The sequence below is a fragment of the Zea mays genome, chromosome 8, assembly GCF_902167145.1.
Source record: "Zea mays cultivar B73 chromosome 8, Zm-B73-REFERENCE-NAM-5.0, whole genome shotgun sequence".
NCBI classification, from domain to species: domain Eukaryota; kingdom Viridiplantae; phylum Streptophyta; class Magnoliopsida; order Poales; family Poaceae; genus Zea; species Zea mays.
The window spans coordinates 170,584,450-170,853,624 of NC_050103.1; the positions used below are offsets into that span (position 1 = coordinate 170,584,450).

At 47.2% G+C, this 269,175-nt stretch overlaps 10 protein-coding genes, 1 long non-coding RNA gene and 1 pseudogene across 23 annotated transcripts in view; 7 read left to right on the plus strand and 5 right to left on the minus strand.

Moving 5' to 3' along the window:
- The first annotated feature begins 71,126 nt into the window (after window positions 1–71,126).
- On the plus strand, window positions 71,127–71,959 carry LOC100192825 (uncharacterized). The gene has a single exon (NM_001138016.2). It carries the CDS (start codon window positions 71,231–71,233, stop codon window positions 71,714–71,716), a length of 486 nt encoding a protein of 161 aa, NP_001131488.1. The 5' UTR covers window positions 71,127–71,230; the 3' UTR covers window positions 71,717–71,959.
- A 113-nt stretch (window positions 71,960–72,072) lies between these two features.
- On the minus strand, window positions 72,073–78,416 carry LOC100101530 (chromatin assembly factor 1 subunit FSM). Its single transcript, XM_008658761.3, has 13 exons — window positions 78,149–78,416; window positions 77,225–77,955; window positions 77,029–77,128; window positions 76,610–76,751; window positions 76,375–76,501; window positions 75,318–75,826; window positions 74,900–75,250; window positions 74,730–74,811; window positions 74,526–74,657; window positions 73,109–73,513; window positions 72,881–73,018; window positions 72,722–72,767; window positions 72,073–72,629 (listed from the first exon to the last, which is right to left on the minus strand). Exons 2-13 carry the CDS (start codon window positions 77,858–77,860, stop codon window positions 72,451–72,453), a joined length of 2,847 nt encoding a protein of 948 aa, XP_008656983.1. The 5' UTR covers window positions 77,861–77,955; window positions 78,149–78,416; the 3' UTR covers window positions 72,073–72,450.
- A 12,347-nt stretch (window positions 78,417–90,763) lies between these two features.
- On the minus strand, window positions 90,764–94,485 carry LOC100286093 (uncharacterized). Of its 2 annotated transcripts, XM_008656908.4 has the most exons (7): window positions 94,182–94,485; window positions 93,720–93,742; window positions 93,335–93,472; window positions 92,527–93,126; window positions 92,195–92,419; window positions 91,982–92,101; window positions 90,764–91,705 (listed from the first exon to the last, which is right to left on the minus strand). In XM_008656908.4, the coding sequence occupies exons 3-7, from the start codon at window positions 93,407–93,409 to the stop codon at window positions 91,043–91,045; spliced, it is 1,683 nt and encodes a 560-aa protein (XP_008655130.1). In that variant the 5' UTR covers window positions 93,410–93,472; window positions 93,720–93,742; window positions 94,182–94,485; the 3' UTR covers window positions 90,764–91,042. The 2 variants fall into 2 exon arrangements, with proteins under 2 accessions (XP_008655130.1, NP_001348307.1); NM_001361378.1 differs by lacking the exon at window positions 93,720–93,742 and having other exon boundaries at window positions 94,182–94,441.
- A 5,268-nt stretch (window positions 94,486–99,753) lies between these two features.
- LOC100192628 (uncharacterized) lies at window positions 99,754–104,273 on the minus strand. The gene is made up of 11 exons (NM_001367079.1): window positions 104,096–104,273; window positions 103,088–103,188; window positions 102,881–102,991; window positions 102,558–102,622; window positions 102,392–102,473; window positions 102,152–102,226; window positions 101,923–101,993; window positions 101,752–101,834; window positions 100,888–100,952; window positions 100,731–100,805; window positions 99,754–100,121 (listed from the first exon to the last, which is right to left on the minus strand). Exons 1-11 carry the CDS (start codon window positions 104,196–104,198, stop codon window positions 100,002–100,004), a joined length of 951 nt encoding a protein of 316 aa, NP_001354008.1. The 5' UTR covers window positions 104,199–104,273; the 3' UTR covers window positions 99,754–100,001.
- Window positions 104,274–134,650: 30,377 nt separating this feature from the next.
- On the plus strand, window positions 134,651–136,034 carry LOC100216684 (putative Rhomboid family protein). The gene has a single exon (NM_001143091.1). The coding sequence runs from the start codon at window positions 134,955–134,957 to the stop codon at window positions 135,780–135,782; it is 828 nt and encodes a 275-aa protein (NP_001136563.1). The 5' UTR covers window positions 134,651–134,954; the 3' UTR covers window positions 135,783–136,034.
- Window positions 136,035–137,097: 1,063 nt separating this feature from the next.
- Window positions 137,098–141,218, minus strand: LOC100273288 (calreticulin-3). Its single transcript, NM_001147729.1, has 14 exons — window positions 141,022–141,218; window positions 140,553–140,660; window positions 140,227–140,419; window positions 139,408–139,666; window positions 139,260–139,316; window positions 139,129–139,176; window positions 138,907–138,993; window positions 138,769–138,826; window positions 138,610–138,677; window positions 138,397–138,492; window positions 138,262–138,318; window positions 138,051–138,110; window positions 137,645–137,674; window positions 137,098–137,517 (listed from the first exon to the last, which is right to left on the minus strand). Exons 1-14 carry the CDS (start codon window positions 141,134–141,136, stop codon window positions 137,506–137,508), a joined length of 1,248 nt encoding a protein of 415 aa, NP_001141201.1. The 5' UTR covers window positions 141,137–141,218; the 3' UTR covers window positions 137,098–137,505.
- Window positions 141,219–142,596: 1,378 nt separating this feature from the next.
- Window positions 142,597–149,972, plus strand: LOC103636407 (uncharacterized). The gene is made up of 2 exons (XR_002264294.3): window positions 142,597–142,777; window positions 149,477–149,972. It is a non-coding gene; the product is annotated as an uncharacterized lncRNA (long non-coding RNA).
- Window positions 149,973–150,778: 806 nt separating this feature from the next.
- Window positions 150,779–152,474, plus strand: LOC103636408 (uncharacterized). Of its 6 annotated transcripts, XR_004852259.1 has the most exons (4): window positions 151,074–151,419; window positions 151,504–151,590; window positions 151,818–151,922; window positions 151,995–152,474. XR_004852259.1 is itself a non-coding variant. In XM_020543137.2 (3 exons), the coding sequence occupies exons 1-3, from the start codon at window positions 151,213–151,215 to the stop codon at window positions 151,821–151,823; spliced, it is 300 nt and encodes a 99-aa protein (XP_020398726.1). In that variant the 5' UTR covers window positions 150,779–151,212; the 3' UTR covers window positions 151,824–152,472. The 6 variants fall into 6 exon arrangements, 5 of the variants coding, with proteins under 5 accessions (XP_020398726.1, XP_020398725.1, XP_023156676.1 ...); XM_020543137.2 differs by having other exon boundaries at window positions 150,779–151,419; window positions 151,818–152,472; XM_023300908.2 differs by having other exon boundaries at window positions 151,065–151,419; window positions 151,678–152,472.
- A 14,424-nt stretch (window positions 152,475–166,898) lies between these two features.
- Window positions 166,899–223,854, minus strand: LOC103637504 (uncharacterized; annotated as a pseudogene).
- A 378-nt stretch (window positions 223,855–224,232) lies between these two features.
- LOC100502178 (uncharacterized) lies at window positions 224,233–233,139 on the plus strand. The gene is given in 4 exon segments (NM_001196655.1): window positions 224,233–224,779; window positions 232,036–232,368; window positions 232,546–232,662; window positions 232,784–233,139. Coding segments are annotated over 4 exon segments (972 nt in total). The 5' UTR covers window positions 224,233–224,386; the 3' UTR covers window positions 232,913–233,139.
- Window positions 233,140–255,724: 22,585 nt separating this feature from the next.
- Window positions 255,725–259,642, plus strand: LOC103636409 (pectin acetylesterase 5). Of its 4 annotated transcripts, XM_035961916.1 has the most exons (13): window positions 256,865–256,973; window positions 257,073–257,155; window positions 257,233–257,311; window positions 257,452–257,578; window positions 257,904–257,983; window positions 258,058–258,147; window positions 258,252–258,376; window positions 258,449–258,509; window positions 258,632–258,685; window positions 258,762–258,839; window positions 258,909–259,014; window positions 259,094–259,239; window positions 259,347–259,632. In XM_035961916.1, the coding sequence occupies exons 3-13, from the start codon at window positions 257,294–257,296 to the stop codon at window positions 259,458–259,460; spliced, it is 999 nt and encodes a 332-aa protein (XP_035817809.1). In that variant the 5' UTR covers window positions 256,865–256,973; window positions 257,073–257,155; window positions 257,233–257,293; the 3' UTR covers window positions 259,461–259,632. The 4 variants fall into 4 exon arrangements, with proteins under 4 accessions (XP_035817808.1, XP_008656989.1, XP_008656990.1 ...); XM_035961915.1 differs by lacking the exons at window positions 256,865–256,973; window positions 257,233–257,311 and adding an exon at window positions 255,725–255,988 and having other exon boundaries at window positions 259,344–259,642; XM_008658767.4 differs by lacking the exon at window positions 257,233–257,311 and having other exon boundaries at window positions 256,683–256,973; window positions 259,344–259,642.
- Window positions 259,643–262,479: 2,837 nt separating this feature from the next.
- LOC100277104 (uncharacterized) overlaps window positions 262,480–269,175 on the plus strand; it is an 8,146-nt gene continuing 1,450 nt past the window's right edge. Inside the window, exons 1-14 of one of the 4 annotated variants that reach the window (XM_020542014.3) lie at window positions 262,480–264,299; window positions 264,557–264,738; window positions 265,675–266,012; window positions 266,159–266,233; window positions 266,889–266,924; window positions 267,032–267,143; window positions 267,243–267,313; window positions 267,459–267,589; window positions 267,746–267,811; window positions 267,973–268,073; window positions 268,352–268,411; window positions 268,505–268,538; window positions 268,678–268,776; window positions 268,858–268,917. In XM_020542014.3, coding sequence (XP_020397603.1) covers window positions 265,698–266,012; window positions 266,159–266,233; window positions 266,889–266,924; window positions 267,032–267,143; window positions 267,243–267,313; window positions 267,459–267,589; window positions 267,746–267,811; window positions 267,973–268,073; window positions 268,352–268,411; window positions 268,505–268,538; window positions 268,678–268,776; window positions 268,858–268,917 — 1,160 coding nt within the window. In that variant the 5' untranslated portion in view covers window positions 262,480–264,299; window positions 264,557–264,738; window positions 265,675–265,697. Of the gene's footprint in view, window positions 264,300–264,545; window positions 264,739–265,291; window positions 265,542–265,674; window positions 266,013–266,158; window positions 266,234–266,888; window positions 266,925–267,031; window positions 267,144–267,242; window positions 267,314–267,458; window positions 267,590–267,745; window positions 267,812–267,972; window positions 268,074–268,351; window positions 268,412–268,504; window positions 268,539–268,677; window positions 268,777–268,857; window positions 268,918–269,175 lie in introns of those variants that run through there. The other 3 variants (XM_020542015.2, XM_020542016.3, NM_001176717.2) reach the window with 3 other exon arrangements.

Sequence of the window (269,175 nt, forward strand, 5' to 3'; positions counted from 1 at the left end):
GGCCATGTAGGAGGAGCTAAACAACTTCAAGCGTAATGAAGTTTGGACACTGGTGCCTCGTCCCAAGCAAAACGTTGTGGGAACCAAGTGGGTGTTCCGCAACAAACATGACGAGCACGGGGTGGTGACGAGGAACAAGGCTCGACTTGTGGCAAAAGGTTATGCCCAAGTCGCAGGTTTGAACTTTGAGGAGACTTTTGCTCCTGTGGCTAGGCTAGAGTTCATTCGTATTTTGCTAGCATATGCCGCTCACCATTCCTTCAGGTTGTACCAAATGGATGTGAAGAGCGCTTTCCTCAACGGGCCGATCAAGGAGGAAGTGTACGTGGAGCAACCCCCTGGCTTCGAGGATGAACGGTACCCCGACCACGTGTGTTAGCTCTCTAAGGCGCTCTATGGACTTAAGCAAGCCCCAAGAGCATGGTATGAATGCCTTAGAGACTTTCTAATTGCTAATGCTTTCAAGGTTGGGAAAGCCGATCCAACTCTTTTCACTAAGACTTGCGATGGTGATCTTTTTGTGTGCCAAATTTATGTCGATGACATAATATTTGGTTCTACTAATCAAAAGTCTTGTGAAGAGTTTAGCAGGGTGATGACGCAGAAATTCGAGATGTCGATGATGGGCGAGTTGAACTACTTCCTTAGGTTCCAAGTGAAGCAACTCAAGGACGGCACCTTCATCTCCCAAACAAAGTACACGCAAGACTTGCTAAAGCGGTTTGGGATGAAGGACGCCAAGCCCGCAAAGACGCCAATGGGAACCGACGGACACACCGACCTCAACAAAGGAGGTAAGTCCATTGATCATAAAGCATACCGGTCAATGATAGGTTCTTTGCTTTATTTATGTGCTAGTCGACCGGATATTATGCTTAGCGTATGCATGTGTGCTAGATTTCAATCCGATCCAAGGGAGTATCACTTGGTGGCCGTGAAGCGAATTCTTAGATATTTAGTCGCTACGCCTTGCTTTGGGATTTGGTATCCAAAGGGGTCTAACTTTGACTTGATTGGATACTCAGATTCCGACTATGCTGGATGTAAGGTCGATAGGAAGAGTACATCGGGGACGTGCCAATTCTTAGGAAGGTCCCTGGTGTCATGGAACTCTAAGAAACAAACTTCTGTTGCCCTATCCACCGCTGAGGCCGAGTATGTTGCCGCAGGACAGTGTTGCGTGCAACTACTTTGGATGAGGCAAACCCTTCGGGACTTTGGCTACAATCTGAGCAAAGTCCCACTCCTATGTGATAATGAGAGTGCTATCCGAATAGCGGAAAATCCTGTTGAGCACAGCCGCACAAAACACATTGACATCCGGCATCACTTTTTGAGAGACCACCAGCAAAAGGGAGATATCGAAGTGTTTCATGTTAGCACCGAGAACCAGCTAGCCGATATCTTTACCAAGCCTTTAGATGAGAAGACCTTTTGCAGGCTGCGTAGTGAGCTAAATGTCCTAGATTCGCGGAACTTGGATTGATTCATAGCATACATGTGTTTATGCCTTTGATCATGTTCCTTATGCATTTTGTTGCTTACTTGTGGTGCTCAAGTTGTACAAACACTCCCTGGACCTCACAAGTCCTCTTGCAAGTGGTGCACATATTTAGGGGGAGATGTGCTACAACTTGACCCTTTGAGACTAACCGTGTGTTTGAGTTTGCTTGTTTTAGTCTCAAAGGAGGTTTGAAAGGGAAAAGGTGGACTTGGACCATGAAAGACTTCCACTGCACTCCGATGAGAGGGTAACTTATTCCAAGTTCATCTCATGTACTCTTATTGCCTTTGTATTCTTATTGAAAATTTGGTGAGGCAATGGGGTTCTAGGGCCAAGATTGATCCTGTTTTGGTGCTTGATGCCAAAGGGGGAGAAAATAAAGGCCAAAGCAATAGATGGATCAGCTACCACTTGAGAAATTTTGAAAATAGTAGATTAGAGCTTTTGGTTTGTCAAAACTCTTTTATTGTCTCTTTTGTCAAAAGTTGGCCTCTTGTGGGGAGAAGTGTTGATTATGGGAAAAAGGGGGAGTTTTTGAAATCCTTGATCAATTTTCTTTGGAATACCTCTCGTTATGTCTCTACAAGTGAATTTGACTTAGAGATAGGAATTTGAGTTTGATTTGCAAAAACAAACCAAGTGGTGGCAAAGAGTGATCCATATATACCAAATATGAATCAAAACAATTTTGAGTTCTCATTTGCATTGATATTGCACTTGTTCTAGTTGCTTTATGTTGTGTTGGCATAAATCACCAAAAAGGAGGAGATTGAAAAGGAAATGTGCCCTTGGGCCATTTCTAAGTATTTTGGTGATTGAGTGCCAACGCAAGTGCTTTTGTGTTGATCTATGCAATGTGGTGGACAAAGTGCAAATCAAGTCAAAAGGTATGTTTCTAGACTTAGTACATTGTTTTATGGACTAATGTATTGTGTCTAAGTGCTGGAAACAGGAAAGATTGAATTGGAAATGAGATGGCTCTGTTCAGCCAAAGTCAGCTCGGTCTGGGTGCACCGGACTGTCCGGTGGTGCACCGGACAGTGTCCGGCGGTGCACCGGACAATGTCCGGTGCGCCAGGCTGACTCTGGTGAACTGGCTACTCTCGGGACTTCGACGGCGGTGTACGGCTATAAATCACCGGACTGTCTGGTGGTGCACCGGACTGTCCGGTGAGCCGTTCACAGGCGAACTCGTCGCTCTCGGGAGTTGATTAACGGCGTACGGCTAAAATTCACCGGACTGTCCGGTGGTGCACCGGACTGTCCGGTGAGCCAACAGTCAGCCGAGGCAACGGTCGGCCGAGGATTCCGCGCGTGACGTGTGGCCGAGCCAACGGTCACATTGGTGCACAGGACTGTCCGGTGTGCACCGGACAGTGTCCGGTGCGCCAACGACTCTCAGACTCCAACGGTCGGCTTCGCCAAATAAGGAAGGATATCTGCACCGAACAGTGTCCGGTGGTGCACCGGACTGTCCGGTGCGCCAGTCGACACAAGGCAAGATCTGCCTTCCAGGAATGTTCTCAACGGCTCCTAGCTGCCTTGGGGCTATAAAAGGGACCCCTAGGTGCATGGAGGAGAACACCAAGCATACTCAAAGCATTCCTAAGCACCAAGACTTCGATTCCACGCATTTGTTTCTTCGTGATAGCATCTAGAGCTCTTGTTGAGTTGTGAACTCGTCGGGTTGTTTTGCGAGCTCTTGTTGCGACTTGTGTGCGTGTTGACATTCTGATTTTGTGTCTTGTGTGCATTGCTCATCCCTCCCTTACTCCGTGCTTCTTTGTGAACTTCAAGTGTAAGGGCGAGAGGCTCCAAGTTGTGGAGATTCCTCGCAAACGGGATTAAGAAAAGCAAAGCAAAACACCGTGGTATTCAAGTGGGTCTTTGGACCGCTTGAGAGGGGTTGATTGCAACCCTCGTCCGTTGGGACGCCACAACGTGGAGTAGGCAAGCGTTGGTCTTGGCCGAACCACGGGATAACCACCATGCCATCTCTGTGATTGATCTCTTGTGGTTATTGTGTTTTGTTGAGACTCCTCTCTAGCCACTTGGCGACTATTGTGCTAACGCTTAACCAAGTTTTTGTGGCTTAAGTTTCAAGTTTTATAGGATCACCTATTCACCCCCCCTCTAGGTGCTCTCAGACCCCGACGTCCCGGCCCCGGATACCGGCGGCGCTAGCCCGCTCGGGGGCTGGCTCGACGACCCCTGTCCCAGCCTCAGATCCGGGCTGAGGCCGAGACGGGCCGCCATGTCGTCGTCTTCATCATCGTCTTCATCGTCGTCGTCGTCATCATCAGGCGTCTCCGGCGATGGCTCCCTCGGGAGCCCATCCCTCTCCTGCCGACGATGAAGCCTTTCCAAGGTGTCCCGAGCCCGCATCCGCTCGCGGGCCCGAGCCTTCTCCGTGTCCTTCTTCTCCTTCCTCTTCTCCGCGGCGACCCTCCGCGCAGCCCGGTCCACCACGTCCTCTGGGACCGGTGGCGGGGAAGACTTGTGAAACCCCACCTCCTGGAGACGGACGAAAGGTCTCGGCTGTGAGAACCAAGGGCTATCCGACACAAGAAGGAAGAAGGCACGGACACTCACCAGGGACACACACCCACGATCGGGACGCATCGAGAGCTGGGAAAGGGCGCCGGCATCCGGCTTCCCCAACGTGCCCGCTACCCGCCTGTGGAGGTCTTCGATGGGAAGGGGATCCGAGGACATCCGCGAAACCTCCAAGTCGACCCCCAGCGTCATCTCCCAAAGCGGCAGCCGCCGCCCCGTCAAAGGAAGCACCCTCCGGCGGTGAATGGCAGCAACCACCCCCGCAGCGGTGAGCCCTCCTTTCCGCAGCTCCTCCAGGGCCTTCAGAAGGGGCTGGAGATTCTTCTGCCTATCGCGCAGGGTCCCGTAGCGCCAGTTATCGGCGGCGGCGGCGGTCACCACTCGCTGAGAAAACGACGGGAGCCTCCCGTCGTCATTTCGGAGATAGAACCACCGGCGCTGCCACCCTTTGTTCGAAGACGCCAGGACGGCGGGGATGTACTGCGGCGCCCGCGCCTGCCTCAGCTGGAGGATGCAGCCACCGGCACGCACCGCCATGCGAACCCTCCTTTCCCCTGTCGGCGAGGCAAAAAGCTCCGCAGAGAAGAGATGGGTCCACAAGTCCCAGTGAGGGTCAATCCCCAAGTATCCTTCACAAACCGCCACAAAGATGGCAGCTTGTGAGATGGAGTTGGGACTGAGGTTGTGCAGCTCCACCCCGTAGACATGCAGAATCGCCTGCATAAAACGGCTTGCCGGCACTCCGAACCCCCGCTCGTGAAAGGAGACAAAGCTCATGACATACCCCGGCGACGGGGACAGGGCGGCTCCGCTCGGAGGGGCCATCCACTCCGGCTGTGAGTCACCGGAGAGAGGGCGAAGCAAACCCTCAGCAACAAGGGCCTCCAAGTCATTCGCTGTGACGATGGAGAAAGGCCACGGGTCGCGCGGCGGGACAATGGTCACCCGGTCGGCCATCCCCAAGCGGAAGAGGTGGTGGCGGAGGAACTGGGTGCGCGGTTTCCTTTGTCTGGCTATTCCCTCGGGTTGCAAAAACCTAAGTGGGAGGCAAGCCGCTGAGTAAAGAACCGTCACCAGCCCCTCTCCCGAATATATAAAGGCCCAGGCGAGACCCATTCAACACTTCGCCCGAACCCGCCGCAAGATTCAAAACTCAAAGAGACGCCCGTCCCTCGAACGGCTCGCGCACGCGCAACGGTCGCCCCGTGAACCACTCGTCCCGTCGCATTAACTCTGCAGCAGGACAGGCGGCACCTTTGGCAGGCGAAGCATGCGACGCTTCACCTTCGCCATAATGACCACGTCAAAAAAGGTGCGCCACATCATTCGATTTCGTATCCTTTTCACTTCCTCTTTTTCTCTCTTGCCTCAGGGGTCAGAAAAGGGGATACTCCGAAAGGGATCCTTCTCCGCGAAGGAAGCGGGCCCCGAGCCCCCTACTGATCAGAGGTTCAAAGGCTGGCCCCTTGGAAGGGTTCAACAGCCGCCTCAGAGCGCTCGGGCTCCACGCCCACTACTGGTCAGAGGTTCAAAGGTCGGCCCCTCGAAAGGGTTCAATGGCCGCCTCAGGCCACTCGGGCTCCGCGCCCACTACTGATCAGGGGTTCGAAGGCTGGCCCCTGAAGGGTTCGACAGTTGCCTCAGGCGCAGAGCGAGGGATGACCCTAGGTATGTTCGATACATAACCGAGGCTCGGGCTACGCTCCCGAGGTACCCTAGGACATTTCTGAGACCAACGGGAACGATTTTGTAACGGAATCCCACCAGAGGGAGGCATCGAGCCCTCGGACCCCGTCAAAAGGGGACCGGGTCCGGCAAGTCACCCGCAGGTACTTTTGGGGCGCGCCTCTGGGCCACTAGCCGACCCCTAACAAATGGGGCACGGGCGTCCACTCGGATTACCCATTAGCAACTCACTGGAGACACCATGTTCGGCGTCCTTCGAGGGCAACATGGCGCTTTCCCCCCCTCCTCCTTGCGGAAAGGCGACGCAGGGGCGTATGTAAAAAGTCGAGTCTGTCCCTGACCGTTCTCTCGCTCTGTGCGGAGGCTCGGGGGCTGCTCTCGCAAACTCGGCTCCGGCCAAACTGTTGACAGCGTCAACATACCAGCCCGAGAACTTGGGACCCGACTGTTCACCCGGGCTATGGCTAGTTCGCATGAGGGAGCAGCTAGACCGATCGAAACATTACGAAACGTACTAAGACCTCGAAGGAGTCAAACTACTCCTCCGAGGCCTCGGGGGCTACACCCGGCGGGTGCGCTCGCGCGCACCCACCAGAACAAAAGACAACCGAGGAAGGCCGGTCCCCTTGCAAAAAAGTGCGACAAAAGCCTCCAAGCGAGTATCAACACTCCCTTCGAGGCTCGGGGGCTACTGTCGAGGACCATAATTAGGGGTACCCCCAAGACTCCTAATCTCAGCCGGTAACCCCCATCAGCACTAAGCTGCAAAGGCCTGATGGGTGCGATTAAGCCAAGGCTCGGTCCACTCAAGGGACACGATCTCGCCTCGCCCGAGCCCAGCCTTGGGCAAAGGCAGCCGACCCCGGAAGATTCACATCTCGCCCGAGGCCCAGTCTTCACCAAGAAGCAACCTTGGCCAGATCGCCACACCGACAGACCAAATCGCAGGAGCATTTAATGCAAGGATGGCCTAACATCCTATCCTGTCATGCGCCCTTCAGTCGATAGAGCCGAAAGTGACCGCGGTCACTTCGCCGCTCCACTGACCGGCCTGACAAGAAGACAGCGCCGCCTGCGTCGCTTCGACTGCTGTGCCGCTCGACAGAGTGAGGCTGACAGCAGCCAAGTCCGGCCTCGGGCGCCATAGGAAACTCCGCCTCACCCGACCCTAGGGCTCGGACTCGGCCTCGGCCCTGGAAGACGGTGAACTCCGCCTCGCCCGACCTAGGGCTCAGACTCGGGCTCGACCCCAGAAGACGATGAACTCCGCCTCGCCCGACCCAGGGCTCGGACTCGGGCTCGGCCCCGGAAGACGACGAACTCCGCCTCGCCCGACCCAGGGCTCGGACTCGGGCTCGGCCCCGGAAGACGACGAACTCCGCCTCGCCCGACCCAGGGCTCGGACTCGGGCTCGGCCCCGAAAGACGACGAACTCCGCCTCGCTCGACCTAGGGCTCGGACTCGGGCTCGGCCCTGGAAGACGACGAACTCCGCCTCGCCCGACCCAGGGTTCATACTCGGGCTCGGCCCCGGAAGACGACGAACTCCACCTCATCCGACCCAGGGCTCGGACTCGGGCTCGGCCCCGGAAGACGACGAACTCCGCCTCGCCCGACCCAGGGCTCGAACACGACCTCGACCTCGGAAGACCGACTCGACCTCGACCTCGGAGGAGCCTCCACCTCGCCCGACCCAGGGCTCGCACCGACCACGTCACAGGGGGGCCATCATTACCCTATCCCTAGCTAGCTCAGGCTACGGGTAACGGGATCGGTGTCCCATCTGGCTCGCCCCGGAAAACAGATAATGATGGCGCCCCGCGTGCTCCATGACGATAGCGACTCTCAAACCCTTACGGAAGCAAGGAGACGTCAGCAAGGACTCGACAGCCCCGACAGCTGTCCTTCCACAAGGCTCCAACGCTCCTCCGACGGCCACGACATCATATGAACAGGGTGCCAAAACCTCTCTGGCTGCCACGAAGGCATGTACTTAGGGCACTAGCTCCTCTCTGCTAGACACGATAGCGCATTGCTACACCCCCCATTGTACACCTGGACCCTCTCCTTATGCCTATAAAAGGAAGGTCCAGGGCTCTCTTATGAGAAGGTTGGCCGCGCGGGGGGACGGGGCGACGCGTAGAGTCCCTCGCTCTCCCCCCCCACGCGGACGCTTGTAACCCCCTACTGCAAGCACACCCGACCTGGGCGCAGGACAAACACGGAGGCCGCGGGCTTTCCCCTCTCTTCTACCCCCCTTCGTGCTCCGTCTCGCGCCGACCCATCTGGGCTGGGACACGCGGCGACAATTCACTCGTCGGTCCAGGGACCCCCCAGGGTCGAAACACCGACACTTAGCATTGAAGATTATCATGCCTTCATATCAAATTATAATGAATCCATTCATGATGCGCATGATATTTGGACTAGAATTAAAAGCAAATTTGATAAGTCCAAACATGATAGTTCATTTTGTGCCTCTACTTCCTTTGGTATTTGTGAAACTAACTCTTTAAAGGAAGAAGAAGAAAATGAACGATGGAGACCAAACGATGAATCCACCTCTCCAAAAGGTTTGTCTTCCCATTTCGATTCCCACATATGTTGTGTGGCTAATGAAAATGATAGCAGAAGCACAAATGAGGAGGAGGAGGAGGAAAGAAGCTTCATGCAACTCTACGCTCGCCTAAGCCAAGAAGATATGGCGGTCATGATCAAACTTCTAGAAAGAGCGAGAGAGCAAAGCGAAGCTCGTCAAAGGCTAGAAAATGTTCTCTCCATGAAAATGCTACACTTTGACGAGTTGACTAAAGAACATGAGGAGCTAAAGTGCTCTCATGTTGATTTGGTCCAAAGGTATGAAACTATTTCAATTGAGCAAGATAACGCTTTACATTGTATCGCTCAATTAGTAAATAGGAATGCCTTGCTTAAGGACCAAGTAGAAAAGCTAAAAGATGAAAATCTAGCTTTTCAAGAAAAATATGATATGCTCCTATGTTCTCATGAAAATCTTATGGATGATCGCATCATATTAAATATTGCTCATAAGGTTGTGATAGAAAACTTAAAATCCCAACAACCTCACTCATGCACATGTATTCAAATTGAAACTACATTACCATGTGCTAATGCTTGTTGTCCGTCGACAAGCAAATCTTCCTTTGAGCTAGAATTTGCAGGAACAAAAGATGATACATATCAAAAGCTCAAAGAAGAAAATAAGAGGCTAAAAATGAGCTTGACACAACTAAAAGGGAAGTGCATTGCTCAACCTTCTCAAGATAACCATGATCACATGGTGAAGAAGCTTGAGACGGGAACAACCGTGGCCTGCATTAAATCCCTTGAAGAAAATGTCAAGGACTTTTGGATTATTAAGAGGAAGGAACAAAAGAAGAAAATCAATACCTCTTCCAAAAGCCTCAACCACGCCTCCATAAAAGGTAACATCCAAGGTAATAATCAAGTTACACTTCACACTAAGAGAAGTAAGAAGTGTAGTGAATGCTTTGAAAAGGGGCACTCTATTAGGTCATGTCCCTATATTAAAAATGACTTGATTATTAACAAGGATGATAAAGTTTGTTTTAAGTGCTCCAAGAAGGGACACTTATTTAGATCTTGTCCCCATTTAAAACAAAAAGGCATAATGTTAGAAAAGAAAATATTCACTAACCATGTAGCAAGCAAGAAACAAGGAAGGAAGAAATCTTCAAGGCTTGAAGATCGCCTATGCTACATATGCCGAAAAAAGGGACATCAATGCAAAGATTGTCCCATTGGTAACACTTCCACTCCTATCTTGTCAATTAATTCTCTTGTAACTAGGCAACCCAAAATTGCAACTTGTGCTAGAAAGGTAATGAGTTTACCTAGTGCTAACACAAAGAACGTTTGGGTTCCTAGATCTTTGTCGACAAACCTTGATGGACCCATCAAGAGATGGGTACCAAAATATGCTTGACAAGCTTTGCAGGAGAAGGAGATGATATGAAGCTTTGGGGTGCTTGAGAGAGTCAATTCAATTCTTGTTAACTCAAGCTATCAATCTTCAATGATCTATATCCATGATTGACCCAAGGTTATTTTTCAAATTACTATATCTTAAACTCATATCAACTCAGGGAAAGTATTGATGTTGTAGGAAATAAAGAATTATCCTGTGCGGAAACAACAAGGCCTACAACGTGGACGAAAGCCAAAGGATGGTAACATCTATGTTTTTAAGTGCAAGTATCTTAAATTGCTATTTCTCATGTGTCTTGTGTAGTCACATATAAAAATGAAGCACTTCAAATATCTTTAAATTATGTCACCATTCTTTGAAGAAATTCCTCTCATATGGTAGATTGCATATTCATCATTTATATACTTTGGCAATCTACATGCTTTTAGTTATTGTAAGTTCCTCATGGCATGTCTTTCGCTAGTCATTCTATTATTGCCATGCTTCTAGATATAGAGAGATATTTCATGTTCTTAAAAGGATAAGGTGTCATGTAAGGAATTCAAATCCTTAGGACACTTATACAAGGAAAACTCTCTCTATAACTAGAATAGTGAGACTAATGATTTTATCTAAGTAACCCAAGTAGTCTCACTTGTAGAGAATAAGTTTCTCTTTGGAAATGCGTAATCTAACATGAAAAGAAAAATCAATCCAATGATTTATGATGTATTTCTACTTGCTTAAATTCGACATGATTCTTTCACATTTATCACTTTCCATATCATGAATTAGATTTATTCCCATAATCTTAAAGGATTACTTATGCTTGTTTTATGAGTTAAAATTGAGCATAACATAATCTATGGATAATCTAGTTCATACTATGAAGTTTCCATGTTTTAGTAATCTATGTTTTCATTCATTATCAAATTGATTACAAAAAGGGAAACTAGTGCTTGTGCTACTAATGACATATCTCTTAAGCTTACTTATGGAAATCCACAAGAGAGTAAGTGCATGTTTGAAGCCACAAGCCTCAAGGGTTACTCTTCACCCAAAGGAAGAAAGGTAAAAGCAAAGGTATGAGAACTCTGTTTCTCATCATTGGTTATTTACTCTAATTTATCATATTCTATCTGTGTGAAGAATAGATTCTGTATTGGACTTAATTCTTGCTAGGTTCTCATAAATACACTAGTCCATTAGAATCTATTTCATGCCTTTGCTATAACCATTCTCATATTGATATGCTTTTAAGTTATGATAATAAATTCAATATGAAGAAGTAAAATTCCTATGACTGATCAAAATGTTTAAAAGGTGCATATTCCTCCTTTCTAATGATGTGCACTAAGGATAAGGATTTTACTTCATGTGACTTATGGATGATGAATTGTTTATATTTCTTATCTAAAGAAGTCATTCTTCATCATATGCTCCTCTGTGCTATTAACATCTTTCTTGAGTATTTTCAATAAGCTTGAAAGGAAAAAGAAACAACTACAAAGGCAGGACACACATGAAAGAGAAGGACGTCAAGAACAACAACACTCACTTGGATAATAAGATCCTCAAAACAATCAATGGTGTGGTTGTAAGCATTCTAAACCTTTTTCATTGTGATAAGACCAGGCTTAAGTTGTTTATTGCAAATTTTATGAGCCTTGATCAAGATGTATAATACTTCTCCCTATTTGTCTTTAAAAGTAATTTCATCCATTCAATTCATTCAAATACTTGATGCATATCTTTAGGGGGAGCCTCTTTCTATATCTTGATTATGTTGAGACTATCGCTTTACTTTAGTAATATCATATAGTGAAAGGGAAATGTGCCTTTGGGCCATTTCTAAGTATTTTGGTGATTAAGTGCCAACACAAGTGCTTAAATGTAAATCAATGCCCATGGATGAACAAAGTGCAAATCTTCAACAAAGGTATGTTTCTAAGTCTTAGTACATTGGTTTTGTGTACTAATATATTTGTCTAAGTGTTAGAAACAGAAAGAAGAAGAGAAGAGAAGACTTGGCTGTGTGCAGCCAAGGGGCTGCTTCGGTCTAGGGCACCGGACTGTCCGGTGGTGCACCGGACAGTGTCCGGTGCGCCAGGCCGCCTCGGCCGAAGAGGCCGCTCTCGGGTTTTTCTCCGGCGACTTCGGCTAAAATTCACCGGACTGTCCGGTGTGCACCGGACTGTCCGGTGAGCCAACGGTCGGCCGGGCCAACGGTCGGCCGCGCGATCGGCGCGCGACACGTGGCCGTGCCAACGGTCGGAAGGAAGCACCGGACTGTCCGGTGTGCACCGGACTGTCCGGTGCGCCAGATCTGCAACGGTCGGCAACGGTCGGCTTCGCCAATTAAGGAAAGGAATCGGGCACCGGACACTGTTCGGTGTGCACCGGACTGTCCGGTGCGCCCGACGACAGAAGGCAAGGATAGCCTTCCAGATGTGCTCTCAACTGCTCCTAGCTGCCTTGGGGCTATAAAAGGGACCCCTAGGCGCATGGAGGATATAACCAAGCATTCTTTGAGCACTCTTGATCACTCACACATCAATCTCACGCACTTGTTCGACATTCTAGTGATTTGAGCTCCGTTCTAGTGTGCTAGTCTTTTGAGCTCAAGTCTGGGTCTTGTGTGTGCGTATTCGCTGTGATCTTTGTGTCGTGTGTGAGTTGCTAATCCCTCCCTTGCTCCGTGATTCTCTGTGAACATCTTTTGTAAGGGCGAGAGGCTCCAAATTGTGGAGATTCCTCGCAAGCGGGATTGAGAAAAGAAAAGCAAGAACACCGTGGTATTCAAGTTGATCATTGGATCACTTGAGAGGAGTTGAGTGCAACTCTCGTCCGTTGGGACGCCACAACGTGGAAGTAGGCAAGTTTTGTACTTGGCCGAACCACGGGATAACCACCGTGTCATCTCTGTGATTGATTTCTTGTGGTTATTGTGTTTTGACTCCTCTCTAGCCACTTGGCCATAATTGTGCTAACACTTAACAAGTTTTTGTGGCTTAAGTTTTGAAGTTATTCAGGATCACCTATTCACCCCCCCCCCCCTCTAGGTGCTCTCAATTGGTATCGGAGCCGTTCTCTTCAAGAAAGGGACTAACCGCCCGAAGAGATGGATCCTAAGGGGAAGGGAATTGTGATCAACGACAAGGAGAAGGAGTCCCTCGTCAACGAGCCAAGGGATGACAAGTCCAACGACTCGGGCTCGGGCCACAGGCGCAAAGATGGGAAGAAGAAGAAGACAAGGCGCATCAAGGAGATCATCTACTACGACGATAGTGATGAATCTACTTCTTCCCAAAAGGATGGTGACAACGACTACAAAAAGACGGTCAATTCGAACTTTTCATTTGATTATTCTCGTATTCAACATAGTTCGAATTCGCATTTGCTTTCCATTCCTCTTGGCAAACCCCCACACTTTGATGGGGAGGACTACGGATTTTGGAGTCACAAAATGCGTAGTCACTTATTTTCTCTCCATCCAAGCATATGGGAGATTGTGGAGAATGGAATGAAATTTGATAGCTCGGATAGTCCTATACTTATAAATGAACAAATTCATAGAAATGCACAAGCTACTACTGTTCTCTTAGCATCTTTGTGCAGGGAAGAGTACAATAAGGTGAGTGGCTTGGACAATGCCAAGCAGATATGGGACACCCTCAAGATCTCTCACGAGGGGAACGACATCACCATGCTCACCAAGATGGAGTTGGTGGAGGGCGAGCTTGGACGATTCGCCATGATAAGGGGAGAGGAGCCAACTCAAACTTACAACCGGCTCAAGACCCTTGTCAACAAAATAAGGAGCTACGGAAGCACGCGTTGGACGGACCACGACGTCGTCCGCCTACTACTCAGGTCCTTTACCGTTCTTGATCCTCATCTCGTGAACAATATTCGTGAGAATCCCAGGTACACGATGATGACGCCCGAGGAAGTACTTGGAAAATTCGTGAGTGGGCGAATGATGATCAAGGAGGCAAGGTACGTCGATGACGCGTTGAACGGTCCAATCCACGAGCCTCAACCCATTGCTCTCAAGGCATCGAGAAGCAAGGAGGCACTACCAAGCAAGGTGGCACAAATTGAGGCGGCCGGGCTTAATGATGAAGAAATGGCTCTCATCATTAAGCGCTTCAAGACGGCGTTAAGGGGTCGCAAGGAGCATCCCAACAAGACCAAGACGAAGGGGAAGCGCTCATGCTTCAAGTGTGGTAAGATTGGTCACTTTATCGCTAATTGTCCCGATAATGATAGTGACCAGGAAAAGAAGAGTGGAAAATGGGAAAAGAAGAAGAATTACAAGAAGGCAAAGGGCGAGGCTCATATTGGAAAAGAGTGGGATTCGGATTGCTCCTCGTCCGACTCCGACAACGAAGGACTCGCCGCCACCGCCTTCAACAAGTCATCTCTCTTTCCCAACGAACATCACACTTGCCTCATGGCAAGGGAAAAGAAGGTAATCACTCGTAATGCTAATACTTATGATTCTTCTAGTGATGATGAATCTAGTGAGGATGAAGTAGATTATTCATGTTTATTCAAGGGCTTAGATAGATCTAAGATAGACAAAATTAATGAATTAATTGATGCCTTGAATGAAAAGAATATACTTTTAGAAAAGCAAGAGGATTTGTTGTATGAAGAACATGATAAGTTTGTAGAGGCTCAAAAATCCCTTGCATTAGAAATTAAGAGGAATGAAATGCTTGCTTGTGAAGTGTCATCATGCCATGATTCTATGTCTAACTTAAAGAGCATAAATGATGATTTAAATGCTAAACTCGTAGAAGCAAATAAATCCAACTCCTGTGGTGAAACTGTTGTTATTTGCAATAGATGTAAAGACTTTGATATTAATGCTTGTAGTGAACACATAGCTTCTATTGCAAAGTTAAATAATGAAGTGGCTAGTCTTAATGCCCAACTTAAGACTAGCAAAAGTGAATTTGATAAACTAAAATTTGCAAGGTGATAGTCGCCTAGAGGGGGGGTGAATAGGGCGAAACTGAAATTTACAAATATAAACACAACTACAAGCCGGGGTTAGCGTTAGTAATAATAAACGAGTCCAAGAGAGAGGGCGCAAAACAAATCCCAAGCAAATAAGCAAGTGAGACACGGAGATTTGTTTTACCGAGGTTCGGTTCTTGCAAACCTACTCCCCGTTGAGGAGGCCACAAAGGCCGGGTCTCTTTCAACCCTTCCCTCTCTCAAACGGTCCCTCGGACCGAGTGAGCTTCTCTTCTCTAATCAAAGCTGGGAACAAAACTTCCCCGCAAGGGCCACCACACAATTGGTGCCTCTTGCCTTGATTACAATGGAGTTTTGATCACAAGAACAAATGAGAAAGAAAAGAAGCAATCCAAGCGCAAGAGCTCAAATGAACACGGCAAATCACTCTCACTAATCACTAGGGCTTTGTGTGGATTTGGAGAGGATTTGATCTCTTTAGTGTGTCTAGAATTGAATGCTAGAGCTCTTGTAGTAGTTGAGAAGTGGAAAACTTGGATGCAATGAATGGTGGGGTGGTTGGGGTATTTATAGCCCCAACCACCAAACTTGACCGTTGGCTGGAGGCTTCTGCTCGATGGCGCACCGGACAGTCCGGTGCACACCGGACAGTCCGGTGCCCCTGCCACGTCATCACTGCCGTTGGATTCTAGCCGTTGGAGCTTCTGACTTGTGGGCCCGCCTGGGTGTCCGGTGCACACCGGACATGCACTGTTTGATGTCCGGTGCACCGGTATGGGCGAGTCTGACGACTGCGCGCGCTGCGCGCGCATTTAATGCACCGCAGGGAGCCGTTGGCGCCGCAGGGAGCCGTTGCTCCGCTGGCACACCGGACAGTCCGGTGCACACCGGACAGTCCGGTGAATTATAGCGGAGCGGCTGCCGCGCGAACCCGAGGCTGGCGAGTTCCTGAGGCCGACCTCCTTTGGCGCACCGGACACTGTCCGGTGTACACCGGACAGTCCGGTGAATTTTAGCCGAGTCGCCCCTGGAATTCCCGAAGGTGAAGAGTTTGAGTCTGAGTCCCCTGGTGCACCGGACAGGTACTGTGCACTGTCCGGTGGCACACCGGACAGTCCGGTGCGCCAGACCAGGGGTGCCCTCGGTTGCCCCTTTACTCCTCTATTGAATCCAACACTTGGTCTTTTTATTGGCTAGATGTGAACCTTTTGCACCTGTATAACTTATACACTAGAGCAAACTAGTCAGTCCAATATTTGTGTTGGACAATTCAACCACCAAAATTATTTAGGAACTAGGTGTAAGCCTAATTCCCTTTCAATCTCCCCCTTTTTGGTGATTGATGCCAACACAAACCAAAGCAAATATAGAAGTGCATAATTGAACTAGTTTACATAATGTAAGTGCAAAGGTTACTTGGAATTGAGCCAATATAACTACTTACAAGATATGCAAGGAATGTTTCTTTCTTATATAACATTTTGGACCACGTTTGCACCACATGTTTTTCTTTTGCAAATTCTTTTTGTAAATCCATTTCAAAGATCTTTTGTAAATAGTCAAAGGTACATGAATAAGAGTTTGCAAAGCATTTTCAAGATTTGAAATTTCCTCCCCCTGTTTCAAATGCTTTTCCTTTGACTAAACAAAACTCCCCCTAAAAGAGATCCACCTCTTAGTGTTCAAGAGGGTTTTGATATACCATTTTTGAAATACTACTTTCTCCCCCTTTTGAACACAATAGGATGCCACCCTAAAAGAGATCCACCTCTTAGTGTTCAAGAGGGTTTTGATATACCATTTTTGAAATACTACTTTCTCCCCCTTTTGAACACAATAGGATGCCAAATGATAAAGACTTTTGGAAAGCACTAAGTTTTTGAATTTGGTGGTGGTGGTGCGGTCCTTTTGCTTTGGGCTCATTTCTCCCCCTTTTTGGCATGAATCGCCAAAAACGGAATCATTAGAGCCCTCGAAGTAATTTCTTCCCCTTTGGTCATAAGTAACGAGTTAAGATTATACCAAAGATGAAGTTCGATCCTTTTGCTTTTGAGCTTTTACTCTCTCCCTGTTGGGGGCCTTCGGCTTCCGAAGGTCCTCAAAAACATGATTTAACAATGTTTCTGGAGTATAATGTGTGAACAGGTATCTTCGGACTTGAATCAGAAAGGGAGAAGCTCAAAAGATACGAAGGTTGACACAGTGCCGAAGCTGTGAAGCAGGAAAGCTTCGGCATGTTCGCAGGAAGGGGAACCGACTTAAAGATGAAAAGGCCATTTAGACCTCGATAGAATGCTATAGAATTATCACCAAATGTAAAGGGCATGTATGTAATTTTGTATGGGTTGTACCCCGTGCCTATAAATAGGTGAACAGTACCCCCGTACTGTTCACGCTAACTTGTCATTTGCTTTCGCATCACGCTTGTACTTTTGCCTTCCGCAGGACCGAAGGTACATTTGTGATTCAAAGTCATTTATATTCATTAGTACAAGTAGAGATAATTCTACGACAATATTTAATTGTTTATATTCTATGATTTATGTGAACGCTTCATTCTTCGTTGTTATGCTTACGAAGGTATGTCCTTCGTAACCTTCGTCCGAGATGCTTTATATCCCGAAGGGATATATCGTTATGGAGGACGAAGGGCCTTAACACTTAACATTTTTTGTGTTGCCTTGTTCTTAATTCTTAGCATTTGAGAACAAGTCCCCAACATTGGCGCCCACCTCCGGTGAACTCACTTCCACTTCGAGTCTTCGTGAACACCTTCGGAAGCTATAGACCTTCGCTATGGCGCCGAAGAAAGCTTCAGCGGCTGGGGCTGCAGCACTACAACCGCTGGACCACAACCAGGAGACCGTCTCTCTTCGGGAGGCCAGAAGCCAGAAGAGAAAAGCTGCTAGCCCGACGCTTGAGGAAGAAGAGCTAGACCAAGAAATCAGAGAGATGGAGATGCTACATCAACAAGTGCAGAGGAAGAAGGAGAAGATGGCCCGCCTAGCTGAGTTGCAAAGACAAATTGACGAAGCTTCTGAGGAAGTTCGCCATCTCACTCACGATGAGCAGAACAGAAGGCCTCATCAGAAAGACCTTCATCAGGAGGGCTTCGTCAACGAAGACGACTGGTATGATAATTTCCATCAGGGAAATTTTGTTTTTGATGATGTTTCTCCTCTGTCTGCTGAGCTGCAGGCTACTCCTTGGCCTCCATCCTATAAGCCACCCCAGCTCCCCATGTTTGACGGCCACTCCGACCCGAAGCAATTCTTGATGAGCTACGAAGCAACAGTGTCTTCGTACGGGGGCAACGCTGCAGTCATGGCGAAGTCTTTCGTTATGGCCGTCAGAAATGTTGCTCAGACCTGGTATTCCTCCCTTCGGCCAGGAACAATCACTTCATGGCAGAAGCTGAAGGATATGTTACTGACCAGCTTTCAAGGATTTCAAACGAAGCCGGTTACAGCTCAAGCCCTCTTCCAGTGTATTCAGGATCACGAAGAATACCTTCAGGCGTATGTCCGAAGGTTCTTACGATTGAGGGCACAAGCACCAACGGTGCCCAATGAAATCGTTATCGAAGCCATGATCAAGGGGCTTCGTCCTGGACCTGCAGCTCAATACTTTGCTCGGAAGCCTCCTCAGACCTTGGAGAAATTGCTCCAAAAGATGGATGAGTACATTCGTGCCGACAATGACTTTCGCCAGAGAAGGGAGGAGGCCTTCAGATTTTCTGAGATGACCAGGGGCTTCGGAGGGAGATACTACCCGAGGCATGTCCGTTCCATTCACAGCACTCAGAATGATGATAAGGGGAGTCAGCAAAACAGGCCGCAGTGCTCCTCACAGGCTTCGGGGCAACAACAAACTTCCTTTCGGCCACCAGCTCCAAGAGGCAGAGGCGCTAGGGGCTTCGGCGGAAGATTCGGAGATCAGCCAAGGAGACTGTTTTGCCTATTCTGTGGAGAGGGTAAGGGCCACACCACTAGGACGTGCCATGTTACAATCCAGAAGCAAAAGGAACTAGCCGAAGCTGTATCTCAACAAGCTCAGTCGAAGCAGGTTATGCATACTGCTTCGTTTCATCCGCCTTATGTCCCACAATACATAGACAACCACCCTGCGGCTTCTGTAGCTTCGGCAAGTCAACCTCAAGCTTCCTGGCAGCAGCTTCCGCCTCCACCTCCATTGCAGCAAGGTCAACAGCCAGAAGGGAGTCAATACGCTCCACAGCAGAGGGACTTCAGAGAACAGTCCGAAGCTCGCACAGTCAACAGCACTGTGCCAGAGTCGAAGCACATTTATTGACATATCCTACCTTTGATAGCGGTCTTTTCTATTCAGTTTTGTTTTCTGTGAAGCAAAAAACATTGATAGTTTCCATGTAATAATTTCGTTGTTTCCACGAGAAAAATTTATTTGATTCACAGGCCTAAGTTGCCGAAGCCTAAAATTTCTTCCGTTACCAAGAAGGACCTTCGGACTAAAAATCCTTCGGAGTAACAAAAAGTCGTTCTAAGGAACGCAGAGTAAGTTTATAAAGTCACAAAAAGTCGTTCCAAAGGGAGCGCAGCGTAAGTTTTCTGCTCAGAAGTCGTTCCTAAAGGAATGCAGAGCCTACAGCGAAAAGTCAACGCTGATACCGTCTAAGTAAAAGACGAAGAAGCTCCTAAGGGAGGCTTACAGCGAAAAGTCAACGCTGATGCCGTCTAAGTAAAAGACGAAGAAGCTCCAAAGACGTTCCTAAGGGAATGCAGAGCTTACGAATATATTTTATGTGTATCTTCGGAACAAATGTCACATGCATAACATAACATCATCACATCATTTTGCATAGCATAAGCATCATACATCATATCGCATTTGGCAAGAGAAGGGGACACTCTCAACCTTCGAAGGGATGCTTTGAAAAAGTGACATTGAAATTGTATAGCTTCGGAATACAGTTTCGGGGAATATTTTCACGAAACATGGGCGAACTTTATCAGATCAATATCAAAGTTGCATAGCTTCGGAAAATAGCTTCGGAAAATGTTTTCACGAGGCATCGATGTCATTCATCAGAATAATTTTGACGAAGGCTATCTTCTTCACGACGCATGAAAAGAAGGGAAGGTGTTTTTTCGCCGAAGGCTCAAAAGTGGTATGTATTTAAAGTTTCATGCATCGTAAAGAATTCAATAATGAAAAGAGACTTGTATATTACATTCAAATGTACAAAGTGATGCATAGATTACACTTTAAATGTTTTTTCAAAAAGCACCTAATCTTCCCTCAATACTGCTTCGGCGGCTTCATTCAGAAGTTGGTCAACAACCTTGTCCATGATAGTTTCGGCCATTTGATTAATTTCTTCATCCCCTTTTGTGTGGGGGTCGGCAGCTCGTCCAACAGTTTCTGAGCGAAGAGAACACTTCTTCAGTACTTTTACAAATCGTGAGCAAAGTTTAAAATGAAAATTACAGCGCAACAAGAACGACTAGTTGGTACCTAACTGCCCTTCGGGTTCCCTACTCCTTTCGGCAGCATCTGCTACTCTTCTAGCATCGTGAATGCCTTTTTCGCTTCTTTCAATGATCTCTCGCGCCATTCCTCGGCCGCCGTCGTTCCAGATATCAGTAAAAAATTTGCCACCAACCACGCTCGCTTCGGCTGAGGGGTCCTTGATGTCTTCGGTAGATAAGGTAGCTTCGGATTGAGCTAAAAATTTTACATGTTCGCAACCTTTCTTCTCTAAGACGGAAGCAATTCCTCTGGCGCCCGAAAAAGCACATATGTCGCCACGACTGTTCAGAATCTCTTCGAAGGCCTCTGCTTCATAGCTAATCCATTCCAGCGGACCTTCGGGATTGCCTCGAGAGAAATTCTCTTCGCTGGAAAAGGCGCCTACGCTGGCGAAGCTGGATTTAATTTTATTCACACATTCTACAGATTTGACATAGCATTTCCCCTGAGATGTGCGAAGCTCCTTAACTTTTGATTCCAATTTGTTGACCATAAAATCACTAAGTTCTCGTTTCGTTTCCTCAAGCGCGCGCTCCTCTTTAGCTCTAGCCAGCTGTTTCTGAAGATCTTTAATCTCGCGTTTTTGAGCTTCGGCCTGGGCCTTTGAAGCAGCTTCGTCTTTTTTCACTTTATCTACCAGTGTAAGTAGAATTTTATCTTTTTCCAAAGCTTCGTTTCTCAGTTTGATAACTTCGGAGCGTAAATTATTAAACGCAATTTCATAACTTTCATCTTCGGCGCTCTTTTGCGCTCTTAACGCGTTGCTTAGGATCAGGCCCTATATGAAAAAAGAATTCATATAAGAAAAAGGAATGAGTTGCGTAAAAAAAAAAGATAGGGGGTTTTTTCTCAAGTGTTTAATTCCCGTACCTTCAGGCTGTTGTACGCGAGGCTGTCTGCGAGATCCTCTTTCGTCATGGCACTTAACCCAGCTTCAAGCTTCGGAAAGCCTATGCTTCTCGCCATCTCTCGGCAGACGGATAGCTCTTTGTTATCAGGCAGGCAGTATAAGAAGTCATCTTCATTTGTTCCATTGAATATTACTGCCCCCTTCGGATATTTCAGCTCCTTTGCGTAATGGTTGGCCTCATGAGTTTCTTCCTCAGATAGCTTTTTCCCCGAAGCATGTCGTATGATGTAATCATGCATGCCGGCAGGTGCTTCGGGGATGACGGTGACCGTTTCTTCAACTAATATTGGTTCCGGAATCTTTACTGCTTCGGCTTCAAAAGGATGTTCTTTGAAGGGCTCTGAAGGCCCAGCTTCAGCTTCAGCTTGTTGAGCCGAAGCTTCAGTAGAAGCTTCAGCAACTTCAACACTTTTTTTTGGAATTGTGCTTGAAGACTTAATTGTCTCCAAGACGTCTAGTACATTTACCATTCTTTTCCTTTTTGGGGTCACTGATGGCCCCTTTTGGTTTTTTGCTGTCCCAATGATTGCTGTAGGACTCAAAACTTCTGATGTTTTGGAGCCCTCAGTTGCTTCTCTTACCTCCTCAATTTTTTCTGTGAGCGGCGCTTCGGTTTCCTCTTTTGTTTCTGACAACAAAATGTTTGATTGTTCTGATTCTATCTTTGGTGGCACTTCGGCCGTTTCTGCGATCTCTGGCAACAAGGCTGGCTCGATTAGTTTTTCAGCTTCGGTGGCTGAAGAAGTCTTCCCGGTAAACTCCGGCACCGAAGCTGGTTCAATATAACGAGGCCGTTGCGTAAGAACCTTTATCTTTTTCCTTTTGGGTTCTGGCTCGCTAGGAGCAGCTGCAGCTTCTTCTTTTGCAGAGATTGTGTTTTTTCTCTTTTGCCTTCGAATGGGATAGCAGTAATCAGGGTAGACAAACCCAATGGCATCAAATACCCGATTCAGTCTCTTCTTTTTTCGGCCTCCGAAGGCTGCTGACATTGCATTATCTTCAGCCTTCGAGTAGGTCCCGAGTAGCTCATCACTTAAATTGTCAATGCTTTTCAACCACTCATCATCTGGCTCAATAAATTTATCTCCAAATTTGAACGTGTACTTCAGTCTCACAAGCTCACCTTCGTCGGCCTCTTTTATGGTTTCTTGTGGCATTTCCCATTTCTCAGCAAGCGGCCACACCCTGAAGGCGATATGTTCTTGTACTAAGTCCCTTGTTCCTATAAAAGAGCAGACAACGCCGAAGGCTCTTTGGCACTCTTCGGCGGCTTCGTTCATTTCAACCTTCGGCCTCCGAAGGCCGAAGCTTTGCCAAATAGGACGCATAATTATACCTTTGATGTCTTCTCGTGCTGATAAGTCATTCTTCACATAAAACCATTCTGTCATCCAATCCCCGGGCCATCTCTTCCGAAAGGTTGGTACGGGACAGCTTGCCCCGGACCGAGAAACGAAGCTGTAGCAGCCAAAGTTGTTATGGTACTGTTCTTTGCCCCAAGGCTTTGTTTCATATAATAATTCATGAACATTACAAAAGCTTCTTGCGTCAGGCTTCAGACCTTGACTCCTCGCGGCCCACACGAAGATATTTAGCCTTATAATTGCCTCGGGAGTAAGTTGATGAAGATAGACTTCGAAGATTTTCAACACCTCCACGACGAAGCTGCTCAAGGGGAATCGCAATCCAGCTTTCAAAAAGCTTCGGTACACCACAACTTCATTTTCTTCAGGGTGTGGACAAGTTTTTTCCCCTTCGTCCGCCCTCACAATAGACAGATCCCGGAAATACCTTCCTCTCATATTAACAAGATGATTCTCTTTGATAGTTGACTTACCATAAACTGAATGGCTTGGTCGCCAGGGGCGATCTTCGGAGTCTTCGCCACCACTGTCCATATCATAACTTTCACTGTCACCAGTATCTTCAGACAGCCCCTCCAGAATTTCCTTGGTAATCTTTTCTGTGTTGGACTTCGACATCGCTATAAGAAACCCTAGGTTCTTCTCTTCATCAAGACTCAGCTTCATCTCAGCAACAGCCTTCTCAGCAGCTTCAGACATCTTCGGAAGCGCTAAAAAACTGTTTCTAAAAGCCGAAGCTTCAAAGCTAAAAACTTAGCAGATCACAGTGCACAAGAGCTAAAAAATGAGTGAGCAGGAGTGGTTGGCCAGAAAGCGTGCAAAATAAGTTTGCGGTATGGCCGTATTTATACGCTTGATGCGTTGAAAGTTGAAAGACCCCACTTGTCATTGAATGTTGCTATTCTAGCAAAGGGAAGGTGTTTTTTCGGACCTTCGGCATAAAGCCTTCGTTCATATCGCAATCTGAATTTATTATTTCAAACAAATTAATATTGCGAGGGGCTACTGTTGGGGGCCTTCGGCTTCCGAAGGTCCTCAAAAACATGATTTAACAATGTTTCTGGAGTATAATGTGTGAACAGGTATCTTCGGACTTGAATCAGAAAGGGAGAAGCTCAAAAGATACGAAGGTTGACACAGTGCCGAAGCTGTGAAGCAGGAAAGCTTCGGCATGTTCGCAGGAAGGGGAACCGACTTAAAGATGAAAAGGCCATTTAGACCTCGATAGAATGCTATAGAATTATCACCAAATGTAAAGGGCATGTATGTAATTTTGTATGGGTTGTACCCCGTGCCTATAAATAGGTGAACAGTACCCCCGTACTGTTCACGCTAACTTGTCATTTGCTTTCGCATCACGCTTGTACTTTTGCCTTCCGCAGGACCGAAGGTACATTTGTGATTCAAAGTCATTTATATTCATTAGTACAAGTAGAGATAATTCTACGACAATATTTAATTGTTTATATTCTATGATTTATGTGAACGCTTCATTCTTCGTTGTTATGCTTACGAAGGTATGTCCTTCGTAACCTTCGTCCGAGATGCTTTATATCCCGAAGGGATATATCGTTATGGAGGACGAAGGGCCTTAACACTTAACATTTTTTGTGTTGCCTTGTTCTTAATTCTTAGCATTTGAGAACAAGTCCCCAACACTCCCCCAAGGATGAAGTCCTTTTCTTTGATGCTCATTTCTCCCCAAAGAATAGAGAGTTGCTCGGAGTGATGGCGAAGTATGTGATACGGAGTGGAAGCCTTTGTCTTCGCCGAAGACTCCAATTCCCTTTCAATATACCTATGACTTGGTTTGAAATAGACTTGAAAACACATTAGTCATAGCATATAAAGGAGATATGATCAAAGGTATTCAAATGAGTTATGTGTGCAAGCTTAGCAAAAGAAATTTCTAGAATCAAGAATATTGAGCTCATGCCTAAGTCTGGTAAAAGATTGTTCATCAAGTGGCTTGGTAAAGATATCGGCTAATTGATCTTTAGTATTAATGTAAGAAATCTCGATATCTCCCTTTTGTTGGTGATCCCTAAGAAAATGATACCGAATGGCTATGTGCTTAGTGCGGCTGTGCTCGACGGGATTGTCGGCCATTTTGATTGCACTCTCATTATCACATAGCAAAGGGACTTTGGTTAATTTGTAACCGTAGTCCCGCAGGGTTTGCCTCATCCAAAGCAATTGCGCGCAACAATGTCCTGCGGCAATGTACTCGGCTTCGGCGGTGGAAAGAGCGACCGAATTTTGCTTCTTTGAAGCCCAAGACACTAAGGATCTTCCCAAGAACTGGCAAGTTCCCGATGTGCTCTTCCTATTAATTTTGCACCCCGCCCAATCGGCATCCGAATAACCAATCAAATCAAATGTGGATCCCCGAGGGTACCAAAGCCCAAACTTAGGTGTGAAAGCCAAATATCTCAAGATTCGTTTTACGGCCGTAAGGTGTGATTCCTTAGGGTCGGATTGAAATCTTGCACACATGCAAACGGAAAGCATAATGTCCGGTCGAGATGCACATAAATAAAGCAATGAACCAATCATCGACCGGTATACCTTTTGATCCACGGACTTACCTCCCGTGTCGAGGTCGAGATGCCCATTAGTTCCCATGGGTGTCTTGATGGGTTTGGCATCCTTCATCCCAAACTTGGTTAGAATGTCTTGAGTGTACTTCGTTTGGCTAATGAAGGTGCCCTCTTGGAGTTGCTTGACTTGGAATCCCAGAAAATACTTCAACTCCCCCATCATTGACATCTCGAATTTCTGTGTCATGATCCTACTAAACTCTTCACATGTAGACTCGTTAGTAGACCCAAATATAATATCATCAACATAAATTTGGCATACAAACAAGTCATTTTTAAGAATTTTAGTAAAGAGTGTAGGATCGGCTTTTCCGACTTTGAAGCCATTAGCAATAAGGAAATCTCTAAGGCATTCATACCATGCTCTTGGGGCTTGCTTGAGCCCATAAAGCGCCTTAGAGAGCCTATAAACATGGTTAGGATACTCACTGTCTTCAAAGCCGGGAGGTTGCTCAACATAGACCTCTTCCTTGATCGGTCCGTTGAGGAAGGCACTTTTCACGTCCATTTGATAAAGCTTAAAGCCATGGTAAGTAGCATAGGCTAATAATATGCGAATTGACTCAAGCCTAGCTACGGGTGCATAGGTTTCACCGAAATCCAAACCTTCGACTTGTGAATATCCTTTGGCCACGAGTCGAGCTTTGTTCCTTGTCACCACACCATGCTCATCTTGCTTGTTGCGGAAGACCCATTTGGTTCCTACAACATTTTGGTTAGGACGTGGAACTAAATGCCATACCTCGTTCCTTGTGAAATTGTTGAGCTCTTCTTGCATCGCCACCACCCAATCCGAATCTTGGAGAGCTTCCTCTACCCTGTGTGGCTCAATAGAGGAAACAAAAGAGTAATGTTCACAAAAATGAGCAACACGAGATCTAGTGGTTACCCCTTTTTGAATATCGCCGAGGATGGTGTCGACGGGGTGATCTCGTTGGATTGCTTGGTGGACTCTTGGGTGTGGCGGCCTTTGCTCTTCTTCCTCCTTGTCTTCCTCATTTGCATCTCCCCCTTGATCACTGCCATCATCTTGAGGTGGCTCATTTGCTTGATCTACTACTTCATCAACTTGAGCTTCATCCTCATTTTGAGTCGGTGGAGATGCTTGCATTGAGGAGGATGGTTGATCTTGTGCATTTGGAGGCTCTTCGGATTCCTTAGGACACACATCCCCAATGGACATGTTCCTTAGCGCGATGCATGGAGCCTCTTCTTCACCTATCTCATCAAGATCAACTTGCTCTACTTGAGAGCCGTTAGTTTCGTCAAACACAACGTCACATGAGACTTCAACTAGTCCAGTGGACTTGTTAAAGACCCTATATGCCCTTGTGTTTGAGTCATAACCAAGTAAAAAGCCTTCTACAGTTTTAGGAGCAAATTTAGATTTTCTACCTCTTTTAATAAGAATGAAGCATTTGCTACCAAAAACTCTAAAATATGAAATGTTGGGCTTTTTACCGGTTAGGAGTTCATATGATGTCTTCTTGAGGATTCGGTGAAGATATAACCGGTTGATGGCGTAGCAGGCGGTGTTGACCGCTTCGGCCCAAAACCGGTCCGGTGTCTTGTACTCATCAAGCATGGTTCTTGCCATGTCCAATAGAGTTCGATTCTTCCTCTCCACTACACCATTTTGTTGTGGAGTGTAGGGAGAAGAGAACTCATGCTTGATGCCCTCCTCCTCAAGGAAGCCTTCGATTTGTGAGTTCTTGAACTCCGTCCCATTGTCGCTTCTTATTTTCTTGATCCTTAGGCCGAACTCATTTTGAGCCCGTCTCAAGAATCCCTTTAAGGTCTCTTGGGTTTGAGATTTTTCCTGTAAAAAGAATACCCAAGTGAAGCGAGAATAATCATCCACTATTACAAGACAATACTTACTCCCGCCGATGCTTATGTAAGCAATCGGGCCGAATAGATCCATGTGGAGTAGCTCAAGCGGCCTGTCGGTAGTCATGATGTTCTTGTGTGGATGATGGACTCCAACTTGCTTCCCTGCCTGGCATGCGCTACAAATCCTGTCTTTCTCAAAATGAACATTTGTTAATCCTAAAATGTGCTCTCCCTTTAGAAGCTTATGAAGATTCTTCATCCCAACATGGGCTAGTCGGCGGTGCCAGAGCCAACCCATGTTAGTCTTAGCAATTAAGCATGTGTCGAGTTCAGCTCTATCAAAATCCACTAAGTATAGCTGACCCTCTAACACACCCTTAAATGCTATTGAATCATCACTTCTTCTAAAGACAGTGACACCTGTATCAGTAAAAAGACAGTTGTAGCCCATTTGACATAATTGGGAAACAGAAAGCAAGTTGTAGTCTAAGGAATCAACAAGAAAAACATTGGAAATAGAATGGTCAGGAGATATAGCAATTTTACCCAATCCTTTGACCAAACCTTGATTTCCATCCCCGAATGTGATAACTCGTTGGGGATCTTGGTTTTTCTCATATGAGGAGAACATCCTTTTCTCCCCTGTCATGTGGTTTGTGCACCCGCTGTCGAGTATCCAACTTGAGCCCCCGGATGCATAAACCTACAAAACAAATTTAGTTCTTGACTTTAGGTACCCAAACTGTTTTGGGTCCTTTGGCATTAGATACAAGAACTTTGGGTACCCAAACACAAGTCTTGGAACCCTTGTGTTTGCCCCCAACAAATTTGGCAACTATCTTGCCGGATTTGCTAGTAAGCACATAAGATGCATCAAACGTTTTAAATGAAATGGCATGATCATTTGATGCAATAGGAGTTTTCTTTCTAGGCAACTTGGCACGGGTTGGTTGCCTAGAGCTAGATGTCTCACCCTTATACATAAAAGCATGATTAGGGCCAGAGTGAGACTTCCTAGAATGAATCTTTCTAATTTTGCTCTCAGGATAGCCGGCAGGGTACAAAATGTAACCCTCGTTATCCTGAGGCATGGGAGCCTTGCCCTTAACAAAGTTAGATAAGTTCTTTGGAGGAGCATTAAGTTTGACATTGTCTCCCCTTTGGAAGCCAATGCCATCCTTAATGCCAGGGCGTCTCCCATTATAAAGCATGCTACGAGCAAATTTAAATTTCTCATTTTCTAGGTTGTGCTCGGCAATTTTAGCATCTAATTTTGCTATATGATCATTTTGTTGTTTAATTAAAGCCATATGATCAAGAATAGCATTAACATCAATATCTCTACATCTAGTGCAAATAGAAACATGCTCAACATTAGATGTAGAGGGTTTGCAAGATTTAAGTTCTACAACCTTAGCATGCAACATTTCATTCTTAGTTCTAAGGTCGGAAATAGTAGCATTGCAAACATCAAAATTTTTAGCCTTAGCAATTAAATTTTCATTTTCTAATCTAAGGCTAGCAAGAGATGCATTCAATTCATCAATCTTAGCAAGCAAGTCAATGTTATCATCTCTAAGATTGGGAATTGAAACATTACAAACATGTGAATCAACCTTAGCATTTAAAATAGCATTTTCATTTCTAAGGTTGTCAATCATTTCACGGCAAGTGCTTAGCTCACTATACAATTTTTCACATTTTTCTACTTCTAGAGCATAAGCCTTTTTAACCTTAACATGTTTCTTGTTTTCTTTAATTAGACAATCCTCTTGGGAGTCCAAAAGGTCATCCTTTTCATGAATAGCACTAATCAATTCATTTAGTTTTTCTTTTTGCTCCATGTTAAGATTGGCAAAAAGGGAACGTAAATTATCCTCCTCATCACTAGCATTATCATCACTAGAAGATTCATATTTAGCGGAGGAGTTAGATTTAACCTTTTTCCGTTTGCCGTCCTTTGCCATGAGGCACCTATGGCCGACGTTGGGGAAGAGGAGTCCCTTGGTGACGGCGATGTTGGCGGCGTCCTCGTCGTCGGAGGAGTCGCTAGAGCTTTCGTCGGAATCCCATTCCCGACAAACATGGGCATCGCCGCCCTTCTTCTTGTAGTACCTTTTTTTCTCCTTTCTTCTCCCCTTCTTGTCGTCGCCTCGGTCACTGTCACTAGACATAGGACATTTAGCAATGAAATGACCGGGCTTACCACATTTGTAGCAAATCTTCTTGGAGCGGGACTTGTAGTCTTTCCCCCTCCTTTGTTTGAGGATTTGGCGGAAGCTCTTGATGACGAGCGCCATCTCCTCATTGTCAAGCTTGGAGGCGTCTATTGGTTGTCTACTTGGTGTAGACTCCTCCTTCTTCTCCTCCGTTGCCTTGAATGCAACGGGTTGGGCTTCGGATGGGTCGCCAAGCTCATTGATTTTCCTCGAGCCTTCTATCATGCACTCAAAACTTACAAAATGCCCGATAACTTCCTCGGGGGTCATTTTAGTATATCTAGGATTACCACGAATCAATTGAACTTGAGTGGGATTAAGAAAAATGAGAGATCTTAAAATAACATTTACCACTTCGTGGTCATCCCACTTCTTGCTCCCGAGGTTGCGCACTTGGTTCACCAAAGTCTTGAGCCGGTTGTACATGTGTTGTGGCTCCTCCCCTTTTTGAAGCCGGAACCGACCGAGCTCCCCCTCGATCGTTTCCCGCTTGGTGATCTTGGTGAGCTCATCTCCCTCGTGCGCAGTTTTGAGCACATCCCAAATCTCCTTTGCATTTTTCAACCCTTGCACTTTGTTGTATTCTTCCTTGCTTAGAGAGGCAAGGAGTATGGTTGTGGCTTGAGAGTTGAAGTGCTCGATTTGGGCCACCTCATCCTCATCATAGTTTTCATCCCCTATGGATGGTACCTGCGCACCAAACTCAACAACATCCCATATGCTTTTGTGGAGCGAGATTAGATGAAATCGCATTAAATCGCTCCACCTAGCGTAATCTTCACCATCAAAAGTTGGTGGTTTGCCTAATGGGACGGAAAGTAAAGGTGTATGTTTGGAAATGCGAAGGTAGCGTAGGGGGATCTTACTATACTTCTTGCGCTCTTGGCGCTTAGAAGTGACGGAGGGCGCATCGGAGTCGGAGGTAGAAGTTGATGAAGTGTCGGTCTCGTAGTAGACCACCTTCCTCATCCTCTTGTGCTTGTCGCCTTTCCGATGCGGCTTGTGGGAAGAAGATTTTTCCTTCTTCTCTTTGTGGTGAGAAGAAGATTTCTTCTCCTTCCCTTTGTTGGAGGAGCTCTTCTTCTTCTCCCTCCTTTTGGTGCGGGACTCTTCCGATGAAGTGCTCCCGTAGCTTGTAGTGGGCTTTTCGCCGGTCTCCATCTCCTTCTTGGCGTGATCTCCCGACATTACTTCGAGCGGTTAGGCTCTAATGAAGCACCGGGCTCTGATACCAATTGATAGTCGCCTAGAGGGGGGGTGAATAGGGCGAAACTGAAATTTACAAATATAAACACAACTACAAGCCGGGGTTAGCGTTAGTAATAATAAACGAGTCCAAGAGAGAGGGCGCAAAACAAATCCCAAGCAAATAAGCAAGTGAGACACGGAGATTTGTTTTACCGAGGTTCGGTTCTTGCAAACCTACTCCCCGTTGAGGAGGCCACAAAGGCCGGGTCTCTTTCAACCCTTCCCTCTCTCAAACGGTCCCTCGGACCGAGTGAGCTTCTCTTCTCTAATCAAAGCTGGGAACAAAACTTCCCCGCAAGGGCCACCACACAATTGGTGCCTCTTGCCTTGATTACAATGGAGTTTTGATCACAAGAACAAATGAGAAAGAAAAGAAGCAATCCAAGCGCAAGAGCTCAAATGAACACGGCAAATCACTCTCACTAATCACTAGGGCTTTGTGTGGATTTGGAGAGGATTTGATCTCTTTAGTGTGTCTAGAATTGAATGCTAGAGCTCTTGTAGTAGTTGAGAAGTGGAAAACTTGGATGCAATGAATGGTGGGGTGGTTGGGGTATTTATAGCCCCAACCACCAAACTTGACCGTTGGCTGGAGGCTTCTGCTCGATGGCGCACCGGACAGTCCGGTGCACACCGGACAGTCCGGTGCCCCTGCCACGTCATCACTGCCGTTGGATTCTAGCCGTTGGAGCTTCTGACTTGTGGGCCCGCCTGGGTGTCCGGTGCACACCGGACATGCACTGTTTGATGTCCGGTGCACCGGTATGGGCGAGTCTGACGACTGCGCGCGCTGCGCGCGCATTTAATGCACCGCAGGGAGCCGTTGGCGCCGCAGGGAGCCGTTGCTCCGCTGGCACACCGGACAGTCCGGTGCACACCGGACAGTCCGGTGAATTATAGCGGAGCGGCTGCCGCGCGAACCCGAGGCTGGCGAGTTCCTGAGGCCGACCTCCTTTGGCGCACCGGACACTGTCCGGTGTACACCGGACAGTCCGGTGAATTTTAGCCGAGTCGCCCCTGGAATTCCCGAAGGTGAAGAGTTTGAGTCTGAGTCCCCTGGTGCACCGGACAGGTACTGTGCACTGTCCGGTGGCACACCGGACAGTCCGGTGCGCCAGACCAGGGGTGCCCTCGGTTGCCCCTTTACTCCTCTATTGAATCCAACACTTGGTCTTTTTATTGGCTAGATGTGAACCTTTTGCACCTGTATAACTTATACACTAGAGCAAACTAGTCAGTCCAATATTTGTGTTGGACAATTCAACCACCAAAATTATTTAGGAACTAGGTGTAAGCCTAATTCCCTTTCACAAGGGATGCCTACACTATTGGTAGACACCCCTCAATTAAGGATGGACTTGGCTTCAAGAGGGAAGTCAAGAACTTAACAAGCCATAAGACTCCCATTCCCACTAAGGAGAAAGGGAAGGCTCCTATGGCTACAAGTGCTAAAAAGAACCATGCCTTTTTATATCATGATAGGAGATATTCTAGAAATGCTTTTAAAGGTCATGATGTTTTTTGTTCACATGCTTATGACTCTTATGCTATGACTGCTTCTAGTTCTCATGTTATGCCTGGTAGAAATGTGCTTAGAAGAAATGTTGTTCATCAAATGCCTAGGAGAAATGATGCTCATAGTGCTCCTAGGAAAGTAGTAAATGAATCTTCTACAATTTATTGTGCTTTAAATGCTTCCTTTGCTATTTATAGAAAGGATAAGAAAATTGTTGCTAGGAAGATAGGGGCAAAATGCAAGGGAGACAAAACTTGCATTTGGGTCCCTAAGGATATTTGCACTAACCTTGTAGGACCCAACATGAGTTGGGTACCTAAGTCCCAAGCCTAAATTTGCCTTGCAGGTTTATGCATCCGGGGGTTCAAGCTGGATTATAGACAGCGGATGCACAAACCATATGACGGGGGAGAAGAAGATGTTCACCTCCTAAGTCAAGAATAAGGATTCCCAAGATTCAATTATATTCGGTGATGGGAATCAAGGCAAGGTAAAAGGGCTAGGTAAAATTGCAATCTCTAATGAGCACTCTATATCTAATGTGTTTTTAGTAGAGTCTCTTGGTTATAATCTGCTATCTGTTAGTCAATTATGCAACATGGGGTATAACTGTCTATTTACAAATGTAGATGTGTCTGTCTTTAGAAGAAGTGATGGTTCACTAGCTTTTAAGGGTGTATTAGACGGCAAACTTTACTTAGTTGATTTTGCAAAAGAGGAGGCCGGTCTAGATGCATGCTTAATAGCTAAGACTAGCATGGGCTGGCTGTGGCATCGCCGCTTGGCACATGTGGGGATGAAGAACCTTCACAAGCTTCTAAAGGGAGAACCGTGATAGGTCTAACTAATGTTCAATTCGAAAAAGATAGACCTTGTGCAGCTTGTCAAGCAGGGAAACAGGTGGGAGGCTCTCATCACACCAAAAATGTGATGACGACATCAAGACCCTTGGAGATGCTGCATATGGACCTTTTTGGACCCGTCGCCTATCTGAGCATAGGAGGAAGTAAGTATGGTTTAGTTATTGTTGATGACTTTTCCCGCTTCACTTGGTTGTTCTTTTTGCAGGAAAAGTCCGAAACCCAAGGGACCCTCAAACGCTTCCTCAGGAGATCTCAAAATGAGTTTGAGCTCAAAGTGAAGAAGATAAGGAGCGACAACGGGTCCGAGTTCAAGAATCTTCAAGTGGAGGAATTCCTTGAAGAAGAAGGGATCAAGCATGAGTTCTCCGCTCCCTACACACCACAGCAAAATGGTGTGGTAGAGAGGAAGAACAGGACGCTCATCGACATGGCGAGGACTATGCTTGGAGAGTTCAAGACCCCCGAGCGTTTTTGGTCGGAAGCCGTGAACACGGCTTGCCACGCCATCAACAGGGTCTACCTTCATCGCCTCCTCAAGAAGACGTCGTATGAGCTACTAACCGGTAACAAACCCAATGTATCTTACTTTCGTGTATTTGGGAGCAAGTGCTACATTCTAGTGAAGAAGGGTAGAAATTCTAAGTTTGCTCCCAAAGCTGTAGAAGGGTTTTTGTTAGGTTATGACTCAAATATAAAGGCGTATAGAGTCTTCAACAAATCATCGGGTTTGGTTGAAGTCTCTAGCGACGTTGTATTTGATGAGACTAATGGCTCTCCAAGAGAGCAAGTTGTTGATTGTGATGATGTAGATGAAGAAGATGTTCCAACGGCCGCTATGCGCACCATGGCGATTGGTGATGTGCGACCACAGGAACACTTGGAGCAAGATCAGCCCTCTTCCTCAACCATAGTGCATCCCCCAACCCAAGATGACGAACAGGTACCTCAAGTGGAGGCGGGTGATCAAGGGGGAGCACAAGATGATCATGTGATGGAGGAAAAAGCGCAACCGGCACCTCCAACCCAAGTTCGAGCGATGATTCAAAGGGATCATCCCGTCGACCAAATTCTGGGTGACATCAGCAAGGGAGTAACTACTCGTTCTCGATTAGTTAATTTTTGTGAGCATTACTCTTTTGTCTCTTCTATTGAGCCTTTCAGGGTAGAGGAGGCCTTGCTAGATCCGGACTGGGTGTTGGCCATGCAGGAGGAGCTCAACAACTTCAAGAGAAATGAAGTTTGGACGCTGGTGCCTCGTCCGAAGCAAAATGTTGTGGGAACCAAGTGGGTGTTCCGCAACAAACAGGACGAGCACGGGGTGGTGACGAGAAACAAGGCTCGACTTGTGGCAAAAGGTTATGCCCAAGTCGCAGGTTTGGATTTTGAGGAGACTTTTGCTCCTGTGGCTAGGCTAGAGTCAATTCGAATCTTGCTAGCATATGCCGCTCACCATTCTTTCAGGTTGTACCAAATGGATGTGAAGAGCGCTTTCCTCAACGGGCCAATCAAGGAGGAGGTATACGTGGAGCAACCCCCTGGCTTCGAGGATGAACGGTACCCCGACCACGTGTGTAAGCTCTCTAAGGCGCTCTATGGACTTAAGCAAGCCCCAAGAGCATGGTATGAATGCCTTAGAGATTTCTTAATTGCTAATGCTTTCAAGGTTGGGAAAGCCGATCCAACTCTTTTCACTAAGACATGTGATGGTGATTTGTTCGTGTGCCAAATTTATGTCGATGACATAATATTTGGTTCTACTAACCAAAAGTCTTGTGAAGACTTTAGCAGGGTGATGACGCAGAAATTCGAGATGTCGATGATGGGCGAGTTGAACTACTTCCTTGGGTTCCAAGTAAAGCAACTCAAGGACGGCACCTTCATCTCTCAAACAAAGTACACGCAAGATCTACTGAAGCGGTTTGGGATGAAGGACGCCAAGCCTGCAAAGACTCCGATGGGAACCGACGGACACACTGACCTCAACAAAGGAGGTAAGTCCGTTGATCAAAAAGCATATCGGTCAATGATAGGGTCATTACTTTATTTATGTGCTAGTAGACCGGATATTATGCTTAGCGTATGCATGTGTGCTAGATTTCAATCCGATCCTAAGGAATGTCACTTAGTGGCGGTGAAGCGGATTCTTAGATATTTGGTTGCTACGCCTTGTTTCGGGCTCTGGTATCCAAAGGGGTCTACCTTTGACTTGGTTGGATACTCAGACTCCGACTATGCTGGATGTAAGGTCGATAGGAAGAGTACATCGGGGACGTGCCAATTCTTAGGAAGGTCCCTGGTGTCATGGAACTCTAAGAAACAAACATCCGTTGCCCTATCCACCGCTGAGGCCGAGTATGTTGCCGCAGGACAGTGTTGCGCGCAACTACTTTGGATGAGGCAAACTCTCCGGGACTTTGGCTACAATCTGAGCAAAGTCCCACTCCTATGTGATAATGAGAGTGCTATCCGCATGGCGGAGAATCCTGTTGAGCACAGCCGCACAAAGCACATAGACATCCGGCATCACTTTTTGAGAGACCACCAGCAAAAGGGAGATATCGAAGTGTTTCATGTTAGCACCGAGAACCAGCTAGCCGATATCTTCACTAAGCCTCTAGATGAGAAGACCTTTTGCAGGTTGCGTAGTGAGCTAAATGTCTTAGATTCGCGGAACCTGGATTGAATTGTAGCATACATGTATTTATGCTTTTGATCATGTTCCTTTTTGCTTTTTGTTGCTTATTGTGGTGCTCAAGTTGTACAAACACTCCCTGGACCTCACAAGTCCATTGCAAAGTGATGCACATGTTAAGGGGGAGATGTGTTACAACTTGACCCTTTGAGACTAACCATGTGTTTGAGTTTGATGATTTAGTCTCAAAGGAGGCTTGAAAGGGAAAAGGTGGACTTGGACCATGAAAGACTTCCACTGCACTCCGATGAGAGGGTAACTTATTCCAAGTCCATCTCATGAACTCTTATTGCCATTTGCTCTTAATTGAAGATTTTGGTGAGGCAATGGGGTTATAGAGCCAAGATTGATCCCGTTTTGGTGCTTGATGCCAAAGGGGGAGAAAATAAAGGCCAAAGTGATAAATGGATCAGCTACCACTTGAGAGTTTTTGAAAATAATAGAATAGAGTTTTTGTTTTGTCAAAAGCTTTTATTGTCTCTTATTGTCTCTATTGTCAAAAGTTGGTTTCGTGTGGGGAGAAGTATTGGGATTTAGGGGGAGTTTTTGAAATCTTTGATCAATCTCGTTTGGAATGACTCTCTTTATGCCTCAACATGTGTGGTTGACATAGAAATAGAGATTTGAGTTTGATTTGCAAAAACAAACCAAGTGGTGGCAAAGGATGATCCATATATGCCAAAATTGAATCAAAACCAATTTGAGTTTTTATTTGAAGTGATTTTGCACTTGTTCTAGTTGCTTTATGTGGTGTTGGCATAAATCACCAAAAAGGGGGAGATTGAAAGGGAAATGTGCCTTTGGGCCATTTCTAAGTATTTTGGTGATTAAGTGCCAACACAAGTGCTTAAATGTAAATCAATGCCCATGGATGAACAAAGTGCAAATCTTCAACAAAGGTATGTTTCTAAGTCTTAGTACATTGGTTTTGTGTACTAATATATTTGTCTAAGTGTTAGAAACAGAAAGAAGAAGAGAAGAGAAGACTTGGCTGTGTGCAGCCAAGGGGCTGCTTCGGTCTAGGGCACCGGACTGTCCGGTGGTGCACCGGACAGTGTCCGGTGCGCCAGGCCGCCTCGGCCGAAGAGGCCGCTCTCGGGTTTTTCTCCGGCGACTTCGGCTAAAATTCACCGGACTGTCCGGTGTGCACCGGACTGTCCGGTGAGCCAACGGTCGGCCGGGCCAACGGTCGGCCGCGCGATCGGCGCGCGACACGTGGCCGTGCCAACGGTCGGAAGGAAGCACCAGACTGTCCGGTGTGCACCGGACTGTCCGGTGCGCCAGATCTGCAACGGTCGGCAACGGTCGGCTTCGCCAATTAAGGAAAGGAATCGGGCACCGGACACTGTCCGGTGTGCACCGGACTGTCCGGTGCGCCCGACGACAGAAGGCAAGGATAGCCTTCCAGATGTGCTCTCAACGGCTCCTAGCTGCCTTGGGGCTATAAAAGGGACCCCTAGGCGCATGGAGGATATAACCAAGCATTCTTTGAGCACTCTTGATCACTCACACATCAATCTCGCGCACTTGTTCGACATTCTAGTGATTTGAGCTCCGTTCTAGTGTGCTAGTCTTTTGAGCTCAAGTCTGGGTCTTGTGTGTGCGTATTCGCTGTGATCTTTGTGTCGTGTGTGAGTTGCTAATCCCTCCCTTGCTCCGTGATTCTCTGTGAACATCTTTTGTAAGGGCGAGAGGCTCCAAATTGTGGAGATTCCTCGCAAGCGGGATTGAGAAAAGAAAAGCAAGAACACCGTGGTATTCAAGTTGATCATTGGATCACTTGAGAGGAGTTGAGTGCAACTCTCGTCCGTTGGGACGCCACAACGTGGAAGTAGGCAAGTTTTGTACTTGGCCGAACCACGGGATAACCACCGTGTCATCTCTGTGATTGATTTCTTGTGGTTATTGTGTTTTGACTCCTCTCTAGCCACTTGGCCATAATTGTGCTAACACTTAACAAGTTTTTGTGGCTTAAGTTTTGAAGTTATTCAGGATCACCTATTCACCCCCCCCCCTCTAGGTGCTCTCATATAGTCTCTTGCATGAGAATGAGTTTCTCATGAAGTATGCTACTATTTTTCAGTACTTATCCTTCATTGCTAAAGTAGCATATTTGCTGGACTCTCCTATTTCAAGCTTATCTAATGCATATGTTGTTCTTTTGATCATATATGTTATTTGTTTGATCATTGAATAAATGCTTATGTTTCGTAGTGCCGCATTTATCTCTCTTAATATGCACTAAGTTAAAAGGAGAATTCATGATACATTTATGCAATTTGTGATCCATTTGATATATGCTAACAATGACTTGGAGAAGGATCACTAGTTGTACAACTCTCTTTTGTGCAAAATATTTCCATATATTATCTTGAGTATAGGTCTGAAGCAGCTAAGACTGAGGACAAAGCACAATGAAGAGAGCGTCTCTATGTGAAGGTATAAAAGGGTAAAACTACTTCTTCTCATTTAAACTTGTACCTAAATCTTCCTTTTATATACTTTCTTTGCATATCTTGTATAAAAGGAAGAGAAAGCATGTCCATGCATTATCCCTGCTTCATACCTAGTTTAACCTCTTAAAATTTCATTCCTGCATTAATGCATCTTTGTTGAAACTAGGTGAAGTAATTTTATTGTCAAAGAGTTTAAAGCTTAACCTTGTAACGAGGATAAGCTACCTTTGTTCCAAAGGTGGATGGTCCTTAAGTTTCTTTGAAATCCTTAAGGGAAAATGCTTAAGATATTTATAACATGCTTTCATAAGTGCATAAACTGTCATGAGCATCACACTTATATTATGACACAATGCACTTCACGTTTTGTATGATATAGACATGTTCTCATTAACCTAATTATGTGCAATTGGCATTTAAGGCCAAAATATGTGTTTCTCTCCATGCACATATTTAGGGGAGCAATCTGTATTGTATAGAACTATGATCATGCTTAACTGATATATCTTGTGATCATATCTCTTTCATTTGCTATGACTAATGTGTTTTGCAAGTGTACTTCATGCTAAGTCATAGATTGAAAGGGAAATAGAGTATTCGGCAAAGACGACGCTTCCACTCAACTCCATCAGTATTATCTACTCTTTGCCAATATTCCGCCATCTCTCCACATTGGTATAATCTTCACTCATATTCATTTGCCATTGGGGAGAAAGTGAAAAAGGGCTCATATTTCACTCACAAGTATCCGTTTTTGGCGATCATGCCAAAGGGGGAGAAAGTATTAGCCCAAAGCAAAAGGACCGCACCACCACGAATTTTAAAAATGAAGTTTTCAAATTAATATCTTATTGTGTTCAAAAGAGGGAAAATACTAATATCTTCAAAAATTTGTAAAACCCTCTTGAACACTAAGAGGAGAATTTCATTAAGGGGGAGTTTTGTTTTAGTCAAAGGAAAAGCATTTGAAATAGGGGAGAAAATTTCAAATCTTGAAAATGCTTCTTTCAATCTTATTCATGTACCTTTGACAAGTTGCAAAATGTTTTGAAAAGAATTTTATAAAGGATTTTCAGAAACAAAATTTGTGGTGCAAGCGTGGTCCAAAATATTAAATAAAGAAGGAAAGCAAACCATGCATATCTGGTAAAAGAAATAATATTGGTTTCATTCCAAGCAACCTTTGCACTTACCTTATGCAAACTAGTTCAATTATTCACTTATATATTTGCTTTGGTTTGTGTTGGCATCAATCACCAAAAAGGGGGAGATTGAAAGGGAAATAGGCTTTAAACCTTTTCCTAAATGATTTTGGTGGTTGAAATGCCCAACACAAATAATTGGACTAACTAGTTTGCTCTAGAGTATATGTTCTACAGGTGCCAAAGGTTCAACTCAAAACCAATACAAAGATTAAAAAGGGTTCAAAAAGAAAGGAGCAAAGGAAACCGAAGTGCTCCCTGGTCTGGCGCACCGGACTGTCCGGTGTGCCACCAGACAGTGTCCGGTGCACCAGGGAGGTTTGACTTCAAACTCTTCACCTTCGGGTTTCCCTGGCGCACCTCCGCTATAATTCACCGGACTGTCCGGTGCGCCAGCGGAGCAATGGTCATCTGCGCGCAACGGTCGACTCTGACAGTGAACAGTGTAGAACAGTACATGCGATAGAAGTCAGAGTAGAAGGTCAGAGGGGCACCGGACTGTCCGGTGTAGCACCGGACTGTCCGGTGCCGCGTGAGGACAAAGCCTCCAATGGTCGACCAGCTCCAACCCTAACAAATAGGATGACGTGGCGGCGCACCAGACACTGTCCGGTGGCGCACCGGACTGTCCGGTGCGCCCATCACCAGCAGCCTTTTCCAACGGCTATAATTTGGTTGGCGGCTATAAATACCACCCCAATTGGCCACTTAAAGGTGTGGGAGCCCAAGCAACATTCCAAGTCATCTAGTTGACATATTCAAGCCCTCCCAACCACATCTATTCATTGATCCATCCTATACACGAGATTTAGACCACTACAACCAACACAAGTGCCACAAAAGAGAGAGCAAGCAAGAGAGAGCTACTCATTTGAGTTTAGCACTAGTGCCTTGTGAGATTCATTGAGAGATAGTGTGTGCTACATCTTTGTGTTCATTTGCGCGTGGAGTTTTGACTCCCATTGAACTTCCTCCAAAGTTTTGGAGGCTTGTAAAGCTAGCAAGAGACACCAAAGAGTGTGGTGATCCTTACAGGATCTTAAGTGATCCTTGAGAATAAGAAGAGCTCACCGGTCTTGTGTGATCAGTGGAGAGAGGGAAAGGGTTGAAAGAGACCCGTCCTTAGTAGACTCCTCAACGGGGACTAGGCCTTCGAGGGCCGAACCTCGGTAAAACAAATCACCCGTGTCTCTTGTGTTCATTACTTGTGATTTGTTTGTTTTCCCTCACTCTAAGTTTCCTTGCACTATTCTTTGCTAATATTATTTGGTGTTACTTCAAGTTAAATTCTCATTTATTAAAGCAACACCTTGCAAGAAAGAACTTGGGTTATTGCTCTTCTTATCTAAGCCCCCTTGCTCTATTCTCACAGACCTATCAGTTGTATTGTTTTATCAATTCCGCATTATTTGAAAGCAATACTCTTTACAAGAAAGAATTTAGTTTTTATACTCGGATAATTGTATATCTTGTTCTAACCACTAATCAAGGGATCTAGTTGGGGGATAAAGTTTTAATTTTTAGGTTTCGCCTATTCACCCCCCCCCCCCTCTAGGCGACTTTCATGTACACATGATCCCCGGACCTCACAAGTCCATTTGCAAGTGATGCACTTATTTAGGGGGAGGCATGCTACAACTTGACCCTTTGAGACTAACCTTTGTGTTTGAGTTTACTTGATTTAGTCTCAAAAGTGAATTGAAAGGGAAAGGTGAACTTGGACCATGCAAAGACTTCCACTGCACTCCGGTATTAACTCCAAGTTCATATCTATGCTCTTATTGCATTTTCGCTCTTAATTGATAATTTTGGTGAGGCAATGGGGTTAAAGGGCCAAGAATGATCCTATTTTGGTGCTTAATGCCAAAAGGGGAGAAATTAAGGCCAAAGCAAATGAATCAGCTACCACTTGTGAAATTTCGAAAAGAGTAGAGTTAGAACTTTTTGATTTGTCCAAAACACTCTTATTGCAAAATTTGGTCTCTTGTGGGGAGAATTTATGACTATGGGAAAAGGGGGAGTTTTTGGCTCTTAATCAATTTTACTCTTGGATTATCTCTCTTAGTGCCCAAACATGTGAGTTTGTTGTAGAGATAGGAAAATGAATTTGATTCGCAAAAACAAACCAAGTGGTGGCAAAGTATGATCCAAATATGCCAAATTAGAGTCAAAAACAATTTGGTTCTCTTTTGCATTGATATTGCACTTCTTTTGGTTGCTTTTGGATGTGTTGGCATAAATCACCAAAAAGGGGGAGATTGAAAGGGAAATGTGACCTTGGGCTATTTCTAAAGTGTTTTGGTGATTAAGTGCCCACCACATATTCTCTAAGTGTTAATTTGTGCCAAAGATTGAAGAAGTGCAAATCATGTAACAAGGTACGTTTCTAGACTTAGTACATTGATTTGGGTACTAATGTATTGTGTCTAAGTGCTAGAAACAGAAGAAAATAGATTGGAAAAGAGTTGGCTGTGTACAGCCAACTCCTGCTCGGTCTGGGTGCACCGGACTGTCCGGGTGGTGCACCGGACAGTGTCCGGTGCGCCAGACGAGTCCAAGGTGAATCGGCCGCTCTCGGGACTCGACGGCGGCGTACGACTATAATTTACCGGACTGTCCGGTGGTGCACTGGACTGCCCGGTGAGTCGTCCGTGGCGAAGTCATCGCCCTCGGGAAAAGTTCAACGGCGTACGACTAAAATTCACCGGACTGTCCGGTGAGCCAACGGTCGACTGCGCAACGGTTGGCAGCGAAATCGGCGGGCAACACGTGGCCCGCACCACCGGTCGGAAGGGTGCACCGGACTGTCTGGTGCGCCAACCGACGCCGAGGTGCAACGGTCGTCTGCGCCAGAAAAGGAAGGAGATCTGCACTGGACCGTCTACAGTGACTGTCCGGTGGCGCACCGGACTGTCCGGTGCACCACCCGACAGAAGGCAAGAATGGCCTTCCTTGTTGATCTCCAACGGCTCCTAGCTGCCTTGAGTCTATAAAAGGGACCCCTAGGCGCATGGAGGAGTAACCCAAGCTTACAAGAAAGATCCTAAGACTCCATTCTCACGCATTCGATTCTTTGAGATAGTGACTTGAGCTCCATTTGAGTTGAGAACTCCTTGCGTTGTGTTTTGAGCTCGAGTTGTGACTTGTGTGCGTGATTGTGCTCTCGTTTTAAGTCTTGTGTGTGTTGCTCTCCCCTCCCTTACTTCTGTGCTTCTTTGTGATCATCAATTGTAAGGGCGAGAGGCTCTAAGTTGTGGAGATTCCTCGCAAACGGGAGAAAGTCTAAGAAAGAAGAACATCGTGGTATTCAAGTTGATCATTGGATCACTTGAAAGGGGTTGAGTGCAACCCTCATCCATCAGGACGCCACAACGTGGAAGTAGGCAAGTGTTACTTGGCCGAACCACGGGATAAACTCGCGTGTCTCTTGTGATTGCTTTTCTGTGATTACTTGTGTGTTCGCAAGAGCACGCTACTTAGCTGTACTAACACTTAACCAGTTTTGTGGCTATTAGTATTTGATTTATTCAGGATCACCTATTCACCCCCCTCTAGGTGCTCTCAACGGTACAACCAGGCGCTCAGACGCTACCACCAACGGTTCGTGCATAGTAGGGAACTCAGGGTCGGGGACCTGGTCCTAAGGCGAGTACTGAACCGAGAAGGGCTCCACAAACTCTCCCCCAGCTGGGAAGGACCCTTCAAGTTGACGGAAATATGCCAACCCGTGTGTGTCCGCCTTGCTACAACTGAAGGAGAGCCTCTTCCCAATCCCTGGAACATAGAGCATCTCCATAAGTTTTACCCATAAAAACAAACCTGGGGGTTCTGTTTTTCTTCCTTTGTAACTAGGTCCCGCATATTTGTATGTCAACCCGGTGAGGTCCGCCCTCATAAACTCGGTTTGTTGGCCTACACTCATGTACATCAAGTTATAAGGAAAACATTCACCCCCCAGATTTGTTTTTGTGTCGGTTTTATTCTGCTTCAATCTACAACCATTATTTTTTATCTAACCCACCCATACAGTTCCCACCCTTGCTGGTATAATGACATCCAAATTGAGTAGCCAGGCTTGCAGTTTGGGACCCCTCGGCAAGGGGGGTCCGGCAGCCTGGGGGCCAGTTCTAGAGAACGGGTACTTATCTCCTAGGGTGGTCCGGAGCCGTGTAGCCGCATAGCTTGGTTCCGTACCCTAGGCCTGCACGCTCCACCACTCTGTGACGAGTACCCTAGTATTTGGAACTATAGTCCTATGTGTCCGGCAACCTGGGGTCCGGTTCTAGAGAATGGACACACGTCTCCTGGGTTGGTTCGGAGCTGTGTAGCTGTTTAGCCTGGTCCCGTACCCTAAGCCTACACGCCCCACCACTCTGCGACAGGTGCCCTAGTATTCAGAGCTGTGATCTAGGAGGTCCAGACACATGGATTGGCTTCCCAGTCTAAATCCTGTAGGTCCTGTTGCGTGAATCAAAGGATAAAAGATACCGGTTAGTGGGTCCTATAGGTGCACTACTAAAACTTCCTAGCCAAGTCTATGTGCAGGTCCAGGTCCCAGTCGAGACTACCTCCTCGGGGCCAGGTCACCAATTCTTTCTTAAGTATACTGGCATCCAGCCTCGACACGTCGAGCCTACATCCCAGGGGGGCCAAGTACCAGGGAGAAGTTGGTAACGACGCACACAGCAAAGACAAATAGCATACAAATAAGTTCTGTCACTGTTAGTGAAAGGGAAATAGGGTCAAACCTTTTCCTAAATGGTTTTGGTGGTTGAATTGCCCAACACAAATTATTGGACTAACTAGTTTGCTCTAGATTATGAGTTCTACAGGTGCCAAAGGTTCAACACAAAACCAATAAAAAGTCCAAGAAAAGGGTTCAAATAAAAAGAGCAAAAGACAGCCGAAGGCTGCCTTGGTCTGGCGCACCGGACTGTCCGGTGCACCACCGGACAGTATCCGGTGCACCAGGGTGGATCAACTCAAACTTGCTAGCTTCAGGAATTTGGGGAGCCACTCCGCTATAATTCATCGGACTGTCCGGTGTAGCACCGGATTGTCCGGTGTGGCAGTGGGAGCAACAGCTACTAGCGCCAACGGTCGTCTGCAAAGGAACAGTGAAACGCTACAGTGCGCGCCTGTGCACGCAGAAGTCAGAGTAGGCATCAGAAGGCGCACCGGACAGTGAACAGTGACTGTCCGGTGCACCACCGGACTGTCCGGTGGCCCCACTTGTCAGAGCTCCAACGGTCGAACCCTAACGATTGGGTGACGTGGCTGGCGCACCGGACAGTGTCTGGTGGCGCATCGGACTGTCCGGTGCGCCATACGACAGCAGTCATCCCCAACGGCCACTTTGGTGGTTGGGGCTATAAATACCCCCAACCACCAACACTTCAAGGCATCCAAGTTTTCAGCCAACACATTCAATACAAGAGCTATAGCATTCAATTCAAGACACAATTAGAGTGAATCAAAATCTCTCCAAGTCCCAATTCCACTCAACGCAATAGTGACTAGAAGAGAGAGTTTTGCCGTGTTCATTTGAGCTCTTGCGCTTGGATCGCTTTTCTTCTTCCTTCTTTCTTGTTTCCAACTCAATTGTAATCAAGGCAAGAGACACCAATTGTGTGGTGGTCCTTGTGGGGACTTAGTGTCCCGATTGATTGAGAAGAGAAGCTCACTCGGTCTAGGTGATCGTTTGAGAGAGGGAAAGGGTTGAAAGAGACCCGGTCTTTGTGACCACCTCAACGGGGAGTAGGTTTGCAAGAACCGAACCTCAGTAAAACAAATCATCGTGCCATTCGCTCTATTTCTTTGGTTGATTTGTTTTCGCCCTCTCTTTCGGACTCGTTTATATTACTAACGCTAACCACGACTTGTAGTTGTGCTTAAAGTTTGTAAATTTTAGATTCCACCTATTCACCCCCCCCCCCCTCTAGGCGACTTTCAATTAGTATCGGAGCCCGGTACTTCATTAGAGCCTAACCGCTCGAAGTGATGTCGGGAGATCACGCCAAGAAGGAGGTCATGACCGGCGAGAAGCCCGCTACAAACCACGGGAAGGCTCCATCAAGGGAGTCCGGCTCCAAAGGAAAGGGAGAATCACACTCCCACAACAAGTCGCATCGGAGTGGCGACAAGAAGAAGAAGATGAAGAAGGTGGTCTACTATGAGACCGACTCTTCGTCGCCATCTACCTCCGGCTCCGACGCGCTGTCCGTAACTTCTAAGCGCCATGAGCGCAAGAAGTTTAGTAAGATCCTCCTACGCTATCCTTGCATTTCCAAACGTACTCCTTTACTTTCCGTCCCATTAGGCAAACCACCCGTTTTTGATGGTGAAGATTATAATATGTGGAGTGACAAAATGAGGCACCATCTAACTTCACTCCACACTAGCATTTGGGATGTTGTTGAGATTGGAGTACAAGTACCATCGCCGGGGGATGAAGATTATGATTCGGACGAGGTTGCCCAAATCTGGCACTTCAACTCCTAAGCTACCACTATACTCTTCGCCTCTCTAAGTCGAGAGGAGTATAACTAGGTGCAAGGGTTGAAGAGCGCCAAGGAGATTTGGGACGTGCTCAAAACCGCGCACGAAGGAGATGAGGTGACCAAGATCACCAAGAGGGAGACGATCGAGGGGGAGCTCGGTCATTTCATGCTCAACCAAGGAGAGGATCCGCAAGCCATGTACAACCGGCTAAAAACCTTGGTGAACCAAGTGCGCAACCTCGAGAGCATCATATGGGATGACCATGAAATGGTCAAGGTTATTCTTAGATCACTCGTATTTCTTAACCCCACTCAAGTTCAATTAATTCGTGGTTATCCTAGATAAAAACTAATGTCTCCCGAGGAAGTGATAGGAAAATTTTGTGAGCTTTGAATTGAAGATCAAAGGCTCCAAGAAAATCATCGAGCAAGGCACCACCTCAACACCCAAGGTGCAACCCGTCGCATTCAAGGCGACAGTAGAAGAGAAGAAGGATTCTACACCAACTAGAGTCCCCATCGACGCCTCCAAGCTCGACAATGAGGAGATGGCGCTCATCATCAAGAGCTTTCACCAAATCCTCAAGCAAACGAGGGGGAAAGACTACAAGCCCCGCTCCAAGAAAGTTTGCTACAAGTGTGGTAAGCCCAGTCACTTTATAGCAAAATGTCCTATTTCTAGTGACAGTGACAGGGGCGACGACAAGAGGGGGAAGAAGAAGGAGAAGAAGAAGTACTACAAGAAGAAGGGTGGCGATGCCCATGTTTGCCGGGAGTGGGACTCCGACGAGAGCTCCACTGACTCCTCCTCCGACGAGGACGCCACCAACATCGCCATCAACAAAGGTCTTCTCTTCACCAACATCGGCCACAAGTGCCTCATGGCAAAGGACGGCAAGAAGAAGAAGGTAAAATCTAGATCCTCCACTAAGTATGCAACTTCTAGTGATGAGGATAATTCTAGTGACGATGAGGATAACTTGCTTACTCTTTTTGCCAATCTTAACATGCAACAAAAAGAGAAATTGAATGAATTGATTAGTGCTATTCATGAGAAGGATGAACTCTTGGATAGCCAAGAGGACTTCCTAATTAAAGAAAATAAGAAGCATGTTAAGGTTAAAAATGCTTATGCTCTAGAGGTAGAAAAATGTGAAAAATTAACTAGTGAGCTAAGCACTTGCCATGACACCATTTCTAACCTTAGAATTGAAAATGCTAATTTCATTGCTAAGGTTGAGAAATCAAATGTATGTGATGATTTAATTACCAATCTTAGAAATGATAATGCTAATTTGATTGCTAAGATTGAAATATTGAATGCCTCTCTTTCTAGCCTTAAAATTGAAAATGAAAAATTAATTGCTAAGGCTAAGGATTTAAATGTTTGTAATGATGCTATTACCAATCTTAGAGATGAGAATGCTATTTTACATGCTAGGATTGCTGAATTAAATGATTGCAAACCCTCTACATCTACGGTTGATCATGTTTCTATTTGCACTAGATGTAGAGATGTTAATGTAGATGCTATTCATGATCACCTTGCTTTAATTAAACAACAAAATGATCACATAGCTACATTAACTGCTAAAATTGCCGAGCATGAATTAGAGAATGAAAAATTTAAATTTGCTCGTAGTATGCTTTATAGTGGGAGACGCCCTAGCATTAAGGATGGCATTGGATTCCAACAGGGAGACAATATCAAGCTTAATGCCCCTCCTAAAAGATTGTCTAATTTTGTTAAGGGCAAGGCTCCCATGCCTCAGGATAACGAGGGCTATATTTTATATCCTGCTGGTTATCCTGAGGATAAGATTAGGAGAATTGATACAAAGAAGACTCATTCTGTTTCTCATCATGCTTTTATTTATAAGAATGAGGCTTCCAGCTCTAGGCGTTCTACCCATGTTAAAATTCCTAAAAAGAAATCTCCTATTGCATCAAATGATCATAACATTTCATTCAAGACCTTTGATGCTTCATATGTGCTTACTAACAAATTAGGCAAAGTAGTTGCCAAATATGTTGGGGGCAAACACAAGGGCTCCAAGACTTGTGTTTGGGTACCCAAGGTGCTTGTTTCTAATGTCAAAGGATCCAAGACCATTTGGGTACCTAAGAACAAGGCCTAAATTTGTTTTGTAGGTTTATGCATCCGGGGGCTCAAGTTGGATCATCGATGGCGGGTGCACAAACCACATGACTGGGGAGAAAAGAATGTTCTCCTCCTACGAGAAAAACCAAGATCCCCAAAGAGCTATCACATTCGGGGATGGAAATCAAGGTTTGGTCAAAGGATTGGGTAAAATTGCTATATCACCTGACCATTCTATTTCCAATGTTTTTCTTGTAGATTCTTTAGATTATAACTTGCTTTCTGTTTCTCAATTATGTAAAATGGGCTATAATTGTCTTTTTACGGATATAGGTGTTACTGTCTTTAGAAGAAGTGATGATTCAATAGCATTTAAGGGAGTGTTAGAGGGTCAGCTATACTTAGTTGATTTCAATAGAGCTGAACTCGACACTTGCTTAATTGCTAAGACTAACATGGGTTGGCTCTGGCACCGCCGACTAGCCCACGTTGGGATGAAGAATCTTCATAAGCTTCTAAAGGGAGAACACATTTTGGGACTAACAAATGTTCATTTTGAGAAAGACAGGATTTGTAGCGCATGCCAAGCAGGGAAGCAAGTTGGTGTTCATCATCCACACAAGAACATCATGACGACTGACAGGTCACTTGAGCTACTCCACATGGACCTATTCGGCCCGATTGCTTACATAAGCATCGGCGGGAGTAAGTATTGTCTAGTTATTGTGGATGATTATTCTCGCTTCACTTGGGTGTTCTTTTTGTAGGAAAAATCACAAACCCAAGAGACCTTAAAGGGATTCTTGAGACGGGCTCAAAATGAGTTCGGCTTAAGGATCCAAAAAATAAGAAGCGACAATGGAACGGAGTTCAAGAACTCTCAAATTGAAGGCTTCCTAGAGGAGGAGGGCATCAAGCATGAGTTCTCTTCTCCCTACACGCCACAACAAAATGGTGTAGTGGAGAGGAAGAATAGAACTCTATTGGACATGGCAAGGACCATGCTTGATGAGTACAAGACTTTGGATCGGTTTTGGGCCGAGGCGGTCAACACCGCTTGCTACGCCTTCAACCGGTTATATCTTCACCGAATCCTCAAGAAGACATCATATGAACTCCTCACCGGTAAAAAGCCCAATGTTTCATATTTTAGAGTCTTTGGTAGCAAATGCTTTATTCTTGTTAAAAGAGGTAGAAAACCTAAATTTGCTCCTAAGGCTGTAGAAGGCTTTTTGCTTGGTTATGATTCAAACACAAGGGCATATAGAGTCTTTAACAAGTCCACTGGACTTGTTGAAGTTTCTTATGACATTGTGTTTGATGAGACTAACGGCTCTCAAGTAGAGCAAGTTGATCTTGATGAGCTAGATGAAGAGGCACCGTGCGTCGCGCTAAGAAACATGTCCATTGGGGATGTGTGTCCTAAGGAATCCGAAGAGCCTCTACGAACACAAGATCAACCATCATCTTCCTCCATGCAAGCATCTCCACCAACTCAAGATGAGGATCAAGCTCAAGATGATGAAAATGAAGATCAAGAAGATGAGCTACCTCAAGAGGAGGACAATGATCAAGGGGGAGATGCCAATGATCAAGACAAGGAAGATGAACAAGATCAAAGGCCGCCACACCCAAGAGTCCACCAAGCAATCCAACGAGATCACCCCGTGAACACCATCCTTGGCGACATTCATAAGGGGGTAACCACTTGATCTCGTGTTGCTCATTTTTGTGAACATTACTCTTTTGTCTCCTCTATTGAGCCACACAGGGTAGAGGATGCGCTTAAAGATTCGGATTGGGTGCTGGCGATGCAAGAGGAGCTCAACAACTTCTCGAGGAATGAGGTATGACATTTAGTTCCACGTCCTAACCAAAATGTTGTAGGAACCAAGTGGGTATTCCATAACAAGCAAGATGAGCATGGTGTGGTGACAAGGAACAAGGCACGACTTGTGGCCAAGGGATATTCACAAGTCGAAGGTTTGGATTTTGGTGAAACCTATGCACCCGTAGCTAGGCTTGAGTCAATTCGTATATTACTTGCCTATGCTACTTACCATGGCTTTAAGCTCTATCAAATGGACGTGAAGAGTGTCTTTCTCAATGGACCAATCAAGGAAGAGGTCTATGTTGAGCAACCTCCTGGCTTTGAAGATAGTGAGTACCCTAATCATATTTATAAACTCTCTAAGGCGCTTTATGGGCTCAAGCAAGCCCTAAGAGCATGGTATGAATGCCTAAGAGATTTTCTTATCACTAATGGCTTCAAAGTCGGCAAGGCCGATCCTACTCTCTTTACTAAAACAATTGAAAATGATTTGTTTGTATGCCAAATTTATGTTGATGATATCATATTTGGGTCTACTAACAAATCTATTTGTGAAGAGTTTAGTAGGATCATGATACAAAAATTCGAGATGTCTATGATGGGGGAGTTGAAGTATTTTCTAGGATTTCAAGTGAAGCAACTCCAAGAGGGCACCTTTATCAGCCAAACGAAGTACATTCAAGATATACTCACCAAGTTTGGAATGAAGGATGCCAAGCCCATCAAGGCACCCATGGGAACCAATGGGCATCTCGACCTCAACACGGGAGGTAAATCCGTAGATCCAAAGGTATACCAGTCGATGATAGGATCTTTACTCTATTTATGTGCATCTCGACCGGATATTATGCTTTCCGTATGCATGTGTGCAAGGTTCCAAGCCGATCCTAAGGAAGTTCACCTTAGGGCCGTGAAGAGAATCTTGAGATATTTAGTTCATACACCTAAGTTTGGTCTTTGGTACCCCAAGGGATCCTCTTTTGATTTATTAGGATATTCCGATGCCGATTGGGCAGGGTGTAAGATTGATAGGAAGAGCACATCAGGGACTTGTCAGTTTCTGGGGAGATCCCTGGTGTCTTGGGCTTCAAAGAAACAAAACTCAGTAGCTCTTTCTACCGCCGAAGCCGAGTATATTGTCGTAGGCCATTGTTGCGCGCAATTGCTTTGGATGAGGCAAACCCTTAGGGACTATGGCTACAAATTTAGCAAAGTCCCTCTCCTATGTGATAATAAGAGTGCAATCTGCATGGCGGATAATCCCGTTGAACACAGCCGCACTAAGCACATAGCCATTCGGTATCACTTTTTGAGAGATCACCAACAAAGGGGGATATCGAGATAGCCTATATTAACACCAATGATCAATTGGCCAATATCTTTACCAAACCATTAGATGAGAAAACCTTTACCAAACTTAGGAATGAGCTAAACATTCTTGATTCTCGGAACTTTGATTGATACTTTGCACACATAGCTCATTTACATACCTTTGATCATATCTCTTTTTGTCTATGACTAATGTGTTTTCAAGTATATTATTATGCTTAGTCAAAGAATTGAAAGGGAAATGGAGTATTCGGCAAAGACGACGCTTCCACTCAACTGCATCGGTATTATCCACTCTTTGCCGGTATTCCGCATAGTTCTCCACAATTGGTACAATCTTCACTCATATTTATTTGTTTACCATTGGGGAGAAAGTTCAAAGGATTATATTTCACTCACAAGTATCCGTTTTTGGCGATTCATGCCAAAGGGGGAGAAAGTATTAGCCCAAAGCAAAAGGACCGCACCACCACCAAATTTTAAAATGAAGTTTTCAAATTGATATCTTAATGTGTTTTCAAAAGGGGAGAGAAAGTATTTTCAAAAATTTGTAAAACCCTCTTGAACACTAAGAGGAGAATTTCATTGAGGGGGAGTTTTGTTTAAGTCAAAGGAAAAGCATTTGAAACAGGGGGAGAAAATTTCAAATCTTGAAAATGCTTCTTTCAATCTTATTCATGTACCTTTGACTATTTGCAAAAAGGATTTTGAAAAGAATTTACATAAGAATTTGCAAAAACAAAACTCATGGTGCAAATGTGGTCCAAAATTTTTAAATAAGAAGAAAAAACCATCCATGCATATCTAGTAGAAATAATTATTGGTTTCATTCCAAGCAACCTTTGCACTTACCTTATGCAAACTAGTTCAATTCTGCACTTTTATATTTGCTTTGGTTTGTGTTGGCATCAATCACCAAAAAGGGGGAGATTGAAAGGGAAATAGGGTCAAACCTTTTCCTAAATGATTTTGGTGGTTGAATTGCCCAACACAAATTATTGGACTAACTAGTTTGCTCTAGATTATGAGTTCTACAGGTGCCAAAGGTTCAACACAAACCAATAAAAAGTCCAAGAAAAGGGTTCAAATAAAAAGAGCAAAAGACAGTCGAAGGCTGCCCTGGTCTGGCGCACCGGACTGTCCGGTGCACTAGGGTGGATCAACTCAAACTTGCTAGCTTCGGGAATTTGGGGAGCCACTCCGCTATAATTCACCGGACTGTCCGGTGTGGCAGCGGGAGCAACGACTACTAGCGCCAACGGTCGTCTGCAAAGGAACAGTGAAATGCTATAGTGCGCGCCTGCGTGCGCAGAAATCAGAGCAGGCGTCAAAAGGCGCACCGAACAGTGAACAGTGACTGTCCGATACACCACCGGACTGTCCGGTGGCCCCACTTGTCAGAGCTCCAACAGTCGAACCCTAACGGTTGGGTGATGTGGCTGGCGCACCGGATAGCGTCCGGTGGCGCACCAGACTGTCCGGTGCGCCATACGACAGCAGCCATCCCCAACGGCCACTTTGGTGGTTGGGGCTATAAATACCCCCAACCACCAACACTTCAAGGCATCCAAGTTTTTAGCCAACACATTCAATACAAGAGCTATAGCATTCAATTCAAGACACAATTAGAGTGAATCAAACTCTCTCCAAGTCCCAATTCCACTCAAAGCAATAGTGAATAGAAGAGAGAGTTTTGTCGTGTTCATTTGAGCTCTTGCGCTTGGATCGCTTTTCTTCTTCCTTCTTTCTTGTTTCCAACTCAATTGTAATCAAGGCAAGAGACACCAATTGTGTGGTGGTCCTTGTGGGGACTTAGTGTCCCGATTGATTGAGAAGAGAAGCTCACTCGGTCTTGGTGATCGTTTGAGAGAGGGAAAGGGTTGAAAGAGACCCGGTCTTTGTGACCACCTCAACGGGGAGTAGGTTTGCAAGAACCGAACCTCAGTAAAACAAATCACCGTGCCATTCGCTCTATTTCTTTGGTTGATTTGTTTTCTCCCTCTCTTTCGGACTCGTTTATATTACTAACGCTAACCCCGGCTTGTAGTTGTGCTTAAAGTTTGTAAATTTCAGATTCCGCCTATTCACCCCCCTCTTGGCGACTTTCAGTTAGATTAATACTTCTCAAGAGTATCTTACAAAATCAAAAGTTGTTACAAGCCGCATCCCAGCGGAACCCTTGTTATGTCTCTACAAAATGGACTACTCATCATAGGTAGGATCCCACTGGAAGCGCTCGGTCACCACCTCCACGGCGTCTTGTACGCCCTCCCGGGCGGTGTCTTCGGTGTCGGCCACCGGACCAGCGATCATCGGCTCCAAGGAGATGGCCGGGTCGTGGCTCTGGAAGCACGTCAGGATATACTCGATCACCGCCCGGCAGAGCCTGCCGTCCTCGGCCTCCAGGCAGGTGCCAAGAATCTGGTCCAAGCGTCGGAGGCGGTCGGCGACGAAGTCCAGCACCGGGAGCGCGTCGGAGATGGACGTCGGCAGCTCCGACACCGGGATGAGACTCATCCCTAGCGGCACTAGTGTCGTGCTCGCCTCGTCGGCCCATGCAGCGATGCACTGGACCCCGGCGTGATGCTCTGCCTGGAGATCTTCAAGTGCTTTCTTTGTCACCTCCACCGTCTACGGGCCCAGTGCCGCCAGCGCTGTCTGGAACTACCAGATCCGATCCTCCAGCTCCTTCTCCTTCTGCTCCGCCTCGAGCTCGTGCTCGGCCAGCATCTCGCCTCGTCGAGTCAGCATCTCTTCCCGGAAAGCGAGATCCTTCTCCCTCCTGGCGTGGTCTATCTCCCGCCTATCCAAGGATTGCTCCTTCGCTTTAAGTCTCTCCTCGGCGAGCGTGGCGACGCTGGCCTTGTCGTCGAGCTCTTGCTGCAACTTTTGCAGCCTCTCCACAGTCGCGGTCTGCTGGGTCCGCTGCTCTTCCAAGATTGCGTTCATGGCACTCAGCTTGGCACTCAGCTCTATGACGACCTCCTCCCTCTGGTTCAAGGCCTCCTCCCTCTTGGCCAACCTCTTCTCCTTCCGGCTCGCCTCCAGCTCCCTGGAGTACACCTTCTAGAGGTCCTTCTTATAGTCTTTGTGGTCCCGCGCCAGTTCGGACCGCTCAAAGGCGAACTGGTGGGACGCCGCCTTGGTGCGCTCCTCCAGCTAGGTGCGCCAGTCGCTGAGGCGCTGGTGCTCAGATTCCAGCACCTCTCATTCCCTCCGGATCACCGCCTCGGTCTCTTGAAGAGACCGATGGGCACGAGACAGCAGCCGAGGGAGGGGAACCGGCGCTGCTTCTGGCTCGGCGCCGGATCGGAGCCGTCGCCCAAGAACCACCTCTGGCTCCTCCAGAGTGGGCGGCGGGTTGGAGCTAGATGCGCCCCTCGCGTCACCCTCGATGGCGGGGGTGGGCGCAGTTGGGTCCTCCTCTACTGCTGCCGACGGTGTACTCGACGGCATCGCCATCGTTGAGGCTGCGGTAGCCATCGACGCAGTTGCAGCAGCGGGGGGCGGACCGCCGGCACCACTCCCAGCAGACGCCTGCTACTGAGAGCCAGACCCGCCGGCGGGCATGGTATCCTACGGAGAAGGCACGACCTTGAGAGCAGAGGGGGAGGAAGCCCTGGCAAGCAAAGGATGGGTTAAAACCCGTTGGCATGATAATTACATTCGTCGAAAAAAGGGGCTACACTTACTTGGGGCCCTGGACCTTCCAGCGACCCTAGAAGCGGGACGTCCGCTGCTGTTGCTGTTGTTGCTGGTGCCGTTGGTGCCCTTGGGGGAGATCACCCCTAGGTGGTGGTGGTGGCGGTAGGACCGATGGTGGTGGAGGTTGTGGTGGCGGCGAACCCAATGGTGGTGGTGGCGGAGGACTGGCGCGCCTCTACGCGCCCTGGGCCTGGGAGCCGGCCTCCTTGGCCCCACCAGCTGTCCTCTGACGCTTCTGGGGGGTCCGAAACAAGGGGAGGATCTGAAACAAGCGACCCATCGGGGCGACGCAGCCGGCGTCGCCTCCCTTCCTCCGGCCCCCCGGTGCCACCTAGGGCAGAGGAACTGCTTGCAGCCCCTTTGCCCTTGTACAAGGGGCGAAGGGCCACGGCAGGGACGCTGGGAGCCCCGGTGGGGCCGCTGGGAGCCACGCTGGTAGGCTAGGGGCCTCCAGCTGGCGCATCGGAGATCCGGATCCCGTGGTGGGGGTCCCGGCCGCCGGTCTGGCGAACCGCCACGCCGCTCTCGTCGAGGGTCAGCTGCGAGGCCAAGATCGTTGTCCTCAACCCTGGGTTGTCGCAGGGCGCAGGGATGCCCTGGGGAAGGATTAGTGACTCAGGGATGAAGGACTCACCAGTAATCCCCTTCACCAAGAGTTCTAGCTCCTCCCAGGATAGGTCGGTACCCGGCCCACGCTGGATCCGGCCGATGTCGTTTGAGCCGGTGAACCAGCAACACAGACGCGCCCTCCTCTGCAGCGGCGTGATCCGGCGCTTCAGAAAGTCGTTGACCATGTGCATCGACGTCAGGCCACCGGTTGCCAATGTCTTGATCATGTCCAGTACGGGCAGGAACTCCGGCGCTAGCGATGGCTTGGCCCTCCATTGCTTCCGGTCGAGTGCTGGTCCATCGCTCGGCAGGATGAGGCGGTCGTTGGCCTCGGCGCTAGCGATCACCCAGTCGGCACGCCAGTTTTCCCACCTCGCGCCACCGAGGGAGGGGATGTAGGTGCCGACCAAATCCGGCCTCGTCTAGAAGTAGTAGGCGCCGAGGTGGTCCTTAGCCTTCCCAGACTTCACCAACACGAAGAAATGGTGGAAGAGGGAGGTGCAGGGGGCGAAGATGGTTGCCTGGGGGTTGCCTGGGGGTTGGAGTCGGGCGTGAGGTGCTGAAGCTGGAGCCCAAGCTCCTCCAGCAGCAGCAGAAAGAAAGGCGAGATCGGCAGCGCCAACCCGCAGGAGAGGTAGGAGACGAACAAGACGAACTCCCCGGCGGCGAGGCCACCGAGGGGGACGGCGCCGGCGCAAATCCTTCTGGCGAGCGCCGATGCGCTCTATCCGAGCAGGTTGCACACCAGATTGAGCGCCGCCTCAGACTGGAAGCGGTCGGGATGAGCTAGCGATGTCATGGCGTTGGCAGCGGCGCGGGCGTACAACAGGAAAGCGCGAATGTAAAGGGGCGCAGAGAGCTTGGAACCGAAAGGGCGCAGCGATTGGGAGAGAATGCGAAAGTGTAACTGCTGCCCATGGGGTGAATCCCTTTTTCAAGGAAACTGCCCCGCTCGCGCCCCGAGACGCTGCAGGAAATCCCATCTGACGCGCACCTAGCGCCCAAGCGACCCAGTCTCTGACATGGGGGCCCGGGCCCACAAGTCATTGAAAGTTCCCTTTGCCCGGGAACAGGATCTGGATGTCGCCTAGAGGGGGGTGAATAGGCGAATAAAAATTATCACTTTAAAACTTTATTCTTACTCTACTCGAAGACCAGATCGCAGTGGAATGAAAGACCCTTCGAGTAGGTTGCAGCGGAATAGAAGATCCTGTCTCCAAGTGCCCTGCACTTCAAATATAACTTGTACAACAGATAAGTACTGAAGTGCAGATATAAAGAGTAGATAATGCAGAGAGACAACACACAATACAGAGCGAAGCACACAGACACAAGGATTTATCCCGAGGTTTGGTCAAGCCTGAAATGCTTGCCTAGTCCTCGTTGGAGTTAGCCACACCTGGGCTTGGAGTCTATTTCAACTCCTTCCTCTGTTTGCTCAGATCTGTCAGTATGACAGATAGAGCCTTCCACTATGTTGAGTTGGTTACAACAAAACCGCGGCTTCTTACAATCCTCTTGGCAGCACTCCAGCAGAGTAACAATATGCTCAAGACCTTGCTCTAGCTCCTAGTAGCACTTCTCCACTCTCTAAAGGCTTAAAGCTTTGCCTTCTACACAAACTAGAGAGATACACACAAGAGGGAGAGTGAGAATTGATCAGAGTGATGTATACTATCTTTGGTTGGGCTTGTTTTTGTTGGAGGCGCCTAGGAGTCCCTTTTATAGGCCCAAGGGGCCTAGGAGCCGTTGGAATCTCATTTGGAAGGCAATACTTGCTTTCTGTCGGGTGGCGCACCGGACAGTCCGGTGCACCACCGGACATCAACTGTTCACTGTCCGGTGCGGATCTCCTTCCTAAATTGGCACAGTCGACCGTTGCAGACTTGGAGCCGTTGGCGCACCGGACACTGTCCGGTGCACACCGGACAGTCCGGTGCCCCCATCAGACCGTTGGCTCGGCCACGCGTCACGCGCGGATTGCGCGGCCGACCGTTGGCTCACCGGACAGTCTAGTGCACCACCGGACAGTCCGGTGAATTTTAGTCGTACGCCGTCGACGAATTCCCGAGAGTGGCCAGTTGACCAGACGCCAGCCTGGCGCACCGGACACTGTCCGGTGCACCACCGGACAGTCCGGTGCACCCAAACTGCGCAGAGTCTTGGCTGCACCAGCCAAGTCTTTTTCCTTTTGTATTTTCTCTTCTTTTCTTCTTCTTTCTGTTTCTAACACTTAGACAATTATGTAAGTACACAAAAACCAATGTACTAAGTCTAGAAACATACCTTCTCTTTGATTTTCACTTCTTTAGCATTTGGCATAACTGATATTGATGTTGGACTCATAAGTCATCAAGTCAGCTTGACTTGATCTAGATTGTCATTTCTGAGCTCCAACATCCTGCAAAGGTCACATAGAATATTGCCAAACATAGGAACAACCCAAACTAAAGGTCAAGGTGCACTTAGCTCTTTTGGGCTGCTTCCGGTTCTGATTTTGACATTTGTTCTCCTTCCAGTGACCTTGTTCCCTTTTGAGCTTGGTCTTGAGCCTTATGACTTACACCACATAATTGTAGATGTTACCTCATTGGTTGTAAGTCATGTCCTTATGTAGTGTTCCTTGATGCACCATAACTCTTCTTAACCCGATCAACCCTGATTCCGCAAGTCTCCTTCTTCACCCCTAGCTTTGGGTTCCTAGTCTCCTTGACTTTCTCCCGTGCACTCGGTACCTCGAAGCTCTTCTTGCTTCCATCTTTGGTTTGATCAGTTGTCTCCAAGTTATGCACATCAAGTCTCACTTAAGCATTGTCCACCTTTTCTATGATGTCCATTATCTATAGATAATTCCGTCTTTGGACCATCACACCTGTTTACTTGTGTTGAACCCTGTTAGCTTTGCATTCAGCACCTGTTCAACACTTAACACATTTGTTAGTCCTTTAATTGGGTTGTCATCCAAACGCCAAAACCCACAAGAGAGCTTTCAATCTCCCCCTTTTTGGTGATTGATGGCAACACAATTAAAGCTTACATAGGAATAAGATTTAAAAGCACAAATTTTGAATTCTAAGTTTATAGAATGCTCCCCCTAAATATGTGCTTATATCAAAATCTTAAATTTGGCCTTATATGCCAAATTGCACATACTTAGGCTAATTCGAAGCATTACTACACCTTAGCATATGTGGGATGCATTGTGTTACTAATTAAACCGTGATGCGTATGACACATAGATGCACAGAATCAGAGTTAAACACCAATTGAATAATTATACCACATAAATATCAACCTACCACTTATCACCATTAAGATACCAAATTAAAACAATTTTAAAGCACCAGAACCACATGAATATCAATTACAGAATAGATGCCAATTGATTCATGTCAATGGAAGGCCAATTGATTCATGTCAACGGAAGCACTAGTTTTGCATCATCACCATATAATACAACACACAGAATCATATGATAAGAATTATCAACAGCACAAACTAACACATCCTTCCTTATGATCAAAAGAACTCAAACTAACAAACTAACACATCCTTCCTTAAGATCAAAAGAACTCAAGGAAACCTAAGCACAACATATTCCTTCATTAAGATCAAAGGAACTCAAGGAAACCTAAGCTTTAATGCATAAAATTCTCCCCCTTCGACATCAAGCACCAAAACCACATTCAAGCAATAGCATAGGATGATGTCAAGGGACAGCAGATTATTAAGCAGGTAAAATTTTAACACACTAACATTACTCCCCCTTACACATTGAACATATGCAACACAAGCATTTGGAGGAAAGTTAAGATACATATACGCAAAAGATCAATACTTCCTTTTGTACCTTTACCATGTTGTGGTGTACTTTCCATCTTGATAGTTTAATCTCTAGGGAGCTTCTCCACTCTTGTGCCTCACCCTTTATCCTAACCTTTTCTTGTTGCTAAGACACCAAGCTTAGAGCAAGTTATAGTATTGTGGTACAAGATGAAGCTTCTATTCTAGTGATTACTAAAAGATATCAATTGAAGCAGACTACCATGACTACCAATTGAAAAATCATTACTGTTATAGTTCCATGATATTTAAAGATAAGCATCTAGTATCACCTAAATATTATGGAGCATGAGCAATCTATAAGGATGTAATTACTCACAACTTAAGATACCAAATACTTGTCTTATGGAGATACCCAAGTCCTGATTGCTTCATTCCTGCTCATCTTCCCTTTTCCACCTTGAGACTATACAAGATCACTTTAAGAAACAATTAGTCTCAAAAGACACAAGTTATGTGTGCTCCCCCTAAAGTTGTGCATCAAGTATTTGAATGACTTGCACTTTGCACATTCTAGCTTCCTCGGAACTAGAGGGGATCACAACATATCTTTGTCAAGGCATACTCTATCAATTTCATCACAAAGAGATACCAATTGAATAGTTGACTTAATACAACAATGCATGCCTCAAGGAGTATAACATTTTGCAAGCAACCTAGGCAAGATTCATACATGATAATCATTGCACCACATATACCAATTGAAAATGACAAGATCATGTATATAAAGCTCAATGTCTAAGTACACCAATATTAAGAAGAATTTTTTTAGGTACACTAAGGGAAACAACATTTTAAGGCATAAGGCACCTACGCCAAGATACTACCAGTTGAAAGGCAAGAACATAGCTATGATCATAATCAACGGAACTTCAAAATTTTCAATGAAATTGCACAGTTCCATTCTCCATACCTTTGCCTTTTACCTGAATACCATGAGAGCACCAGTTGTCACCAATTAGGTGCTTCTTTTGCTTATGTACATCACAACTCAAGAAGGTGCATTAGTGGCACAACATGGATTTGGTATACACACAGAACCATAATAGGGTAATTATTTGAACATGGACTAAACAAGATGTCATGCTTGCACACATAGGTTACTCATTAAACACCATATAGCATGACTTACAAAAAGATGCAGGTTTATCCATGAACACATAAAGAGTTAGTCATGGTAAATATATCAATTGATAAGCTACTCATTAAATGATTCAAGAGATATAACACACAATCATGATTAAGCAGGCATCAATGTGATCCTTGAAGTCATGAATCAATGATCAAAAAGTATTCAACAAGAGCAATCTCAAAAGCATAACTACTCCGAGGACAGATACAACAATCAAACTTCAGAGCAATACTGATTTGCAATAATGTACTTAAAATACACGGGTACCGTCCTTTGGAGAGTACGTTGCATATTCTCATCAAGGTCATTTGCTTGATTCACCAATAATGATCAAAGACCTCTACAACTTATTTTACTCAAGATGAACATGGGATTAGTATTGCACAATAATTCAACCTTGGGTCAATAAATAGACAGTAGAATTGACAACTTAATCGTAGAGTTTGAATTAACCATCTTAAGCTCTCCCATGGTCTCTAGTCCATCTCGAGTCACTTGCATGGTCTAGTTGGTACAGTTTGGTACCCATCTCGGGATGGGTCCATAACGATCATCCAAAAGGGCCTTTGGTACCCAAATAGCAATTGTGCTAGTTCTAGGTGATCTTATTACTGATCTAGCACAAGTGTATGGTTTGGGTCTCCTAAGAGAATAAGATTGAGACAAATTTACTTGCTTAGGAACCTTACCTTTATTACATACCTTGGATAGATGACCCTGCTCACCACACGTAGCAGAAACGTCGCTTAACCTGACATGACGCTTGCTGTTTGTCTTCTTTCTTGGTGGGGATCATCCCAGAGAGTGCACGTGCTTGATTTATCATTAGCGGACAAGAAGTGATCGTATGGTTCTTATCATTGCATCTGAAGCATCTCCTTATCCCTTCATCCTTGTCATTGTATGGACACGACGCAATGAGGTGTCCTAACTTATTGCACTTAAAGCACCTCCTTTTCCCTTTTCTCTTTTTGTTCTTGGATGACATAGAGAAATGGTCAGTGCAAACAACATGACTAATTGAATCTTTACCTTTTTCCAAGCTCATGTTGATTTCTTCACTTATTGCTTTAGGAACATCTTTCTCAAGGAGTTTGACCCTTGCTGCAGTTTCTCCTTCCTCAAGCTTCTTCACCACGTGTTCGTAGATATCTTGAGGAAGTCAAGCAAGGCGTCTTCTCCTTAATTGTCTTTGTTTCTTGTTTCCAAGCAATTTCCTTTTTGACCCTACAACTTGTTGCTCATTCAAACATTTGCTTCCTTTTGAGCGACAGGGGTTAGCACATGGTGATATATTATCCAAATGTGCACTTGTGCAAGAATGAGGTTCACATGAATTTAAGTTTGTAATTACAACCTCATGAGCAACATCAAGCATGATATGTCTATCCAAGAGATTATCATGATAACAAAACAATAAATCATATTTTCCAGTAAGAGCAAGTTTATCATGACTTAGCACTTCTACTTGCCTCTCAAGCATGGCATTTTCCATTTTAAGTTGAGCAACGCAAGATAAAGTATCATCATTATTTCTTTGCTCAATTAAAAATGAATCATACCATTGGACCAAATCATCATGAGAGCACTTTAGCTCCTCATGTTCTTTGGTCATCTTCTCCAGGCTGTCGTTGGTTTTGATGAGAGTCTCTTCTAGCCTGAGAAGCGTCTCGCCTTGTTCCTTGTTCCTTCTCAACAACTTAACCAAGAGCGCTTTGTCTTCTTTGTTGAGATGGTTGTAGAAACGACGAATCTCCTCTTCTTCCACATCGTAGGTCTCATTTTCCCTATCATTATTGTCAGTGGAAGCAATACAGGAAAATGTACCTTGTGGTGATGAAGTTTCATCCTCGCTATCATCCTCATACTCCTCCTCATTATTGCTTTCGTCTCCACTATCATTGTTAGCAATAAGACATTTATAACTAGTGGAAGACGAACCTTTCGGTGAGGTAGATTCATCGTTTGGTTGCCATCGTTTTTGTTCTTCTCCCTTGGACAAGTTAGTATCACAGGCAATAGGGGGTGCAGAAGCAGTGCATATGGACTTAAAAAAATTCAACTTAATTTTAGTCCATAGATCATGAGCATTAACAAATAAATCACTATCACTACTCATGATGACAAAATAGGCACTTCTAGACAGTGAGTCAACTAAGATGTTGCAAGCATGGTGATTGAGAGACAGACATCTTAGTTCATCATCAGAAGGATTTTGGCTAAAATTGGAGGGAAAATACTTCTACTAAAGATTTGTCTCAAATCAGGATCAACATGCATGAAAGCATTATAAATAGAGACAGACCAGGATTTATAGTTAGAACCATCGCCTAGTAGAAGTTCTACAGTTACCTCTTGTGACGACATCGTCATCTCCGGACGGCTAAGCCCACACTGGAGAGGCCTAGCTCTGATACCAATTGAAAGTTCCCTTTGCCCAAGAACAGGATCTGGATGTTGCCTAGAGGGGGGTGAATAGGCGAATAAAAATTATCACTTTAAAACTTTATTCTTACTCTACTCGAAGACCAGATCGCAGTGGAATGAAAGACCCTTCGAGTATGTTGCAGCGGAATAGAAGATCCTGTCTCTAAGTGTCCTGCACTTCAAATATAACTTGTACAACAGATAAGTACTGAAGTGCAGATATAAAGAGTAGATAATGCAGAGAGACAGCACACAATACAGAGCGAAGCACACAGACACAGGGATTTATCCCGAGGTTCGGCCAAGCCTGAAATGCTTGCCTAGTCCTCGTTGGAGTTAGCCACACCTGGGCTTGGAGTCTATTTCAACTCCTTCCTCCGTTTGCTCAGATCTGTCAGTATGACAGATAGAGCCTTCCACTATGTTGAGTTGGTTACAACGAAACCGCGGCTGCTTACAATCTTCTTGGAAGCACTCCGGCAGAGTAACGATATGCTCAAGACCTTGCTCTAGCTCCTAGCAGCACTTCTCCACTCTCTAAAGGCTTAAAGCTTTGCCTTCTACACAAACTAGAGAGATACACACAAGAGGGAGAGTGAGAATTGATCAGAGTGATGTATATTATCATTGGCTGCGCTTGTTTTTGTTGGAGGCGCCTAGGAGTCCCTTTTATAGGCCCAAGGGGCCTAGGAGCCGTCGAATCCCATTTGGAAGGCAATACTTGCTTTCTGTCGGGTGGCGCACCGGACAGTCCGGTGCACCACCGGACATCAACTGTTCACTGTCTGGTGCGGTTCTCCTTCCTAAATTGGCGCAGTCGACCGTTGCAGACTTGGAGCCGTTGGTGCACCGGACACTGTTCGGTGCACACCGGACAGTCTGGTGCCCCCATCAGACCATTGGCTCGGCCACGCGTCACGCGCGGATTGCGCGGCCGACCGTTGGCTCGGCCGACCGTTGGCTCACCGGACAGTCTGGTGCACCACCGGACAGTCCGGTGAATTTTAGTCGTACGCCGTCGACGAATTCCCGAGAGCGACCAGTTGACCAGACGCCAGCCTGGCGCACCGGACACTGTCCGGTGCACCACCGGACAGTCCGGTGCACCCAGACTGCGCAGAGTCTTAGCTGCACCAGCCAAGTCTTTTTCCTTTTGTATTTTCTCTTCTTTTCTTCTTCTTTCTATTTCTAACACTTAGACAATTATATTAGTACACAAAAACCAATGTACTAAGTCTAGAAACATATCTTCTCTTTGATTTTCACTTCTTTAGCATTTGGCATAACTGAGATTGATGTTGGACTCATAAGTCATCAAGTCAGCTTGACTTGATCTAGATTGTCATTTCTGAGCTCCAACATCCTGAAAAGGTCACATAGAATATTTCCAAACATAGGAACAACCCAAACTAAAGGTCAAGGTGCACTTAGCTCTTTTGGGCTGCTTCCGGTTCTGATTTTGACATTTGTTCTCCTTCCAGTGACCTTGTTCCCTTTTGAGCTTGGTCTTGAGCCTTATGACTTACACCACATAATTGTAGATGTTACCTCATTGGTTGTAAGTCATGTCCTTATGTAGTGTTCCTTGATGCACCATAACTCTTCTTAACTCGATCAACCCTGATTCCGCAAGTCTCCTTCTTCACCCCTGGCTTTTGGTTCCTGGTCTCCTTGACTTTCTCCCGTGCACTCGGTACCTCGAAGCTCTTCTTGCTTCCATCCTTGGTTCGATCAGTTGTCTCCAAGTTATGCACATCAAGTCTCACTTAAGCATTGTCCACCTTTCCTATGATGTCCATTATCTATAGATAATTCTGTCATTGGACCATCACACCTGTTTACTTGTGTTGAACCCTGTTAGCTTTGCATTCAGCACCTGTTCAACACTTAACACATTTGTTAGTCCTTTAATTGGGTTGTCATCCAAATACCAAAACCCACAAGAGAGCTTTCAGTCATGCAGTTGGTGTGCCGGTCTCCGAGTGCGAAAAAGGCGAACCGCCGCGCGAGGAGCGAACTGCCGTGCACGACCGCGCACCGCCTCGGGGCCGCTACGAAGGGATATTTTTAACCGAGGCGGCGGCAACGAGGCACCCCGCGCATGACCCGATGGAACCGCCAGACATGGGCCGTGGGTCAGTCAGCCGCGGGGACAGATATGGCAGTTGTCGTGATCGAAGGCAGATTAACAGCGCGCGCATCGACAGACGCGCTGAGTTAATGTGGTGTGTCAGCAGACGTGCTAAGATGGCGCCCCAATCACCGGTCATGCCATGTTGGCGCGAAGTACAAGTTTTGGCCCCACCTGCAGGCTCGCATCCTCCCTTGAGGTGGGCCCGGGGGCCACTGTCAGTACCCTGAAACTAGGGTAGTCCCTGCTACTATACAAACACAAAGAACCCACACAGCTATCCCTTAGTCACGTGGTAGAAGTGTTTTGTGTGGGACCAAGCCACGGCTCGCCGTAATCTCAGGCGGCTATTCTGGGTCCACAGCAGCGCCCGACCCCACCACATGGGCGGGTTCGAAGCCGCCATGTGTCCAGAGAAGGTGGCATACTCCAAAGCATCAACAGTGAGTAAGGACCCCACGGGAGAGCGTCAGACCCCTGGATATATAGTCCGGAGCCCAAGGTTGGTCCCAGACCCCCCGGATATACAGTCCGGACCCCAAGGTTGGTCCTGGACCTCCACGTGTGCAAGCTGGACCCCTGGAATGGGATCTGGACCCCCCCCCATATGGGGTCTGGGCCACCATAGGGGGTCCCAAGGTCCCAGGACAGAACATACCCGGGCCTTGAATAGGACCCAGGCGGGGGTCTGGTACCAACACGTGTCCAGACCTAGTCTGGTGCGAACCTGTCCGCATACACTTCTGCTCCCCGCCCAAGCGGAGACCCGATGCTGCCACATGGCCTACTGCGCGTGACGTAAGCCAACGGGCGGAGCCTAACGTAAGGCCTCTGAGTTACGCGGCCTCTGCATTTATTGCGGATAAGGCGTGCCGCCTGTCCATTCCACTGGCAGGCGATGTGCCGCCTCAGCATTTAATGAGACATGTCCATTTTGCTGGCAGGCGGTGACCTGTGCATTCTGCTGACAGGCGGCGACCTGTCCATTCCGCAGGCGGCGTGTCTGTCCATTCCATTGGCAGGTAGCACGCCCATACTGTCGCGTGCACTGCGCTCATCATCACTCGTATGTTACCAAGAAGCTACCGTTGCATATCAATACTGCGCGGGCTGCGGACATCATGGTTCTAGGAGATTGCTCAGGCGTCACCTGCATTAATTACTCCATGTATTTCTTCCATTCTATTCCTGGGCCCACATGTTGGGGCTCAGCATCCTTGTATATGCCTCCCTTGAGCTATAAAAGGGAAGGCACACAACATTACAAGGCAGAGGCAACTGAGGTTCACAACACCCTCAGACTCACACAAGTTCTCTAGGCTCAAGCTCAAGTGCTCAGACACTCAATACAACACACAGTGGAGTAGGGTTTTACGCTCCGGTGGCCTGAACCACTCTAAATCCTCGTGTCCTTGTGTGTTCATCCACCAATCCACATAACAGGCAAACCGCTAAGGCTCCTCCTCATCTTAGGATTTAGGGCGGGTGCATTCCGCCACCCGGCCGGAGAATTTCCTCTCCGACAACGGGTAAAACCCAAACCCGGGTAGCAGACTGTAATAACCTATCTGAATTATTTTAGGTAAATTGAATGCCCAGGCCTACCTCCGACAGGGCAGCAACGGGTGTCATGCAAAGGTAATTAAACACCCACGCGAAAGTAGGCGAACGGTGACCGTCACACACTATTGCATGATGAGATTTTATGTACAGGCGGTGTTCCGTAGCGAGGAGGATAACCATACTTCACCAAATCGATGACAATGTTGGGCAATAGAAGTCTGAAGCATGACAAACCCAAAGTCACATCAACTTTTTATTTTAGAATTAATTAATTCATGCATATCTGTTTCAACGCTTAGAAATCAAACAACATAACATTTTTTATAAGTTTTAAAATTATAAAGTGTATAATAATTAAAATAATAGTACATAAAAATTAAAAAATACATAAATCTAACCACAATCCTCGATCTCATGATCTCATTCTCATCTTCCTCCTCTTTTCGTCCGCTTTTGGTTTCTCTTCTTCCTTATTGACTAGACCATGTCCATTTTCGACCATATTTACGGTCTTAGCATGTGTATGTCTTTCACTGGGTCCATATCCCTGAGTGGTTAACCCTTTAGAGGTACCCAGAAAGAAACTTGATTCCTTGAGTTGATAGGAGATTATACGATGTTATCCTATGGATTGGGTCAACTCATGCTCAATTTCGTGAATTGGTCTGCTATATATCTTGAATTGTTCGGTCTGTGGGTTCATTCTGCTAGAGTCGAGTCTACTTACTTGAATGAGTCTAGGATCCTATCCCTTATATGGGACCTCGTACCTCCCTTATGTATTAAGGAGGGTATGGGGTACTGTGGGGGACAGATATCCCATGGGTCCACCAGAAGGATAAAAGACCTCATGAAAGGCCCAAGGGCCCCATAATTCATAAGGTCATCCCCTCGTGGGCCTAGGGAGGAACGACCAGTGAAGCGGATCGACACAAGGCCAGATTGGCGCAAGCCTAGATGGCCCAACAAATTCGAGCAGTAATCACAACAGTGACCCGACCTTCCCGCGCAGGAGCCCCGTACGACGGAACCAAGCGAGGATGGGTCGGCTGAATTATAGGATGATAAACTCAGTTGGTTCACTATTTCTTAGGCATACGTTGTAATCATATCTGCATGTAACGCCCCACGGTCGAGTATATAAGGCCTAGGGGGCATCCCTTCAGATTGATCCCTCATTACTTAGCCACCAACATCGGCTCTCTACGTTTCCAACACTAGAGAACCTCCTTGTAACCCACTGCATAGAGTGCTCACGCCAGGACGTAGGGTGTTACGCATCTCAAAGCGGCCCGAACCTGTACACAACTGTCCACTGTCTCTCGTGCATTTAGCACGAATCATCAAGCTACAGTCGATAACACCGTCCTACTCCAAAAAGCACCTTGAGGGGCAACCCCGGGTGCGTGGTCGGACCCGAAACACCGATAGGTACAAAGCAAATGGTTCATGACATTCTTCGTCTAGTGTCTCTAGTTCCTTAGCCTTAGCAACATTATGTACTGCTTTTGTCATGTAGGAGGGGGATGACAACATCGCAAGTCGCAACCACTCCCTGACGTCTTTGGTATAGTTTGATGCATGATCGTCCAATATTGTCAATTGTGATGAAGCCTTTCTTAGGTGCGCCTTCTTGTGGCATAATTTTGCTATGAGGTGTAGTCAATCGGCTCGAAAACATATGCTATATGGGATTAGAGACTCTCTTGTCTTGATTTGTAATGCCCCTTGTGTTGCCCTATTGAGGGAGTGACTGACAACGCCTCACGCCCATAAGGCGATAAGACAATATCGTGTCTTAGTGACTCATATAGGCTTGAGGTGCCTGATGGATTCTAGAGCTGGCTTCTGACCTTTGCTCAGCATGCTCGTTGGCCCTGAGCAAGGTTTACAAAACCAATCAGTTTGGCGGTAAACCGCTCGATTTACCGAAACCGCGGGGCGGTTAAGTACCGTTTTTTAAAAATTCGCTCTAAATTAAAAAAAATGTAAAAAAATAAAATCGAAAATCGCCAGTAAACCACCATTTTTGTTGGAAAACCAGATTTAATGCAAAGATTGAGTTCTAGTTTAGGCATTTAGTGGCCAGTTTAGACATATTAGTCTTATTTAATGTTATATGCTATATGTGACGATGTTATATGATATATGTAAAGATGTTAGATGCTATTTTTGCCTAGTTTAAGTACCAGTTTAGTGTCCAAACATTGTTAGTGTTTAACTGTTTATACATGATATATATATGTGAAGATGTTTTACGTCAGCTATGTATTGTTCTTGTAAGAGACACGTCGGACATAGTTTGGGAGCATGGAGAGAAGGTTGGCACGGGTTTCAAGTGTAGGTATTGTAGAGAAACAAAGAGCAGAGAGGGTGGTACCCGTTTAAAGAAGCATCTTGCACATAGAAGTGCATGTATTTCAAATGCTTGCACATATAACTACAAGCAGACCAGTGTGCTATTTTTGCTACGTCGATAAGTATCTATTTGTCTTTCTTGTTTTTCTTGCTAATTGTCGTGGTTTCAAAAACCAGTGGAGCAATAGATTTGTGTTCGGTGAGGATACAAGCGCGGACTCGCTCCGAATGATGGATCACGGGATCCGAGTAAGGAACTGAGACACTGGGATTATACTGGTTTAGGATTTTACCCTAGTCCAGTGTAGTGCTAGTCGTAATATTGCTTTGAGATATGTTATAGCAGGTGCACTTGTATGTCCTTAGAGAAAAGAGAGCATGTCCCTTTTATAATTCAAGGGTTGAACTTTACAGTGGAGATCTATTTTCTATGAGAGAGAGAGTGTGTGTATGTGTGTGTGTGATCGGCTTATCTGAGTCGTGTGTGTGTTCTCCGCATGATCATGCGTAGTCGTACTCTTGGTATGGCGTATTGTCTCGTTTATTTGTCATACGGCCTCCATGTAGCTAGTCTGTTGCTTACATCTTCATAGTAGTGCGTGGGGGATCCCTCGAGTCAGTCCCACGGAGCGGTCGTGCGTGGCGCGGTTCTACCTATCGTCATGGGCCCGTATCACCCCCTGGAATGCGTAGACATACACCCCGGTATGGTGTACCTATTTGTTCTTTTGGGTATGCGAATCACTGTAGAGACTCCGACACTGAGGCCCCTATGATCGAGGTTGACTAGCCCCATGGGTCAATGTGGGTATATCTGTGGGCGCATGCGACTATGCGAGGGTGTTTTGTCGCGTCTGTTAGAGACCTTTTGGTACTATATATACGATTTGGATGTGGCTTGATGATGTTGCATAGGGGTGAAAACGGACGGATACGGACGGTTAGTAGCTCATCCTGTATCCTACCCTAATGTATTTAAAATGGATTCAAGATAGGATATGGATAGTTAGAAACGGGACGAATACAGATACAGGGACCGGATATTTACCCGGGCGGATAAGTGACGAATACGAATATTATTTGGTCGGATATCGAATACTTGTCGGATAATGCATTAATTGGTTATCATAAAATATTCTTGTTCGACCACGAAATTGCAAGTAAATTATCAAGACTAATAAACATTTTATAAGAAGGTAATCTCAAGTTCCCATATAAAATAGTAAAGTGAAGTATTGATTATGTTAAAACTTGGATACTTAGAATGATTTCACGTGTAACTCACGCAATAAGTGAAAATAAAATAGAAGAAACGTTGATATCTTATGGATTTTACGGTCCTATTATTTTTATAACTATATGTGGCCATATGTTGTACCTTCGTATAATTTCATGAATTTGTGAGGCTATTTGTGCATTATTAATTTTTTTATAATAAAATCATCAAAATATAATTAAATCCATAAAATACACTAGTTTCGACCCAAAATTGCAAAAAGTTACCAAAACTAATAAACAATCTATCAAAGATAACCTCAAATCTCCACATGAAAATAATAAGTGGAGTATTGAGTATGTTGAAACTTCGATACATGATGTGATTTCACGTGTAATTCACGCAATAAGTATGAGTGGAATGGAAGAAACACTAGCATCTTATGGATTTTATAGTCCAAATGTTTTTAGAACTATATATAGATATATGTTGTGTCTCCGTAAAAAAAATTATGAATTGTTTGGGCTATTTGTGTATTATTACTATTTTATATAGAAAATCATCAAAATACAATTAAATTCATAAAATATGATAGTTTCACTAAAAATTGCAAATAGGTTAAAAACTAACAAACATTCTATACAAAAAGATAACTCAAGTCCTCACATAAAAATAATAAAGTAAAGTATTTATTATGTTGAAACTTTAGATACTTAGATTGATTTCACATGTAGCTCATATAAATAAGTTAAAATAAAATGGAAGAAACACGTGTATCTTATAGATCTTATGATTCAAGTATTTTTTATTGTTGTATACGAACATATGTTGTGGCTTCGTAAAATTTTAGAAAAATTAGACTATTTGGTGTATTATTATTTTCTTATTGTACGAAATCATCAAAATACAATTAAATTCATAAAAATATTATAGCGTCGACCAAAAATTAAAAATTAGTTACTATTTGTATGAGCCAACGGTTATTAATCACGTATCATTTGGTCGAAAATACCTCACAAGGTGGCTTCCGGTCCCCGCCTCTATGACCCAACGGTCAGCTGTTCGCAAACGTTCCTATTCCCAGTCAACTACTCTTCTCATGCCAATGGACCCCCACGTTCCCTCCCTCCGGAGTCCGGACCCACCCACCAGACTAGCCGTTGCTCCTCACTCCTCATCATCGCCGCCGCCGCCGCCGACACGCCTCCAACGGCCAAATCCTCCGCGCCAGCGCCACCCCGCCCGCCCGCGCAGGTATAAAGTTCCCACCACTCCACCGCTCCCACTCCACTCCAAACCTCCCTCTCTCGATCTCGACCTCGCCCCTTCGACCGCAAGCCATCCCGCTCCCTCGGTAAGCTTCCAAGCGGAGTCCGGCGGCGTCGAGTCGAATGGCGGGCAAGTCGCACACGCGCAAGGCGTTCCTCCTGTGCAACTACGTCCTCATGGGCGCCGCTTCCAGCTGCATCTTCCTCACGCTGTCGCTGCGCCTGCTGCCGTCCCCGTGCGGCCTCCTCCTGCTCTTCCTCCACGCCCTCACCGCCGTCTTCTCCGCGGCCGGCTGCTCGGGCTCCTTCACGGCGCCCGCCACGCCCGCGCAGTGGCACAACGCGCACACCGCGGGGGCCGCGCTCACCGCCATCTTCCAGGGGGCCGTCGCGCTGCTCGCGTTCACCCGCACCTCCGACTTCCTGGCCGAGCTTCAGTCCTACGTCCGCGACGAGGACGGCGCCGTCATCCTCAAGATGGTCGGGGGCCTCGGCACCGCCATCTTCGTCCTCGAGTGGGCCGCGCTCGCGCTCGCCTTCTCCCTCCGCCTCGATGACGACGACGACGACGACCTCCAGGCCAAGAACCGGCAGCCGTACCATGTCTGATCGTCCGCTGGTGTTAGCTCCTTCAGAATGATATATGAACAAGATTCGTTGATTCTTTGCCGTCTGTTAGTATGTACTATTGCTTTTTTTTGGTACTACTGTGCCTGTTCAACCAAAATTGTTAAATGCCAAAGCAAATATACATTGCTTTTTGTTGCCTTTGCTACTACTTGCATGCACATTCATCAGATTTGATGCAAACAGGTTGTAAAAACAAATTTCTGAGAAAATCTGTCATTTGATAAGCCACAAGTGAAAAATATATTTGCTCGCCCCAGTCGCACCGAGCCATTGGCAATTTTACCATTGCCATTATCACAGATGGTTGCACTAGACACGAGATGGAAACCAAAACCGAGAGTGACAAATAGCAAATTTCTCCACTTCTCTCAAGAGATGCGCTTCAATTGACCAGTCACAGGACACATTACTTATTTGGCAGAATCACGAGTGCACATAATGTTCATAACACCACATGTTGCAGAGAACAATGCCTTGCCTTAACAATAGGTCAAACATTTGAACTGAATGTCCTTCATGAACAAACCTACTTTCTGGCTAAAATTACAACATGTCACTGGAAACATAATCGATCCAGATCATCCATATGCAAAACCAAGTTGCACGCACTTCCATAGCCATGGGAGGGACATGGACCTCTGAGCTTTGTGCTCACCTGGGTGCATAGCCTCATTTATACCTGATCCGACTTTCAGGGTGTCCTGTTACAAACTCTACTGCTTTGAAGGGAACAGATTGATCTGAGGAGCTTCGGTGCCACCATTGCCATTTTGAATGGTTCTAGATTTCAACCGCAACTCAGGAGAAGCAGACAGAGCATTGACAGCCTCTTCAGGAGGTAAACATCTCTTCGAGAAGTACATGGCTATGCTTTTATTCTTCTTGGATTTCACTGGAAAACAAGTAATATGGTTGGTAAAAATTTCCAAGGGCAAATATGCATGGATCCTACTGAAACAAAAGCAAACTGATTAATACAAGTACCTGGTGACGAATCCAATCCCAGCTTGTCAAGCACCTCTTTCTTTACCTGCAGTACATAACATGTTAAATCCATTTTGCCAAATAAACAAAAATCATGCTACTGACATAGAAACTATGAACAATCAGCCACAGGAATTTTCAATGTGAGAGCATGTTCACCTTCCAATGATTGTCAACAAAGTCAGATATCTCTCTCACTTTGCGATTCAGCTGAGTCTTTGAAACATTTGGAAACTTGTGCTGCAGTAATTCCACCACCTTATGGATACCATCTCGACATGATCTTATCACCTGGACCTGCATTGGGGTTGAAGCAAAATAAAAACTACAGCTGCATTCTATCTTCAAACAATAGATATTGCTTGCTAAGATTCACTTAGTGCTTACAATTTCTGGCAGATCTGTTTCTGGTATAGCAGATGCAGCCCCAGGAGAACCATCCTTCGGATTGGGCTGGTTAATTTCTTCAACAGTTGCAGATGAGCTGTCAGTTAGAGGCACATCAACAACTGCGCCTCCTGGACAGATGTGCATTGAAAGAACTTGCAAACATAGCTGTTCGATCTTTGCTGTCCCCTTGAGGTCTTCGGCAGTCAGTAATTCAGCTTTTTCATGATTTAGGTTGGATATAATAAGAGGTTGGCTCTTCCGGAGAGCTTGCTCGGTTAAAATGTTCAGGACTCTTTGTTGGCGCAGTAGAGACCTGAACTCTTCAACTTCTGCACACTGACCAGTTGGTGAGCTACTGGCTTCCTCATCTTTATCATCCAATAGGCTTTCAATTTGTATTCCCTGCAGGAAGGAAACTCCAACAGTGAAACAAAGAATATTGCACATTTATTTTAATTGAGGATGGCATCACACATGGTAGGACCAAGATTGCTAAAATAACAATCATGAATCAGATCAGAACTTCAATTGTAAGATCATAAACCTGGATTATAACTACTAAAACCATAATATTCTGGATTCTAGTTAATAGAACCATAGAATCGACACAATCAACTAAGATTGTGGAGTAATAAAATTAGATTGACAGAATCACAGTTTTAACAACTATGGGTACAACAGATATGGAAGTGCATTATAACTTATAAGTCAACAAAGGCACATGGATGAATTCATACATAAACTTGGCCGAGGAAGGAAAGACCACACTCCTAGTATTATATTAAGAGACCGAAACATGATCCCGACCAAGAAAATCTCTAAACCCTAGGCCCATCACTAGCGGGCCATCACCGCTCACTCTGCAACAGCCTAGCCGGAGGGTGGCGAGTAACCCAAGAGCGAGTGGGGCACAACTAGGGGATTTTTTAACCAAGCTAGAAATTCGCCGCCAAGGGGGATCAAACCCGGTAAATGGAGGTGCTAATCGGAAGCCTTAACCGCTAAGGTATAGACCCTTTCGCAGGATTCATATATAGAACTTGTATCTTCCTAATTTCTACTACACTTGTGTACACTTGTTTTATTCCACTATTTTTATTTTCTTGCAAGCACAACACTTATCCATGGAATACAGTTCTCACTATTATTATCCCTTCAGCAGATATAAGACATTAGTATATAACTTCTGCTGAATATGGCATGTACCTCTGGGTTTGAGATAAGAGAATTGGAGTTTTCCTGGTTTGATACCTAACACTAGCAGATTACTAATATTTGGTTCACACTTCTGTCGATGAAAGTGGTATGTGACTTTACTAATTGAAACCAGCATGGAAAGTTGCATTGCGCCAAGTGGCCAAGACAAATGAGGTAGTCAAATTAGAAAAGGAGACATCGCTTATTTAATCTATACCTCATTGTCCGATAGATAGCCATCAGGCACAACAAAGCTATCTTCATCTTCTTCATCTGTAATTTTGGAATCTTCTTCCATAAATTCATCATTATCCTTCTCACAGTCAGAAAGACTCTCACCAGGATCCTCCTGTGCAGAAAACAAAATATGAATTTCTTACCAAAAGAGAAAAAATAAAGATGCTAGAATATCAGCAATTACCTCTTCCCATTCATCATCACTATCAACCTCATAGTCAAGATTAGGATCCATCTTAAGTGGACACCTTGGACCAATAACAACACTGCAAATAAATGTAGAATAAATAATGGTATAGCACTAAAACAAAAGATGATGATAAATTATAGGGAGCATGAATATTGAAATGCAACCTTTTCTTCCTCCAGGATCCATAATACGCTGGCCTGTTACTTTTGTCAAATTGCAGAAGTTTCCTTCTAATTAATCTAGTTTGCAGAGGTTTAGGGTTATTGGTGTCATGACATTGCACCTCAATAGCTTGTAGCATGTCAATGTCACTTTCAAGCGTAGCATGTTCATTTTCCTGACTTGAAGTGTGGCAGCCATCTTTATTTGGAGTAGAAAGTATTTCATCAACCATATCATCTGAGGATTTCTGAAGCTTCAGTTCATTAAATGCTTTCGTCTTGGGTTTGCATCTTACACCCCATCTGGAGGACCTATTGTGGCTAGATAGCTTCTTCCAACCAGTGATCTGCAACCTGTAACCAATTTTCATTAAATCGTTTAGTAAGTGTGAAAGTGAAAAAACAAGGAAATGTTGCTAACCTCCAAAGATCCTCCAAAACCCAGCTCTCTTGTTGAGACAATGAATAATCAATTTTTGATGTGGTTGATGGTACGGTCTCTTTGTTGTCATTGCACGGACCATCAGCTGAGTTGTTCTCTCCAGATTTTTGAAGTTTTCCATTGTCTTTCTTACTTTTGAAAAATCTTTGCATCATAGAAGCTTGCTTTTGCACGGCTAGTTGCTTCTTGAGTTGTGCAGCTTCCTTCTCAAGGCGCTTCTGTTCTTTCTCAGCTTCCTCTTGCTGTTTTTTATGTTGTTTCTTCATTTCAGCTTCTTCCTTTTCACGACGCTTCTGTTCTTTCAGTGCTTCCTCCTCCTGCTTCTTTTGTTGTTTCTTAGCTTCAGCTTCCTCCTTTTCACGTCTCTTCTGTTCTCTTAGGACATCTTCTTGCTGTTTCTTTTGCAGTTTTTTCATCCGAGCTTCTTCTTTCTCCTGGCGCTTTATTTCCTTCTCCACCTGTTTTTGTGCCTTTTGAACCTCTTTTTCCTAGAATTCAACAATATAACATTACCATATTGTGAGAAAAGCAATTATGTGTGATTCCAATTATTCACTGTTTATGGAATATTATGGCATGCTCTCAAGAAAAAGGGAAAAAGGAGAGAACAAAGCACACCTGCAAGCACTATATGCACCGGATAAACAAAATTCTATGCAGGAATTTATAGCTCATTTTCAACAAAAAAAACACAGGAAAAGGGAAAAATTCCCGCATTCCAAAGGGGGCCTAAACATGCAAAAACAGTCATCCCATCATATCAAACATATTAACAATATTACCTTTTCTTTATCATTTGAAATATCTAATTACCCAAAAGTTAGGCTACACATCATCTAGATTTAAGGAAGTGCCTAGCTAAAGGATAAACTAAAGTACTACTAATGCAAGAAAATGATGGTTTATTGTTGTCTGCAGATTGACATACAAACAAACCCAAAACATTGACAGTTGGAAGAGGATGCGCTAAAATGCAGTTGTTAAAATGTTATTAGAATGGCTCACACACAGTGCAATTAGTGAATCAAGTACTTACATTATCAGGCGAATTTCCATTCTGCAGCTCAGAGACGCTAGTATCCTCAAGTCTTCTAAGATTTTGGTCATTTTTTTCTGTCTCTTGCTTCAATTCCTTAATTGCTGATCCAGCAACTTTCACACCCCTTTATTGAAAAGGCTTACACAATAAGACTTCCAGAACCTCGAGGAATAAAGGAAATGTGCATGTGAATCCATACAAATGCAACAGCAATATGCGAGAGGGTACACACCGTTCTAGGTTCTTTTGTGCCACTCTTTCCACCATTGATCTGATCCCTTCCAGGTTCAGCGATTTGTTTAATCTTAATGATGCCTTTTTTAGATCATTTACTTGGACGTAAACTCCTGGGTTTTCAAGAACCGATAGAGTTGCTGCCAGCAAAACATTTTACCAGTGGGCCAGTAAATAAGGAATAGAGAATAAATGTTACAGGTATTATGAATACATGCATGGGTATAGGCTGATTTAGCATCAGGACAGTTTGGAAGGAACTAACAGCAAACCATATAAAATTTCTTCCTGTTGGGGAATGGAATAAATTGGACACTCGCCTTGTATTTTGCACAGCGAAATGGAATATGAAAATAGATCACTACAGGCATGGTAAATTGTGAATAAGAATGTGAGTAAGAACAGGGTTGTCCTTACAATAGATGGCAGTGATTCTCTCATGGATTTTCTTTCTGACAGACCTCCGTGTACTAAGAACACTGCGTGCTTTCACAGGCATCAATTTCAGATCTCTTGTCTGCATATGCATTTAAAACAATTAATAAAAAAACACAAAACAACAGAATCAAAAGCCTAGCAAATTACTCAATTTATAAAGTAAAACCCAACTTACCTCCCAGCACCAAAGAGCCGACTCTGTATCATCTTCCAACACATCAGCGTCCAAGGATGATTTCCCGTACATCATCCTCTGCCCAACGAGCAGCACAGAGCCACGGACTGAAGCCACAGACACACCATCCAATCCCTTCAACTTTTCATATATCCCGTCCACCAACTTGGTCAGCCCAAGGCTGCTCTCCTCAAGCAAGCAGCCAACCATTCCGTTGACGGACAGGTTACCACCGTCAAGCTGCACCTTACGGTCAGAAACCTCCTTGTAAAACTGGAAGAGACCCTCAAGCTCTTGCCGGCACCCGGCAGCGAGAGCGTCCTTGTCCGCGGCAGCAATCACTGGGTTATTAGAAGCCCTCTTTCGCTTCAGTTGCTTCTGCACCTCCATGATGGTGTCCGTCAGAGCAGCAGGAGACTGATGTTTTGCCGCCGCCGGCTGGCCCGATGGTGCTTGAACTGGAGCGTCATCGATAGCCATAAAATCACCTGACCCGAGCTCAGCTGATCGGTTGAGAACAACGGGGCCACCGACCTGCATCTGCGATTGGCCCATATCGCGCCGTGGCTCCGCATCGTTGCGGTCAGGGGCCTCTTCAGGGCTGCCGACACCGAGAACCATGACGCCGCTTTTCATCGCGGGCGGGTTTGGATTTTGAACTGCTACTCTAGGAACAAACAGCGCATTCCTATGTTCAACCCTTGCTCAAACACTGGTCTACTCAACTGAACCTGAACCAGGATAACGAAAAGCGGATGCATTCAGACATGGCGTTATAGACACACTGGTGCGCTAGGATTTTGCACGTCATAGAAACTAGGAGTTATGAGAAAAGAAATAAACTGCAATAGAGATGAAGCAAGTTCATTTCTGCAAGAGATAAACTGCACGAGAGCCCATTTCTGCCCAAGTTCGGAGCCGAACCTGCAGAATCCCGGAGACCAGGCACCAGAGGATGGCGCGACGAGTGCAGCCGGGGGCGGGGGCGTCCGCGTTGGAGACTAATAGGCGGGTGGTGGGCAGTGGATCTGGATTTGGGGCGCGGGGTGGGAACTGGAGAAGACTAGAGATTTGGAAGAGAGGAAGCGCCGAACCGGGAATGGAGTATTTGTAACGGGCGGTGGGGCGGGCGCGCGCGCATGCGGAAGGAGAAGGGAGCGCGGCGCGCAAAATGTTTCCCGCGGCCGGCGGCTTCGAGAACTTTTCGTTTCGTTGTTTTGGCTTCCCGCGGCTGCGGGACGGTCACCGCCGTCGATTGAGCGGTGGCTGATGGAGCCTGCCACGTGTCTGCTACGATACAAGCCCACCTCCACCCAGGGTTAGGCCTCCTTTGTAAAAAAATAAAAGTGAAATAGTTATGAAGGATTAAAATCCTATTGAAAACTTTTCTATGTGACCTTTTAAAATAATGGACTGGATTTCTATAAATCATATAAAATTTCTATGGAATAGACCATTGTCGTAAGATGTTTTACATGCCGCTCAAACTCTTAAATTTTTTTCCAATAGAGTGTCATATTTCTATATTTTTCTATCCCTATGTTTTATCAATCTTGCATTCTAAAGGAGTTTTTATGTCGTCTCTTGTCGTCACGCGATAACGGTATATTAGCGAAATCCACTCGAATTTTGTAGTTTTCGAACGATTTACAATTTCAAAATTGAATCACCGGATTTCGTTGATTTATCGACGGATTTCAATGATTATGTGTACGGGTTTGTTTTTTGGGTTAACGGGTTTAAACGAATCCACTTCTTTGACACTAAAAGGTGAATTTTTTAAACAATATATATTTAAACTCTTGGGACCCTCTAGTTTTTAATAGAGTTTTCCAAATTTTTTATTATTTTTAAAAATCAAAATCAAAGAATTCAAAAAATGAGCCTTTTCAAAACCGACACATAGCGAGGATGATTTTTTTTTGGCGAAAATTATCGATGTTCGTTCAAGATTTAAATCAAGGATCCACCTCATTCGCACATTTAGGCCTGGCCCATGTTTAGATGGTCCAGTAACTCTGAACCCTTAAAGTATGGTTTTTATTCGATGTGAATGAAAGGGTGTTGTTAAATCTGATTTCTCTATGAATAAGTGATAGTCGCCTAAGAGGGGGTGAATAGGGCGAAACTGAAATTTACAAATATAAACACAACTACAAGCCGGGTTAGTGTTAGTAATAAAGAAACGAGTCCGCGAGAGAGGGCGCAAAACAAATCGCAAGCGAATAAACAAGTGAGACACACGGATTTGTTTTACCGAGGTTCGGTTCTTGCAAACCTACTCCCCGTTGAGGAGGCCACAAAGGTCGGGTCTCTTTCAACCCTTCCCTCTCTCAAACGGTCCCTCGGACCGAGTGAGCTTTTCTTCTTCTCAATCAAACGGGAACAATACTTCCCCGCAAGGGCCACCACACAATTGGTGCCTCTTGCCTTGGTTACAATTGAGTTTTGATCACAAGAACAAGTGAGAAAGAAAAGAAGCAATCCAAGCGCAAGAGCTCGAAAGAACACAAGCAAATCACTCTCTCTAGTCACTATGGCGTTGTGTGGAATTTGGAGAGGATTGGATCTATTTGGTGTGTCTAGAATTGAATGCTAGAGCTCTTGTAGTAGTTGGGAAGTGGAAAACTTGGATGCAATGAATGGTGGGGTGGTTGGGGTATTTATAGCCCCAACCACCAAAAGTGGCCGTTGGGAGTCTGTCTGCACGATGGCGCACCGGACAGTCCGGTGCCCCCTGCCACGTCATCACTGCCGTTGGATTCTAGCCGTTGGAGCTTCTGACTTGTGGGCCCGCCTGGGTGTCCGGTGCACACCGGACACCTACTGTTCCTGGTCCGGTGTGCCAGTATGGGCGCGCCTGACATCTGCGCGCGCTGCGCGCGCATTTAATGCGCCGCAGGTAGCCGTTGGCGCGGAGATAGCCGTTGCACCGGAGTCGCACCGGACAGTCCGGTGCACACCGGACAGTCCGGTGAATTTTAGCGGACTAGCCGTTGGTGTTTCCCGAAGCTGGCGAGTTCCTGAGGCCGACCTTCCTTGGCGCACCAGACACTGTCCGGTGTACACCGGACAGTCCGGTGAATTATAGCGCGAGAGCCTCTGAAAATTCCCGAAGGTAGCGAGTTCGTGTTGGAGTCCTCTGGTGCACCGGACATGTCCGGTGGTGCACCGGACACTGTCCGGTGTACACCGGACAGTCCGGTGCTCCCAGACCAGAGGGCCTTCGGTTCCCACTTTGCTCCTTTATTGAATCCAAAACTTGGTCTTTTTATTGGCTGAGTGTGAACCTTTTATACCTGTATAATCTATACACTTGGGCAAACTAGTTAGTCCAATAAATTTGTGTTGGGCAATTCAACCACCAAAATTAATTAGGGACTAGGTGTAAGCCTAATTCCCTTTCAATCTCCCCCTTTTTGGTGATTGATGCCAACACAAACCAAAGCAAATATAGAAGTGCATAATTGAACTAGTTTGCGTAATGTAAGTGCAAAGGTTGCTTGGAATTGAGCCAATATAAATACTTACAAGATATGCATGAATTGTTTCTTTCTTATATAACATTTTGGACCATGATTGCACCACGAGTTTTGTTTTTGCAAACTCTTTTGTAAAATCCTTTTCAAAGTTCTTTTGCAAATAGTCAAAGGTGAATGAATAAGATTTGCAAAGCATTTTCAAGATTTGAAATTTTCTCCCCCTGTTTCAAATGCTTCTCCTTTGACTAAACAAAACTCCCCCTAAAAGAGATCCACCTCTTAGTGTTCAAGAGGGTTTTGATATACCATTTTTGAAATACTACCTCACCCCCTTTTGAACACAATAAGATACCAATTGAAAAATATTCAACACTAAGTTTTTGAATTTGGTGGTGGTGCGGTCCTTTTGCTTTGGGCTCATTTCTCCCCCTTTTTGGCATGAATAGCCAAAAACGGAATCATTAGAGCCCTGTTTCAAAGTGTTATCTTCCCCTTTGGTCATAAATGAGTTAAGATTTTACCAAAGACGAAGTCTGGTCTTTTTGCCTTGGGCTCATTGCTCCCCCAAGGATGAAGTCCGGTCCTTTTGTTTGATGCTCATTTCTCCCCAAAGAATAGAGAGTTGCTTGGAGTGATGGCGAAGTATGAGTTACGGAGTGGAAGCCTTTGTCTTCGCCGAAGACTCCAATTCCCTTTCAATATACCTATGACTTGGTTTTGAAATAGACTTGAAGACACATTAGTCATAGCATATAAAAGAGATATGATCAAAGGTATATAAATAAGCTATGTGTGCAATCTAGCAAAAGAAATTGTGTGAATCAAGAATATTGAGCTCATGCCTAAGTTTGGTAAAAGATTGTTCATCAAGAGGCTTGGTAAAGATATCGGCTAATTGATCTTTAGTATTAATGTAAGAAATCTCGATATCTCCCTTTTGTTGGTGATCCCTAAGAAAATGATACCGGATGGCTATGTGCTTAGTGCGGCTATGCTCGACGGGATTGTCGGCCATTTTGATTGCACTCTCATTATCACATAGCAAAGGGACTTTGGTTAATTTGTAACCGTAGTCCCGCAGGGTTTGCCTCATCCAAAGCAATTGCGCGCAACAATGGCCTGCGGCAATGTACTCGGCTTCGGCGGTGGAAAGAGCGACCAAATTTTGCTTCTTTGAAGCCCAAGACACCAAGGATCTTCCCAAGAACTGGCAAGTCCCCGATGTGCTCTTCCTATTGATTTTGCACCCTGTCCAATCGGCATCCGAATAACCAATCAAATCAAATGTGGATCCCCGAGGGTACCAAAGCCCAAACTTAGGAGTATAAGCCAAATATCTCAAGATTCGTTTTACGGCCGTAAGGTGAGCTTCCTTAGGGTCGGCTTGGAATCTTGCACACATGCAAACGGAAAGCATGATATCCGGTCGAGATGCACATAAATAGAGTAAAGAACCTATCATCGACCGATATACCTTTTGATCCACGGACTTACCTCCCGCGTCGAGGTCGAGATGCCCATTGGTTCCCATGGGTGTTTTGATGGGCTTGGCATCCTTCATTCCAAACTTGGTTAAGATGTCTTGAGTGTATTTCGTTTGGCTAATGAAGGTGCCCTCTTGGAGTTGCTTTACTTGGAATCCTAAGAAATACTTCAACTCCCCCATCATAGACATCTCGAATTTCTGTGTCATAATCCTACTAAACTCTTCACAAGTAGACTCGTTAGTAGACCCAAATATAATATCATCAACATAAATTTGGCATACAAACAAGTCATTTTCAAGAGTTTTAGTAAAGAGTGTAGGATCGGCCTTTCCGACTTTGAAGCCATTAGTAATAAGGAAATCTCTAAGGCATTCATACCATGCTCTTGGGGCTTGCTTGAGCCCATAAAGCGCCTTAGAGAGCTTATAGACATGGTTAGGGTACTCACTGTCTTCAAAGCCGGGAGGTTGCTCAACGTAGACCTCTTCCTTTATTGGTCCATTGAGGAAGGCACTTTTCACGTCCATTTGATAAAGCTTAAAGCCATGGTAAGTAGCATAGGCCAATAAAATGCGAATTGACTCAAGCCTAGCTACGGGTGCATAGGTTTCACCGAAATCCAAACCTTCGACTTGGGAGTATCCCTTGGCCACAAGTCGAGCTTTGTTCCTTGTCACCACACCATGCTCATCTTGCTTGTTGCGGAAGACCCATTTGGTTCCTACAACATTTTGGTTAGGACGTGGAACTAAATGCCATACCTCATTTCTAGTGAAATTGTTGAGCTCCTCTTGCATCGCCACCACCCAATCCGAATCTTGAAGTGCTTCCTCTACCCTGTGTGGCTCGATAGAGGAAACAAAAGAGTAATGTTCACAAAAATGAGCAACACGAGATCTAGTAGTTACCCCCTTATGAATGTCGCCGAGGATGGTGTCGACGGGGTGATCTCGTTGGATTGCTTGGTGGACTCTTGGGTGCGGCGGTCTTTGCTCTTCATCCTCCTTGTCTTGATCATTTGCATCTCCCCCGTGATCATTGCCGTCATCTTGAGGTGGCTCATTTGATTGATCTTCTTCTTTATCAACTTGAGCCTCTTCCTCATTTTGAGTTGGTGGAGATGCTTGCATGGAGGAGGACGGTTGATCTTGTGCATTTGGAGGCTCTTTGGATTCCTTAGGACACACATCCCCAATGGACATGTTCCTTAGCGCAATGCATGGAGCCTCTTCTTCACCTATCTCATCAAGATCAACTTGCTCTACTTGAGAGCCGTTAGTTTCATCAAGCACAACGTCACATGAGACTTCAACTAGTCCAGTGGACTTGTTAAAGACCCTATATGCCCTTGTGTTTGAGTCATAACCAAGTAAAAAGCCTTCTACAGTCTTAGGAGCAAATTTAGATTTTCTACCTCTTTTAACAAGAATAAAGCATCTGCTACCAAAGACTCTAAAATATGAAATGTTGGGCTTTTTACCGGTTAGGAGTTCATATGATGTCTTCTTGAGGATTCGGTGTAGATACAACCGGTTGATGGCGTAGCAAGCGGTGTTGACCGCCTCGGCCCAAAACCGATCCGAAGTCTTGTACTCATCAAGCATGGTCCTTGCCATGTCCAATAAAGTTCGATTCTTCCTCTCCACTACACCATTTTGTTGTGGCGTGTAGGGAGAAGAGAACTCATGCTTGATGCCCTCCTCCTCAAGGAAGCCTTCAATTTGAGAATTCTTGAACTCCGTCCCGTTGTCGCTTCTTATTTTCTTGATCCTTAAGCCGTACTCATTTTGAGCCCGTCTTAAGAATCCCTTTAAGGTCTCTTGGGTTTGAGATTTTTCTTGTAAAAAGAACACCCAAGTGAAGCGAGAATAATCATCCACAATAACTAGACAGTACTTACTCCCGCCGATGCTTATGTAAGCAATCGGGCCGAATAGATCCATGTGTAGGAGCTCCAGTGGCCTGTCGGTCGTCATTATGTTCTTATGCGGATGATGAGTACCAACTTGCTTTCCTGCTTGGCAAGCGCTACAAATCCTGTCTTTCTCAAAATGAACATTTGTTAGTCCTAAAATGTGCTCTCCCTTTAGAAGCTTATGAAGATTCTTCATCCCAACATGAGCTAGTCGACGGTGCCAGAGCCAACCCATGTTAGTCTTAGCAATTAAGCAAGTGTCGAGTTCAGCTCTATCAAAATCTACCAGGTATAGCTGACCCTCTAACACTCCCTTGAATGCTATTGAATCATCACTTCTTCTAAAGACAGTGACACCTACATCAGTAAAAAGACAGTTGTAGCCCATTTGACATAATTGAGATACAGAAAGCAGGTTGTAATATAAAGAATCAACAAGAAAAACATTGGAAATAGAGTGGTCAGGAGATATAGCAATTTTACTCAAACCTTTGACCAAACCTTGATTTCCATCCCCGATTGTAATCGCTCTTTGGGGTTCTTGGTTTTTCTCGTATGAGGAGAACATCCTTTTCTCCCATGTCATGTGGTTTGTGCACCCGCTGTCCAGTATCCAACTTGAGCCCCCGGATGCATAAACCTACAAAACAAGTTTAGTTCTTGACTTTAGGTACCCAAACGGTTTTGGGTCCTTTGGCATTAGACACAAGAACTTTGGGTACCCAAACACAAGTCTTGGAGCCCTTGTGCTTGCCCCCAATATATTTGGCAACTATCTTGCCGGATTTGTTAGTTAAAACATAAGATGCATCAAAAGTTTTAAATGAAATGTCATGATCATTTGATGCACTAGGAGTTTTCTTAGGCAACTTAGCACGGTTTGTTTGCCTAGAACTAGATGTCTCACCCTTATACATAAAAGCATGATTTGGGCCAGAGTGAGACTTCCTAGAATGAATTCTCCTAATTTTGCTCTCGGGATAACCGGCAGGGTATAAAATGTAACCCTCGTTATCCTGAGGCATGGGAGCCTTGCCCTTAACAAAGTTGGACAATCTCTTAGGAGGGGCACTAATTTTGACATTGTCTCCCCTTTGGAAGCCAATGCCATCCTTAATGCCCGGGCGTCTCCCATTATAAAGCATGCTACGAGCAAATTTAAATTTCTCATTTTCTAAGTTGTGCTCGGCAATTTTAGCATCTAGTTTTGCTATATGATCATTTTGTTGTTTAATTAAAGCCATATGATCATGAATAGCATTAACATCAACATCTCTACATCTAGTACAAATAGATACATGCTCAACAATAGATGTAGAGGGTTTGCAAGAATTAAGTTCAACAATCTTAGCATGAAGAATATCATTTTTATCCCTAAGATCGGAAATTGTAGTTTTGCAAACATCAAAATCTTTAGCCTTAGCAATTAAATTTTCATTTTCTATTCTAAGGCTAGCAAGAGAAATGTTTAATTCTTCAATCCTAGCAAGCAAATCATCATTATTATCTCTAGGATTGGGAATTGAAACATTACAAACATGTGAATCAACCTTAGCATTTAAACTAGCATTTTCATGTCTAAGGTTGTCAATCATCTCACGACAAGTGCTTAGCTCGCTAGATAATTTTTCACATTTCTCAATTTCTAGAGCATAAGCCCTTTTAACCTTAACATGTTTCTTGTTTTCTTTAATTAGACAATCCTCTTGGGAATCCAAAAGGTCATCCTTTTCATGAATAGCGCTGACTAGTTCATTTAATTTTTCCTTTTGAGCTATGTTAAGGTTGGCAAAAAGGGAACGCAAACTATCCTCCTCATCACTAGCATTATCATCACTAGAAGATTCATATTTAGTGGAGGAGTTAGATTTAACCTTTTTCTTTTTGCCGTCCTTTGCCATGAGGCACTTGTGGCCGACATTGGGGAAGAGAAGTCCCTTGGTGACGGCGATGTTGGCGGCGTCCTCATCGTCGGAGGAGTCACTTGAGCTTTCGTCGGAGTCCCATTCCCGACAAACATGGGCATCGCCGCCCTTCTTCTTGTAGTATCTCTTCTTCTCCTTTCTTCTCCCCTTCTTGTCGTCGCCTCGGTCACTGTCACTAGACATAGGACATTTAGCAATAAAATGACCGGGCTTACCACACTTGTAGCAAACCTTCTTGGAGCGAGGCTTGTAGTCTTTCCCCCTCCTTTGCTTGAGGATTTGGCGGAAGCTCTTGATGACGAGCGCCATCTCCTCATTGTCGAGCTTGGAGGCGTCTATTGGTTGTCGACTTGGTGTAGCCTCCTCCTTCTTTTCTTCCGTCGCCTTAAATGCGACGGGTTGAGCTTCGGCTGTGGTGGGTTCGTCAAGCTCGTTGATCTTTCTCGAGCCTTCGATCATGCACTCAAAACTTACAAAATGCCCGATTACTTCCTCGGGGGTCATTTTAGTATATCTAGGATTACCACGAATTAATTGAACTTGAGTAGGGTTAAGGAAAATAAGAGATCTTAGAATAACCTTAACCACCTCATGGTCATCCCACTTTACGCTCCCGAGGTTGCGCACTTGGTTCACCAAGGTCTTGAGCCGGTTGTACATGTGTTGTGGCTCTTCTCCTTTGCGAAGCCGGAACCGACCGAGCTCCCCCTCGATCGTTTCCCGCTTGGTGATCTTGGTGAGCTCATCTCCCTCGTGTGCGGTTTTGAGCACATCCCAAACTTCCTTGGCGCTTTTCAACCCTTGCACTTTGTTATACTCCTCTCTACTTAAAGAAGCGAGGAGTATCGTTGTCGCTTGAGAGTTGAAGTGCTCTATTTGGGCCACCTCATCCTCATCATAATCCTTATCCCCTACCGATGGTACCTGTGCACCAAACTCAACAACATCCCATATACTTTTGTGGAGTGAGGTTAGATGAAATCGCATTAAATCACTCCACCTAGCATAATCTTCACCATCAAAAGTTGGTGGTTTGCCTAATGGGACGGAAAGTAAAGGTGCATGTTTAGAAATGCGAGGGTAGTGTAGGGGGATCTTACTAAACTTCTTACGCTCTTGGCGTTTAGAAGTTACGGAGGGCGCGTCGGAGCCGGAGGTCGATGTTGATGAAGTGTCGGTCTCGTAGTAGACCACTTTCCTCATCCTCTTTTGTTTGTCCCCACTCCAATGCGGCTTGTGGGAAGAAGATTTTTCCTTCTTCTCTTTATGGTGAGAAGAAGTTTTCTTCTCCTTCCCTTTGTTGGAGGAGCTCTTCTTCTTCTCCCTCCTTTTGGTGCGGGACTCTTCCAATGAAGTGCTCCCGTAGCTTGTAGTGGGCTTTTCGCCGGTCTCCATCTCCTTCTTGGCGTGATCTCCCGACATCACTTCGAGTGGTTAGGCTCTAATGAAGCACCGGGCTCTGATACCAATTGATAGTCGCCTAGAGGGGGGGTGAATAGGGCGAAACTGAAATTTACAAATATAAACACAACTACAAGCCGGGTTAGCGTTAGTAATAAAGAAACGAGTCTGCGAGAGAGGGCGCAAAACAAATCGCAAGCGAATAAACAAGTGAGACACGCGGATTTGTTTTACCGAGGTTCGGTTCTTGCAAACCTACTCCCCGTTGAGGAGGCCACAAAGGCCGGGTCTCTTTCAACCCTTCCCTCTCTCAAACGGTCCCTCGGACCGAGTGAGCTTTTCTTCTTCTCAATCAAACGGGAACAATACTTCCCCGCAAGGGCCACCACACAATTGGTGCCTCTTGCCTTGGTTACAATTGAGTTTTGATCACAAGAACAAGTGAGAAAGAAAAGAAGCAATCCAAGCGCAAGAGCTCGAAAGAACACAAGCAAATCACTCTCTCTAGTCACTATGGCGTTGTGTGGAATTTGGAGAGGATTGGATCTATTTGGTGTGTCTAGAATTGAATGCTAGAGCTCTTGTAGTAGTTGGGAAGTGGAAAACTTGGATGCAATGAATGGTGGGGTGGTTGGGGTATTTATAGCCCCAACCACCAAAAGTGGCCGTTGGGAGTCTGTCTGCACGATGGCGCACCGGACAGTCCGGTGCACACCGGACAGTCCGGTGCCCCCTGCCACGTCATCACTGCCGTTGGATTCTAGCCGTTGGAGCTTCTGACTTAAGGGCCCGCCTGGGTGTCCGGTGCACACCGGACACCTACTGTTCCTGGTCCGGTGTGTCAGTATGGGCGCGCCTGACATCTGCGCGCGCTGCGCGCGCATTTAATGCGCCGCAGGTAGCCGTTGGCGCGGAGATAGCCGTTGCACCGGAGTCGCACCGGACAGTCCGGTGCACACCGGACAGTCCGGTGAATTTTAGCGGACTAGCCGTTGGCGTTTCCCGAAGCTGGCGAGTTCCTGAGGCCGACCTTCCTTGGCGCACCGGACACTGTCCGGTGTACACCGGACAGTCCGGTGAATTATAGCGCGAGAGCCTCTGAAAATTCTCGAAGGTAGCGAGTTCGTGTTGGAGTCCTCTGGTGCACCGGACACTGTCTGGTGTACACCGGACAGTCCGGTGCTCCCAGACCAGAGGGCCTTCGGTTCCCACTTTGCTCCTTTGTTGAATCCAAAACTTGGTCTTTTTATTGGCTGAGTGTGAACCTTTTATACCTGTATAATCTATACACTTGGGCAAACTAGTTAGTCCAATAAATTTGTGTTGGGCAATTCAACCACCAAAATTAATTAGGGACTAGGTGTAAGCCTAATTCCCTTTCAATAAGAAATTTTGAGATGATAGTTATGGTCCTGGTTGGTTAGTTCTCTCGATAAAATTACAATGTAAACCAAGACGAGGTTGAGCATTTTTATTGCCTTTTTCCCATGGTAGATAGCTTCGCATCATCAATTTCATCGTGATTTGATCTCTCAAGATCTTCATTTTTTGCTTTGTCATCGTTCTCCTGATTAACTATGAGGACCAAGCCTTTCTTCTTAGATGATGAGTTGTGTTGAGTTGTGATGCGCACGTATATCTCATGTACATTGATAATTCTCAATATTCTGTGTTGGTGTGGTGGCAAAAAGGTCAACATAACGAAATGTTGTGACGATGTGACCATACTTAACAATGGAAAGGGTGTTTAGTTTTTCTCACAACATATGGTTGTGTCGGATGAGTGCCCCTTGTCACGTTGACATTTTATACAAAAACATTGTTAGTCAACAGTGTGTCGTCTCGTCTTTCATAAGACCATTGATAAGCCACAAAGGGCCGATCAACCTGGGAGCCTATATAGCCTGAACGAGAATAACATGGGTCAAACGCACTCAGAGCCCCGAATGTCTCAGCCTCCCTTGATTCGTGATTCGTGAAAAGCCTCTAAAGGAACACTCGTTTCTTCGGAGGCTTTGGGGCTACAGTCGAGGGTAATAACCCCCGAGGCCCGAAGCCCATGGGTCAAGGAAAAGGAAAAGGCATGCCCGAACCAGGCCGAACGTAACTCAACATGTTATAGCAGGCAAATGCAAGCCATGTGCCCCTACCCCCAGTTCAACAAAAAACAGGGACTCTTGGATGTTGGGTGAAACAGAAAGGGTTGGACGCACCTAAGGCCAATCCCTCTGATCAAGCAAAACACACCCGACTCACAGGATCGGTCGGACCGCTCCCGCATCAACATGGGTTGTCCTACGAACGATGATGATCCTCTGCATTACCTTCACCCATAAAGCCCACCAAGTAAGGACGGAGGTATGAACAAACTACATGGACGTCATCTACCGACGAGTATTGGGAGTGAGCTTAACCAACTCCAAGAAGTGGACACCACATTGGATAGCCCTACAACGCCTACACCGACTTAGGCCTCTATATGGGGTCTAGGGAACCCCAACACCAAGGTCCAAGGAGTGCGTACGCATGCTCTACAACCCCGCAAACTTCACGCAACCTCGTCAAGCAAGTCAACAAAGTTGCAAACCTGGTGACAGACGACAATAAGAGAGAAAAAGCATGACCGTCTCACAGATGTGTCGACTCCTTCACCATGCTAGTGACTACATGACAAACTTGTAACCCTCCTCTCTCTTGGTCTATATTAGGAAGAGGAGCCTCCTTTAGACGGGAGGAAACATAACATTGGAGAGCAAAAGACAATCACACGTAGTACAATAGGAACAATCACACCTCACAGAGGCTTAGGAACTCTCCCTCTCATGCCCGTCTGTACCCCAAACAATCAGATGCTGGTAGCACGTGTCATCGAAGTCTATAGTATGGACATTTAGCCCGAACTAGTATAACCCCTGCATCCACCGCGTACACCATCTAGTCCTAAAACGCGCTTACATAAATTTACTCGCCGGTGTCTGTTCAAAACACCAATAGGTACCATCACTATTATATGTGTTCAATAACTCCTTGACATATTGAAAAGTAAAATTTGATCTTCACCAATAGGAATACAAATACCATATAAGTCCAATCAGTCTCTATCACTGTGACTTAACTCAATCTCCTCAATATGTTGTTAGGCACATTTTTTTGTGTTATCATTAATCACTTAAACCTAACTAGAGGCCGTCATGCTTTTAGCATTTCAATAAAGTACAAATTAAACCTATATCGTCCCTCCCAACAACATGAATGTTTCTACTCCTTTTTTCACCTCAGTGTCACGTTCAACTTAAATGGATATGCATCACATGCCATGGTAATTGGCAAAAAGCACGAACTTAACGCATGTACGGTTGTTCGATGGAGTCACAGATTTTACATGCTACAACTCTGGCCCCTCTCAAAAACCCACGGAAGGCTGTGAACAAAGGAGCTAGCAACCAGGGAGCTAGTAAGGCACAATAATAAATCAGCAAACACGATGGTATCCCACAACAAGCCACACCATCAATCACATGTGTACCACTTCCAAGCACAAATGCGTCGAGAAGAGATATAAGAAGAATGCAATGCAATGTAAGCAACGATGAGTCCGACATGTGTATCTACTTAAAGGACCTCGTGCCGAGCCTGGCTGGCATGGACACGGTGGAGTCCGTGCTAAGCCCGCTGATCGACCGCGTCGATCGGTGTCGCCCGCCGGCCATCGACGCCGCCGGCGTGGCCACCCTCGACGACGGCACAGCGGCCTTCCAGAACGGGCTCTTGGCCCAGCTCCCGATGCTCTGGCCCAGCCCGAACGAGAACCTGGGCTTCTCCTGGGCCGCCTTGTTCTTCTGCTGCTCCTGCAGGTGCGCCCGTGCCCGTGCCTTGGCGGACGCCGACATCGTAGGCGTCATGTAGTTGGGCACGCCGCCGAATGCCGGGCAGCTCGTCAGGCTCTCGTCGTCGCGGATGCTCCCCACGTGGCTATGGTTCGAAGGCGGCGGGGCTCCCACCCTGATCACAGGCCTCGTGGCCCTTGTCTTAGAGTAGGCCGAGACCACCGACCGGGCCGGTGTCGTCGCCGCCGTCATCGCCACAGGCGTCGTCGTCATGTCGCGGTGGGCGATGGCGAGCGCCGGCAGGGGCTTTCTAATGGCGGGATCCGCAGGGCGGTAGGCCCCCGGCTCGTGGCGGCGCTCGATGGGCGTCCACCACCAGGGGCTCCGCCCCGACTGCAGGTCCGCCAGGATCGCGTGGGCCGCCATCGGTGTCGCCTTCAGCAGCTGCCGTCGTCGTCGTCGCCGACACCATCGCCAAAAGGACAGCACAACAAACAAAAAGCACGTCAGTCGCTGCGTGTGATCGATCGGATGGCAAGTTGTAGCTGCGAGACCGAGAATAATTAATCCCAAGCCCAACTCCTGCCAAACAGCGACGGCGCACCACCGCCTGCTTTGCTTTTAGGTGGCCGATCACCACAAACCTGTGGCTTTTCTATTTCATATGTCCATGGGCCATGGCGGCGATGAGAACGGGTTACGTGTGCTGCGGCACCGTACCTGATGGGAGTAGGCGTAGGCGAGGGCTCTCTCGCGTTTGATCACGGCCTCCACCTTCCGCTTCGTCCGCGCGTCTGCCTCCTCCCGCGTCAGCCGGCTGGCGTCCCAAAATCCGCCGTCCTGCACGCGTTGGATGGATCGCACCGGAGAGAGAAGCTGAGGTGATCTAGCCATGGAGGATGTATAGTCTCACTGATACTGATGTAGTAGTACCTGAGAGCTGGCGCGCCACCTGCCGCCGTCCCTGAGCATGGCGCCGTGGTGCTGCCGGTTGCGCCGCTCCATGGCCTCCACGCGGCTGGCGCGCACTTGCGCCTGCACGCGGACCAGCGTCTGCATGCACCGCATCGCCTGCGCCGTCTGCCGCCGCACGCTGGCGCCCCGCATCACGCCCTGCAGCCGGATCAGCCCGCGCAGCGACCGGTAGTTCCGCCGCGCCTGCATCCATTCCACCGCCAATAAAAAAGAAAACGCGCGACGTCACAATCAACCGCGTCGACGCGCGCGAACGCGAAGAGCAAAGCTAAGCGACGAGATGGACTTGCCATGTAGCCCCGGAATGCGGCCTGGATCGCCACGGCCGCGGCGCGCGCGCGGTCCGGCGGCGCGGCGCTCTGCCTCGCCGCGCGGTGCCGCCTCGGCTGCTGCTGCTGCCGCCGCCACTCCGTCTCGGCCCTGCAGCTCTGCGGCTGCAGCTGCAGCTTCTTCTGCTGCTCCCTGTCATGGTCGAACCTCCTGATCAGCGGGGGAGGGGACGGCGGCGGCAGCGGGAGCACCACGGCGGCCGGCTTGTCTTCTCTCCTGCGCTCGCGCTCACGTGCTGTTCCCACTCCCACCACCGGCTGCGGCAGCGGCACGGCAGCAGCAGAAGCAGCACTACCGGCGACGGCGGTGGTGGGCCTCGCGGGCGTGATCTGGTACTGCGCCCTGGTGGCGGCGTAGTACTGGCGCTGCTGGTCCATCTCCGCGTCGCCGAGGATCTTCTCGATGCTGCTCGGCTCGCGGTACAGCGGGATGTTGATCAGCGCGCCCGCCGCCGGGGACGCCGGCTCCGCGTGCGGCCGCGACCGCCCGAAGCCTCCCCATCGCTTCTTCTCCCAGCCGTGCGCGTGAGTAGACGGGTACTGCGCTACCAGCTGATGCACCTGCACGCACGACAATTTGCCATTGATGGAGCACGTTACTCCACAGCAATCAACACTCAACCCAAATTCTTTTGAGTTCCTTCCTTTAAACTAGGTTGATTTGTCTTTGCTGTGTTACTGGTGAGAAAAATCTGCTTCGAAACGTAGCTAACACATGCATATAATAATCAATCAATCAATTAGGGTCGATTTTGGAGTACCAACTTACATTTGTTGGCTTCTCCTTGGGGCTTGAGGTGAAGGCCTTCTTGAGCGCAGTGAACCAATTTCCCTTCTTACCCATCTCCGCCTTAACATTTCTCCTTGCTACCGTCCTTTAACATTTCTCACTGCCAGGGAGGGAGGCCTGTAGTGTAATTCCATGAACAACGGGACGAGTGAGAAAGTTTGCATCATTCGTTCATCATTCCATTTTTTTAAAAGTTCAAGCATCTTACGTTTAGTTAAAAATTATAGAGATAACTATATAGATTTATGACATCAAATAGTTATACTATAAAAATATAATAATAAATAATGTAACAATACTTATTTGATATACAAAGCGTCAGTATTTTATTATATAAAATTTACTTAAACTTGAGATGTTTTACCTCCTCAAGAAAGTTGGAATGACCTACAATTAGAAGTAGAAGGGGTAATAAATAAATCTTTGGCCTTGGAAAATCGTAAAGTAATCGAGGCAAGAATAAGAAATTAGCCTGACGCTTTGTTCTGAAGGAACGACCTGTGTCTGTCTAATAACTAGCACACGAACACGGCACTAACAGTCTGTAAAGTTGAACTTTGAATGTGTGGTAATCCTTTACGGACTCATGGAGTCATGGTACCCGACATCGCTATCATTTCTACTGTACTTATATTTTTTTTGTGCAGTGTAGAAGTGTAAAAAAAATTACAGTAGTGCTGCGCAATTCAGCAGCCACTGAGAAACTTAGCATGATTTGTATATTTACAGTGCATCATAGCAGGGGACATGGTAATTTTCAGTGTGGGAAAAAGAAAAAAAAAAGAAACAAAACGAGAAGATGGTGTGAAGAACCAAAGGTGCATACCTTGTTTACAGCCCTCAGTCCCACATGCCACAACCTCTCCAAGATCTTGCTCGCACTTCACCAGAGCTGCAATGCAGTCCTTCTCCTAATCTCCTTCCAGTCAGTGACCCTCTTTATTATGCTCGCTGGTATAACACCCCTCACAAAATCATGCCCGTCTGTGCACACACGACCGCTCTCAAGGCCATAGCGCGCGGTCTAGCTAGCTGTTTACAGGCGTCGACAGACCGCAGCACCTCCTGGCCATGGCCTCTTTCCTTGGAACTCTCCGCACTTGGTGAGAGGGACCGCGTCTTATAGATTTCTTCTTGGTGGTGGCCTGGTGGGGGTGGTGAATGGGAGTGCATGCCCACTTACTTCCCTACTCGATGACATGACACCCGGCCAACCTTGCTTGATTGCCAAGCCTCGAAAGGGCAGCACTTTGCTGCAGTGCAGGACTGCAGGGGCTTGAGGGTCACACTGTTTCGTTGTGCCTTGCCTTTGCCTTGCCAATGCTGTAGGAGTACTTCAAGCATGTATGTGTCCTTTTGGGGACCCCTGCCATGTGTGATGCATACTTTATAGTTGTACAACATGGACTGTGCAGTTGTACGCAGGCTAGTAAAGGCTGCAACTCGATTGGTCGAGAGAATATCCTGTATAGTATTTTGTGAAGTCTACAAGAAGGTATGGTAGGTTGTAGTAGCAGGTATGTTTCACTATCGTCACTGGTGGTCTACTGAACTACAGCAGTATGAGAAAAATACTAAATACACTAATACAGTACTTATCTGTTTTTTTTTGGGGGGGGGGGGGTTGGGGGGGGGATTCTTTTGCTTGGTTCATAAAGATCAGTGTGTGTGGGATCTGAACTGTAGGCTAAATTCACGGCTACTGATACGACAGACAGACAGACGTGCATGCTTACCTTCACCTAACAGTCACTGTTCATCTGTTATTGCGCGCCACAGCCATGTCTGACGGATACTAATTACGCATGATTCGATTCTGCGGATTTTTTTTGACGTGGGAAATGATGCTGTCATGATCGCGCGCTGGCTGTTGGTTAAAACTCGGAAGCTTTTCTGTAAGGTAGGATATATAGACACTATATCCTGTATTATCTATAGCAGCCACTCAGCTAGCAGCCAGCCTCATCTCATTCGATGATGATGGCTATGTCATTGCCCACACGCTTGCTTGAGCACGAATCCTCTCCGACCCAGCGCGATGATCCACTTCCAACTGTCACCCTGATTAGCAGCGTTTTGTCTCGATGAAGTAACCGTCGTCGACAAGCTGCAGCTGCAGCTGCAGCTGCAGTTGCAGGCGGCTTCTCTCTCACTGAGCGCTGAGCAATTTCATTTTCGGTTGTAAATATATATAGTCTTACCATTTTCGTTTCCATTTCCGACAAAGTTTTGAAATCTTTATTTCCTATCTACCAAATGTTCTCGAAGCTTGTTTGTTGGCAACCGAAATTTCAAACATCACTTGTCGCCGGCTAGTTCATATTCGAAGTAAAACGCGACAAATAAAAAAAAAAGAACGTAAGGAGTAGTATTTATACAAAATTACAAGAAGGAAAGAGACCGAAACCAGTCACGTAGCGACAGCATTGACCCAGGCTATGATCTCCCTCTCCCTTACATGAGTGGAACGTGTTGTAAAAGAAGGGGAAAAATGTTGTTGAGAGTGGCTAGCTTATTAAGCGCCGATCGAGAGGAGACTACTCTTGAGATCGAGTGGGGGGGTGGGGGAGGGGGCAGTAGTCTTGCTTGCAAGGTACTCCAGCTGACAGAGACGAGAAATTGCAACTTAACATCTCGTAAGATAGATGCCTATTAGCTAGCTATAGCTAGTTGGGTCCCTGGTCGAAATCAGGGCGTGGCTTATTAGTGCTGGGAGTTGGCTCCTAACAACGCATGTATTGTTTGTAGGCCAACGTCTTCATTTGATGGCCTCATATTGTCTCCTCATCTCGGCAACGACTATATCTGCCTCCTGCACTGCTGCTGCGTCACCTCAGCCCCCGACGACGTTGCTTCTTCTTGCTACAACATACATACACATCGCACTAGTAAAGAAGAGAGCAGGGCGCGCCTTTTCTGCTTGGTTCTGGAAATTTAATTATCTGAAAGAGCAACCAGTTGGGGCTGTTGGGCTCGAGTGCACTACTTGTTTGTTAAAAAAACCATAACCGAAGTCCCACATGCAAATATATACTACTACTTTTTTTACAGTTGTAACTGAAAAGCACTGGAAAGCTGAAGCAGCTATTACTGAATTTTGGTTCCTTGCAGGGTACAGTCGATGCGGCTGAAGCTAACCCTTCTGATAGGTTTCACACACCTAACGCCGAGGATGCATCACACGCATGCATGTATGCAATGCATACTCTAGGAGCTGCCGGTGGCGGTGAGTAGGGATGGATGGATGGATCAGAAAGAAGAATACATAGATAACGTATCTAATCTAGTCAGAGAGAGAGAAAAAATTTAATGTGTCTTGATACAGAGCAGAAGCCAGACGGCACCGTTCGTGTGTTCTTATTTGGGCCACACTTTATGGGCCTTTGGACGCACAATTCTTTCTCAATGAGAGCATCAGTTTTTTTTCCTGGGCCCTGTAGGCCTATTTTCTGCAGCTCGTGTCTCAGACAACGAGGCGTATCTAATGACATGTAGGGGTGTTTGGTTAGAGGGACTAAACATTAGTCTCTAGTTTTTAGTCTCATTTAGTCTCTTTTTTGCCAAACACTATGACTAAAATATAGACTAAAATGATTTAGTCTTTAGTCCTTCACATAGGTGCTAAAAGAGACTAAAAGCACATAATTATCATGTTGCCCTTACCTTTTTTGTATGGATAACTAATATTATGATTATATTCTAAGGGCATTTGAGTCTTTGAACATTGTATTTAATAACTTTAGAATATGTTTAGTCCCTAGAACCAAACATGTAGGGACTAAAGTTTAGTTCTAGGACTAATTGAAACCAAACATGACCGTAGTTCATGTCATGCATGTCAACGAGCCGCGGTTCCAGAACTCGTGCCCAAAAAATTCGGAACACGCGCACTGCGCACAGCATTCTTCTTATAAGTAGTATACTTCAGAACTCCTACCTCTATTTCGCTCGAGCGTGGCAGTCAAAAGCCAGCTAAGACTGTGTTCAACCGTGTCCTCTAAATTTCTCTCCCTATATCCACTTACGTGTCACATCAGCGTTCTTTTCTCCATATATCTCCACGCTCTACAGCGATTCCCCATATATCAAACCTCTATACCCCACCACACCATAAAATATTATTTCCTATACCAATTTATCATCCATTATAATTTTTTCTCTCTACTAACTATTGTTGTCGGCACAAAACCCAAGATCAACACAGTGTATGAGGGGGCCGGTTGCCGTACCTCAAATGTAGTGGTTCGCTTCTCCTCCCGCTAGCACTGTAGCTCATAGAGGGACTGCAAGGGGGCAGCGATGAACGCCAAAATGTGTCTCTGTTGCCGCTATTTGAGGGGAGGGGAGAGGAGATGTGAACCGTCGAAGAGAGTCTAAATCAAGCTACTAGCAGCAGGTGGCCATTGACTCGTTTTGTTGGACTTTTTTTTTTTGCCTTTTCTTGCTCGTGCCGTGCGTGTGCGTGCATGCCCATCGTCGGCACTCGCGACATCATGGTTTGCTCGGCGACGCCACGTGTTTGACTCCGGCCACAGGTCAAAAAGAAAGACTGGCTGGCTAGCTAGTGGTGAACTGGTGATCCGTCTACTACCGCTACAGGTGCCACGTTCGCCGAAGCATAGTCCTGTTCTGGTTTCGTCCCTGAGAAACGGGTCGCGCGCGGTCACGAATCACGATGTGTACTGTCATGCTGTTACTGCAGATAACTAGTACGTTACGGGTTCCAAGGATTGGCGACGGCATCCATGCATGCAGCTCGTCGCCTAAAGGTCCAGGTGTACCTAAAACTACTCATCCATGCACCATGCCATGCATGCTTGATTGCTTGGCAACTGATCGAGCAGGCCAGGCTACCTACCAAGGATTGGAGGGGGGGAAACACAAGATTATACAGAAGATCGAGTGTAGAACAAAACTGCTGATGCATTGAACTGACAGCAAGTAACTTTTGCTGGGACTATACATCTCTATCTCAGTATCTCACTATCTCTTGAGTTGAGAACCCATGGGAGGCTCAAAGCGAAAGCCAAAAAAAAAGAGATATATGGAGAGGTAAACAAACCAAAGAACCCCTAGCTACAAACAATTACTCCAAGGTTTCAACTTTGACCCTTGCGGTACGTGTTCAGTCTTCAGTGCCCCGCGCCTCCGTCGCTAGGCCCCTCCGGGAGCATCGCCATCAGCGTGGACACGAGCGACTCGTAGTACGCGGGGCTCGGCGGCACGGGCCTCGCGGCGTCCGCGCACCGCGCCGCCAGGCTCAGCGCCGCGACGGCGGCGAGAAGGACGGCGACGGCGACGAGCGTTGCACGGTGGCCCATATGGCTGCTGGTGACTTAATCTCTGCCGGCTCAGCTCGCTGTACGCGTCTCGATCAGGCAGGCTCCTTGACGACGACGAACAGAGTGCGCCGTGTGCTCTGCTGCTGGCTGCTCCGCTCTGGACACACCGGAAGCGGCTCTGCCGCTGCCTTATAATAGAGCGCGCTCGTGGCACTCCGGACGTGCAAGGTACGTGCGTGGTGTTGGTGTCATGGTGTGTGCCGGCCTGCCGGGTCGCCGGCCAGGGCGTGCTTTCTTTTCCCCCACGCCAGGTCTCTGCTTTGCAGCCAACTAGGTTGAAAATTCCGGTGACCTGTTTGCCTCCTGCTGCCGCCTCCCGGGAACCCAGAATCGGTCAACATTTCGACTTTCGACTCCAGGACCACAGACGGGGCGAGCGAGCGGCTCTGGAAAGTCAAGGCGGTTGGTTGAATTCACTGGCAGCCCGGCGTCGGATGACTTGACACGCCAGCGTTGAGCTTACCGGCCGTGCTGATCTTTCTCCCTATCAGTATAGTAATCTCTTTCAAGTCCGTACAGAGTGCTTGACATGCACGATACTACAACAGACTACGCCATCGTCCATTCGTCCACCGTGAAGCCAATGTCTTTGAAAAAAGTTGGTTGTGTTTGTGTACGAGCAAGGACGCACGAGTAAAACCGAAAAAAAAGAGAGACCATGCACCACGGACGCGCCGCCGTTCAAAGTCCGTATGGTGCAGCATTCAAAGTCCATATATATGTGACGCGCACGCGCACGGCAAGGTAGGAATTCAGACGCTGGTCAAAGAACCAAAAAAAAACCCGACCGCACACTCAGGATAGGATCAGCAAGCTTTGATACTCTCTGACCAACAGGCGATAGAATGAACGAAACAACGAAGCAGTCGCACCCGAGCACTGACTTGGACTCGTCGACAGGCGCTGCAAGAAGAAGAAGAAAAAAAGGGAGTATTTGATCGACCTGGCTGAGGATCCCAAGTCTCCAGTCACAAAACACATGTTATGGCACGGAAAAAATGGGGGTAAAAACCACGACGCGGAAACTTCAAACTTTGACTATATACGTAGTACGCAAAAAAAAGGGCTCTAGGGAGCGTAGTGATTTACAACAATTTATGGCTAGCTGTACAAATGTCCGTCGACGGGAAAATGCCGAGAAACTCGGCGACTCCATATACCCTTTGACAGTGACAGTCAAAGGCGCACCTCTGTTCCAACTTTCCAAGGCGCGATGGAGCAAATCTGCAGCTGTGCTATATGTACTTGGAAATGAGAGATTCTGTCAGGCCCGGGAAGGATGGTTGGTGGAGAGTCTCTACTCTCTAGTATTCTTTGGCCTTCCTCCGCAGCTCGTTTAGCTCGCTCTCAATCTCTAGGTCGGGGAAAGGGCGCCCGGCGCCTGAGTTGCTGGCCGCTCTTCTGCCTGATGGGAGCTCCCCTTTCTGTAGGACATGCAGATATATTTGGTCAATTTGCATTGGATAAGTAAGCGAGCGATTCATTTGTAAGGAGAAAGGACGAGAGCGGGAGCGCCAGTAAGAGTGCGAGACAGAAGGCGGTGCATATGCTTATCATTCATTCCTCAACTGGCTTGCTCTAATTAAGAAAATGAAGGTAATGTGTGTATTGTCAGCAGGCTGACTTTGTTCACAGGAATATCTGTGCTAGGCCTTCATACTTAAGCATTATTAGGTTATCCGTTATTCCCAGGTACAGTACGGAGAACTCAAAAGGAGCGAATTCTGAATGTGAAGTACACCTCAAATGGATTGACCAAAACTAACTCTGAATCACTGGAGATTATACAAGATGAATAGGGCAAAATATTTTGGAAGGACTGGAAATTTGATGGCTGTCTACCAATTGTAATCCATTTTTCTATACATTTAACCAACATGTCCAAAAACTTCTTTTTTTTTTGAAACAAAAAAATGCTACCGTCACGCCTTTCCATCTTGTGAACAAGTCAACATACTTAAACAACAGAAGATAACTCATTAGCTTGACAATTGTTGAGTTCTAATTTTGAGAAGCCAGATAACAGTACATACCAAAGAGCTTCCCGAGAGTTCTTTTTTCAGCTGTGAAAGATCATCATCGACAGATGAATTCTCGAGCAGTGCAAACTGTCACCGATAAATACAGGTAGTCATGTGTCATTAGATCAAGGCAAGTACTTATGACTGCCTTGTAAATGTTCATTTTTACCTTTCCTTCTAGATCGTCAGTTGCTAATTGGCCGAGTGCCTCCGCTTGGGATTCCATCGCCATAACTGAGCATCAAATGTGTAAATATCGCATTATTTGTCTGAGAACAGCATTCTAACATTCTAGCATGGAATGAAACATGTTGTTGATAAACACACGAAGCAAGCAAATGTACCGTCAGACATCATTCTTGACTAAAAGAAGACATGTGATAGTTGCAAATCACAACAAACACAGTGCAGTTGAAATGAAGTTTTTGAAGATGTTGTTATGCCTTGCCAAGGTCATAGTCAAATAACCCCAAATGCATAGTGAGAGATCAAATATATGAATTGAGGATGCAATCATGCCTTGTCAAGATCGTACTCATGACAGCACTAGGTCATAGTGAAATATCCCAGGATAAACCAACATATTTGCAAGGAGTCCATCTTAGTGCATCTCGGTAATGTCACTGCCAAACTTTCGAAGCTTCTAAAAGGAAAATGGCACTAGTACTCTGGTGAAGTTATTGCAGCTAACAACTTGATGACAAACGAGGAATAACTTTTTTAGGGGCTCGAGGTTGACTACTGGTATTATGACAGCAACCTTCTGTATTCAATTTCTGGCTGCTGAAGTATGGAACCTTGTAACTGTATAATGCGTATGCTCTAGCTGACCTCAGTGTTATAGACTTATAATAGTAACTCCTTGATTGTAGAATGTAGAGTTGCAAGCTATGTTCAACATAGAGTATTAGGGCATGTCCTGCTCTAAACCAAAACCAATGGCAGCAAACCAGCCATGAAAAAAGACTAATATTACCATATAAAACATAAGGGACAGTAATAGTTGGAAAAAAGGGTTAAATCAAGGGAGTACCTTTTTCCTCCATTTTCTCAAATGCAGAAAGGGCGCTACTTGTATTCACGTTGCCCAACATTTCGCTCACTTTTGTGGCAGTCCTGAAGTGAAACAAGATCCACATTTGTCTGTGTCCACAGCACAAAGAAACATATCACAAAAAGTAACCAAGAAATAATAAATGCATACTTTGCTGATTGAGCACGAGCTTTAAGCGTATCCTTTTTCTGCTTGGCCTCTGCTATCTTGCTCTCAAGAACCTACATAATGGCATACTCCAGTGGTTAATAATTAAATAATACTCGTTGAGCACCTTTCACCTGGTGCACTACATGAACACATAGAACTGTACCAACAAATATAATAAGGACACCGAAAAGAGTAAATACTGTTCTAGCAGTTCAAAATAGTAACTCACCCGGGTATTTGAAATCAGATTTTCAACTACACCCTTCTGCTGATCAAGCTGGGACCTTAAGGAGCTTGCATTGTCCTAAGCAAACAATCACGCAATACAATTTGATATGTTGATTCAACAGCATAGACTGTTGAAAAAAAACATGTCGCATAGATAATGTAACATAAATTCTATTCGAATCAATGTGGTAAGAAAACCTAAAACAAGCACATTGTACTACACATCATCAATGACACATACAGCATATGATTTACGCCGCTTAAGGGCTTCGCGAGCAAGATCCTCGTCACCCTTTTGAAGAGCAAGTTGAGCCCTTCGATACCTACACTTTGACAAAAAATAATATCCATTTACTGAAAAGCAAACAAGTCACGGTTCAGTTCGCTGTCATAAACCATAACCATACCAATCAGCAGAAGCTTGTTCTGCAGCTTTGTATTTATTCTCAAGCCGCTTTTGAGACGCCAAGACCTATCAAAACAAGAATCCGTAAAATAGAATCAATTTTCCGTTTCACAAGCATAACAAGAGATGAAACAAAAGAGTAGAAGTGTGTGATGTAAGAGGCCGCAAACAAACTAGCATGTCGCACCAACGTTAATTATTTATGTAATAACACTTTGAAGATGATAGAAAAAAATGTGTTGGAGCTTGGAAAAGACAACATCTGACACTATTGGAAAGAAAGAAAATGCTCTACCAATTATACTGACTGCAGTCACAACAAACCTGTGCTGTGGCCTGCCTCATCTTTGTCAAGTCATCGTTCATCTCGAGAACTGCCTGCTCGAGAATCTTCTCAGGGTCCTCAAATGAACTTAGAACTGCATTTGCGTAGGACTAGACAAACCGAGGTGCCCAAAAGCCAAAACTTTAGATTACATATGAAAAAGTGGCTATTGCAAATAACATAATGATGGAATAAATACTGCTCACCCTGGCAACCCTCGTTAGTCTATCAAAGAGGTTACTTTGTATGCTATTGCACTTAAATCTGTTGACATTTGATTGTCGTACTTGCACAACTTTAAGTGAAACTGTAGAGCACAAGGAAGGGTAAGTTAGCAGTCATAGACACAGATTTATAAACTATCCCCGTATCATTGCACTCTGCGCTTTGTAGAGCTCTCAACCAATACGTTATTATTTTGTTCAATAGTCTGAGCATGTGCACTACAACATGGACAGGCATGAGAAAAATCAAACATTAACATTCTGTAGAACCATATCAATCATGTGCGGAACTCAACTAGGATCAACAGGCATGAGAAAAATCAAACATTAACATTCTGTAGAATCAAAGCACGAGCAGTGGTGTCAACAGATTAGCATCACACATGATGAAAATGTTCCAGGGAAAAAATAGGATCCTGTTGCGGTGTTGAAAACCATGCAGTGCAGTGAGAATCAACAGTCTCCAATAGCTTCAGGTAAGCAAAAGATGCTTCCACTTCACATATCAAAACATAGCTTCGCTTATTACAAGTCGAGAGGCGCTAGATTCATTTTTTTCCACTGTAAACCAGAAAGCTATCAATTTATTTATATATAAATTGCGACCTGTACAGTTGCAAATTCAACCAAGTCTAGGCTCATCCGCTCATATTTGCTCATGATGTAAACAGGTGGCTATTACATAAATAATGTTGCATATGATAGTTCGCCATAACAACATATTCATTTCATGGATGGCTGGCAACAAAGGCATTGACCCTCACAGCCCAACTGACGCCACTGTTCACACTGGTTCAACAATTGCAGCAGTAGAACTGAGCATCCCAGACAACAAATGTTCCGCTAGATTAGCATGCGGTAAGGAGACACTGAGGAGGATTAGGCGGCGCCATAACAGATTCCCCAGACAAAGGCCTCAAGCACCAATCGCCAGCCACAAGACAGAAAGGATATGAAGAAGTGGCTGGGGTACGGAATCGAAGCACGCACCGCTGCCGTTAAGGAAGAAGGTCCTAAGCGGTGTTCGGCGGAAGCTGGCGGAGGCGGGCGGCGGCGCGAGACTGAGGCTCGTTGGCGGAGCCCTAATCTCCATCGATTCGGGCGGGGGTATAGCGGAGTGAGAGAAACGAGAATGATTTTTTCTCTCTATCCTTTTTTTTTTTGCCTGCTTTGTGTTTCGCTCTATCTCTCAAGAGTGAGTTCGTGTGGAGAAGAGAAGCGATGGGAATGGAAAGCGATCTCGGGTCGGATGATTCCCATTGCGCGTCTCGCGGGCCGTGGCGACGGAGCAGCGGAAACCTATAGCCCAATAAAAAGTGTTTTTTGTCTTCTATATATCACGTAGTTAGATTTTATCTAAATAAGATAGTTGTTTAAATATATTTCATACCTTTAAAATGAAAAAATGAAGTCCCAGTCTCCCAGATGACTTATAAGGATCATATAACTCAACCGATGTGCTGATAGCTATGCTCACATGGTACTTTGGTAGCTTTGCATTTATGGGTCGTCGTCTTGCTTACATCAAATGCCTGTTTGCACAAATGCATCAGAGTACAAGTATACAGTAGTACAATATGATACGATGGCACACAAATATCTGATAAAATATTAGTGCATAACGATTATATAGAAATAAACAATACATATATTTTTATCAATCTTAATATCTCATAAATTACTTGCAACAATCAATACAAACTAAACTTATATCTAGATTATGATTAAAAACTTAATTAGAAAAAAACATTGATTGTGTTGCATTGAGCTTCTTGATGTCATCACTCATCTGATGAGTTCTCACTTGCAGAACCACGACCAATTCAACAAAATGCCGCCCCACCAAAAAACAAACCTCAATGATAACACATCATAGGTAAGTAAGCCTCCCAGAATCCAATATTGAAATCATTCTTGATTTTGCCCATCATTTTCTCAGGCAGTCCACATACTTCCTCCCACTGAACTCGATGATGGTGCCACTTCACTAACACAGACGACGTTACGTCGTTGGCATTGTTGTTGTTGAGACCCGAGAGCATGTCCCGTGCGCGATGTCGCCTTGTAGTATTCCTCGCAATACAATGCAATACGCAAATGACAGAGTGTTTTAGCTGCCCAAGGTAATAAAACATAGCTAACCTAAAGATTACAAAGTTCGATCAACCGATGAGTTGTATTTGACCTTCCAGCTAACCTCTCTCATGTTTTTTTCTTCTAAAAACAGTCGATCAAGACCACACTACTTGTTCTTGGCTACACATCTACTGACCTATCGAGTTGTTGTTACTAGTCCGCATATTAACTCTAAGAACAAATTGGAGTAATTGACAAACACTTGATGAAGTTGTGGACTTCTCACGGCTTTCTACGCAAAAAACATGTTCAAACCTTATTTTGCATAATTTTATCTTATTTTAACCGGAAAGTGTAGAGGGAAGCAGAGACATGTGCACGAGAGCGATGATGGACGAATGGAGTAGCTATTGTTTTAATAAAGCACAAAATATATGTTTTCTGTTTATTAGTTGGGTATGAATATGGAACCAACAACCAATGCTCAAACACTCACTTATACATAATTTCACCTTATTTTTACATAAAGTCTTCTATTATAGTAGTAGATAAGAGATTATAGGAGTGCGGGTTGATTTTAAAGAAATGTAAAGGGTTTTTTTGAAAAATATTAACGCGGGACGACCGTTTGAAACTGGTGTTTTAATATAGTAGAGATAATTAGAATTTACTTTCTTACATGTTTAAATTTTTAGCTTACAATTCCCAATCCTCAATACGGGTCATACCAAGATGTTACACGACAAACATGTTAGGATATCCCCGGTGGCCCTCCACCACGCATGCACAAAGTAGTACTTTTCGCTAGGGCTGGGCATTCGGTTTTTTTTGAAACTTCGGTTCGGTTTTTCGGTTTTAAAAAACTTCGGTTTTCTAGACATTAGATACCGATCGGTTTTCTTGAAAATGAAAAACCGAGAAGTTCGGTTTCGGTTTTTTACTTCGGTTTTTCGGTAAAAACCGAATACCAAACTTATACTCACGATAACATATACAAAAAGTTTATATGATAGATTACACATAATTTTAAAAAGTAAAAATTATATATGTGCAAATATTTATAGATGCATCATACATCACATATAAATAAGTGAATAACAATTTAATTGTTTCACACATTTAGTTCACATAATCGAATAGCCAAATTTTAGAATTGATAAAGATAGGTAATTCGGTTTTTTGGTATTTCGGTTTGGTATACGGTGAAAACCGATTACGATACCGAAAACCGAACTTTTGAGATACAAAAACCGAAACCGAACCGAACTACCGAAAAAACCGAAATTTCGGTTCGGTTCGGTACGGTTCGGTTCGGTTTTCGGTTTATGGTAAAAAAGTGCCCACCCCTACTTTTCGCATTTGCATGCACATCATGGCGCATCCAACATCACTTGCAATAGCCGGGAGAATGCACGATTAGGAGTCGAAAGCTCATTTTGTGTGAATGGATCTTGAGCCGCTGAAGCGTGAATAGTTGAATACAATCACACAAAATACACATCCGTGACCTTATATGCATTCTGCTAGAGTCAGTCTTATATGCTACTAATCTAAATGACTATGATACACCTTTCTACATCAAAGTATATAATTTATTCTAACGGAGATAATTACATTTTATGACTAAGTGGCTTGCGAAAAAAACTTTGATGCTCAATCAAGCGACCTTGTCATTATAGGAAGAAGCAAGATCAGTATAAATGCATTGATGATATTGTAGTCAAATCGGCTGAGTTTAGTTCTCATATAGCTGATTTGCGCAAAGCCTTTGATAAAATGCGTCAGTATGATTTGAAAATGAACTCACGTAAATGTGCTTTTGGAGTGTCGGCTGGTAAGTTTTTAGGATTTGTCATACATGAGCATGGTATAGAGATAGACCCTGACCGAATCAAGACTATTCAGAATGTGGGACCTCCGACCTGTAAGGTCGAGGTACAGAGGTTTCTCGACAAGGTGAATTATTTACGAAGGTTTATTTCTAACCTAGCCGGGAAGATTGATGCGTTCACCCCTATTCTTTGGCTTAAGAATGATGCCGAATTCGCTTGGGGGCAGAACAACAAAAAGCATTTGATCTCATCAAAAAATACTTATCTTCGGCTCCCGTATTAAAAGCACCACGAGCAGGAGTACCATTCCGATTATACATTGCAGCTGAGGATAAGGTCATTGGGGCTGTTCTGACACAAGAAACTGAGGGGAAGGAGCATGTGGTGACATATCTAAGCCGAAGGTTGGTGGATGCTGAAACAAGGTACACTTTTATTGAAAAGTTATGTTTATGCTTGTTTTATGCATGCACCAAATGTAGATGTTATTTACTGTCTAGTCATTGCACTGTTTCTGGTCAAGCCGATGTGATCAAATACATGTTGCATAACCCAATTATGAGTGGTAGAATTGGTAAGTGGGCTTATGCACTCATAGAATATGACTTGGTCTATGAACCATTGAAATCTATGAAAGGCCAAGTCGTAGCGGATTTCATTGTAGAACATCGGGTTAATGATATTCATGAACTAGACATGTCATACCTCACTATTACTCCTTGGACTTTATATTTTGATGGATCGGTTTGCAATGAAGGGCAAGGAATTGGCATTGTGCTTGTTTCACCAAGTAATGTCTCCTTTGACTTCTCTAGCCGATTGAAAACTTATTGCACTAATAATCAAGCTGAATATGAGGCCCTCCTATTCGGCTTAGAACTTTTAAATGGTATGGGAGTAAAACATGTGAAGGTATTTGGTGATTCTCAGCTGGTTGTCCAACAAGTGTTAGAAGAATATCAATGTTTTGATGGTACTCTAAATAGTTACCTTGAGAAATGTTGGAGCATAATCCATTCTTTTGACGAATTCAGTATTCGGCATATCTCTAGAGTTGAGAATCATAGAGCTAACGATTTGGCACAAGATGCATCAGGTTATCGAATAAAGAGAGGGAAATTTCACAAAACTGAAAATCTGATAACCAGTGCAGAGCCAAATTCCCAGGTCGCGGACCGTCCACGTGACGACACCGGCCCGTCCGGGGTTACCAGAAATGTTCTCTTAATCGATTCGGCTGACAATGAAGCTGATGCAAGTGATTGGAGGACCCCTATACTTAATTATTTACGAAATCCATATATCAGGACAGATAAGAACATTCGGCGAACAGCTTTCAAGTATGTTTTGATGAGTGATGAACTTTACCGCCGAACAGTCAATGACGTCCTGCTTAAGTGCTTGGGCCCAGATGATGCTACATGGCCGAAGTACATGAAGGAATTTGTGGTACTCATCAATCAGCTCCAAAGATGAAGTGGTTGTTGCGAAGGTCTGATTTTTATTGGCCTAGTATGATAGCTGATTGTTTCAAGTACTACAAGGGTTGCCAAGTGTGTCAAAAATTCGGCGACCTACAGTTGGTCCCTGCAGCCGAATTACATCCTATCATCAAGCCTTGGCCGTTCAGAGGATGGAGATTAGACTTTATTGGAGAAATTCATCCTTCATCATCAAAGGGCATCGGTTTGTGTTAGTTGCCACTGACTATTTCACCAAATGGACTGAAGCCGTTGCTCTAAAGAACATGACGCACAAGGAGGTAATTGAGTTCATAACTGAGCATATTATTCATAGATTCGGCATTCCCCAGACCTTGACTACAGATCAAGGTACTTCTTTTATGTCAAAGGAGGTACGTGAATTTGCTGAATTATACAAAATTAAGCTGCTTAATTCATCTCCATATTATGCTCAGGCCAATGGACAGGCCGAGTCTAGTAATAGGACATTGATTAATTTGATAAAAAAGAAGATATCTGATAATCCTAAACATTGGCATAAGATTTTGTCTGAAGCTTTATGGGCTCATAGGATATCTAAACATAGGGCTACTAAAGTGTCTCCTTTTGAGCTTGTCTATGGGCAGGAAGCAGTGTTGCCTGTGGAAATAAGTTTGAATGCCGTCAGGTTCGTCAGACAAAATGATCTAACTGCTACTGATTATTATAATTCAATGATGGATAATATTGATGAGGTAACCGACAAGAGGATGATAGCTTTGGGAGCAATAGAAAAGGACAAGATCATGGTAGCCAGGGCCTACGACAAGAAGGTCAAAGCAAAATCATTTCAAGTAGGGGACCTGGTGTGGAAGACTATTCTGCCGCTAAGGAATAAAGACCGGAAGTTCGGGGAATGGTCGCCAAGCTGGGAGGGTCCTTATAAAGTAAAACAGGTGATGTCTGGCAACACCTATTTGCTACAAACATTACAAGGCAAGGATTTGCCTAAGGCTTTGAATGGGCGTTTGAAAGGGAAATAGGCTCAAACCTTTTCCTAAATGATTTTGGTGGTTGAATTGCCCAACACAAATAATTGGACTAACTAGTTTGCTCTAGATTATATGCTCTACAGGTGCCAAAGGTTCATCTACAACTATACTAAATCGACTGTCCGGAATACCGTAGATTATTCCGGACAGGAGAAGCTTTTTTGGAAAAACAGACTATGCGCGGACCGTCCGGGCCCTTGCGGCGGACAGTCCGTGACACCGAGTTGACTTCGACCAGGAACTACAAATCAGGAACAGTCCGACTAAACCGCGGACCGTCCAGCTACAACGCGCGGACCGTCCGACTATAATTCACGGACAGTCCGCACGTGAAGACCTGGTTCAGCCCGAAGGTGACAAGTTGAGCAAAAGGAATTATAGAGCTGGCGCGGACCGTCCGGGACCAAGGGCGGACCGTCCGCGTGGTGTCACCGAGGCAGATAGCCGTTGATCTAACCGTTGATCTGTCAGAAGTATCCGTTGAAGATGTCAGAATCGACCGTTGGAGGGTCGCGGACCGTCCGGGCCCTAGCCGCGGACCGTCCGCCAGTGCAATTTCTGGCAGATGCGCCCCAACGGCTATATGGGTGGTTGAGGGCTATAAATACCACCCCAACCGGCCACTTCAAGGTGTGGGAGCCCAAGCAACATTCCAAGTCATCTAGTTGACATACTCAAGCCCTCCCAACCACATATATTCATTGATCCATCCTATACACAAGATTGAGACCACTACAACCAACACAAGTGCCACAAAAGAGAGAGCAAGCAAAAGAGAGCTACTCATTTGAGTTTAGCACTAGTGCCTTGTGAGATTCATCGAGAGATAGTGTGTGCTTCATCTTTGTGTTCATTTGCGCGTGGAGTTTTGACTCCCATTGAACTTCCTCCAAAGTTTTGGAGGCTTGTAAAAGCTAGCAAGAGACACCAAAGATTGTGGTGGTCCTTGTGGGATCAAGAGTGATCCTTGAGAAGAAGAAGAGTTCACCGATCCTTGTGTGATCGGGGGAGAGAGGGAAAGGGTTGAAAAAGACCCGTCCTTAAGTGGACTCCTCAACGGGGACTAGGCCTTCGAGGGCCGAACCTCGGTAAAACAAATCACCCGTGTCCATTGTGTTTATTGCTTGTGATTTGTTTGTTTTCCCTTGCTCTAAGTTTTCTTGCACCTTTATTTGCTAATTTCATTTGGTGTTGCTTCAAGTTAAATTCCCATTTAGTAAAGCAACACGTTGCAAGAAAGAACTTGTCCTAGTGCTCTTCTCATCTAAGGCGTCTTGCTTTGTTATTCTATAACTTACTAGTTGTATCGATTTATCACTCCCGCATTATTTAGCAATACTCTTTTCAAGCAAGAACTTAGTTTCTATTCTCCGATATTTGTATATCTTGTTCTAACCACTAATCAAGGGATCTAGTTGGGGGATAAAGTTTTAATTTTCAGGTTTCGCCTATTCACCCCCCCTCTAGGCGACTTTCAATTGGTATCAGAGGTAGGCACTTCATCTTGAGTCTAACAACTCGAAGTGATGGCTCGTAAAAAATCCCAAAAGAACAAGAAGACCCAGGAGACCAAGGAGGTAACTCTTGAGATATTACTTTCCGATTGTTCTAATTATGATTCATGGTCTACTAGAGTAATAAATGCTTTTAGAGCGGTAGATCCTCAATTAGAACAAATTTTAGTCAAGAGTATTATTCCTCCTAACTATGCTAGGGAAAATGCCTCCGAAGAAGATTTAAGATGTATACGGTTAAATTATCTAGCTTATGACATCTTAAGTAAATCCCTTAGCAAAGAAGATTATCATGCCTTCATAATAAAATATGACAAACCCATTTGTGATGTGCATGATATTTGGACTAGAATTAAAAGCAAATTTGATGAGTCCAAACATGATAGTTCATTTTATGCTTCTACTTCCTTTGGTATTTGTGATACTAACCCTTGCAAGGAAGAAGAAGAAAATGAACGATGGAGACCAAACGATGAATCCACCTCTCCAAAAGGTTTGTCTTCCCATTTTGATTCCCACATGTGTTGTGTGGCTAATGCAAATGATAGCGGAAGCACAAATGAGGACAAGGAGGAAGAAAGAAGCTTTGCTCAACTCTACGCTCGCCTAAGCCAAGAAGATAAGGCGGTCATGCTCAAACTTCTAGAAAGAGCGAGAGAGCAAAGCGAAGCTCGTCAAAGGCTAGAAGATATTCTCTCCATGAAAATGCTACAATTTGACGAGTTGACTAAAGAACATGAGGAGCTAAAGTGCTCTCATGTTGATTTGGTCCAAAGGTATGAAACTATTTCAATTGAGCAAGATAACGCTTTACATTGTATCGCTCAATTAGTAAATAGGAATACCTTGCTTAAGGACCAAGTAGAAAAGCTAAAAATTGAAAATCTAGCTTTTCAAGATAAATATGATATGCTCCTATGCTCTCATGAAAATCTTAGAGATGATCATATCATATTAAATATTGCTCACGAGGTTGTGATAGAAAACTTAAAATCCCAACAACCTCACTCATGCACATGTGTTCATATTGATACTACATTACCATGTGCTAATGCTTGTTGTTCGTCGACAAGCAAATCTTCTTTTGAGCTAAAATTCACAGGAACAAAAGAAGACACATATCAAAAGCTCAAAGAAGAGAATGAGAGGCTAAAGAAGAGCTTGACACAACTTAAAGGGAAGTGCATTGCTCAACCCTCTCAAGATAACCATGATCTCATGGTGAAGAAGCTTGAGACGGGAACAACTGTGGCATGCACTACATCCCTTGAAGAAAATGTCAAGGACTTGAGGATTGCCAAGAGGAGGAAGCAAAAGAAGAAAATCAATACCTCTTCCAAAAGCCTCAACCATGCCTCCATACAAGGTAACATCCAAGGTAATGATCAAGCCACACTTCACAATAAGAGGTGTAGTGAATGCTTTGAAGAGGGACACTTGATTGGGTCTTGTCCCTACATTAAAAATAGCTTGATTATTAACAAGGATGATAAACTTTGTTTTAATTGCTCAAAGAAGGGACACTTAATCAAATCTTTTCCCTATGTAAAACAAAAAGGCATGTTGTTGGAAAAGAAAGTTTTCACTAACCATGTAGCAAGCAAGAATCAAGGAAGGAAGAAGTCTTCAAAACTCAAAAAACGCCTCTGCTACACATGCCGAAAGAAGGGACATCAATGCAAGGATTGTCCCATTGGTAACAACCCCACTCCTAACTTGTCATTTGATTCATATATAACTAGGCAACCCAAGATTGTAACTTGTGCTAGAAAGGTAACGAGTTTACCAAGCGCTAGCACAAAGGACACTTGGGTTCCTAGATCTTTGTTTACTAACCTTAACGGACCCATCAAGCGATGGGTACCAAAATGTGCTTGACAAGCTTTGTAGGAGAAGGAGATGATATGAAGCCTTGGGGTGCTTAAGGGAGTTAATTCAATTCTTATCAACTCAAGCTATCAATCTTCAAATGATCTACATATTCAAGATTGACCCAAGGTTACTTAAATTTATTGTATTCAAAACCCATATCATCTCGGGGAAGATATTGATGTTGTAGGAATTGGAGAATCATCATGTGCGGAAAATCAAGGCCTACAACATGGAGGACTGTCAAAGGATGGTAACACTTATGCTTTTAAGTGCAAGTATCTTAAATTATCATTTCTTATGTGTCTTGTGTAGTCACATAGAAAAAGGAAGCACTTAAGATATTTTAAATTTATGTCACCATTATTTGAAGAAATTCCTCCCATATGGTAGATTGCATATTCTTCATTTCTATATTATGACAATCTACATGCTTTAAAATTGTTGCTATTTCCCATGGCAAGGTTTACACTAATTATTCAATTATTGCCTTGTTCTAGATATAGAGAGATATTTCATATTCTTAAAAGAATAAAGTGTCATGTAAGGAATTCAAATACTTAGGACACTTATAAAAGGAAAATTCTCTCTATAGCTAGAAAAGTGAGACTAATGTTTTTATCTAAATAATTTAAGTAGTCTCACTTATAGGAATAAATTTCTCTTTGGGGATGCGTAATTCATCATGTCAAGAAAAATCAATCCAATAATTTATGTTGTATGTTTTATTGCTTAAATTGGATATGATTCTTCTTCATTTATCGCTCTCCATGTTATGGATTAGATTTATTCCCATAGTATCAAGAATTTAACCATGCTTGTTTTATGAGTCAAAACTTAGCATACTTATTGGAATAATCTAGTTCATATTATAAAGTTTCCATGCTTTAGTAATCCACTTTTCATTCCTTATCAAAATGATTACAAAAAAAAAGGAAACTAGTGCTTGTGCTGCTTTTGACATTTCTCTTGAGTCTACTTATGAAAATCTACAAGAGAGTAAGTGCAAGGTTAAAGCCACAAGCCTCAAAGGGTACTCTTCACCAAAAAGGAAGAAAGGTAAAAGCAAAGGTATGGGAACTCATCTCTTTAATATAGTTCCCTTCAATGGTTATTCTCTCTAAATTATCATTCTTGAAGAATAGATTCTTTGGAGGACTAAATTTGTCTTGATGTGCATTCAATCACATTCTCATAAATGCACTTATCCATTAGAATCTATTTCATACCTTTGCTATAAATGTTCTCATATTGACTTGCTTTTAAGTAATAATTAATAAAATTCAATATGAAGAAGCAAAATCCTATGTTTGATCAAATAGTTAAATAGTGCATATTCCTTTTTAGTAATAAGCACAAATGTTAAGGATTTTACTTCTTGTCTGTGTGACTTGTGGATGATGAATCATGTATGTTAATTATCTAAAATAATCATCTTTCATCATATACTCCCTTGCGCTATTAACATCTCTCTTGAGTATTTTCAATAAGTTTGGAAGGAAAAAGAGTCAACTATAAAGGGAGGACACTCAAATGAAAAAGGAAGACATCAAGAGCAACAACACCTACTTGGATATGAGATCTTCAAAACATTCAATGATGTGGTTGTAAGCATTAAAAAAAAACTTTTCATTATGAGAATACTAGGCAAAAATTGTTTATTGCAAATCTTTTAAGCCTTGATCGAGATAAATAGTGCTTCTCCCTATTTGCCTTTAAAAGTGAGTGCATCCACCCATTTCCTTCATTCTTGATGCATATCTCTAGGGGGAGCCTATTTCTATATCTTGATTATTTTGAGACTAGCACGTTATCTTAGTAATCTCATATAGTCTTTTGTATGAGAACAAGTTTCTCATAAGGCATGCTACTTTATTTCGATCCAACTTGGTAATATAATGTCACCTTTATCAATGATTGTAGCTTTCAATAGCATATTTATTGGATTCTCCTATTTTTGAGCTTAATTGAAAATCTAATGCCTATGTTGTTCTTTTGATCGCATCTATTGTTTGATCATTGAAGAACTTCAATTATCACTTATGCTTCTTAGTGCATCATAAATTTCAATTTGATTTCAATCAATTTCAATTTGTTTTCAATTGATATGCACTAAGTTAAAAAGAGAATTCATGATACATTTATGCAATTTGTGATCCATTTTGATAAATGCTAAACAATGACTTAGAAAAGGATCACTAGTTGTAGAACTCTCTATTGTGCAAAATATTTCCATACATTGTCTTGAGTACAGGTCTTAGGCAGATTCAATAAGCCTAAGGACAAAGCACAATGAAGAGAGCATCACTATGTAAAGGTAGAAAAGGGTAAAACTTCTCAATCTCATTCATACATGTACCTAAATTTTCCTACATTCCTTGCATATCTTGTATAAAAGGAAGAAAAAGCATGTTCATGCATTAACCCTGCTTCATACCTAGTTTAACTTCTCAAACATTCATTTTCACATCTTTGTTTAAACTGGGTGAAGTAATTTTATTGTCAAGGAGCTTAAAGCTTAACCTTGTAACGAGGATAAGCTGCCTTTTGTTCCAAAAGGTGGATGGTCCTTAAGTCTCCTTGAAATCCTTAAGGGTAAATGCTTGAGATATTTATAACATGCTTTCATAAGTGCATAAAATGTCATTAGCATCACACTTATACTATGACCCAATGCACTTTACACTCTTTATGATATAGACATGGTCTCATTAACCTAATTATGTGCACTTGGCATTTTAGACCAAAAATTTGTTTTCCTCTCTATGCACATATTTAGGTGGAGCAATCTATATTGTATAGAATTGTTTAAGCTTAATTGACATATCCTTTTTAATCATGTCTCTTTCCTTTGGTACATTTGCATATTTCTTATCTTCATTGTGTGCCAAGGCTAAGACTAATATGTTTTCATGAGCATCTCATGTATTAAGTCTTAGATTGAAAGGGAAATGGAGTATTCGGCAAAGACATCGCTTCCACTCAACTCCATTGGTATTATCCACTCTTTGCCGGTACCCCGCCGTCTCTCCGTATTTGGTATAATCTTCACTCATGTTTTATTTGCCAAAGGGGAGAAAGTAGTTATTTAAGGGCTTGTATTTCACTCAAAGTATCCGTTTTTGGCGATTCATGCCAAAGGGGAGAAAGTATTAGCCCAAAGCAAAAGGACCGCACCGCCCACCACCTAGTTTTAGAAAACTAATAATTTTCAATTGATAAATTTCAAATTGGTATCTTATTGTGTTCAAAAGGGGGTGAAAGTAGTATTTTCAAAATCAATATCTTAAAACCCTCTTGAACACTAAGAGGAGAATTTCATTAAGGGGGAGTTTTGTTTAGTCAAAGGAAAAGCATTTGAAACAGGGGGAGAAAATTTCAAATCTTGAAAATGCTTCTCAAAATCTTATTCATTTATCCTTTGACTGTTTTGCAAAACACTTTGAAAAGAATTTCCAAAAGAGTTTGCAAAAACAAAACAATTGGTGCAAGCATGGTCTAAAACATTAAAGGTAAATTGGTCTAATTCCAAGTAACCTTTGCACTTACCTTATGCAAACTAGTTCAATTCTGCACTTATATATTTGCTTTGGTTTGTGTTGGCATCAATCACCAAAAAGGGGGAGATTGAAAGGGAAATAGGCTCAAACCTTTTCCTAAATGATTTTGGTGGTTGAATTGCCCAACACAAATAATTGGACTAACTAGTTTGCTCTAGATTATATGCTCTACAGGTGCCAAAGGTTCATCTACAACTATACTAAATCGACTGTCCGGAATACCGTAGATTATTCCGGACAGGAGAAGCTTTTTTGGAAAAACAGACTATGCGCGGACCGTCCGGGCCCTTGCGGCGGACAGTCCGTGACACCGAGTTGACTTCGACCAGGAACTACAAATCAGGAACAGTCCGACTAAACCGCGGACCGTCCAGCTACAACGCGCGGACCGTCCGACTATAATTCACGGACAGTCCGCACGTGAAGACCTGGTTCAGCCCGAAGGTGACAAGTTGAGCAAAAGGAATTATAGAGCTGGCGCGGACCGTCCGCGTGGTGTCACCGAGGCAGATAGCCGTTGATCTAACCGTTGATCTGTCAGAAGTATCCGTTGAAGATGTCAGAATCGACCGTTGGAGGGTCGCGGACCGTCCGGGCCCTAGCCGCGGACCGTCCGCCAGTGCAATTTCTGGCAGATGCGCCCCAACGGCTATATGGGTGGTTGAGGGCTATAAATACCACCCCAACCGGCCACTTCAAGGTGTGGGAGCCCAAGCAACATTCCAAGTCATCTAGTTGACATACTCAAGCCCTCCCAACCACATATATTCATTGATCCATCCTATACACAAGATTGAGACCACTACAACCAACACAAGTGCCACAAAAGAGAGAGCAAGCAAAAGAGAGCTACTCATTTGAGTTTAGCACTAGTGCCTTGTGAGATTCATCGAGAGATAGTGTGTGCTTCATCTTTGTGTTCATTTGCGCGTGGAGTTTTGACTCCCATTGAACTTCCTCCAAAGTTTTGGAGGCTTGTAAAAGCTAGCAAGAGACACCAAAGATTGTGGTGGTCCTTGTGGGATCAAGAGTGATCCTTGAGAAGAAGAAGAGTTCACCGATCCTTGTGTGATCGGGGGAGAGAGGGAAAGGGTTGAAAAAGACCCGTCCTTAAGTGGACTCCTCAACGGGGACTAGGCCTTCGAGGGCCGAACCTCGGTAAAACAAATCACCCGTGTCCATTGTGTTTATTGCTTGTGATTTGTTTGTTTTCCCTTGCTCTAAGTTTTCTTGCACCTTTATTTGCTAATTTCATTTGGTGTTGCTTCAAGTTAAATTCCCATTTAGTAAAGCAACACGTTGCAAGAAAGAACTTGTCCTAGTGCTCTTCTCATCTAAGGCGTCTTGCTTTGTTATTCTATAACTTACTAGTTGTATCGATTTATCACTCCCGCATTATTTAGCAATACTCTTTTCAAGCAAGAACTTAGTTTCTATTCTCCGATATTTGTATATCTTGTTCTAACCACTAATCAAGGGATCTAGTTGGGGGATAAAGTTTTAATTTTCAGGTTTCGCCTATTCACCCCCCCTCTAGGCGACTTTCAGCGTTTCCTCAAACATGTCGGCGTTTCGAGACAGGGGGGTCCCTAAGCCGACGAGTGAGTGTGCTGCGTGCCCCAGCCCAGATGGGTCGAGCGCGTGGGCGAGCGCGAAGGGGGGAGAGGCGAGGTGGCCGGAGCCGAGCGTGAGAGAGGTGGAAGTCCCGCGGCCTTCGTGTTCGTCCCGCGCCCAGGTCGGGTGCGCTTGCAGTAGGGGGGTTACAAGCGTCCACGCGGGTGAGGGAAGCGAGCGGCCCCAAGAGAGCGCCTGTCCCGTCCTCGGTCCCGCGCGGCCAACCTTCTCTAAGAAGGCCCTGGTCCTCCCTTTTATAGTCGTAAGGAGAGGATCCAGGTGTACAATGGGGGGTGTAGCAGAGTGCTACGTGTCTAGCGGAGCGTGAGCTAGCGCCCTAGGTACATGCCAATGTGGCAGCCGGAGAGGTCTTGGCACCTTGCTGGCGTGATGTCGTGGCTGTCGGAGGTGCGACGGAGCCTGGCGGAGGGACAGCTGTTGGAGCGGTCGAGTCCTTGCTGACGTCGCCCTGCTTCCGTAAGAGAGCTGGGGGCCGTCGTCGTCACAGAGCTTGTGGAGCGCCATCATTGCCCATCCGGCGAAGCTGGCCGGATGGGACGCCGGTCTCGTTCTCTGTGACCCGAGTCGATTCGGGGTAGGACGATGATGGCGCTCCCTGTTGACGTGGCGGGTCTGTGCCCTAGGCAGGGTGACGTGGGGGCTCCTCCGAAGCCGAGGTTGAGTCTGTCTTCTGTTGCCGAGGCCGAGTTCGAGCCATGGGGTTGGGCGAGGCGGAGGTCGTTCGGCCGAGGCCAGGGCGGAGTCCGAGCCCTGGGGTCGGGCGAGGCGGAGTTTCGTCGTCTTCCGGGTCTTAGCCCGAGTCCGAGCCCTGGGGTCGGGCGGAGCGGAGTTCGCCGTCTTCCGGGTCTTAGCCTGAGTCCGAGCCCTGGGGTCGGGCGGAGCGGAGTTCGCCGTCTTCCGGGTCTTAGCCCGAGTCCGAGCCCTGGGGTCGGGCGGAGCGGAGTTCGCCGTCTTCCGGGTCTTAGCCTGAGTCCGAGCCCTGGGGTCGGGCGGAGCGGAGTTCGCCGTCTTCCGGGTCTTAGCCCGAGTCCGAGCCCTGGGGTCGGGCGGAGCGGAGTTCGCCGTCTTCCGGGTCTTAGCCCGAGTCCGAGCCCTGGGGTCGGGCGGAGCGGAGTTCGCCGTGGCGCCTTTGGCAAGGCCTGACTGCCTGTCAGATTCACTCTGTCGAGTGCCACCGCAGTCGGAGTGGCGCAGGCGGCGCTGTCCTTCTGTCAGACTGGTCAGTGGAGCGGTGGAGTGACGGTGGTCACTTCGACTCTGCCGGGGGGCGCGTGTCAGGATAAAGGTGTCAGGCCACCTTTGCGTTAAATGCTCCTGCAATTTGGTCAGTCGGTGCGGCGATTTAGTCAGGGTTGCTTCTGAGCGAAGCCAAGGCCTCGGGCGAGCCGGTGATGCGTCCGCCGTAAAAAGGGGGGCCTCGGGCGAGACGGAAGTCTCTCGAGGTCGGCTGCCCTTGGCCGAGGCTAGGCTCGGGTGAAGCGTGATCGAGTCACTCGTGTGGACTGATCCCTGACTTAATCGTACCCATCAGGCCTTTGCAGCTTTATGCTGATGGGGGTTACCAGCTGAGAATTAGGCGTCTTGAGGGTACCCCTAATTATGGTCCCCGACAGTAGCCCCCGAGCCTCGAAGGGAGTGTTAGCACTCGCTTGGAGGCTTTCGTCGCACTTTTTTGCAAGGGGACCAGCCTTTCTCGGTTGCATTTTGTTCCGGTGGGTGCGCGCGAGCGCACCCGCCGGGTGTAGCCCCCGAGGCCTCGGAGGAGTGGTTACACTCCTTCGAGGTCTTAATACTTTGCGTAATGCTTCGGCTGGTCTGGTCGTTCCCTCATGCGAACTGGCCGTAGCCCGGGTGCACGGTCGGGGCCCAAGCTCTCGGGCTGGTATGTTGACGCTGTCAACGGTTTGGCCGGAGCCGGTTTTTGCGAGAGCAGCCCCCGAGCCTCTGCACAGGGCGAGAGGACGATCAGAGACAGACTCGACTTTTTACATACGCCCCTACGTCGCCTTTCCGCAAGGAGGAGGGGGGGAGTGCGCCATGTTACCCTCGATGGGCACCGAACATGGTGTCTCCGGTGAGCTGCAAGCGGGTAATCCGAGTGGACGTCCGTGCCCCGTTCGTTGGGGGTCGGCTAGGGGCCCGGAGGCACGCCCAAAAGTACCTGCGGGTGATTTGCCGGACCCGGTCCCCTGGCGACGGGGTCCGAGGGCTCGATGCCTCCCTCCGATGGGATTCCGTTACAAGATCGTTCCCGCTGGTCTCGGAAATGTCCTAGGGTACCTCGGGAGCGCAGCCCGAGCCTCGGTTATGTATCGAACTTACCCCTGGTCATCCCTCGCTCGGTGTCTGAGGCGACTGTGAACCCTTCGGGGGCCAGCCTTCGAACCCCTGATCAGTAATGGGCGCGGAGCCCGAGTAGCCTGAGGCGGCCATGGAACCCTTCGGGGGGCTGGCCTTCGAACCCCTGACCAGTAGTGGGTGTCAGGCCCACGCGATCTGAGGCGACTGTTGAACCCTTCGGAGGGCCAGTCTTCGAACCCCTGATCAGTAGGGGGGGGCTCGGAGCCCGGTTCCTTCGCGGAGAAGGATCCTTTTCGGGGTATCCCCCTTTCCCGGTCCCTGTTGCAAGAGATAGAGAAAGAGGAAAAAGGAAAAGGATACGAAATCGAACGACGTGGCGTACCTTTTCTGACGCGGTTATTACGGCGAAGGTGAAGCGTCGCGCGCTCCTCCCGTCAGAGGCGCCGCCCGTCCCGCCGTGGAGTTAATGCGACGGGGCGAGTGGTTGGCGGGGCGGCCGTTGCGCGTGCGCGATCCGTTCGAGGAACGGGTCACGGGTGCGCCGTCTTCACGCCGTGGGAGGAGGCTCTCTTGCTGTCCCAGGATGAGACGCGAGCCTGGCTGACGACGTGACTGCTGCGCCCGCCCGCCTGCCACCGCCATTACTGCCGGCCCACTTTCGGTTGCTTTGACCAACGCGCCAGGCTGGCGTTGCTGGATCGCCTCGAGTCGCGGCATAGGCTCCGCAACCGAAGAGGCGCGACGGTGGCGCAAGTGGCGGTGCGGTTGCTTGCATGCAGCGACTGGCGCGCCGGTTGCTTGACGCGTGGGCCTGGGCTTCCAAGCTGGCGTGTCAGAAGTCGGAGAAGCGCGTCCACCTGGCGCGGTTGCATGCCGCCTGCATGGCTGCCCGCCCCTTCCGCCCGTTGGTCTGGGCAAAAATGGGGGGTCGCTTGTAACCGCTGGACGGTCGTGCGCACCACGCGCGGCGGTTTGGCTTCTTCTGCCCTGAGCCGGTTTGCATGACATGCGGGACCCAGCCCCCGAGTCGCAGGGGAGGGCCTTGGAGCGTGTTGGAGAAGACTCAGCCCGCGGCGTCTGGGGGCGCACGTAGGGAGAGTTGCCTTTAAAAGGAGGGAGACTCCTTTCAGAAGGCAACCATGTCTTCTTCCTCCCTTATGCGTCGTGTCTTTCTATCTTCCAAGCCCCCGGGTGGGGGGTATCCGCCGCCTTTCCGCCTCCTCGTTGGAGGAACGCAACTCCATGGGAGCTGGTACCTCTCAGCCATCGTTCGGCTTCAAGGATTTTCATCAGCCTGCCCGGCCGCACCCCTACGCCGGCGATCACCCAGGATGGTGACCACCAGTTTCTGGGTGGGGAAGAGCAAGCCGGGCTGCGATCTTGGTCCCACCCTCAGCTTCAAGGATGTTCATCATCCTCGCTGAGGTGGGGGCCACGCTGAGCCGGCGCCCTACCTCCCGCGCGGGTCCGCGGGTCACCCTTTTCTGCGGCGTTCGGGGGTGGAGGCGCTCGCTGGCCCTGCGGACGGCGCGGACTTAGACAACGTGGGGCTGATCGACGGCGGGCGTCGTCACCTCCAGCGTGTCGGAGTCGTCGGCCGGGCTTCCGGCGGCCCCTCCTGCCGGAGGGCGACCGCCGCGCCGCGTGCACGGGAGGACCACCCACGATGCCGCGCGCTGTTAGGGCAGCGTTCGTGTTCTGGGGTGGTCCTGCTTTTGCACTGGGACGGCGCCCTCGCGCAGAGGCCGGCGCCCCACTCGTCCGGGAGGATTTGAGTGGGGATCTGCCGAAGGGCTGGTGTCCCCTGCCATCGGCGCCGAGGCGGAAGCGGCTCGAGAAGTCCTCGTCGCCGACGGGATCACCGCCACCACCCGCGCCCCGGGCCATCGCGCCGGCGTACTTGTCCTCGCCCCTCGAGCGTCGGCGGGGGCGAGGGCAAGATCGCAGCAACGCCGGTCCACTGTCGCCGTAGTCAGAACGGGCGGCGGCGAGCCGCTCGTCAGTCTTCTGTTGCTCCGCAGGCCTTCCCCATGGAGTGGGGTCGTTCGTACCTGCGGAGGGGGGAACCGGAGTTCCGTTCGTAACGGCACTTCGAATGCCAGTGTTTTTTGTTCATTGTGGCTGTCGAGGCCTGAACATGTATGTAATTTCGGCACGGAGCCGTGTTCTTTCCTCATTTTCGAGCGCTAAGTCTCGTCTGTTGAATATCTGAACCGCTTTACCGAGCATGAGTCGCCCCGTGTCAAGGTGAAGAGTGAGGTATCTGTATCCCGGAGGCGTAGGAATCCCTCGGCCCGATCGGCCTTGTTGTCTGGGGCTCCTCTAGCTTAGTTAAAGAGACCCTTCGGCCGCCCTTCGATGAGCCGAGGCCAGGGGTAGCGATATCAGTATGAACAGAGGCAGAGTTGGCTCGAGAATGGGAACCTGGTTGGCCGGAGCCTAGCCGTGTTGTCCGTCAGCGGAGCCGACGCCAAAGTCGATCAGCCGAGGCCTCGGGTCGGGCTGGCGCCCTTGGAAGCCGGTCGGCCGAGGCCCCAGGGGTAACCGGCCGAGCCGCCTGCTCGGGCCGGATTCCCGGAGGAATCCCTGGACCGCGTCGCCGTCCGAGGCTGGGTCGGACTCTGCTGAAGACGTCGTCGATGCCGAGGGTGCTACGGCTCCCTTCAGCGTGAAGACCCGAGCCTGCAGGATCAGATCGTCTTGTAGCGTGTGCCTTCTGCGGCCGCCGAGGCCAAAAAACACACCCTCGTCGTGCTTGCGAAGCTGCGTCTTTTTTTTCTCTTGTTTCGAGCATCTGGACTCTGTCGGTAACAGGGATGTTTGTGTGAGCGAGAGTTGCTTCTCGCGGAAGGGACGAGTGAGGTATCCGTATCCCAGAGGCGTGGGAATCCCTCGGCTCGGTCGGCCTTGCCGCTTACGCGTACTTTCATCCGTCCATGAGGCCCTGTCCCCGACTTAGTCGAGAAAGCTTGAAGGACTGCTTCGGCAGGAGAGCTTCCGAACGTGAAGACTTGTTCGGTCCACGGAGTCGCTTTATCCGAGCGCGAGTTACTTCTCGCAGAAGGTGATGAGTGAGGTATCCGTATCCCGGAGGCGTAGGAGTCCCTCGGCTCGGTCAGCCTTGGATGCTTACGTGTACTCCGTCGTTTCCAGGATCCGCTTTCCGAAGTAGTCAAGAAGCACGAAAGTAATCCTGCTGAAAAGAGATCCTTTTTCGAGGAAAAATTCGACGCAAAGGGGGTCTCCCCCCTTTTAGCCCCCGAGGGAGGGTCGGGCTTTGCCGAGGCTAGGCCGACCCTTCCTTGACGACTAAACTTTGCATAGGTGCGAGGTATATGAACAACTTGGAAACATCTTAAGGGTAGAAGCGACGTAGCTGTTTGATGTTCCAAGCGTTGCCGTAGATCTCGCCTTGATTGTTGGCCAGCTTGTATGTTCCGGGCTTCAGAACTTTGGCGATGACGAATGGCCCTTCCCAGGGGGGCGTGAGCTTGTGCCTCCCTCGGGCGTCTTGCCGCAGCCGAAGCACCAGATCGCCCACCTGGAGGTCTCGGGACCGGACCCCTCGGGCGTGGTAGCGTCGCAGGGACTGCTGGTACCGCGCCGAGTGTAGTAAGGCCCTGTCCCGAGCCTCCTCCAGCTGGTCCAGCGATTCTTCTCGGCTAGCTTGGTTGCTTTGATCGGCGTAGGCCCTCGTCCTCGGGGAGCCGTATTCCAGGTCAGTGGGCAAGATAGCTTCAGCCCCGTAGACCAGGAAAAACGGCGTGAAACCCGTGGCACGACTCGGCGTCGTCCTTAGGCTCCAGACCACCGAGGGGAGTTCCTTCATCCACCGCTTGCCGAACTTGTTGAGGTCGTTGTAGATCCGAGGCTTGAGCCCTTGTAGAATCATGCCGTTGGCACGCTCCACTTGCCCATTCGACATGGGATGAGCCACGGCGGCCCAGTCCACCCGGATATGGTGATCCTCGCAAAAATCCAAGAATTTTTTGCCGGTGAACTGGGTGTCGTTGTCGGTGATGATGGAGTTCGGGACCCCGAAGCGATGGATGATGTTGGTGAAGAACGCCACCGCCTGCTCGGACCTGATGCTGTTCAGAGGTCGGACCTCGATCCACTTGGAGAATTTGTCGATGGCGACCAGCAGGTGCGTGTAGCCCCCGGGCGCCTTCTGCAAGGGACCGACGAGGTCCAGACCCCATACAGCGAAGGGCCAGGTGATGGGTATTGTCTGCAGAGCCTGAGCGGGCAGGTGGGTCTGCTTTGCATAGAATTGGCACCCTTCGCAGGTGCGGACAATTCTAGTGGCGTCACCCACCGCCGTTGGCCAGTAGAAGCCTTGCCGGAAAGCATTCCCGACAAGGGCTCGGGGCGCTGCGTGATGGCCGCAAGCCCCCGAGTGTATTTCTTGCAGCAGTTCCCGACCTTCGGCGATGGAGATGCATCGCTGGAGGATGCCCGAGGGGCTGCGATGGTAGAGCTCTTCTTCATCGCCCAGCAAGACGAACGACTTGGCGCGTCGCGCTACCCGCCGAGCCTCGACTTGGTCGGGGGGTAGCTCGCCTCGACGGAGATATTGCAGGTACGGGGCCTGCCAATCTCGATCAGGCGTGGCCCCGCTCTGCTCTTCCTCGACGTTCAGTGCCTCGCCCTCGGGGGCCGAGGGTACCTCGGGCTGTGCCGAGGGTGCCTCGGGCTGAGCTGAGGGTACCTCGGGCTCGGGCGCGTCGTCGATCTTGACAGAGGGTTGATGCAGATCCCGGGAGAAGACGTCTGGGGGGACCGTCGTTCGCTCCGAGGCTATTTTAGCCAGCTCGTCTGCGGTTTCGTTGTAGCGCCGAGCGATGTGGTTGAGCTCGAGCCCGAAGAACTTGTCTTCCAGGCGCCGAACCTCGTCGCAGTAGGCCTCCATCTTCGGGTCGCGGCAGTGGGAGTTCTTCATAACTTGGTCGATGACGAGCTGCGAATCACAGCGGGCGTCGAGGCGTCTGACCCCTAGCTCGATGGCGATCCGCAACCCGTTGACCAGAGCTTCGTACTCGGCCACATTGTTGGACGCCGGGAAATGGAGGCGCAGCACGTAGCGCAAGTGCTTTCCGAGGGGCGAGATGAAGAGCAGGCCCGCGCCGGCTCCTGTCTTCATCAGCGACCCGTCGAAAAACATGGTCCAGAGCTCCGGTTGGATCGGAACCGTCGGCAACTGGGTGTCAACCCATTCGGCCACGAAGTCCGCCAACACCTGGGACTTGATGGCCTTCCGAGGGGCGAACGAGATCGTTTCTCCCATGATTTCCACCGCCCACTTTGCGATCCTGCCCGAGGCCTCTCGGCACTGGATGATCTCCCCCAGGGGGAAGGATGACACCACAGTTACCGGATGAGACTCGAAGTAGTGTCGTAGCTTCCGCCTTGTCAGGATCACAGCATACAACAGCTTTTGAACTTGTGGGTAGCGGAGCTTGGTCTCGGACAGCACTTCGCTGACGAAGTAGACCGGCCTCTGAACGGGCAATGCATGCCCTTCCTCTTGCCTCTCGACCACAATCGCGGCGCTAACCACCTGAGTGGTCGCGGCGACGTAGACCAAGAGGGCTTCTCCATCCGCCGGGGGCACCAAGACAGGCGCCTTTGTAAGGAGCGCCTTCAGGTTCCCGAGGGCTTCCTCGGCCTCAGGGGTCCAAGCGAAACACTCGGCCTTCCTTAAGAGGCGGTACAGAGGCAGACCTCTTTCGCCGAGGCGTGAGATGAAGCGGCTCAGGGCCGCGAGGCATCCCATGACCCTCTGTACACCTTTTAAGTCCTTGATGGGTCCCATGCTGGTGATGGCCGCGATCTTCTCCGGGTTGGCTTCAATGCCTCGCTCGGAGACGATGAACCCCAGGAGCATGCCTCGGGGCACCCCGAAGACACACTTCTCGGGATTGAGCTTGACTCCTTTCGCCTTGAGACATCGGAATGTCACTTCAAGGTCGGAGAGGAGGTCGGAAGCCTTCCTTGTCTTGACTACGATGTCATCGACGTAGGCCTCGACTGTGCGACCGATGTGTTCGCCGAACACATGGTTCATGCACCGCTGGTACGTCACGCCCGCATTCCTCAAACCGAACGGCATGGTGACGTAGCAGTACATGCCGAACGGCGTGATGAAAGAAGTCGCGAGCTGGTCGGACTCTTTCATCCGGATCTGGTGATACCCTGAGTAGGCATCGAGGAAGGACAGGGTTTCGCACCCAGCGGTGGAATCCACGATTTGATCGATGCGAGGCAGAGGGAAGGGAACCTTCGGACATGCTTTGTTGAGACCAGTGTAGTCCACACACATCCGCCATTTCCCCCCTTTCTTCCTCACAAGCACAGGGTTGGCAAGCCATTCGGGATGGAATACCTCTTTGATGAACCCTGCTGCCATTAGCTTGTGGATCTCTTCGCCAATCACTCTGCGCTTCTCCTCGTCGAATCGGCGCAGAGGCTGCCTGACGGGTCGGGCTCTGGCCCGAATATCCAGCGAGTGCTCGGCGACATCCCTCGGTATGCCGGGCATGTCCGAGGGACTCCACGCAAAGACGTCGGCGTTTGCGCGGAGAAAGTCGACGAGCACTGCTTCCTATTTGGGGTCGAGCCTGGAACCGATCCGGATCTGCTTGGTGGTGTCGCCACTGGGGTCCAGAGGGACGGCCTTAACCATCTCTGCTGGCTCGAAGTTGCCGGCATGGCGCTTCACGTCTAGCACCTCCTTGGAGAGGTTCTCCAGGTCGGCGATGAGGGCCTCGGACTCGGCGAGGGCCTCGGCGTACTCCACGCACTCCACGTCGCATTCGAACGCGTGTTTGTACGTGGGGCCGACGGTGATGACCCCGTTGGGGCCCGGCATCTTGAGCTTCAGGTAGGTGTAGTTGGGGACGGCCATGAACTTCGCGTAGCACGGCCTCCCTAGTACGGTGTGGTAGGTTCCTCGGAACCCGACCACCTCGAACGTCAGGGTCTCCCTTCGGAAGTTGGAGGGCGTCCCGAAGCAGACGGGGAGGTCGAGCCGCCCGAGGGGCTGGACGCGCTTCCCAGGGATGATCCCGTGGAAGGGCGCAGCGCCTGCCCGGACGGAGGACAGATCGACGCGCAGGAGCTTGAGGGTCTCGGCGTAGATGATGTTGAGGCAGCTGCCCCCATCCATCAGGACCTTGGTGAGCCTGACATTGCCGACAACGGGGTCGACGACGAGCGGGTATTTCCCCGGGCTCGGCACATGGTCGGGGTGGTCGGCCTGGTCGAAGGTGATGGGCTTGTCGGACCAGTCTAGGTAGACTGGCGCCGCCACCTTCACCGAGCAGACCTCCCGGCGCTCTTGCTTGCGATGCCGAGCCGAGGCATTCGCCGCATGCCCTCCATAGATCATGAAGCAGTCGCGGACCTCGGGGAACTCTCCTGCTTGGTGATCTTCGTTCTTGTCGTCGTCGCGGGCCCTGCCACCCTCGGCGGGTGGCCCGGCCCTGTGGAAGTGACGCCGAAGCATAACGCACTCCTCGAGGGTGTGCTTGACGGGCCCCTGATGGTAGGGGCACGGCTCCTTGAGCATCTTGTCGAAGAGGTTTGCACCTCCGGGGGGCTTCCGAGGGTTCTTGTACTCGGCGGCGGCGACAAGGTCCGCGTCAGCGGCGTCGCGTTTCGATTGCGACTTCTTCTTGCCTTTCTTCTTGGCGCCGCGCGGAGCAGACGCCTCGGGAGCCTCTTCCGATGGGCGGCCCTGGGGCTGCTTGTCCTTTCGGAAGATAGCCTCGACCGCCTCCTAGCCAGAGGCGAACTTGGTGGCGATGTCCATCAGCTCGCTCGCCCTGGTGGGGGTCTTGCGACCCAGCTTGCTCACCAGGTCGCGGCAAGTGGTGCCGGCGAGGAACGCGCCGATGACATCCGAGTCGGTGATGTTGGGCAGCTCAGTGCGCTGCTTCGAGAATCGCCGGATGTAGTCCCGGAGCGACTCCCCCGGCTGTTGCCGGCAGCTTCGAAGGTCCCAGGAATTCCCGGGGCGCACGTATGTGCCCTGGAAATTGCCAGCGAAGGCTTGGACCAAGTCGTCCCAGTTGGAGATCTGCCCCGGAGGCAGGTGCTCCAACCAGGCGCGAGCAGTGTCGGAGAGGAACAGGGGGAGGTTACGGATGATGAGGTTGTCGTCGTCCGTCCCACCCAGTTGGCAGGCAAGGCGGTAGTCCGCGAGCCACAGTTCCGGTCTCGTTTCCCCCGAGTACTTCATGATAGTAGTCGGGGGTCGGAACCTGGTCGGGAATGGCGCCCGTCGGATGGCCCGACTGAAGGCCTGCGGACCGGGTGGTTCGGGCAAGGGACTCCGATCCTCCCCGCTGTCGTAGCGCCCCCCACGCCTGGGGTGGTAGCCTCGGCGCACCCTTTCGTCGAGGTGGGCCCGTCGGTCGCGTCGATGGCGCTCGTTGCCGAGGTGGCCCGGGGCCGCAGGCGCGGTGTTGCGCGTGCGCCCGGTGTAGACCGAGGCTTCCCGCATGAATCGGGAAGTCGCGGCATGAAGTTCCGAGGGATATCCCTGCCTTCGGGAGGCAGTGCTCTCGGCCCGTCGGGCCGCAGCGCCTTCCAGGAGATTCTTGAGCTCTCCCTGGATTCGCCGACCCTCGGTGGTTGATGGCTCCGGCATCGCGCGGAGGAGCATCGCTGCGGCTGCCAGGTTCTGACCAACCCCGCTGGATGCGGGCGGCGGCCTGACCCTGGCATCGTTGGCGACGCGGTGCTGGAGACCTTGGGGCAGGTGACGTATTTCTCCGGCCAGGGGTTGGCCCGCCCATGCCTGCCCGACGTCCCGACGGATCGGCTCAAGCGCTCCTGTTTCCTCGTTGAGCCCGGCCTGCGCCTCGCGGACTTGCTCGAGTTGTGGGTCGTAACCCCCCGCCGGAGCGGGGACCACAGCTAGCTCCCGTGGGATGTCGGCGCAAGGCACCGGCCTAGGAAGATCACCGTCCTCCGGCATGCCGAGATGGTTGCCTTCGGAGGGATCCCCTAGCTCGATGTGGAAACATTCGCGGCTTGGGCCGCAGCTCTCGTCGCCAAGGCTGCGGCTTCCGTCGGAACAGTCGGATAGGCAGTAGTCACATGCGGTCATGAAGTCCCGCATGGCACTGGGGTTGCCAAGTCCGGAGAAATCCCAACAGATGCTGGGACCGTCATCTTCCTTGGACCCAGAGGGCCCGTAGGTCGAGACGTCCGTCAGTCGGTCCCAAGGCGACCGCATACGAAACCCCAGTGGGGTTGCACTCGCCTCAATGAGAGCGCCCGCCAAAGCGAGGTCGTTTGGCGGGTTGAGGCCGAGTCGAAATGACGTAAGATGGGAGTTAGTCGGTACCTTTTGGTCGACGAGGAGCGACGTAGTCACATCGGGGACTGGTTGCACCGTCATCTCAGGTACGAGGGCGACGTCCTGCAGGCTTTCCGCGAGCGCGCCGGCGTCGTCTTCTTGCTCGGGGTCAGTGTGTCGCGGGGGGACGGCGCTTGCCTTCGTCTTGAACGCGAGGTCGACGTCCGGCGTGCCTTCCGTCGGGGCGTCGGGGGCGTCGATTCGCTCGACGGCCAACGAAGCGCGGCCTCCCGCTTGGCCTTGATGGCCCCGCCTCCTCCTCCGTTGGCGGGGGAGAGAACGGAGCGAGCTCGAATGTTGTTCTTCCACCACGCGAGGAAGATGTCGTCGATTCCGCCGCCGGCGGGCGGGTTGTCGGCCGCCATTGTCGTTGTCGCGCGGCGGTGGAAGAAGTATCATGTCGTAGCTGCCGTCGAAGGACATGAACTCAAGAGTCCCGAAACGAAGCACCGCCCCGGGCCGGAGAGGTTGCTGGAGACTGCTCATCTGGAGCTTGACGGGGAGCTGTTCGTCAGCACGCAGCAGGCCCCTACCTGGCGCGCCAACTGTCGGCGTTTCGAGACAGGGGGGGTCCCTAAGCCGACGAGTGAGTGTGCTGCGTGCCCCAGCCCAGATGGGTCGAGCGCGTGGGCGAGCGCGAAGGGGGGAGAGGCGAGGTGGCCGGAGCCGAGCGTGAGAGAGGTGGAAGTCCCGCGGCCTTCGTGTTCGTCCCGCGCCCAGGTCGGGTGCGCTTGCAGTAGGGGGGTTACAAGCGTCCACGCGGGTGAGGGAAGCGAGCGGCCCCAAGAGAGCGCCTGTCCTAGGGATGGCAATGGGCACAGATTACCCGCGTGCCCGCGGGCACAAACCCTATAGGGTGCGGGTTTGGGTTTGGGTTTATACCCGCGGGTAAGGGTATGGGTTTAAATTTGTACCCAATGGGTTTATCTTCGCGGGTATAAAATGTTTGAACCCGTGCACGTATACCCGCCAACCCGATATATATATATGTGCTGAAAACCCTAGCTTGTCTCAGCAAACCCTACACCCGTTCCTCGTCGTGGCGGCCGCCCCTATCCCTAATTTCCTATCCCCATTCGGTCCAGCTGCTCCACCGGCCACCGCTCCAGCTGCTCCATCGCTCGTTCGCTCTAGCTGCTCACCGGCCACCGCTCGGGCGCTTGGCCGCTCCAGGCCCCTGGCGGTCCAGGACTCCAGGCGTCCAGCACTCCAACTCCAGGCCCCAGGCGGTCCAGCTCCAGCTCAAGCTGCTCCACCGCTCGGGCGCTGGCCGCTCCAGCAGTCAGCACGACAGTGCCGCACTGCCCCTGTCCCACGCGGCCACACCCAGGAGGCCAGGTCGCCAGCCATCCAGACATCCAGGCTCAAGTTGCGGCCACTCCAAGCTCCAAGCACCAAGGTATTATTTATCTGTTTGTGCTCAGCAACTAGAGTCAGTAATCAGTAATCAGGAGGTAATATTTCTACGAGATGCTTTAAAGTTCTATACCCGATGTTGTAGTATGTACGCCATGGTGACTGGGATTAATCACAATGTTCTGCCATCATTGTTTTCTGTATTGTTCTATAATCTATACTACTAGCTCTGAAGTGATTTAGCCATTCTAACCAAAAGAGAGGATATATGGCAGTCACTGGACATTTTATTGATGACACATGGACACTTAGAAGCTGCATTTTGAGGTGAATAACTAAATCTGCTTGCTGCTTGTATTCTATATGAACTAAAATGGTGCATTTTTTGTAGGTTTGTGTATGTGCCATGTCCCCATACTGGTGAGGCTATTTGTGATGCACTAGTGGTAGGGTTCTAAGTGAGCATCGGAGCCGTCTCACACCACAAATGTTAGAAGCTTTGATGTGCACTCAAAGTTGGTTTCGTCATGCTCTTAAAGGTAAACATATGTGCCTTGTTAATAGTCTAAGTGAATCAATTTTCTATATACTAATATGTATTTTGTTTTACAATATAGGTGAAGATAATGTGGATGTTAATAGCTTTTGGTCATGTCTTGAAGACATTGAAGAGGAAATGAAGGAGGATCCTTGTATCGCCTCGGATGATTAGTTTAAACTTAAATTTGTGGTTGTTATCCTATAACTTGTTTGACATTTATTATTGCTATGAACTGATGTCTTGGAAGTTGTAAACTATATATGTATGGAACTGGTGCTGTTGTATGTTTGTTGTATGGGACTATTTGGAAATTGTTTGTGTTTGAAATTATTACTTGTTGTACATCAAAGCTTTGTTATCCTATAACTTGTTTGACATTTGTTGTATGGCCACGCGGGTTTGTTCGCGGGTCTGGTGCACCCGCGGGGTGTGATGTGGGTCTATTGCGCCCGCGGGCGCACCCGCGGGTTTATAAAACCCGCGGGTGACGGGTACGGATGTTATACAGTACCCGACGCGGGTTACGGGCACGGGTGCGGGTTTGCTATTTGCTGGCGGGTATGGGTTTATAAAACCAATGCCCGCGGGTTTTGTACCCGTTGCCATCCCTAGCCTGTCCCGTCCTCGGTCCCGCGCGGCCAACCTTCTCTAAGAAGGCCCTGGTCCTCCCTTTTATAGTCGTAAGGAGAGGATCCAGGTGTACAATGGGGGGTGTAGCAGAGTGCTACGTGTCTAGCGGAGGGAGAGCTAGCGCCCTAGGTACATGCCAATGTGGCAGCCGGAGAGGTCTTGGCACCTTGCTGGCGTGATGTCGTGGCTGTCGGAGGTGCGACGGAGCCTGGCGGAGGGACAGCTGTTGGAGCGGTCGAGTCCTTGCTGACGTCGCCCTGCTTCCGTAAGAGAGCTGGGGGCCGCCGTCGTCACAGAGCTTGTGGAGCGCCATCATTGCCCATCCGGCGGAGCTGGGCGGATGGGACGCCGGTCTCGTTCTCTGTGACCCGAGTCGATTCGGGGTAGGACGATGATGGCGCTCCCTGTTGACGTGGCGGGTCTGTGCCCTAGGCAGGGTGACGTGGGGGCTCCTCCGAAGCCGAGGTTGAGTCTGTCTTCTGTTGCCGAGGCCGAGTCCGAGCCATGGGGTTGGGCGAGGCGGAGGTCGTTCGGCCGAGGCCAGGGCGGAGTCCGAGCCCTGGGGTCGGGCGAGGCGGAGTTTCGTCGTCTTCCGGGTCTTAGCCCGAGTCCGAGCCCTGGGGTCGGGCGGAGCGGAGTTCGCCGTCTTCCGGGTCTTAGCCCGAGTCCGAGCCCTGGGGTCGGGCGGAGCGGAGTTCGCCGTCTTCCGGGTCTTAGCCCGAGTCCGAGCCCTGGGGTCGGGCGGAGCGGAGTTCGCCGTCTTCCGGGTCTTAGCCCGAGTCCGAGCCCTGGGGTCGGGCGGAGCGGAGTTCGCCGTCTTCCGGGTCTTAGCCCGAGTCCGAGCCCTGGGGTCGGGCGGAGCGGAGTTCGCCGTGGCGCCTTTGGCAAGGCCTGACTGCCTGTCAGATTCACTCTGTCGAGTGGCACCGCAGTCGGAGTGGCGCAGGCGGCGCTGTCCTTCTGTCAGACTGGTCAGTGGAGCGGTGGAGTGACGGTGGTCACTTCGGCTCTGCCGGGGGGCGCGTGTCAGGATAAAGGTGTCAGGCCACCTTTGCGTTCAATGCTCCTGCAATTTGGTCAGTCGGTGCGGCGATTTAGTCAGGGTTGCTTCTGAGCGAAGCCAAGGCCTCGGGCGAGCCGGTGATGCGTCCGCCGTAAAAAGGGGGGCCTCGGGCGAGACGGAAGTCTCTCGAGGTCGGCTGCCCTTGGCCGAGGCTAGGCTCGGGTGAAGCGTGATCGAGTCACTCGTGTGGACTGATCCCTGACTTAATCGTACCCATCAGGCCTTTGCAGCTTTATGCTGATGGGAGTTACCAGCTGAGAATTAGGCGTCTTGAGGGTACCCCTAATTATGGTCCCCGACAAGTACCATCCTAGTATGTGGCAAGATGCCTAAGAGAACCGATGTAATCACATCGAGTTAGTTGCTTTTGGTTTGCTCAGCTCCACCAAAAGGCAAGGGGGCATATGTTGAGCACCGTTTTGAGCCTGGCCGGACCGTCCGCGGTCCGGACAGTCCGCGCCTGTGGGCCGGACGGTCCGCGCATGCGCAGAACAGTTTAGGGTTCCGAGTTTTGTGCTATGTTTGTTGGTTAGGTTTGCGGAATTAGCTCGGAATCCAGTCGTGTAAAGGGTCCAACCCCCCTCCTCTATAAAAAGAGAGGTCTACGACCGATTTGTAATGATCTATCGAATCAATACAACTTTTATTCGCATTTATTTCCAGTACAATTAGGAGTAGTTCTAGTCTAGTTCTAGTTTAGCCTCTCGATCCCCCAAATTCTTCGCCTCTCTTCGACTCTACGCCGATTAGAGGAGTCTAGGTCGGCCGGCCCGAGCCTAGACAACCCCTAGGATCTCTCCTCCCCGACGGGGTCCCTCCCGGGAGCGAGATCCAGGCGCCGCCGACGATCTTCCGCCGCCCCTGCGTACGCGCGGACCGTCCGGCCCCAGGGCGCGGACCGTCCGGCCGTCAGGCAGGAGCCCTAGCCTTGCATCAGGCCGCGGACCGTCCGGCCCCTGCGCGCGGACCGTCCGCCCCTGTGCAGAGAGCACCGCCGCGCCTCTCACCAGGCCGCGGACCGTCCGGCCCCTGCGCGCGGACCATCCGCCCCTGTGCAGAGGGCACCGCCACGGTTCTTATTGAGTGTTTGGCGCTCCAAAAAGGCGTCAACATGTTCATAAGATGCTAGTGTTGCTAATGGGTGAACATGAAGTCAAATATGAGTTCAAAAACAATGCAATCAACTTTACAAGTGAGTTCAAAAGCAATGTTGCAGTTTAGTCCTTCACTAATTGGACCCCCGCCTCCCTCGGTCCCTTCCGAAGCAAAGGATCAGATGCCCAAAATTCCCGGCTCGAAGACTGCAGGCATCGGACGCGCCCCCCGCCGAGAAGCTACTCGAATCCCCTCCAAAATTCGGAGGCGAGAGCCACTGATCTATCGCAAAACCCATCAAATTACACAATTCAAATCAGCCAACCCCACCTACAGCCACCAATTCGTGCGCATCAAGTCTAGCCCCCTACCCCTTCGCAATCAGTGAACCCCCAATCCACACACAGCCTGCGAATCGCTGGATCAAAATTTGGTCTCGGACTCTCGATCCACCATTCCCCGAGGAAGGAGATCTCAGTCAACCGAATAAGTCTCGGGAAGCTCTGTGTTGGAAACATGGGGAAACCGCTGATCTACGAGATACTGGAGAAGCCGGCGAGCAGCAGCGTCATCGGCATCTGCTCTCTGATCTGGTGGCTCATCCAGAAGCGGGGCATCGGGTACGCGGACGTCGGGCTGAGCTACGAGGCCGCGGTGGACAGCGGGCAGTACTGGCGGGTCATCACCTCCGCCTTCTCGCACGTCAGCGTGGTCCACCTGGTGTTCAACATGAGCGCGCTGTGGAGCCTCGGCGCCGTCGAGCAGCTGGGCCAGATCGGGCTCGGCGTCGAGTACTACCTGCACTACACGCTCGTCCTCGTCGTGCTGTCCGGGCTACTGGTCCTCGGGTTCTACCACGTGATGATCCAGAGGTTCAAGGTGGAGTACTTCAGGAGGGTCACCGCGGTCGGGTACTCGTGCGTCGTGTTTGGCTGGATGACAATCCTGGCCGCCAAGCAACCGTCGTCCAAGCTGAACATCTTCGGGGTTCTCTCACTGCCCATCAGCTTCGCGCCGTTCGAGTCGCTGATATTCACATCCATCATGGTGCCACAGGCCAGTTTCATTGGCCACCTGTCCGGGATAATTGTTGGGTACTCGATTGCCTGGGGTCTGGTCCATGGGATGAACAACTACTGGGCAGTCACCATGCTTGGCTGGACTGCACTTGTGTTTGTCTTGAGCTTGAAGCGCACAGGGTCTATGGAGCTGAGTTTTATTGAGATCGAGCCAGTGACGGACCCCTCGCTGCCTTCTGTTGGTGTGGTAGCCACCAGAAATGGTAGAAGTAGAACTCTGCAAATGGATGCCTTGTCTGGAAGAAGAGTTGCAGACATTGTATAACACGCAGAGAGGAAATGTTTGAGGAATCCTGAGTTTTTGTTCTGAAAACTGTATCATGTCGACACAATGATACGTATTGGGTTTGGAATTCTGGTGTCGCTGATGTCTTTGGTCATTGCTGGTGTAAAGGAATTCTTCGTCTTGGCCTTCCAGATGCATGTTCATTTTGAATAGAAATGAATTCTTTGCGCTAGTTGCCTAGTTACCATGTAATGTAAAGAGATTTTTTTTCCAGTTTAACTGGATTCCTTCAGTGCTGCCCTCTTCATGCATGCTTTTATGTGCTAATACCAAGCTAGAAAACCAAGTGCAGGGTGTAGCTTGCCGTTGAGGAATTGCAGCCACAACTGCAACAGCAAGGTGTTCCAAACAGTATCAATGCTTTTTGCTACATGCCTAGAGATGGCAACGGGTACAAACCCGCTGGGTTTTGCTATCCCAAACCCGTACCCGCGAAAAATATTTACACCCATTAAAAAACTCATACCCGTGACGGGTTTGAAATTTTGCCCAAACCCGTACCCATCGGGTTAGCGGGTACCCACGGGTTACCCGCGGGTTTTATCTCCAATATACTTATTTTTTTTATAATCAATAAGTATCGTAATGATTAATGAGATCATGGTCTAAAATTTATGTAATGAACAACGAGTTCATGATTTGGTATAAAAAATATTAGTAGAGAGAATTAAATACAAATAATAAGTTGTATAATCAAGTTACCTTGCACTAAGTTATACATCCACCACATATAACGCTAGTAATAACTATAATAGTAAGCAAGCAACACACTCACCAACTACTTATTACATTCACTATTTGATAAAAAATAGGAAGTAAATAGGTAGATAACAAGTTTGTTGTTCGTTTATAAAATAAAATGACAATATACACTAGGTTTGATCGGGTTTAAAAAACCCACGGGTTCACGGGTTTGGGTACTATAGGAACAAACCCGTACCCGTGAACCCGTCGGGTATACATTTATGCCCATTAACAAACCCATGGGTATGAAAATTGACCCAAACCCGTACCCTAATGGGGTAAAAACCCATCGGGTTTCGGGTACCCATTGCCATCTCTATACATGCCGTAGGTTGCACGAACTGATATGTTCATGCACTGTTGGCGTCATCAATCATTTAGGTCTAATACAATTACATATGTTTTACTTAAAAACAGCAACTCGGGCTCTAGTGCACAATAGAAAGAGGGTGTTAGAAAGTGTAGGAGCCAAGTTGCTGAAACCTGTGTGTTCATTTATGCAAGGTGATGACAGAGATAGACCAATTGCATCGTATCCTTTTTGAAGATTACAGAAGTATATATATGAAGATTAAAATTAAAGTGTTCCTCATATGTCAGCTACAACACTTTGTAACTTGGTATGCAGTAATTTTTGGGTAACTTACATTATTCATGCAAAGACAATGTTTTGAGATTACAAAGCTAGCACATGGCCGGCACCGTTGTACAGACACAAACTACAGTCTCTCGTCCCCTCTATTTCAGTACCAGAGCCAAGTTTTCGCTGGAATGCCCTGCAGATCTTCGGTTGTCCATTACATATCAAATCCTGTAGTTCAATAATTTGTTGGCGCATAGCAAGAAACACTTCAGGTTGTTCTGACCAGGCGAATCAATTATTATTATTGAAAAGCACCCACAATGTCCGAAGCAACTTCCAGCTTATGCTTTTGAGGAATGCAATATTTGGGGACTTTTATAGCTCATCCTGAACATGGAATCAATAACAGCAAATAAGCCACTTATTATAATCAAGTTAGGAAGTTCATAAAGATAGAAGCTGCAACTATTTCGCTGGAAAGCAAAGCAAAGCTACATTCTGGTTTCTAACTTACATGGTAGTCGTCCCAGTGATCTCTGTAGTGCTGTAAGCATATAAAAGGAAGGAGAGTTAGTGTACCATGCATGTCTGTATTTAGAATCTGTCAATGCATTACATTGTAGGCAATGATATGTGCCTCTAGCACAAGAGCGCGACATAAATCAACACGTAAATGCAAACCTCTAGCACCACAAATGTAAAAAAACATCACACCACAGCCAAGAATATTATACTTCTATGTTTGGCTAGTATAGCGTATTTGTATTTTTTTCTTTCTGTAATATATGCCATAAAACATTCAAGGTATGGTTATATTTTGAAAGAAAAACTAAGGAACCATGACTAAGATTTTATAAATAGGATCTTTGTGGAAAACACAAAAGGTGTGTGAGCTATGTGGCAGGATAAAGAAAATATACTTTTTTATGACGCCTGTGTATTCGATGCCGGCCACCATCGTCCTTTGCCTTTTGACCTTCCTGTACACAAACAGTTTAGCAATTATCATTAGCCTCTTTAACAGCTTTTGCTTATTCTTTTGACTCAAGAATCTTAAATGATGATCAACATAGAAATAACTAGATCCAACTGAATATGGATAATTCATAAATCATAATGCTCCATTCTTACCCTATCCTCCCTAGCTTTCCTCTCCTTTTCAGCTTCTTCAAAAGCTTCCTTTTCAGCCTGCAAGAATGGAGAAAATTAAAATAGTGTTCCCAGGAGAAGCCCAGTTCCATTTGGTAAATTTTCATCTGCAATTACCTCCCTATTTGCACCCCAAGTTTCCTCAACAACCTTTCTTGCATACTCAGGGTCATCACAAATCAGAATGTTGTCGAAAACTGAACCAGCTTTTACCTGCATATGTTTGAGATATAAGTCTACACGGTGCTTACATCGGTCAAGAAGGCAGCAGTAAGCTAAAATTATGCCAAAGAAATCCTTTTTGAAAGCAAAATACTATATATTTACTACCTGCCAAACTTCAATTCCAATATACTTCAAAGGCTTCAGCACATAAAGATCTGGATCATCCTCAAACTCTGCAAAAATAATACAGTTGACAGCGCCTGATCTTTAAAGCTTAAGTGTGGTTTCATTCAAAATCAGCAGTTAGGATTTTTATTTGCTTACCTGGATTATCGATCCATGGGGTCTTCCATTTACCCTTGTAGTTAGGATTTTTAATTCTCTGCAAGCAGGTGCAAGTGAAAATTGGGCTATATAATTAAATGAAATCGCAAGGAGTGATCACCAAACAATAATTCAGACCTTGCGTTTCCAAGGTCCCTTGTATGCTGGATTTGATACCATTCTGGGCTTCCATATTCCATCCTCATCTTCATCCCATGTGTCAGGCTGGTTTAGAATGAAAACTGTCAAGTATTTGTCATATTATGTTGTTTCTATCTAGGACAAATTCTTTGCATGAGTGTTCCTTGCATGCGACTACATGGATTATTTTATGTTTGACTGATGTTAGAACTTGCATACCTTTTTGTCCTTCGGATCAGGAATCTGTTTTGGGATAGAATCATAGCCCTGGTCAACATCAATGATATGTTATACACTTATAGAAAAGTCCGACAATGCATCATTCAGAAAAGAATTGTGGAATCACAAACCTCTGGCTTAACTTCATCAGGATCTTCAATATATTCTCTGTCATCCCAATCCTTAGGCTGCAACAAATATGTATGTCAGATAATATCAGTTTATCACGCTGTAAAGTATAGGCACAATGTAGCTCTAACATAAAAAACAATAACCAACCCTTTTGGCGTGAACATCCTTAATTTTACGAGGAGGGAGAATATCCCAATCAGTGTACATGCTCCCAGATTCTCTTTCACGGTTATCAACAAGCAGGCTATAAGATGCATCAGGCCTAAGAATGAAAGTATACACGTGTGTTAACTTGTCCGTCTCACATTCTAGATCTTTTTTGATGGGATAGTTCTGCCCCTGGTAAGAGAGTATAAGATGGAGCTTCTTTGTTTGAGTACCACATATATCTGGTCCAAACATCAAGCTGCACAATAAAAAGTTGTCGAAGTTAGTATGCATCATTCAGCAACACACATGAATAACTGCATAAAAGTAGAGGATGCAATTCATACAGACACCACCACATTCAGAAGCAGCAATAGGATTATTTATGTGCAAGCCATTATGTCTATGTGGACTTCTAACTGTAGAGAGACAACAAAAACACCTCACAGCCTTAGGGTTGAGTTACCTTTCATATGTAGCTAGAAATGGTTTGTGGTACAAGTCAAGGGTGTACAAACATATACGTCTAATATTTAAACATAACCAAACTGTGGAAGGTAGTGACACTTGAGGTTATTATTCAACAATGAGAACAAGCAAATCACAGAGACAACTTTGAAACAATGCAGCTTCGAAGAAGTGGAAAAATTCATGGGGGCAAATGCTAGTAAGAGCTTGTTCGGTTATTTTTAATCCATACGGATTGGAGGGGATTGATACGGATAGGGAGAGATTTTGCCTTGCTAGGGATTAAAACCCCTCAATCCTCCTCAATCCATATGGATTGGGGTAGAACCGAACAAACCCTAAAAAATTTACCTGTACGGAGTGTCCCCACTAAATTTTTTCTGGTTGACATAACCGGACATAAGCTTAATATAGCCACCGCCACATTCAATATCCTGCTCAAACTTAATGGAGTACTGGACCACAAGCGTCCGGTTCTTGTTACTGAATTCCGGGAACTTGGCTGAGATAGCAAAATGTCTGGCATCTATTGTTGTTTGTATTCCTGGTGTTCCACAGAATCAAATGGCATGCATGAGTTAAAGTTCCTGGGACTAAGCCGCAGCGCATGCATCGGATGCTCTGCGATCAACATCTATCATCAGTTGAGGCAGGAGTGACATGGATGAGAAGTAAACCTTTGTCATCAGGATCTGCAGAGTATCTCCCCGCTGTGTGCTTGAACCTTCCTGCTTTCCCTTCACTCCTTTTCCAGTCGGATTCCACCCACCGAGTCTCCCAACCATCTGGGCATTGGAACACAGGATCTCAGTAACATAGTAAAAGGCCTCTAATTAGAACAGCGATGGATCTATAAGTGTGAGTGTGGTCCCAACTAATTTAGTAATTCATGGCTTGCAGAAATAGCAAGCTCACGTCTCAGCTCAGCATGAGCGGTTGAGGCACCCACCAGGTTCAGGAGGCAACCTTGGCAGCCTCACTATATCAGTCGAGGTCACCTAACAATTTGTTGTCAACGTGCCCTTCACGTAGTACAACCACGGAAGCAGGGCGGAAGCATAGTTTGCCAAGGACAGCAACGGCTGGGGCACTGTGACAATACTCGGAAATCTAAGGGGGCGGCGAAGAAAAGTAGCGCGCAGTTACCTTCGAAGCGCTCCTCGAAGACGACCTCGCCGGAAGCGAGGAGCAGCAGCGACGAGAGGGCGAGGAGGCGGTGGAACACGCCGCCGCCGCCGCCGCCGCGGCGGCCAGTGCCCATCGCCGGAGCGGAAGGAGGAAGAGCGGGGCGCCGGGGAAGGAGGCAGGGAGGGGGGAGCTTCGCTGCCGGAGCGTGCAAGTTGTTGGACTGAGGGAATATTTGTAGCGCGCGCGGGGAATAACATGCACATAGAAGTAGGGCATATTCACAACAATGCCACTCGGGCAGTCGAGCTCTTTCAAGGCATGAAACCAGGTCATGGATTTTTTAGCTGGTGGCAGTTTTTTTTGAGGTGAATTCTTGAAGCCTCGAGGGCATTTCAGGCTGGCCGTAGGAGGAGCGAGCGAGTGGAAGTGTGGAGCAGAGCAGCAGACCAGACTACCACTGGTCTGGTCGACTGGTCGTCCGGCCTCCGAATGGCCGGCGTCGGGCCGGCTGGTGGTGGGTCGCCGCGACCTGTCCAAGTCAACGGTCGCGGCTCCAAAAACGTCGCTGCATCCTGCAAGGGATGTGGATGTGGGGCCGGGGGCCACGGATGCCATGCCCGCAACGCGCGTCCAAAAAGAGCGCGGGACAGCAGTCGTCAGTCCATGCCGCATGAAATGGGAAAGCCTGCCCACCGCATCACCCAATCGCAGCGTAGTAAATCACCAGTACGTCCAGTAGGAAGCCGCCACGTCGCCCATACCTACGTGTCTTTTGTGGGCTCTTCCAGCTGACTATGTAGTCGTTGCCACGCTGGGTCTATCGCGACGCGTGTGTCCAGGGGCTAATTAATGGCTTCGTGCGTCTCGACCAACCTCGACGTGTCAAATGGATTTATAATTTAGAACGGAGGAAGTAGCGGAAGTAGAGAGTACGTACGCGTGCTTATATATATTGTTGGTGATTCGATCTACTGAAGCAATATCCAATCTCCATGGTCATTTGCCCATATATTTCCTAGATCAAAGCAAAGCGGAGGTCATGTGAAGCTAGATCGTGCCCTTGCACACTCTCCAGCCATCTACACTTCTCACGGACAATTTAAGGCTTAGTTTGGATACTTTAGGATTAGAGTGTTTTGGAGGGATTGGAGAGGGTATAAATCCCCAATAGATCAAATACTCTCTCAATACATCTCAATCCACTCCAATCCACCTCATTACTAGAGTATCCAAACTAGGCCTAAAGGATTTGCAAATCCAGCCTTTAACATACTGATAGGAAACGATTTTTATGTGCGTGTGCGTTCTTAGAATTAAGGGACGTGTATTATGAACTACTGTGTAACTAAAAAAAATACTCATAAAATAACAAACATTTTGTTAAAGTTTACATGGCTTCATTGCAACACACTAGTAAAAACGTGGTGCACAGAAAAAGAAGGAGAAAAAAAAAACATTAGTGAAGTGCACGAGCACGAGCGAGGAGATCATACATCGAGATCTGGAATATATAGCCCAGTGACCTGTGCGTTGAGCCGTTGACAGCCCATTTCACTCAGAGAACAGGGCCCAAGCAAGAGCCCACGAACGAAGGGTTCCTTGCCCTCTCCTTGCTGCAGTTGACAGTAGTGCAGTTGCCTCCCCAACCGCGGCCGTCTGGAACCCCCTGGACGGGCACTGGGCAGCGCAGCGGGACTGCGGGAGTCACCTCCATGGCCTCGGCCGCAACCCTCCCCAAGCTTTAGCTGAGGCGAAGATGGCTAGCTACTCCCAGGTCTGTCCCATTCTTGCACTCCCTCTCTCGTGAAAGTTCAGTTCATCAGTTGCCCTGTCGATTCGTTCCAATACCCGCAACCCTCAGGTGACCGATCAAGTTCACGCGCACATGAAAAATTGCCATCGTGTACGTTTGGTAGCCTGGTAGGTATATATCATACTGCGACGAATCGATCAAACCACGACTCCGTCAAAAAAAAAATGTCTAGGAGGAAAAAAAGAAAGGGCGTGGGCGGTCTCCAGAGGCGTCTTCCTCCTGTTCATCCTCGGCCCGCGGCGGCCCGCGCCGCTGCGTCCGTGGTCCATGGACCGCCTCCTTCGCGCTCCCCCCACACAGTATGGTCCTATGGGAGGTCGCCTTCGGTCGTGGCCCAGGGAGACTTGCGCGACGGGTCGGCGCGTGGTGGAGGGTTGTCTTCTGGTAAGAGTCTAGGGTTTTCGCCCGATTTCGTTGGTTCGCATTCATTTCCCTATTTCGCATCGTGTCTCTCCCGGTCTCGTCGCGTTCTAGCTTCTGCGGGGGTTGGTTTTCTTCTCCGTTTTGTCCGCCCGAAGTCGTCGAGGAGTGGTCCCTCCCGGGTCGCTCTGCTGCTCCGCATCGAATGGATCCAAAGAATCGTAACCCTAACTAGGACCGATGGGGTCCTAAAGAAGCCCCTCAGGGGTCGCAATCTTGGGGAAAGAACCGGAGTCTTAGCTGGCGCTTGAAGCCGGGTACTGGAAAACCCGAGAACAAGGATGACATCCTTACCTCTTCTTTCGGTGACGGCGGTCAGTCAGGTATTCTCAAAACCCCCCCTCCCCCCATTCTGAAAAAAGAGAATGAAATGGTGCGTCGTGTTTTCTGCCAAAAATGTGATACGGATGGGCATCATGCTAGGGAATGTTTCAAATCTTTATGGTGCGAGATCTGTCACAAGGAAACTCACAATATCGTGCGGTGCGTTCTCCCCAAACAAAACAAGCCCTGCATGCCTATTGTTGGGATGGCGGGGGATGGGTTAGGGTTTTACTCTTCCCACTTTTCCAAATCTCTGTCGAAAAAACCTAAGTGCAGTTTTATTGGTTTGGTTAAAATTGTTAAGGGCTTGATCTGGCTGAGGATCTTGAGAAGGATTTTGATTTCCATTTCCCCTGGGGCCGTACTTGGAAAGCCACCAAGTGTCACTTTGGTTTCCTGATGCAATTTCCTTCTCAAGAGAGGCTGGATGAAATGATCAATTTCCTTGAATTGAAAATAAAATTGTCTGGTGCAAAAATCTTTGTTTCGTCTTGGAGTTCACAGGCTAAGCCAAAATCCAAACTCTACTCTGTTTGGATTGTTGCTGAAAATGTGCCTGAAGAACTTCAGAATTACTAGGCTATCTGTGAGTTGGGCTCTACAATTGGGGCTGTTGAAGAGGTGGACATTTTGTCTTTAGATTCTAAAGATATTGTGAGATTCAAAGTTCATGTCAAAAGTGTTGCCATGATTCCCCCAATCATTGAAGTTGGTGTCAAACCTTTTCTGTATGACATTTACTTTAAAATTGACAATATTACTGATGAAGGGTGGAACGATGACTCCATAAATCTGGGCAAGAGGGCTTCTGTTGATAGACAGGGTTTTGGTGACCCCTCTTTTGAGAAATCTGTTAAAAAAGCCAAAAGTGGTGGTGAAAAATCTAGCATGGATGATAAGGGAAAATCTCTTTTAGAGGATCCCTCATCTCATGGTAATGAAGTTGGTTTTCAGTCTGAACATTCAGATGGTATGAAGACTGGGAAAATTTCTGAAGGTGTCAAAGGATACCTTGACAGTTAGGGTAATGAGGATGATGACTACAATGAGGGTGAGGATGATCTATTGGATTCCCAAGATCTGGAGGAATTCATCAAGGATGAAGAACTTATTCCTTCCCCTCCTCAAGAGAAAGGAAAAATGAATATTAATGCTTCTCATACTGAAGATGCTGGTAAGGAAGCTGGAGCTAAGAAAGGAGGATCCATGGAAGGGGAGCTTGCAGAAGGCGTTCGGAGGAGCGGCAGGTTGGAGTCTAATAATGAAATGAAGATTGCAGATAAGGCTACAACAAGAGCAATGGCTAAAGACGCATTCATTAACAAAGGTACGCCTTACAATCCATTTTCTGTTCTTAATACTGATAATGTTGTTCTTATGGATGTTGCACACAAAATAGGGGTTGAATTAGGTTCTTCTATTAATGATGCTGTGGAAAATTTAAACCTGATTAAATCTTTAGAGCTTTCTAGAAAGAATCTGGTAGTGCAATCTGTTAAATGTAATGTTGATAATTCCAAGGCAACCATTCTTGATTCTGAGATGGATAATAGTATCCATAATGAAGGAGAGGATAATGCTTTGACTGATCTTGAAAATGTGATGGTTCTCAGAAAAGGTCGTAAAATTCGCCACAGAAAAAAATCTGAGGAAGAAAAAAAGGACAACAAATCTCCCAAAAATAGGAATATCCCTATTAAGTGGAGAGGTCTGAATGAGGGGCTTACCCAAAATTGTTCAGAATGATAGGCTTAATTTGGAACTGTCAGGCCCTGGGTAAAGATGTGAAAAGTGAATTCCTACGAGATATTATTAGGAAAGAGAGAATTGATTTTATTGGTTTGCAAGAAACCAACAAGAAAAATTTTGATGACTCTTGGTTGAACTTCATTGGTGGCAATAGGAATTTTGCTTGGGTTTGGTCCCCCCTCATAATGGGAGGTCTGGAGGCTTACTCGTAGGGTTTGATGCTGACATCTTTGATGTGAGAGAAAAAGAATTGGGGGAATTTATGATTCGTATTCTGGTGATTCAAAAGGAATCAGGATTTATTTGGAATTTCATTAACGTTTATGGGTCTGCTCAAAATGATCAAAAACAAAAATTTCTGAGTGAGTTATCCGCTTTATGCTCCAAGTGCTCTCATCCCATGTTGATTGGTGGTGACTTTAACATTCTTAGAAAGGAATCAAATAAAAACAAACCTGGTGGCACCAATAGGTGGAGTTCTTTATTTAATTCTATTATTGATGTGCATGATCTGATTGAATTGGAGCTTAGTGGTAGGCTTTATACCTGGTCTAATAATAGAAATCCCCCTACGTATGAAAAGTTGGACAGATTTCTTGTTAGCCTGGAGTGGGATTTACACTATAATAATGTGAATGTTTTTGGTCTTAGTAGATCTTTTTTCTGATCATGTGCCTTTATGTCTCAAAACTGATTTTGCTCCCCTTTAGTGAGAGATTTTAGATATGAGTTGTGTTTGATGCTTAGACCTGATTTTAGAAATCTGGTTGAGAAAAATTGGGCTTTGCCTGTCAGAGGTAAAAAAGTATTGAGATTTGGAAATAAAAAACAAAGCGCCTCAAGAAAATGCTGAAAGGTTGGAATATAAATGTTGAAGGTAGATATTTGAAACTCAAAAGAGATTTGATGAGTAAAATTGACATTTTAGATAAAAATGTGAAGTTATGGGCATTTTGGATGCTGAAAGAATTGAAAAACTCAATTTGGAGTGGAATTTAAAAAAAATTATTGAAGAAGGGTGCAAAAAAAATCAAACTGCGAGAGAGAAATTCATCAATGAGGGTGATGAGAATACTAAATTCTTTCACCTTATTGCGAAAGGTCGGAAACGACGTGTTAAAATTCCTTTTTGATTCTTGACGGTGCCTCTGTGAATGATTCTGAAAGTATCAATAAGATTGCGTCTTCTTATTTTAAAGACCTTTTTGGCCCTTATGTTCATTCTAGTATTAATGTTTCTAATCTCAATATGAATCAGTTGTCTGACACTGACAGAACACTTTTAACGGCTCCTTTTACCATTAACGAAATTAAAAAAGTGGTGTTTGAGATGAAGCATAATAGTGCTCCTGGTCCGGATGGTTTTCCTGTGGAATTTTTTCAAAATTTTTGGGAGCTGATTCAAATGGATGTTTAGAACTTATTCAAGGACTTTTATGATGGAAATCTTGATATTGAAAGATTGAATTATGGGATGGTTACTCTTTTATCAAAAGTGGATAATGCGGTTGACATGAAGAACTTCAGACCTATCTGTCTTTTGAATGTTTGTTATAAAATTATCACCAAAGTTCTAAACAACAGGCTGGCTAGTTGCATCACAACTGTGACAAGTGATTCACAATATGGTTTCATTAAAAATAGATACATAATGGACGGGGTCGTCTCTCTTAATGAAATTCTTCATGAGGTTAAGAGGAAAATTCAAAGTGGTGTGGTCCTTAAAATTGATTTTGAAAAAGCTTATGACAAAGTGAATTGGCATTTCCTCTATGTCATGATGGAAAAAAAGGTTTTGGGAGTACTTGGTGTGATTGGGTGACGAGAACTGTGCGAGGTGGCAAAGTAGCCATAAATACCAATGATATGTTGAGGCCCTACTTCACTACTCACAAAGGGGTTAGACAAGGGGATCCTTTCTCTCCCCTTTTGTTTAATTTGGTAGCTGATGGCTTATTCATAAAGCACAAGATGAGGGTCTGATTGAGGGTCTTATTCCTCATATCATCCAAAACGGATGTAGTTGCCTCCAATATGTTGATGATACTATTTTCCTCATCCAAGATTGTTTAGAAGGTGCCAGAAATCTTAAATTCATTTTGTGTTTGTTTGAAAGCATGTCAGGGTTGAAAATAAACTTCCATAAAAGTGAAATCTTTTGCTTTGGAAAAGCTAAGGAAATTGATTATCTGTATGCTGATATCTTCACCTGTCCTATTGGTTGTCTCCCTATGAAATATCTTGGTGTGCCAATTGATAATAAAAAGATAAATAAAATCCTCTGGGTTCCCATGATTGAAAAATTGGAAAAAAGGCTTACTGGGTGGCAGGGTAGATTTTTGAGTCTGGGTGGTAGGCTAACTCTTTTAAATAGCTGCTTATCCAATGTTCCGTTGTATATGCTTTCGATTTACCCTGTCCCTAAATCGGTTGTCAGAAAAGTGGATATTCTTAGGAGGCGTCTTTTATGGCAAGGGGGCGTCAGTCCAAAAAATTTCATTTGGTTGATTGGATGTCTGTGTGTTCTCCCAAAAGTTAGGGAGGTTTGGGAGTTTTGAACCTTGATTTTATGAATGATTCCTTACTAACTAAATGGCTTTGGAATATTGAAAATTCAAAGGGTTTATGGTAAAAAATTATTGCCAGCAAGTATATTAAGGAAAACCCCCTTATTTCGATCAAGCAAAAACAAGGAGATTCTCATTTCTGGAAAAAAAAAATTCTGAGTCTGCGTGATATTTTTTACAAATACTGTAAATCCTTGGTGGGAAATGGCTTGAATACTAGCTTTTGGAAGAGTATCTGGATATGAATCTGCCCCTGACTGATCAGTTCCCTGTCTTATTTGACTTGGCTTATGACAAAGACATTTCTGTTAATACTGTCTTGGTTTCCAATTTTGAGGCTCTCTCATTTAGAAGAAGGATTATTGGTAATCTGAGGGTATTATTGGATGAGTTGATGATTTGCTGTAACCATGTTTCCTTGTCTTATCATGAGTAGGGCTGGACAAAATGCTCGTGGCTCGCTGGCTCGCTCGGTTCATGGTCAGCTCGGCTCAGCTCAGATCGGCTCGTTTGAATTTTTTCATGAGCTGAGCTGACATCCTAGCTCGGTTCGTTAACGAGACAGCTCGGTTCGTTAACGAGCCAGCTCGTGAGCTAAACGAGCTACCATATTCCAGCAAAACGAAACTATATGCATATCATTTACAGAATAATTGATGAACATGTTATATATATATATGAGGTGTCTATGGCCTATGAATTAAACTAATGATTAATGAACTATGTTTATGTGTTAATTTAATCTATGCAAATATAATTATGGGTTAAACTGATGAACATATATGTGAATTAATGAGTGATGAATTGTGCTAATTTGGTGTTACATTGACGTGGTTTGTGAAACTATGAGTATAATTACTATTTTCTATTGTTAAATTAGTTTAAAATTAACTAAAAATAATTATTATGTATATATTAATTTTTTTCTGCTCTGGCTCGCGAGCTAAACGAGCCAGCTCGAGCTCGTAAACGAGCCGAGCCGAGCTGACTCTGTGGCTCGTTACCTTAACTTAACGAGCCAGCTTGAACTCGGATGAGCCGAGCCGAGCTGGCTCGTTATCCACCCCTAATCATGAGGACAAAATTGTGTGGGGTCTGGAAAGAAAAGGTTTCTCTGTGAATTCTTTATACAAAAAGAAAATGATGGATCAAGTTTGTATTCCTACAAGTTTTTTGGAAATCCAAGTTGCCATAGAAAATCAAGATTTTCATGTGGTTGGTGATGAGAAATAAAATTCTTATTAAAGTTAATTTAAAGAAAAGAAACTGGAATGGTTCTCTGGAGTGTTGTTTTTGTGGTGTTGATGAATTCATTGATCATTTATTCTTTCATTGTCCCATTGCGAGATATATGTGGAGAGTAATTCAAGGGGCTTTGAATTTGGTGGTGATTCCGAACAATATTAGCAACCTTTGTGATAACTGGTTAAGTAAACCAAAAGAAAAGATTGCTAATCTGATTTTGTTTGGCTGTGGAGCTATGTTCTGGGCAATTTGGCGCACTAGAAATGATTAGTGCTTTGGTAATAAAACTATACTTGACCCTTCTAACATCATTTTTCTTTGCTGCTTCTGGTTGGATTCCTGGGCTATTCGACAGAGAAAGAAGGAGCAAAAAATGGTGGTCCAAGGAAGTAAGTTAATCCGAAAGATAGCAAGTGAAGCGTTTGACCGGGCGTTTGGATGGTGCCCGAGAGACATGCGAATTTCTGGGTGATCAAGACTGCAATATGGAGGCTGGAGTTGGAGATAGCCTTTCTTTTGGTTGATGTCTTGAATCAGTGTCTTTTGTTTGCGCCTGTCTGTCCTGATCTGTCTGTCTTGATCTGGTTGTAAATAAGAAAGTCTTATGCTACTAGTCGCAGGTCGAACTTTATCTTCTATCCTAAACCCTCTACCTATCTAGGTTGATAGTGTAAAGTGTCTAGATAGAGATCTAACCTAGTTGTTATTCTGTCGGATCGTTTGATCGCGATAGATGTCGTTGTTCTAAACTTTCCTATTTCCTAATGAAATAGGGGGCTTGTCCCTTCGTCAAAAAAAATATCACACTGCGACTGTTTCGAGCTGCGAGTTGCAGCTGGAACATTTCTGAAGATATGAGTAGGGTATAGCCGACTTGCCGCAGCGAACATGAACACGCACAGCAAACACACGCTTCAGAACCTGTTGCAGATATGATCAGAACTGAAGAGAAATGTGCATGGCAGGTCCATACCTACAATGATAGGATTAGAGCTTCAGCTTCCAGCACACTATAACAAAACCTTATCATGTAGCATAGCATCTTCCCCATTTTGGTCTGAGCTCGCTACTATAAATCTCTCAAAATATAATCCGCACCAGCCCAGCTGCCAGGAATCTTATAAGTACATAACAATCTGTGAATCATTTAGACACTTTGCTCATTAGAGAATGGTTTTAGCATGCATCGGATTCTCAACCCCCTTGTTCGTTTATTTTCAATCCATATGGATTGGAGAGGATTGATACGGATTGAGAGATATTTTGACTTACTAGGGATTAAAACCCCTCAATACCCCTTAATCCATATGGATTGAAGTAGAACCGAACAGGCCCTAAATAATATGGACTTCTTGTTTATATCACTTATTTCGGTACCAACTTATTTTGTCTGTCGGCATTGGTTCAGACGAATGGATACACAAGTAGCTGCATTGTTTCCAGAAACAAAACAAAGAACGGCGTTTAGCTGCAGAGGGTGGCCGGTCCCGGTCGCAGTCCAAAAGGGTGCAGCAACGCGATGGTGGTTTAACCACCCAAGCAAGTGCACAAACTGACTCTTACCTCCACAGAAGTTAAGGCTTCCGCAGAAGAGGCAGGAAGATCTATTCTGTACGATATAACCGTATGTTTTCACGTCAAAAGCTAGCCGAGAGTGCACACTCTTCTACGACTTTTTACCTGTTGCACAGCAGCACAAGTCTTATTTGGCTCATGGATTTCGGTTAGCATGGCAGCATTTCACTTCAGAAAAAAAGGGGGGAAGAAAATTCAGGAGTAAAGGAAAGACTTTTCAGTATCATCGTGTCATTATCAACCGCGTCCGCATCCTCCACTAGCACTTTGGCAGGAGTGGAAGCTATTCATTTCAATATTTCATTGCCCATGCCCCACGAACCCAATCACTCACCCATCATTGGACCCCATTAATAAATAAACAAACAAACCGCAAGGCTGCCTCGTTTTTGTTGTATTTCTTCTCCCCTCTTCTTGTTCTTGCAGTTGTTGGTGTCCTCGGAGCTAAAAAAAAGCCCCCCCGCCTTTTGGCTCATTGTCAGACTTTGCCACCTGCTCCAAGAAAGCTTCTTGGAGATGGTGCGCGCCGAGAAGCTCGCCGGCGATGGCTGCTCCGGCGGCGAAGGCCAAGTGGAGGTGGAGGTCGGCATGGGGATGGACGGGAAGGGGGTCACAGAGTGCCGGATATGCCAGGAGGAGGGGAAGGAGGCCGCTATGGACTCACCCTGCGCCTGCACTGGCGCTATGGACTACCATGTCGTCGTCCCTGCTGAGACTGAGATGGTGTGGTCTGCTTCTGTTTTGAGTGTCGTGTGCTTGCTTCTGTTTGATTTTGATCGCAAGACTCCTTTTTCTTCTTTCGTTCAGGCGACTCTTCAGTTCACCGGATTCTTTCTGCCTTGCTATGTAATAGCTCGCTCTTGCTACGCTTTGCAGCACCGGAAACGAAGACAGGTACACTTCCTTTTTCCTACAAGTCCTGTTGATACAACTCTTCCGTTTGATCTATTGACGCGAACGTCCTTCTGCCTGACTTGTAAGCTGTAAGAGACTGACGTTTATTTACTACTGGAACCCTGTGCTGCTTCTTGCAAGGGGAGTCTCAAGTACATGCGCAGTGGTCTGTCTATCCTACAGAGGGGACAGTCCTAACTTGTTGTGCTGCCTATCTCTACGTACAGGTATAGGGGTGAGGGATTAACCTGAACCTTGAAGGCGAGCGAAGAGAGAGGATGCATCGCGAAGTGAGCTTCCCGTTGTTGCTTGGAGTCGCCGCAAAACATTAGGTGATTGAGCTGCCTCAAATGTACATACACAAGAGAGGAGAATAGGGGACCTTTTTATTATTATTTTTACAGCTGGAAAGGAAGGGAAATGTAGACCTCACACATTTCTACTGCAAATAAAAGAACAACCGCCCGTCGACCTCCCAAGTTCATGTGCTCGATTTGAGATGGCTAGCTCGGGCGGCGGCGGCGGCTGCTGCTGCTGTGCAAGTGCGTAGAGAGGAGGGAGGTTTCTGAATCGGACAAGACGTCGTCGAGTCACGGTTTTCAGTTGCTGCGTGTGTTGTTATACTGCCAACGCCGCCGGTGTGTTGTTATGCATGCCACGTGGACGTGCTCGACGACCGACCACGGTAGGACTTCGCCGCCACCGCCGACGTTGCATGCGAAGAAGCAGCTGGAGTGGGCCTGTCCCTGGGAGCTCGCGAAAATACACGAGAGGTGAGAGCACCACCTTCACGCCTACATGACATTACTGCAAGAGCAAGGATGATTGGAAGCAGACAACATATAAAGGATTATATGAAATGATTCGGTCAGACAGTTCTTATATTGTTTCCGATCCGTCCTGAATGACTCTGTCTTCGAGACCAAGAAATTTACTCGGCTTTACATAAAGCAAATTAAGGCCTTGCAGCATCTAGATAAAACGAGTTCTATAGAGTGCTACTAGGGGCCCTAACTACAACGATAGCCCCAAACAGTGAGGACAACGCATAGCCAGCACCACCTGATGTGCAAATTCTGAGCTAAAGGCAAATCTCAAATTTCACAACACATACAATCAGCACCGGTTCATAGAACCAACGATCCACGAACCGTAACGGCTAACCGGCCGGCTCCGCCGCCGGTTTTGAATTTTGAATTTGGGAAAAAATGTAAATTTTAAAAACCTTTGATGCCAATATTTGAATAAATAGTACGGTTTATTGGAAGACTTTCTAATGAAACCAAATTTCAAAATACACATTGGATTTCAAACTAAAAATTATGGAAATTACGGAAAATACAAAAAATAAAAAATTGATATATCGGCTAGGATTATTGATTAGTCGCTCCTCAAAGCCGATAAATCAATGTGTAGTGTTGATTAACCGGTGAATGGGTAGGGGCTAGGGTTTAAAGGATTTTTTTCTCATTTTTTATAGAAAATTAGGGATCTAACCGTGTATACTCTCTGAGGCACTTAATTAATTAAAAGAAGGGTTGATCTATACTTGTGCACACACTATTAACATACCCAACAATTTCCTTTTTTGTTCTCTAAATTTATACTCAACCTTTATAGATCACATCCCTTGACAAGTTTACACATCAAGACCAATGCATGACAATGACTAATTAAGTATCACCCAGTGTTCTTAAGGCGTCTAGGCGAGCAAGTGGACTAGACAAGCGCCTTAGCGCCTAGGCGGCGCCTAGGTGACGCCTAGGCGGGAATGGCGAGCAAGGCGACCAGTTTTGCCCGGGCGCCTGGACGCCTAGGCGTCGCCTAAGCGACGCCTAGGCGACGCCTTAAGAACACTGGTATCATCACACTCATTTATTACAATATGCTCCCCTGCTTATTGTTATCGCCTAACCAGTTGAGTATATCGATTCATGTGTGCATATTGGTAAACTGGCCTGAAAGTAGGAGCTAGGTTAGGAAGGTTTGTTCTCGTTTAATGCCTAATCATTTTGAATTTACACTGCTACTTGCAATATATGTTAATAACAGTTCATATTATTGATATTTTCAGAGGTGTCGGATCAGATCGATCCGGTTTGGAAAAATGGAGACAACATATATCACGAATTCAAGTGCAAGTATAGTGCAAGAAACGGTGGAAGTGGAGAGGTGCTACACGTTTCAAGCAACGTCTTGTATCACGTCGGGGTATATCTAGGCATAAAACCTAAACCCGAAGCCCAAAATCCGAAATACTCGAACCCATATCGGTTTAGCCTATAGCTTGGTACCCGAATAGTTCTAGCGGATAATGAAACTAAATACCCAAATTTAATTCAAGCCTAATTAGATATTAATCCGCGCTACCAAACTACCATTAAAACCCTAAATTATTAAAACCCTCCGGGCTCGCGCACCCAAGCAAGCCGAGCTGCTGGCTTGCCTCGTGCCGCCTCCCAGGCCGCGCCCAATCCGCAGTGCCCTACGGGCCACGACCCAGACGCCTAGTGAGGCAGGCCGAACAGGCACAGGTTCACAACCGAGTGAAGAGTGACTCTCTAACCCTAGTATCGGTTGATCGGACCGGACCCAGACGGTCTCGGGCTACTCGCCTGCCGGTATCTGCGTCGTTGTTCGGCACTTCGGCTCCCCGCCTGCGGCTATCTGGACGTGTGCTCATCATGTGCTGTGCGAGTGTGCTCCTGTGACTGAGGACGTGTGCCTGTGTGGACAGTAGAGTGGACACCGGACAGTGGACGTGTGTGACTGTGTGGCGTGCACAGTGGCGAACCTAGAGCTAATGAGAGGAGGGTGTAAATACTGTGTACCTTGCAGGTGGTACATATATAATAAAAATAATACTGTGTACCTTACAGGTGGTACATATATAATAAAAATATAGTCTAAATTACTAGTTTTACAAATTTTCGTAAGTGCATATGCATCCACGACCTCCTACCTAGCTTCGCCCCTTACGTGGTATGTGTGTCTGTGTGGTTTGTTTGAGTTGTGACTTTCTTTGTTGCTAAGTGCTAAGCACCGGGTTGCTGATACGCTGGTTGCCTATGTGGAGTACTATACTGAAGTGTGGTGGAATGGCAGTGTGGCCTGTGTGCGTGTGCTTGTGTTGTCTGAGTTTGTGACACTGTGTCCGTGTGATAAAATGATAAGTTTGTGACACTATGATTGTAATAACTGATAAGTCTGTGTCGGTCTTGTGCAATATTCTATGATTTTGTGTTTCCATTTAATTGCAACCAAAAACATACAACCCTTTCAGTAAAACCAATTTATTCTACAGTTCAAGCCTTTGAATGATGCAACCCCATTACTGTCTTGTACTTTTTAGTTATGTTGTTGTAATCACAGGTAGTCATGATGCCATTCGCCCTATTATTAGCATTGATTTCTTGGATGTAGATTTCACAAAATACTCTAGTGTCCTCAAAAGTCCATGCTACTTTGTCATAAACTTCATTATACTCAAATTTTAAAACATGTATGAAAGTAAAGTTTAGGAATGTTAAAATGTATGGAATTAAATTAATGGAGAACAATGGGGGAAATAATGAGAAGGGATTTACATTGTTTTCAATTAGTGGTTTAGCATGCTCTTTCTCTTTGATGGGTTGCGATTCGTCTACGTCAAATAAAGTAGCTCGTGGAGGTTTGCTCTCATGTCCGCGTCCATAATAGAATGAACAAAACCTTGCGAACCTTGTGCTAGCCGCTTTCCATCGTTTGGATCCTATCCCGAAATGTGGTACTCCATCGAAAGTTATATCTACAAAATAAGTTCTTGTCAACATTTTACAACAGCTACTCCTCTATATACATCATGTTCGAGGACTCGCCATATCGCGCATCCGGTGATGCTACGGTCAGGTGTACTACCTCGCTGATGAGCCCGAGGCGCACTTCGTCTGGCAGCCCAACCAAGAGTCATCGGTACTCGCCATATCACGCGTGTTTGATGACTACTATATCAAGGACAGTGGTGTCACACCCGGGTTTTAGGGGTCCAAAGCCCGAGCGCGAACATAATCACCAGGTGTGCTGGGACCAAGTCTCACACATATGATGAATCATGGCACAGGATCGAATGTCACAACTTTACTATATAATTGGAGTTCTATACAAAATAAATAATTACATATAAGGAGACAACGGTCCAGCAACCCAAAGTTGACTGGGAGACGACGGCCTAGACCACTCACGAACTCATCACAACATCCTCCATGCGCCTCATCTTGTGGTACCTGTTCTTGACCTGTGGGGGGGTGTGAGACAGCAAGAGTGAGCTCACATACGTTCATCGCTCAACAAGTTGTGGGGAATAATGTGCATGAACTCGCCAAAGGTGGGAGCTCATGTGAAGTGTAAGGCTTACCAAAGAGGATGGTTAGAGCTGAGCATTGCTTTTAAAGTTGGTCAAAATTTTATTAGCAGTTACTAAGTATAAGTAAATACCAACCCAATTAAGTAGTAAAACAAAAGTAACAACATCACCTGCGATGCAATGCATATGACAAATTGAATTTAGTTCCATAAATTAATCATGTGAGGGTCCGAGCTGCTCATGACCGTGAGCACGGCTAGTATACCAGTTTTACACTCTGCAGAGGTTGCACATCTTTACCCACAAGTCATGTTACCCATCTGCCAAGGGATCGCGACTTCCCATACACCTCTACCGAGGAGGCGAGGCAGGGTAACACTACGAGGCCTTTACAAAGTTCCACTAGCTTCAGAAAACCCGCTACAGTTTATAGGAAGCTCCAATGCAGGGTTCTTGCCTGACCGCCATCGCAGCAAAATCAACCAAGGACCTCCCTACACTGACCACTCCCCTACTGCCCTTGCCCCTTTCGGGTAAGGTAGTCCTCCACTAGCTTTCCTAATTAATCAGCCAAGGGCGTCCATAAACCCTTGTGGTAGCACTGTTTTCCCGGGTGGTCGCTCCATGTTCCAATTAACATAATGATCTTATCATGAACAGTGATAATAAACAGATAATAAAAGTGTGATAATGAATAATGTATCTTCATACCCAAAACCACATAAAGCACTAGCAAGTACTACCCAAAAAGTTCAGTGGTAAACAAGGTATAAAGATAATCAAACTAGGGTAACCTATTGGGTCCCATCAAAATTAACCTATGCAGATCATTATGATTAATCAGAACATGAGTAGATAAAAAGAAGTGATCAAGGGCACAACTTGCCTAGGACTTGAGATTCCAGCTACCAGGGTGATCTTCAGGTGACACGTGTCCTCACGCTAGTCGTAGCAATACAAACAAACATGGTATAGGCAAAATTAACATCACACCAAACATAAGAATACATTGCATAATAATAATCTACGTGTCGCTACGAGATCGTAGGAACAGGAACCACTAAATTCGGAGTTACGGTTAAGAAGTTATGGTTTTCCAAAGATCTACGTGGTTAAATATAGAATAGATTAAGTGCAACATTTTAACCTATATTACATGGCAAAACAAAGTTACCAGATGATAATGAATATTATTGTGAGACTAATGCAACTAGAATGGATCAAAACGGAGTTACGGTTATTGAGTTATGAATTTATGGAGTTATTGAGTACCTAGAACAGATTAATTCAAATGAACAATTTTAATTCAAGTTTCATGGCTAAATAGTGTTACTGGTTGACAGACAATGTTGAGACAAAATTAATGCCACTGGAATGAACTAAAAATGATTTAATATGACTATTCTATGAATTTATTGAGTTTATGTATTAATAAGTATTTTCCAAATTATTTTTATTATTTTCTTGGTTCACTGGACCGAGCGTCAAATTCCAGAAAGCACGGGGGCTAACATAGAAATATTCCTTAGACTCATATTAACCCACTGATGGACGACGAGTTAATTTCGAAGTTAGCGAGGGGCTCTTTTGCAATTGATCGGTCGCGAAGGGGTATCTTATATTTTGAGCCGTTGGATCACCAATCTGCGGATAGGATTAGACCAGACTCCCCACGAAGAGGTATGGAGTGGCAACCGTCCGATCGACGATCGGTGGCTCGGATTTAAAATCGCTTGATCGCCCCAGAACCATTCATCCACAGATCAATGCACAAGATCTGCCTGCCTGACCTGGATGCCAAGAGCGATCCTGGCCGTCTGATACTGATCCAGCGGCCGCGACATCATCTTCATCTCAGCCCCAGATTACCCGATTGACGGCCACCGCACAATCATCCCCGCTTAAGCCAAAGCGCGGTGGCGCCGCCCTATTCACACGGCGGTGCACGCCGGCGAGGCGCCCAATTGACCTCACCCGAGTGCCAAACCCCAAATTGGACCGAGAAACACGATGCTACGCACACAGCGAACTAGTGGAGGTAGTCCATACCAGGAAGGATGGCTAGGAGGAATCGGTCCACGGTGAGGCACGGAATCACAGCTCCGATGAGCAATTCGCTGTGCACCGCGACATCCTTTTGCCCATGGAGACCCCAAGCACAAGCCAGGCAGCGTGATGAAGCTCCCAGACCCGCCAGTGCGCCCCCGACGATGGCGTGGATGAAGTCTTACATCGGCGGCGGATCCCCTTTTCTCCCTCGGTCTCTTCTTCTATTTCCCAGCCATAAGGATGGCGAGGGGGGGGGGGGGGTAGCGGCTCACGTTTTTATAGCGCCCCGCCAGTGAAGTCCGGACCCGCGATTCCTGGCGGCTCCACCGGCTAAGGAAACACAGGGTGTAGCCGAGCTCGGCGGAAATCCAGCGAGCGCGACCGGATTCCCGGAGTCTGTTGCGATACGGTGGGGAGGAAAGGTCTGACCATCCGGGCCTACCAATCAGCGGCCAGCGACGATCGCGCGAGTGTGGGTGACGAGCGGCTGGCAGTGGGCCCGCATGGTCAGTCGCAGCATGGCGCAGAGGGAATTGGGCCGCGTGTGAGGGATTAGGAATGGGCCAAGCAGGAGTTTCGGCCCATGACACGATTTCCCCTTTTTTTATTCTTTTTCTTTTATGTTATGCTTTGTTTTCTCTTTGAGCTTGAAATTAAAAATCCAAAATTCAAATTTACACTGTGGTGAATCTTCTTCAGATTAAGAGAATCATTTTGCACATACTATTATTATCTTTATTTATATTATTTATTTTGTATATACATTTTCTTTTCTCTCTCCACTTCTAGAGTATCTTTTAGATCTTAATTTCTCATTTGGGTATTAATGTAATTCTTTTCTCATTATTTTATGTTGTCATAGAATGCACACACAAAATAAAATCCCAGCATGATGCAAGTTTTATTTTTGGTATCTTTTTATTATTTATTTGTTGTTTGAATATGGTCTTCACATGGGATGATAAATAGATTCAACACACACATAAAATATAGGAAATAACTTTTCTCCTCTTTTATTATATATTACAAACTGGGTGTTACAAATCCTATCCCCCTTAACAGAAATCTCGTCCCCGAGATTTGTAAGAAAAGGGATACATAAGGATTGGTTTGTGATTCGGCTTTTAGTCTATAATAGGTTCAAGATCCGGAGTTTCATATATTTTTTTATAGACAATAGTGGGTGATTAGGAAGGCCTGGGTGTATATAAGTATAGTCACTTTATTATGCAGGATGAAAGATATCTTTAAAGTATATATAGTTTTGGGTAAGGAGTGGGGTAAGAAAAGACTCCATCCAAGATTGTGGATGCTGACTCATCTTGGTGATCTCACTTGATCCTTGAAGAATTGAGTTGGTGCTCATCCCTTCTTGATGAGGTTGATCATCTTCTCCGGTCTCGTCTCATTGATTAGGAGTTAGTGTATATTATCGGGCTGGGGAATATGGTTAAAATAGATATGGGTGAGATAGACTACATGATATAGGTTAAAAGTTTGCTTGATGTTAGGTGGGGATAGGCAAATTATGCATTCCATCAAGACTCTATTGGTTGGGTCGGTCTGTCATTCTTTATTTAGTGCACAGAGTGAACTAAGTTAAAGCATGTGGATAGGGTCTAGTCTATTTCACAAGTATTAACTTATCCATTAAGTAACTCACATTAGAATGGACCATATTAGATTAGATGGTGATCTAGATTAGATTGGTATGACTAGCTTGACTAGATAAGATCTAATTAATTTACATTAGTTCAGGGTTGTTAAACTAGGGTGGATAAGTATGCTTATTAGGATAGGATGGATCCATATAGATAAGATAGAATCTTTTGAGGTCAGTTAGATTTATTAGGATGACATAAAGTCTTTTCAAGATAAGATGAGTCTACTAAAGTAATATAATATCTTTTAAGATAAGGTAGATCTATTAAGCTTAACATATTTTAGTGGGGGTAATCCAAGTTGGCTAGTTATTTTATCAACATTTTTTTACTATATGTATATACAGATGTAATTGTGGACATTACTCCACAACTCATCGCACTCAATCAAAGATCCAAATCAGACAAGTATCATAAGAACAAAACATTCAAATTCATAGATATCCATAAAAATAGTTTTATTTTTATTCCTAAGAGTAGGTCTCCTATTCCAAAAGTCACTTTAACCACAGGATTTCAAAGTGTGAAATCCAAGTTTGTCTTTAGAAGTGAAAAGGTAAGAATAATCAGAGTAAAGCGGAAATAGATGAGAAAAGATTAAGAGAAGTTTAGAAAAGAGTCAGAGTAGCAAAGGTAAGAAAGGGTTGTCCAGTTCTATCTAGGTTTCGTCCTACAGTCAACATTCCTCTGATACCACTTCTGTCACACCCGGGTTTTAGGGGTCCAAAGCCCGGGCGCGAACATAATCACCAGGTGTGCTGGGACCAAGTCTCACACATATGATGAATCATGGCACAGGATCGAATATCACAACTTTACTATATAATTGGAGTTCTATACAAAATAAATAATTACATATAAGGAGACAACGGTCCAGTAACCCAAAGTTGACTGGGAGACGACGGCCTAGACCACTCACGAACTCATCACAACATCCTCCATGCGCCTCATCTTGTGGTACCTGTTCTTGACCTGTGGGGGGGTGTGAGACAGCAAGAGTGAGCTCACATACGTTCATCGCTCAACAAGTTGTGGGGAATAATGTGCATGAACTCGCCAAAGGTGGGAGCTCATGTGAAGTGTAAGGCTTACCAGAAAGGATGGTTGGAGCTGAGCATTGCTTTTAAAGTTGGTCAAAATTTTATTAGCAGTTACTAAGTATAAGTAAATACCAACCCAATTAAGTAGTAAAACAAAAGTAACAACATCACCTGCGATGCAATGCATATGACAAATTGAATTTAGTTCCATAAATTAATCATGTGAGGGTCCGAGCTGCTCATGACCGTGAGCACGACTAGTATACCAGTTTTACACTCTGCAGAGGTTGCACATCTTTACCCACAAGTCATGTTACCCATCTGCCAAGGGATCGCGACTTCCCATACACCTCTACCGAGGAGGCGAGGCAGGGTAACACTATGAGGCCTTTACAAAGTTCCACTAGCTTCAGAAAACCCGCTACAGTTTATAGGAAGCTCCAATGCAGGGTTCTTGCCTGACCGCCATCGCAGCAAAATCAACCAAGGACCTCCCTACACTGACCACTCCCCTACTGCCCTTGCCCCTTTCGGGTAAGGTAGTCCTCCACTAGCTTTCCTAATTAATCAGCCAAGGGCGTCCATAAACCCTTGTGGTAGCACTGTTTTCCCGGGTGGTCGCTCCATGTTCCAATTAACATAATGATCTTATCATGAACAGTGATAATAAACAGATAATAAAAGTGTGATAATGAATAATGTATCTTCATACCCAAAACCACATAAAGCACTAGCAAGTACTACCCAAAAAGTTCAGTGGTAAACAAGGTATAAAGATAATCAAACTAGGGTAACCTATTGGGTCCCATCAAAATTAACCTATGCAGATCATTATGATTAATCAGAACATGAGTAGGTAAAAAGAAGTGATCAAGGGCACAACTTGCCTGGGACTTGAGATTCCAGCTACCAGGGTGATCTTCAGGTGACACGTGTCCTCACGCTAGTCGTAGCAATACAAACAAACATGGTATAGGCAAAATTAACATCACACCAAACATAAGAATACATTGCATAATAATAATCTACGTGTCGCTACGAGATCGTAGGAACAGGAACCACTAAATTCGGAGTTACGGTTAAGAAGTTATGGTTTTCCAAAGATCTACGTGGTTAAATATAGAATAGATTAAGTGCAACATTTTAACCTATATTACATGGCAAAACAAAGTTACCAGATGATAATGAATATTATTGTGAGACTAATGCAACTAGAATGGATCAAAACGGATTTACAGTTATTGAGTTATGAATTTATGGAGTTATTGAGTACCTAGAACAGATTAATTCAAATGAACAATTTTAATTCAAGTTTCATGGCTAAATAGTGTTACTGGTTGACAGACAATGTTGAGACAAAATTAATGCCACTGGAATGAATTAAAAATGATTTAATATGACTATTCTATGAATTTATTGAGTTTATGTATTAATAAGTATTTTCCAAATTATTTTTATTATTTTCTTGGTTCACTGGATCGAGCGTCAAATTCCAGAAAGCACGGGGGCTAACATAGAAATATTCCCTAGACTCATATTAACCCACTGATGGACGGCGGGTTAATTTCGAAGTTAGCGAAGGGCTCTTTTGCAATTGATCGGTCGCGAAGGGGTATCTTATATTTTGAGCCGTTGGATCACCAATCTGCGGATAGGATTAGACCAGACTCCCCACGAAGAGGTATGGAGTGGCAACCGTCCGATCGACGATCGGTGGCTCGGATTTAAAATCGCTTGATCGCCCCAGAACCGTTCATCCACAGATCAATGCACAAGATCTGTCTGCCCGACCTGGATGCCAAGAGCGATCCTGGCCGTCTGATACTGATCCAGCGGCCGCGGCATCATCTTCATCTCAGCCCCAGATTACCCGATTGACGGCCACCGCACAATCATCCCCGCTTAAGCCAAAGCGCGGTGGCACCGCCCTATTCACACGGCGGTGCACGCCGGCGAGGCGCCCAATTGACCTCACCCGAGTGCCAAACCCCAAATTGGACCGAGAAACACGATGCTACGCACACAACGAACTAGTGGAGGTAGTCCATACCAGGAAGGATGGCTAGGAGGAATCGGTCCACGGTGAGGCACGGAATCACAGCTCCGATGAGCAATTCGCTGTGCACCGCGACATCCTTTTGCCCATGGAGACCCCAAGCACAAGCCAGGCGGCGTGATGAAGCTCCCAGACCCGCCAGTGCGCCCCCGACGATGGCGTGGATGAAGTCTTACATCGGCGGCGGATCCCCTTTTCTCCCTCGGTCTCTTCTTCTATTTCCCAGCCATAAGGATGGCGAGGGGGGGTATTGGCTCACGTTTTTATAGCGCCCCGCCAGTGAAGTCCGGACCCGCGATTCCTGGCGGCTCCACCGGCTAAGGAAACACAGGGTGTAGCCGAGCTCGGCGGAAATCCAGCGAGCGCGACCGGATTCCCGGAGTCTGTTGCGATACGGTGGGGAGGAAAGGTCTGACCATCCGGGCCTACCAGTCAGCGGTCAGCGACGATCGCGCGAGTGTGGGTGACGAGCGGCTGGCAGTGGGCCCGCATGGTCAGTCACAGCGTGGCGCGGAGGGAATTGGGCCGCGTGTGAGGGATTAGGAATGGGCCAAGCAGGAGTTTCGGCCCATGACACGGTTTCCCCTTTTTTTATTCTTTTTCTTTTATGTTATGCTTTGTTTTCTCTTTGAGCTTGAAATTAAAAATCCAAAATTCAAATTTACACTGTGGTGAATCTTCTCCAGATTAAGAGAATCATTTTGCACATACTATTATTATCTTTATTTATATTATTTATTTTGTATATACATTTTCTTTTCTCTCTCCACTTCTAGAGTATCTTTTAGATCTTAATTTCTCATTTGGGTATTAATGTAATTCTTTTCTCATTATTTTATGTTGTCATAGAATGCACACACAAAATAAAATCCCAGCATGATGCAAGTTTTATTTTTGGTATCTTTTTATTATTTATTTGTTGTTTGAATATGGTCTTCACATGTGATGATAAATAGATTCAACACACACATAAAATATAGGAAATAACTTTTCTCCTCTTTTATTATATATTACAAACTGGGTGTTACAAGTGGCGTCATCTCAACGCCGGAGGTGACGTAGAGGAGGACTGACAACAATAACCAGTTCGTCATCCTCGCATCGTCAGGGGTAGCTTTTGTGTCAGACTGCCTTTAATTCTCTTCGCAAACACACACACTTGTCTTTTTCGCAAACACACACTTGTCCTTTTGTTTAAGCAAGCGCGTATGGTGGTGTGTGCCTGATGACTGACGATGTACGAGAGAATTTCTTCCGGCATATGTGGAACATGCTCTACAATGATGAGAAGATGCAAATTGTGACATATATCGAAGTCTGATACTGATAGTTGCAATGTAGTGGTGAAACAACTAAATTAAAATAACAAAATTTATATATGGTCAATATCATAAATGGATTATAAAATATTTTCTCATAATATTATAACAAAAATTTTGTATATAAATTATCGTGATATTAAATGTTTTCGTTGCAACGCACGAGTAGTCACTTAATTATAAACTAGTTGAATGCCCGTGCGTTGCTACGTTTTTTATTTATGCTTAAATATAGAGCATAAAATACAAAGACGTGGATTTTATTGGTTACATGGGTGCGAATGTGGGTTTAGAGACAATAACTATGCTTCAAATCTGCATAAGTTTAACTTTTTTACTATTTGAATGTGGGAGATGTCACACCCGGATTTTAGGGATCCAAATCCCGGGCGCGAACATAATCACCAGGTGTGCTGGGACCAAGTCTCACACATATGATGATTCATGGCACAGGATCGAATGTCACATCTTTACTATATAACATGAGTTCTATACAAAATAAATAAATAATTACATTATAAGGAGACAACGGTCCAGCAACCCAAAGTTGACTGGGAGACGACGGCCTAGATCTCTCACGAACTCATCGCAGCATCCTCCACGCGCCTCATCCTGTGGTACCTGCTCTTGACCTGTGGGGGGGTGTGAGACAGCAAGAGTGAGCTCACATACGTTCATCGCTCAACAAGTTGTGGGGAATAATGTGAATGAACTCGCCAAAGGTGGGAGTTCATGTGAAGTGTAAGGCTTACCAAAGAGGATGGTTAGAGCTGAGCATTGCTTTTAAAGTTGGTCAAAAATTTATTAGCAATTACTAAGTATAAGTAAATACCAACCCAATTAAGTAGTAGAACAAAAGTAACAACCTCACCTGCAATGCAATGCATATGACAAATTGAGTTTAAGTTCCATAATTTAATCATCAGAGAGTCCTGAGCTGCTCATGACCGTGAGCTCGGCTAGTATACCAGTTTTACACTCTGCAGAGGTGGTACCCTTTACCCACAAGTCATGTTACCCATCTGCTAAGGGATCGCGACTTCCCATACACCTCTACCGAGGAGGCGAGGCAGGGTAACACTACGAGGCCTTTACAAAGTTCCACTAGCTTCAGAAAACCCGCTACAGTTTATAGGAAGCTCCAATGCAGGGTTCTTGCCTGACCGCCATCGCAGCAAAATCAAGCAAGGACCTCCCTACACTGACCACTCCCCTACTGCCCTTGCCCCTTTCGGGTAAGGTAGTCCTCCACTAGCTTTCCTAATTAATCAGCCAAGGGCGTCCATAAACCCTTGTGGTGGCACGTGTTTCTCAAGTTAAGCTCTATGTTCCAATTAACATTAATGATCTTGACATGAACAGTAAATAACAACGGATAACAAAAGTATAATCATGAATAATGTGTATCTCAATGCCCAAAACCACATATAGCACTAGCAAGTACTACCCAAAAAGTTCAGTGGTAAACAAGGCATAAAGATAGACAGACTAGGTAACCTATTAGGTCCCATCAAAATTAACCTATGCAGATCATTATGATTAATTAGAACATGAGTGGGTAAAAGAAGTGATCAAGGGCACAACTTGCCTTCAATGAGCTCCTGCTCAGCTACTTCAACCTGCTGCTCACCAGGGTCCTCGGTCACGGGCTCTTCTACTCGCCACAATACAAACAAGCATAGTGCATATAGAGAAATTAACATTACACCAAACATATAAACAAAATACACAGAAATATTCTACACATTAAAATAAAATTCTAGGAACAGGAATCATAATTTTCGGAGTTATAGAATTTAAGTTATGCATTTTCAAAGGTTTTATGTGTTTAAAATGGATTAAGTGAGAGATTAAATTTCTTATTGTTTTTATGACAAAACAGAGACTCTAAGTGAAAGAGAATTAAATTACAAAAATTTAGAAAGTGGAATGGCTCAATTTGGAGCAAGTATGAATTTTCTATGATTTATTGAAGATTTAGCACTTACTTTTGTATTAAAAATACATTTTCTAATTCATTTATTCATTTTATCCTGTCACTGGACTGGGCCTCAATATCTGTGAAGCACAGGGGGCTCGGGGTAAGAATCCAGAGACCCAGCGCATAGTGACCAATGGACGGCGGGTTGATTTTAATGAAACCGAGGGGCTATTTTGCAGTTTTGGCTCGACGAAGGGGTATTCTCTGTTTCTGGCCGCCCGATCAAGTACGAATGGTCCAGATTAGATCTTACTATCTCCGAATGGGTATTCTACCGACGCCCTTGGATCTGGATCCTACGGTATGGATATCATGAAGCCGAGATCTCAACGCAGCCCTCGGATCATAAATCCACGGTTTAGCTTAGACCATGACGCGCAACGCTTCCTACCCTTAGATCCAAATCGTGCGGTCCTGACGCGAGATCGATCTGGGCCATCGATTAGCCCATCGACCACCCACAACCCTTCGCCCTCCTCCCGGCCAAACACCCCAAGTGGAAGACGGCGGCCACGGCCACCGCCGGTGAGGCAAATCCATGGCTACAGTGCGCCAAACCCCAATATGCTAGGCGCGGAATGAAATTAAGATGAAGGCGAACCAGGAGAGCGGGTCCCTACCCAAAGTCCGGCGTCGTTTCGGTCGGTCCACGGCGATCCGCGAATGCACGACGGCGAAGACAAATTGGGCGTGCTCCGGTCACCCACCTGCCCCGTATTCGCCACCAACGCGAACCAGAGACCCGGGCGAAGCCTCTTGGCCTCCCGCAAGGCTCCAATTTAGCGCCGAGCTCCACGGACGACTGTGGCACACGAATTTGGCGCTGCGGCGGGTTACAGCAATACTCCTGGCGGCGCTGGTTAACTACGTGGGCGCGGTCGGTAGGGGATAGGAGGGTTCCGCAGGTCGTACGGGGTTTTATCCTCAGTTTCCGGGGCGCCGAACTCGGACTTCATGCGCGGCGGGTGCAACGGCCATGCCGACCTCCCCGGTAATGTCGCGAGGTGGGTAACATGGAAGAGGAAGCCGCCAGGCCGGGTCCACACGCCAGAAACCGGTAGCTCGAACGAGTCCGCGCGGAGGTGGTGCGGCTGAGTGGCTGATTGAGTGGGCCCGCGTGATAGCGACCCAGCGAGTGTGCGACGCGGATGTGCGATACGCAGTTGCCAGTGGCCCCCCCCCCCGATGTCAGCCCGAGCGCGCGTGAGAGCCCAGCCAGATGGGCCACGCGGTGGCGCTAGGAAGTGGGCCGGTTTCAGCCCACCCAGCCGAGTGGAAGACCTTTTCCCTTTTCTTTTCTTTATTCTTTTCTCTTTTCTTTTTCAAATTTAAATTTTTCTTTCTCCTTTTAGATTTCAAATTCAAATGTGAATTTTAGTTATGGATTTGCACATATATCAAATGTGCCAAATTAAATTTGGGATGAAGAGTATATAGTTATGTATATATTTATTTCCTATGTTTTATGTGGTATTTCTTTTCTTTCTCCACTTCTAAATTCTAGATTTTCTTTTATATTTTAAATTCCCCTTTTGAATTACTATATTTCTTTGTCTAATTTTTTTTATATTTCCACAAAATGCGCACAAAAACAAAATCCCAGCATGATGCATAGACTTTAATAGTATATCCTTTTATTACTTATTTGTTTTTGAATATAGTGTTCACATGTGATGATGCATAAAGATCAAACTCACATAAAGAGAAATTGTTTTCTCTATTAGTATTATTTCTAGCAATCACAAAGTGGGTGTTACAGGAGAGTAGAGAGGGGTGAATGTAAGATTTTTTTTACAAAAACGACCACTGTGAAACCGTGTACCAATATAAACTGATGATTTTATATAACAAAAGACATAGTAGAGATATGCACCTTGCTCCTGAGGAACTAACATCTTTTTAAGTTTAACCGAACATATAAAAATACTATATGATTAATATCTATAATGTATAATTAATATAAGTAGATTAATCATGGAATATACTCCTTATAATAAATTCATATGCACAAATATTAATAATATTTTATATAAACATATTAGAACTAATAAGATTTGACATTTCAGATGTATATTTTTAGAAAGGAGGGAGTGTCTTTCTTGCTGATAACAGGTTTAGTAGCCCCTGTACACTCAGGTCACAATGTTGTGTATGTGTGTTTACAAGCTTGAAGCAACATAACATGTACAAGTGTAATAGAATCAGAAGCTGACATATATATATTTCTCTTTGCTATATTCGTGAATATCTTATAATTAGCATTACCATCACGCAGAGGCCAGAGCTACAAGCCTACAAGCCAGGGTAAAATTACTGACACTGGCAGCAACCAGAAACCCTTTCCACTACAACGACCTCGGGAAAGCGCAATACTGTCAGGAGGCCCTTGGAAGCAGTCAACAATCGACATTGAACAGACTCATTTCTCTAATCTTCTCTCTGACCCTGCACAAGAATGATGAGAGGAAATAACAAAGTATGTATCACATTTCCAACATTTGAAACATGATGAAGAGGGTAAAAGAATCATTGACGGGCTGAATTTTTCATCTCAGAAACTGGTGTGCAGAACCAACCAACCTGTCAAAGCTTTTCCTTGGCTTTTCTAGGTGCTCATGTTCGAGGATGCTGTCAAAGCAGTCGACACTTCTCCTCGATCTCTCTCTCTCTCATGTCTGTGTTGGACCTTACCTTTTCCCTATGGCCCGTGCTTCGCCTGCACTTCATGGATCATGCTCTTTTTCGACGACTCTAGCCTCCACGAGGTAGGAGCCTCGAAGATGGCTCCACCGCTAGGGTGTGTTATGTTCTCAGTGACCCATGGCTCGTGGTCAGTCACGACATCTTTTTTAGATGGCAACTTCTTTATGGTCAGTAAGAACTTCTTCAGATGTCGTATGTACACTGGGAATTTCTTCAGGTTGCCATGGTCACCTCCCTCGATCCACGGAGGTTCGTACTTGTGCTGGCACAACTTGTAGAGCCACTTCCAATGGGAGCAGTCCACGACGTCATCTTTTATGCCCTGAAAACAATGCTCCAGTCCAGTTTATTCTTGTTTATTCTTGATCTGAAGCTAGAAGAATAATCCTACCAGTACCATGTAGATGTGTATAAGGAGCTTACATGGATTACCAAAACTGGGCACTTAACATGAGTGATTTTGTCGATGTTCTGCGGATCAAACAAGTGTTAGCATATACGAGATGCTAAATATTTATGCTAATACTTGCGTCAGAGAGGCAAACATTGTATATGTCAAACTAATATGTTTTATTCACATAATACATGACACACAATCCAGATAGCATTGGATTGTGCAGAACCACATCTCTTACGCGATCTAAACGAACAGCTAGATTAAGGGTTGGTCCGCTACCAACAGACTGGCCATACAGAACAATGTCTTCTTCCCTGGTTCCATAAACATCCACAAGGCACTTGTATGTAGCCTCTATGTCAGCGAAGGTATTAGCTTCACTTGGCTGAAGATGGATTTTTAGAGAAAGGTTGTGTCGAAACTGTCATTACTAAAAAGGGTTAACTGCTAAAAAATCCCCTGAATAACTGCTAAAAAATCCACTGGAGCATAAATTAGTTTCAAGGCCTCTTTAATAACAAGAAAGGCTAATGTTGTGAGGCGCCCCTCGGCCGAAGGTGACAGGGTAAGAGCATTAGTTTCAGAAAGTACAGATAAATACCTTACCTGATGACTGCCCATAACCAGAGTAATCATACCTGCAAAGAATGATTGAATTTCTCTAAGACAAGCAAATTCAATTATCAATAACAGACGACAACGAATTTGCTAGAGCTATTTATGTGGTTCAACAAGAATGAAAAAATAGATAGCCTGAACAACGTCTTTCCATTAGAAACCCTAGAGCTCAATTCGATTCAATTCGGGGAGCAAAACAGAGCAGAAGAAAGGCAGACCTCTAGGTGTCCTCGCTGGCGACGACTCCTCTAGCTCCATCCGGATGCTGGAGTTATACCTTGTACGACAGTATAACTGTAATGCCCAAAAAAAATTGGTAGAAGAATAAAATATTATTAATAAAATAAATAAATAAATAAGTTTATAATAAGAATTTAGACTTTGTTCTACCTTTGGAAATTATTAGGGCCTTTCTTTTATATTCAACTAGGAACATTAAAATAGTCATGTGACCAATAAATAAATAAAATTTACCTTGCATCTCATGCTGGAGTTTTATTTGCTTAAGCATTTCAAATTGTGTATGTGCAAATTTCAAACCAAAATTCGGAATATAAATTTAGGAGATGGGAAAGGAAAAAGAATACACACACTATATATATATATAATAGGCGTTATCCTAGGATTTTTATTGGATATTTGAAAAGCTTAAGTTCAAACAGAATTTAAATTTGAATTGGAATTTAAAAACAAAGCAGAAAAATTCATAAAAGAAAAGAAAAACAAAAGAAAGCCTGGCTGGGCCTAAAACTTCATTTTCAGCCCATCTACCATTCCCTCTCTTTTGACCCAGCCCCTTCTCCCTTTCTCTGAGTCGATGGCACGCGGGCCCGCCCGGCCAGCCACCGTGCGCCCACGCTTGGTCCCGCCTTGTGCCTCTAACGTGTGGGCCGTCCTGGTCAGCTGCTTCCTCTGCTCCAAATCTCCCTCGTTGGCGGCTCCGCCAACAGGAATCCGCCGATCTCGCGTGGGTCGTTGTGCCGGGGTAGGAAACTACACGGACCTCACCTCCCGAAGACCTATTCTGGCTACCCCGAAACCATCGCCTCCGTCAGTTTTATCTCCTCAAACTGGATTGCGGCAGTCGCGGCCGAGATCGCCGCGCCGGGCGGCTTCCGCGGACTTGCTGCCGCATAGCTCGTCAACCGTTTGGCGCCTGTGACCGAACACCGCACCATGACCTCGGGTATAAGTACGCGTGCGCGGCTTGGTTATCGCCATAAGCAAATCGGGCTGGGTAATCGTAAGGGTGCCACCGCCAGGGTTTTGTGGTGATTAACCGTGTGTCTACACCGGTGGCTCGGAAGGATCGGTGGGCGGAGGAGGAGCTTCGCCTGGGCATGAATTTCATGGGGGAGGCGTCGCGGGACCATGAGATCAACCAGGCGCCACAATTTTCTCGTTGGTGTGGATCCTCCGCCGTGGGTTCCGCTCGCACCGTGGGCAAGCACCTCTGCGCTACCATCTTGGGTACGTTTTGCCGCTAACGTGTTTGCCCTTGTTCATATACCGCATAGCTGAAAGGGAAATGTGCCTTTGGGCCATTTCTAAGTATTTTGGTGATTTAGTGTCCAACACAAGTGCCTAAGTGTAAAAAGGTGGACAAAGTACAAATCAAGGATAAAGGTATGTTTCTCAGACTTAGTACATTGTTTTATGGACTAATGTATTGTGTCTAAGTGCTGGAAACAGGAAAAATCCAATTGGAAATGTCTTGGCTCAAGCAGCCAAGACTCTGCTGAGTCTGGGGGCACCGGACTGTCCGGTGGTGCACCGGACAGTGTCCGGTGCGCCAGGCTGGCTCGAGCGAAGTGGCCGCTCTCGGGAATTCACCGGCGACGTACGGCTATAATTCACCGGACTGTCCGGTGTGCACCGGACTGTCCGGTGAGCCAACGGTCGGCCGGGCCAACGGTCGGCCGCGCAATCTGCGCGAGACACGTGGCCGAGCCAACGGCTAGAAGGGTGCACCGGACTGTCCGGTGTGCACCGGACATGTCCGGTGCGCCAACGACTCTCAGGCTGCCAACGGTCGACTGCGCCATTTTTGGAAGGAAATCGGGCACCGGACAGTGTCCGGTGTGCACCGGACTGTCTGGTGCGCCAATCGACAGAAGGCAAGATCAGCCTTCCTAGATTGCTCTCAACGGCTCCTAGCTGCCTTGGGGCTATAAAAGGGACCCCTAGGCGCATGGAGGAGCACACCAAGCATTCCTACAACATTACTAAGCACCAAGACATCGATTCCGCGCCTTTGATTCTTTGCGATAGCAATTAGAGCTCTAGTTGAGTGGTGAACTCATTGAGTTGTGTTGTGAGCTCTAGTTGCGACTTGTGTGCGTGGTGTTGCTGTGATTTCTTGTCTTGAGTGCGTTGCTAATCCCTCCCTTTCTCCGTGCTTCTTTATGAACTTCAAGTGTAAGGGCGAGAGGCTCCAAGTTGTGGAGATTCCTCACAAACGGGATTGAGTAAAGCAAGCAAAACATTGTGGTATTCAAGTGGGTCTTTTGACCGCTTGAGAGGGGTTGATTGCAACCCTCGTCCATTGGGACGCCACAACGTGGAGTAGGCAAGCGTTGGTCTTGGCCGAACCACAGGATAACCACAGTGCCATCTCTGTGATTGATCCTTGTTGGTTATTGTGTTTTGTTGAGGATTCCTCTCTAGCCACTTGGCAATTATTGTGCTAACAATTAACCAAGTTTTGTGGCTTAAGTTTTCAAGTTTCACAGGATCACCTATTCACCCCCTCTAGGTGCTCTCAATTGGTATCAGAGTCGTTCTCTTCACAAAGGGACTAACCGCCCGAAGAGATGGATCCTAAGGGGAAGGGTATCGTGATCAACGATAAAGAGAAGGAATCTTTCGTCAACGAGCCGAAGGATGACAAGCCTACCGACTCGGGCTCGGGCCATAGACGGAAAGATGGGAAGAAGAAGAAGACGAGGCGCATCAAGGAGATCGTCTACTACGACGACAGCGATGAGTCTACTTCTTCCCAAAAGGACGACGACCACAACGACTACGAGAGAAGAAAACCGGTCAATTCAAACTTTTCTTTTGATTACTCTCGTATTCCTCAAAGTACAAATGCTCATTTATTATCTATTCCACTTGGTAAACCTCCTCATTTTGATGGAGAGGACTACGGATTTTGGAGTCACAAAATGCGTAGTCACTTGTTCTCTCTCTCCATCCTAGTATATGGGAGATTGTAGGGAGTGGAATGCACTTTGATAGTTCGGATAGTCCCATGTTCATTAATGAGCAAATTCATAAGAATGCACAAGCTACTACTGTTCTTCTAGCTTCATTGTGCAGGGATGAATACCACAAAGTGAGCGGCTTGGATAACGCCAAGCAGATCTGGGACACCCTCAAGATTTCACATGAGGGGAACGACGTCACCTTGCTCACCAAGATGGAGTTGGTGGAGGGCGAGCTTGGACAATTCGCGATGATAAGGGGCGAGGAGCCGACACAAACATACAACCGGCTCAAGACCCTTATCAACAAAATAAGGAGCTACGGAAGCACGCGATGGACGGACCACGACGTCGTCCGACTGATGCTAAGGTCCTTTACCGTTCTTGATCCTCATTTGGTGAATAATATTCGTGAGAATCCCAGGTACACCAAAATGTCGCCCGAAGAAGTCCTTGGAAAATTCGTAAGCGGGCGAATGATGATCAAGGAGGCAAGATACGTGGACGACGCATTAAATGGACCAATCAACGAGCCTCAACCCTTTGCTCTCAAGGCAACAAGAAGCAAGGAGGCGCTACCTAGCAAGGTGGCACAAATTGAGGCGGCCGGACTTAATGATGAAGAGATGGCCCTCATCATCAAAAGATTCAAGACAGCGCTAAAGGGTCGCAAGGGGCAGCCAAGCAAGACCAAAACCAAGGGGAAGCGCTCATGCTTCAAATGCGGTAAGATTGGTCATTTTATTGCTAACTGTCCCGACAATGATAGTGATCAGGATCAAGGGAACAAGAGGGAGAAGAAGAAGAACTATAAGAAGGCAAAGGGCGAGGCACATCTTGGCAAGGAGTGGGATTCAGATTGCTCCTCGTCCGACTCCGACAATGAAGGACTCGCCGCCACCGCCTTCAACAAGTCATCCCTCTTCCCCAACGAGCGTCACACATGCCTTATGGCAAGGGAGAAGAAGGTATGTACTCGAGACTCTACTTATGCTTCTTCAAGTGAGGACGAATCTAGTGATGAGGATGAAATAGATTATTCATGTTTATTTAAGGGCCTAGATAGAACCAAGGTAGATAAAATTAATGAATTGATTGATGCCTTGAATGATAAGAATAGGCTTTTAGAAAAACAAGAAGATTTGTTGTATGAAGAACATGACAAATTTGTAGAAGCACAAAAAACTCATGCCTTAGAAGTTAAAAGAAATGAAATGCTTTCTTGTGAATTATCTTCTTGCTATGAGACGATTTCTAGCTTAAGGAGCATTAATGATGATTTGAATGCTAAGTTAGAAATAGCCGGTAAATCAACAACTTGTGTAGAAAATGTTGTTATTTGCAATAGATGTAAAGATTTTGATATTGATGCTTGTAGTGAACACATAGCTTCTATTGCTAAGTTAAATGATGAAATGGCTAGTCTTAATGCCCAACTTAAGACTAGCAAAAGTGATTTTGATAAACTAAAATTTGCCAGGGATGCCTACACGATTGGTAGACACCCCTCAATTAAGGATGGGCTTGGCTTCAGGAGGGAAGCCAAGAACTTAACAAGCCATAAGGCTCCCATCTCCGCCAAGGAGAAAGGGAAGGCCCCTATGGCAAGTAGTACTAAAAAGAACCGTGCTTTTATGTACAATGATAGAAGACAGTCTCATAGGAGTTGTAATGCTTTTGATTCACATGTCTATGATTCTTATGCTATGTATGCTTCCAGTTCTTCCTATATGCATGGTAGAGATATGCCTAGGAAAAATATTCATCATGTGCCTAGAAAGAATATTGTTCATGTTCCTAGAAAAGTTATGAATGGTCCCTCTACAATTTATCATGCTTTAAATGCTTCCTTTGCTATATGTAGAAAGGATAGGAAGATAATTGCTAGGAAATTAGGGGCAAAATGCAAGGGTGATAAAACTTGCATTTGGGTCCCTAAGGAAATTGTGACTAACCTTGTAGGACCCAACAAGAGTTGGGTACCTAAGACCCAAGCCTAAATTTGCCTTGCAGGTTTATGCATCCGGGGGTTCAAGCTGGATTATCGACAGCGGATGCACAAACCACATGACGGGGGAGAAGAAGATGTTCACCTCCTACGTCAAGAATAAGGATTCCCAAGATTCAATCATATTCGGTGATGGGAACCAAGGCAAGGTGAAAGGTTTAGGCAAGATTGCAATATCAAATGAGCACTCTATCTCTAATGTGTTTTTAGTTGAGTCTCTTGGATATAATTTACTATCTGTCAGTCAATTATGTAATATGGGATATAATTGTCTATTTACAAATGTAGATGTGTCTGTCTTTAGGAGATGTGATGGTTCATTAGCTTTTAAGGGTGTACTAGACGACAAACTTTATTTAGTTGATTTTGCAAAAGAGGAGGCCGGTCTAGATGCATGCTTAATTGCTAATACTAGCATGGGCTGGCTGTGGCATCGCCGCTTAGCACATGTGGGGATGAAGAACCTTCACAAGCTTCTAAAGGGAGAACACGTGATAGGTTTGACTAACGTGCAATTCGAAAAAGATAGACCTTGTGCAGCTTGTCAAGCAGGTAAACAAGTGGGAGGAGCACATCACAGCAAGAATGTGATGACCACTTCAAGACCTCTGGAGCTGCTGCATATGGACCTCTTTGGACCCGTCGCCTATCTGAGCATAGGAGGAAGTAAGTATGGTCTAGTTATTGTTGATGACTTTTCCCGCTTCACTTGGGTGTTCTTTTTGCAGGATAAGTCTGAAACCCAAGGGACCCTCAAGCGCTTCCTCAGGAGAGCTCAAAATGAGTTTGAGCTCAAGGTGAAGAAGATAAGGAGCGATAATGGGTCCGAGTTCAAGAACCTTCAAGTGGAGGAGTTCCTTGAGGAGGAGGGGATCAAGCACGAGTTCTCCGCTCCCTACACACCTCAGCAAAATGGTGTGGTAGAGAGGAAGAACAGGACGCTCATTGATATGGCGAGGACTATGCTTGGAGAGTTCAAGACCCCCGAGCGCTTTTGGTCGGAAGCCGTGAACACGGCTTGCCACGCCATCAACAGGGTCTACCTTCACCGCCTCCTCAAGAAGACTTCATATGAGCTGCTGACTGGTAACAAACCCAATGTGTCTTACTTTCGTGTATTTGGGAGCAAGTGTTATATTCTTGTGAAGAAAGGTAGAACTTCTAAATTTGCTCCCAAAGCTATAGAAGGGTTTTTATTAGGTTATGATTCAAATACAAAGGCGTATAGGGTCTTCAACAAATCATCGGGTTTGGTTGAAGTCTCTAGCGACGTTGTATTTGATGAGACTAATGGCTCTCCAAGAGAGCAAGTTGTTGATCTTGATGATGTAGATGAAGAAGACGTTCCAACGGCCGCGATACGCACCATGGCGATTGGAGATGTACGGCCTCAGGAACAATTGGAGCAAGATCAACCGTCTTCCTCAACTATGGTGCATCCCCCAACCCAAGATGACGAACAGGTACCTCAAGTGGAGGCGCATGATCAAGGGGGAGCACAGGATGTTCAAGTTGAAGAGGAAGAAGCACCTCAGGCACCTCCAACCCAAGTTCGAGCGACGATCCAAAGGGATCATCCCGTCGACCAAATTTTGGGTGATATTAGCAAGGGAGTAACTACTCGCTCTATATTAGTTAATTTTTGTGAGCATTACTCCTTTGTCTCTTCTATTGAGCCTTTCAGGGTAGAAGAGGCCTTGCTAGATCCGGACTGGGTGTTGGCCATGCAGGAGGAACTAAACAACTTCAAGCGCAATGAAGTTTGGACACTGGTGCCTCGTCCCAAGCAAAACGTTGTGGGAACCAAGTGGGTGTTCCGCAACAAACAGGACGAGCACGGGGTGGTGACGAGGAACAAGGCTCGACTTGTGGCAAAAGGTTATGCCCAAGTCGCAGGTTTGGACTTTGAGGAGACTTTTGCTCCTGTGGCTAGGCTAGAATCAATTTGTATCTTGCTAGCATATGCCGCTCACCATTCTTTCAGGTTGTACCAAATGGATGTGAAGAGCGCTTTCCTCAACGGGCCGATCAAGGAGGAAGTGTACGTGGAGCAACCCCCTGGCTTCGAGGATGAACGGTACCCCGACCACGTGTGTAAGCTCTCTAAGGCGCTCTATGGACTTAAGCAAGCCCCAAGAGCATGGTATGAATGCCTTAGAGACTTCTTAATTGCTAATGCTTTCAAGGTTGGGAAAGCCGATCCAACTCTTTTTACTAAGACTTGCGATGGTGATCTTTTTGTGTGCCAAATTTATGTCGATGACATAATATTTGGTTCTACTAATCAAAAGTCTTGTGAAGAGTTTAGCAGGGTGATGACGTAGAAATTCGAGATGTCGATGATGGGCGAGTTGAACTACTTCCTTGGGTTCCAAGTGAAGCAACTCAAGGACGACACCTTCATCTCCCAAACGAAGTACACGCAAGATTTGCTAAAGCGGTTTGGAATGAAGGACGCCAAGCCCGCCAAGACGCCGATGGGAACCGACGGACACACCGACCTCAACAAAGTCTCAAAGGAGGATTGAAAGGGAAAAGGTGGACTTGGACCATGCAAGACTTCCACTGCACTCCGATGAAAAGAGTAACTTTTCCAAGTTCATCTTTATACTCTTACTGCCTTTGTACTCTTATTTGAAGATTTTGGTGAGGCAATGGGGTTAAAGGGCCAAGATTGATCCCGTTTTGGTGCTTGATGCCAAAGGGGGAGAAAATAAAGGCCAAAGCAATAAATGGATCAGCTACCACTTGAGAGATTTTGAAAATAGTAGAATAGAGCTTTTGGTTTGTCAAAAGTTGGCTTCTTGTGGGGAGAAGTATTGATTATGGGAAAAAGGGGAGTTGTTGAAATCTTGAATCAATTTCTCTTGGAATGACTCTCTTTATGTCTTAACATGTGTGTTTGACTTAGAGATGGAAATTTGAGTTTGATTTGCAAAAACAAACCAAGTGGTGGCATAGAGTGATCCATATATGTCAAATTGAATCAAAACAATTTTAAGTTCTAATTTGAATTGATTTTGTACTTGTTCCACTTGCTTTATGTTGTGTTGGCATAAATCACCAAAAAGGGGGAGATTGAAAGGGAAATGTGCCTTTGGGCCATTTCTAAGTATTTTGGTGATTTAGTGTCCAACACAAGTGCCTAAGTGTAAAAAGGTGGACAAAGTACAAATCAAGGATAAAGGTATGTTTCTCAGACTTAGTACATTGTTTTATGGACTAATGTATTGTGTCTAAGTGCTGGAAACAGGAAAAATCCAATTGGAAATGTCTTGGCTCAAGCAGCCAAGACTCTGCTGAGTCTGGGGGCACCGGACTGTCCGGTGGTGCACCGGACAGTGTCCGGTGCGCCAGGCTGGCTCGAGCGAAGTGGCCGCTCTCGGGAATTCACCGGTGACGTACGACTATAATTCACCGGACTGTCCGGTGTGCACCGGACTGTCCGGTGAGCCAACGGTCGGCCGGGCCAACGGTCGGCCACGCAATCTGCGCGGGACACGTGGCCGAGCCAACAGCTAGAAGGGTGCACCGGACATGTCCGGTGCGCCAACGGCTCTCAGGCTGCCAACGGTCGACTGCGCCATTTTTGGAAGGAAATCGGGCACCGGACAGTGTCCGGTGTGCACCGGACTGTCCGGTGCGCCAATCGACAGAAGGCAAGATCAGCCTTCCTAGATTGCTCTCAACGGCTCCTAGCTGCCTTGGGGCTATAAAAGGGACCCCTAGGCGCATGGAGGAGCACACCAAGCATTCCTACAACATTCCTAAGCACCAAGACATCGATTCCGCGCCTTTGATTCTTTGCGATAGCAATTAGAGCTCTAGTTGAGTGGTGAACTCATTGAGTTGTGTTGTGAGCTCTAGTTGCGACTTGTGTGCGTGGTGTTGCTGTGATTTCTTGTCTTGAGTGCGTTGCTAATCCCTCCCTTGCTTCGTGCTTCTTTGTGAACTTCAAGTGTAAGGGCGAGAGGCTCCAAGTTGTGGAGATTCCTCGCAAACGGGATTGAGTAAAGCAAGCAAAACATCATGGTATTCAAGTGGGTCTTTGGACCGCTTGAGAGGGGTTGATTGCAACCCTCGTCCATTGGGACGCCACAACGTGGAGTAGGCAAGTGTTGGTCTTGGCCGAACCATGGGATAACCACCGTGCCATCTCTGTGATTGATCCTTGTTGGTTATTGTGTTTTGTTGAGGATTTCTCTCTAGCCACTTGGCAATTATTGTGCTAACAATTAACCAAGTTTTGTGGCTTAAGTTTTCAAGTTTCACAGGATCACCTATTCACCCCCCTCTAGGTGCTCTCAATAGCACTCACTTGAATAGAGATTAGAGCTCGGGATCGTGGATTGGGAGCGGGCGGCGATGGCCTCCGCCGTGGCCCTGTATAGCGCCGCCGCCTGGGCATGTCGGGGGTAGAAGAAAGGATTGGGTGAGTTGTCAGCCGTTGGATTCAGCGGGGGCGGTGGGGATTAGATGGGAAAATAACTCTTGATGCATTGAATCCGGGTCGTTGATACGATCGCAGGCGGATCGGATGTAGTCGTACTGTGGGCCGTAGATCTCAAATCCTGTGGTCTGTATTGAATACCGTTCGGATTAATGATGATCTAATTGTAGCCGCTGATAGAAGATCGGGCGGTTCAGGATGCAAGATACCCCTTCGGTCTGGAGATCTTTCTAAAGAGCCCCTCGGTTTTACTATAATAAACCCGCCGTCCCCTAAAGTTATAAAATCAATACCAACAAGCCCTGTTTTTTCGCAATTTAGACCCTGGACTTCTGGAGTTTTGTGTCCGCAGTCCACAACCCTTAGGAAATTCAAAATTAATAAAGAAAAAAGTTTTAATATAAAGATAACTACAGAAACTTGTATAATTCATAGAAAATTCATCTTAGCTCATTTTTAATCCATTCCAGTGCCAGTAATTTCGTATTAATATTTTCTATCCACTAGTAACTCTGTTTAACCATGAAACTTGGATTAAAATTGTTCACTTGAATTATTTTATACTAGGTACTTAATGACTTTGGAAATCCATAACTTCTTTGTTTAAATTCCGTTTTGATCCATTCTAGTTGCATTAGTCTCACAATAATATTTATTATCATCTGGTAACTATGTTTTGTCATGAAATATAGGTTAAAATGTTGCACTTAGTCTATTCTATACTTAACCACGTGGATCTTCCGAATACCATAACTTCATAACCGTAACTCCGAATTTAGGGCTTCTCGCGTCCGCGATCCCGTAGCAACGCGTAGCTTAGTATTATTCAGTTTATTCTTATGTTTGGTGTGATGTTAATTTTGCTTGTACCATGTTTGTCTGTATTGCTACGTTTAGTAGTGAGGACACATGTCATCTGAAGAGCAAGTTGGTACCTGGAATTTCAAGTCCCAGGCAAGTTGTGCCCTTGATCACTTCTTTTTACCCAGTCATGTTCTGATTAATCATAATGATCTGCATAGGTTAATTTTGATGGGACCCAATAGGTTACCCTAGTTTGACTATCTTTATACCTTGTTCACCACTGAATTTTTGGGTAGTACCTGCTATTGCTTTATGTGGTTTTGGGTATAGAGATATATTTTATTCATGATTATCTTTTATTATCAGTTATTATTTACTGTTCATGATAAGATCATTATGTTAATTGGAACATGGAGAACCACCCGGGAAAACAGTGCTACCACAAGGGTTTAATGGGACGCCCTTGGCTGATTAATTAGGAAAGCTAGTGGATAACTACCTTACCCGAAAGGGGCAAGGGCAGTAGGGGAGTGGTCAGTGTAGGGAGGCCCTTGGGATGATTTTGCTGTGATGGCGGTCATGCGAGGGATTCCTGCATTGGAGCTTCCTATAAACTGTAGCGGGTTTTCTGAAGCTAGTGGAACTTTGTAAAGGCCTCATAGTGTTACCCTGCCTCGCCTCCTCGGTAGAGGTGTATGGGATTGGCCGTCTCTTGGCAGATGGGTAATGAAAGGGAATTAGGCTTACACCTATATTCCTAAATTGATTTTGGTGGTTGAATTGCCCAACACAAATAATTGGACTAACTAGTTTGCCCAAGTTTATAAGTTCTACAGGTACCAAAGGTTCACAATAAGCCAATAAAAAGATCAAGAGAAAGGGTTCAAATAAAGGAGCAAAGGGACAACCGAAGGCACCCTGGTCGGGCGCACCGGACTGTCCGGTGTGCCACCGGACAGTGTCCGGTGCACCAGGGGACTCCAAGCTGAACTCTTCACCTTCGGGAATTTTCAGAGGCGTCGCGCTATAATTCACCGGACAGTCCGGTGTACACCGGACAGTGTCCGGTGCTCCAAGAATGAAGCAACTCTGAACTCGCCAGCTTCGAGAATTTGCAACTGCTAGTCCGCTATAATTAACCGGACATGTCCGGTGCACACTGGACTGTCCGGTGTGACAGCTGAACAACGGCTACTTCGGCGCCAACGGTCACCTGCAGCGCATTAAATGCGCGCCAGAGCGCGCAGAAGTCAGGCACGCGCGAAACGGCGCACCGGACACTCTACAGTGCATGTCCGGTGCGCCACCGGACATCCAGGCGGGCCCAGCAGTCAGAGCTCCAACGGTCGGAACCCTAACGTTCGGGTGACGTGGCTGGCGCACCGGACATGTCCGGTGCACCATGCGACAGACAACCTCCACCCAAATGGCTAGTTTGGTGGTTGGGGCTATAAATACCCCAACCACCCCACATTCAAGTCATCCAAGTTTTCCACTTCTCAACCACTTACAAGAGCTAGGCATTCAATTCTAGACACACTCAAGTGATCAAATCCTCTCCAATTCCACACAAGGCTATAGTGATTAGCGAGAGAGATTTGCCGTGTTCTTTTGAGCTCTTTTGCGCTTGGATTGCTTCTTTTCTTTCTCACTTGTTCTTGTGATCAAAACTCCATTGTAACCGAGGCAAGAGACACCAATTGTGTGGTGGTCCTTGCGGGGAAGTTTTGTTCCCGGATTGATTTGAGAAGAGAAGCTCACTCGGTCCGAGGGACCGTTTTGAGAGAGGGAAAGGGTTGAAAAAGACCCGTCCTTTGTGGCCTCCTCAACAGGGAGTAGGTTTGCGAGAACCGAACCTCGGTAAAACAAATCCGCGTGTCACACCCTTCATTCGCTTGCAATTTGTTTTGCGCCCTCTCTCTCGGACTCATTATTATTTCTTACGCTAACCCGGCTTATAGTTGTGATTAATTTTATAAATTTCACTTTCGCCCTATTCACCCCCCTCTAGGCGACTTTCAATTGGTATCAGAGCCCGGTGCTTCATTAGAGCCTAACCGCTCGAAGTGATGTCGGGAGATCACACCAAGAGGGAGATGGAGACCGGCGACAATCCCACTACGAGTCATGGGAGCACTTCATCGAAAGAGTCCCACACCAAGAGGAAGGAGAAGAAGAAGGACTCCAACAAAGGGAAAGGGAAGGAGAAGAAATCTTCTTCCCACAAGTCGCATCGAAGAGGCGACAAGCACAAGAGGATGAGGAAAGTGGTCTACTACGAGACCGACACTTCATCAACGTCGACCTCCGACTCCGACGCACTGTCCGTCACTTCTAAGCGCCAAGAGCGCAAGAAGTATAGTAAGATCCCCCTACGCTACCCTCGCACTCCTAAACATACACCTTTACTTTCTGTCCCATTAGGCAAACCACCAACATTTGATGGTGAAGATTATGCTAGGTGGAGTGATATGATGCGATATCACCTAACCTCACTCCACAAAAGTATATGGGATGTTGTTGAGTTTGGTGTACAGGTACCATCCGTAGGGGATGAAGATTATGATGAGGACGAAGTGGCCCAAATCGAGCACTTCAACTCCCAAGCCACCACTATACTCCTCACCTCTCTAAGTCGAGAGGAGTATAACAAGGTGCAAGGGTTGAAGAGCGCCAAGGAGATTTGGGACGTGCTAAAAACCGCGCACGAAGGAGATGAGGTGACCAAGATCACCAAACGGGAAACGATCGAGGTGGAGCTCGGTCGCTTCCGTCTTCGCCAAGGGGAGGAGCCACAAGACATGTACAACCGGCTCAAAACCTTGGTGAACCAAGTGCGCAACCTCGAGAGCAAAAAATGGGATGACCACGAAGTGGTTAAGATTATTCTAAGATCACTTGTTTTCCTTAACCCAACTAAAGTTCAGTTAATTCGTGGCAATCCTAGATATACTCAAATGACCCCCGAGGAAGTTATAGGTAATTTTGTGAGCTTTGAGTTGATGATCAAAGGCTCAAAGAAGATCAACGAGCTTGATGGCCCCTCCACGTCCGAAGCACAACCGGTCGCATTCAAGGCGACGGAAGAAAAGAAGGAGGAAGCTACTCCAAGTCGAACATCCACCGACGCCTCCAAGCTCGACAACGAGGAGATGGCGCTCATCCTCAAGAGCTTCTGTCAAATCCTCAAGCAAAGGAGGGGGAAAGATTACAAGCCCCGCTCCAAGAGAGTTTGCTACAAGTGTGGTAAGCCCGGTCACTTTATTGCTAAATGTCCATTATCAAGTGATAGTGACAGGGACAACGACAAGAAGGGGAGAAGAAAAGAGAAGAAGAGATATCACAAGAAGAAGGGCGGCGATGCCCATGTGTGCCGCGAGTGGGACTCCGACGAGAGCTCCACCAACTCCTCCTCCGACGAGGACGCCGCCAACATCGCCGTCACCAAGGGTCTTCTCTTCCCCAACGTCGGCCACAAATGCCTCATGGCCAAGGAGGGCAAAAGGAAGAAGGTAAAATCAAGATCCTCCACCAAATATGAAACATCTAGCGATGAGGATAATGCTAGTAATGAGGAGGATAACTTGCGCATTCTTTTTTCCGACCTAAACATGCAACAAAAGGAAAAACTAAATGAGCTAATTAGTGCCATCCATGAAAAGGATGATCTCTTGGACTCCCAAGAGGACTTCCTAATCAAGGAAAATAAAAAGCATGTTAAGGTTAAGAATGCTTATGCTCTAGAAGTAGAAAAATGTGAGAAATTATCTAGTGAGCTAAGCACATGCCATGACACTATTGCCAACCTTAGAAATGAAAATGCCAGATTAATTGCTAAGGTTGATTCTCATGTTTGTGATGTTTCAATTCCCAATCTTAGAAATGATAATGATGATTTGCTTGCTAAGATTGAAGAATTAAACACCTCTCTTGCTAGAGTTAGGGTTGAAAATGAAAAATTAATTGCTAAGGCTAAAGAATTAGATGTTTGCAATGTTACAATTTCCGATCTTAGAGATAACAATGATATTTTGCGTGCTAAGATTGTTGAACTTAATTCTTGCAAACCCTCTACATCTACCATTGAGCATGTTTCCATTTGCACTAGATGTAGAGATATTAATGTTGATGCTATTCATGATCACATGGCTTTAATTAAACAACAAAATGATCATATAGCAAAATTAGATGCTAAAATTGCCGAGCATAACTTAGAAAATGAAAAGTTTAAATTTGCTAGAAGTATGCTCTATAATGGGAGACGCCCTGGCATCAAGGATGGCACTGGCTTCCAAAGGGGAGACAATGTCAAACTTAGTGCCCCTCCTAAAAGACTGTCTAATTTTGTTAAGGGCAAGGCTCCCATGCCTCAGGATAACAAGGGCTACATTTTATACCCTGTCGGCTATCCTGAGAGCAAAATTAGGAGAATTCATTCTAGGAAGTCTCACTCTAGCCCTAACCATGCTTTTATGTATAAGGGTGAGACATCTAGCTCTAGGCAACCAACCCGTGCTAAGTTGCCTAAGAAGAAAACTCCTAGTGCATCAAATGATCATGACATTTCATTTAAAACTTTTGATGCATCATATGTTTTAACTAACAAATCCGGCAAGATAGTTGCCAAGTTTGTTGGGGGCAAACACAAGGGGTCAAAGACTTGTGTTTGGGTACCCAAAGTTCTTGTTTCTAATGCCAAAGGACCCAAAACCGTTTGGGTACCTAAAGTCAAGAACTAAACTTGTTTTGTAGGTTTATGCATCCGGGGGCTCAAGTTGGATCATCGATAGCGGGTGCACAAACCACATGACGGGGGAGAAGAAGATGTTCTCCTCCTATGAGAAAAACCAAGATCCCCAACGAGCTATCACATTCGGGGATGGAAATCAAGGTTTGGTAAAAGGTTTGGGTAAAATAGCTATATCTCCTGACCATTCCATTTCCAATGTTTTTCTTGTAGATTCTTTAGATTACAATTTGCTTTCTGTATCCCAATTATGTCAAATGGGCTACAACTGTCTCTTTACTGATGTAGGTGTCACTGTCTTTAGAAGAAGTGATGATTCAATAGCCTCTAAGGGAGTGTTAGAGGGTCAGCTATACTAGGTAGATTTTGATAGAGCTGAACTCGACACTTGCTTAATTGCTAAGACTAACATGGGTTGGCTCTGGCACCGCCGACTAGCCCATGTTGGAATGAAGAATCTTCATAAGCTTCTAAAGGGAGAGCACATTTTAGGACTAACGGATGATCATTTTGAGAAAGACAGGATTTGTAGCGCGTGCCAAGCCGGGAAGCAAGTTGGCACTCATCATCCACACAAGAACATCATGACGACTGACAGGCCACTGGAGCTCCTACACATGGATCTATTCGGCCCGATCGCTTACATAAGCATCGGCGGGAGTAAGTACTGTCTAGTTATTGTGGATGATTATTCTCGCTTCACTTGGGTATTCTTTTTGCAGGAAAAATCTCAAACCCAAGAGACCTTAAAGGGATTCTTAAGACGGGCTCAAAATGAGTTCGACTTGAGGATCAAGAAAATTAGAAGCGACAACGGGACGGAGTTCAAGAACTCACAAATTGAAAGCTTCCTTGAGGAGGAGGGCATCAAGCATGAGTTCTCTTCTCCCTACACGCCACAACAAAATGGTGTAGTGGAGAGGAAGAATCGAACTCTATTGGACATGGCAAGAACCATGCTTGATGAGTACAAGACACCGGATCGGTTTTGGGCCGAGGCGGTTAACACCGCCTGCTACGCCATCAACCAGTTATATCTACACCGAATCCTCAAGAAGACATTATATGAACTCCTAACCGGTAAAAAGCCCAGTATTTCATACTTTAGAGTCTTTGGTAGCAAATGCTTTATTCTTGTTAAAAGAGGTAGAAAATCTAAATTTGCTCCTAAGACTGTAGAAGGCTTTTTACTAGGATATGACTCAAACACAAGGGCATATAGAGTCTTTAACAAGTCCTCAGGACTTGTTGAAGTTTCTTGTGACGTTGTGTTTGATGAAACTAATGGTTCTCAAGTAGAGCAAGTTGATCTTGATGAGATAGGTGAAGAAGAGGCTCCGTGCATCGCGCTAAGGAACATGTCCATTGGGGATGTGTGTCCTAAGGAATCCGAAGAGCCTCCAAATGCACAAGATCAACCATCCTCCTCCACGCAAGCATCTCCTCCAACTCAAAATGAGGACGAGGCTCAAGTTGATGAAGGAGAAGGTCAAAGAGATGAGCCACCTCAAGATGACGACAATGATCAAGGGGGAGATGCAAATGATCAAGACAAGGAGGATGAAGAACCAAGGCCGCCACACCCAAGAGTCCACCAAGCAATCCAACGAGATCACCCCGTCGACACCATCCTCGGCGACATTTATAAGGGGGTAACCACTAGATCTCGTGTTGCACATTTTTGTGAGCATTACTCTTTTGTTTCCTCTATTGAGCCACACAGGGTAGAGGAAGCACTCCAGGATTCGGATTGGGTGATGGCGATGCAAGAGGAGCTCAACAATTTCACTAGGAACGAGGTATGGCATTTAGTTCCACGTCCTAACCAAAATGTTGTAGGAACCAAGTGGGTCTTCCGCAACAAGCAAGACGAGCATGGTGTGGTGACAAGGAACAAAGCTCGACTCGTGGCCAAGGGGTATTCACAAGTCGAAGGTTTGGATTTTGGTGAAACCTATGCACCCATAGCTAGGCTTGAGTCAATTCATATATTATTAGCCTATGCTACTTACCATGGCTTCAAGCTTTACCAAATGGACGTGAAGAGTGCCTTCATCAATGGACCAATTAAGGAAGAGGTCTATGTTGAGCAACCTCCCGGCTTTGAAGACAGTGAGTACCCTAACCATGTCTATAGGCTCTCTAAGGCGCTTTATGGGCTCAAGCAAGCCCCAAGAGCTTGGTATGAATGCCTTAGAGATTTCCTTATTGCTAATGGCTTCAAAGTTGGCAAGGCCGATCCTACTTTATTTACTAAAACTCGTGACAATGATTTGTTTGTATGCCAAATTTATGTTGATGATATCATATTTGGGTCTACTAATGAATCTACCTGTGAAGAATTTAGTAGGATCATGACACAAAAATTCGAGATGTCGATGATGGGGGAGTTGAAGTATTTTCTAGGATTCCAAGTCAAGCAACTCCAAGAAGGCACCTTCATTAGCCAAACGAAGTATACTCAAGACATTCTAACCAAGTTTGGAATGAAGGATGCTAAGCCCATCAAGACACCCATGGGGACCAATGGGCATCTCGACCTCGACACGGGAGGTAAATCCGTCGATCAAAAGGTATATCGGTCGATGATATGTTCATTACTCTATTTATGTGCATCTCGACCGGACATTATGCTTTCCGTATGCATGTGTGCAAGATTCCAAGCCGACCCTAAGGAATCTCACCTTACGGCCGTAAAACGAATCTTGAGATATTTGGCTTATACTCCTAAGTTTGGGCTTTGGTACCCTCGGGGATCCACATTTAATTTGCTTGGTTATTCGGATGCCGATTGGGCGGGGTGTAAGATTAATAGAAAGAGCACATCGGGGACTTGCCAGTTCTTGGGAAGATCCTTGGTGTCTTGGGCTTCAAAGAAGCAAAATTCGGTCGCTCTTTCTACCGCCAAAGCCGAGTATATTGCCGCAGGCCATTGTTGCGTGCAATTGCTTTGGATGAGGCAAACCCTGCGGGACTATGGTTACAAATTAACCAAAGTTCCTCTTCTATGTGATAATGAGAGTGCAATCCGCATGGCGGATAATCCCGTTGAGCATAGCCGCACTAAACACATAGCCATTCGGTATCATTTTCTTAGGGATCACCAACAAAAGGGGGATATCGAGATTGCATACATTAATACTAAAGATCAATTAGCCGATATCTTTACCAAGCCACTAGATGAACAAACTTTTACCAAACTTAGGCATGAGCTCAATATTCTTGATTCTCGGAATTTCTTTTGCTAATTCGCACACATAGCTCTTAAGTATACCTTTGATCATGTCTCTTTTATATATGCTATGACTAATGTGTTTTCAAGTGTATTTCAAACCAAGTCATAGGTATATATTGAAAGGGAATTGGAGTCTTCGGCGAAAACAAAGGCTTCCACTCCACTCTATCACTCATCCTTCGCCGACACTCCGAGCATCTCTCCATCTTTGGTATAATCTTCACTCATATGTTTTTATTTGCCAAAGGGGAGAAAGTAGTTATCAAGGGCTTATATCTCACTCAAAGTATCTGTTTTTGGCGATTCATGCCAAAGGGGGAGAAAAGTATGAGCCCAAAGCAAAAGGACCGCACCACCACCCTAATTTTAAAATTAATGATTTTCAATTGGTAAATTTCAAAAATTGGTATCTCTTTGTGTTCTAAAGGGGGAGAAAGTAGTATTTTCAAAATTGATATCTTAAAACCCTCTTGAACACTAAGAGGAGAATTTATTGAGGGGGAGTTTTGTTTAGTCAAAGGAAAAGCATTTGAAACAAGGGGACAAAATTTCAAATCTTGAAAATGCTTCGCAAAATCTTATTCATTTACCTTTGACTATTTGCAAAAAGACGTTGAAAAGGATTTACAAAAATAATTTGCAAAAACAAAACTTGTGGTGCAAGCGTGGTCCAAAATGTTAAAAATAAAGAAACAATCCATGCATATCTAGTAAGTAATATTTATTGACTCAATTCTAAATAACCTTTGCACTTGCATATGCAAACTAGTTCAATTATGCACTTCCATATTTGCTTTGTTTTGTGTTGGCATCAATCACCAAAAAGGGGGAGATTGAAAGGGAATTAGGCTTACACCTATATTCCTAAATTGATTTTGGTGGTTGAATTGCCCAACACAAATAATTGGACTAACTAGTTTGCCCAAGTTTATAAGTTCTACAGGTACCAAAGGTTCACAATAAGCCAATAAAAAGATCAAGAGAAAGGGTTCAAATAAAGGAGCAAAGGGACAACCGAAGGCACCCTGGTCGGGCGCACCGGACAGTGTCCGGTGCACCATCGGACAGTGTCCGGTGCACCAGGGGACTCCAAGCTGAACTCTTCACCTTCGGGAATTTTCAGAGGCATCGCGCTATAATTCACCGGACAGTCCGGTGTACACCGGACAGTGTCCGGTGCTCCAAGAATGAAGCAACTCTAAACTCGCTAGCTTCAGGAATTTGCAACGGCTAGTCCGCTATAATTCACCGGACATGTCCGGTGCACACCGGACTGTCCGGTGTGACAGCTGAACAACGGCTACTTCGGCGCCAACGGTCACCTGCAGCGCATTAAATGCGCGCCAGAGTGCGCAGAAGTCAGGCACGCACGAAACGGCGCACCGGATACTCTATAGTGCATGTCCGGTGCGCCACCGGACATCCAGGCGGGCCCAGCAGTCAGAGCTCCAACGGTCGGAACCCTAACGTTCGGGTGACGTGGCTGGCGCACCGGACATGTCCGGTGTGCACCGGACTGTCCGGTGCACCATGCGACAGACAGCCTCCACCCAAACGGCTAGTTTGGTGGTTGGGGCTATAAATACCCCCAACCACCCCACATTCAAGTCATCCAAGTTTTCCACTTCTCAACCACTTACAAGAGCTAGGCATTCAATTCTAGACACACTCAAGTGATCAAATCCTCTCCAATTCCACACAAGGCTATAGTGATTAGCGAGAGAGATTTGTCGTGTTCTTTTGAGCTCTTGCGCTTGGATTGCTTCTTTTCTTTCTCACTTGTTCTTGTGATCAAAACTCCATTGTAACTGAGGCAAGAGACACCAATTGTGTGGTGGTCCTTGCGGGGAAGTTTTGTTCCCGGATTGATTTGAGAAGAGAAGCTCACTCGGTCCGAGGGACCGTTTTGAGAGAGGGAAAGGGTTGAAAAAGACTCGGCCTTTGTGGCCTCCTCAACGGGGAGTAGGTTTGCGAGAACCGAACCTCGGTAAAACAAATCCGCGTGTCACACCCTTCATTTGCTTGCAATTTGTTTTGCGCCCTCTCTCTCGGACTCATTATTATTTCTTACGCTAACCCGGCTTGTAGTTGTGATTAATTTTATAAATTTCAATTTCGCCCTATTCACCCCCCCTTTAGGCGACTTTCAGGTAACATGACTTGTGGGTAAAGATGCGCAACCTCTGCAGAGTGTAAAACTGGTATACTAGCCGTGCTCACGGTTATGAGCAGCTCGGACACTCACATGATTAATTTATGGAACTAAATTCAATTTGTCATATGCATTGCATCGCAGGTGATGTTGTTACTTTTGTTCTACTACTTATTTGGGTTGATATTTACTTATACTTAGTAATTGCTAATAAAATTTTGACCAACTGTAAAAGCAATGCTCAGCTTCAACCATCTTCTTTGGTAAGCCTTACACTTCATGAGCTCCCACCTTTGGCGAGTTCATGCACATTATTCCCCACAACTTGTTGAGCGATGAACGTATGTGAGCTCACTCTTGCTGTCTCACACCCCCCACAGGTCAAGAACAGGTACCACAGGATGAGGCGCATGGAGGATGATGTGATGTGTTCATGAGAGGTCTAGGCCGTCGTCTCCCAGTCAACTTTAGGTTGCTGGACCGTTGTCTCCTTATAATGTAATTATTTATTTTGTATAGAACTCCTGTTATATAGTAAAGATGTGACATTCGATCCTGTGCCATGATTCATCATATGTGTGAGACTTGGTCCCAGCACACCTGGTGATTATGTTCGCGCCCAGGTCTTGGTGCCCCAAAATCCGGGTGTGACAGAAGTGGTATCAGAGGAATGTTGACTGTAGGACGAAACCTAGATAGAACTGGACAACCCTTATTTACTTACCTTTGGTACTCTGCTTCTTTTCTAAACTTTTCTTAATCTTTCCTCATCTATTTCCGCTTTACTCTGATTATTCTTACCTTTTCTTTCTAAAGACAAATGTGGATTTCACACTTTGAAATCCTGTGCCTAAAGTGACCTTTAGGAATAGAAGACCTACTCCTAGGAACAAAAACAAAACTATTTTTGTAGATATCTATACGCTTAAGTGTTTGTTCTTATGATACTTGTCTGATTTGGATCTTTGATTGAGTGTGATGAGTTGTGGAGTAATGTCCACAATTACATTTGCATATACATCTAGGCATAAAGGAGAATGCTTATAAAAAAATAACTAGACAAACTAGATTATCTCTCATTAAAGTATCTAGTCTAACAATATCCATCTCATCTTAAAAAGATTCTAACCCACACTCATAGATCCATCTTATCCCAAAAGATCATAACTTATCCTAATATATCTAGCTTAATGGATACATCTTATCTTAAAAGATACTCTATTACCTTAGTAGATTCATCTTATCTTGAAATATTCATATTATCCAAACCACTTGATTTATCCCACCATGATCATGATCTAGTCCAAAATAATGAGATCTTAACTAGTTTAATCTAGTCATATTCAATCTAATCTAGATCCTATATAAGCTTATATGATCCTATCTAGTGTGAGTTACTTAATGCTGGTACAAAGGATAAGGCCATACTCCAAATTCACTTAAGCCTAAATTGGTGACTTAGAGCAACTAAAGCCCTACACGACAACTTGACCTACATAATAGGTTACACAACTTATCCAACCAACCTAGAAGCAAAACAACAAGACAGACAGTGCTTAAACTTATTTAACTCATAACCTCCTCCTACCCTACTTTGGGTACATACGAATCTACCTTAAACTACATGTTCCTAATTCGGATAACAACTTCAAGAACAAAGATCGAAGATGATCGGCTTCATCAAATCAAGGAAGAATAAGATTCAAGCTAGATCCTCAAGAGAATCAAGATCCACAATCTTGGATGGAGTCTTTTCTTACCCTACTCTTTCTTACCCCAAACCTATAAATGCTTTAGAGATATCTTTTATCCTGCATAATAAAGTGGCTATACCCATAAAGACCCTGGCTTTCCTAATCACCTGATGATTTACGATACAGAAAAAAAGAGTTTTGGAATTAAAATCAATTAGAAACTAACCCATAGATTACAAACAATTTCTTCTACATCCTTTTTCTTACAAATCTCGAGGACGAGATTATTCCTAAGGGGGGTAGAAATTGTAATGCCCAAAAAAAATTGGTAGAAGAATAAAATATTATTAATAAAATAAATAAATAAATAAGTTTATAATAAGAATTTAGACTTTGTTCTACCTTTGGAAATTATTAGGGCCTTTCTTTTATATTCAACTAGGAACATTAAAATAGTCATGTGACCAATAAATAAATAAAATTTACCTTGCATCTCATGCTGGAGTTTTATTTGCTTAAGCATTTCAAATTGTGTATGTGCAAATTTCAAACCAAAATTCGGAATATAAATTTAGGAGATGGGAAAGGAAAAAGAATACACACTATAAATATAAATATATAAATATATATAAATAATAGGCGTTATCCTAGGATTTTTATTGGATATTTGAAAAGCTTAAGTTCAAACAGAATTTAAATTTGAATTGGAATTTAAAAACAAAGCAGAAAAATTCATAAAAGAAAAGAAAAACAAAAGAAAGCCTGGCTGGGCCTAAAACTTCATTTTCAGCCCATCTACCATTCCCTCTCTTTTGACCCAGCCCCTTCTCCCTTTCTCTGAGTCGATGGCACGCGGGCCCGCCCGGCCAGCCACCGTGCGCCCACGCTGGGTCCCGCCTTGTGCCTCTGACGTGTGGGCCGTCTTGGTCAGCTGCTTCTTCTGCTCCAAATCTCCCTCGCTGGCGGCTCCGCCAACAGGAATCCGCCGATCTCGCGTGGGTCGTTGCGCCGGGGTAGGAAACTACACGGACCTCACCTCCCGGAGACCTATTCTGGCTACCCCGAAACCATCGCCTCCGTCAGTTTTATCTCCTCAAACCGGATTGCGGCAGTCGCGGCCGAGATCGCCGCGCCGGGCGGCTTCCGCGGACTTGCTGCCGCATAGCTCGTCAACCGTTTGGCGCCTGTGACCGAACACCGCACCATGACCTCGGGTATAAGTACGCGTGCGCGGCTTGGTTATCGCCATAAGCAAATCGGGCTGGGTAATCGTAAGGGTGCCACCGCTGGGGTTTTGTGGTGATTAACCGTGTGTCTGCGCCGGTGGCTCGGAAGGATCGGTGGGCGGCGGAGGAGCTTCGCCTGGGCATGAATTTCATGGGGGAGGCGTCGCGGGACCATGAGATCAACCAGGCGCCACAATTTTCTCGTTGGTGTGGATCCTCCGCCGTGGGTTCCGCTCGCACCGTGGGCAAGCACCTCTGCGCTACCATCTTGGGTACGTTTTGCCGCTAACATGTTCGCCCTTGTTCATATACCGCATAGCACTCACTTGAATAGAGATTAGAGCTCGGGATCGTGGATTGGGAGCGGGCGGCGATGGCCTCCGCCGTGGCCCTGTATAGCGCCGCCGCCTGGGCATGTCGGGGGTAGAAGAAAGGATTGGGTGAGTTGTCAGCCGTTGGATTCAGCGGGGGCGGTGGGGATTAGATGGGAAAATAACTCTTGATGCATTGAATCCGGGTCGTTAATACGATCGCGGGCGGATCGGATGTAGTCGTACTGTGGGCCGTAGATCTCAAATCATGTGGTCTGTATTGAATACCGTTCGGATTAATGATGATCTAATTGTAGCCGCTGATAGAAGATTGGGCGGTTCAGGATGCAAGATACCCCTTCGGCCTGGAGATCTTTCTAAAGAGCCCCTCGGTTTTACTATAATAAACCCGCAGTCCCCTAAAGTTATAAAATCAATACCAACAAGCCCTGTTTTTCGCAGTTTAGACCCTGGACTTCTGGAGTTTTGTGTCTGCAGTCCACAACCCTTAGGAAATTCAAAATTAATAAAGAAAAAAGTTTTAGTATAAAAATAATTGCAGAAACTTGTATAATTCATAGAAAATTCATCTTAGCTCATTTTTAATCCATTCCAGTGCCAGTAATTTCGTATTAATATTTTCTATCCACTAGTAACTCTGTTTAACCATGAAACTTGGATTAAAATTGTTCACTTGAATTATTTTATACTAGGCACTTAATGACTTTGGAAATCCATAACTTCTTTGTTTAAATTCCGTTTTGATCCATTCTAGTTGCATTAGTCTCACAATAATATTTATTATCATCTGGTAACTATGTTTTGTCATGAAATATAGGTTAAAATGTTGCACTTAGTCTATTCTATACTTAACCACGTGGATCTTCTGAATACCATAACTTCATAACCGTAACTCCGAATTTAGCGCTTCTCGCGTCCGCGATCCCGTAGCAACGCGTAGCTTAGTATTATTCAGTTTATTCTTATGTTTGGTGTGATGTTAATTTTTCTTGTACCATGTTTGTCTGTATTGCTACGTTTAGTAGTGAGGACACGTGTCATCTGAAGAGCAAGTTGGTACCTGGAATTTCAAGTCCCAGGCAAGTTGTGCCTTGATCGCTTCTTTTTACCCAGTCATGTTCTGATTAATCATAATGATCTGCATAGGTTAATTTTGATGGGACCCAATAGGTTACCCTAGTTTGACTATCTTTATACCTTGTTACCACTGAATTTTTGGGTTGTACCTGCTATTGCTTTATATGGTTTTGGGTATAGAGATACATTTTATTCATGATTATCTTTTATTATCAGTTATTATTTTCTGTTCATGATAAGATCATTATGTTAATTGGAACATGGAGAACCACCCGGGAAAACAGTGCTACCACAAGGGTTTAATGGGACGCCCTTGGCTGATTAATTAGGAAAGCTAGTGGATGACTACCTTACCCGAAAGGGGCAAGGGCAGTAGGGGAGTGGTCAGTGTAGGGAGGCCCTTGGGATGATTTTGCTGCGATGGCGGTCATGCGAGGGATTCCTGCATTGGAGCTTCCTATAAACTGTAGCGGGTTTTCTGAAGCTAGTGGAACTTTGTAAAGGCCTCGTAGTGTTACCCTGCCTCGCCTCCTCGGTATAGGTGTATGGGATTGGTCGTCTCTTGGCAGATGGGTAACATGACTTGTGGGTAAAGATGCGCAACCTCTGCAGAGTGTAAAACTGGTATACTAGTCGTGCTCACGGTCATGAGCAGCTCGGACACTCACATGATTAATTTATGGAACTAAATTCAATTTGTCATATGCATTGCATCACAGGTGATGTTGTTACTTTTGTTCTACTACTTAATTGGGTTGATATTTACTTATACTTAGTAATTGCTAATAAAATTTTGACCAACTGTAAAAGCAATGCTCAGCTTCAACCATCTTCTTTGGTAAGCCTTACACTTCATGAGCTCCCACCTTTGGCGAGTTCATGCACATTATTCCCCACAACTTGTTGAGCGATGAACGTATGTGAGCTCACTCTTGCTGTCTCACACCCCCCACAGGTCAAGAACAGGTACCACAGGATGAGGCGCATGGAGGATGATGTGATGTGTTCGTGAGAGGTCTAGGCCGTCGTCTCCCAATCAACTTTAGGTTGCTGGACCGTTGTCTCCTTATAATGTAATTATTTATTTTGTATAGAACTCCTGTTATATAGTAAAGATGTGACATTCGATCTTGTGCCATGATTCATCATATGTGTGAGACTTGGTCCCAGCACACCTGGTGATTATGTTCGCGCTCGGGTCTTGGTGCCCCAAAATCCGGGTGTGACAATAACAAGTTACTCCAAATCAGCTTACCTACTGTCCACTAGAGCTAAAACTTGAAACGCGTATAGAAAAAACAAAATTCCTAAATTTAAGCAGATGCAAAATCGTGGATAGAGCTTTGCATTCGAAATGGTGGCTGGAGTATTGAAGCTTGATGTTTTCTCTGTGGAGATAATTGCTCCTTCATCAGCACTATCATCTAAATCATGGATATCATGCTCCAAACTGTTTCACAACAATTTTATCATACTGCAGCAGGGTGTCGAGCATGGCGCGTAGGCCCAATGCGGTGGCCTCGTTGCTTCGCGCCAGGCCGCACCACGCTTGCGTATTGGAGGCCGCCAGCTACAGCCACTCCTCTAGCTCCACAGCGTGCAATCGGACCGCCTCTAGCTCCGCCTCCTTCTCCCGCAGCGCGCACGTGGCACCAGCGCCTCGCACTGCCGACCACTCCAGTTCCGCATAGGCGCTCGCACCGCCTCGTGTCCACCTCCACGCCCTAATAGCGCAGCTCCGTCGCTCCAGCGTGTCCGTTGTCGACAACGGGTGAAGAAGGGCGACACCAGGGATGCCCACTCCCAGAGGTCCCTCCCTGCATGGGAAGTCGAGACCGCCACGTCGCCCTCGCTCTTCCCATCGTCAGAAGAAGAGATCTATTTGGGGGCCTCTCGTGGCAGGCGAGGGGATGGGAGCCGGCAAAGTTCCGCGCGAGGCGAAGCTGGGGGACGTGGGTCTGTGGGGGGTGCGGCGGGTAGGGCGGGGGTGCACGGGCATAGGCTGCGGGGCGTGGAGGGATGGCGGGGTGTCGGCCGCGAACCTCCCGGACATCGTGTCGGGGATAATGGGGGGCTCTGGGGTTGGGGGACGCGACTGTCATGGTTGCTGGGGGCTAGAATCGCGAGATGATGGAGCTCGGCGCTGTCGATGGAAGGAGCCGCCACGTTTCGAAGGAGCCACGCATCTGTAGGCCTCTGGAATCACGGGATGCGGGAGCTGAGGGTGGGGGCTAGATCGTGGGATGATGGAGCTCGGTGTCTGAGAGCACCTAGAGGGGGGGTGAATAGGTGATCCTGTAAAACTTGAAACTTAAGCCACAAAAACTTAGTTAAGTGTTAGCACAATAATTGCCAAGTGGCTAGAGAGGAGTCAAAACACAATAACCACAAGAGATCAATCACAGAGATGGCACGGTGGTTATCCCGTGGTTCGGCCAAGACCAACGCTTGCCTACTCCACGTTGTGGCGTCCCAACGGACGAGGGTTGCAATCAACCCCTCTCAAGCGGTCCAAAGACCCACTTGAATACCACGGTGTTTTGCTTGCTTTTCTTAATCCCGTTCGCGAGGAATCTCCACAACTTGGAGCCTCTCGCCCTTACACTTGAAGTTCACAAATAAGCACGGAGCAAGGGAGGGATTAGCAACGCACACAAGACACAAAAATCAGAGTGTCAATACGCACACAAGTCGCAACAAGAGCTCGCAACACAACCCAATGAGTTCACAACTCCACTAGAGCTCTATATGCTATCACAAAGAAACAAATGCACGGAATCGAGGTCTTGGTGCTTAGGAATGTTGTAGGAATGCTTGGTGTCCTCCTCCATGCGCCTAGGGGTCCCTTTTATAGCCCCAAGGCAGCTAGGAGCCGTTGAGAACAATCCTGGAAGGCAGATCTTGCCTTCTGTCGACTGGCGCACCGGACAGTCCGGTGCACCATCGGACACCCACTGTTCACTGTTCGGTGCAGATTGCTTTCCTTGTTTGGCGAAGCCGACTGTTGGAGTCTGAGAGCCGTTGGCGCACCGGACACTGTCCGATGCACCAATGTGACCGTTGGCTCAGCCACGCGTCACGCGCGGAATCCTCGGCCGACCGTTGCCCCGGCTGACTGTTGGCTCACCGGACAGTCCGGTGCACCACCGGACAGACCGGTGAATTTTAGTCGTACGTCGTTGATGGTTTCCCGAGAGCGACGAGTTCGCCTATGAACGGCTCACCGGACAGTCCGGTGCACCACCGGACAGACCGGTGAATTTTAGTCGTACACCGCCGTCGAAGTCCCGAGAGCAGCCTGTTTGCCAGAGCTAGCCTGGCGCACCGGACACTGTCCGGTGCACCCAGACTGAGCTGACTTCGGCTGAACATAGCCATCTCATTTCCAATTCAGTTTTTTCTGTTTCCAGCACTTAGACACAATACATTAGTCCATAAAACAATGTACTAAGTCTAGAAACATACCTTTTGACTTGATTTGCACTTTGTCCACCACATTGCATAGATTAACACAAAAGCACTTGTGTTGGCATTCAATCACCAAAATACTTAGAAATGGCCCAAGGGCACATTTCCCTTTCAATCTCCCCCTTTTTGGTGATTTATGCCAACACAACATAAAGCAACTAGAACAAGTGCAATAACAATGCAAATGAACACTCGAAATTGTTTTGATTCAATTTTGACATATATGGATCACTATTTGCCACCACTTGGTTTGTTTTTGCAAATCAAACTCAAATTCCTATCTCTAAGTCAAATCCACTTGTAGAGACATAAAGAGAGGTAATCCAAAGAGATTGATCAAGAATCTCAAAAACTCCCCTTTTTTCCCATAATCAACACTTCTCCCCACAAGAGGCCAACTTTTGACAAAAAAGACAATAAAAGAGTTTTGACAAACCAAAAGCTCTAATCTACTATTTTAAAAAATTTCTCAAGTGGTAGCTGATCCATCTATTGCTTTGGCCTTTATTTTCCCCCCTTTGGCATCAAGCACCAAAACGGAATCAATCTTGGCCCTTTAACCCCATTGCCTCACCAAAATCTTCAAATAAGAATACAAAGGCAATAAGAGTAGATGAACTTGGAATAAATTACCCTCTCATCGGAGTGCAGTGGAAGTCTTTCATGGTCCAAGTCCACCTTTTCCCTTTCAAATCTCCTTTGAGACTAAAACAAGCAAACTCAAGCACACGGTTAGTCTCAAAGGGTCAAGTTGTAGCACAGCTCCCCCTAAATATGTGCATCACTTGCAAAAGGACTTGTGAGGTCCAGGGAGTGTTTGTACAACTTGAGCACCATACATAAGCAACAAATGCAGAAGGAACATGATCAAAGGCATAAACACATGTATGCTATGAATCAATCCAAGTTCCGCGAATCTAGGATATTTAGCTCACTACGCAGCCTGCAAAAGGTCTTTTCATCTAAAGGCTTAGTGAAGATATCGGCTAGCTGGTTCTCGGTGCTAACATGAAACACTTCGATATCTCCCTTTTGCTGGTGGTCTCTCAAAAAGTGATGCCGGATGTCAATGTGCTTTGTGCGGCTGTGCTCAACAGGATTTTCCGCTATTCGGATAGCACTCTCATTGTCACATAGGAGTGGAAATTTGTTCAGATTGTAGCCAAAGTCCCGGAGGGTTTGCCTCATCCAAAGTAGTTGCGCGCAACACTGTCCTGCGGCAACATACTCGGCCTCAGCGGTGGATAGGGCAACGGAGGTTTGTTTCTTAGAGTTCCACGACACCAGGGACCTTCCTAAGAATTGGCACGTCCCCGATGTACTCTTCCTATCGACCTTACATCCAGCATAGTCGGAATCTGAATATCCAATCAAGTCAAAGTTAGACCCCTTTGGATACCAGATCCCGAAGCAAGGCGTAGCGACTAAATATCTCAAAATTCGCTTCACAGCCACTAAGTGACACTCCCTTGGATCGGATTGAAATCTAGCATACATGCATACGCTAAGCATAATATCCGGTCTACTAGCACACAAATAAAGTAAAGACCCTATCATAGACCGGTATGCCTTTTGATCAACGGACTTACCTCCTTTATTGAGGTCGGTGTGTCCGTCGGTTCCCATCGGCATCTTTGCGGGCTTCGCGTCCTTCATCCCAAACCGCTTTAGCAAGTCTTGCGTGTACTTTGTTTGGGAGATGAAGGTGCCGTCCTTGAGTTGCTTCACTTGGAACCCAAGGAAGTAGTTCAACTCGCCCATCATCGACATCTCGAATTTCTGCGTCATCACCCTGCTAAACTCTTCACAAGACTTTTGATTAGTAGAACCAAATATTATGTCATCGACATAAATTTGGCACACAAAAAGATCACCATCGCAAGTCTTAGTAAAAAGAGTTGGATCGGCTTTCCCAACCTTGAAAGCATTAGCAATTAAAAAGTCTCTAAGGCATTCATACCATGCTCTTGGGGCTTGCTTAAGTCCATAGAGCGCCTTAGAGAGCTTACACATGTGGTCGGGGTACCGTTCATCCTCGAAGCCAGGGGGTTGCTCCACGTACACCTCCTCCTTGATCGGCCCGTTGAGGAAAGCGCTCTTCACATCCATTTGGTACAACCTGAAAGAATGGTGAGCGACATATGCTAGCAAGATACGAATTGATTCTAGCCTAGCCACAGGAGCAAAAGTCTCCTCAAAGTCCAAACCTGCGACTTGGGCATAACCTTTTGCCACAAGTCGAGCCTTGTTCCTCGTCACCACCCCGTGCTCGTCCTGTTTGTTGCGGAACACCCACTTGGTTCCCACAACATTTTGCTTGGGACGAGGCACCAGTGTCCAAACTTCATTGCGCTTGAAATTGTTGAGTTCTTCCTGCATGGCCAACACTCAGTCCGGATCTAGCAAGGCCTCTTCTACCCTGAAAGGCTCAATAGAAGAGACAAAAGAGTAATGCTCACAAAAATTAACTAATCTTGAACGAGTAGTTACTCCCTTGCTAATATCACCCAATATTTGGTCGACGAGATGATCCCTTTGAATCGTCACTCGAACTTGGGTTGGAGGTGCCTGAGGTGCTTCTTCCTCTTCAACTTGAACATCCTGTGCTCCCCCTTGATCACGCGCCTCCTCATGATGAACCTGTTCATCGTCTTGAGTTGGGTGATGCACCGTAGTTGAGGAAGATGGTTGATCTTGCTCTAATTTTTCCCGTGGTCGCACATCGCCAATCGCCATGGTGCGCATTGCGACCGTTGGAACATCTTCTTCATCTACATCATCAAGATCAACAACTTGCTCTCTTGGAGAGCCATTAGTCTCATCAAATACAACGTCGCTAGAGACTTCAACCAAACCCGATGATTTGTTGAAGACCCTATACGCCTTTGTATTTGAATCATAACCTAATAAAAACCCTTCTACAGCTTTGGGAGCAAATTTAGAGGTTCTACCTTTCTTCACAAGAATATAACACTTGCTCCCAAATACACGAAAATAAGACACATTGGGTTTGTTACCAGTCAGCAGCTCATATGAAGTCTTCTTGAGGAGTCGGTGAAGATAGACCCTGTTGATGGCGTGGCAAGCCGTGTTCACGGCTTCCGACCAAAAACGCTCGGGGGTCTTGAATTCTCCAAGCATAGTCCTCGCCATATCGATGAGCGTCCTGTTCTTCCTCTCTACCACACCATTTTGCTGTGGTGTGTAGGGAGCGGAGAACTCGTGCTTGATCCCTTCCTCCTCAAGGAACTCCTCCACTTGAAGGTTCTAGAACTCGGACCCATTATCGCTCCTTATCTTCTTCACCTTGAGCTCAAACTCATTTTGAGCTCTCCTTAGGAAGCGCTTGAGGGTCCCTTGGGTTTCAGATTTATCCTGCAAAAAGAATACCCAAGTGAAGCGGGCAAAATCATCAACTATAACAAGACCATACTTACTTCCTCCTATACTAAGATAGGCGACGGGTCCGAAGAGGTCCATATGAAGCATCTCCAAAGGTCTTGATGTTGTCATCACATTTTTGGTGTGATGAGAGCCTCCCACCTGTTTCCCTGCTTGACAAGCTGCACAAGGTCTATCTTTTTCGAAATGTACATTAGTTAGACCTATCACGTGTTCTCCCTTTAGAAGCTTGTGGAGGTTCTTCATCCCCACATGTGCTAAGCGGCGATGCCACAACCAGCCCATGCAAGTCTTAGCCATTAAGCATGCATCTAGACCGGCTTCTTCTTTTGCAAAATCAACCAAATAAAGTTTGCCGTCTAGTACACCCTTAAAAGCTAGTGAACCATCACATCTTCTAAAGACAGACACATCTATGTTTGTGAAAAGACAATTATATCCCATTTTGCATAATTGACTAACAGACAACAAATTATATCCAAGAGACTCTACTAAAAACACATTAGAAATAGAGTGTTCGGATGAAATAGCAATTTTACCTAACCCTTTTACCTTGCCTTGGTTCCCATCACCGAATATTATTGAATCTTGGTGTCGGCGTTTCGAGACCGGGGGGTCCCTAAGCCGACGAGTGAGTGTGCTGCGTGCCCCAGCCCAGATGGGTCGAGCGCGTGGGCGAGCGCGAAGGGAGGGAAAGGAGCGAGGAGGCCGAAGTCCGGCGAGAGAGAGGTGGGAATCCCGTGGCCTTCGTGTTCGTCCCGCGCCCAGGTCGGGTGCGCTTGCAGTAGGGGGTTACAAGCGTCCACGCGGGTGAGGGAAGCGAGCGGCCCTAAGAGAGCGCCTGTCCCCGTCCTCGTCCCCACGCGGCCAACCTTCTCTAAGAGGGTCCTGGTCCTTCCTTTTATAGGCGTAAGGAGTGGATCCAGGTGTATAATGGGGGTGTAGCGGAGTGCTACGTGTCTAGCGGGGGGAGAGCTAGTGCCCTAGGTACATGCCAATGTGGCAGCCGGAGAGATCTTGGCACCCTGCTGGCGTGATGTCGTGGCTGTCGGAGGAGCAACGGAGCCTGGCGGAGGGACAGCTGTTGGAACGGTTGTGTCCTTGCTGACGTCGCCCTGCTTCCGTAAGAGAGTTGAGAGCCGCCGTCGTCACGGGGCTAGCGGGGCGCCATCATTGCCTATCTGGCGGAGCCAGCCAGATGGGACACAGGTCTTGTTCTCTGCGACCCGAGTCGGCTCGGGGTAGGGTGATGATGGCGCTTCCTGTCGACGTGGCTGGCCTGTGCCCTAGGTTGGGCGACGTGGAGGCTCCTCCGAAGCCGGGGTCGAGTCTGTCTTCCATGGCCGAGGCCGAGTCCGAGCCTCTGGGTCGGGCGAGGCGGAGGTCGTCAGCAGAGGCCGAGTCTGAGCCCCTGGGTCGGGCGAGGTGGAGGTCATCAGCAGAGGCCGAGTCCGAGCCCCTGGGTCGGGCGAGGCGGAGGTCGTCAGCAGAGGCCGAGTCCGAGCCCCTGGGTCGGGCGAGGCGGAGGTCGTCAGCAGAGGCCGAGTCCGAGCCCCTGGGTCGGGCGAGGCGGAGTTCGTCAGCAGAAGCCGAGTCCGAGCCCCTGGGTCGGGCGAGGCGGAGTTCGTCGTCTTCCGGGGCTTAGCCTGAGTCCGAGCCCTTGGTCGAGCGGAGCGGAGTTCGCCGTCTTTCGGGGCTTAGCCCGAGTCCGAGCCCTTGGTCGGGCGGAGCGGAGTTCGCCGTCTTCCGGGGCTTAGCCCGAGTCCGAGCCCTTGGTCGGGCGGAGCGGAGTTCGCCGTCTTCCGGGGCTTAGCCCGAGTCCGAGCCCTTGGTCGGGCGGAGCGGAGTTCGCCGTCTTCCGGGGCTTAGCCCGAGTCCGAGCCCTTGGTCGGGCGGAGCGGAGTTCGCCGTCTTCCGGGGCTTAGCCCGAGTCCGAGCCCTTGGTCGGGCGGAGCGGAGTTCGCCGTCTTCCGGGGCTTAGCCCGAGTCCGAGCCCTTGGTCGGGCGGAGCGGAGTTCGCCGTCTTCCGGGGCTTAGCCCGAGTCCGAGCCCTGGGTCGGGCGGAGCGGAGTTCGCCGTCTTCCGGGGCTTAGCCCGAGTCCGAGCCCTAGGTCGGGCGGAGCGGAGTTTCCTATGGTGCCTTTGGCAGGGCCTGGTTTCCTTTGCGTTAAATGCTCCTGCGACTTGGCCGGTCGGTGCAGCGATTCAGTCAGGGTTGCTTCTCAGCGAAGGCAAGGCCTCGGGCAAGCCGGAGATGTGTCCGCCGTTGAAGGGGGGCCTCGGGCGAGACGGAAACCCCTTCGGGGTCGGCTGCCCTTGCCCGAGGCTAGGCTCGGGCGAGGCGTGATCGAGTCGCTCGTATGGACTGATCCCTGACTTAATCGCAGCCATCAGGCCTCTACAGCTTTATGCTGATGGGGGTTACCAGCTGAGAATTAGGCGTCTTGAGGGTACCCCTAATTATGGTCCCCGACAGTAGCCCCCGAGCCTCGAAGGGAGTGTTAGCACTCGCTTGGAGGCTTTCGTCGCACTTTTTTGCAAGGGGACCGGCCTTTCTCGGTTGCTTTTGGTTCCGGTGGGTGCGCGCGAGCGCACCCGCCGGGTGTAGCCCCCGAGGCCTCGGAGGAGTGATTTCACTCCTTCGAGGTCTTAATGCCTTGCGTAATGCTTCGGCTGGTCTGGTTGTTCCCTCATGCGAGCTGGCCATAGCCCGGGTGTACGGTCGGGGCCCAAGTTCTCGGGCTGGTATGTTGACGCTGTCAACGGTTCGGCCGGAGCCGGGTTTGCGAGAGCAGCCCCCGAGCCTCTGCACAGAGCGAGAGGGCGATTAGGGACAGACCCGGCTTTTTTACATACGCCCCTACGTCGCCTTTCCGCAAGGAGGAGGGGGGAGTGCGCCATGTTACCCTCGATGGGCACCGAACATGGTGTCTCCGGTGAGCTGCAAGCGGGTAATCCGAGTGGACGTCCGTGCCCCGTTCGTTAGGGGTCGGCTAGGGGCCCAGAGGCACGCCCAAAAGTACCTGCGGGTGATCTGCCGGACCCGGTCCCCTGGCAACGGGGTCCGAGGGCTCGATGCCTCCCTCTGATGGGATTCCGTTACAAGATCGCTCCCGCTGGTCTCAGAAATGTCCTAGGGTACCTCGGGAGCGCAGCCCGAGCCTCGGTTATGTATCGAACGTACCCCTGGTCATCCCTCGCTCGGCGTCTGAGGCGACTGTGAACCCTTCGGGGGCCAGCCTTCGAACCCCTGATCAGTAATGGGCACGGAGCCCGAGTAGCCTGAGGCGGCCGTGGAACCCTTCGAGGGGCCGGCCTTCGAACCTCTGACCAGTAGTGGGTGTAGGGCCCACGCGATCTGAGGCGGCTGTTGAACCCTTCGAGGGCCAGCCTTCGAACCCCTGATCAGTAAGGAGGCTCAGAGCCTGGTTCCTTCACGGGGAAGGATCCCTTTCGGGGGATCCCCCTTTCCCGGTCCCTGTTGCAAGAGATAGAGAAAGAGGAAAAAAGGGAAAAAGGATACGAGACCGAACGACGCGGCGTACCTTTTTTGGTGCGGTTGTTTCGGCGAGGGCGAAGCGTCGCCTGTTGCTGCTGCCAGAAGCGCCGCCTGTCCAGCCGCGGAGTTAATGCGACGGGGCGAGTAGTTGGCGGGGCAGCCATTGCGCGTGCGTGAGCCGTTCGAGGAACGGATCACGGGCGCGTTGTCTTCACGCCGTGAGAGGGGGTTCTCTCGCTGCCCCCGGATGGGACGTGAGCTTGGCTGACGACGTGACCGCTGCTCCCGCGCGCCTGCCACCGTCATTACTGCCGGCCCACTTTTGGCCGCGTTGGCCGCCGCGTCAGGCTGGCGCTGCTGGGTCGCGCGCTGGGTCGCCTCGAGTCGCGGTATTGGTTCCGCAATCGAAGAGGCGCGGTGGTGGCGCAGGCGGTGCAATTGCTTGCATGCAGCACCCGGCGCCGGTTGCGCGACGCGTGGGCCTGGGCCTCCATGCTGGTGTGTCGGGAGTTGGAGAAGTGCGTCCACTTGGCGCGGTTGCATGCCGCCTGCATGGCTGCCCGCCCCTTTCGCCCGTTGGTCTGGGCAAAGGTGGAGGATCGCTTGTAACCGCTGGGCGGTTGCGTGCCCCACACGCGGCGGTTTGGCTTCTTCTGCTCGGAGCCGGTCTGCATGGCATGCGGGACCCAGCCCCCGCGCCGCAGGGGAGGGCTTTGAAGCGTGTTGGAGAAGACTCAGCCCGTGACGGTTGGGAGCGCAAGCAGGGAGGGTTGCCTTTAAAAGGAGGGCGACTCCCTTCGTAAGGCGACCGTGTCTTCTTCCTCCCTTATGCGTCGCATCTTTCCACCTTCCATGCCCCCGGATGGGGGAAACCGCCGTCTTTTCGCCTCATCGTTGGAGGAACGCAACTCCGTGGGAGTTGGTACCTTTCAGCCATCGTTCGGCTTCAAGGATTTTCATCATGCAGCCCGGCCGCACCCCTCCACCGGCGGTCACCCAAGATGGTGACCTCCAACTTGATGGTGGGGGAAAGCGAGCCGGGCTGCGGCCTCTGCCCCTCCCTCAGCCTCAAGGATTTTCATCACCAGGGCTGGGGAAGGGAGTGTGCCGAGTTGAGGTCGGCCCCCGCGTGGGCGGCGGCCCGCTCCTTCACTCAGTGATCGGAGGGAGGAGCGGTTGTCGTCCATGGCGCTGGCATCTGCAGCGTGCCTGGCTTTCGGACGAGAGTGGCTTCGGGGCCGCTCGCGGCGCCGGCGTCTGCCACGGCAGCCGGAAGAGGTTCTTCCGCCGGCGTGATAGCCAAGGCAGGCCACGGACCGACCTCCAACTCTATGGCCTTCTGCCCGTCCTTGCCTCACGAGTTTTGGCATGGGCGGGGGCCTCCTGGCAGCAGCATCCGCCCTGAGGTCAGTGCCGCCGCTGTTCAGCCCCCCGGAGCAGAAGTCGTCGTTGTCGCCGCTGCTGGAGGAGGTGACGACGCGTCGTTCGTCGGTCTTCCGTTGCTCCGCAGGCCTTCCCCCATGGAGTGGGGTTGTTCGTGCCTGCGGAGGGGGGAACCGGAGTTCCGTTTGTAATGGCACTTCGAATGCCAGTGTTTTTGTTCATTACGGCTTTCGGGGCCTGAACATGTATGTAACGTTGGCACGGAGCCGTGTTTTTTCCTCATTTTTGAGCGCTAAGACTCGTCTGTTGATTATCTGAATCGCTTCACCAAGCATGAGTCGCCCCGTGTCAAGGTGACGAGTGAGGTATCCGTATCCCGGAGGCGTAGGAGTCCCTCGGCTCGGTCGGCCTTGCTGTCCGAGGCTTCTCTAACTTAGTTAAAGAGACCCCTCGTCCGCTCTTCGACGAGCCGAGGCCAGGGGTAGCGATATCAGTATGAACAGAGGCGGAGTCGGCTCGAAAATGAAACCTGGTTGGCCGGAGCCTAGCCGGGTTGTCCGTCGGCGGGACCAATGCCGGAGTTGATCAGCCGAGGCCTCGGACCGGGCTGGCGCCCTTGGAAGATGGTTGGCCGAGGCCCCAGGGGTAACCGGTCGAGCCGCCTGCTCGGGCCGGATTCCCGGAAAAGTCCCTGGCAACGATTGCCCGGGCGTGGTGATGACGTCATCCTTCGGAGCGGAGAACCTCGGACCGCGTCGCCGTCCGAGGCTAGGTCGGGCCTCGCCGAAGGTGTCGTCGATGCCGAGGGTGTTGCTGCCCCCTTCCAGCATCAAGACCCGAGCCTGCAGGATCAGATTGTATTGTGTGTGCCTTGTGCGGCCGCCGAGGCCAGAACACACACCCTCGCTGCATTGTAAAGCTGCGTCTCTTTTCCTCTTGTTTCGAGTATCTAGACTTTTTGTCGGTAACAGGGATGTTTGTGCGAGCGAGAGTTGCTTCTCGCGGAAGGTGATGAGTGAGGTATCCGTATCCCGGAGGCGTGGGAGTCCCTCGGCTCGGTCGGCCTTGCCGCTTACGCGTACTTTCACCCGTCCATGAGGCCCTGTCATCGACTCGGTCGAGAAGGCTCGAAGGATCGCTTCGGCAGAAGGGCTTCCGAACGTAAAGACTTGTTCGATCCGCGGTGCCACTTTATCCGAACGCGAGTTACTTATCGCAGAAGGTGATGAGTGAGGTATCCATATCCCGGAGGCGTAGGAGTCCCTCGGCTCGGTCAGCCTTGGCTGCTTACGCGCACTCCGTCGTTTCCAGGACCCACTTTTTGAAGTAGTCAAAAAGCATGGAAGATATTCTGGTGAAAGAGATCTTTTTTCGAGGAAAATTTTGACGCAGAGGGGGTTTCCCCCCTTTTTAGCCCCCGAGGGAGGGTCGGGCTTTGCCGAGGCGAGGCCGACCCTTCCTTGTTGACTAAACTTTGCGTGGGTGCGAGGTATATGCACAACTTGAAAACATCTTAAGGGTAAAAGCGACGTAGTTGTTGGATGTTCCAAGCGTTGTCGTAGACCTCGCCTTGGCTGTTGGCCAGCTTGTACGTTCCGGGCTTCAGAACTTTGGCGATGATGAATGGCCCCTCCCAGGGGGGCGTGAGCTTGTGTCTCCCTCGGGCGTCTTGCCGCAGCCGAAGCACCAGGTCGCCCACCTGGAGGTCTCGGGGCCGGACCCCTCGGGCGTGGTAGCGTCGCAGGGACTGCTGGTACCGCGCCGAATGTAGTAAGGCCCTGTCCCGAGCCTCTTCCAGCTGGTCCAGCGAGTCTTCTCGGCTAGCTTGATTGCTTTGATCGTCGTAGGCCCTCGTCCTCGGGGAGCCGTATTCCAGGTCAGTGGGCAAGACGGCCTCGGCCCCGTAGACCAGGAAGAACGGCGTGAAGCCCGTGGCTCGGCTCGGCGTTGTCCTCAGGCTCCAGACCACCGAGGGGAGTTCCTTCATCCATCGCTTGCCGAACTTGTTGAGGTCGTTGTAAATCCGAGGCTTGAGCCCTTGTAGAATCATGCCGTTGGCACGCTCTACTTGCCCATTCGACATGGGATGAGCCACGGTGGCCCAGTCCACCCGGATGTGGTGATCCTCGCAAAAATCCAAGAATTTTTTGTCGGTGAACTGGGTGCCGTTGTCGGTGATGATGGAGTTCGGGACCCCGAAGCGATGGATGATGTTGGTGAAGAACGCCACCGCCCGCTCGGACCTGATGCTGTTCAGGGGTCGGACCTCGATCCACTTGGAGAATTTGTCGGCGGCGACCAGCAGGTGCGTGTAGCCCCCGGGCGCCTTCTGCAAGGGACCGACGAGGTCCAGACCCCATACAGCGAAAGGCCAGGTGATGGGTATTGTTTGCAGAGCCTGAGCGGGCAGGTGGGTCCGCTTCGCATAGAATTGACACCCTTCGCAGGTGCGGACAATTCTAGTGGCGTCGGCCACCGCCGTTGGCCAGTAGAAGCCTTGCCGGAAAGCATTCCCGACGAGGGCTCGAGGCGCTGCGTGATGGCCGCAAGCCCCCGAGTGTATCTCTTGCAGAAGTTCCTGACCTTCGGCGATGGAGATGCATCGCTGGAGGATGCCCAAGGGGTTGCGGTGGTAGAGCTCCTTTTCATCGCCCAGCAAGACGAATGACTTGGCGCGTCGCGCTACCCGCCGAGCCTCGGCTTGGTCGAGGGGTAGCTCTCCTTGGCGGAGATATTGCAGGTACGGGGTTTGCCAGTCTCTGTCGGGCGTGGCCCCGCTCCGCTCCTCCTCGATGCGCAGCGCCTCGCCCTCGGGGGCCGAGGGTACCTCGGGCTGGACCGAGGACGCCTCAGGATGGGCCGAGGGTACCTCAGACTGGGCCGAGGGTACCTCGGGATGGGCCGAGGGTACCTCAGGCTGGGCCGAGTGTACCTCGGGCTCGGGCACGTCGTTGATCCTGACGGAGGGTTGGTGTAGATCCCGGGAGAAGACGTCCGGGAGAACCGTTGTTCGCCCCGAGGCTATTTTTGCCAGCTCGTCCGCAGTCTCGTTGTAGCGCCGAGCGATGTGGTTAAGTTCGAGCCCGTAGAACTTGTCTTCCAGGCGCCGAACCTCATCGCAGTAGGCCTCCATCTTCGGGTCGCGACAGTGGGAGTTCTTCATGACTTGGTCGATGACGAGCTGCGAGTCGCCGCGAGCGTCGAGGCGTCGGACCCCTAGCTCGATGGCGATTCGCAATCCGTTGATCAGAGCTTCGTACTCAGCCACATTGTTGGACGCCGGGAAATGGAGGCGTAGCACGTAGCGTAGGTGTTTCCCGAGGGGTGAGATGAAGAGCAGGCCCACGCGGCTCCCGTCTTCATCAGCGACCCGTCGAAAAACATGGTCCAGAGCTCCGGTTGGATCGGAGCCGTCGGTAGTTGGGTGTCGACCCATTCGGCTACGAAGTCCGCCAATACCTTGCACTTGATGGCCTTCCGAGGCGCGAACGAGATGGTCTCGCCCATGATTTCCACCGCCCACTTCGCAATTCTGCCCGAGGCTTCTCGGCACTGGATGATCTCCCCCAGGGGGAAGGATGACACCACAGTTACCGGGTGAGACTCGAAGTAGTGTCGCAACTTCCGCCTCGTCAGGATCACTGCATACAGTAGCTTCTCAACTTGTGGGTAGCGGATCTTGGTTTCGGACAGTACCTCGCTGACGAAGTAAACTGGCCTCTGAACTGGCAATGCATGCCCCTCTTCTTGCCTCTCGACCACAATCGCGGCGCTAACCACCTGAGTGGTCGCGGCGACGTAGACCAAGAGGGCTTCTCCATCAGCTGGCGGTACCAAGATAGGCGCCTTGGTGAGGAGCGCCTTCAGGTCCCCGAGAGCTTCCTCGGCCTCAGGGGTCCAAGTGAAGCACTCGGCCTTCCTTAACAGGCGGTACAGAGGCAGGCCTCTTTCGCCGAGGCGTGAGATGAACCAGCTCAGGGCCGCGAGACATCCCATGACCCTCTGTACACCTTTTAAGTCCTTGATGGGCCCCATGTTGGTGATGGCTGCGATCTTCTCCGGGTTGGCTTCGATGCCCCGCTCGAAGATGATGAACCCCAAGAGCATGCCTCGGGGCACCCCGAAGACACACTTCTCGGGATTGAGCTTGACGCCTTTAGCTTTGAGACACCGGAATGTCACTTCAGGGTCGGAGAGGAGGTTGGAAGCCTTCCTTGTCTTGACTACGATGTCATCGACGTAGGCCTCGATTGTGCGATCGATGTGTTCGCCGAACACATGGTTCATGCACCGCTGGTACGTCGCGCCCGCATTCCTCAAACCGAACGGCATGGTGACATAGCAGTACATGCCGAAGGGTGTGATGAAAGAAGTCGCGAGCTGGTCGGACTCTTTCATCCGGATTTGGTGATACCCTGAGTAGGCATCGAGGAACGACAGGGTTTCGCACCCAGCAGTGGAATCCACGATTTGATCGATGCGAGGCAGAGGGTAGGGAACCTTCGGACATGCTTTGTTGAGACCAGTGTAGTCTACACACATCCGCCATTTCCCCCCTTTCTTTCTCACAAGCATAGGGTTGGCAAGCCATTCGGGATGGAATACCTCTTTGATAAACCCTGCCGCCATTAGCTTGTGAATCTCCTCGCCTATCACTCTGCACTTCTCCTCGTCGAATCGGCGCAGAGGCTGCCTGACGGGTCGGGCCCCGGCCCGAATATCCAGCGAGTGCTCGGCGACTTCTCTCGGTATGCCGGGCATGTCCGAGGGACTCCACGCAAAAACATCGGCGTTTGCGTGGAGAAAGTCGACGAGCACTGCTTCCTATTTGGGGTCGAGCCCGGAACCGATCCGGATCTGCTTGGAGGCGTCGCCGCTGGGGTCGAGAGGGACGGCCTTAACCGTCTCCGCTGGCTCGAAGTTGCCAGCATGTCGCTTCGCGTCTGGCACCTCTTTGGAGAGGTTCTCCATGTCGGCGATGAGGGCCTCGGACTCGGCGAGGGCCTCGGCGTACTCCACGTCGCATTCGAACGCGTGTTTGTACGTGGGGCCGACGGTGATGACCCCGTTGGGGCCCGGCATTTTGAGCTTCAGGTAGGTGTAGTTGGGGACGGCCATGAACTTCGCGTAGCATGGCCTCCCCAATATCGCGTGGTAGGTTCCTCGGAACCCGACCACCTCGAACGTCAGGTTCTCTCTTCGGAAATTGGAGGGCGTTCCGAAGCAGACGGGTAGGTCGAGCCGTCCGAGGGGCTGGACGCGCTTCCCAGGAATGATCCCGTGGAAAGGCGTAGCGCTTGCTCGGACGGAGGACAGATCGACGCGCAGGAGCCTGAGGGTCTCGGCGTAGATGATGTTGAGGCAGCTGCCCCCATCCATCAGGACCTTGGTGAGCCTGACGTCGCCGATGATGGGGTCGACGACGAGCGGGTATTTCCCCGGGCTCGGCACGTGGTCGGGGTGGTCAGCTTGGTCGAAAGTGATGGGCTTGTCGGACCAGTCTAGGTAGACTGGAGCCGCCACCTTCACCGAGCAGACCTCCCGGCGCTCTTGCTTGCGATGCCGAGCCGAGGCATTTGCCGCATGCCCTCCGTAGATCATGAAGCAGTCGCGAACCTCGGGGAACTCTCCTGCTTGGTGATCTTCCTTTTTGTCGTCGTCGCGGGCCCTGCCACCCTCCGCGGGTGGCCCGGCCTTGTGGAAGTGGCGCCGAAGCATGACGCACTCCTCGAGGGTGTGCTTGACGGGCCCCTGATGATAGGGGCACGACTCCTTGAGCATCTTGTCGAAGAGGTTGGCACCTCCGGGGGGCCTCTGAGGGTTCTTGTACTCGGCGGCGGCGACAAGGTCTGCGTCGGCAGCGTCGCGTTTCGTTTGCGACTTCTTCTTGCCTTTCTTCTTGGCGCCGCGCGGGGTAGACGCCTCGGGAGCCTCTTCCGACGGGCAGCCCTGGGGCTGCTTGTCCTTTCGGAAGATGGCCTCGACCGCCTCCTGGCCAGAGGCGAACTTGGTGGCGATGTCCATCAGCTCGCTCGCCCTGGTGGGGGTCTTGCGACCCAACTTGCTCACCAGGGTTGGTAGGTGGTGCCGGCAAGGAACGCGCCGATGACATCTGAGTCGGTGATGTTGGGCAGCTCGGTGCGCTGCTTCGAGAATCGCCGGATGTAGTCCCGAAGAGACTCTCCTGGCTGTTGCCGGCAGCTTCGGAGGTCCCAGGAATTCCCGGGGCGCACGTACGTGCCCTGGAAATTGCCGGCAAAGGCTTGGACCAAATCATCCCAGTTGGAGATCTGCCCCGGGGGCAGGTGCTCCAACCAGGCGCGAGCAGTGTCGGAGAGGAACAGGGGGAGGTTGCGGATGATGAGGTTGTCGTCGTCCGTTCCACCCAGTTGGCAGGCCAGGCGGTAGTCCGCAAGCCACAGTTCCGGCCTTGTTTCCCCCGAGTACTTTGTGATAGTAGCCGGGGGTCGGAAACGGGTCGGGAACGGTGCCCGCCGGATGGCCCGGCTGAAGGCCTGCGGACCGGGTGGTTCGGGCGAGGGACTCCGATCCTCCCCGCTGTCGTAGCGTCCCCCACGCCTGGGGTGGTAGCCTCGGCGCACCCTTTCGTCGAGGTGGGCCCGACGGTCGCGACGATGGTGCTCGTTGCCGAGGTGGCCCGGGGCCGCAGGCGCGGTGTTGCGCGTGCGCCCGGTGTAAACCGAGGCTTCCCGCATGAATCGGGAAGTCGCGGCATGAGGTTCCGAGGGGTATCCCTGCCTCCGGGAGGCAGAGCTTTCAGCCCGTCGGGCCGCAGCGCCTTCCAGGAGATTTTTGAGCTCTCCCTGGATTCGCCGTCCCTCGGTGGTCGATGGCTCCGGCATCGCGCGGATAAGCATTGCTGCGGCTGCCAGGTTCTGACCGACCCCGCTGGACGCGGGTAGCGGCCTGACCCTGACGTCGTTGGCGACGCGGTGCTGGAAACCCTGGGGCAGGTGACGTATTTCTCCGGCCGGGGGCTGGCCCGCCCATACCTGCCCGACGTCCCGACGGATCGACTCAAGTGCTCCTGCTCCCTCGTCGAGCCTGGCCTGCGCCCCGCGACTTGCTCGAGCTGTGGGTCGTGACCCCCCGCCGGAACGGGGACCACAGCTAGCTCCCGCGGGATGTCGGCGCGAGGCGCCGGCCTAGGGAGATCACCGTCCTCCGACATGCCGAGGTGGTTGCCTTCGGCGGGATCCCCTAGCTCGACGTGGAAACATTCGCGGCTTGGGCCGCAGTCCTTGTCGTCAAGGCTGCGGCTACCGTCGGAACAGTCAAAGAGGCAGTAGTCACATGCGGTCATAGAGTCCCGCATGGCACTGGGGTTGCCAAATCCAGAGAAATCCCAACAGATGCTGGGATCGTCATCTTCCTCAGACCCAGAGGGCCCGTAGGTCGAGACGTCTGTCAACCGGTCCCAAGGCGACCGCGTACGAAACCCCAGAGGGGTTGCACTCGCCTCAACGAGAGCGCCCGCCAAAGCGAGGTCGCTAGGCGGGTTGAGGCCGAGTCGACATAATGCAGGATGGGAATCAGTCAGTACCTTTTGGTCGACGAGGGGCGATGTAGTCACGTCGGGGGCTGATCGCGCCATCGTCCTAGGTACGAGGGCGACGTCCTGCAGGCCCTCCGCGAGCTCGCTGGCGTCATCCACTTGCTCGGGATTGGCGTGTCGTGGGGGGGGGGGGGGGGGGCGGCGCTCGCCTTCGTCTCGAATGCGAGGTCGACGCCCGACGCGCCCTCCGTTGGGGCGCTGGGGACGTCAATTCGCTCGACAGCCGATGAAGCGCGTCCTCCCGCCCGGCCTTGGTTGCCCCGCCTCCTCCTCCGTTGGCGGGGGAGAGGACGGGGCGAGCTCGAATGTCGTTCTTCCACCGCGCGGGGAAGACGTCGTCGATTCCGCCACCGGAGGGCGGGTTGTCGGCCGCCATTGTCGTTGTCGCGCGGCAGTGGAAGGAGTATCATGTCGTAGCTGCCGTCGAGGGACATGAACTCAAGACTCCCGAAACGGAGCACCGTCCCGGGTTGGAGAGGTTGTTGGAGACTGCCCATCTGGAGCTTGACGGGAAACTGCTCGTCAACACGCAGTGGGCCCCTACCTGGCGCGCCAACTGTCGGCGTTTCGAGACCGGGGGGTCCCTAAGCCGACGAGTGAGTGTGCTGTGTGCCCCAGCCCAGATGGGTCGAGCGCGTGGGCGAGCGCGAAGGGGGGAAAAGAGCGAGGAGGCCGGAGTCCGGCGAGAGAGAGGTGGGAATCCCGCGGCCTTCGTGTTCGTCCCGCGCCCAGGTCGGGTGCGCTTGCAGTAGGGGGTTACAAGCGTCCACGCGGGTGAGGGAAGCGAGCGGCCCCAAGAGAGCGCCTATCCCCGTCCTCGTCCCCGCGCGGCCAACCTTCTCTAAGAGGGTCCTGGTCCTTCCTTTTATAGGCGTAAGGAGTGGATCCAGGTGTACAATGGGGGTGTAGCGGAGTGCTACGTGTCTAGCGGGGGGAGAGCTAGTGCCCTAGGTACATGCCAATGTGGCAGCCGGAGAGATCTTGGCACCCTGCTGGCGTGATGTCGTGGCTGTCGGAGGAGCAACGGAGCCTGGCGGAGGGACAGCTGTTGGAACGGTTGTGTCCTTGCTGACGTCGCCCTGCTTCCGTAAGAGAGCTGAGAGCCGCCGTCGTCACGGGGCTAGTGGGGCGCCATCACTGCCTATCTGGCGGAGCCAGCCAGATGGGACACAGGTCTTGTTCTCTGCGACCCGAGTCGGCTCGGGGTAGGGTGATGATGGCGCTTCCTATCGACGTGGCTGGCCTGTGCCCTAGGTTGGGCGACGTGGAGGCTCCTCTGAAGCCGGGGTCGAGTCTGTCTTCCATGGCCGAGGCCGAGTCCGAGCCCCTGGGTCGGGCGAGGCGGAGGCCGTCAGCAGAGGCCGAGTCCGAGCCCCTGGGTCGGGCGAGGCGGAGGTCGTCAGAAGAGGCCGAGTCCGAGCCCCTGGGTCGGGTGAGGCGGAGGTCGTCAGCAGAGGCCGAGTCCGAGCCCCTGGGTCGGGCGAGGCGGAGTTCGTCAGCAGAAGCCGAGTCCGAGCCCCTGGGTCGGGCGAGGCGGAGTTCGTCGTCTTCCGGGGCTTAGCCCGAGTCCGAGCCCTTGGTCGAGCGGAGCGGAGTTCGCCGTCTTTCGGGGCTTAGCCCGAGTCCGAGCCCTTGGTCGGGCGGAGCGGAGTTCGCCGTCTTCCGGGGCTTAGCCCGAGTTCGAGCCCTTGGTCGGGCGGAGCGGAGTTCGCCGTCTTCCGGGGCTTAGCCCGAGTCCGAGCCCTTGGTCGGGCGGAGCGGAGTTCCCGTCTTCCGGGGCTTAGCCCGAGTCCGAGCCCTTGGTCGGGCGGAGCGGAGTTCGCCGTCTTCCGGGGCTTAGCCCGAGTCCGAGCCCTTGGTCGGGCGGAGCGGAGTTCGCCGTCTTCCGGGGCTTAGCCCGAGTCCGAGCCCTGGGTCGGGCGGAGCGGAGTTCGCCGTCTTCCGGGGCTTAGCCCGAGTCCGAGCCCTGGGTCGGGCGGAGCGGAGTTTCCTATGGTGCCTTTGGCAGGGCCTGGTTTCCTTTGCGTTAAATGCTCCTGCGACTTGGCCGGTCGGTGCGGCGATTCAGTCAGGGTTGCTTCTCAGCGAAGGCAAGGCCTCGGGCAAGCCGGAGATGTGTCCGCCGTTGAAGGGGGGCCTCGGGCGAGACGGAAACCCCTTCGGGGTCGGCTGCCCTTGCCCGAGGCTAGGCTCGGGCGAGGCGTGATCGAGTCGCTCGTATGGACTGATCCCTGACTTAATCGCACCCATCAGGCCTCTACAGCTTTATGCTGATGGGGGTTACCAGCTGAGAATTAGGCGTCTTGAGGGTACCCCTAATTATGGTCCCCGACACTTGGGAATCCTTGTTCTTGACGTAGGAAGAGAACATCCTCTTCTCTCCTGTCATGTGGTTTGTGCATCCGCTGTCGATAATCCAGCTTGAGCCCCCGGATGCATAAACCTGCAAGGCAAATTCAGGCTTGGGTCTTAGGTACCCAACTCTTGTTGGGTCCTACAAGGTTAGTCACAATAGTCCTAGGGACCCAAATGCAAGTTTTGTCACCCTTGCATTTGGCCCCTAACTTCCTAGCCATTACCTTCTTACCCTTTCTACAAATGGCAAATGAAGCATTGCAAGCATGCTATATTGTAGAAGGTTCATAAACTTTCCTAGTAGCATGAACAATATTCTTTCTAGTCATATTATGAACAACATTCTTCCTAGCAACATTTCTACTACGCATATAGGAAGAACTAGGAGTAACCATGGCACGAGAATCAAAAGCATCATAAGCATGGTAAGCATTTCTAGATTGTCTCCTGTCATGGTACATAAAAGCATGGTTCTTTTGCACACTACTAGCCATAGGGGCCTTCCTTTTCTCCTTGGCGGAGATGGGAGCCTTATGGCTTGTTAAGTTCTTGGCTTCCCTCTTGAAGCCAAGTCCATCCTTAATTGAGGGGTGTCTACCAATCGTGTAGGCATCCCTTGCAAATTTTAGCTTATCGAAATCACTTTTGCTAGTCTTAAGTTGGGCATTAATACTAGCCAATTCATCTTTTAATTTGGAAATTGAAACTAGGTGTTCACTACAAGCATCAATATCAAAATCTTTACACCTAGTGCAAATCATAACGTGTTCTACACAAGAATTAGATTTATTTGCTACTTCTAATTTAGCATTTAAGTCATTGTTAACACTTTTTAAAGTAGAAATGGTTTCATGACAAGTAGATAGTTCAAAAGAAAGCATTTCATTCCTTTTAACTTCTAAAGCATATGATTTTTGTGCCTCTACAAATTTATCATGTTCTTCATACAACAAATCCTCTTGTTTTTCTAAAAGCCTATCCTTTTCATTCAAGGCATCGATCAATTCATTGATTTTATCAATTTTATTTCTATCCAATCCCTTGAACAAACTAGAGTAATCTATTTCCTCATCGCTAGAATCATCATCATTTGAAGAAGCATAGGTGATGTCCCGAGTACATACCTTCTTCTCCTTCGCCATGAGGCATGTGTGATGCTCGTTGGGGAAGAGGGATGACTTGTTGAAGGCAGTGGCGGCGAGTCCTTCATTGTCGGAGTCGGAGGAGGAGCAATCCGAATCCCACTCCTTTCCGATATGTGCCTCGCCCTTGGCCTTCTTGTAATTCTTCTTTTTCTCCCTCTTGTTTCCCTTTTCCTGGTCACTATCATTATCGGGACAGTTAGCAATAAAATGACCAAGCTTACCGCATTTGAAGCATGAGCGCTTCCCCTTGGCTTTGGTCTTGCTTGGATGTCCCTTGCGACCCTTAAGCGCCGTCTTGAAACGCTTGATGATGAGGGCCATCTCTTCATCATTGAGCCCTGCCGCCTCAACTTGCGCCACCTTGCTAGGTAACGCCTCCTTGCTTCTCGTTGCCTTGAGAGCAACGGGTTGAGGCTCATTGATTGGACCATTCAGTGCGTCATCCACGTACCTCGCCTCCTTGATCATCATTCGCCCGCTTACGAATTTTCCAAGGACTTCTTCGGGCGACATTTTGGTGTACCTGGGATTCTCACGAATATTATTCACCAAATGAGGATCAAGAACGGTAAAGGACCTTAGCATTAGTCGGACGACGTCGTGGTCCGTCCATCGCGTGCTTCCATAGCTCCTTATTTTGTTGATAAGAGTCTTGAGCCGGTTGTATGTTTGGGTTGGCTCCTCGCCCCTTATCATCGCAAATCTTCCGAGCTCGCCTTCTACCAGCTCCATCTTGGTGAGCAAGGTGACGTCATTCCCCTCATGAGAGATTTTGAGGGTGTCCCAGATTTGCTTGGCATTGTCCAAGTCGCTCACCTTATGGTACTCGTCCCTGCACAAGGAGGCTAACAACACAGTAGTAGCTTGTGCATTTCTATGAATTTGTTCATTAATAAAAATGGGACTATCCGAGCTATCAAACTTCATTCCATTCTCAACAATCTCCCATATGCTTGGATGGAGAGAGAATAGGTGACTACGCATTTTGTGGCTCCAAAATCCGTAGTCCTCCCCATCAAAGTGTGGAGGCTTGCCGAGAGGAATGGAGAGCAAATGTGAATTTGAACTTTGAGGAATACGCGAATAATCGAAAGAAAAGTTCAAGTTAACCGTCTTTCGTTTGTCGTAGTCGTTGTCGTCGTTGTCCTTGTGGGAAGAAGTGGACTCATCACTGTCGTCGTAGTAGACGATCTCCTTAATGCGCCTTGTCTTCTTCTTCTTCCCATCTTTCCGTCTATGGCCCGAGCCCGAGTCGGTAGGCTTGTCATCCTTTGGCTCGTTGACGAAAGACTCCTTCTCTTTATCGTTGATCACGGCACCCTTCCCCTTAGGATCCATCTCTTCGGGCGGTTAGTCCCTTTGTGAAGAGAACGGATCCGATACCAATTGAGAGCACCTAGAGGGGGGTGAATAGGTGATCCTGTAAAACTTGAAACTTAAGCCACAAAAACTTGGTTAAGTGTTAGCACAATAATTGCCAAGTGGCTAGAGAGGAGTCAAAACACAATAACCACAAGAGATCAATCACAGAGATGGCACGATGTTTATCCCGTGGTTCGGCCAAGACCAACGCTTGCCTACTCCACGTTGTGGCGTCCCAACGGACGAGGGTTGCAATCAACCCCTCTCAAGCGGTCCAAAGACCCACTTGAATACCACGGTGTTTTGCTTGCTTTTCTTAATCCCGTTCGCGAGGAATCTCCATAACTTGGAGCCTCTCGCTCTTACACTTGAAGTTCACAAATAAGCACGGAGCAAGGGAGGGTTTAGCAACGCACACAAGACACAAAAATCAGAGTGTCAATACGCACACAAGTCGCAACAAGAGCTCGCAACACAACCCAATGAGTTCACAACTCCACTAGAGCTCTATATGCTATCACAAAGAAACAAATGCGCGGAATCGAGGTCTTGGTGCTTAGGAATGTTGTAGGAATGCTTGGTGTCCTCCTCCATGCGCCTAGGGGTCCCTTTTATAGCCCCAAGGCAGCTAGGAGCCGTTGAGAACAATCCTGGAAGGCAGATCTTGCCTTCTGTCGACTGGCGCACCGGACAGTCCGGTGCACCACCGGACACCCACTGTTCACTGTCCGGTGCAGATTGCTTTCCTTGTTTGGCGAAGCCGACCATTGGAGTCTGAGAGCCGTTGGCGCACCGGACACTGTCCGGTGCACACCGGACAGTCCGGTGCACCAATGTGACCGTTGGCTCAGCCACGCGTCACGCGCGGAATCCTCGGCCGACCGTTGCCCCGGCTGACTGTTGGCTCACCGGACAGTCCGGTGCACCACCGGACAGACCGGTGAATTTTAGCCGTACGCCGTTGATGGTTTCCCGAGAGCGACGAGTTCGCCTGTGAACGGCTCACCGGACAGTCTGGTGCACCACCGGACAGACCGGTGAATTTTAGCCATACACCGCCGTCGAAGTCCCGAGAGCAGCCTGTTCGCCAGAGCTAGCCTGGCGCACCGGACACTGTCCGGTGCACCACCGGACAGTCCAGTGCACCCAGACTGAGCTGACTTCGGCTGAACATAGCCATCTCATTTCCAATTCAGTTTTTCCTGTTTCCAGCACTTAGACACAATACATTAGTCCATAAAACAATGTACTAAGTCTAGAAACATACCTTTTGACTTGATTTGCACTTTGTCCACCACATTGCATAGATTAACACAAAAGCACTTGTGTTGGCATTCAATCACCAAAATACTTAGAAATGGCCCAAGGGCACATTTCCCTTTCAGTGTCGTCGATGGAAGGAGTCGCCGCGTTTGGAAGGAATCATGCATCTCTGGACCTCTAGAATCACGGGATGCGGGAGGTGGTGGCGGGAGCACGACGGGTGTCACGGGATGTAACTCGAGGGCGGGGGCAGAGTTGTTGGCTGTCTTGGAGCTTCGATGCTACGGGGGCGGGGGCACGGTCTCGCCGCGTCGCGCGCGGCGGGGCGGTGATGGCGGGGGGGGGGGGGATCAACGCGGTGACGGTGGGATCACAGTCGGGGCAGGTGAGGGCACGGTGAGGGGTGTGGACGCCATCCATGCACAGGCGTGGGATGGAGCGGGGGTATGGCCTAACTGTGGACGTCCTCACCGCGTTCTTATAGAGTAGTAGTAGATTAGGACTGAGAGTATAAAATAAGGATTTACGCACCATTAGTATTCTACGACAAAGAATGGTTCCTAAGTCCTTCCATCTCCTAATTAAGGCAAAGTATCCAATGCACATATGCACACATAAAATCCAGACCCTCCATCTAGAATCCAACGACACCTGACTCTTTTGCAAAAAGAACCTCCCGCGATAGCTGCCAACGGTTGTTGTTAATTTATAGAAACCCCCCGCACCCACTTGGACTCATAGGAGAAGGCATTTACGTGCTCTTGTACCCAGTTGCTGCCCAGCTCGTGAGTATAGAGGGCTGCCCACCGCCCCAGCTCTCTGTACATGTACACATACATGCTCAACACACATACAGGCACAGATTAGGTATAAAAGTACTAATATTTTTATAAGTGCATAATTGGATTTAAAGTATCAAGCTAACATAATTATCATCCAACACAGTTGTTGATAAATATTACATGATTTGAGCAAAATAAACAAAATAAAAGACTACTAATTGCTTCGCTTTGTCTTCTCGTTTTTGGCATTCTTTCCCCTGCGAGACTTTGGTAGTTCTTTGGCTCTCTTAATTCTTTTACTTCTTCCCTTTGAACGTGCATCATTTGGAGGATGGATTTCAATTTGATCTGGAAGTTCACATCCAATGAAATTCTCATATTCTTCTTGGGTATTTTGCATTGTGCTAGGTACAAGATTATCGATAAAAGCTTCTATATTTAAGATTCTTCTTGAAGTGTAGCAAATGCTTCCTTGTTTCTCCACTGGCCATGGTGTACTCATTAGTGGTGTGCTATGAATACTAATATGATCCGCTTTTAACTCTTCATGACGTTGGCACTCCAAAGCTGTATCAAATCTAAGCCAAAACTCAACAAAACTCAATTTCCGTGGATGAAACAATTGAAGAATGAATTTGAGCTTTCAGATCTTGGAGTAGTTCTGATGACTCCTTCTAGAGGTATATCCATAAAATATGCTGGGATCCATGACTCACGAATTTGATACTTATGTGCCAACCATTCATTCCTCTCTAGACTATAAACAATCATGATAGCATTCCATCGATTCTCAAATTCTTCCGGGGTTTCTGAACCCCATACACAACCATTCAAATCATTCCAAAAATCCTTGTTATTGTTTGTTGGATGGCCAACTTTCTCAGACATCTTCTCCATAATGTGCCACATGCAAAATCTATGAGTTGTATTTGGAAAAACAATTCTAATTGCTGATTTCATACTAGCATCTTCATCGGTAATGATAAGTTGAGGAGCTTTTCCATCCATTGCCAACAGAAAAGTTTGGAACAACCATTCATAAGACTCAATCTTCTCATTTACTATGAAAGCACCTCCAAAAAAGACACTTTGCATATGATGATTCACGCATGTAAAAGGTGCAAATATCATATTGTATTGATTCGTACTATATGTTGCATCAAAAGATACCAAATCACCAAAATGAGAGTAGTTTTTTTTGCTTGTAGCATTAGCCCAAAATATGTAAACCAACTTGCCATGCTCATCCACAACAAAATCATAGAAAAATGCAGCATTTGCCTCTTTCTTCCTCTCCATCTGCGCAACAAATAATTGTGCATCTGCATCTTTTATTTTCTCTTTAAGCCCACGATAGTAGTTCTGAAGATCACGCTTCATGCATCCAATATTATCAAAACCATCACTTACTTGTAAGAGTCTATATGCTTGGGACGTACCTATTGTTGGGGACCTTCGGCGTCCGAAGGTCCTCAAAAACAGGATTTAACAATATTTCTGTAGTACAATGTGTGAACAGGTACCCTCAGACTAAAGTCGGCATTGCAGCAGATCGGAATAATACGAAGCTTGATACAGAGCCGAAGGTGTTGAGTAGGAAAGCTTCGGCGTAACAGCGGAGAGTGGAACCGACTTAAAGTTGAAAAGGCTATTCAGACCTCGATAGACTACTATAGAGTTATTATCAAATGTAAAGGGCATGAATGTAATTTTGTAAGGGATGTGTCCCATGTCTATAAATAGGTGAACAGTATCCCCGTACTGTTCACGCTGACTTGGCATTCGCTTTTTGCGTCACGTTTGTACTATCGTTTCCTTCCGATTGAAGGTACACTTATAGTTTAATAATATTTTTGTTTATGTTCAATAATAATAAATGATTGTTCATGTGTTCTTTTACATTCCTTATATTTTATCCTTCGTCATTGTTTGATGAATTTATGAAGATATGTCTTTCATAGCCTTCGTCCGTAAGCCATTATATCCCAAGGGAAATAATGCTTCGGGGGACGAAGGGTGTTAACGATTAACATTTTCTATGTTGCCTTGTTCTTAACTCCTAGCACTTGAGAACAAGTCTCCAACACCTATACTTGCTTTATGACATGTGAATAATGTAGTTTTCACTCTTTGGTTGATTGAGCGATTTGAACGAATAAAAGGAATTTTATTAGGTGATACAAGATTATGATTATGTTGCTCAACCATTGAGGCGATATAGTACCTCTTATCTGGTCCCAACTTGACATAAATATGTGCATTGCATCCACACCTTATCTCTGGACGCTTCTTTATTTTCCCAGTGGCAGTAACAACATTTGTATCACGTTTTTTTAAGAATCCTTGCCTAGAACATAAAAATCTCTTGTTCTCTCAACCACATCAAGCACCTTGAGTTGAGCTCCTATGCGAACTGAAAATCCAATTCCATGAGCATATGACTTATAGAACTCTTCTACAGCTTCTAAAGATTCGAATGACATCCCAACTATCAGCTTTACTCCATCAGAATGAGGTGCTTGTGATGAATGCTGTAATACAAAATTAATTACATTGTGCACTAAAATTCTATGCTAAAATTAGAAGAACAACTAATTCGTTAAAGGATCCGTACCAATGTTGAATCTTTTTTTAGTGTGCTGAATGCATGTTCAGCCTCAAGTTGCTGCACTGACAATGTAGCCTGTATGTTGGGAGACATCAGTGTGGGGTGTGTGTTCTAGTGTCGCACGAGCAAGTGATTGTCGAGGCGCGGAATAATACTCCTGGCATCAAGGCATCGTGGTCGAGGCGTCGGGACGCAGACCTGTAGTCGAGGTGTCAGGACGTGGAGCTGTGCCGAGGTGTCAGAGTGCGGAGCTAGAGTCTTGGCGTTGGGCCACGGCGACGCCGACAACTGGCCATCGAGCTGCATCGCAGGAGCATCCACCATTAGGAGAATACAAACAACTCGTGGCCTGGAAGCTTATGAGACAAGGAAGTTTACGTGAGAAGCTTGTTCTTTATTGAAAGACAAGGTAAAGAAACAAAGACCGTGGAGTGCAGGAGGTGTTTTTTGCAAAATAGCTACGTACCGTTCGATTCAATATGTACGATCTGGATGTTATGTGTGCACATGTGCATTTCTTAGCTACGTGCATTCGATACTTTGCCCCTAATTAAACGTTTCAGCGGGACGAGTTGGGAGAGCAGCATCTGTGGACTGTGGTCATCCCCTCGCGACGCTAATCCGCTGAAATCCAGCGCCAGCGAGGCCGCGTCCACACCCGCACACGGCACACCCCACCATCTTCCTCGCCTACGCCTTCGCCTTCGTCTCCACGGTCCACTATATAACCCGCCGCCTCGCCACATCACCAGAAATTTCCCCACACGCGCCCACCTCCTCCGGTCCTCCCCTCTAGTCCTCTCTCCCGACCCCACCTCTGCCGTCCGTGCGTCCGTCCGGCAACCGCGACGCAACAATGGCGGCCGGGCGAGAGCTGGTGGTGAGTTTCGGCGAGATGCTGATAGACTTCGTGCCGACCGTGGCGGGGGTCTCGCTGGCCGAGGCGCCGGCCTTCCTCAAGGCGGCCGGGGGCGCGCCCGCCAACGTCGCCATCGCGGTCTCGCGCCTCGGTGGCGGGGCCGCCTTCGTTGGCAAGCTCGGCGACGACGAGTTCGGCCGCATGCTCGCCGCCATCCTCCGCGACAACGGCGTCGACGGCGGCGGCGTCGTCTTCGACGCGGGCGCGCGCACCGCGCTTGCCTTCGTCACCCTGCGCGCCGACGGCGAGCGCGAGTTCATGTTCTACCGCAACCCCAGCGCCGACATGCTCCTCACTGCCGACGAGCTCAACGTCGGGCTCATCCGGAGGGTAAGTCAAGCCGCCCTGGCCCTTGCTTGGCGATCCCCGTGCCTTCCCGTGATCCGCGGACAGCCATACTGTAACTGATTGACCCCGTCTAGTGGCAGCATCAAACTCTCCGCACATTTCTTGATTCGATCCTGGGTGGGATCTGGGTGCGACCGCTAGGTTTCTTGCGTTGATTTCGCGTGCGGTTTAGGTTGCGGCGCCCGTAATTTTCTTGGGCCATCTTTCTTGTTTATCACGTTCAATAAAGATACCCTCTTTTCCCCCACGTCGTCTAATGCGGATATTTGATGTTGAATCTTCCCGTGGAATCCAAAGAAGCCGGGGCGAAAGTGGGCGCCTTCCTTTGCTGGTTTTGGTCAGATCTTGTTGTGCGGTCTAGTCTAGTTGGCGAATCGTGCTTTTCTGCATCTGGTCATGTGGCTTATGTGATTCATCCAAAACATTTGGGGAGACAAACAAGCAGTGGTCCAATCCAAGGGAGAGCCGTTATCAAACTAGTCAAGCCCCGTGCTTCTTGGATCCATCGGCGTGAGCTGGCCTTGTAGGAATCGTTAGCCATGGCGTCTATTAATGGAGGCCACGGAAGAATTTTGTTTGTTTGTGGTGGGTCAATAATTGCAACTGACGTTACATACTTCAGTGTTTGCCCGGGAGAATCCACAAAACATCACTAGTTTGGAAAGACGTTTTAAGAAATAGCATTCATTTTCAAACAATTCATAGAACAGCACTGGTTCAATCAAATTAATTCGGAAAACAACACTCCATCTATAATTTGCATTTTTTATTGCTTACACCACATACAAATAGTATAAATTACCCCTATTCATTTCACAACCATTTTTATCTCTTCTGTCCATAAGAAAAACATAAATATTGAGGGGAAAAGGCTATAGGGGAAGCCCTTACAACGCGATTTTATTGAAACTTCTTTGAAATGAAACTACGATTACAAGGGGAAACAAAAAAGACAAGAAAGAAGCTATCGAGAGCTTAGCCAAAGCAAAAGCCTAGCTCTAAAAGAGGGGTTAAATCTCAGCATTTGCGACTTCAACATGTCGTTGAAACAACGTCACTAAGAAGAAAAAGGAGCCTCATTCTTAAAGATGAAGTCATTCCTCTGCTTTCAAATGCACCAAAGCACCAGGGTCAGAATTTCCATGCAGAAACTACGCCCAAAGGCACCCTTAGCGTCATGAATCATCGGGAAGAAGTCAAGATCATGATTCCAAGTTCCAACGGAGACCCACATAACTCAGCCTTCTGTAATGAAGGGGCAGCGAAACAGCAGGTGATAAGCCGTCTCTTCGCAGTGCATGTCGCACAGAGTGCATTCAAGGTTGCTTTCTAGCGGCAAAAAAACCTTTCTTCTTAGGATGTTCTTGGAGTTGATTATGTCCCTGAAGACTAACCATACAAAAATATTGAATTTCTTCCCAATCTTGGAATGCCAAATCCAATTAAAGGCAATGGGAGGTGAAAGTGAGACTATAGAACTTGGAAAGTGAGACTATATAACTTGGATGAGTTGAAAGTGATACTGCCCCACGAATAGGTCCATTTCTCTTTGGCAGTTGCATAATTCTGAAGATTGCTCATTGTCTCGTGGAAAGCTAGGTATTCGTGAGTGGCCTGAGGAGATAAAGGAGTATGGAAACTGTGCTCCATATCAGGGGCGGACCCAGTGGGTGGTCCATATGGGCCACGGCACACCCTAAGATCATATAAAGTTATTTAGCTTAGTGGTGTAAGCACTATCTTTTGAACTTGGCAATCAAGGTTCGAGTCCTGTTATTCTCTGTTTTTTTGTTTCTTTTTTTTGATATTTTTCCTGGCACACCTAAGCGTAGCAGCTGGGTCCGTTACTGCTCCATATCCATGTTGGCTAAAAATTCTTGAAGTTAACATTTTTTCTTGGCAAAGGAGAAAAGACAAGGGAATGTGGAACTGGGGGAGATATTGTTCCAAATATCATGTTACAGCCGAATTGTCCTTCCATCCCCAACCTAGGGCATAGCATGCCCTCGAAAATAGTCAACCAACCCGAACACATCCTTCCACCAGAAAGAGCCTGTTTCAGGAAAGGCATGGGAGATCTTGCCCCCAGAGTAGTGAGTGGTCAAAATAAGATTTACCCAAGGAATGTCTTCTCTGCCATAGAATTAATGAATGAATTTGAGCAAGAGGACTGTGTTCTAAATCTTTAGGTTGAGAACCCCAAAGCCCCCTCTATTTCTGGGACATCAAACTTTGTCTCAGGTGACCAGAGGATTTTAGTGCACATTTTCACTACTGCCGCTCCAGAGACAGTCCCTTCTGATATGGTCAATAGCATTAATGACCGTTATCGGAATCTTAAGGGTGCACATTGCAAAGATGGGCATCACCAAGAAGGTAGAGTTGACCATTGTGAGTCTTCCGGCTATAGATAACCAAGAACTGATGGCATTGAGCCTTCTTTCAACTTTGGTGATGAGAGGGAGGTAGTCTCACTTTCGGTCTTGTGAGACCCATTGGCAAGCCCAAATAAGTGAACGGGAAAGTGCCAACTTGTCATCCAAACACTGTCGCCAGCTGATTGGTTTTGGTGGCATCCAGGTTGATCGGCAAGAGGCAGAATTTGTGGAAATTAATCTTGAGTCCTGTCGACATGGAGAATGAATGCATAATACCTTTTAAGTAGAACAACTCCCTCTACGAGGCCTTCATGATGATGAGGGTGTCATCTGCATATTGAATGACAGGAAAGTTAGAAGGGGTGGCGCCATGAAGAGGAGTCGAGAGGATGCCCATATTTGTGGCTTGTTGATGATACATTGGAGAAGCTCCACCGCAATGATAAAGAGGAGTGGTGAAAGAGGATCACCATGCCTGACTCCTCTCATACACCGAAAAAATCTCCCCAGGACACCATTCCGAAGAACTGTAGAGGAACCTGAATCGAGAATAGTCTTGATCCAATTGATCCACTTGTCAGGGAAACCAAGCTGTCTGTGCATCGCCAGGATGACATTGTGCTCTATTATAGTATCAAAGGCTTTAGGAAAATCCAGCTTTAAGACCACTGCTTCTTTTTTTGACTGTTGGCATTGATAAATGTACTCATAGGTCCATGCCAAACAATCTTGAATAGATCTGTGCTTGATAAACCCATATTGGTTTCTATGAATAAGACTCGTCATCTTTGGTTGCAGCCTGTTGGCTAGGAGTTTGGTGATCAACTTGATGGCTATGTTGAGAAGGGAGATTGGTCTGTAGTCACTAATGGTAACCGGATTGCTGACCTTGGGAATCATAATAATGAACGAGGTGTTTAGCCCTTCAAGGCTGACAGAACAGTCAAAGAAGTCATGACATAACTTATAGAAATCATTCTTGATGATGGACCAACAAGACTTCAGAAATTTGCCATTGAATCCGTTAGGGCCTGGTGCCTTATTTGCAAGCATATTCTGAACAATTGTATCAATTTCATCCGAAGAGAACGGTATAGTGAGATTCTCCAAACCTTCAATAGGGTGTACCAAGTTTGCAAGATTGAAGATCGTGATGGGGTTATCAGAGATCCCCATGCGGTCCTTGAATGCATCCCAAAGACAAGCAACTTTTCCATCATAATTAGAGAAAATAATGCCCTCCTCATTTACTAAGGTGGCGATGACATTGTGCCTGTATCTGTTTCTTGCACCCGCATGGAAAAATTTAGTGCATTCATCCCCTAGGGTGACCCATCTTTCCGTGTAATGCTATCTCCAGTAGCTATTCTTGTGTTTTAGGAGCATGTCGATCTGAGTTTTGATGATTGATCTCAAATTCTTTTTCTGAAGAAACAGATATCTTTGTTCTTCCAATTTGTCAATGACTAAGATAACCTCATTCCAGTTCGATATCAAGTGGTTTAAATTGGAGGTGGACTTACTCCATTTCTTGAGAGCGTATCTGACATTCTTGAATTTAGCAACTATTTTTGTAGCACTAGAGGCTGTTCTGGTCTCTTTGTTCCAAGCATTAAGAACCACCTCAGTGAATCCTGGTAACTCCATCCAATAATTTTCAAAACGAAAGATATTAGCTTTCGGAGTGGACGAACCAATATGGGCAACACAAGGAACATGGTCGGAGGTGGTCTTCACCAAGGGAACAAGCAAGGTATTGGGTAAAGCAGTAGTGCAACTAATAGAAGTGAAACACCAATCTAATTGTACCAATAAAGGATCAAACTGCATATTGCTCCAAGTGAAACTTCGACCTTTAAGGGGGATTTCGATAATACAAAGCCTACTATTGATAGAGTTGAAGGTATTTATATCTGAAACATTCCCTCTTGGCTTATTTCTGTCGGCCACCGAGCGATAGAAATTCAAATTCCCTATCAACATCCAGTTATCTGTTTAGGAGATGTCGAGAGAGCTCAACCAATTGATAAAACCAATGCGATCTGGTCCATTACAAGGACCGTACACAATTGTTAACTTCCAATGATCCGCATAGAGACGAGAGACAAACTCCACCATAATAGAGAAAAGATTTACCTCTTGGACCGAACCCTAAAGCAATGAGTCATTCCAACCCATCAGAATACTCCCCGGGGCACCTCTAGAGGGGCTAAAGTCGAATTTGGTGAGGCGCTTGGGGGCAAATCGTTTGAATGAATGAGGAGTGAAGTCCTCCATTTTTGTTTCTTAGATGCAAAAGACAGAACAACCACTTTCTTCAATCAGAATACTCCCCGGGGCACCTCTAGAGGGGCTAAAGTCGAATTTGGTGAGGCGCTTGGGGGCAAATCGTTTGAATGAATGAGGAGTGAAGTCCTCCATTTTTGTTTCTTAGATGCAAAAGACAGAACAACCACTTTCTTCAATTTTTTGCCGCATTGCACGAGCTTTGCCTTCATCATTCAAACCTCTGGTGTTCCAATTAAAAACATTCCAATTTCTAATGTTGTGGTTCATTAATTATCGCAAAAATAATTAGGGCCAACGAGCACCTGGATATCACATCCAGGATGCGGAGGGGCGCAACCCTCCTCGCAGACTTTCCTAGGTCAAAACGGATCAGAAAAACAGCATCAAAGAAATGCAAATAAAAGGCCAAGTTGCCATCAAGGCCAAATAATGTTTGTTGCCCAAGATCCAAAAACCACCAAAATGTACCCCACGGGTACAGAAGACAGTAATAAGCCACCACATAAGGTTTGGGACGCAAAAGAACACGACCACCCACATCATTAGACATTGTTTTGTGAATCTTCATGTTTCTTGAATGTTTCTTGCGGAGATGATGCTGCCCTCCGCTCCTGGACCCGAATGAAGCAGCACCTCCATGGATGCCTCCACAGGGGGCGCACCACATTGCTCAATAGACACCTTCTGCAAGGTGGTAGCATTAATTTCTGGGTAAGTACCATCAAAGTCCAAGGTGTTTTGCAAGGATGAGAATTTAACCGGCCCAGGAAAAGAATTGAGATCATTCAAATCTTCCAACTTGGTCTATTTTTATAGTGTTAAACATATAACTAGGCACATACTTTTTTACAAAGGAAGAATTCTAGATTTAACAGTTGAACTTCAAACCTAGGTATCTTCAACATCGAACTATTAAAATTTAGACATACTTGGTTCACCGAGAGGTCTTCAAATGTACTTCCTCTGTTCGTTTTTATTTGACGTGGTTGTTTATTTCAAAAACTTCAATCATTCGTCTTATTCAAAAAAATTGTATGTTCTATAAAAATTACTCCCATCTGAGAATATAGTTTTGAAGTTCAATTGTTAAATCTTAACTTCCTCCTTTACAGAACATGTGTTTATTTATATGTTTAACACTATTCTTAACAATATAAAAATAGTGCTCATATATTTGTATGCATTTATGTTGGTCCATTTGCTTGTGAGGTGAGAAATTAAAGAATGAAAAATATAGATGGAGTGTTGCTTTCTGAATTCATTTGATGAAACTGGTGCTGTTCTTTGAATTGATTGAAAATAAGTGCTATTTCTTGAACACTGTCTCAAACTAGTGCTGTTTTGTGGATTTCCCCGTGTTTGCCCAGTTTCATTGAAGCTTTAGAGAACCTCTTGTTTATCCGTTTCATCCTACCAAAATACTCCATCCGTTGCAAAATATAATTCGTGTTAGACTAATTACACATTCGTTAAGTAACGTATGGATGTAGTTTGTATGTATGTCTATATTAATTATCATTTGAATGAATGTGGACAGAAAAAAAGTGGGCTAGAAAGGACTATATTTTGAGACGTAGGGAGTATATAATTGCAGAACTATATGGTGTCAAACAGCTTGTTTGATTTGTGATTTTGGATTAGCAGTATTCTAGTTTCTTTACACCAAGAACTTGAATTAAATCTAGAATTTCAGCATATCAGGTCATCTAGATAAATAGTTCAAATTTTATCATGCTTCCTGGAAACATATTAAAAAAAGGTTGCCATTTGTAGAGCTTTCTGCAAAATATATATATGAACTACAATGTTTTAAAGCCAGTCGAAGCCTAAGCGAAGGATAGATTCTGGGTCTGGGTGTTACGGTCGCCTAGCTATGTGGTCTTATGGTGTCTGCCTCTCCGTTCTAGGCATCTGCCATTCGCATTAGGCGTCCAGGCGGTCCAGGCGGTCGCCAAGAAGGCCTCTGCGGTAGCCTTGCGCACAGGAATGAAGTTCCTACCGCGTGGCACATCCATTCTTCTGCGCAGGAAGGAATTGTGTGTTGGGATAAGGGGGGTTGCAAAATGGCAGGACAAGGATGTCTCTAGCCGTATTCTCTGTATCTGTTCTTTACAGTCTCCTCTATATCTCGTTCCTCTTCAATAGTGCCCTTTATACGTCAAAGACCCATATTAGCGACTAGTTTATGGCCATTAAGCGATGAGAGATCTAAGTTTCTATCTTACTACTTGTTGTGTACTAGTAGTCTTTTAACACAACTTATTATTGTATTACATGCTAAGAATTGGCAATATTAGTGTCTGATTTGTTTCAGAATTTTTAGTTAACTTATATATTAATATGTTTATATGGCGTCGCCTAGGCGTCTGAAAGGGGATCGCTCGCCCCGCCCCGTCTCACCGCCTTAAGAACATTGGTGAACTAATGGAATGACTCAAGATTGGAACTCTTCTCCCTCTTTATTTTTTTTAAAAAGAAACATGCAACAACTTGCAGCATCACATTGTCCATGCCCGCACCCCACGCCACCCCCTGTTTGGGTAAATTCTTCATGAGTTGTATTTTCTACAGGCTGCGGTCTTTCACTACGGATCAATAAGCTTGATTGCTGAGCCTTGCCGGACAGCACATCTCCGTGCCATGGAAATTGCCAAAGAGGCTGGTGCACTGCTCTCTTACGACCCAAACCTGAGGGAGGCACTTTGGCCATCCCGTGAGGAGGCCCGCACCCAGATCTTGAGCATCTGGGACCAGGCAGATATCGTCAAGGTCAGCGAAGTCGAGCTTGAGTTCTTGACAGGCATCAACTCAGTGGAGGACGATGTTGTCATGAAGCTGTGGCGACCTACCATGAAGCTGCTCCTGGTGACTCTTGGAGATCAAGGATGCAAGTACTATACCAGGGTATGCTTTATTTTATTTTTGATTGCTGCTGTCCTATGGAAATGTGTTGTTGATGCTAAATATTCATGGGCTGCTTATATTGAACTTTCACTAGTGTCTTGGCCAAATTCAAAGCGTACACTTTTTTTAGCATATCTGCAGCTGAAACTCACACACGTTTACTATACTTGATTGCAGGATTTCCATGGAGCTGTCCCTTCCTTCAAAGTACAACAAGTCGATACGACTGGCGCAGGCGATGCGTTTGTTGGTGCGCTGCTCCGAAGGATCGTTAAAGATCCATCCTCGCTACAAGTAAGTCGCCTGAAATTTGTTCATTGATCTGAAATTGTTGGGTCCTACATGCCAAGGTGGTCCTTCGGTTTTCAGTTTTACCATGTGACATTGAAATTTGGTATCTGGTGTGACCGCACAGGACGAGAAGAAGCTTGTAGAGTCTATTAAATTCGCTAATGCGTGTGGAGCAATCACCGCCACGAAGAAGGGTGCGATCCCGTCTTTGCCCACTGAAACTGAGGTCTTGCAGCTAATAGAGAAGGCATAGATAGATCACTGTAATTGCTTTGGTTTTCACTAGCTTCCACTTCTGCAAATTGCAAAATGTATTGTATTCTGATCTGGAACAGAAGAAGTGGGTGCTCCATCTTACCTGCCATTTTTTGCTTGCCCTAGTTCCTAAGGGTGTTTTGTTTTAGAACTCTACTTGCAATAAGTAGAGCCCTTTTATATTTATGTATATCAGCATGCGCTCATTTGATACGGTCATCGATCACCGAACAGAGCACACTGCAAAGTGCAGACTTCGAACCGTGAGATGCCGGAGTGAAAGGGACTCTTGTTTCCGGTTCGCGCCATGGTCAATGAAAAACGAAGCACAACTTGCGGTAGAAACATAAAATGGACAGGATACGAACGGATAACCAGCTTTTACTGTTGATGCTCTAGTAAATTGGGACAATTTCGATAACGAAGAATGGACATATTAGTGAAGAAGGGCCACACTAGAGAAGAAAAATATTGTGTTTTCTTTGGATGGCAGCTGAAGACGTTTTTCATATTAGTTGACTCCATCAAACCATTTGGTCTAATGTTAATGATATTAGAGGTTAATATTATGACAATAGAAATCAGAGGATTGATGGACTGGAGCACCATGAGCTCCTTGAACCGGCGTCTACGTATTTACACAGGGACAACAACCAATGTTTGTCTTGATTTACAAGTTTAAAGAAATATAAAACTTGATTTGATTGTTACATCTTTTATCTTTATCTAAACCAAATCAAGTCTATCTCTTATCTTTGGAAAGTACAACCGATCATGTCCACACAAATAAGATCATGTGTGATTGAAATCTAAATTATACTATTTTATAGCTCCACTCAATCACACTTTTCTAGATTAAGGTTGTACTTAATTTTTCTAACTTTCTTACCGTGAGAGCTTTAGTGAATTCGTTAGCTTATCTTAGAATAATCTTGACCATTTCATGGTCATTCCATTTAGTGCTCCCGAGGTTGCGCACTTGATTAATCAAGGTCTTAAGCCGGTTGTACATTGCTTGTGGCTCCTCTCCGTGTTGAGGATGAATCGACCGAGCTCCCCCTCGATCGTCTCCCGCTTGGTGATCTTGGTCACCTCATCCCCTTCATGCGCGGTCTTTAGCACATCCCAAATCTCCTTGGCACTTTTTAGCCCTTGCACCTTGTTATACTCCTCTCGATATAGAGAGGTGAGGAGTATAGTGGTAGCTTGGGAGTCAAAGTGCCAGATTTGGGCGACCTCGTCCGAATCATATGCTTCATCCCCCACGGATGGTACCTGCGTTCCAAACTCAATGATGTCCCAAATGCTAGCGTGGAGTGAGGTTAGATGATGCCTCATTTTATCACTCCACATATAATAATCTTCACCGTAAAAAACCGGTGGTTTGCCTAATGGGACAGAAAGTAAAAGAGTGCGTTTAGAGATGCGAGGATAGCGTAGGGGATCTTACTAAACTTCTTGCGCTCATGGTGCTTAGAAGTGACGGACGGAGTATCGGAGCCGGAGGTGGAGGGCGACGAAGAGTCGGTCTCGTAGTAGACCACTTTCTTCATTTTCTTCTTCTTGTTGCCACTCCGATGCGACTTGACGAGGGGAGGTGATTCCTCCCTTCCTTTGGCGCCAGACTCCTTTGATGAAGCCTTCCCATGGCTTGTGGCCGTTTCCATCTCCCTTTTGGCGGATCCTCTCGACATCACTTCGAGTTGTTAGACTCTAATGAAGTACCAGACTCTGATACCAATTGAAAGTCACCTAGAGGGGGAGTGGATATGCGGAATCTGAAATTTACAACTTAAACACGCTACAAGCCGGGGTTAGCGTTAGAATTAAATCCGAGTCCGGGAGAGAGGGAAAAACAAATCAACCAAGAAAATAAAGCGGATGAACACGGTGATTTGTTTTATCGAGGTTCGGTTCCAAAGAACCTAGTCCCTGTTGAGGTGGTCACAAAGACCGGATCTCTTTCAACCCTTTCCCTCTCTCAAACGGTCCCTTAGACCGAGTGAGCTTTCTCCTTAATCAAACGGGTCACTTAGACCCCTCACAAGGACTACCACAACTTGGTGTCTCTTACTTTGATTACAAGTGTCTTGAGAATAAGAATGGGAGAAGAAGAAAGCACGATTGCAAAAACCAAGCAACAAAGCGACAAATAACACACAGATCACTCTCTCTCAAGTCACTAATCACTTATGATCACTTGTCTCAATTTTGGAACTTGGAGAGATTGGAAGCTTTGATTGTGTCTTGGACTGGATTGCTAGCTCTTGTATTGAATGTGAAGGATTGGAATGCTTGGTTGTTGTGAATGGAGGTGGTTGGGGTTGTATTTATAGCCCCCAACCACTTCCTAGCCGTTGCTTCATTTCTGCTAACCGCGGACGGTTCGCGCCCCTGGTCCGGACGGTCCGCCCCTGCACATCAACGGTTGAAATCCCAACGGTCAGCAGTAACGGCTATATCAACTGCTATAATGCATTAAATGCGTCGTCAGATGTCAGATAAAGGCAGTCGCGGATGGTCCGGTCGTGCACCCCGGACGGTCTGCGAGGACGCTATAATTCATTTTACCGAACCCGTCACCTTCGGGGTTTTCGGTTCTTCACCGACCGGACGGTCCGCGCCTGAGGCCGGACGGTCCGCGCATGGTCTCGGACGGTGCTTGCTTTTCTATCGCACGGTCCGTAGTGTAGACTTGTGTTTTTGCATTGGTTCTGTTCGAGGCTCACCCTAGTGTCGCGGACGGTCCGCCGCAAGGGCCCGGGCGGTCCGCGCTTAGGTGATTTTTCAAAAAGCTTCTCCTGTCCGAAATAATCTACGGTATTTCGGACAAGTCGATTTTAGAATTGTCGGGGACCATAATTAGGGGTACCCTCAAGACTCCTAATTCTCAGCTGGTAACCCCCATCAGCATAAAGCTGCAAAGGCCTGATGGGTGCGATTAAGTCAGGGATCAGTCCATTCGAGCGACTCGATCACGCCTCGCCCAAGCCTAGCCTCGGACAAGGGCAGCCGACCCCAGAGGGTTTCCGTCTCGCCCGAGGCCCCCCTCCAACGGCAGACACATCTCCGGCTCGCCCGAGGCCCTGCCTTCGCTAAGAAGCAGCCCTGACTAAATCGCCGCACCGACCGACCAAATCGCAGGAGCATTTAATGCAAAGGTGGCCTGACATCTTTATCCTGACGCGCGCCCTCCGGCAGAGCCGAAGTGACCGCCGTCACTTCGCCGCTCCACTGACCGGTCTGACAGAAGGACAGCGCCGCCTGCGCCACTCCGACTACAGTGCCACTCGACAGAGTGAGACTGACAGGCAGTCAGGCCCTGCCGAAGGCACCATAGGAAGCTCCGCTCCGCCCGACCCAGGGCTCAGACTCGGGCTAAGTCCTGGAAGACGGCGAACTCCGCTCCGCCCGACCCAGGGCTCGGACTCGGGCTAAGTCCCGGAAGACGACGAACTCCGCTCCGCCCGACCCAGGGCTCGGACTCGGGCTAAGTCCCGGAAGACGGCGAACTTGAGAGCACCTAGAGGGGGGGGGGGGTGAATAGGTGATCCTTTAAACTTCAAAACTTAAGCCACAAAACTTTGATTAAGCGTTAGCACAGTTAATGCCAAGTGGCTAGAAAGGAGTCTTAACAAAACACAATACCACAAGAGATCAATCACAGAGATGACACAGTGGTTTATCCCGTGGTTCGGCCAAGACCAACGCTTGCCTACTCCACGTTGTGGCGTCCCAACAGACGAGGGTTGCAATCAACCCCTCTCAAGCGGTCCAAAGACCCACTTGAATACCACGGTGTTTTGCTTTCTTTTTCTCAATCCTGTTTGCGAGGAATCTCCACAACTTGGAGCCTCTCGCCCTTACAATTGAAGTTCACAAAGAACACAGAGCAAAGGGGTAATGAGTAACGCACACAAGACTTCAAAAGATCAGAGCAACAACACGCACACAAGTCGCAACAAGAGCTCGCAACACAACTCAAAGAGTTCGCAACTCGACAAGAGCTCTAGAAGCTATCACAATGAAACGAATGCGTGAGATCGATGTCTTGGTGCTTAGGAATGTTGTAGGAGTGCTTGGTGTTCTCCTCCATGCGCCTAGGGGTCCCTTTTATAGCCCCAAGGTAGCTAGAAGCCGTTGAGAACAAATCTGGAAGGCCATCCTTGCCTTCTGTCATCGGGCGCACCGGACAGTCCGGTGCACACCGGACACTGTCCGGTGCCCGATTTCTTTCCTTAAACAGTGCAGTGGACCGTTGCTGATCTAGGAGCCGTTGGCGCACCGGACATGTCCGGTGCACACCGGACAGTCCGGTGCCCCCTTCCGACCGTTGGCTTGGCCACGTGTCGCGCGCAGAATTCGCGGCCGACCGTTGGCCCTAGCCGACCGTTGGCTCACCGGACAGTCCGGTGCACACCGGACGGTCCAGTGAATTTTAGCCGTACGCCGTCGGCGAATTCCCGAGAGTGGCCACTTCGGCCGAGGCAGCCTGGCGCACCGGACACTGTCCGGTGCACCACCGGACAGTCCGGTGCCCCAGACCGAAACAGCCCCTTGGCTGTACACAACCACCTCTTTCCCTTTCTTTTTCTTCCTGTTTCCAATACTTAGACAAGTATATTAGTACACAAAACCAATGTACTAAGACTTAGAAACATACCTTTGCTCTAGATTTGCACTTTATTCATCCATTGCATAAATTCACATTTAAGCACTTGAGTTGGCACTCAATCACCAAAATACTTAGAAATGGCCCAAGGGCACATTTCCCTTTCAATCTCCCCCTTTTTGGTGATTTATGCCAACACAACATAAAGCAACTAGAACAAGTGCAGAATCACTTCAAATAACACTTAAATTTATTTTGATTCATTTTTGGCATATATGGATCATCCTTTGCCACCACTTGGTTTGTTTTTGCAAATCAAACTCAAATCTTTATCTCTAAGTCAAACACACATGTTGAAGCATAAAGAGAGTCATTCCAAAAGAGATTGATTAAAGATTTCAAAAACTCCCCCTATTTCCCATAATCAACACTTCTCCCCACAAGAAGCCAACTTTTGACAAGAGAGACAATAAGAGACAATAAAAGAGTTTGACAAAACAAAAACTCTATTCTACTATTTTCAAAATCTCTCAAGTGGTAGCTGATCCATTTATCGCTTTGGCCTTTATTTTCTCCCCCTTTGGCATCAAGCACCAAAACGGGATCAATCTTGGCCTCTTTAACCCCATTGCCTTACCAAAATCTTCAATTAAGAGTACAAAGGCAATAAGATCATAGAGATGAACTTGGAATAAGTTACCCTCTCATCGGAGTGCAGTCGAAGTCTTGCATGGTCCAAGTTCACCTTTCCCTTTCAATCCACCTTCGAGACTAAATCAAGCAAACTCAAGCAAATGGTTAGTCTCAAAGGGTCAAGTTGTAACACATCTCCCCCTAAACATGTGCATCACTTTGCAACGGACTTGTGAGGTCCGGGGAGTGTTTGTACAACTTGAGCACCACAATAAGCAACAAAATGCAGAATGAACCTGATCAAATGCATAAACACATGTATGCTACAATTCAATCCAAGTTCCGCGAATCTAAGACATTTAGCTCACTACGCAGCCTGCAGAAGGTCTTCTCATCTAGAGGCTTGGTAAAGATATCGGCTAACTGGTTCTCGGTGCTAACATGAAACACTTCGATATCTCCCTTTTGCTGGTGATCTCTCAGAAAGTGATGCCGGATGTCTATGTGCTTTGTGCGGCTGTGTTCAACAGGATTTTCCGCCATGCGGATAGCACTCTCATTATCACATAGGAGTGGGACTTTGCTCAGATTGTAGCCAAAGTCCCGGAGTGTTTGCCTCATCCAAAGTAGTTGCGCGCAACACTGTCCTGCGGCAACATACTCGGCCTCAGCGGTGGATAGGGCAACAGAGGTTTGTTTCTTAGAGTTCCACGACACCAGGGACCTTCCTAAGAATTGGCACGTCCCTGATGTACTCTTCCTATCGACCTTACATCCAGCATAGTCGGAATCTGAGTATCCAACTAAGTCAAAGGTAGACCCCTTTGGATACCAGAGCCCGAAGCAAGGCGTAGCAACCAAATATCTAAGAATTCGCTTCACCGCCACTAAGTGACACTCCTTAGGATCGGATTGAAATATAGCACACATGCATACGCTAAGCATAATATCCGGCCTACTAGCACATAAATAAAGTAAAGACCCTATCATTGACCGGTATGCTTTTTGATCAACGGACTTACCTCCTTTGTTGAGGTCTGTGTGTCCGTCGGTTCCCATCGGCGTCTTTGCGGGCTTGGCGTCCTTCATCCCAAACCGCTTTAGCAGATCTTGCGTGTACTTCGTTTGGGAGATGAAGGTGCCGTCCTTGAGTTGCTTCACTTGGAACCCAAGGAAGTAGTTCAACTCGCCCATCATTGACATCTCGAATTTCTGCGTCATCACCCTGCTAAACTCTTCACAAGACTTTTGGTTAGTAGAACCAAATATTATGTCATCGACATAAATTTGGCACACAAACAAATCACCATTACAAGTCTTAGTAAAAAGAGTTGGATCGGCTTTCCCAACCTTGAAAGCATTAGCAATTAAGAAATCTCTAAGGCATTCATACCATGCTCTTGGGGCTTGCTTAAGTCCATAGAGCGCCTTAGAGAGCTTACACACATGGTCGGGGTACCGTTCATCCTCGAAGCCAGGGGGTTGCTCCACGTACACCTCCTCCTTGATTGGCCCGTTGAGGAAAGCGCTCTTCACATCCATTTGGTACAACCTGAAAGAATGGTGAGCGGCATATGCTAGCAAGATTCGAATTGATTCTAGCCTAGCCACAGGAGCAAAAGTCTCCTCGAAATCCAAACCTGCGACTTGGGCATAACCTTTTGCCACAAGTCGAGCCTTGTTTCTCGTCACCACCCCGTGCTCATCCTGTTTGTTGCGGAATACCCACTTGGTTCCCACAACATTTTGCTTCGGACGAGGCACCAGCGTCCAAACTTCATTTCTCTTGAAGTTGTTGAGCTCCTCCTGCATGGCCAACACCCAGTCTGGATCTAGCAAGGCCTCCTCTACCCTGAAAGGCTCAATAGAAGAGACAAAGGAGTAATGCTCACAAAAATTTACTAATCGAGAACGAGTAGTTACTCCCTTGCTAATGTCACCCAGAATTTGGTCGACGGGATGATCCCTTTGAATCATCGCTCAAACTTGGGTTGAAGGTGTCAGTTGCGCTTCTTCCTCCATCACATGATCATCTTGTGCTCCCCCTTGATCCCACGCCTCCTGTTGATGAACCTGTTCATCGTCTTGAGTTGGGGGATTCACCGTTGTTGAGGAAGAAGGTTGATCTCGTTCATCTTGTTCCTGTGGCCGCACTTCTCCAATCGCCATGGTTCGTATAGCGGCCGTTGGAACATCTTCTTCATCTACATCATCACAATCAACAACTTGCTCTCTTGGAGAGCCATTAGTCTCATCAAATACAACGTCGCTAGAGACTTCAACCAAACCCGATGATTTATTGAAGACTCTATACGCCTTTGTATTTGAGTCATAACCTAACAAAAACCCTTCTACTTCTTTGGGAGCAAACTTAGAATTTCTACCCTTCTTCACTAGAATGTAGCACTTGCTCCCAAATACACGAAAGTACGATATATTGGGTTTGTTACCGGTTAGAAGCTCATACGACGTCTTCTTGAGGAGGCGGTGAAGGTAGACCCTGTTGATGGCGTGGCAAGCCGTGTTCACGGCTTCCGACCAAAAACGCTCGGGGGTCTTGAATTCTCCAAGCATAGTCCTCGCCATGTCGATTAGTGTCCTGTTCTTCCTCTCTACCACACCATTTTGCTGTGGTGTGTGGGGAGCGGAGAACTCGTGCTTGATCCCTTCCTCCTCAAGGAACTCCTCCACTTGAAGGTTCTTGAACTCGGACCCGTTGTCGCTCCTTATCTTCTTCACCTTGAGCTCAAACTCATTTTGAGCTCTCCTGAGGAAGCGCTTGAGGGTCCCTTGGGTTTCAGACTTATCCTGCAAAAAGAACACCCAAGTGAAGCGGGAAAAGTCATCAACAATAACTAGACCATACTTACTTCCTCCTATGCTCAGATAGGCGACGGGTCCGAAGAGGTCCATGTGTAGCAGCTCCAGGGGTCTTGATGTGGTCATCACACTCTTGCTGTGATGTGCTCCTCCCACTTGTTTACCTGCTTGACAAGCTGCACAAGGTCTATCTTTTTCGAATTGCACGTTAGTCAAACCTATTACGTGTTCTCCCTTTAGAAGCTTGTGAAGGTTCTTCATCCCCACATGTGCTAAGCGGCGATGCCACAGCCAGCCCATGCTAGTCTTAGCTATTAAGCATGCATCTAGACCGGCCTCCTCTTTTGCAAAATCAACTAAATAAAGTTTGCCGTCTAATACACCCTTAAAAGCTAGTGAACCATCACTTCTTCTAAAGACAGACACATCTACATTTGTAAATAGACAGTTATACCCCATGTTGCATAATTGACTAACAGATAGCAAATTATATCCCAAGGACTCAACTAAAAACACATTAGAAATTGAGTGCTCATTTGAGATTGCAATTTTACCTAATCCTTTTACCTTGCCTTGATTCCCATCACCGAATATAATTGAATCTTGGGAATCCTTATTTTTGACGTAGGAGGTGAACATCTTCTTCTCCCCCGTCATATGGTTTGTGCATCCGCTATCAATAATCCAGCTTGAACCCCCGGATGCATAAACCTGCAAGGCAAATTTAGGCTTGGGACTTAGGTACCCAACTCTTGTTGGGTCCTGCAAGGTTAGTCACAATTTCCTTAGGGATCCAAATGCAAGTTTTATCACCCTTGCATTTTGCCCCTAACTTCCTAGCAATTACCTTTCTATCTTTTCTACAAATTGCAAAGGAAGCATTCAAAGCATGATATATTGTAGAAGGCTCATTAACTTTCCTAGGGATATTAACAACATTTCTTCTAGGCATATTATGAACAACATTCCTTCTACCAACATTTCTATCATGCATATATGAAGAACTAGAAGCAGTCATAGCATAAGAATCATAAGCATGTGAATCAAAAGCATCATAACTTCTAAAAGCATTTCTAGAATTTTTCCTATCATGATACAAAAAGGCATGGTTCTTTATAACACTAGTAGCCATAGGGGCCTTCCCTTTCTCCTTAGCGGGAATGGGAGTCTTATGGCTTGTTAAGTTCTTGGCTTCCCTTTTGAAGCCAAGTCCATCCTTAATTGAGGGGTGTCTACCAATCGTGTAGGCATCCCTTGCAAATTTTAGCTTATCAAATTCGTTTTTGCTAGCCTTAAGTTGAGTATTAAGACTAGCCACTTCATCATTCAATTTAGAAATTGAAACCAAGTGATCACTACAGGCATCAACATCGAAATCTTTACACCTAGTGCAAATCTCAACATGTTCTACACAAGATGTTGATTTACTAGATTTTTCTAGTTTAGCATTTAAATCATCAGTTTTGCTTTTTAAACTAGCAATTGAATCATGACATGTAGACAACTCACATGAAAGCATTTCATTTCTCTTAATTTCTAAAGCAAGAGATTTTTGTGCTTCTACAAATTTATCATGTTCTTCATACAACAAATCCTCTTGCTTTTCTAAAAGCACATTCTTATCATTCAAGGCATCAATCAATTCATTGATTTTATCAATTTTATTTCTATCCAATCCCTTGAACAAACTAGAGTAATCTATTTCACCATCACTAGACTCATCGTCACTAGAAGAATCATAAGTGACATCATTACGAGTGATTACCTTCTTCTCTCTTGCCATGAGGCAAGTGTGACGCTCGTTGGGGAAGAGGGATGACTTGTTGAAGGCGGTGGCGGCGAGTCCTTCATTGTCGGAGTCGGAGGAGCAATCCGAATCCCACTCCTTTCCGATATGTGCCTCGCCCTTGGCCTTCTTATAATTCTTCTTCTTTTCCCTCTTGTTCCCTGTTCCTGGTCACTATCGTTATCGGGGCAGTTAGCGATAAAATGACCAATCTTACCACACTTGAAGCATGAGCGTTTCCCCTTTGTCTTGGTCTTGCTTGGCTGCCCCTTGTGACCTTTTAGCACCGTCTTGAAGCGTTTGATGATGAGAGCCATCTCTTCATCATTAAGTCCGGCCGCCTCAATTTGTGCCACCTTGCTAGGTAGCGCCTCCTTGCTTCTTGTTGCTTTGAGAGCAAGAGGTTGCGGCTCGTTGATCGGTCCATTCAAAGCGTCGTCCACGTACCTTGCTTCCTTAATCATCATTCGCCCGCTGACGAATTTTCCTAGGACTTCTTCGGGCGACATTTTGGTGTACCTGGGATTCTCATGAATATTATTCACCAAATGAGGATCAAGAATGGTAAAGGACCTTAGTAATAGTCGGACGACGTCATGGTCCGTCCATCGCGTGCTTCCATAACTCCTTATTTTGTTGATAAGGGTCTTGAGCCGGTTGTATGTTTGGGTTGGCTCCTCGCCCCTTATCATTGCAAACCTTCCAAGCTCGCCCTCCACCAACTCCATTTTAGTGAGCATGGTGATGTCGTTCCCCTCGTGAGAAATCTTGAGGGTGTCCCATATCTGCTTGGCATTGTCCAAGCCGCTCACCTTATTGTACTCGTCCCTGCACAAAGAGGCTAGCAACACAGTAGTAGCTTGTGCATTTTTATGAATTTGTTCGTTAATAAACATAGGGCTATCCGAGCTATCAAATTTCATTCCATTCTCTACAATCTCCCATATGCTTGGATGGAGAGAGAATAAATGACTACGCATTTTGTGACTCCAAAATCCGTAGTCCTCCCCATCAAAGTGTGGAGGTTTGCCGAGAGGAATGGAAAGCAAATGCGAATTCGAACTATGTGGAATACGAGAATAATCAAATGAAAAGTTTGAATTGACCGTCTTCCTGTAGTCGTTGTCATCGTCCTTTTGGGAAGAAGAGGATTCGTCGCTGTCGTAGTAGACGATCTCCTTGATGCGCCTTGTCTTCTTCTTCTTCCCATCTTTACGTCTGTGGCCCGAGCCAGAGTCGTTGGATTTGTCATCTTTTGGCTCGTTGACGAAGGACTCCTTTTCCTTGTCGTTGATCACGATTCCCTTCCCCTTAGGATCCATCTCTTCGGGCGGTTAGTCCCTTTCTTGAAGAGAACGGCTCCGATACCAATTGAGAGCACCTAGAGGGGGGGGTGAATAGGTGATCCTTTAAACTTCAAAACTTAAGCCACAAAACTTTGATTAAGCGTTAGCACAGTTAATGCCAAGTGGCTAGAAAGGAGTCTTAACAAAACACAATACCACAAGAGATCAATCACAGAGATGACACAGTGGTTTATCCCGTGGTTCGGCCAAGACCAACGCTTGCCTACTCCACGTTGTGGCGTCCCAACGGACGAGGGTTGCAATCAACCCCTCTCAAGCGGTCCAAAGACCCACTTGAATACCACGGTGTTTTGCTTTCTTTTTCTCAATCCCGTTTGCGAGGAATCTCCACAACTTGGAGCCTCTCGCCCTTACAATTGAAGTTCACAAAGAACACAGAGCAAAGGGGGAATGAGTAACGCACACAAGACTTCAAAAGATCAGAGCAACAACACGCACACAAGTCGCAACAAGAGCTCGCAACACAACTCAAAGAGTTCGCAACTCGACAAGAGCTCTAGAAGCTATCACAATGAAACGAATGCGTGAGATCGATGTCTTGGTGCTTAGGAATGTTGTAGGAGTGCTTGGTGTTCTCCTCCATGCGCCTAGGGGTCCCTTTTATAGCCCCAAGGCAGCTAGAAGTCGTTGAGAACAAATCTGGAAGGCCATCCTTGCCTTCTGTCATCGGGCGCACCGGACAGTCCGGTGCACACCGGACACTGTCCGGTGCCCGATTTCTTTCCTTAAACAGTGCAGTGGACCGTTGCTGATCTAGGAGCCGTTGGCGCACCGGACATGTCCGGTGCACACCGGACAGTCCGATGCCCCCTTCCGACCGTTGGCTTGGCCACGTGTCGCGCGCAGAATCCGCGGCCGACCATTGGCCCTAGCCGACCGTTGGCTCACCGGACAGTCCGGTGCACACCGAACGGTCCGGTGAATTTTAGCCGTACGCCGTCGGTGAATTCCCGAGAGTGGCCACTTCGGCCGAGGCAGCCTGGCGCACCGGACACTGTCCGGTGCACCACCGGACAGTCCGGTGCCCCAGACCGAAACAGCCCCTTGGCTGTACACAGCCACCTCTTTCCCTTTCTTTTTCTTCCTGTTTCCAATACTTAGACAAGTATATTAGTACACAAAACCAATGTACTAAGACTTAGAAACATACCTTTGCTCTAGATTTGCACTTTATTCATCCATTGCATAAATTCACATTTAAGCACTTGAGTTGGCACTCAATCACCAAAATACTTAGAAATGGCCCAAGGGCACATTTCCCTTTCAGAACTCCGCTCCGCCCGACCCAGGGCTCGGACTTGGGCTCAGCCCCAGAAGACGACGAACTTCGCTCCGCCCGACCCCAGGGCTCGGACTCCGCCCTGGCCTCTGCCGACGACCTCCGCCTCGCCCGACCTAGGGGCTCGGACTCGGCCTCGGCCATGGAAGACAGACTCGACCTCGGCTTCGGAGGAGCCTCCACATCGCCCAGCCTAGGGCGCAGGCCAGCCACGTCAACGGGAAGCGCCATCATCACCCTACCCCAAGCTGACTCGGGCCACAGGGAACAAGACCGGTGTCCCATCTGGCCAGCTCTGCCAGATAGGCAATGATGGCGCCCCGCACGCTCTGTGACGACGGCGGCTCCCAGCTCTCTTACGGAAGCAGGTGGACGTCAGCAAGGACTCGACCGCTCCAATAGCTGTCCCTCCGCCAGGCACCATCGCTCCTCCGACGGCCACGACATCACACCGGCAGGGTGCCAAGATCTCTCCGGCTGCCACATTGGCATGTACTTAGGGCATCAGCTCTCCCCCGCAAGACACGTAGCACTCTGCTACACCCCCATTGTACACCTGGATCCTCTCCTTACGCCTATAAAAGGAAGGACCAGGGCCCTCTTAGAAAAGGTTGGCCGCGCGGGGACGAGGACGGGACAGGCGCTCTCTTGGGGCCGCTCGCTTCCCTCTCCCGCGTGGACGCTTGTAACCCCTACTGCAAGCGCACCCGACCTGGGCGCGGGACGAACACGAAGGCCGCGGGATTCCCACCTCTCTCACGCCAGACTCCGGCCGCCTCGCTCTCTCCCCCTTTGTGCTCGCCCACGCGCTCGACCCATCTGGGCTGGGGCACGCGGCACTCACTCGTCAGCCTGAGGGACCCCCGGTCTCGAAACGCCAACAGTTGGCGCGCCAGGTAGGGGCCTGCTGCGTGTTGACGAACAGCTTCCCGTCAAGCTCCAGATGGGCAGTCTCCAGCAACCTCTCCAACCCAGGACGGTGCTCTGTTTCGGGAGCCTTGAGTTCATGTCCTTCGACGGCAGCTACGACATGATACTCCTTCCACCGCCGCGCGACAACGACAATGGCGGCCGACAGCCCGCCCTCCGGCGGCGGAATCGACGACGTCTTCCCCGCGTGGTGGAAGAACGACTTTCGAGCTCGCCCCGTCCTCTCCCCCGCCAACGGAGGAGGAGGCGGGGCAACCAAGGCCAAGCAGGAGGCCGCGCCTCGTCGGCTGTCGAGCGAGTCGACGTCCCTAGCGCCCCAACGGGGGGCGCGTCGGGCGTCAACCTCGCGTTTGAGACGAAGGCGAGCGCCGTCTCCCCGCGACACGCCAAACCCGAGCAAGTGGACGACGCCAGCGCGCTTGCGAAAAGCTTGCAGGACGTCGCCCTCGTACCTGAGGCGACGGTGCAGTCAGTCCTCGACGTGACTTCATCGCCGCTTGACGACCAAAAGGTACCGACCGATTCCCATCCTACGTCATTTGGACTCAGCCTCAACCCGCCTAGCGACCTTGCTTTGGCGGGCGCTCTCGTAGAGGCGAGTTCAAACCCTTTGGGGTTCCGCATGCGGTCGCCTTGGGACCGGCTGACGGACGTCTCGACCTACGGGCCCTCTGGGTCCGAGGAAGATGACGATCCCAATATCTGTTGGGATTTCTCTGGATTTGGCAACCCCAGTGCCATGCAGGACTTCATGACCGCATGCGACTACTGCCTCTCCGACTGTTCCGACGGTAGCCGCAGCCTCGACGACGAGGGCTGCGGCCCAAGCTGCGAATGTTTCCACGTCGAGCTAGGGGGTCCCTCCGAAGGCAATCATCTAGGCATGCCGGAGGACGGTGATCTCCCTAGGCCGGTGCCTCGCGCTGACATCCCGCGGGAGCTAGCTGTGGTCCCCGTTCCGGCGGGGGGTTACGACCCACAGCTCGAGCAAGTCCGCGGGGCGCAGGCCAGGCTCGACGAGGGAGCAAGAGCGCTTGAGCCGATCCGCCAGGACGTCGGGCAGGTATGGGCGGGCCAACCCCCGGCCGGAGAAATACGTCACCTGCCTCAGGGGCTCCAGCACCGTGTCGCCGATGACGTCAGGGTCAGGCCACCACCCGCATCCAGTGGGGTCGGTCAGAACCTGGCCGCAGCAGCGATGCTCCTCCGCGCGATGCCGGAGCCATCAACCACCGAGGGTCGGCGAATCCAGGGAGAGCTCAAGAATCTCCTGGAAGGCGCCGCGGTCCGACGGGCCGAGAGCACTGCCTCCCGAAGGCAGGGATACCCCTCGGAACCTCATGCCGCGACTTCCCGATTCATGCGGGAAGCCTCGGTCTATACCGAGCGCACGCGCAACACCGCGCCTGCGGCCCCGGGCCGCCTCGGCAACGAGCACCATCATCGCGACCGTCGGGCCCACCTCGACGAGAGGGTGCGCCGAGGCTATCACCCCAGGCGTGGGGGACGCTACGACAGCGGGGAGGATCAGAGTCCCTCGCCCGAACCACCCGGTCCGCAGGCCTTCAGCCGGGCCATCCGACGGGCGCCGTTCCCGACCCGGTTCTGACCCCCGACTACTATCACAAAGTACTCGGGGGAGACGAGACCAGAACTGTGGCTCGCGGACTACCGCCTGGCCTGCCAACTGGGTGGAACGGACGACGACAACCTCATCATCCGCAACCTCCCCCTGTTCCTCTCCGACACCGCTCGCGCCTGGTTGGAGCACCTGCCTCCGGGGCAGATCTCCAACTGGGATGACTTGGTTCAAGCCTTCGCCGGAAATTTCCAGGGCACGTACGTGCGCTCCGGGAATTCCTGGGACCTCCGAAGCTGCCGGCAGCAGCCGGGAGAGTCTCTCCGGGACTACATCCGGCGATTCTCGAAGCAGCGCACCGAGCTGCCCAACATCACCGACTCAGATGTCATCGGCATGTTCCTTGCTGGCACCACCTGCCGCGACCTGGTGAGCAAGTTGGGTCGCAAGACCCCCACCAGGGCGAGCGAGCTGATGGACATCGCCACCAAGTTCGCCTCTAGCCAGGAGGCGGTCGAGGCTATCTTCCGAAAGGACAAGCAGCCCCAAGGCCGTCCATCGGAAGATGCTCCCGAGGCGTCTACTCCGCGCGGCGCCAAGAAGAAAGGCAAGAAGAAGTCGCAAGCGAAACGCGACGCCGCCGACGTGGACCTTGTCGCCGCCGCCGAGTACAAGAACCCTCGGAAGCCCCCCAGAGGTGCCAACCTCTTCGACAAGATGCTCAAAGAGCCGTGCCCCTATCATCAGGGGCCCATCAAGCACACCCTGGAGGAGTGCGTCATGCTTCGGCGCCACTTCCACAGGGCCGGGCCACCCGCGGAGAGAGAGGGAAAGGGAAGAGAGAGGAAAGAGAGTGGAGGGAGGGAGAGAGAGAGAGAAGAGAGAGGAGGGAGAGGTCCTCTCCTCTCTCTTCCCTCTCCCTCCTCTATCTTCTCTCTCTCTCTCACTCTCTGAACGCGCGCAGGGTCTCCCTCTCTCTTCCCTCTTCCTCCTCTCTCTTCCCTCTCACTCTTCCGGTTAGGGTTTAGCCGCGGCGCGTGCACGGCGGCGCTTGCACGGCCGCGACGCGTGCACGGCCGCGGCGCGTGCACGGCGACGGCGTTTGCACGGCGGCGGCGCGCATGCCCGCGAGCTAGCCCGAGCGAGCGATCAAGTCGAAGAAAAGGGAGAGAGAGAGAGAAGAACTTACCTACGACGCGGGGATGACGGCGTGGACGACGGCGTGAACGACGGCGGCGCACGGCGGAGAAATCGGCGGGCGAAAAATTTGGCAGCCTGACGGCGGGAAGATGGAAAGACAGGCGCTAGAGACTTAGCGAATTTTTTTCGGCCCCGCGCGCGCTCCTTTATATAGGAGATATTTCTACTGGCGGTTGACAACTGGCGGTTGTCATAGAGAACCGCCAGTAGAAATGCCGTCCACAAACTGTGGAGGCCATTTCTACAGGCGGTTTTCATCGACAACCGCCAATAGAAATGATTTCTACTGGCGGTTTTCGTTGTGAACCGCCAGTAGTAATGTTTTTAGTATATTATTTTTTTATTGTATATTCATACATTAATTATATATAATTTTATACATATTAAATATATAAATATATATATTTAGTATACATAATATATATATTTATATATTACTTCTCTCTCTCTCCTCTCTCTCTCCTCTCTCTCTCTTCTCTATCTCTCCTCTCTCTCTCTCCCCTCTCTCTCTCCTCTCTCTCCTCTCCCTAGCTCCTCTCTCTCCCCTCTCCCTCTCTCTCTCTCTCTCTCTCTCTCTCCTCTCTTTCTCTATCCTCTCTCTCTCTCCTCTCTCTCCTCTCCCTAGCTCCTCTCTCTCCCCTCTCCCTCTCTCTCTCTCTCCTCTCTCTCTCCTCTGTCTATCCTCTCTCTCTCTCCTCTCTCCCTCCTCTCTCTTCCCTCTCTCTCTCCCTCCTCTGTCACTAGAATGCCCGTTCTTGCAGTGTTTAAATACTACGTCGTCTCCTGGCTTCGCGTCTCTCATCACCATTGGCCGGGAAAAAGACCACGACTTCCTCTGACGGCGGCACTCCAAAGAAAGCCAAGGTGGTGGTGGAGGATGAGGAAGAGGCGGGGTTGGAGGATGAGGAAGAGGCGGTTGTGACACTATCCGTGGAGAAGGACGCGCTGGAGTGCCACATCCAGTCCGAAGTTTTCATGGCAAGTCAGATTACCATGCATGTATATATACAGTACATATTGATCGGTAGGCTCCAGCATGATGCTCTGCTCTGTGTAAAATCAGTGCAAGAACAGGCATTCTGGATGTGCAAAGTGCTGCATCCGCACGGACGGTAAGTGCTGGACCTGCTCCGAGCGCATTGGCAACAATATCTCTCTCTCCCTCTCCCTCTCTCTCCTCTCTAGAAAGTCGTGTAAAATTACATACTTCGGTTTGTCGCTAACAATAATCAATTACATGACATGTCCTAACAATAATCAATTACATGACAACTATATAATCTAGGGAGCTATTGTTCTGCCTTGTCCATCGTGACGTACCCAGGGCATCGAATTGCGTGGGATGCTTCGCTCAACGTTCCTTATCTTGGTTGGATGGTCTATGAAAAGATACATGTCGTTGAACTGGTTAAAATCCTCTAAATCAGATACACCATCAACTCCTATAGCTTGTTGTTTTCCAGGAAAAACTACATGCTTCGGTTTGTCGGTGCTTTTCTTCTCATTGTTAGAAATGATCTGTTCAGCATAGAAGACCTGTGCAGCACGATTAGCAAGGATCCATGGGTCATCTTTGTAACCTACCTTACTTAGATCAAGAACTCTGACCCCATAGTTGTCTGCAGTGACATGTTTGTCTTCAACCCATTGACATCGGAAAACCGAGATCTGAAATGTACCATAGTCTAGTTCCCATATGTCCTCAATAAAGCCAAAATATGTAATAATCTCACCAGTTTCATCATCTATGGCCTCGCATCGAACACCACTGTTTTGTGACATGCTCTTTTTGTCCTTGGACTTTGTACAAAATGTGAATCCACTAATGTCATAGGTTTGCCATGTTGTGACCTGGCGTGAAGGTCCAGATGCCAACCCCTTGATGGTTTTTTCTTCTATTGTTTCTCCACGTGGAATGTCCTTCACCATTAGCCATGTGTTGAACCGCTGCTTATGTTGCTTCATTACCCAATCAGCCGTATGCCCAGGATTTTGCTCGTGAAGCTCATTGATGTGTTGTTGGATAAATGGCTCTATTATCGCTAGCTGATGTAGGATGCTGTGATGTGCCTCAAGTAATGTATTGTAATCTGGTGGAATGAAAGATTTCCGTCCCATCCTCCCGCTTCCATACAATCTACCCTCGTGTCGTGACGGAGGCAGACCTATTGCAACCTGATCTTTTAGGATATTATTGCAGAATGGACCTCCGGACTCAATGGCCTCTTCAGTACAGTACACCTCTATCATGGATGCCTCAGGACGAGCACGGGTTGATACATAGCCATTCAGTATTGACATGAAACGCTCGTACGTCCACATTTCATCTAAGTACATATGACCCAATGCCTCTATTTGTGGCACCAAGTGCACCACAAGGTGCACCATAATATCAAAGAACGATGGAGGGAAACACATCTCAAACTGTGCTATTGTCTCCACAGCGAATTCCTGAAGAGATGCCAACTCATCACCGTCAATTACCTTTTGTGAAATTCTGTTGAAAAAGTAGCACAACCGTGTGATTGCCATCTTTAAAAACAAAGGATTTATAGCCCTGATGGCAATAGGTAGGAATGTAGTCAGCATGACATGACAATCATGTGAGTTGTAGTTGGTGACTATCATGTCTTTCATTGACACAATACTTCGTATGCTAGAGCAGAATCCGGATGGGACTTTCAAATTCTTAAGCCAAACACACATCGCATGTTTCTCATCTACATTGAGATTGTAGCTTGCTGCTGGGAGATGATACTTCCCATTTTCTTGAAGAACAGGATGTAGTTCCTTTTTTATGCCTAAATTTACCAAGTCCATGCGTGAATTGAGCCCTTCTTTTGTTTTGCCCTTTATGTCTAGCAAGGTGCCAATTATGCTTTCAAACACGTTCTTCTGAACGTGCATACCATCGATCGCATGTCGCACATCTAACTCTTTCCAGTAAGGCAAGTACTCGAAGAAAATAGACTTTTTCTTGAATATAGCCCCCGGAGCTGGTTTGACATCTTTCCTTGTTTTTCCGCCTTTTGTCTTCTTTCCGAAAACAAACTTGATATTCTTGACTATTTCAAAAACTCTATGACCTTTATTGTTACCCGATGGAGCAGTAGAATGTAGTTCACCATTATTGTCAAAGTACTTATCCATCTTTTGCATGCGGTACCTGTGTCCTTCCAATAAAAAGTGTTTGTGCCTCATGTACACTATCTTCTTAGATGCAGTAAGGGACACGTAAGCAGTTTCATCAATGCATACTGTGCAGCCAACCTTTCCCTTAAACTGGCCTGATAATGTGAAGAGTGCAGGGTAATCGTTGATCGTAACAAAAATAATTGCTCTCAGCGTGAATGAATCTTTACGATACTCATCCAACATTTGAACACCCGTTACCCACAATATTTTCATATCCTCCATTAAGGGCTCTAAAAATACATCCATATCAACTCCAGGTTGTGTAGGTCCAGAAATAAGCATGGTTAGCAAAATGTACTTCCGTTTCTGCATCAACCATGAAGGAAGGTTGTATAGGTGAGGATCACTGGCCATGTGCTATGCTTGCTGCTCCTTTCAGCAAATGGATTCATTCCATCAGTACTCAGTGTGAACCTAACATTTCTTGGTTCATCAGCAAAGTCTCGGTGGTTCTCATTGAAATCTTGCCACTGCTTCCCATCGGCTGGATGTCGAAGCTTCCCATCGTTTTTGTGCTCATCAGAAGCATGCCAGCTCATAAGTTTGGCATCCTCAGGGTTAGCGAACAAACACCTCAATCGATCGACGACGGGGAGGTACCAAATCACCAAAGCAGGAATCTTTTTGAGCGCATAATAGTCTACTTCTTCCTTTTCTTTGCTCGTGGATTTTGAAGTCTTCTTTTTGGCTTTCTTTCGCTTCTTCCCTTTAGACACAGATGCAACACACTCTTCCTCTCGATAGTCTTTATTCGTCTTGTACCTACTTGCACCACACTTTGGGCAGCTCTCCAAGTCTTTATAATCATCACCTCGATAAAGGATACAGTGATTTCTACACGCGTGGATCTTCTCCACGCCCATAGTGAGTGGACTGATTAGTTTCTTTGCATAGTACGTGTTAGCAGACACTTTGTTCTCCTTTGGAAGCATGTCTGCGACAATACTCAAGAACGCATCGAAGCCAGCATCAGACAGACCATATCTAGCTTTTAACATCAACAACTTTAACACAGACCGGAGCGTCGTGAACTCTTTGGTACAGCCCTTAGACTCGTCGTACAAAGGCTCTTCTGCTGCCTTCTTCAGGGACTCCATACCTTTCATGAAGAACATCGATGGATCTGTATGACGACGCAACATTGCCTCTAACAACTCTGCATCTTCCTCGTCCATAACATTTGGCAGAACATGGGTTCTTTCACGTTCATTTCCTCCGGCGTAACCATGATCAGTAACATTTGGCACTACATGTTCGCTCTGTGGAAGAGGTTGTTGTGTCTCGTGAACGAACTGAAAGCTGTCGTCGATGTTCGCAGGGTTTCCAGCTGTATAAGGCGAAGAGCTACCCTCTCCATGCTTTGTCCAAATTATGTAATCCTTCACAAATCCTCGGCATACCAGATGAGATATGATTTGTTCTGTGTCATCAAATACAACAGCATTTTTGCAGTCCATGCATAGACAATATATGTGCTTTGTCTTTGTTCTCCAAGCATGGTTCTTAGCGACAACAATAAACTTATGGACCTCATATATGTATGATGGATCTAGCCTTGATAAGTTATACATCCAGGATATCCTCTCTATCATCACCTATAAAAAAGTAACATAAAACACATGGTGAAACCCTATATCCAAAAATGTGGCTAAAATGTGAAACCCTCTCTCTCTCCTCTCTCTATCCTCTCTCTCTCCTCTCTCTCCTCTATCTCTCTCTCTCCTATCTCTCTCTCCTCTCTCCCTCCTCTCTCTTCCCTCTCTCTCCCTCCTCTGTCACTAGAATGCCCGTTCTTGCAGTGTTTAAATACTACGTCGTCTCCTGGCTTCGCGTCTCTCATCACCATTGGTGTGAAGTTCTTTCACAAGTATCAGATCTGGTGATAAACCATGACCGGGAAAAAGACCATGACCGGGAAAAGACCACGACTTCTCTATGGAGGATGAGGAAGAGGCGGGCTTCTCTACGGCGGCACTCCAAAGAAAGCCAAGGTGGTGGTGGAGGATGAGGAAGAGGCGGGGTTGGAGGATGAGGAAGAGGCGACTGTGACACTATCCATGGAGAAGGACGCGCTGGAGTGCGACATCTGATGCCTACCCTTCCAGTCCGAAGTTTTCTTGGCAAGTCAGATTACCATGCATGTATATATACAATACATATTGATCGGTAGGCTCCAGCATGATGCTCTGCTCTGTGTAAAATCAGTGCAAGAACGGGCATTCTGGATGTGCAAATGAAAATGAACTTATTTGAGAAACACATTCAACCTTATATATCCAACCTTCCATACAACACATTCACCATTCATAAAGCAATTAAATATGTGTTATGGATAAACTTATTTGAGAACTAAACATGAAAAAGGAGAGGGAATAGACAAAAACTAACCATCTTAAGCAGCCTCATTTGAGGAAATAGAGAAAATTACCTAGCTATACTCTTCTCTCTCACATATAAAACCCTAGATCCAAAATGTGGCTAAAATTGAGCAAGAATGAACAAAAATTGACAAAGAAACATAAACCAACCTTTCTTATCCACCTTCTTCCAAGAAATGAAGACCAAAACCTCCCCCCTTATATTTTTGTGAAATCTGGACCTCCAAAATCGCCTCCAATGGAAGCTGGCTGCGAGCATACAGTTCACTGTCGGGGGGAAGAAGAGGGTTATTTATAACATACAGTTCACTGGCGGTTGGCTTGAAAAACCGCCAGTGGAAACCAATTTCCACTGGCGGTTATTTTAACACAACCGCCAGTGGAAATAGGGTATTTCCACTGGCGGTTGTGTTACACCAACCGCTAGTGGAAATTGGTTTCCACTGGCGGTTCTGTTAAGATAACCGCCAGTGGAAATAGGTTTCCACTGGCGGTTCCCAAGCCGGACCCACCTCGTTTTTTACTGGCGCGCGATAACCCGAAACCGCCAGTGATAATTTATAGGTGCCGCAGTCTATGAGCTCTTTTCTACTGTGCCGTCCGGACGTACACAGAGGAGAGTCGCTCCTGTACCAGGTCGCGGTAGAGAGCCCCACCGGCCATGTCCGATTATTTCAGCAAGCACTCGCCCAAGATATATAGTACGAGTAGGGCATTCCTACAGGACCTCGAACTGATGTCAATACTCCAGCGCGCGCCAGCTGCTCGTCAACGCCGGCGGCTTTTTAGAGAGGACCTTCTTCCCGCGCCAGTCTACGGAAGATGGAACTTCACCGAGCAGGTACTCCCCGACGACCTGATCAAGATGTAATAATCTACTCTGTCATTGAGAATTGAGATCGACCATCAGCGTAGTCCAGAAGAGAGAACAATGCATTAAACAATGCTAATATTGCCAATGCAGAGGAATGGCCGTTCCAGATCCGTCGAGCCCGTACAAGGTGCTGCTGCTGCTGATGGAGGACTACCCGTACGCGTCGGACGGGCTGGCCGTCTGGCACGCCATCGAGCAGTGCGTGACGGAGTACCTGGCCATCTACTACCCCAACGACGGCGCGCTGCAGGCCGACGTGGAGCTGCAGGCGTGGTGGAAGGAGGCACGCGAGGTCGCCACGCCGACCTCAAGCCTCAAGGACGAACCCTGGTGGCCCAAGATGCGCACCACGGCGGAGCTGGCCAAGGCCTGCGCCACCATCGTCTGGATCGCTGAAAACATCAGCTCATTTACAAATTGAGTAATTCCATCTTTCATTGACAAGCCCTGAAACCGTGAGGAACCAAACTGAGGACGTGTGCCAAGGACGGCGGCGGCGGGAAGGAGGGAGGTAGGGATGTACGGCATACCAGTTAAGGTCCCCTGTGATCGGCACGAGGTCGGGGTTGACCATGGCCATCGCCGGGCCGACATACCGCCGGAAGTCGTAGGCGCGCTCCGCATGGTGCACGCTGAAGTGGAGATCCGTGAGCTGGGGCTGGGCCACCCGCACAACCCCGTCCGGCACACCGCCGCACCGGACACCTCCATCACCTCTCTCTCGTCACGGGACATGGCGGACGGAGCCGCGGCAGCGGCGATGAGAACCAGTAGAACGGGGAAGAGGAGCCGCTTGCCGCGCGTCTCCATGGCGAAGCCGCGGGCGGGGCCTCCAGGAGCAGAACGGGACTGCAATTCTGATTTCTGTCGTCTCGTCGCCCGTCAGGAGATTCGGGGTCCGACATGGTAAGAATCTCGGCAAGAAAGATCGGAGTTGAACCACATGTCTGAAAACAGGAGGACCGTAGCTTGTCGTAATTCGTCACTCTCGATTGGCACACCAACGATTTCTATACTGCATATAGTAGTTTGGAACCACTCAACCATCTGTTTTTTTTTTCTGGAGAAACTGCGCATCAGTTTGACCTCTTCCAGCCTGATACTTCTCGCAAACTGGCATGGCATGGCATGGTAGTAGGTGGGTTCGGGCTTTCAAGCATGGCTTCCACACTTTTCCTCTAGCTACTAGCTCCTCCCGCGCGCGACGGTCATGGCCACCGAGCTACTGTCGCCGCTCATCCCGCACCAGCAGCGTCGACGCGCTCTCGCCGTCGTCGTGGCCGCGCCCCTGCACGCGCTCCTCCTGGCCGCTGTCGCCTTCTCCCGCTCACCGGTGGCGGCACCGGCCAGCTCATCGAGGCTCGTTGACTTGACACTCCTCGCCGGCGCTCGGGGGAAGGGAGCGGGTATTCGGTCAAACTAACCGTAGCCTCCTTTTTCTTTCCGATCGGCGGCACGTCTGGAGCCGGATACTGATCGCCGTGGCCTGCTTCATCGCGTTGCAGTGTGCTTGGATGGGACCCCGCCTGGTTACCACCTTCGGAGAGGATTCGGTTCCGGAGCTCACAACTGGCTCGTCTTCCTTGAGGTGACCGAATGCTCTCTTCCAATTGTATCAAGCTGTTATGTATAGCCTGCATGCCAATTACATGTAAACTGTTACAGAAAATCATTCAAGCCCAACAAAAGATCATCTGATGATGTGAAGAGCTTTGGTGACTGAGATATGAACAAAACATATGGGGTAGTCTCTAAGATTTTGAGATAGTGATATCCAGCTGAACAAAAAAAAACAACAAATTGGTTGAGCTTAAACGAGTTCGTTCCAGCATAATGGCATAACATGTCTAATATGCCTACTGATTTTCCACTGATATATCTCAGGGAGGAGGTTGGTGCAACACCACGCAGAGCTGCTCCGAGCGCAAAATGACCAACTTCGGTTCATCTAAGTATATGGGAGCAGTAAACTTCACTGGGATACTCAGCAATGATCACACAGAAAATCCTGGTATAGAAAGCTGGTTCTGTCATGGATTTCCTACTGTCTCCATCAAGATGCTTCTTTTAGGGCATGTTCGTCAATAGGGGGATATGCCAGGGGGATTTTCCCTTTGATCCTCTCCAGTCCACTTGGATTGGGAATGAAAGGAACATGCCCTTTGGAGCACCTACATAGTCTGTTATCGTTTCCCATGTCCCAACTATTCATATTGGAATTTGGAATAATGCAGATGCAGTAACGCTTTGCACTAGTCATCAAGTTTTGAATTGTGTTTGTGATCCTACTGCCTGATAAATGCGTCTTTGCACTAATTTGAGTCAGTTGTCATCAGATTTCTACAACTGGAATACAGTTGTCATAAGGTACTGCGACGGAGCATCATTTGCTGGGGATGCAGAGGGGGGAGATCTGGTGAATCTTTTTAATTCTGGTTTGAACTGACCATCTTAATTTCTCAAACTGATGCTGTACTGCCATATGTATAGGATGGAACCAAACTTTTCTTCAGAGGATTACGTATCTGGAAAGCAGTTGTAGATGAACTCATGGGAAAAGGAATGGACGCTGCTAAACAGGTATTCCATCGATTTCGTATAGTTTGTCCAATAATTGCACAAAGATTGACCACACAAGTCCTAACCAAGAGCCACGTCCAACTTTATTTTCCCCTGCTTTCCAGGCCTTGCTTACAGGCTGTTCTGCTGGTTCTCTAGCTGCGCTACTGCACTGTGATAATTTCCATGGACGGTTTCCTCATGAAGTTTCAGTTAAATGCCTTTCTGATGCTGGATTTTTTATTGACGAGTAAGTCCCTAAAAATTAGTATGGCCAATTAGCATTGTACTTCACTAAATGAAGTATATTTCTCTGCCACAGGAAGGATTTATCTGGAGAAAGATCCATGCGGTCGCTCATCAGTGGAGTAGTTCACCTTCAGGTTAGTCGTGGAACACACTCATTCACTTTCAAGAGATCCCCATCCTGGGATGCACGACAAAATTATACACAGTTTGGTAGTATATGGTGACTGGATTGCTTCTTTTCATGGATTTCTTCCAGAATGTTAAAGAAGTTTTACCCAATGACTGCCTCCAAAAGAAGGATCCAACAGAGGCAAGTTAACATTCTCTAATTCCATTCTCCTTTTATGTTGCTTAAATTCATTTTGCTGACATTTTGTTGCTCCCAGTGTTTCTTTCCTGCTGAACTGATTAAGGGCATCACCACCCCCACGTTTATTCTGAACTCCGATTACGATTCTTGGCAGGTGACTACAATCTTTATGTTTCTTCCCAGTTGTCCAATGGTTAAATCCCTAACAACTACTTCATTCTAGATACGAAACATTCTCGCACCAAATGGATCCTATCCTGGCCAGGAATGGTCTAGTTGCAAAGCAGATATCCGGAACTGCAGTTGCGCACAACTTGATGTACTGCATGGTCAGTCAAGCTTGCCAATCTCTTTGCTTTCTTCATCCATTGGCGATGACCCTGTAGGTTTCCATTCCTTGTGTTGCAGGATTCAAGAAGAAATTAGTCAGTGAATTGAAGGTTGCCGAAGATAACAAGGACTGGGGCCTGTTCATTGATTCATGCTTTACCCACTGTCAAACACCATTCGATATCACATGGAATTCACCGATCTCACCAAGGCTCGGCAACAAGGTGCGTGCGGTCTAAATCAAGTGAACTGTACATTGCAATAGCATGCTGTTTGTTTTCTGTCTTCACTTGGACTGATATTTTCTAAACTCCTGTCGTTTGCGTAGCAGTCTATCTCAGAGGCCGTTGGGGATTGGTATTTCGATAGAAGGCAAAACGCGAAACAGATTGACTGCGAGTACCCATGCAACCCCACATGCAGCAGTCTTCTGCCTACTGCTTGATTCGCAAAGGGCTGCACTGAGATCACCAGGCTTTTCTCATTTTTCAAATTAGTTTTGCTGAGGATTCAAAAGGGAGCTTTGCCTTATTGGTAAAACCTGCAATTGACTAAACACGACTTGCAGTAGTTGTGCTTCCATCAAAAGCAATATGTCAGAACCGTTAAGCACCAAACTTTCAGGAACTGTGCCTCGTAACTTCCACGTTCAAAGAAATTCCAGCAGAGCCCACCCCCTTAGCCTCTTACAAAATCACCAGTTCGCATGAAAACCCAGCAATGGAAGCTCATAAGGCCTACTAAATCCACACGATTACCCTGAACTCGGCACCAAGTCAAACCCTAATTAAGCAAAGAAAGCCCATCCGCAAATATAGGACTCGAGAACTCACCTCCACCCTGCGTCCAACGGCTTCACGTGCCCTCGCTTACCCGTCCTCCAGTTCCTCTCGCCATTGCATTGCTGCTGTCCTCGTCACAGCCGCCGGCACCAGACTCGCTGAGGTGTGCGGTGACAGCGAAACCCTGGGCCTCTGGGCTCACTCGCACCAATAGGCCTTCCGACCAGCCCAAGCCACCTGCCAAGTTGAAGAGGCCTCCGAGGTCCGCCCCTATAGCCTAGTCTCTACTCCTTAAATCCACCAGTTAGAACTAAGCTAAGTACACCCTACCAAACATCCCACACTCTCACAAACTAAGCTAACTCCACCCAGCTTATTACCTCCGGACAAATCCCACTCTTAAAACCAACGTCCCAGATCAACTCTCTCGTACTGAAACGCATCTTATGGCTAATATTATTTGGATCACTTCATCTCACGCACGAACACACGATCGCCGGCAGCCGTCCAGCCGCTCCTTCTCAGCGTCGCTCCTGGACGCCATCTACCGCTCCCTCGACGACGGCGACGGCGCCGATGTCGTTGTTGACGTCGCGCGTGGGAGTGTAGAGGAGAAGGCGGCCGCGGCCGCGACAGCGCAGTTCTGGTGGACAAACAAGGCGGCGCCCAAGCCCTGCAGGCAATCGTCGTCGACCGCGGACAGGGACAGGCGCCGGCGGGAGGCGGGAGTTGCGCGCCCGCGCCACTCGGGGTCGGGGTACGCGTCGTCGTCTGACTCGTCGGCTGCTAGCTACAGCAGCCTCTCCTGCTCGTCGGCGTCGACCGTAGGTATCGAGTCTACGTGCCGCCGCCACGGCCCGGCCCCGCCGCGGGTGTCATTGTCAGAGGAATCCGTCGCCACGGACACGGAGGAGGCGACCCCGCTGCCACCCAAGAGCAAACCAAAGAAGAAGGCCAGGCCATGTTTCCCCGTTGCAAGAATCCGACCAAGGGCCTCAGTGCCACCACCATCGTCCGGGCCACAGCCGCCGTCGTCGCCGGCGAAGTTCGCATGCGCACTCAAGGCTCTTTTCTCCTCAGCGCGCCTCCAAAGGAAGCCCAAGGCTCCGGCACCGGCAAGAACGACCCCTCCGCCCAAAATCTCGCAGCCTCCACGCATGTCGACCACGAGCGCTGCGAAGGCTGCTGACGCACCGCAGCCGTCGGAGCCGACGACGGTGCGGCTCCACCCTGAAGCCGAGGCGTCGGTGGTGCGACGAAGGGTGGAGGAGCTGGTGCGGGGCCTCGAGGAGCTGGAGGAGGATGAGGAGGGGAGCGACGCCAGCTCCGACCTCTTCGAGCTGGAGAGCCTTCGTGGCGCCGGCGCCGACGAGCTGCCCGTGTACGGCACCACCAGCCTCGTGGCCAACTGCGCTATCGCGCAGGGGCCAGCTCGTTAATAAGTACTATCGCGCAGGGGTCAAAAACGCCCTGGCATCTAGAACATCTGCAATACTAGGTTTCTGTCCTTTTTCTTCTGTGAGATAAAGAACTCATATAAACACCAATAAAAGAAATCAAATGTTACTTGAGAAATCCAGGTCTTTTATCCCTTTCCAAGATGATATACTGTAGCTTTTTGTGGGTGGAGTTTACAAGGAATGGTTACACTTTTTTCCCTGATCGCTTGTGTGCAGAATCATGCATTAAGAGTTACTGTAGAACTTCATTCTGATTTGTCATAGCGTTAGCATTAACACCATATCAAACAAAGATTTAGATTTTTTTCTTCTACTCGTCATCCCTATCTCTTTTGGCAGGATTCTTCATGTGTATTCACTTTATTTTGATTATAATTATTTTTATTATATTGTTAGTATGGGCATTTTACTAGTGGACGAAAAAAAGAGAGCTAGAAAGAGCTGAAAGAGGGAGGGAGTATTTCAGTATTCAACGTCGTTGTATTGTTCCTAGAGATGTCCAAACGGGCCGCCCGGCCCGGTCCGGCCCGGGCCCGGTGAAGCCCGGCCCGTTTTGGGCCCGGCCCGCCAGGCACGATTAAAAAACCGGGCCGGGCCGGCTAAGCACGCGGGCTCAATTTCTTGTCCGAGCCCGGCCCGCAACGGGCCTAAACGGGCCGGGCCGGTCCGTTTAGCACGAAAAAAACGGGCCGAAAAGCGGGCTATGCGGGCCGAAAAGCACGTTTTAGTGTAAAAAAAGCGGGCTTAACGGGCTTAGAGCTAAACGGGCCGTGCCGGGCTAGCCCACCGTGCCTAATTTCCTGTCCGAGCCCGGCCCGCTTATTCGTGCCGGGCCGGTCCGGGCCCGCATATAACCGGGCCGTGCCGGGCTCGGACCGGGCCCAAAAAGCGGGCTTCGTGCCGGGCTCGCGGGCCTTGTGCTTATTGGACATCTATAATTGTTCCGATGAATGCGCATTTGGGACGCAGTCGTCGATGAACTCATGGCAAAACAGGTTAAGCAAAAGGAATGGACGGAGTAGTCTTTGCGATGAGTTTGCTCTTGTAGTTTTTAGGTGAATGTCCTCAGAGAAATCTTTTCTTGGGACTGGTTTTCTTCTTTTTAGATTTGGGAAATTTGGATCCATACCATTAAAAGATCACCACTTTAGATCCATACCATTACTATCTCACTTACATGTGGGTCCACATGAGTCAATGACATGTGGGGTTCATGGTATATATCTAAAGTTTGGATCTTTTAATGGTATAGATCCAATTGTTCCTTTAGATTTTGTACAGTTTCTTTCACTTGTAGTAGACTTAGGTTTTGTTCAGTTAATCCCGTTACCTATGGATTAGATGAGATTGGAAAAAATTGAGAAGAAATTTGACTTAGCTTGCTTGGGTTTTAAACTTACCCAATTCCACTCAGTCCATATGGATTGAGTGAGAGCTAACCGAACAAGCCCTTAATCTACAAACTGAGTTTAGTTATTTAGTAGAGGATTCCTCGGCCTCTTGTTTTGCTCAAAAAAAAAAAGAAACTCCCTTTGCTTGAACAAAAATATTTCTATTTTCAAAGGCATTGATTTTACAGGCACCGACATCAACTTCATTCGAATATATGTATATTATACTTTCCATCTCAAACTATTTTGGAAATAAAAAAAGTTGAAACTTAACAACAAGTCTTATTTAGTGGATTAAATCTCTCCTTAATCCATCTCAATCCCGATCTAGACGTAAGCCCTTCTCGCAGCGAGAAGGACGCACGGGATCGGCTACAGTGCGTGCGTGACATCTCAGGTGCGCTGACGACGACGGTACCTTCAGGTCTGGATAGGATGCTGGTTGACAGCGTTGCACTACAGTCAACCTTGTGTTGTCCTGCGCAGGTGGACTGGTGGTTTTGTCAGCAGAAAGCGCATGCCTCTCGCACGCTTGGTAGCCTTGCTAACTGCTTCATGAACTGTTAGCCTGATAGCCTCACTTCCCACACAACTGAAACTCGCTGAGTAGGCGAACACCGAAACTTAGCCTCACTTCCATAGAGTGTTTCAGTAATTAATACCGAGACCAAAGCTAGCTACCCCGTTTCTGAATCTGCAGCCATTTGGAGGCAGGCAGAGCTGGTGGATCGTTTACCAACCTGTCTATCTGCATCTGGAATCAAGATCGGATTGGATTGGAGGCTCAGGCAATTAGGTTTAATCAACCTGCTTTCTACTACCATGCATCGGCAAAAAACTGGCTACGTACAGGACAAATCATCTTTTGCCTATCTGAAACGACCATCGTGGAAATGCGATCCAGTTTTAGCTTCATTTGCCAGGTCAGCCCAACTTTGCGCAACAATAGTATATCGGCCTAAAAAGAGAAAACCGATAATTTCGGTCCATGTTTGTGGGCCGTGCGTGAGTGTGTAAAACAAAGGATATAGAACTGTTTGTAAAGTAAAGTTTTAAATAGAATATAAGATAGAGTTTGTTTTCATGTTTCACTTTTATATACGAGCAACACGTAGACTGTGTATATCAACTTGTCGAGAATGGCGTACCTTCGGTGTGGAGGAGCTAAGGCTGCCTTTAGTTGTAGAGTCAACTAGAATAGAGTAGCTTCATTCCAGTTTTTGAGAATAGAGTCGTTTTATTTCGCGTTTGGCAAACAGAACAGAGCCGCTCTATTTTTTTGTTTGGTTGGAGAGTAGAATAGAACAGAGCCGCTCATTCTGTGTTTGATTGGAGAGCTATATGAGTGTAGAGGGTAAGAGAGGGAGGAAAGCGCTCGCTTTCGAAAGAACTCTCGCATCCGGTTGTTTCTGTGGAGCGAGAGCATTCTAAATATTTATGATAAATTTCTATATATATACTTTAGGACCTATTTCACTCCTCTTTTGTTGAAAACCAAACATCTAAAAATTAAAATGAAGTTACTGTATTCTTCTCCACTCCTCAACGAAACACATTCTAAAAGAAAGAGGCTCTACTCGGATGTGACATCTGGACCCTGCTTATTGCAAAAGTCATGCACCAAACCAGCACCATCACCACCTGAGGTGAGGTAGGTCGATACCAATCCTGATGTTACGTTAATTCATGTTTTGTTGATGTATTGTCTTTGGTTATTAATTAAAAAATGTTTCCTTTGTATAAAAAAAGAACAGTGAAGAAGGCCAACAAACTACTCCCTTGATCCCAAAAATAAATATCATTCACATTTCGCGGAAACTCAAATATTTTTAACTTTTAAAATTTAATATATAATTAGTACCATCGGATGAATAATCGATTATATCCTTACGATAAATTTATTTGAAGGTAACGAAAGTTTGGGACAGGGAAGTACGAGCGAGTGCAGCAACGTCACGCTTCGGCGGCGGACAGTGAGAAGGGCCAAGAGCTTGTGATCAACCTACCACGCCTGTCACGCTTTTTTGCTAGCCCCGGCCCGCGGCACCTCCCCGTTACCGCCATCTCGCCACCACACGGCTACGGTCCAGGTTTTTTTTCCATCTTGTCACCAAAAGTTGCTGCAGACTATTAAACATTTGATTTTTTTAACTCGTTTTCATAAAAAATGGTTTTGATAAAAACCATCCAAAATCAAAATAAACATAAAATCGGTCGAGCCGTCACGATAGTAGTAATCCATCGTTTTCTAGATTCTGAACTTTTGAATCACTTCATCTTTACCGCATAATCTTATTTTTCACTGCCAGATTCTTTCCACGGTCAATTTTTTTTAAAAAAAAGTTGTTAAAAATGAACCAAACAGACCCTCCGTCACTCTTCAGATGCCAAAGAATATAAGTACGTTATATAATCACTAAACCATCCCTCTCTACGCCCGGTTCGTATTATAATTACAACAGAAAATTGCTAGCACGCAAAGGCAGAACGTGCCCGTTTATGCACGTACAACATTTACCAAAAATAAATGTACGCAGACCATGGTGGCCTTATATATGCAGCGGAGTTGCTACCAAAATTAGGTAGCGTCTGTGAGCTGACCTGAGTCCTGACTGTCTGTCTGCCCATCCGTACCTGATTTGGGTCACCGAAGCGCAGCAGACTGCAGACCACCAGGGCCTGCCTGTGCTTGTGCTGTGCATGCCTTTTCTTCCTTCCGTCTACCCACTCCTTGACCCCGCTTCGCAGCATCATGCTTCTGCTCCTCCTCATATACCTCCTCGTCGTTCGTCCCTGTCCTAAGATAGGACCCAAATACTCTCTCCATTGCTTCCCTTCCAAACAGGTGTAGGAAGCAAGATCGATCGATCGATCGAGAGAACAAAACAAAAGGGTACTCGCCTCGCGCTTGCGGGCAGACTGCTGCGGCGTTCCTCCTTGCAGCTTCTCGCTCGTCTCCCCATCCCCATCATCATCATCATCACTTCTTCTTCTTGTTCTCATTGGTTCTTTTCTTGCTCTACCAGGTATCTGCAGTTCCTGCAGAGATATGGCGCCGGCGGCGGCTCTGGCTCTGAGTCTGCTCCTCGCGTTCCTGGCGATCGGGCCCTGCGCCGCCGCCGACAGCATCGACCTGTGGCCGATGCCGCAGTCGGTGTCGCACGGGACGCAGAAGCTCTACGTCAAGAAGGACATCACCATGTCGATGGTGGGGAGCACGTACTCCGACGAGAAATCGATCCTCAAGGACGCGTTCCAGCGGATGCTTGACCTGATCACGCTGAACCACGTCATCGACGGAATCGACCCAGGCTCCTCGGTTCTCACCTGCGTTAATGTGGTTGTGCGTACACCTGAAGACGAGGTAATCAGCTCGCTTGATTTTTTTTATATGTCTATTAGTTCATTTCATCTACGGATTGAGACGTCTGTTTATGTTGATGCTTTCACTTCAAAAGTAAAAAAAATAAAAAATTGGTGATGCTTTGCGCTCTTCGTCTTCTTCTGCAGCTTAGCTTTGGGGCAGATGAGTCGTATAACCTGACTGTTCCAACGACAGGAGACCCACTGTATGCACAGATCCAGGTTAGTAAAAAAAGTTCAATGTATAGCTGCATTGTCTGAAAATACGTTAGAACTGCTTACCCCCTGTTCCCTCCTTGAAGATGGATTCAGAACTTCCTTGCACCATGTTAAGCCTTCAGAACATTTTTGTAGCATGCATAATGTCGTCCTAATTAAACCCTCCTAAATAGACCCTTTCCCTATTAAATCTCTGAACAATACAAATTCACACAATACATCAGATGGACGTTTACAAGAAAGGCACAAGCTGTGTCAGTTGGCCCAGTGGTTTTTCTTTGGCTTCGGCTGTTTTCTCTTCTTTTCTTTTTTTCCTTTTCTGTTCATTTTTTTGTTGTTTTTCGTTTCCTTTACCTTAAGTTCCTTGGAGTTTGTATTTCTCTTTCCGTTCTAATATAGATCGGAGCGGCAAACCTTTTGCCCCTTCTTTTAAAAAAACAAGCTGTGTCAGTAAATAGGTATTATCATGTAATGTCAACTTGGCTATGAAATGTGAACTCCACAACCTATCTAGGTTCTCCATTGTTAATTTGCTATGACACGGGGATCGGGTATCAAGAGAAAGTGAAACAAATGCAGAAATAGCACTTAACATTTGCATACACAGTTAAGTCGCTTAAATAGGTTCATACTAATGACACTTTACAATGTTTTGTAGGCTCAAACAGTGTTTGGAGCGCTTCAAGCCTTGCAGGTATTAAGTACTTCATGTGGTTCATAGAGTTACAAGCAACAAGTGCAAGAAAGATGCCCCACAACGATGCAGTCCAACACTAGTTTTTTTTTTTCTAATCAATGCAGACGTTTGGTCAGTTATGTTACTTCGATTTCACATCGCGGCTCATTGAGCTCAACTCGGCTCCTTGGATAATAACCGACAGACCCAGGTTTCCCTACCGGGGACTGCTTATTGGTTAGATCCAGCATTTCCTCCTTTTTATCCATATCAGATGTCAACAGTGTGGACGTCCAGCGAGCGATCAAAACAACGTTAATTTATGCTTGCCTGCAGATACCGCGAGACACTACCTCCCTGTTAAGACAATCAAAGGAGTGATTGATGCAATGGCTTACAGCAAATTGGTAGGTTTGGTATTTTTTAATCTGCATTAAATTCTAATTGATTGACACATAAGTTACAGAAAAGTTTGAATTTTTATTTTAACTGTCTATGCTCGCTGAATAGTTTCTTATTGGTGCCAATTGTTTTATTTCTTCCGTCATACAGAATGTTCTCCATTGGCATATCGTGGACGAGCAGTCGTTTCCCATTGAGATACCCTCATACCCCAAACTGTGGAACGGTTCATACTCTTATTCAGAGAGATATACGATGTCTGATGCTATTGACATTGTACGGTGCGTTCTGCTTTCATTATCAGTATCACAGAACTTTAGAATAGACCAATACCATATAAAGATTGAAAATTCGGAGGTAACTCCCTTCAGAACGGTGGAACATACTAAAGATAACTTCACTGATAGCGAGTGTATTGGTCAAACGGCACTTTGCAGGTATGCCGAGAAGCGAGGTGTAAATGTGTTGGCTGAGATTGATGTTCCTGGCCATGCCCGCTCATGGTAAGAAATTTCATTGTGTTCAGATGTCCGATGTGCTTCGAAATTACATGAAATCGTTTGGAGGGCAAAACCCTTTTTTTATTGAAGCCATTAAAAATTTCACAAGTGCAGTTTGACTAATATGAATGCAAGGCTGAAATTGTGAAAACTATACCTTTCAGGGGTATCGGCTACCCAGCATTATGGCCATCAGAAAGCTGCAGAGAACCACTTGATGTCAGTAAAAACTTCACGTTTGAAGTCATCGATGGCATTCTTTCAGGTGGTACATTGTAACGATCCGGTTAAATTTCACTGAGGCTAAGGGTAAAAAAAAGGCAGCCCAAATTGTTAACAAAATTGAAGTCGCTCCTAAGCTAGTTATTTCAAATGATCACTAGTCTTGGGAATGGCATGAAAGATCAAGCTATTATAAATCGGGAACGCCTATAATGGGCAAATTATCTGCATTAAATCACTAATTCAGTATTGGAAAAAAGTAAATATCCGAGTACCCTACACAGCAGTCTAACAGAGTTCACCATTAATGTTGTCTTTCAGATTTTAGCAAGATTTTTAAGTTCAAATTTGTCCACTTAGGAGGTGATGAAGTCAACACAAGTAAGCAGAACCATTGCATTTACCACTGATATAGCGCAGTGACCGAACTATAGATCTATGGATCACACATCCATTCTTTTCTCTGAATTTCAGGCTGCTGGACCAGAACACCCCATATTGAAGGATGGTATATCTCTATGCGCTATGTGAACTTACAATTTCACAACTAACCTGATGTTTTTTATGACTTCCTTTATTCATGCAGTAGAAAATAAATTGGTCCTGTTCTTGTAGCAGTCAATTAATTCAAGACAATCCTTTTATAGGTTGAATAATAACCATATGAACGTATCAGACGCATACAGAGATTTTGTATTGAGATCTCAAAAGATCGCGATATCACATGGCTACGATGTCATAAACTGGTACCCCTTATTCGACAATTTTGCAGGTTCCAATAAGTTGCTAGCCATTAAAATTTAACTGACAAAGTTTCATGCTCACAGGGAAGAGACATTTAACAGTTTTGGAGACAAATTGGACCCTAAAACCGTGGTGCATAACTGGTATTTACTCACTTTCTGCTTAATTTATAGCATAGGGAAGGTTCTACTTGCATCGACAGCACAATGACCCCCAGTTTCACACGATGACCCTGGAGTTTACAGTTGTTCAGAACATAAAGGGGTGTAACATTTCAGGGTTATACATATTCAGTGAAGTAAAGGGTTTAAATAAAATGAAAAACAAGACCAACCTAGGAGGAACCAACTTCATATCAAGAAGAAATAAAAATAATTAAAGGGTTTTAGATTCAGTTAACA

Coding starts and splice junctions, on each gene's coding strand:
- LOC100192825 (NM_001138016.2), top strand. CDS start 71,231: ATGGCGGGCAAGTCGCACACGCGCAAGGCGTTCCTCCTGTGCAACTAC.
- LOC100101530 (XM_008658761.3), bottom strand. CDS start 77,860: ATGAAAAGCGGCGTCATGGTTCTCGGTGTCGGCAGCCCTGAAGAGGCC. Junction 76,502..76,609: donor GCACAAAAGAACCTAGAACG/GTGTGTACCCTC, acceptor TTTTCAATAAAG/GGGTGTGAAAGTTGCTGGAT. Junction 75,251..75,317: donor GTTTTGGAGGATCTTTGGAG/GTTAGCAACATT, acceptor AATTGGTTACAG/GTTGCAGATCACTGGTTGGA.
- LOC100286093 (XM_008656908.4), bottom strand. CDS start 93,409: ATGGGTAAGAAGGGAAATTGGTTCACTGCGCTCAAGAAGGCCTTCACC. Junction 93,127..93,334: donor CCAAGGAGAAGCCAACAAAT/GTAAGTTGGTAC, acceptor TCGTGCGTGCAG/GTGCATCAGCTGGTAGCGCA. Junction 91,706..91,981: donor CCTACGCCTACTCCCATCAG/GTACGGTGCCGC, acceptor CGACGACGGCAG/CTGCTGAAGGCGACACCGAT.
- LOC100192628 (NM_001367079.1), bottom strand. CDS start 104,198: ATGGAGATTAGGGCTCCGCCAACGAGCCTCAGTCTCGCGCCGCCGCCC. Junction 102,623..102,880: donor TGAGGCAGGCCACAGCACAG/GTTTGTTGTGAC, acceptor TTGTTTTGATAG/GTCTTGGCGTCTCAAAAGCG. Junction 101,994..102,151: donor ATCTGATTTCAAATACCCGG/GTGAGTTACTAT, acceptor GCCATTATGTAG/GTTCTTGAGAGCAAGATAGC.
- LOC100216684 (NM_001143091.1), top strand. CDS start 134,955: ATGGGGAAACCGCTGATCTACGAGATACTGGAGAAGCCGGCGAGCAGC.
- LOC100273288 (NM_001147729.1), bottom strand. CDS start 141,136: ATGGGCACTGGCCGCCGCGGCGGCGGCGGCGGCGGCGTGTTCCACCGC. Junction 139,317..139,407: donor AGGATGTTCACGCCAAAAGG/GTTGGTTATTGT, acceptor TATTTGTTGCAG/CCTAAGGATTGGGATGACAG. Junction 138,678..138,768: donor CCCATGGATCGATAATCCAG/GTAAGCAAATAA, acceptor TTATTTTTGCAG/AGTTTGAGGATGATCCAGAT.
- LOC103636408 (XM_020543134.1), top strand. CDS start 151,213: ATGGTGCGCGCCGAGAAGCTCGCCGGCGATGGCTGCTCCGGCGGCGAA. Junction 151,420..151,503: donor TCCCTGCTGAGACTGAGATG/GTGTGGTCTGCT, acceptor TCTTTCGTTCAG/GCGACTCTTCAGTTCACCGG.
- LOC103636409 (XM_008658767.4), top strand. CDS start 256,778: ATGGCCACCGAGCTACTGTCGCCGCTCATCCCGCACCAGCAGCGTCGA. Junction 256,974..257,072: donor CGCTCGGGGGAAGGGAGCGG/GTATTCGGTCAA, acceptor ATCGCGTTGCAG/TGTGCTTGGATGGGACCCCG. Junction 257,156..257,451: donor ACTGGCTCGTCTTCCTTGAG/GTGACCGAATGC, acceptor GATATATCTCAG/GGAGGAGGTTGGTGCAACAC.